General features: G+C 43.0%; 5 protein-coding genes and 1 non-coding gene across 18 annotated transcripts in view; 2 read left to right on the plus strand and 4 right to left on the minus strand.

Moving 5' to 3' along the window:
- Positions 1–10,763: 10,763 nt before the first annotated feature.
- Positions 10,764–63,107, minus strand: slc39a5 (solute carrier family 39 member 5). Its single transcript, XM_063037663.1, has 11 exons — positions 62,954–63,107; positions 52,587–53,100; positions 33,688–33,901; positions 32,075–32,249; positions 30,950–31,119; positions 29,862–30,026; positions 22,490–22,580; positions 21,180–21,458; positions 20,149–20,229; positions 19,290–19,480; positions 10,764–17,876 (listed from the first exon to the last, which is right to left on the minus strand). Exons 2-11 carry the CDS (start codon positions 53,084–53,086, stop codon positions 17,724–17,726), a joined length of 2,019 nt encoding a protein of 672 aa, XP_062893733.1. The 5' UTR covers positions 53,087–53,100; positions 62,954–63,107; the 3' UTR covers positions 10,764–17,723.
- A 13,640-nt stretch (positions 63,108–76,747) lies between these two features.
- LOC134340528 (SOSS complex subunit B1-B-like) lies at positions 76,748–100,150 on the minus strand. The gene is made up of 7 exons (XM_063037853.1): positions 99,796–100,150; positions 97,197–97,335; positions 96,526–96,597; positions 94,647–94,731; positions 93,189–93,252; positions 89,359–89,543; positions 76,748–84,322 (listed from the first exon to the last, which is right to left on the minus strand). The coding sequence occupies exons 1-7, from the start codon at positions 99,872–99,874 to the stop codon at positions 84,227–84,229; spliced, it is 720 nt and encodes a 239-aa protein (XP_062893923.1). The 5' UTR covers positions 99,875–100,150; the 3' UTR covers positions 76,748–84,226.
- Positions 100,151–100,272: 122 nt separating this feature from the next.
- On the plus strand, positions 100,273–143,876 carry rnf41 (ring finger protein 41). 8 transcript variants are annotated; one of them, XM_063037855.1, is made up of 7 exons: positions 114,754–114,890; positions 120,704–120,797; positions 128,776–128,909; positions 131,453–131,724; positions 133,842–133,977; positions 139,111–139,214; positions 141,841–143,876. In XM_063037855.1, exons 3-7 carry the CDS (start codon positions 128,820–128,822, stop codon positions 142,193–142,195), a joined length of 957 nt encoding a protein of 318 aa, XP_062893925.1. In that variant the 5' UTR covers positions 114,754–114,890; positions 120,704–120,797; positions 128,776–128,819; the 3' UTR covers positions 142,196–143,876. The 8 variants fall into 8 exon arrangements, with proteins under 8 accessions (XP_062893928.1, XP_062893932.1, XP_062893925.1 ...); XM_063037861.1 differs by having other exon boundaries at positions 128,791–128,909; XM_063037857.1 differs by having other exon boundaries at positions 114,761–114,890; positions 120,701–120,797.
- An 11,295-nt stretch (positions 143,877–155,171) lies between these two features.
- Positions 155,172–155,253, minus strand: trnas-cga (transfer RNA serine (anticodon CGA)). The gene has a single exon. It is a non-coding gene; the product is annotated as a tRNA-Ser (tRNA).
- A 520-nt stretch (positions 155,254–155,773) lies between these two features.
- On the plus strand, positions 155,774–242,140 carry timeless (timeless circadian clock). 4 transcript variants are annotated; one of them, XM_063036925.1, is made up of 30 exons: positions 155,774–156,112; positions 160,660–161,161; positions 162,921–163,074; positions 164,692–164,806; positions 165,449–165,511; positions 166,028–166,129; positions 169,717–169,872; positions 170,759–170,892; positions 181,885–181,972; positions 183,298–183,474; positions 183,718–183,935; positions 186,988–187,091; positions 188,332–188,501; positions 189,009–189,134; positions 199,255–199,406; positions 201,462–201,559; positions 201,650–201,770; positions 206,684–206,885; positions 219,124–219,269; positions 219,758–219,846; positions 222,387–222,510; positions 222,965–223,047; positions 223,357–223,499; positions 229,137–229,374; positions 233,182–233,250; positions 234,459–234,577; positions 236,736–236,934; positions 237,500–237,575; positions 240,361–240,440; positions 241,005–242,140. In XM_063036925.1, exons 2-30 carry the CDS (start codon positions 161,080–161,082, stop codon positions 241,145–241,147), a joined length of 3,771 nt encoding a protein of 1,256 aa, XP_062892995.1. In that variant the 5' UTR covers positions 155,774–156,112; positions 160,660–161,079; the 3' UTR covers positions 241,148–242,140. The 4 variants fall into 4 exon arrangements, with proteins under 4 accessions (XP_062892995.1, XP_062892996.1, XP_062892994.1 ...); XM_063036926.1 differs by having other exon boundaries at positions 161,027–161,161; XM_063036924.1 differs by lacking the exon at positions 155,774–156,112 and having other exon boundaries at positions 158,854–161,161.
- A 6,680-nt stretch (positions 242,141–248,820) lies between these two features.
- Positions 248,821–274,129, minus strand: part of LOC134340374 (unconventional myosin-Ib-like) — an 86,628-nt gene continuing 61,319 nt past the window's right edge. For 2 of the 3 annotated variants that reach the window (XM_063037550.1, XM_063037551.1), the window contains exons 19-29: positions 270,235–270,328; positions 269,680–269,829; positions 269,179–269,247; positions 268,029–268,115; positions 262,178–262,252; positions 261,326–261,460; positions 257,254–257,360; positions 254,459–254,591; positions 251,202–251,354; positions 250,470–250,597; positions 248,821–249,881 (exon numbers count right to left, since the gene is read on the minus strand). In XM_063037550.1, coding sequence (XP_062893620.1) covers positions 249,758–249,881; positions 250,470–250,597; positions 251,202–251,354; positions 254,459–254,591; positions 257,254–257,360; positions 261,326–261,460; positions 262,178–262,252; positions 268,029–268,115; positions 269,179–269,247; positions 269,680–269,829; positions 270,235–270,328 — 1,255 coding nt within the window. In that variant the 3' untranslated portion in view covers positions 248,821–249,757. The remainder of the gene's footprint in view (positions 249,882–250,469; positions 250,598–251,201; positions 251,355–254,458; positions 254,592–257,253; positions 257,361–261,325; positions 261,461–262,177; positions 262,253–268,028; positions 268,116–269,178; positions 269,248–269,679; positions 269,830–270,234; positions 270,329–274,129) is intronic. The other variant, XM_063037553.1, reaches the window with a different exon arrangement.

A 274,129-nucleotide genomic window follows, 5' to 3' on the forward strand; every position in this document is an offset into this window, starting at 1 on the left:
TTTTAAGTTGTTTAACTCTACTTGATACCTAGTTAGCCCATTGCTTTGCTTTGCTTTTTAGTTTAGTTGCATGGTGGGGTTTTTTTTGGGTTTTTTTTTTCCCTTTTCCTTATTGACATGTTTGAAAATTAGTATACTATTATAGTACCTGGTTATTTTATATCTAAACTGCACTGTTTGTACTAACTTTTTTTTGTGTATTAATATCTCTTGTAAAGTTATATTGCAACTGTGTATCAGTGCCTATATGGTTTACCTTTTGTATACTAATTCAATAAAAAGATTTAAAAAGAAAGAAAGAAAACCAGGTGAGGAGGAATGAATTGAGAAGCTGACAGGGGATAGGCAGAGGAGGTAAGGAGCTCAAGAAGGGGAACCTAATTGGAGAAGACAGTGGATCATGGAACAAATGCAGTATTTGAATTTAAGAAAGTAAAGAGAACACTTACAAGGGAAATCAAGAGGGCATGAGGTTGCACTTGCCGACAAGGTGAAGGAGAATCCCAAGCGTTTCTACAGATATACTAAGAGCAAAAGGATAGCAAGGAACAAAATTGGCCCTCTTGAAGATCAGCATAGTCATCTATGCATCGAGATGGAGGAGATCTTATATGGATTTTTTTGGATCTGCATTTATTTGTGAGACAGACACAGAATCTATAGAACTGAGGCAAAACAGTAGTGAGGTTGTTGACCGTATACACATTGCAAAGGAGGAGATGCTTGTTATCTTGATGGTAGACAAATCCCCAGGGCCTGGCAAGCTATTTCTTCAGACCCTGTGGGACACTAGTGCAGAACTTGCAGAGGCTCTAGCAGAGATACTTAAAACATCCTTATCCACGGGCGGGGTGCCAGATAATTGGAGGATAGTTAATGGTGTTCCATTGTTTAAGAAAGGCTCTAAGAATAAGCCAGAAAATTATAGGCTGGTGAGTCTGACATCAATAGTGGGAAAGTTACTGGATGGTATTCTGAGGGACCGTATATATATATATGTGTATTTGGATAGACAGGGACTGATTAGGGATAGTCAACATGGTTTTGTGTGTGGTAGGTTTTACAAGGAGATTGCCAGGAAAGTTGATGAAGAAAAGATAGTGGATGCTGTCTACATGGAGTTTAGCAAGGCCTTTGTCAAGTAGATTCAGTCACTTAGCATTCAGGATGAGGTAGTAAATTGGATTGGACATTGGTTCCGTGGGAAAAGCCAGTGAGTGGTAGTAGATGGATGCCTCTCTGACTGGAGGCCTGTGACAATGGTGTGATGCAGGGATCAGTGCTGGGTCCATTGTTGTTTGTCATTTGTATCAATGATCTGGATGATAATGTGGTAAATCGGATCAGCAAATTTGCTGGTGGCACTGAGATGGGGGTTGTATATACCCATATAACCATATAACAATTACAGCACAGAAACAGGCCATCTCGGCCCTTCTAGTCCGTGCCGAACTCTTACTCTCACCTAGTCCCACCGACCTGCACTCAGCCCATAACCCTCCATTCCTTTCCTGTCCATATAGCTGTCCAATTTAACTTTAAATGACAACATCGAACCTGCCTCAACCACTTCTGCTGAAAGCTCGTTCCACACAGCCACCACTCTCTGAGTAAAGAAGTTTCCCCTCATGGTACCCCTAAGCTTTTGCCCTTTAACTCTCAACTCATGTCCTCTTGTCTCCCCCAATCTCAATGGAAAAAGCCTATCCACGTCAACTCTATCAATCCCCCTCATAATTTTAAACACCTCTATCAAGTCTCCCCTCAACCTTCTACGCTCCAAAGAATAAAGACCTAACTTGTTCAACCTTTCTCTGTAACTTAGGAGATGAAACCCAGGAAACATTTTAGTAAACCTCCTCTGTACTCTCTCAATTTTATTGACATCTTTCCTATAATTCGGTTATCAGAACTGTACGCAATACTCCAGATTTGGCCTTACCAATGCCTTATACAAATTCAACATTACATCCCAACTCCTATACTCAATGCTCTGATCAATAAAGGCCAGCAAACCAAAAGCTTTCTTCACCATCCTATCCACATGAGATTCCACCTTCAGGGAACTATGCACCATTATTCCTAGATCCCTCTGTTCTACTGCATTCTTCAATGCCCTACCATTTACCATGTATGTCCTATTTTGATTAGTCCTACCAAAGTGTAGCACCTCACATTTATCAGCATTAAACTCCATCTGCCATCTTTCAGCCCACTCTTCTAACTGGCCTAAATCTCTCTGCAAGCTTTGAAAACCTACTTCATTATCCACAACTCCACATATCTTAGTATTATCTGCATACTTACTAATCCAATTTACCACCCCATCATCCAGATCATTAATGTATATGACAAACAACATTGGACCCAGTACAGATCCCTGAGGCACACCACTAATCACCGGCCTCCAATCTGACAGTTATTCACCACTACTCTCTGGCGTCTCCCATCCAGCCACTGCTGAATCCATTTTACTACTTCAATATTAATACCTAACAATTGAACCTTCCTAACTAACCTTCCATGTGGGACCTTGTCAAAGGCTGTACTGAAGTCCATATAGACAACATCCACCGTTTTATCCTTGTCAACTTTCCTAGTAACCTCATCAAAAAATTCAATAAGATTTGTCAAACATGACCTTCCACGCACAACTCCATGTTGACTGTTCCTAATCAGACCCTGTCTATCCAGATAATTATATATACCATCTCTAAGAAAACCTTCCAGCAATTTACCCACCACTGACGTCAAACTCACAGGCGGATAATTGCTAGGTTTACTCTTAGAACCCTTTTTAAACAACGGAACAACATGAGTAATACGCCAATCCTCCGGCACCATCCCCGTTTCTAATGACATTTGAAATATTTCTGTCAGAGCCACTGCTATTTCCACACTAACTTCCCTCAAGGTCCTAGGGAATATCTTGTCAGGACCCGGAGATATATTCACTTCTATATTCCTTAAAAGCGCCAGTACTTCCTCTTCTTTAATCATCATAGTTTCCATAACTACCCTACTTGTTTCCCTTACCTTACACAATTCAATATCCTTCCGAATACTGAAGAAAAGAAATTGTTCAAAATCTCCCCCATCTCTTGTGGCTCTGCACATAGCCGTCCACTCTGATTCTCTAAGGGACCAATTTTATCCCTCACTATCCTTTTTCTATTAATATAACTGTAGAAACCCTTTGGATTTATTTTCACCTTACTTGCCAAAGCAACCTCATAACTTCTTTTAGCTTTTCTAATTTCTTTCTTGAGATACTTTTTACATTCTTTATATTCCTCGAGCACCTCATTTACTCCAAGCTGCCTATATTTATTGTAGATCTCTCTCTTTTTCCGAACCAAGTTTCCAATATCCCTTGAAAACTATGGCTCTCTCAAACTTTTAACCTTTCCTTTCAACCTAACAGGAACATAAAGATTCTGTACCCTCAAGATTTCACCTTTAAATGACTTCCATTTCTCTATTACATCTTTCCCATAAAACAAATTTTCCCAATCCACTCCTTCTCTCCTTTCACATCTCCTCAAAGTTGGCCTTTCTCCAATCAAAAATCTCAACCCTGGGTCCAGTCCTATCCATAGTGGACAGTGAGGAAGACTATCAAAGATTGCAGCAGGATCTGGACTAGCTGGGAAGATGGACTGAAAAATTGCACATGGAATTTAATACAGACAAGTGTGAGATGTTGCACTTTGGGAGGACAAGCCTGCACAGGACTTACACAGTAAATGGTAATACACTGAGGCCACTGGGAGATCCTGCCTTTTGTGGTGGATGGACCAAAGGTGCTTAACAAAGTGGTCCTCCCAATCTACATCGGGTGTCACTGCACTGGGAGCACCAGGTACAGTTGATGATCCTGAAAGACTCGCATGAAGTGTTGCCTCACCTGGGAGGATTGTCTGGGGTCCTGAATAGTGAGGGAGGAGGTGTAGGGCTAGGTATAGTACTTGTCATGCTTGCAGTGGTTAGTGCCAGGAGAGAGATCAGTGGGGAGGAACAAGCAAGTGGACAAGGGAGTCAAGTAGAGAGCGAACCATTAACCCTGTATTCTGCCTTCAAGATCATAATGAGGTAGATTGAGGTCAAGAATCTAGCTTGTCATACTTGGGAACCATTTAATAGTCTTATTACAGTGGGGTAGAAGCTGTCCTTGAGCCTGAAAGATCCTCAGTTCCTCAGCAAGACTGACCTGTGGACATCCACCATATCTCAGCCCCTCATGACTTTATACATCTTATAATACCATAAAATACAGATGAATAATTAGGCTATTCAACCCACAGACTTGGCCTCCACTACCCTCTGTGGCTACAAATCCCATGGATTCACCACAATCTGGCTAAATAAATTCTTCCTCATCTCAGTTCTAAAGGGACATTCCTTTATTCTGAGGCTGTGCCCTCCAATCTTACTGATTGAAACATCCTCTCCAGGTCACAGTCAACTCTTGGTCTTCCTATCTCCAAGGGATGAAGTCCTAATATGCCCAACCTCTTCCTACAATTTGATTCTTGGCCATATTCTTGTAAATCTCATCATATTCCATGAGTGTGATGTTGGTGTGATCTAGTCCACAGCCATTTTTAACCCTTTCTCAATGGATCACTTACCTGAGCACTCCTGTATCCTGAACTCTCTTCTAAGTCCTACCTTCACTGAAGAAACTGCAGCAGGTCAAGATGGTGGAGCCACCACCACCCTTGTCTGAAGGGCATTTTAATTATGAGTGGACAACTTCAGTCTCACTCAAAGGCAACGTTCTGCAGTGTGGACAGTTGTGTTCTCATCTGTCTGTAGTTAAAACCCATAAGGATTGGCCAGGAGCCAGATTTTAGTTAGACAGGAACCTGAGGGGCAACTCTTTCACCCAGAGGGCTAAATGTATATGGAACAAGCTGCCAGAGGAAGTGGTCAAGGCAAGTGCATTGACAATATTTAAAAAATACTTGGACAGGCATATAGATAGGAAACGTCTCGGGGGCTATGGGTAAAATGCGGGTAGATGGGGCTGGCTTAGATGGGAATTCTATGACATATTTCCTTTCATGTCTTAAAGCACTTTGCATTTTTGAAGCTTAAATGCTGTGGCAGAAATTTGCTAGGATGGAATGATGTTCTTGCAAACCAGACGTAAACTGTTTCATGGCACAGCTGAGGAACATCTGGGAGGGGAAAAGATAAAATCCAGAAGAGAGAGTGGGGGACAAAATGCAGAACTTTTACCAGAGGGAATATAGTGGAATAAATGATGAATGTAATACACTTTTGCATGACATCAGTCTGGCTGCGAATTTCAAAGAGAGTTGCTCAGAAATTATCTTAAAAGCATTGCTCCAGAGTGAGAATTGCAGCGAATAGTTTTCTGTACAGCGGGATCGCGTGAATAGGGATGAGATAATGACCGTATCACCCAAGGGAGTGATGCTGAGGGATAAATATTGCCCAGGAGACCAGGCAGATTTCCATTACTCTCCTGCTTTGGTCAATATCTCTTCAGTGGAGGCATTGGGGGTATCAACACTCTGCCCTGGATGCAGGATGTACGTGCCGAGAACAACACACCCTTCCCATTTTTTAAATTATTAAGTGCAATCGTGAACAATAGCCAGATCAGAAATGCTGATCAAGTCAACTAGTTCCCAAAGAGAACTCTGATAGGCCAATCAGATGGTTCACTGCTGCTCAGCGATAGAACAAACAAAAAATCATGTGTACAATTAAAAAATAGTAGAAATACTGGAGTCATGATAATCATGATGAAGTCTGCTGGAGAGAGACATTTATACACATGCTATCCTCCATAATTCAAAGAGATTGAAGGATAAGGTTGCAGGGTGACAAAACATGGCAGGAGCACTTGGAACTAAAAACTAATCCCTACCGGGAGAAAACAGCACCTGTTCTTTCCGCACTGTTTAAGGTCTAAGTCCAGCTGGAACATAACTCACAGGTGCTCTTGAAAGTCAGGTATTAACCCTACCTACCAACAACCAAGCATTGCCATCCTGGTCCCCTTCATGATAGCTTATGAAGAAGCGTGTGACTTCCCTCCCAGAGATGATAGGTGTTTGTGCACTTGACTCTTGAAGGTTTGGACCCCATCGTCACAGATGTTTCCAACCACAGCATCTGGAAGGCTGTTCCAAATTCTGACAGCACAGTGAAGGAAGCTTCTATCCAGTGTGTAGGTTCTCGCATCAGGCACAGAAACAGCATGAGCAGGCATAGATAAACTTGATCGTGTGGTGTGCCGTCTCTCATAAGATGAAGGCAGCATGGCGTGAAGATCCGCAGGGCTGTGGCTGGCGTGCATTTTGTATAGCACAGTAGCTGCAGCAACCTGTCGTCTGCGGTGTAAGCTACTGATGGCTAGCTTCTCACGTGGCCTTTTCTGATTGACTTGCCTGTGGTTTGAACTACTGCATATAAATGCAGAAAAAGGCTTTTGTCTGCGTTTAAACACATCAGCAGAATACACCGTGGTTCTGTTTTGTTAAGCTGAACTTTTTGGTTACTATAGCACAGTAATCCCACAATGTTGTGTCGAAATTTCAACCTACTCTAAGATCAATCCAACCATTCCCTCCTACATATTCCTCCATTTTTCTATCATCCATGTGAAGAGCCTCTTAAATATCCCGAATGTGTCTGCCTCCACCACTCCTGGCTGGGCTTTCCACGCACGCACTGTGTAAACAAAAATACTTACCTCTGACATCCTGCCGATACTTTTCTCCAATCAACGTATAATTATGACCAGTCGTATCAGCAATTTCTAGCTTGGGGACAAGTCTCTGGCTATCCACTATGCCTCTTTATTATCTTAAAGACCTCCAAGTTACATTTTATCCTCCTTCACTCCAAAGAGAAAAGCTTGAACTCACTCTATAATTTTGTTCTATCTTCAATCATTTTCGAGCAATCTCTTTCAAAATGATTGTGTGCAACTATATATGAACTGTTGAAACACAATGATATCATTGAAAGTTGTGCATCTGGTTGCCAAAGGCTGATTATCCTGCTATGTCCACTTCTCTTTGGAGAAGTAATCCTGTGAGTTTACAACTCTGATTGTTCTGGACTTCACCTTTAGCTTTGCCAGGATACCTCTGAAGCAGTGATATGAGGCACTGTGACCATAAGATCCACAGGAAAACTGCACCACCACAGCAAATTACTGCAATTTACAAGCATCCCACCTCTCCCGGAAGTTCCGGAAGTCTCCCGCATATGAATGGTGGCTCTCGGATGCCCGCAAATTATATACAATATCACGGAAAACAATTTTTTTGAGAGCGAGCGAGCGAGAGAAAGCAAGAGAGAGCGCGAGAGCGACCACGAGCGAGAGCGCGCGAGCGAGAGAGAGAGAGAGCGCGAGAGCGACCACGAGCGAGAGCGCGCACGTGAGAGAGCGCCAGAGAGAAAGCAAGTGAGAAGAGAAATCAAGCGAGAGTGAGAGCGAGCGAGAGAGCGAGTGCGCGCGCCATGGCAGAGCGTTCCAAAAACATATAAAACGTACGTCACCCCAGACTACACTAAAGTGTGCCCCTGTCTAATAGGGGTCAAAATAATACAGTGTTGCTCGCTGCACTGTTTGCAACAATGACTTTTCTATTGCCCATGGTGGGTTAAGACTGTAAAAGACATGTTGAGGTGAGTTTAACAGGTGTCATTCGTTCATTAGCATAGCTAACATTATTTAAACTAGCTGGCCGGCTGCTAAGGAGCTACTCTGTTGCAGACATCCCACCTCTCCTGGAAGTTGATGGCAAGCGTAGCATAGTCAAAGGAGAGGAACTGAGGAGCTGAAGTACAGGACCAGGGTGGACGTCAGGGGCTGTGGTACGGGGGAGGGCAGTGACAAGGTCTTCATTCTGTATTGCACTCAGTCTTGCTTAGATTGAGCCTTTGACATCCCCAGCGGAGTCGCAGAGATTGTCAGACTTGTGGATCCGACCATCGGTCCTCAACTTCCCGACTTCTGCTTGAACTTTGTGCTTTGATCTTTGATGTCAACTGCAGCGCACTCTGAGAAATGTGGACCCTCGATGTCGAGGCTTCAAACCCCCATACGTAGTGATGTGTCGAACTTTGTGCATCCTGCCCACACAGAGTTCAGTTTTGGAGTTTGCCGTCGACTCGCCAATCTGAGATGACGGAGGGGCATCAGCCTTGATAGTCACTGGTTGGCCTGCTCATCATCAACTGTCCTTCGTCACACATCCACCTCACTGGGCCTGACCTTAACACCTTCATATCCCTATCCTGAAACTAACTTGACCTCTAACTCTCTGTATCCAAAATCATCCCTGCAAAGCTAAAATCAACTAAAGAAACAACCAAGTCTGTGTCTTGACTGAGATCACAGCTCACTGCCATCTTGACCAGATATCCAGGCTTTTGAGACAGAGCAGAGGTGTTTCACCAGGTTGATTCCACCTGGACAAGCCAGCGAGCACTGTGAGGGTCATGTTTTTTGACTTCTCCAGTGCGTTTAACACCATCCACCCTGCTCTGCTGGGGGAGAAGCTGACAGCGATGCAGGTGGATGCTTCCCTGGTATCATGGATTCTTGATTACCTGACTGGCAGACCACAGTACATGTGCTTGCAACACTCTGTGTCCGACAGAGTGATCAGCAGCATTGGGGCTCCACAGGGGACTGTCTTGTCTCCCTTTCTCTTCACCATTTACACCTCGGACTTCAACTACTGCACAGAGTCTTGCCATCTTCAGAAGTTTTCTGATGACTGCCATAGTTGGATGCATCAGCAAGGGAGATGAGGCTGAGTACAGGGCAACGGTAGGAAACTTTGTCACATGGTCTGAGCAGAATTATCTGCAGCTCAATGTGAAAAAGACTAAGGAGCTGGTGGTAGACCTGAGGAGAGCTAAGGTAACGGTGACCCGTTTCCATCCAGGGGGTCAGTGTGGACATGGTGGAGGATTACAAATACCTGGGGATACAAATCGACAATAAACTGGACTGGTCAAAGAACACTGAGGCTGTCTACAAGAAGGGTCAGAGCCGTCTCTATTTCCTGAGGAGACTGAGGTCCTTTAACATCTGCCGGACGATGCTGAGGATGTTCTACGAGTCTGTGGTGGCCAGTGCTATCATGTTTGCTGTTGTGTGCTGGGGCAGCAGGCTGAGGGTAGCAGACACCTACAGGATCAACAAACTCATTTGTAAGGCCAGTGATGTTGTGGGGATGGAACTGGACTCTCTGATGGTGGTGTCTGAAAAGAGGATGCTGTCCAAGTTGCATGCCATCTTGGACAATGTCTCCCATCCACTACATAATGTACTGGTTGGGCACAGGAGTACATTCAGCCAGAGACTCATTCCACCGAGATGCAGCACAGAGCGTCATAGGAAGTCATTCCTGCCTGTGGCCATCAAACTTTACAACTCCTCCCTTGGAGGGTCAGACACCCTGAGCCGATAGGCTGGTCCTGGACTTATTTCCTGGCATAATTTACATATTACTATTTAACTATTTATGGGTCTATTAATATTTACTATTTATGGTGCAACTGTAATGAAAACCAATTTCCCCCGGGATCAATAAAGTATGACTATGACTATGACTATTCCAGAGATGATGGAGTTTGCCTATGAGGAAAGATTGAGTTGCCTGGGACTGTACTCACTGGAAATCAGAAGAATGAGAGGAGATCTGATAGAAACATCAAAGGGGATAGCTAAAATTGAGGCAGAAAAATTATTTGTGTTGGTAAGTGAGACTAGAACTAGGCATACATAGCCTCAACATTCCGGGGAATAGATTTAGGATGGAGATGAGGAGAAATGGGTTTTCCCAGAGAGTAGTGAATCTGTGGAATTCTCTGCCCAGGGAAGCAGTTGAGGCTAACCTCATTAAATATATTTAAGATAGATAGATTTTTGCAGAGATGGGGAATTAATAGTTATGGGGAAAAGACAGGGTGGTGAAGCTGATCTTATTGAATCATGTCAAATCAGCAATGATCTTATTGAACGGAGGAGTAGACTTGACAGCCCAGATGCCCAACTCCTGCTCCTGCTACTGATGTTCTTGTATGTAGAAGATAGTGCAGTGGTCCCCAACCACCGGGCCACAAAGCATGTGCTACCGGGCCACGAGGAAATGATATGATTTGGCGATATGAAACGATATGAGTCAGCTGTACCTTTCCTCATTCCCTGTCACGCACTGTTGAACTTGAACACCACCCCACCACCACCACCACCGGCTGATCCGCAAGAATATTGTCAATATTAAACCGGGCCGCGGTGCAAAAAAGTTTGGGGACCCCTGATATAGTGCAATAGCTATAGAGAAATTGCAGTGCAGGCATACAATAAGGTCCAAGATCATAACAAGGTACTGTAATTGTGAGATCATGTGTCCATCTCATGGCAGAGCTGGTACAATAATAGGAAGGTTTTGAAGGATGTGGGCCAAACACGGACAATGGGACTAGCTCAGGAGGACAATTTGTTCAGTATGATTTGTTGGGCCAAAGTGCCTCTTTCTGGGCTGTATAACTCTATAAACACACACACTAAATCCATCCTTGGGGTTCCTCATGGAAGTGGTTAGACAGCTGTGAACCCCAACCACGGGGAAGAGAAGGATAACCATCAGAGAGGGAGGTGTCAATGTTCGCCAGGTGGGTTTAGAGCTGGACACAGCCCAAACTGCTTACCAAAGCATCCACATCAGACTGAGTGGTGGAAAGCAAAATACTGGCAAAGCAAAAATAAGAATCAAATCAAGTTTAAATGTTATTATTGGGAATCATACACATTAAACAGCAGATCAAATTTCTTTGTATGGAGAGCATAACAATCAGTTGAACACAAGATCGTTGATTAATAAATTTTTTTTGTAATTTCTTACACATCTATCCAAGCATGTTACAATAAGAGGAACAAAAGTGATATGATGAATAATTGTGTACCACATCCCTGTGAATTTGCATTTAATATCGCAGTGAGGGACACAGAGTGTATCAGAGAGTTACAGTGTTGGGGGTGTGTCAGTGTTACAATGAGGGTGTGGGGTGTGTAGGTGTTACAGGTAGGAGTGTGGGGTGTCAGTGGGGTGTGCAGCGTGTACCAGTGAGGGATGTCGGGTGTGTAGGTGTTACAGGTAGGAGTGTGGATTGGGTACAGGGCTGGAAGCTGATAAGGGAATTGTTTCGAGCTACAATCCTTCCTCTGGTGGGGAATTTTGGATAGTCCACCTGTGCGCCACAGTTCCTGAGGAGACATTGGATTGTGTAGCGGGAGAGGAAGCTCAAAAGAAGTGACCTGGGACAGTGTGGACACATTCTGTGTGCTACACTTCCCAAGGAGGCACTGGATTGTGCATAATTAGGTCATTGTTAGAGTGGGGAGTCCAGGCTTTGGTGAGTAGAGGTGAAGGCCATAGGTAGATTATTTTCATTTAATTTTTCTTTCTTTCTTCGTTATTGCACAGTTAGAGCATAGGAAGTGCCAGGCATGATAAATGCTCCTCTTGCAGGATGTGGGAGGGCCTCTGTCGACTTTATCTGCAAGAAGGGCATTTATCTACAGCTTCTAACAGACTGTGTTAGGGAACTGGACAAACTGTGGATCATTTGGGAGGCTGAGGGGTTGATGGACAGGACATACAAGGAGGTAGTTGTCATGGTCCAATCCATGAAGTCCATATTCCGGTTCACGGTCCGGTCCATAGTTCCTTATTCCAGGGTTTCTGGTTTTCCCCAGTTTCTGTTGTAGGCACATGATTCTTGTTTTGGAGCTGAGACATAAATACCTCTGCAAACCAGGGATTCCTGGCTGGACTGTCTGTTCTCCTCCTTGTCTTTTCCCCTGACTCTCTGCCTGCTCACCTAGCCTGGATACCCTGCCTGTATCGCCGAAGTTTTAGCGCCGGAGCAAGACCGGAGCCTTGTTAGGTCAAGATAAAGGAACTGTCTTTTATTGGGTGCAATTGTCTCTCTGTGTCCATGCCTTCGCTAGGTAGGTCTGGCTGTTTGCTGCTACCTAGTGTTGGGAACTGTCTCTGTGTCCTCGCCTTCGCTAGGGGGGTCCGGCCATTTGCCACCACCTTGTGTTGGGATCTGTCTTGTCATGTTTGGTGTTCTGTGTATGAGTCCTGGCCCTACATCCTGTTCCCAAAGAGGGGTCCTGGCTGTGTGTTCTGTGCTCCTGTCTCTTCTAGTCCAAGGCTCTGTACTCCTGAAGGCCCTCGTCCAGTCCTATCTGAGTCCTGTCCATGTGCCTTTACCTGTCCTTGTGTCTCGCCCTACCCAGGAGTTACTCACCCAAGCCACGTCCAGTCCTGTAGCCTCGTCTTGTCCTCGCCTAGTTCTGGAGTCCGAGCCCGAGTCAAATCCCAGGTTCTAAGTCCTTGCCCAGTCTCTGGCTCGGAGTCCATACCCTAGCCTCGAATTACCCTAGACCCAAGACAAAAGACCCCAAGCCAATCTCCAAGCCTCGAGCCTCAAGACCCCAGCCTCCAGTCCCGCAGTCATGTCATGTCCTTGCTTGGTTCTGGGGCCTGAGCCAAGATCCAGATTCTGGGTCCTTGTCCAGTCTCTGGCTCGGGGTCCAAGCCCAGGCCCCTAGTTCATAGTTCCTTGTCCAGTTTCCCTGTTTCTTGTCCATGTCCTAGCCCAGGTCCCTACTTCCTAGTCTGGTTCCTAGTACATCAGTGTCTGTGCCTTGCATTTGGGTCCATTCCCAACGCCCCCATTGTGACAGAACAGCCCAGCCAGACTTGGACCCAGCGACACAGACACTGCCGCTTCACTCTCGCCTTCCTGGTTCTCTCCTGTTCAATGCCCCCCCCCCCACCCACCCATGTCGTCCATAGTCTGGAAAAGCCTTTTGGGTCGCCGGGAGGCTCCCATGGGGGTGGGGGGGGGTGCGTTACTGTCATGGTCCGGTCTGTGAAGTCTGTATTCCGGTTCGCGGTCTGGTACATAGTTCCTTATTCCAGGGATTCTGGTTTTTCCCAGTTTCTGTTGTAGGCACATGATTCTCATTTTGTGGCTGAGACATAAATACCTCTGCAAACCAGGGATTCCCGGCTGGATTGTCTGTTCCCCTCCTTGTCTTTCCCCCCCTTGCCTGACTCTCTGCCTGCTCACTTAGCCTGGATACCCCGCCTGTATCGCTGAAGTTTTACCGCTGGAGCAAAACCGGAGCCTTGTTAGGTCAAGATAAGGAACTGTCTTTTGTTGGGTGCAATTGTTTCTCTGTGTCCACGCCTTCACTAGGTAGGTCCAGCCATTTGCCGCCACCTTGTGTTGGGATCCGTCTCTTCATGTTCAGTGTTCTGTGTATGAGTCCTGGCCCTACATCCTGTTCCCAAAGAGTGGTCCTGGCTCTGTGTTCTGTGCTCCTGCTAGTCCAAGGCTCTGTGCTCCTGAAGGCCCTCGTCCAGTCCGTGCCTAGTCCAGTCCTATCTGAGTCCTGTCCAAGTGCCTTTACCTGTCCTTGTGTCTCGCCCTACCCAGGAGTTCCTCACCCAAGCCATGTCCAGTCCTGTAGCCTCGTCTTGTCCTCGCCTAGTTCTGGCGTCCGAGCCCGAGTCAAATTCCAAGTTCTGGGTCCTTGCCCAGTCTCTGGCTCGGAGTCCATACCCAAGCCTTGAAGTACCCTAGACCCCAAGCCAGTCTCCAAGCCTCGTGCCTCAAGACCCCAAGCCAGTCTCCAAGCCTCGAGCCTCAAGACCCCAAGCCTCCAGTCCTGCAGTCATGTCATGTCCTTGCCTGTTCTGCCGCCCAAGCCCGAAGTTCTGGATCCTTGTCCAGTCTCTGGCTCGGGGTCCAAGCCCAGGCTCCTAGTTCATAGTCCCCTGTCCGGTTTCCCTGTTTCTTGTCCATGTCCTAGCCCAGGTCCTGCTTCCTAGTACTTCAGTGTCTGTGTATTGCATTTGGGTCCATTCCCAATGCCCCCATTGTGACAGTAGTTACACCCAAAGTGCAGGACACAGGTAACTGGGTGACCATCAAGAGGGATAAAGGGGATAAGCAGCCAGTACAGAGTACCTCTGTGATCATTCCCCTTAACAACAGGTTCACTGCTTTGGATACTGGTGTGGGGTTTGGCATAGCAAAGGAAAGCCACAGCAGTCAAGTCTCTGGCACTGAGTTTGGCTCCGTGGCTCAGAAGGGAGTGGGGAGAAGAGGTGAGCTGTAGTGACAGGGGATTCATTGGTTATGGGAACAGACAGGAGGTTCTGTGGATGAGAGTGAGATTCCCGGATGGTACATTGTCTCCCAGGTGCCAGGGTCTGGGGCATCTCAGATTGAGTCTACGGCATTCTTAAGTGGGAGGGTGAGCAGCCAGAGGTTGTGGTCCATGCCGGTACCAATGACAGAGGTAAGAAAGGTGACGAGGTTCTGTAAAGCGAGTTCAGGTAGTTAAGGGCTAACTTAAAGGACAGGACCTCCAGGATTGTGATTTCAGAATTGCCACGTGCTCAGCCAAAAATAGGAAGATCATACAGTTTAGCACATAGCTAAGGAGATGGTGAGGGAGGGAGGGCTTCAGATTGTGGAGTGGTTGTGGGGAAAGATGTTATTAAGCCTTCGTTCAAAGTCGGGAATCAAAAGGTTAAGCATGGTAGGACTAAAATTCTCAGTTGTCTATATTTCAATGCAAAGAGTATTGTAGGAAAGGCGGATGAGCTTAGGACATGGATCAGAATTATGATATTCTAGCCATTAGTGAGAGTTGGTTGTAGGAGGGACAGGACTGGCAGCTCAATATTCTGGGGTTCTGTTGTTTTAGACTTGATAAGAGTGGGACAGATTAAAGAGGGAAGGATGACATTACTAGTCAGGACAGACTAGACAGCTCATCTACTGAGGCTTTATGGGTTTAACTGAAGAGTAAATAAGGTATGACCACGTTAATGGGATTATATTAAAGACCACCCAACAGTCCACGGGATTTAGAGGAGCAAATTTGTAGAGAGATCGCAGACTGTTGCAAGAAACATAAGGTTGTGATAGTAGGTGATTTTAACTTTCCACATATTGACTGGGATTCCCATACTGTAAAAGGACTAGATGGGATAGAGTTTGACAAATGTGTTCAGAAAAGTTTCCTTAATCAGTACATAGAAGTTCCAACTAGAGAGAATGTGATACGAGATCTCCTGTTAGGGAATGGGGCAGGGAAGGTGACAGAAGTTTGTGTGGGGGGAACACTTCGCATCCAGTGATCACAATGCCATAAGTTTCAAGGTAAATATAGAAAAGGATAGATCTGGTCCGTGGGTTGAGATTGTACATTGGAGAAAAAACAATTTGATGGTATCAAAAAGGATCTGACAAGTATGGATTGGGATGGTTTGCTTTCTGGCAAAGGTGTACTTGGTAAGTGGGAGGCCTTCAAGAGTGAAATTTTGAGAATACATAGTTTGTATGTGCCTGTCAGAGTAAAAGGCAAGGATGACAGGTTTAGGAAACAACCTTGTTTTTGAAGAGGTATTGAGGCCCTGGTTAAGAAAAAGGAGGTGTAGACAGGAAAGAACAAATGAGGTACTTGAGGAGTAAAGGAATTGCAAGAGGACAAATAATAAGGGCTAAAAGAAGACAGGTTGCTCTAGCAGACAAGGTGAAGGAGAATCTCAAGAACTTCTATAGATATATCAAGAGCAAAAGGATTGCAAGGCACAAGATTGGTTCTCTGGAAGATCAGTGTGGTTATTATTCATGGAGCCGAAAGAGATAGGGGAGATCTTAAGTGGATTTTTTACATCTGTATTTACTCATGAAATGGACACAGTCTGTAGAACTGAGGCAAAGCAGCAGCAAGGTCATGGACCCTATACAGATTACACAGGAGGAGGAGTTTGCTGTCTTGAGGCAAATTAGCTGAATAAATCCCCAGGGCCTGACAAGATGTTCAAGATGGATCCTGTGGGAGGCTAGTGCAGAAATTGAAGGGGCCCTAGCAGAGATATTGAACACATCCTTAGTTCCAGGTGAAGTACCGGAGGATTGGAGGATAGCTAATGTTGTTTCATTGTTTAAGAAGGGCTCTAAAAATAAGCCTGGAAATTATAGGCCAGTGACCCTGACATTAGTAGTGGGAAAGTTATTGTAAGGTATTCTAAGGGACCGGATATATGAGTATCTGGATAGACATGGACTGATTAGGGATAGTCACCATGGCTTTGTGCATGGTAGGTCATGTTTAACCAATCTTATAGAGTTTTTCGAAGATGTTACCAAGAAAGTTGATGAAGACAAGGCAGTGGATGTTGTCTACATGGACTTTTAGCAAGGTCTTTGACAAGGTCCCACATGGGAGGTTGGTCAAGAAAATTCAGTCACTTGGCATTCAGGATGAGAGAGTAAATTGGATTAGACATTGACTTTGCAGGAGAAGCCAGAGAGTGGTAGTAGATGGTTGCCTTTCTGACTGGAGGCCGGTGACTAGTGATGTGCCACAGGGATCAGTGCTGGGTCTGTTGTTGTTTATCATCCAGATCATTGATATTGATGACAATTTGGTAAACTGGATCAGCAAAGTTGCGGATGACATCAAGATTGAGGATGTACTGGACAGTGAGGAAGGCTATCTCAGTTTGCAGCAGGATCTAAACCAGTTGGGAAAAATGAGCTGAGAATTTAATGCAGACAAATGGGAAGTATTGCACTTTGGGAGGACAAACCAACATGGGACTTGCATGGTGAGCGGTAGGGTATTGAGGAGTGTGGTAGAACAGAGGGATCTGGGAATACAGATGAATAATTCTTTGAAAGTGGCATCACAGGTAGATAGGGTCATAAAGAAAGCTTTTAGCAAATTGATTTTATATATCAAAGGATGGAGTACAAGAGTTGGGATGCTATGTTAGAACTTGTATAAGACATTGGTGAGGTCTAATTTGGAGTATTATGTGCAGTTTTGGTCACCTATCTTTAGGAAAGATGTAAATAAGTTTGAAAGAATGTGGAGAAAATTTATGAGGATGTTGTCAGGACTTGAGGATCTGTGTTATAAGGAAAGTTTGAATAGGTTAGGACTTTACTCCCCGGAACATAGGAGAATGAGGGGAGATTTGATAGAAGTAGATAGAATTATGAGGGGTATAGATGCGCTTTTTCCACTGAGATTGGGTGAGACTACAACGAGAGGTCATGGGTTAAGGGTGAAAAGTGAAATGTTTAAGGGGGACATGAGGGGGAATTTCATCACTGAGAGGGTGTGAGAGTGTGGAACAAGCTGCCAGCACAAGTGGTGGATCTAGGTTCAATTTCAACATTTAAGAGAAATTTGGATGGATGCATGGATGGGAGGGGCTTGGAAGGCTATGGTCCAGGTCTGGGTTGATGGACTAGGCAGATTACCAGTTTGGCATGGACTAGATGGGCCAAAGGGTCTGTTTCTGTGCTGTACCTCAGGTGTGAATGTTTGGAGAAATCCAGAAGAGACCACGGTGGGTGTTAGTATTTTGTGATCCTGTAATACAATTCCTCAGTCATTATCAGGGGCAGACCCTCCCACGTCCACACCAAGGTTTTGGAATAACAACAACTCAACAGAGGGTATGCTGCATCTTTGAAACAAGTATTGCTGGAGTTCAGTTCGAGAAATATGAAAATCTATCCAAAGTATATAGCTACAATACTCTACTTGTGAGAGACGGCTCGAAGACACTCTGTTTTTGAACCTCATTTCTGTGCTTGTTGACTGTAAATTATTAAGAACTGATGTCGATGAGAAGTCGGTCCTCAAACAGAGCAATGCACAGCATGACTCCAGCTCCCAGCAGGAAGCCCAGGTTCTGTCTGACAAAATGAGTGAGATAACTGTATTGTCTTGTTTTCGATTGTCCATGCAGTATTTCAGGAAGCTGAAAGAAAGATGGAGTGATTATCAGCTGAGCCACAATCTACACCCCGCGGGGGTCACAAAGGAATGGGGGGAGTCACAAACTATGGGAGCAAAATCGGGCAATTTGGGCTATCAAGTCTCCTCTGCCACTCAATCATGGTTGATTGGAATGTGTCATCATGAATGGAATTTGAACCTGTGTGGGAGTCCCCAATGGATTTTGAGCCCAACACACTAATCACTATGCCACATTGACAGACTCAACAGGTCATCCAATCAAGACAGCCCCCAAACAGGTCATCGACCTGAAACGTTCATCCGGTTTCTCCCCCTCATGGAGGCTGCTTGACCTGTCGAGTATTCCCTGCGATCCTTGTTTTTGTTCTGGATTTCTAGCATCTGCAGTAGTTTCCATGCACAGGCAGTCCTGGGTTATGCAAGGATTTTGTTGCTGAAGTCGCTTGTAAACCAATATCTCTGCAAGTCCACCACTCTTCCACCTATCACCTCCCAGCCCCTGACATCATCCCCATTCCCCATCTCCCTGTCACCCTACTCCATCTCCATCACTTGGATCCACCTATCACCTCCCAGCCCCTGACATCATTCTCATTCTTCACTCCTCTCATCTGCCTATTGTACCTCACCTGGATCTATCCATCACCTCCCAGCCCCTGACATTATTCCAACTCTATCCCTCCCATACCCACCTATGATTCCCCACATGCATCACCTGGATCCACCTATCACCTTCCCTCCATCTTTTAATACCGGCTACCCCCGTCTACTCTTTCAGTCCAGATGAAGGGTTTCAGCCCGAAACGTCAACTGGCCATTTCCCTCCACAGGTGCTGTATTCCATGCCTGATCATTTTGTCAACTCCATTCTCCTGCTTTCTCCTTGTAACCCCTCACCAGTCAGATCTATCAATCTCTGCCTTAAATACACCATTCAGTACATTTTTATTACTAACTTGAAAAATGCTTTGAAGATGTATGGGAGAATTTGTGAAAGTTCAGATTTCCATAAGTCCGGCCATTCGTAACCCAGGGTGCACCTTATTACACATTCATTAATGAGGCCAAACTATCCTGAGGCACCTCAGAGGAGTGTTTCAAACAAACTTCAGCATTTAGACACATAGGACAAATGACCAAAGGAGCAGACCCCTCTGCTAGCCTCAAGGATCTTGATCTGAAACGTGGACTGTTCATTTCCCTCATGAGACACAGCCTGACCGACTCTGTTGCTCCAGCAGTTACTGCACTGTCTGTGGGAGCTTGCTGTATTTACTCATCCAATAACAGTGACGACACCTCACAAGTTCTTCCATTCCTTTGGTTCCTAGGATCTAGATGGCGTTGCTTAAACAGAAGGTCGTCCTTTTACATTCCCCGTAAGATATTTTAGTTAGAAAGGAGAGTGACTCACCATGTCAACCAAAGCAACATAAAGGAACATTCCTGCGGTGCTTGCGAAGATCCAGGGGGTTACATTGTCTGTGTACTGTCCAGCAGCAATTCCAAGCACCATGCCCAAGTAACTGAGGACAGCAGATACCAGGTTAAATTTCACTGCCTGTCTCATTTTAACCCCTGCCTTCATTAACACAGCAAAGTCACCTGAAATAGACAAACAGGTTCAACAGTGCATGGAGGGGAACTTCCACAGAAATCTAAGCAGTTTATTTGCCTGTAACCATTTGTCAGCAACATAACAGTACCACTGTATAAAACTTCAGTTAGGTCACACTTGGAGTTTTGTGTGCAGTTCTGGTCGCCCCATTACAGGAAGGGTGTGGGGGCTTTGGAGAGGGTGCAGAAGAGGTTCACCAGGATGCTGCCTGGATTAGAGGGTGTGAGCTATAAAGAGAGGTTGGACAAAATTGGGTTGTTTTATCTGGAGCAGCAGAGACTGAGGGGAGACCTGTTAGTTTATAAGATTATGAGAAGCAGAGATAAAGTAGAGATTCTTTTCCCAGGGACAAAATGTCTAATACTAGAAGCCACAGCTCTCATTATCTTATAAAGCAGGAAGATTATGAACATCTTTGCCAACAGGAGAAACATCCAAACTTTTAGATTGGAGTAGTGGAGGGAGGTACTGCATTTACGGAAAGAGGTTCAACTGGTTGTGACATTTTTCATTGGCGTGTACGAGAATGAGGGAGACGGACAGAAAAAGGCAGAGGATGGAGAACAGGCAAATACGGGTGTGCAGAGCCAGACAGCAGGGCAAAGGAAGAAGGGATATCAATATCCAGCAGAGCCACCCACGGACACCAACTCACCCAGCTCATGGGGTAGTTCATGGCAGAACACAGCAATGGTGGTACTCAATCCGCCTGAAATTCCTGCGGAAAATGCTGCCCCTGTTGGTGAGAATGAATCAAGTTAATGTTGCTGAGGCTCCTAGTCAGCACCTCGCCTCCTCACTGAAAGGAGTGCAAGGGAGACTAACGAGGATGTTGCCAGACTTCGAGGAGGCTGGGATTTTATTTCTTGGAGTGTAGGAGGCTGAGGAGTGACCTTACAGAGGTGTGTAAAATCAGAGGTAGGCTGGAAACAGTCTTTTCCCCCCAGAGTAGGGGAAATAAAAACTGGAAAACTGATGTTTAGGGTGAGAGGGGAAAGATTTAATAGGATCCAGAGGGTGGTCCATATATGGAACAAGCAGCCAGAGGAAGTAGATGAGGCAGGTATGTTAACAACAGTTAAAAGACACTGGGACAGGTTCATATATTTATTTATTAGAAATATATCACAGTAACAGGCCCTACTGGCCAATTACACCCATGTGACCAATTAACCTAGGTGCAAATGGATACAGCCTCTTTCAGTGCTGTGACTCTATGATGAATACAAGGATAGGAAAGATTTAAAGGGATATGGGCCAAACATGGGCAAATGGAAATCTTGGCTGGTATGGATCAGTTGGGCTGAAGAGCCTCTTTCCATGCTGTATTACTTTATGACTATTTTAGTACCTTAGCAGGCATGGAACAAATTACCAGCAACTGCCCTCATCACCTCAGGAGAATAGGTGTTAGAAAGTAAAGAAGAACAGTTACCTGCTGATGGGTATCACAAAGAGTCAGTTGGTGTGACCCACACTTGGTGCTGATGGGTGTCAGTGTTGCAATGTAAGAGGGACAGTGCTGGGTAAAGTACTGAGGGAGAGTGGCAGTGTCAGAGGGACACCCTCTCACCGGAGAAGTAGTTTTATTACCTTGTTCGTGTCTGTTTTTTCTTGGGGCACGGCCTTACGTAAGCATTGTGAATCACAAGGTTTCCTAGCTCCCACTAGAGCTTCATCACTCACCAATCGCCAGTCCGTCAGTGAAGTTGTGCATGCCGTCACCCATCATCACCATCCAAGCAATATCCACTATCCCAGAGCTCTGTAGGCCTTCCAGACGGTGGGAATGTCCGTGGGAATGTCCATGCTCATGTTCCTGCTCCTCTGACCCCCACGTTTCAGCCGGAGGATCGTCAGAGAACTCCCTGCAGGGCCCTTTGCTGATTTCACTGGTAGGTTGGTGAGTGAAGGGTCCACTGGATGCATTTTCCTCCTGATCCAGCTCAGTTCTGTTGCAAGGCTCTGAACATTCAAAGCCACTTAATGAATCTTTCAGTTAGTATATGTTCAACTACACCACAAGGCCATTTTACACACATGACCCCAAGCAATGAAACACCCCACCCCCATTCCCAACTCTGAACCAAATGAACAAGCAGGCAAGCAGCTTGCCAGGTATTAAGTTAAATTTAAACCTGAAACTGTATGAATTTTATCACTCAAAGGGTATCAGGGGATATAGAGTTTAGCCATGTGACTGGTAAAGTATGATTAAGGTGGTGAATATCCTCCGCCAGTTCCTGGGTCTTGTGCAGTTTAAAGGAAAAGATTTTTAAGTATAGCTTTATTTGTCACGTGTACATCAAAATTTACAGAGAGATGTGTGTTTGTGCCAACGATCAACACCCAGTCTGCTGGAGGAACTCAGTGTGAGGTGGGGGAGGAACTGTCAATATCGGGTCAAGAACTTGCCTCTGGACTGAGAGTGGAGAGGGAAGGTAGCTAGCAAAAAGCAGAGAGGGGTTGTGGTGGGACAGGGGCCTGATGTGATTGGTGGAACAGATAGGGGAGCAGAAACCTATTTGTCACCTCTGACTTCCCTTGTCCACCGATTATGTCAGGCCCCTAACCCAGCACTGCTCCCCCTCCTCTTTACACCAGCCATCCCTCCTCTGCAGCCTACATCCCGACACAGGGCCTTGACCCGAAGCATTGACACTTTCTCTCTCCCTAGTCCCTTCAGAAGACTGGGTGTTGCTCCCAAGATAATCAGGGAGGTTTCCACCCCTGAGGGGGGCCCCCTCTCATCCTTCTGCCTTCTCCCACAAAGGTGTCCACATCCATGTGGCCTCCAGCTTTGACCTTCAGCCTGTGTCCAGTGGCTTTAATGGGCGGACAGCCTCCTGACATATCTCCTTCACTCAGGTTGGTCCATGAGCTCTGGCTGGGCTTGCAGGACAATTAATCCCTTTCTTCTTGTGTGGGGAGGTACCTCTACCCCCTTCCCCAAACAATAGTACCCAGTAGAAACCAAAGTCTGCAAACCTAATTACCTTGGGCAGGTCTTAAGCAACGAAGTTCAGTGTTGGTTGGAACGCCCATCTCGAGGCCAGCCTGTTCCTTCTGCTGCCTGTTGTCTGGTGGCTGAGGGATGGAAAGATTAAGTTGATATAAAATGGAAAGGTAGCAGAGTCTGATTACAATTGGCACTGCTGCCAATCTGTGATCAATTCCAGTCTCATATACAACATAGAACATAGAGCAATACGGTCCTTCACCATTTAAACTTGTAATTAAGCCCCTCAGAATCGGAATCAGGTTTAATATCACTGGCATATGCTGTGAAACTTGTTTTGAGGCAGCAGTACACTGCAATATATAATAATTTTAAAAATATAAATTACATCAAGAAGTATATATGTATAAAATTAAATTTAAAAAGCAGTGCAAAATGAGGAAAATGTAATGAGGTGGTGTTCACAGGTTCAATGTCCATTCAGTAATCGGATGGCAGAGAGGAAGAAGCTGATCCTGAAATACTGAGTGTGCGTCTTCAGGCTGCTGTACCTCCTCCTCGATGGTAGCGATGAGAAGAGGGCATGTCCTGGGTGATGGGGGTTAATGATGGATGCCACCTTTTTGAGGCATCACCTTTTGAAGGTGTGCTGGATGCTGGGGAGGCTAGTGCTCAGGATGGAGCTGGCTGAGTTTACAAGTTTCTGCGGCTTTTTCTGATCCTGTGCAGTGGCCCCTCCATACTTTCCACAGTACACCTGTGAGTGCTGTTGGTGACCTCTCCTCAAGCTCCTAATGAAGTACAGCTGCTGTCTCCTTGAAAATGCAACTACTTTGTAATTGCGTCAAGACGTTGGGCCCAGGATAGATCTTCACAGATGTTAACACCCAGGAAGTTGAAACTGCTCACCCTTTCCACTTTTGATGCTGTAACGATGATTGGTGTGTGTTCCCTCAGTGCTTCCTGAAGTCCCCAATCAATTGCTTGGTCTTACTGACAGTGAGTGCAAGGTTGCTGCTGTGACACTAATTAACAAATCCCTTCTGCCTACGCAATGTCCACATCCTTCCATTTTCTGCACATTGATGTGCTTATCTGCTAAACACCTCTATTGTATCTGCCTCCATCACCATTCCAGGCAGCACATTCCAGATACCCACCTCTGTGTGTGTGTGTGGGGGGGGGGAACTTGCCTTGCACATCTCCTTTGACTTTACCCCTCTACACCTAAATGCATGTTCTCTAGTACTAGACATTTTAACCCTGGGGAAAAGATACCAGTTGTTTGCTCTGTCTTCTTCGGTTGTCCATCGAAATCCGATGACGATGTCCACTCCTTTAACAGTGAGATCTTTGATGACTATACAGTCCTATCCTGGACCCACAAGCTCTATTGCAGGTGGGATATGTACATGTATATGTAGTAGTGGTGGCAACCACGGCTGCATTTCTCCTGGCTCTCCTCTGCTGTCTCTGTCTATGCTTCTCATAATTCTACAAACCTCTCTCAGGTCTCCCCTCAGCCTCCGCTGCTCCAGAGAAAACAACCCAAGTTTGTCCAGCCTCTCCTTATAGCTCACACCCTCTAATCCAGGCAGCGTCCTGGTGAACCTCTTAAGCATTCTCTGCAGAGCCCCAACATCCTTCCAATAATGGGTGACTAAAATTGAATATGATGCTCTAAATGTAGCCTAAATAGAGTTTTATATAGCTGCAACATAACGTCTTGGCTCTTGAGCTCTGCCTCAACTAATAAAGGCAAGAACGTTCTATGCTGCAGGAGGTGATCTCCTAGGTCCCTTCCAAGTGTGAGCAACTAGACTTTTAGGTTGGAGAAGGGAGGGGGTAATATATCCAAATATTAGTTCCATGGTGGGCTGAAGGGCTTGTATTGTGCTGGCAATATTGTTCTATGTATCCAGTCTATCATTAGCACTACAGGTTTCCCCCCCCATCCGAAGGTAGAGCGTTCCTATGAAACGGTTCGTAAGCCGAAATGTCGTAAAGCGAAGAAGCAATTACCATTTATTTATATGGGAACATTTTGTGAGCATTCGCATACCCAAAAATAACCTGCCAAATCATGCCAAATAACACATAAAACCTAAAATAACAGCTAACATATAGTAAAAGCAGGAATGATATGATAAATACACAGCCTATATAAAGTAGAAATACTTCTCTGCAACAATTGCCTGCACAGATCTCCGTAGCGAAAATCTCACACAAGCGCTCTCGGCAGAAAATCTCACACAAGCGCTGTTGGCATAAACACGCTCTCCAATAACCTTTAAACTATGAAGCTGCCAAATCTACCAAATAACACGTAAAAATACACAGCCTATATAAAGTAGAAATGTATGTACAGTGTAGTATCACTTACCAGAATTGGGAAAACAGCGCCGAGCACACTGATGATGGTGTGTTAGACTGAGTCGTCGCAGGTTGGGTGGTACAGTGGCCCCCACCCTCCAGGCCGCCAACCTGATACATTGCCGCGAAGAACACAGCGGTAGCCGGGAGGCACACAGCACATTGTTAAGAAAAAAGCCGAAATAAACATGCTAATTAATTAGGTGCTGCCCGGCACCTAATTAATTAGCATTCTTATTTCGGCTTTTTTCTTAACAATGTGCTGTGTGCCTCCCAGCTACCGCTGCATTCTTTGCAAATCGGTACAGTATCTGTCCGGGGCCCGGGTGTTGGGGTGGTGGGACACAGGGGTGTCATCTCATCACCAATCAGGGCAGGCAGCTCATTTTCTCCTATGACTGCCCGCCTCGATGTCGAAGGCCGAGGTTCGTCGTCTGCTGTGGCTGATGTGGAAGGCTTGCTTGACTGCTGAGCCTCGCGCATTTTTCTATCATACAGTTGTTTGTAAGCACTCAAACCACCCTGCAAATATCCCCTAAACCTACGTACCCTTTCAAAATTAAAGTCATACTTTATCATTGCAGCGAAAATCTCACACAGTTGCTTCACTTTCTGCATTCAGTTTCAATTGTTATCCTTTCCTCCTCCAATTGCATCAGCTCTTCATCTATCAGTTCTTGGCCATGGGATGCCAAAACCTCTTCAACATCATTTTCGTCAACTTCCACAAGCCAAACTCACTTTGTCCTTGCTTCGTTCACCACGATCGAAACGCTTAATTATGTCTAGTTTTACGCTAAGTGTAACACCCTTACTCTTTCAGGCTTTTCCGACACCTCAGAACTCATCTTGCTAACGGCTGCTCACAGGCAACGTGTTTAAGCAATGCCGTTCCGAATCCGGGGGAGAGCGGCTGCTCGGGGCGCGCGCTGCCTTTTATCACGCACTGATTTTTTCGTAACAGTGAAAACACCTTCTGAAAGGGAAAACAAGGTACTAATGTAGGTCTTCCGTAACAGTGAGGTTTCATAAAGTGAACATTCGAAAAGCGGGGGACACCTGTACTTTAAAAATTCTATCATTAGCTGGCACCCAAATAATCCCTCCTCATTGCCAGGGTTCTGACCTGACCAAGAGCCCCAACCCTCATAGCACTGACCTCACCATTACTACAGGCATCAGGAGAGTGGAGACGCAGGGAGCAGGCAACTGCTTATGTTGGATTACAAAGTGTATCGAGTGTAGGAGTCGAAACAGAACCAGACCTTGCTGATATTTACACCCTGTTTAAATAACTCAAGCAGCTCACAAAATCAAACAACAACACCTAGGTAACAGTACAGCACTGGACAGGGCATTCACCCCATAATGTGATGCCAATTTGTACTAAATGTCCTCCTGTGTATCATCTACAGTACATCCCTCCATTCCTTCCATATATCGAACTCCACCTCACAGCCTGATTCCACTACCACCCCGGTAACCTAATCCAGGTACCGACCACTCTCTACTTAAAAAAAAATGCCCCTCCCATCTAACCTTAAAATCATTTCCATCTGGTGTTTCACATTTCTACCTTGTGGAAAAGATTCTGTCTGACTACTCAATCTATGCCTCATGTAATTTTAAATTCTCCCCTCAGCTTTTGCATCTCCGGAGAAAATAATCTCTCCTTATAGCTCATGCACTCTAATCCAGGCAGCATCCCAGTGAACCTCTTCTGCACCCTCTCCAAAGCCTCCATGTCCTAAAAATATCCCTTTAAAAGGCATTTGGACAGTAACGTGAATTGGAAAGTTAAGAGGAATATGGGCCAAGTGTAGGCAGCTTGGTTGGCATGGAAATGTTGGGCTGAAGGACTTGTTTCCATGTTGTAGTATCCAGTGAGTCTGAATGTCATTTCAGCTGCTAAGATAACCAGCATTGGTACTTTTGCAACATTGGTTTCTTTCTGTTTAGTAAGCTTTAGATGCTTTAAACATTGTTGAAAATCTTGTTGGCTTCTGAGCAGAAGGAAGAAAGGCACCTGTTCAGCTACTTCCCAATATTACCATAGAAGAGGAAAGAAACAAATTCCTAAAAACTGTCAAAGGGAAGGACACCCAAGACTAAAAGATGGCCAGTTGGCTTGATAATGGAATAAATGCAATAACGTGGAGCACAGAATCAGAACTGGGTTTTTTATCACCATCTTGTATGATGTGAAATGTGTTGTTTTGTGGCATCCTTTCCTCCAACTGCCAGCAAAAAACTAAAAATCAGTAGGTAGTGTTGTAGATAATCAAGATGGCTATCAGAATTTAAGTGGGACCTTGACCAGCTGGGTAAGTGGGCTAAGAAATGGCAACTGAAGTTTAATTTGGGTAAGAGCAAAGTGTTGCATTTGGGATGACAAACCAGAGACGGACCTTCACAGTGAATAGTAGGTCCCCAGGGAGTGCTATAGAACAGAAGAATCGAGGAGTACAGGTACATGATTCTCTGAAAGTGGAATCACAGATAGACAGGGTGGTGAAGGAGGTGTTTGGCAGGTTGGCTTTCCTCATTCAGGGCATTGAATCCAGAAGTTGGCTGTTACATTGCTGTTGTTCAAGATATTATAACACTGATCAGTACAACACGGTACAGGCCCTTTGGCCCACAAAGTTATGCCAACCTACAGTATATAAACCTACTCTGTGATCAATCTAACACCTTGCCCACTACCCTCCATTTTTCTTACATCCATGTGCCTAATAACTGTTCCTAACGTATCGGCCTCAACCACCATTCCCAGCAGTGCACTCTAGACACTTGATGCTCTCTGTGTTTTAAAAAAACAAAATAAACTACCTCTGACATGTCCCCTAAAACTTCCCTCCACTCACCTTAAAACAATATTCTCTAGTAATAGCCATAAAACAAGCTGCCAGAAGAAGTGGTTGAGGCAGGTACATTTAAAAGACACTTGGACAGGTGCACAGATAGGAAAGGTTTAGTAAGTTGCAGTAAATAAATAGTGCAAAAAGAGGAACAATGAGGTAGTGTTCATGGGTTCGTGGACCATTCAGAACTCTGATGGCAGAGGGGAAGAAGCTGTTCCTAAAATATTCAGTGTGGGCATTCAGGCTCCTGTAGCACCCCGCTGGCAGTAGTAATGAGAAGAGGGCATGTCCTGAATAGTGAAAGTTTTTAATGATGGATGCCACCTCCTTGTGGCATCACCTTTTGAAGATATCCTCGCTGTTGGGGAGGTTTGTCCCTGTGATGGATCTGGCTGAGTTTATAACCATCTGCAGTCTCTTGTGATCCTCGGCATTGGAGCCTCCACACCAGGTGGAGATGCACCCAGTCAGAATGGTCTCCACCGCACATCTGCAGAAATGAAGTACAGCCACTGGCGTGCTTTCTTAGTGAATGTATCAATGAGCTGGGCCCAGGATAGATCCTCTGAGAAGATGACACTTCTACAGGTGCTTTCCCAGACAGAAAGTCACTGACCAGAATTTTCACTCCGGGCTAATCCCCCACCATAGGCACTTTGTCCTCTTGCAGTACCACAACTAGAGATGTCCCATGGAGATAATCTGAACCTGGGTCTGCACCTCTGTGGCACAAGGAGGGGTTTTACTAACACCGAGAGCAAAAGGTGTAGTGTTTTACTAAAGCAATGAGCTATCTTTCCCTGTTTTTTTATAGTCATAGAGCAATAGACATTCATACAGGCTCCTTGGCCCGAGTCGATTTTCTGTGTGCGTGCAAGCCTTTCGTTGAAACACACACGTGGAGGGATGGGTTAGTAAGTTTGCTGATGACACAAAGATAGTCTGGAGGGCTGTCAGAGGTTACAGCAGGATGTTGATAGGATGCAAAACTGGGCTGAGAAGTGGCAGTTGGAGTTCAACCCAGATAAGTGTGAGGTGGTTCATTTTGGTAGGTCAAACATGATGGCAGAATATAGTATTAATGGTAAGACTCTTGACAGTGTGGAGGATCAGAGGGTGGTCTGAGTCCATAGGACACTCAAAGCTGCTGGGCAGGTTGACTCTGTGGTTAAGAAGGCATACGGTGCATTGGCCTTCATCAACCGTGGGATTGAGTCTAGGAGCTGAGAGGTAATGTTGCAGCTATATAGGACCCTGGTCAGACCCCACTTGGAGTACTGTGCTCAGTTCTGGTCACCTCACTACAGGAAGGATGTGGAAACTATAGAAAGGGTGCAGAGGAGATTTACAAGGATGTTGCCTGGATTGGGGAGCATGCCTTATGAGAATAGGTTGAGTGAACTTGGCCTTTTCTCCTTGGAGCGACGGAGGATGAGAGGTGACCTGATAGAGGTGTACAAGATAATGATAGGCATTGATTGTGTGGATAGTCAGAGGCTTTTTCCCAGGGCTGAAATAGCTAGCATGAGAGGGCACAGTTTTAAGGTGGCTGGAGGTAGGTACAGAGGAGATGTCAGGAGTAAGTTTTTTACGCAGAGTTGTGAGTGCGTGTAATGGGCCACCAGTAACAGTGGTGGAGGCAGATACGATAGGATCTTTAAGAGACTTTTGGATAGGTACATGGAGCTCAGAAAAACAGAGGGCTATGGGTAACCCAGGTAATTTCTAAGGTAAGGACATATTCAACGTAGCATTGTGGGCCAAAGGGCCTGTATTGTGCTGTAGGTTTTCTATGCTTCTTTTTTTAGGCATCCATTAGTCTTGTGAGACCATGGATTTGCGCCTTGGAAGGTTTCCAGGGCGCAGGCTTGGGCAAGGTTGTATGGAAGACTAGCAGTTGCCCATGCTGCAAGTCTCCCCTCTCCACGCCACCGATGTTGTCCAAGGGAAGAGCATTAGGACCCATACAGCTTGGCACCGGTGTCGTCGCAGAGCAATGTGTGGTTAAGTGCCTTGCTCAAGGACACACACACTGCCTCAGCCAAGGCTCAAACTAGCGACCTTCAGATCACTAAACCGACACTTTAACCACTTGGCCACGCGCCAAAACTTGTGAAGTGTTTGCAACATGTCAGGTAGAACTTCTCCTAGCCTGGTTATTTTGCCACTTACCTTCACCTGTCTGTTGCAGTTCCTGAACAAACGCAGGAGGCTCTCAACGAGGAAGAGAAGGTAGATGCCCCCCAATGCAGAGAGGCCTTTCCAGAGAAAGTCCCTACCATCCAGGAGTGGGCGGCTGTCTGTGTTCTCCGAGCCCTTGTGCCTGTGATCCTGAGCCTGAACAGAAAGACACGGGAGGGACAGGTCTTCACATTTGGCTCAAGTGGCAATGCTCATGTGCCTTAGTGTCAGTTCCTTTGCATTACTACTACAGACCTTGAAGGGCTACACAATGATTGCCCTGCCCCTCTTTAGCTCCTTTGAGGACACATAGTTATCACGTCACAGGCCTTTCAGCCCACCAAGTCCATGCTGATCACACATTTACACTCATCCTAAACGAATTCCATTTTATTCTCTCACTATCCCACACCTCACCTACACACCAGAGCAATTTCCAGTGGCCAATTAAGCCACAAACATCTGCTCCCCATCCATTGGAAGGGAGACCTTCTAGCTGAACAAGATACTTGGGAGTACTGTACTCAGTTCTGGTTGCCCTGCTACGGGAAATATGCCATGAAACTGAAGGAGTGCAGATGAGATATACAAAGATTAGCTGGGACTCGAGAAACTGAGTTACAGAGAGGGGTTGGCTAGGTTGGGATTTTATTCACTGGATCACAAGAGATTGAGTGGTGATCTTATAGAGTGCATAAAACCATGAGGGCACAAATAGGGTGAATGTGCACAGTCTTTTCCCCAGGGTTAGGGAATCAAGAACTAAAGAGTACCGGTTTAAGGTGAGAGGGGAGAGTGAATAGGAACTTGAGAGGCAACTTTTTCACCCAGGGGTTGGTCAGTGTTTGGAAACAGTGTATTGCCAGAGGAAGTGGTTGAGGTAGGTACATTAACAACAGTTAAAAGACGCTTGGACAGGTCTATAGATAGGAAAGGATTGAGGGGATTGGGGGGAAATTTTGTTTGGCTGTAAGACCTGAGAAACAGAATGTCTTCCTCTGTCCCTGTGTCATGGGTTGAAGGGGGCTACATGTCTTCCACCCCAGATGAATGAACCACAGTCAGTCAGTCATACTTACATGAGGTATCAGGTGAAGCAGAGCGTCTGCAGAGAGCGTGCCAACTGCCAGCGCCACCAGGAACGGGAGGAGTGCTTTGTAGAAGGAGCGGCTGAGGAAGGGAATAATAGCAATGGCCACAAGTGACATCAGGCTGATCAGAGTAATGGCAAGAAAGCCCCAGAGCCACACTGTAAGGAAGGGGAAAAACAGAAGTCAACGCCAATTGCATTGCTAAATCGCTGAGACTCGAAGGACTAAGCTATGGGGAGACGTTGAGCAGGTTGGGACTACTCGCTGGAGTGTAGGAGACAAGGGGCATCAATAGGGTGAATGTGCACAGTCTTTATCCTCAAGGTTAGGGCATCAGAAACTAGAGGGCACTAGATTTAAGGTGAGAGGGGAGACATTTAATAGGAACCTGAGGGGCAACTTTTCACCCAGAAGATGGTGGATGTGTGGAAGTGATTGTGCCAGGTACATTAACAACATTAAAAGGCGTGTGGACAAGTACATGGATAGGAAAGGTCTGGAGGGCCAAATGCAGGCAAACAGGAACAAATGGGAATGTGTTATGCTTGAACTGGAGTAAGAGGGGCATGGGTCCCGCACACACACAAACTGAGCCTCGCCTGGGGACAGACTCCTTGCACTGCCCTTTCTCTCTAACTGCAACACTTCATTCTCTACTCTGTTTCGTGGTGAAATGATCTGTATGGAGGACAAGTTTTTCACTGTACCTCTGCAATTGTGACAATGATAAACTAATTTATTAAATTGCTTGAATGGGAAATGCATAACAACAGTACGTAAAGGTGTGGACACTGAGTATTTTTGGGAACATTTGGTGAAGATGACACTGGTGTGATCCTGGATTTGTGCTTCATGCCAGTTCGTTTTCTCTGAGCCCTCAGAAGTTCACTTGAGGGTAGGATTACACGACAGTGTCTGGTAGAACGTGAACACAAGTGGGTACACAAATCCAGGTCTTTTCTCCTGCTCAGGGGTATGTGAAATTTCTAAGCTCAGCTACAGCTGAGCAATCAATTGCACATTCAAGGGCAGCCGGTCATGCGAGGTCCGGAGGGATGCTGGGAGGGAAAGACAACACAAGGAGGAAAGGGTCTGGAATGGGAACATTCTCACCTGATTTAGACAGCTTGCTGTTCTGCTGAATCTCCAGCGAATCGTGATGGTGGATGCAGACTCGACTCTCGATCTGGTAGAGCAGGGCTGGGCAGATGTAAGAGAACTGCTTCGGAGTGATTTCATGAATGGTGCTCATCCCAAAATTGACCAGGAGCTGGCTCACGTTCAAACACTACCACATCAAAACAAATATTCCCCATCAGAATTCAACCCACAGCATTTCATTTGCACAGTGTCCCGATGCCAATGAGCTTGGGCTCAGAATCAGGTGAAGGGTCCTGGCCTGAAAAGTTGACTGTCCATTTCCCTCTGCAGTTGCTGCCTGACCCACTGAGTTCCTCCAGCACCTTCTAAGTACATCCACCACCTCCAAGTCGTTATCAACAGCATGTGCTTAACAAGTTTGTTAAGAGAACAACTGAAGTTGGGCTTCTTACAGAGATTGTGGGGCAAGTGACCAAACTCTTGGTCAATAAAGGGTCAGTGAGGTAGGAGGGTCAGGGAGGGAATTCCAGAATGCAGAGCCTAAACAACTGAAGACACAGGGACATTATAGGAATCATAGAAAGTGTTTGGAGGCTTTGGAGGAGCAGCAGAAGAGGTTCACCAGGATACTGCCTGAAATAAAGGAGAGGTTGGACAAACTGGATCATTTTCTCTGGGGAGATCTGATAGAGGTTTATAAGATTACGAGAGGCATAGCTAGAGAAGATAACTGGAATCTTTATCCCCAGGTCGAAATATCTAATCTGTGCATCTCTGTGTTCTGTGACAAAAAAATGGGGATAACCAAGAGACAGGAACTCACAGGTCATAGAGGGTTTTAGCATCTTACAAAGATTACAAGAGAGCAAGAGGCGGGGGGAATCAAAAACTTATTAAGCTCTGCCTTAAATAACTTGCTATCCACAGCCCTCCATGCCAAAGAATTCCATGGGTTCACCACCCTCTGGCTGAATAAATTCTTCCTCCTCACAGTTCTAAAGGGACATCTCTTCATTCTGAGGCTCTGCCCTCTCTTCCTAGACTCTCTCACTATTAGAAACATCCGGTTGGACAGTAACGTACAGTTTTGGTCACCCTGTTATACGAACAACATGGTTAAACTGGAAAAAGTGCAGAGAAGATCGATGAGGATGTTGCCAGGACTAGAGGATCTGAGTTATAGGGACAGGTTGGCCAGCTAGATAACATAGTTTCCTTGGAACATAGGAGAATGAGGGGGCAACCTTGGAGAATGGTTAAAATTATGAATAAGGTACTGGAGACCAAAATCAAAGGGAATAGGTTTAGGGTGAGAGGCAAAAGATTTAAAGGGAACCTAAGGGGAAATTTTTTTCCCACTCAGAGGGTGGTGAGTATATGGAACAAGCTGCCAAAGGAAGTGGCTAAAGGAGGTACAATAGTATCATCTGAGAAGCACTTAGAATGGTAGATGGAGGGATATGAGCCCAATGCAGGAAATTGGGACCAGCTGTATGGTCAGTATGGACTGGTTGGACCGAAGGGCCTGTATCTGTACTGTATTGCTCTGTTACTCTCTGTGACATTGACAATACCTGCAGGGATTCAGATGTTAAACATTGAATATTGAGCATCTTGAGACTCACGTTTCCATGTAGGTGGTTGTACTTTGAGTGGTTGAAGATGCTGTCCTTGACAGATGAGGAGGGGGACCCTGTCACCTCTGTCAGGCTCCGTGATACTTTCCCTCTGCGCCGCGGCAGTCTCTCCCCTCTGTGGCTGCCTTCCCACAGTCTTCGCAGCGCATTGTGTCTACCTGGAGCAGGAAGCGGGCTCTTGTTCTGCCTTCTTTCCGCTGACCTGCAGCGTAGAGGTCACAGGGAAAACAAAGCCAAGTCAGCCATATGCATTCTGTCCAGCGAATTTGAAGAGGCTTGTTTGGTTGACTTTATTGTAATGTGCACAGGTCCATGTGTGTACAGGTGCAATGAAAATCTTACCTGCAGCAGCATCACAGGCACAGAGTGTCAGTTAAGCAGTACTCATGAAAAACATAAATTCAACATAAACTGTCACAATTTTTTACAAGAAAGAACACAATTAGAGTCAAATCAAAGTCCACTTTAGTGCAAAGTGATCAAAATGATCACAGTATTGCTGTGCTGAGGAAGTGATCAGGGTTGTGCTCGTTGGTTCAGGAACTGAATGATTGAAAGGAAGTAGCTGTTCCTGAACCTGGTGATGTGGGACTTCAGGCTTCTGCACCTCCTGCCCGATGGGAGCTGTGAGAAGATGGGATGGCCCAGATGGAGGGGATCTCTGATGATGGACGTTACCTTCCTGAGGCAGCACCTCCTGTAGACACTACCCATAGTGGAGAGGGAGGGATGTGTCCGTGATGTGTTTATAGGGCAGAGTCCACAACTCTCTGCAGCTTCTTACATTCCTGTGCGTTCAAATTGCCTCATCAGACTGTGATACAAACAGTCAGGACACTTCCAACAGTACATCTGTAGAAGTTTGTTAGTGTTTGGTGACAAGCCAACGAATCTCCTTAACCTTTTTCCAATGTTAAGTCAGTTGTTACTGCATTTGGAACATATGGCCACCAGGTGGCACTAAGCGGTCTCCTGTATTCACCCCAACATACCAGCCTCTTCGTCCCTCCTCCAGCTTGTCCCTTTACATCCCCTGTTGGGCATCCGCGACTCTCCGTTGGTATATTCCAGTCACTACATTGCAGAAATGGTGTGGGGGCTTTGGAGAGGGGACAGAAGAGGTTCACCGGGATATTGCCTTGATTAGAGGCCATGAGCTAGGAGAGGATGGACCAACTTGGGTTGTTTTCTCTGGAGAGGTGGAGGCTGAGGGGAGATCTGATCGAGGTCTATAAGATTATGAGAGGCGTAGATAGAGAAGACAGCCGATATCTTTCTCCCATTGTGAAGATGTCACATACTAGAGGGCATGCATATTTTATGTGTCTTACTAAAAGTCTCTATCATATCTGCTTCCACAACCAGCCTGGAAGTGTATTCCTGTCACCCACCACTCTGGCTAAAAGAAACTTGTCCTGCACACTTCCCTTGAACTTCTCCCCCCTCACCTAAAGTGCATTTTTCTTACCCAATGGGAGGGGGGGATGAAGAGAGAGTGCCTGGGTTCGGTGGGTTTTTGAATATATTGGCTGCTTTACTGAGGCTGGTTTCTGTGATGTGCTGAGCTGTGTCCACAACTCTCTGCAGTTTCTTGCGGACACAGGCAGAGCAGTTGTGGCACCAAGTCGTGGTGCATCCGAATAGGATGCCTTCGACGGTGTCGCGATCGAAGTTGGTGAACATTCCGAATTCCTTTCGCTTCCTGGGAAGGTAGTGGCTGTGACATTGAGATTCATTTTCTTACAGGTATTGACAGGAAAATAAAGAAATACAATAGAATTTTATTAAAAAGCACACATAAACAGACAAAGACTGACAATCAGAATCAGGTTTATTATCACCGGCATGTGTCGTGAAATTTGTTAACTTAGCAGCAGCAGTTCAATGCAATACATAATATAGAAGAAACAAAGTTTTAAAAAATAATAAATCAATTACAGTATATATATATTGAATAGATTTTTAGAAGTGCAAAGAACAGAAATACTGTATATTAAAAGAAGTGAGGTAGTATTCATGGGTTCAATGTCTTATAACCATAACCATTTAACAATTACAACAGGGAAACAGGCCATCTTGGCCCTTCTAGTCCGTGCAGTACTCTTACTCTCACCTAGTCCCACCGACCTGCACTCAGCCCATAACCAACCATTCCTTTCCTGTCCATATATCTATCCGATTTAACTTTAAATGACAACATCGAACCTGCCTCCATTTAGGAATTGGATAGCAGAAGGGAAGAAGCTGTTCCTGAATCGCTGAGTGTGTGCCTTCAGGCTTCTGTATCTCATACCTGATGGTAACAGTGAGAAAAGGGCATGTCCTGGGTCCTGGAAGTCCTTAATAATGGACGCTGCTTTTCTGAGACACCGCTCCCTAAAGATGTCCTGGGTACTTTGTAGGCTAGTACCCAAGATGCAGCTGACTAGATTCACAACCCTCTGCAGCTTCTTTCAGTCCTGTGCAGTAGCCCCTCCATACCAGACAGTGAAGCAGCCTGTCAGAATGCTCTCCACGGTACAACTATAGAAGTTTTTGAGTGTATTTGTTGACAAGCCAAATCTCTTCAAATTCCTAATAAAGTATAGCCGCTGTCTTGCCTTCTTTATAACTACATTGATATGTTGGGACCAGGTTAGATCCTCAGAGATCTTGACACCCAGGAACTTGAAACTGCTCACTCTCTCCACTTCTGATCCCTCTATGAGGATTGGTTCATTTTAGATGTCATGCTAAATCTTCACAAACCTCTAATAAAGTAGTCCTACCCTTTCTAAAGTCCACAATCAGCTCTTTGGACTTGCTGACGTTGAGTGCCAGGTTGTTGCTGCGGCACCATTCCACTAGTTGGCATATCTCACTCCTGTACACCCTCTCATCACCACCTGAGATTCTACCAACAATGGTTGTCTCGTCAGCAAATTTATAGATGGTATTTGAGCTATGCCTAGCCACACAGTCATGTGTATATAGAGAGTAGAGCAGTGGGCTAAGCACACAACCCTGAGGTGCACCAGTGTTGATCGTCAGCGAGGAGGGGATGTTATCAACAATCCACACCGATTGTGGTCTTCCAGTTAGGAAGTCAAGGATCCAATTACAGAGGGAGGTACAGAGGCCCAGGTTCTGCAACACCTCAATCAGGATTGTGGCAATGATGGTATTAAATGCTGAGCTATAGTTGATAAACAGCCATCCTGACGTAGATGTTTGCGTTGTCCAGGTGGTCTAAAGCAACGTGGAGAGCCATTGGGATTGCATCTGCCGTTGGCCTATTGTAGCGATAGGCAAATTGCAGTGGGTCCAGGTCCTTGCTGAGGCAGGAGTTCAGTCTAGTCGTGACCAGCCTCTCAAAGCGTTTCATCATTGTGAGTGCTACCAGGCAATATGTCATTAAGGCAGCTCCCATTATTCTTCTTAGGCGCTGGTATAATTGTTGCCTTTTTGTAGCAATTGGGAACTTCCACTCATAGCAGTGAGAGGTTGAAAATGTCCTTGAATACTCCCGCTAGTTGGTTGGCACATGGTTACAGTAGTGAAGCATCGCTGCCATTCATGCTGTTGGGTTTCGCTTTGTAGGAAGTTATGTCTTGCAAACCCTGCCAGAGTTGTCGTACATCTGATGTTGTCTCCAACCTCATTCGAAATGGTCTCTTTGCTCTTGAAATAGCCCTTTGCAAATCATACCTGGTTTTCTGGTACAGGCCTGGGTCGCCAGAGTTGAATACCACAGATCTAGCCTTCAGCAGATGATGTACCTCCTGGTTCATCCACGGCTTTTGGTTTGGGAATGTACAGTAAGTCTTTGTAGGCACACACTCATCCACACAGGTTTTAATGAAGTCAGTAACAACTGCAGCCTACTCATCCAGGTTCAAAGATGAATCCCTAAATACAGGCCAGTCCACCGAATCAAAGCAGTCCTGTAGGCGCTTCTGTGTTTCCCTTGTCCAAACCTTCCTGGTCCTCACTGCTGGTGCTGCAGTCTTCAGTCTCTGATATACTCAGGGAGTAGAAGTACAGCCAGGTGATCAGACTTCCCCAAGTGAGGGTGTGGAATAGCACAGTAGGCATTCTTGATGGTGGTGTAGCAATGGTCCAGTGTGTTGTTTCCTCTGGTATTGCAGGTTATCTGTTAATGGTAATTGCTTAGTGATTTTTTCAGTCTGGCCTGGTTGAAATCCCCCAAGACGATGGTGAAGGCGTTAGGATGCGCTGTTTCATGCATGTTGATCCCATTGCTCAGATCATCTAAAGCCTGCTTGCCATTAGCCTGAGATGGAATGTAATCTGCTACCAGAATGGCCCCAGAGAACCCCCGTGGTAGGTAAAAAGGACGACACTTAACTGCTAGATATTCCAGGTCTGGTGAGCAGAATTGGGACAGCACTGATATATTTGTGCACCAAGAAGAGTTGATCATGAGGCATACTCCTCCACCTCTGCTTTTGAGAAACTCTATAGACCTATCCTGACGGTGTATAGTAAACCCCTCGATCTGAATCGCTGCATCTGGTGCAGAAGGGGTTAACCAGGATTCTGTGAAACCTTTAGGCACTTATACTTCCTTAGGAGTTTGTGAAGATTCAGCATGACATCTTAACACTTTGACAAACTTCTATAGATGTGTAGTGGAAAGTATACTGACTGGCTGCATCACGGCCTGGTATGGAAACACCAATGCCCTCGAACAGGAAATCCTATAAAAAGTAGCGGATACAGCCCAGTCCGTCATGGGTAAAGCCCTTCCCTCCATTGAGCACATCAGCATGAAACGCTGTCACAGGAAAGCAGCTTCCATTGTCAAGGACTCCCACCACCCAGGACATGTTGTCTTCTTGCTGCTGCCATCAGGAAGAGGTACAGGAGCCTCAGGACTCTCACCACCAGGTTCAGCAACAGTTATTACCCCTCAACCATCAGACTCTTGAACCAAAGGGGATAACTTCACCCACTCCAACACCGAACTGTTCCCACAACCGACGGATTCACTTTCAAGGACCCGTCGTGTCATGTTCTGAATAGTTATTGCTGATTATTTATTATTATTATTTATTTCTTTTTGTATTTGCACAGTTTTTTTTGTCTTCTGGACTCTTGTTAAATGCCCAAGTTGAGCAGTCTTTCATTGATTCTATTTTGGTTATTATTCCATAGAGTTATTGAGAATATCTGTAAGAAAATGCATCTCAGGGTTGTAAACAGTGACATATATGTATTTTGATAATAAATTTACATTGAACTTTGACTTTTGAATTCCACAGTTTCACCACCCTCCTCATCTCTGTTCTGAAGGGTCATTCTTCTGGTCTGAGGCTGTGCCCTCTAATCCTAGACTCCGCCACTATAGGAAACGACCTCTCAACATGCTTTCTATCAAGGCCTTTCAGTATTCAGAAGGTTTCGGTCAGATTCCCCCTTAATTCTTCTGAACTCCAGCAAGAACAGGCCCAGAGCCATCAAACGCTGTTCATACATTAACCCTTTCATTCCTGGGATCATTCTGGTGAACCTCCTCTGGACCCCCTCCAATGCCAGCATATCCTTTCTTAGATAATTGGCCCAAAACTGTTCACAATACTCCAAGTACAGTCTGACCAAAGCCTTATAAAGCCTCAACATTACATCCTTGCTTTTATATTCTAGTCCTCTTGAAATGAATGCTAACGTTGCAATTGCCTTCCTCACCTCCGACTGAACTTGCAAATTAACCTTTAGGAAATCCTGGATGAGGACTCTTTGCCCTCAGATTTTTGAATATTCTCCACTGAGAAAATAGTCAACCCTTTTATTTCTCCTACCAAAGTGCATGATCACACACTTCCCTACCTTGTTTTGCATGTGACACTTCTTTGCCCATTCTCCCAATCTGTCTAAGTCCTTCTGCAGGTTCCTTGCTTCCTCAACACTACATGTCCCTCCACCTATCTTTGCATCGTCTGCAAACCTGACCATAAAGCCATCAATTCCATTGTCCAAATGATTGACATGAAAAGAAACGGTCCCAACACCAACCCCTGCAAAATGCCACTAATCACCAAGAAAGGATCCCTTTATTCCTGTGATGGACTGGGCTGTATCCATCATTTTCTGTTCCTGGGCATTGGTGTTTCCATATTAGGCCGTGCTGCTTGCAGTCAGGATACTCTCCACTGTGCACCTATCGAAGTTTGTCAAAACTTTTGGTGATATGAAAATCTATGCATATTCCTAAGAAAGTGATGACACTTTATGTGCTGGTCCCAGAACACATCCTCTGATTTGATAATGCCGAGGAATTTAAAGTTAATCCAGCTCTGATCCCCAGGTGAGATCGGTTTCATGGACCTCCAGCTTCTTCTCCCAGAGTCAATAATCAGCTCTTTGGTCTTGCTGGCATTGAGAGGTTGTTGTTGTGGTACCAGACAGCCAGGTTTTCAATCTCCCTCCTCTATGGCAATTAGTCACCACCTTTGATTGCATGGTGCAGCCATCAAAATTGGTGAGCATCAATAGGGACATGCTGAATTCCTTTAGATTCCTGAGGCTGGTGACTTCCTTGGCCACGGTTTCCATGGAGACTCCGTGAATCCTGTGTATCTTGACTTTCTGGATCAGCCTACCCTGTTGAATGCCTTTGTTAAGGTCCATGCAGACGACATCCACAGCTCTACCAACCGATTTCTCTTACAGGAAGCGGGCTGGAACGGTAACAGGCGTGGCAGTGAACCTGGCCTGCCTCTTGTCGGTGATGATCCAGTCCTACATGCCCTCCGTCAGCAGAACCATCCAGGAGCAACTGCAGGCTCCTCATGACTGCAACGTGCTGATCGATCGCTTCGTCTGCTACCTGCCCACTGGGCACAAGATTGGCACGGTACGTAACACCCCTCAGAGTCAGAATCAGGCTGGTTATCACTGGCACCTTTCATGAAATGTGTTGTTTTGTGGCTGTAGTACATTGTAATACGTTAAAAAAATACAAAGGTCACAACAAGAAATATATAAAACACAAACTGTGCAAAAAGAGAGCAAAATGGTGCCCTATCCTCTATTAGATTCTTTCTTCTTCAATCCTTTACCTTTTCCACCTATCACCTCCCAGTTTTTCACTTCATTCCCCCACCCACCACCCTTCTACCTTCCCTTCACTCAACTATCATCTGCCAGCTTGTATTCCTTCCCCTCCCCCCATCTTCTTGTAGCTTCTGCCCCCTTCCATTCCAGTCTTGATGAAGGGTCTTGGCCCGAAACATCAATTGTTTATTGCCCTCCATACATGCTGCCTGACCTGCTGAGTTCCTCCAGCATTGTGTGTGTGTTCTGCAAAATATCCAGGTAGAGTTCATGGACCGTTCAGAAATCTGACAGTGGAGGGGAAGAAGATGGGGAGGGGAGGTCACAGACAGGGAGGGGGGTCACAGAGACAGAGAGGGGTGTAGGGGAGGGAGGGAGGGGGTCACAGACACGGAGAGGGGTGTAGTGGGTGTTGGGATCATGAAAACCAAGTTAATGGAGATGGAGCCGATGTCTCTGTTGATGCCAGGGTGTTGGGAATGTGTTCATCATGGGCCAGATCCACTGGCAGGAGAAAGGGGGTGGGGAGGGGGGGTTTGGGAGACACTGTGGGGCAGATACATCCACCCTCTCTGTCGAACACCCCTGTGTAGAAAAGAGCCCAAGGTTTGTCGGTTTCTGTCTTATACCTGGATTATCAAAACTCCTGCAGGCCAGCCCCCTGTTCCAGAAGTTGGAGAGCGAACGCATTGAGGAACTGCGGAAAAAGTAGTGGCCCGTGTGGTGGGGATCTTTGATTGTGGACATTGCCTTCCTGAGGCAGCACCGATGGTGGGGAGGAAGGGATTGGCCCATGATATACTGGGCAGAGTCCAAGAAAGAAACACAATTTGAACAAAAAGTCCATTGTAATACAAAGTGGTCACAGTGTTGCAGTGCTGAGGTGGTGATCAGGGTTGTGCTGGTTGGTTCCGAATGACTGAAGGGAAGTTGCTGTTCCTGAACCTGGTGGTGTGGGACTTCAGGCTTCTGTACCTCCTGCCCGATGGGAGCTGTGAGAAGATGGGATGGCCCGGATGGTGTAATTAGGAATAATGTGGACATGCTGGTCTCCCAACCTAGAAGGAGATGTTTGACACAAGAGTCCATTGTAATACAAAGTGGTCACAGTGTTGCTGTACTGAGGTGGTGATCAGGGTTGTGCTGGTTGGTTCATAAACCAAATGTTTGAAGGGAAGTAGCTGTTTCTGAACCTGGTGATGTGGGACTTCAGGCTTCTGTACCTCCTGCCCGATGGGAGCTGTGAGAAGATGGGATGGCCCGGATGGTGTAATTAGGAATAATGTGGACATGCTGGTCTCCCAACCTAGAAGGAGATGTTTGACACAAGAGTCCATTGTAATACAAAGTGGTCACAGTGTTGCTGTACTGAGGTGGTGATCAGGGTTGTGCTGGTTGGTTCATAAACCAAATGTTTGAAGGGAAGTAGCTGTTTCTGAACCTGGTGATGTGGGACTTCAGGCTTCTGTACCTCCTGCCCGATGGGAGCTGTGAGAAGATGGGATGGCCCGGATGGTGTAATTAGGAATAATGTGGACATGCTGGTCTCCCAACCTAGAAGGAGATGTTTGACACAAGAGTCCATTGTAATACAAAGTGGTCACAGTGTTGCTGTACTGAGGTGGTGATCAGGGTTGTGCTGGTTGGTTCATAAACCAAATGTTTGAAGGGAAGTAGCTGTTCCTGAACCTGGTGATGTGGGACTTCAGGCTTCTGTACCTCCTGCCCGATGGGAGCTGTGAGAAGATGGGATGGCCCGGATGGTGCGGATCTCTGATGATGGACGTTGCCTTCCTGAGGTAGCACCTCCTGTAGACACTACCGATGGTGGGGAGGGAGGGATGTGTCTGTGATGTATTGGGCTGAGTCCACGACTCTCTGCAGCTTCTTACATTCCTGGGCATCACAGGTTCCATCAAATCTCTGAGCTGACTTAAAACTGGGGTAGTAAAGCTGCTGTTACAGCTGCTAAGGATTTCCCCTGCTCCTGCGGAAGAAACAGCAGTCAAGTCTCCAGCTGTGGTTGCTACTATAAGATCACCACCCCACTCCCTGCCAGTGGGATATGCACAACTGCCAGTGGCAGTCAAGGGTTCTGCTCAAGCCCACTGGCTGCCCTTCCTCTGGGGTTATGTTCATGCCCGTGTGCCCCTTGGAGAATTATTGTCACTTCAGCAACTCTTCTTGCACAACTTCTGACTGCACTATAATCTTTGCACCATTTGTACTTGGTGCAGTATTTATGGGTTTTTTTCATTACTACTGTTCATGTCATTCACTCTGGGAGCTGCATGTGATCAGGGAATTTCATTGCACCCTGGTGTGTAGGCCAATAAACTAATCTGAATCTGAGACTAATCTCACACTAATCCCTTTTTATTCTCCGCACGCTCCCAGCAACCCATCACAAATTCTACCACTAATCTGCATTTTACAGAAACCAAATACGCACCGACCCGCACGCCTTTTGGATATGGGAGGAAATCCAAATGTGGGCCTAACAGATCGATGCAATCACGAATGCACACCAACGGTTCTACTTCAGAACGAGTTTGAGGAGATTTGGTCCGTTACCAAAGACTCTTGCAAATTTCTACAGATGTAGGCTCCAATCGCAAGAGACTGCAGATGGTTGTAGTCTCAGCCAGCTCCATCACAGGCACAAACCTCCCCAAAATCGAGGACATCAGCAAGAGGCAGGACCTCAAGAAGCAGCATCTATGGCTAGGTACCCTCACCGTCCTCACATGCCCTGTTTGTATTACTACCATCGTGGAGGAGGGACAGGAGCCTGAAGACCCACACTCTATGATTTAGGAACAGCTTCTTCCCCTCCACCATTCAATTTCTGAACAGTCCGTGAACACTACCTCATTATTCCTTTTTCTCTTGCACTATTTATTTATTTTGTAATCTATAGCAATTGTCTTTGCACTGTATTGCTGCTGCAAAAACAACAAATTTAATGTCATCCAACCTCACCTTAAGCGTGCTCTCTGGTTTTAGACACCTATGTTATGGGGAAAATATTACCTATACTAACAACGTCTCTCAAAATTTTGTGTTCGTCCATCAGGTTCCCCGTCAGCTTCTTCTGCTCCAAGGAACACAAACCAAGCTTATCCAGTCTTTCCTCATAACTGAAACAATCCATTCTAGGCAAGAGTTTTATAAAGTTACAACATTATCTCCTGACTTTTGAGCTCAATGCCTCGACTAATAAAAGCAAGCATTCCATAAGCCTTTTTAACCACCCTGTTGACCTGTGTAGCCACTTCAAGGAGCTAGGAACTTGGATCCCATAAACTATAAATTTATCAGGATTAGATTAATAGTAGGGTGGGAGAATAAATTTTCAGACGACACAAAAATTGGTGGCATTGTGGATAGTGAAGATTGCCAAATGATACAGCAAGATATAGATTAGTTGCAAGTGTGAGTGGAAAAGTTGAGTTTAATCTAGTTGAGTGTGAGGTGTTTAACTTCGGGAGGTCAAATGTAAAGGTAAAACACACACTTAACAACAGATCCTAAACAGCGTTGATGAACAGAGGGATCTTGGAGTCCAGGTTCATGGCTCTATAAAAGTGGCTGAACAGGTTGGTAGGGTGCAAAAGAAGGCGTGTGGCATACTTGCCTTCATTAGTTGAGGCACTAAGTTCGGGAGCCAGGAAGTTATGTTGCAACTTTATAAAACTGTTCAGGCCACATTTAGAGTATCAAATTCAAATCTGGTTGCCTCATTACAGGAAGGGTGTACGGTCTTTGGAGAGGGTGCAGAAGAGGTTCACCAGGATGCTGCCTGGATTAGAGAGCGTGAGTTATAAGGAGAGGTTGGACAAACTGGGAATGTTTCCTCTAGAGTGGCAGAGGCTGAGAGTAGGCATATGCGAGGTATAGAGTAGACGGCCTTTATCTATTGACCAGGGTTGAAATGTGAAGTACTAGAAGGTACGTATTTAAGGTGAGAAGGGGAATGTTCAAAGGAGATGAGAGGGGTAAGGGAGAAAGTTCAAAGGAGACGTGGGGCCGTTTTTTTTTACACAGAGAGTGGTGGGTGCTTGGAATGCACAGCCAGGGATGGTGGTGAAGGCAGATAGCATGGGAGTATTTAAGGGACTCCTAGCTAAATACATGAATAAGCAGAAAAGGGAGGGAGATGATCAATGTGTGGGGGTGAGGGATTAGATCAATTAGTAGTCATTGGTTTAATTAATTTGGCACAACATTGTGTGCCAAAGGGCAAATTCATGTGCTGTACTGTGCTGTTCTAAGTTCTAAAGTCCATCTTCCCATTTTACCAACTCATCAATATTGTCTAGTAACCTCAGGCTAACCTGCTCACTATCAACACAGCCTCTAATTTCCTGTCGGCAGTAGAAAGAAAACACAATAAGCAGAAATCGCACAATAAAAAACAAAACACATTAACTATAAATATAGAAGCAATCCTAAAAATACAATGTACAAGCAACTGTTCTATACATGTACATAAAGCAATGCTAGCTGATGTGTGTGTAGTGGTGGTGGGGTTACTGGGTGAAGGTGTTGATCAGCCTGACAGCTTGGGGGAGATAACAATTTTTGAGTCTGGTGGTCCCAGTGTGGATGTGATGCACCCTCCTCCCGGATGGGAGTGGGACTGACAGTCCGTGAGCAGGGTGGGTGGATCCTTCATTATATTGCTGACCTTCCTCCGGCACCTTTCTGTATACATGTCCTTGATGGCGGGTAGGCTGGTGCCGGTGGTGCGTTGGGCAGTTTTGACTACCCGTTGTAGAGCCTTCCTGCCCACCACAGTGCAGTTTCTGTACCATGCAGTGATGCAGCATATTAGGCTGCTCTCTACTGCACATCTGGAGAAGGTCATGAGTATTGATGTGTATAGTCCAGCACCCTTCAGCCTCCTCAGAAGATCAATGTACTGTACATAACAAACGAGGAAGGTCCCAGCATCGATTTCTGTGGAACTGCCCTTTTCCCTCCATGGATGCTGCTTGGCCTGTTGAGTCGTTGCTTGGCTCGTTGTTTGCTTTAAAAGTCCCACCCTTCAAGCCAAAGTCAAAGTAGTTTGTTATCAAAATACTTATATTACCAAATACTACCTTGAGATTCATTTTCTTACAGGCATTCATAGGAAAATAAAGAAATACAATAGAATTTATAAAAAAAAACTATACACAAATATGAACAACCAACATGCAAAAGATGACAAATTGTGCAAATAATTAAATTAATAATATTGAGAACATGAGTTGTAGAGTCTTTGAAAGTCAGTCCGTAGGCTGTGGAGTCAGGTCAGAGTTGTGCAGGTGCAGTTATCCACGCTGGTTCAGGAGCCTGATGGTTGAGGGGTAGTAACTGTTCCTGAACCTGGTGGTGTGGGACCTAAGGCTCCTGTACCTTCTCCTGCTCGATGGTAGTAGCGAGAAGAAAGCATGGCCTGGATGGCGGGGTCCTTGATGATGGATGCTGCTTTCTTGTGGCAGCGCTCCTTAATGTGCTCAATAGTGAGGAGAGCTTTACCCATGTTGTACTGTATCCTCCACTTTCTGTAGACTCCTCCATTCCTGGCATTGATGTTTCCATAATACTGCGTAACTGTAGAGGTTTGTCAGGGTTCTTGGAAACACATCAAATCTATGCAAGCTTCTGAGAAAGCAGAGATACTGCTGTGCTTTCTTTCTGATAACACTTATGTACTGGTCTCAGGCCAGATCCTCTGAAATAATAGCACCATGGAATTTGAAGTTACCGACCCTCTCCAACCTCCGATCCCCTAACGAGGACTGGCTCATGGACCTCTGGCTTCTTCCTCCTGTAGTTGATAATCAGCTCTTTGGTTTTGCTGACGTTGAGTGACTTTGACACTAATGTGACCCCAGTTGGGGAAGGTTCAATTCCAAAACATTATAACCATACCACTCTGCAATTTAAGTACACTTCTGCTCCTCCATCTCCAGTTATCATTAGACTTGTAGTACATCCCCAGCAAATACATTGCCCTTGCTTTGTTTCTAAGCTGTGCCCATACAGCCTCATTTGAAGACCATTATCCCATTCCTGCAGCAACATACTTCCTGATCGATATTCAAAGTCTAATATTACATGCAAAGTACATGTATGCACAGGCACACAACATTCACAAGAAGAAACTAAGCATAAATTATATGCAATTTTTACAAGAAAGAACATGATTAAAATGAAAAAAGCATGAAATCCTATTTTAGTGCAATATGATCAGAGTGGTTGTAATGTTGCTGTACTGAGGTTGGGTTGTGCTGGTTGATTCTGAATGATTGAAGGGAAGTAGCTGTTCCTGAACCTGGTAGTGTGGGACTTCAGGTTTCTGTACCTCCTGCCCGATGGGAGCTGTGAGAAGATGGGATGGCTCGGATGGTGGGGATCTCTGATGATGGACGTTGCCTTCCTGAGGCAGCACCTCCTGTAGACACTACTGATGGTGGGAGGGAATATGCCCAAAATGTATTTGCAATGCCATCTCCTCCTTCGTATCCCCCACTTTCGTGTACCCTGAAACATTGCTACCCTTCTTTCAACCATATCTCTGTGGTAGCAACAATATCATACTCCCATGTGCTAATCAGCATGCTCACTTCAAATGGCCGAGTCACATTCCTTGCATTAACTGATCTATTTCATTGCTCAGATATGCCCATATATGCTCTGCCTATAGACTGACTTGGCTTTCCTTCTTTCTTTGATTGTACCTCCCACCCACCATGGATTATATCTACTCCATGTCCCATTCCATTAGACCATAAGATATAGGAGCAGAATTAGGCCATTTGGCCCATCAAAACTGCTCCGCCATTCTATCAACGGCTGATCTATTATCCCTCTCAGCCCTATTCTCCTGCCTTCTCCCCATAACCTTTGACACCTTTACTAATCAAGAACCTATCAACCTCTACTTTAATAACTTGGTCTCCACAGCTGTCTGTAGCAATAAATTCCACAGATTCACCAGCCTCTGGCAAAAGAAATTCCTACCCGTCTCTGATCTAAATGGATTTCCTCCTATTCTGAGGCTGTGCCTTGTGGTCCTGGACTCCTCCATTATAGGAAACATTGTCTGCACATCCACTCTCCAGACCTTTCAATATCAGATAGGTTTCAATGATCCCCCCTCAATCTTCTAAAATCCAGTGATTACAGGCCCAGAGCCATCAAATGCTCCTTTGCCCAAGTCAAATTAGTTTAAATCCTCTCCAACAACACCAGTAATTTAGCCCAATTGCGCCTAAAGGAAGCATTTAGGACTTTAAAGTCAGTGCAGTACCTTTTGAGAAGTACAGTCACTGTTGTAATGATATGGTATTGGAATTGGTTTATTATTGTCACAAGGTAGACTGCAGGTGTGAGCAGATGGTAGCAAGTGCAGGCACTGCTTTGGGCATAGCAAGCACCAACAAGCAGAAATGCAATCATAACCAAATCGTGGAGACACCAGAGACTGCAGATGATAGAATCTGGAGCAATGCAAAAGATGCTGGAGAAACTCAGTGGGTTAGGCAGCATGTATGAAGAGAAATGGACAGTTGACGTTTTGGGTTGAGATCCTTCATCTGGACTAGAAAGAAAGAGGGGGAGATAGCCGATATAAAGAGGTGGGAAAACTTGCCCCTATCACCCCAGGTCTTTCCCCTTCCCCAACCTGCTCCATTTGACCATCACTCCCACACTCCTCCCATTGTTTCCCATCCCTACTTCCCTCCTCTGAATTACACAGTCCACTGTCCTCTATCAGATTCCATCTTCTTCAACCCTTTGTCACTTCCACCTGTCAGCTCACAACTTCTGACTTCATTCCCATTCTCCCACTGTCTGAGCAGCCTATTGCCCCTCTCATCTGGATTTACCCATCATCTCCCTGCTTCTCACAACCTTCCCTCCCTGATCTGCCTACCAACCACTCCTCTCATTAGGATCCACCTTTCACCTCCCAGCTTCTTGTATCATTCCCACTCTCCCTCTTGTAACCCCAAAACATTAAATTAATTGAAATGAAAACAAGGAGCCAGGACAGAAACGTGTCTACTTCATCTTTTACTTTAAGTGAGACGCACACTTTTCACATGGGTAGCATCATGACATATGCAATTTATGTATTGTTACATATAACCATAATGAGTTATTAACAACAAAGAATGCTTAATCAAGCAATATATTCACATTACTCAAATATTACTGAAATATTAACACTCCTCCCTGCTTAGCTATAAACTCCAACTCAATGATATACACACACTGTATACTATATAAAACAACTACTATACAGACATCCACAGCATAGTAAATGTTAAATTGTTCCATTCAGACATAAAGATTTAATCACTGTGGAGGATTTCTTACTCTTGTGGGAGATGACTCTGCTTGGCAGGTGAGACTTGTGGCTGTGAAAACAATCCCAGGATCTGCTGCATGGTGGTTGTAGGAGTTGGCTTTGGGACTGCAGGAAGTGGTCACCTGGACACCTTTCTTCTGCTTTCCCAGCTTTTCTCTCTGGATCTACTCCAATCCTTGCTTCTCTTTTTTTCCAACTCCTTGTCTTTCTTTTTCTCGCCTTCCTTTTCCTTCTGTGTTTCTTGTGAGTATCTCTGAATTTGCTAAATTAGGTCTTGTTTATCCTCTTCCATTTCCACAGCACTTACATCATCCTCCTCTTTCTTTTCCTTTTTCTTCTTTCTAGTTTGTGCATCTTGATCTTGTTCACCGGAGTGTTCTCTTATTATTACTCGCTTTACGATTTGATCTCTCCTCTTGGTTTCCGCATCCACATCATCTGATGAATCCTCTATTTTCTTATCTCCATTGACTCCTTTGTTTTTTGCCCTTCCATTCACCCAGCTGGGCGTTGGTCTTTGCATCCGCTTTTACAACAGCTTTTTGTCTCTTACTTGAAGTTCATGCAATAAGCTTAATGCATGTTTTTTAATACTCACAAAAGCCGAACGCTTGCAAATTTCCTGAAGCTCCTTGAACCAAGCCACATTTCACAAGTAACTGCCTGACTAACATGCTAGAAGCTTTCTCAGATATGTTACCTACAATAACTGTTGCAGTCAGACCAGGGCTTTCATCACTTTCACAATCCCTCTGAGCAGCATGGTCTTTCCTTGGCCCAATATGCTTTCCAACCAGAGACACAGAGGTTGGCACCAACTCCTGTTTGTCCCCTGTTTGGCAGCAGTTCACTGTATACAGCTTGGAGACAGTTCTGGCATCATCCAGTACCTTTCTTAATTTGCTTTCAGTTGACTTTATTGCAGTGGGTGTGACATGCAAATGGTGGATGGATCTCCAATCAAGTTGTAGTTGTTTCAACCAATCACAGCCCCGCAATGCAGACCCTCCTGTTTTTACCACATACAAACTCAATGTGGCTCATTGGTTGTTGTAGTTCACTATTACGAATGTCATTCCCACAGGAGTTATATTTTCTCCAGTATAAGTATTTAGTTGGATATTTGCAGGCTTCAGTTCAGTATCTTAGAAATGCCATTCAAACTTATTTTGTGGAATGACTAAAATAGCTAAGCTGGTGTTCAATTCCATTTTAATTAATTTGCCGTTCACTTCTGGCATAAACCATATTGCTTGTCTATTGTTAGTTTTCACTTCGTAAATCTCAAGGCTACATGGTCCTGTGTCACTGTCATCATTATCAGAATTTTTTTTATCAACAGCATGCAGATTAGTCATTTTTTAAAGTGTAACTTGATTTTTTTATCTATCTCTCTGCCCTGTGCAGTTTATTTATTTCTGGCTGCCAGTCATGCTCTTTGTATGTGTTCTACTTTGTTGCATTTTCTGCAAGTTTCACCTTTAAATCTGCATTGGTCTGGTGTATGTGAGACCCTGCCACAACAGTAACACAATTTGTTTGGCCAGGCTGATTTCTGTTTGGACATTGGAATTTTGTTTACGCTCACTTTTCATTCCTGACTGTAACTCAACTGCCTCTCTGTCTGCGGTTTCCACAGGTATGTAGTCATCTCAGGTTCATTTTAAAAATACCCCGTCACCACTGTTATGGTTTGTAACTCCAAAATATTAAATTAATTGAAATGAAAACAAAGAGCCAGGAGAGAAATGTGTCTACTTCATGTTTTGCTTTATGTGAGGCACACACGCATCATGTGGTAGTGCCATGACACATGCAGTTTACATATAACCATAATGAATAATATAAACAACAAAGAATGCTTAATCAAACAATATACTTACAAGATTACTGAAATATTACTGAAATATTAAATACACAGCACCACTCTCTCATCTCCCTATCACCTGTCCTTCTCACTTGGATCCACCTATCACCTCCCAGCTCTTGCTCTGCCCCTTCCCCCTTCTACTCTGTCCAGTCCTAATGAAGGGTCTCGGTCCTAACCGGATGGAAGGGTTGTTGACTGACAGATAAATGTTTGCTCTAGGCCGCTAAGGATAACCGCACTGCCCCCCCCCACCCACAACCACCTCCTCTTCAGCAGCGTGCCACTGGATTCCTTATAACAACCAAGAAGACAAGATGGAGCCTCAGTTTAAGATGACACAAGAACGATGGGTCTGTTGGCATTGCACGCTCCCTCCAGTGCCACAGAGCTCCCGCACTACTGTTCTCTGGGACCCCCAAGAAGGAGTCTTGCCTCCAGAGGTGGTTTTAAACTCCTTTTATAGACGAGAGTGCTGCCACATCAAATCCATGTTCCACTTTGGCACTTTGTAAGTTGGATCTGAACAATGGGTGGAACACAGAACATAGAACTGAGTGGCACAGGAACAGGCCCTTTGGCCCATCATGTTGTGCTAAACTATGACATCTAATTAAATTAATCCCTCATCCCCACACATTGACCATATTCCTCCCTTCTCTGCACATTTTAACAGTCTCTTAAACGCCTCCATCGCATCTCCCTCCACCACCACCCCTGGCACTCACCACCCTCTGTTTAAAAAAACTGGCCCTGCATATCTCCTTTAAACTTTCCCCTCTCACCTTAAATGAATGCCCTCTGATATTAGATGTTTCCACCCTGGGGGAGAAAGATACCAGCTGCCTACTCTGTCTGTGCCTCAAAATAATTTTATAAATTTCTCTCAGGTCCCACCTCAGTCTCCGCCACTTCAGAGAAAAGAACCCAAGTTTGTCCATAGCACATGTTGTCCAATCCAGGCAGCATCCTGGTAAACCTCCTCTGCACCCTCTCTAAAGCCTCCACATTCTTCCTGCAATGGGGCGACCAGAACGGAATGCAATATTCTGGATGCGGCCTGCCCAGAGATTTATAAAGCTACAACATAAATTCAGCTTTATAAAAACTCCATCTCCTTCTCGAGTGAGATTCCACCAGCAAATTGGAAAGGAAAACCTCTTTGAACTTATTCACTTGGAAGCAGTGAACTTGGCAGCAGCAAGCCAATAATATCATTGCACCCACCAATAGGCCCTTGCTTTTGAAAAATTATGACAATCACATGTACTGAGATACAGTGAAAAGCTTGTCTTCCATACTGTCCACACAGATCAGATCATTACACAGTGCATTGAGGTAGAACAAGGTAAAACAATAACAGAATGCAGAATAAAGTGTTACAGTTACAGAGAAAGTGTCAGAATCAGGTTTATTATCATGAAAAATTGTTGTTTTGTGGCAGCAGAGTGATAGAAGTTATTCTGTTCCAAGAGTAAATCTATAAACAGTGCGAAAGAGGAATAGGTAGTGTCCGTGGACTGTTCAGAGAGCTGATGGCAGTGGAGGAGACACTATTCCTATAATGCTGCATATCAAAAGGCTTGTTTTACTTACCCTGATGTGGAGGTCATGGCTGAGGCTCTGGCAGAGATGTCTGGGCGATGGCCCGTCAGCCTGTGGCCCTGGCTCCCACTGGCCGGCATGGGGAGATGCTCCAGAGCGGTGTGGCTGTGCACGTGCTTGTTCTCCTGCAGCTCCAGCACATCCAGGTGCGAGACATGGTCGTGGCCAAGGTCTTCATGCTGGATCTCCACCACCTGCACCTCGCCCAGGCCCAGGTTGGTGAGCAGCTTGCGAAGGCCCTCAAATGACAGTCTCCCGTTTTCCCCATAGACCCTGAAGAGCTGCATCAGGTAGTACTGCTGCTCTGTCACGGCGCTGTGGAGCACGGTCCCTTCCTTGCTTGGTGGACTGCGCTGACTGGCGTTAAATTCCACTTCCAGCATCTCCCTCTGCTTGTGGCCAGATGTCGCCTGTGCTTGACAGTACAACCCGTGGCTTGCCCAAACAGCCAGCAACCCAGTAAGAAATGGAGTCAGGACCCCGCACTTCATCCTTCCGCCGTCACCTAAGGAAAGCAAAAAGGGAAAAAAAAGCTCGTGTTTCTCCAGCACTTTGTCCCAAGGCCATTTGTCCAGGCGAAGCTTCTGCCCAAATCAACAGCCTGCCCCTCTTCCGGGGTTATGTCTGTGCTCATTTGTTCCTGGAGAAGGAGTACACGGTGTCCATGGCTACGGTGGGGGATTTCTAAGACCATTGGGCACCTCAGGGACTTGAGTGCGTTCTGGATCATGATGAGTGTTAAAGTTTGAAATGGTGAATAGTGTGCATCACAAAATACTGTAACATTGTATTCATTGAATAAATCACCTTCGGAAAAGTAGAAGTAAACTTTGTCCTAAGGCCTATTAGGGTCACAGAGTATTGCAGCATGGATACAGGCCTTTTGGCCTAACCAGCCCATGCCCACTCAGCTAGTCCCTGTATTCAGCCCATATCCCTCCAATCCCCATCCCTCCGTGTACCTCTCCAAGTGTTTCTCATGTGACACTATTGTACCTGCCTCAACCACTTCCTCTGGCAGCTCCTGCCATAGACTCACCACCCTCTGCCCCTCAGACCCTCTAGTCCTGACAACATCCTTGTAAGTCTTTTCTGGACTCTTTCCAGTTTAGCCACAAATTTCCTGAACTGTAGAAGCAAAACTCCTCTCAGTACTCTAAGCGTGGCCTCACGTGGAGAGCTGCGTCAATATCACGGAATATAGAGTGTTAGTGCATAGTACAGGCCCTTCTGCTCACAATATTGATCCGAACATTTAAACTACTCTACGATCAATTTAACCTTTTCCTTCCACGCAGCCCATAACTCTTCATTTTGCTTACATCCATGTGCCTATCTAAGAGTCCCTTAAATGTACCAAATGTATTGTCACAACTCCTACGCTTAATGCCCACACTTTTTCACCACCCCATCTACCTGTGAAGTACTTTCAATGAACTATGCACTTGTACTCCGAGGTTCCTTTGTTCCAATACCCTTCCCAATGCCATTCCATTCATAGTCCTACAGTGCTCTCACAGTTACTGTTACAAGAAGACATAAGACCACAAGACATAGGAGCAGAATTAGGCCATTCAGCCCATCGAGTCTGCTCCACCATTTCATCATGGCTGATCCATTTTCCCTCTCAACCCCAACCTCCTGCTTTCTCCCTGTATCCCTTCATGTCCTGATTAATGAAGAATCTATCAACCTCTGCCTTAAATATACCCAGTATCCTGGCCACTTGTGGCAACAAATTCCATAAATTCACCACTCTCTGGGTAAAGAAATTCCTCCTCATCTCTGTTCTAAATGGATGTCCTTCTATTCTGAGGCTGTGCCCTCTGGTCCTAGACTCACCCACTATAGGAAACATCCTCTCAACATCCACTCTATTTAGGTGTTTCAATGTTCGATATGTTTCAATGAGATCTTCCCTCATTCTTCTCATTCCAGTGAGTACAGGCCCAGAGCCATTAATCAGTCCTCATATGTTAACCCTTTCATTCCTGGAATCATTCTCATGAACCTGCTTTGAACCCTCTCCAGTGTCAGCATATCCTTTCTTAGATAAGGGGATGAAAACTGCTCTCAATACTCCAAGTGAGGCCTCACCAGTGCCTTGTAAAGCCTCAACATTACATCCTTGCTTTTATATTCTAGTCCTCTCGAAATGAATGCTAACATTGCATTTGCCTTCCTCACCGACTCAACCTGCAAGTTAACCTTTAAGGAAACCACTTCTTTGCCCATTCTCTTAAACTATCTAAGTCCTTCTGCAGCCTCCCTGCTTCCTCAAAACTACCTGCCCTCCACCTCTCTTTGTATCAGCTGCAAACTTTGCAACAAAAACCTAAATTCTGTCATCCAAATTATTAACATACAATGTAAATAAAATACTAACCCCTGCAGAAGAACTGGGAAACACAACAGTTACTGTGCACATAACAAGCTCCTGAAATAGCTAAACTGATAATGGCCTCTTAATAAGTAAATATTGACCTCAGGACACAGGGGAGAATTCCCATTTTTTTTTGTTTGAAAGATTGGACACCCTATCTATGCCCCTTATGATCTTATACACCTCTTTGAGATCACATTCAGTGTCTTATGCACCAAGAACTAAAAGGCCCAGCCTTTCTGACTTTTTCATATAACTCACTCTCTTGAGTCCTGACCACAATCTTTTCTGAAATCTTTCCAGTTTAATATTTTTCCTATAACAGGATGACCAAAACTGCCCACAGTACTCCAAGTGCAGCCTCACAAACATCTTATACAATTGCAACATAACCAGCCAGCTTCTTTATTTGGTACCCCATCTGAAGAAGGTCAGCGTGTCAGAAGCCTTCTTCACCACCTTGTCCAACTGCGATTCCACTTTAAGGTAACAATGGTGTTAGTTTTTGAAGACTCCATGGAAATATATCCCAGTATGGTGTTCAGTGGGGAAGGGAGGTAAGGCAGTATTGGGATGTTATGTTGAAGTTGCACAGGATATATTGATGAAGCCAGATTTGGAGTATTGCGTTCAGTTCTGGACATCTGCCTACAGGAAATGTATCAATAAAATTGAAAGAGTCCAGAGGAATTTTACAAGGATGTTACTAGGACTTGAGGACTTGATATAGCAGGAAAGGTGGACTTCGTTAGGACTTTATTCCAAGGAGCACAGGAGAAAGAGACGAGATCTTATACAGCTATATAAAATTACTGTACAAGACCTAGAGACAGGGTCAATGTATGCAGGCTTTTTCTCTTTAGGTTGGGTGGGACTAGAACTAAAGGACATAGGTTTACGGTGAAAGGTGAAATACTTAAAAGGAATCTGAAGGGGAACTTCTTCACTCAGAGGGTGGTGTGGGTGTGGAATGAGCTGCCAGCAAATGTGGTAGACGTGGGTTCAATTGCAACATTTAAGAGAAGTTTGGATAGGCACGGACAGGGGTATGGAGGGCCATGTCACAGGTGCAGGTAGGTGGGATTAGGCAGATTACCAGTTTGGCATAGATTAAAGGGCCAAAGGGCCTGGTTGTGTGCTCTATGAGTCTATAACTCAGACCCACTGAGGATGAGGGAACATATCCAAGTCAGGACAGTGTGCTAGTCCTTGGATATGAAGGATTATACCTGACCCCCCCCCCCCTATTTTTCTGCTCTTGCCACTAACAGTTGTATGACAGGAAAAGTCAAGGATTGTTTTGAGGGAGCTGATTGAATTAATGTGGGGAATTTACAAGCAGGATCAGGCATTCAGTCTCTCGAGCTTGCTCCCCTATTCAGTAGGATCACAGTGACACTTTGCCTCAAATCCTTCATACCCGAGGACTAGCACACTGTCCTGGCTTAGATATGTTCCCTCATCCTCAGCAGGTCTGAGTCATAGACTCGTAGAGCACACAACCAGATGCAGGCCTAATGGGGGCAATTGGGATTGGTGGAGATGGACAAAAAGGGGCAGCAGTAAGGCCTGTTTCTGAGCCGTACCACTGCTGCCGCAAAACAACAAATGTCACAGCATACTGTATATCAGTGATAATAAACCTGACTCTCATTCTGACACACTCTGGGTGGAAAACTTACCCCTCAGGGACCCCTCTCACCTTAAACCCACAGCCTCTTGTTTTTGGGTAAAAGGTTCTGACTATCAAATGTCTGTTTATGCCCTTATCAGTTGTCCTGTCCTGTACTGTATGGGTTCATGGACTGTTCAGAAATCTGATGGTGGAGGGGAAGCAGCAGTTCTTAAAACACTGAGTGTGGGTCTTCAGGCTCCTGTACCTCCTCCCTGATGGTAGTCATGAGGAGAGGGCATGACCCGGGTGGTGAGGGACCTTAGTGATGGATGTCACCTGCTTGAGGTCCCGTCTCTTGCAGATGTCCTCGCTGTTGGGGAGGGTTGTCCCTGTGATGGATCTGGCTGAGTTTACAACCATCTGCAGTCTCTTGTGATCCTCGGCTTTGGAGCCTCCACACCAGGTGGAGATGCACCCAGTCAGAATGGTCTCCACCGCACATCTGCGGAAATTTGCTGGAGTCTTTGGTGACATTCCAAATCTCCTCAAACTTCTAATGAAATATAGCCACTGTTGGGCCTTCTTGTAACTGTATCATTATCTAACGAAGTAGAGCTTCTGGTGTGCCTTCTTTATGATTGCATCAAAGTATTGGGATCAGGATTGATCCTCTTGAGGTGTTGACATCCCAGAACTTAAAGCTTCTCGTGCTTCCCACCACTGATCCCTCAATGAGGTCTGGTGTGTGTTCTCCCGAACTCTCCTTCCAGTCCACAAACAACTCCTTGGTCTTGCTGACACAGTGTGTGAGGCTGTTGTTGCAACAGCACTTGACCGGCCGGTCTACCTCACTAAAATCAGATGCACTTTCTGCGTTTGAGGCGCATTTAGACAGACACTTAAGTAGGCAAGGTGTAGAAGGATACAGGCCTAATGGGATCTATGAGGTTGAGTGCTTTTGATTCTTTGCACAATGCGGTGAGGCGGTTTGCGCTGAGGATTTGCAGCTTTGCCATTTTCTCATTTGCATCAATATGCCAACTGTGCCATCCTTGCAACAAAACGTACAATGCAAACAAGGTGCAGTCACCATTTTAAGAGCTGTAAGAACATTGCTTGCAATAACCGACCTTTGATGTTTGCAGCCAGTAATTGGGAACAGCCTTTGGTGTTGTGCAAAAGACTATTGTTTACAGCAGGGAAGCAATTTCACCAAATCAACTCTGAACAAAGTGCTTTGTCAAAAGTGTTGCAAACTCCCCAGAAAGATAAAGAGCATGTTGACACTGCAGTCCTTTCTCACCACGTGCATCAAAAACATCTCAGCTCAGACTGCAGTTTTAAACCTGCAAACCATCAGCGAGCGAGGAGCTTCAGTCAAGGTAGAGGTTGTTTGAGAAATTGCTAGAGGCTCTGTTACCCACATGTGGAGATGTGTTCAGTGGGATATGGATGCACAGAACTTAGAACAGTACAGCACAGGATGGGACCTTCAATCCGCCATGTTCATGTCCTGTGTGAGAGTCCCTAAAACGCTCCAATGCTATTAGCCTCCAGCACCGCCCCTGGCATTTCAGACCCCCCCCCACCCTTTGTATAATTAAAACCTGCCCCGCACATCTCTGCTGTACTTTCCCTCTCTCGCCTTAAATATCTGCCCTCTATTGTACTGACCTTTCCATTCCAGGAAAAATCATTCATTATTTATTTAGCGATTCGGCGTGGAGTCGGCCCTTACGACCCATCGAGCCGCACCGCCCAGCAACCCTTGACAAGCTCCATTAACCCTAACCTAATCAACAGACAACTAACCTACCTGTTACGTACATATAAAAGACTGTAGGAGCTTCAACCTAAGACCCTGGTTTCAGATTGAACAATATCACTTTCAAACTTAATGCCAGATCTAAAACAGCCATTTCTCTAATTGGCTCCTCAACATATCCATCTAGAAAAGCATCTTGGATTCCTCCCATGAAGTTGTACACTATTACTGCTGATCTGACATGACCACTCTTGTAGGTTATGCCTCCCCATGGTTACCCAGGTATGACCGACTAATCTGATTGAGTTCTTCAAGGTGGTGCTGAAAGTGATTGAAAAAGGTAGAGCAGTAGATTTTAGTTAGGCATTCAACAAGGCGTGGTAGGTTCATCCGGAATATTGGGATGGGATTGACATTGGGAAAACTGGGATCCTTGGTGACTTGGCTGATTGGATCCAAACTGGCTTGCCCATAGAAGTCAGAGGGTTCTGGAAGATGTCTCTTATTCTGGGTGGAGGTGTTCCACACGGACCTCTGTATGATTTGGATGAAAATGTGGAATGGACAGAGTATCTTTGTCCTGTTTGTGTGTGCATGAGGGAGTGGGAAAGGGGTTTGTTTTGCTGTTGTCGTCTTGTTTTGTTCTGTCATACCGTTGTTACTGCTGCTTATGTCATTCTGCTGAACACTGTGGGTATGCTATGTTGACATGTGTGGTGATACTTGTGGGCCGCCCTCAACATATCCTTGGGTTGGTTGTTAACGCATTAGATAAGTATGAATCTGAATCGGAGTCACTAGCCTGCAGTGCTTGTCACGGTTGTCATGGAGACCTATTCCTTCACAACCCAGCAAGGAAATTTGTAGGCATTCTGCAACTGGCTTGTGTGTCGCTGTGTCATCACTCAGTGAGTGAAATCTGCTGCAAACTGAGCAGAGGCAGCTTGACCCTGCTTGCATCACTTCGGAATCAGAATCAGATTTACTATCACTGACACGTGAAATTTGTTCCTGATGAAGTCCAATCAAGGGTCTCGGCCTGAAACGTCGACTGTTTACTCCTCTCCATAGATGCTGCCTGACCCGCTGAGTTCCTCCGGCATTTTGTGGGTGTTACTTTGGATTTCCAGCATCTGCAGAATCTCCTGAGTTTGAGAAATTAGTTGTTTTGCGGCAGCAGTACAGAACATTAAAATTGTTGTAAATCACAAAAATAAGAAAATAGCACAAAAGTAAATAGGACTAGTAAGGTCGTGTTCATGGGTTCATGGACCGTTCAGGAATCCAACGGTGGAGGGGAAGAAGCTGCTTCTGAAAAGTTCAATGTGTTTTCAGGCTCCTGTACCTCTTCCCTGACGATAGTAATGAGAAGAGGGCATGCCATGGGGGGTGGGGTGAGGGTCTTTAATGACAGATGCTGCCTTTTGAGGCAGCGTCTCTTGCTGATGTCCTCGATGTTGGGGAGGTTTGTCCCTGTGATGGATCTGTCTGAGACTACAACCATCTGTAGTCTCTTGTGATCCTCGGCATTGGAGCCTCCACACCAGTCAGAAAGCCCATCCCCTCCATGTACCTATCCAAATGCTTCTTAAATATTGCAGCTGTACCTACTTTGACCACTTCCAGGTACTCACTTTCCTCTGTGCAAAGAAGTTACCTCTTGGGTCTCTTTTAAATCTCTCCCCTCTTGTATCTGTGCCCTCTAGTTTTAGACTCCCCAGCCCTGGAGGTTAAAAAAAAGACTGTCCACCATATCCATACCCCTCATGATTTTATAAAGTTCTATGAGGTCTGTTGAGCCCTCCCATTAGCCGCAATCTCCCTGCTCTCTCTCCACAACCCTGCCAGATTTTCCCCCTTCAGTGTGTCCAAGAGCTCCTGATGAATCTGCTTCTGCTGCCTGAAAATCAGATCACCACGGCTTGTTGCTGGGTGCTGTTACTCCTCTTTGAACAACTGTCCAGTGAGAACCCCCAGTGACGCATCTCCCCTTGGAAAAATTATCCTGCCTTTTTGGGGAGCAGTCAGACCTTGACTTGGAACAAAGGACTCCAAATACAGGGGTGCTCCTGTCTCGCTGCCCAAGTGATCCTCAGCTCCCTGCTCAAATCTCAGCAGTGGCAGTGCTGCAATCCAGTAGCATCACAAATCTGGCACTTCTGAAAACTCACTGGACAGGTAACAGCGTATGTGCTGCCATTACCCAAAGGAGAGATTAGGTCACTCATTATAGACATAGACATAGACCTTGACACAGTCACATATAAGGTATGCCAACAGCTCTGCTTCATTGGGAGATTTGCTGTGTCATCAAAGAGTCTAACAAATTTTTGGAGATGTACAGTGGAGACCATTCTGACTGGTGTGAAAGGCTCCAATGCCAAGGATCACAAAAGGTTGCAAAGGGTTGTAAACTCAGCCAGATCCATCACAGGCATAGCCTTTCCCATTATTGGGGACAACTGCAAGAGGTAGTGCCCCAAGAAGGCGACATCTATCACTAAGGACCCTCACGATCCAGAACATCCCTCTTCTCGTTACTACAATTGGGGAGGAGGTACAGGAGCCTGAAGACCCACACTCAACAATTCAGGACCCTCCACCATCAGATTTCTGAACAGTCCACGAACCCAGAACATCACCTTGCTTTTTTTGCACTATTTATTTTGTAATTTAGAGCAATTTTACTTCTTTGCACTGTTCTGCTGCCTCAAAACGACAAATTTCACATCATCTATGCCAGTGATAATAAATCTGTTTCTGATTCAGATTTAGTCACACAGCTCAGCTCTGTAACAGAGTTAAGGTGTACTTTATATTCATCCTTGTAATTTAGAGGACATAGTGGGTCTTTGGACGAGTGTTTTATGAACATGCAGGTTAGTGCATTATAGGATGAATGTGAAGGAGTTAGAGAGGGTCTTGAAAAGATTGATGGGAATGGTCCTTGGAATCAGTTACAGATTGGAGAGACTGTGGATATCTTCTTTAGAGAAGCCTGGGGAGAGATTTGATGAAACTATATAAAGTGACGAGGATTGGGCGGTTAGCACAATGCTTACAGTACCAGTGACCTGGGTTCAATTCCTGCTGCTGCCTGCAAGAAAATGTGTACGTTCTCCCCATGGCCACATGGGTTTCCTCCAGGTGCTCTGGTTTCCTCCCACATTCCAAAGACAGGTTGATAGATTAATTGTCCTGCGATTAGGCTAGTGTTAAATCGGGGGATTGCTGGGCAGTGCGGCTCGAGGGTCAGGAGGGCCTGTTCTGTGCTGCATTGCAATCAATCGATCAATAAATAATGACCTGATAGAGGATCATGAGGGGCATAGGGAGGGTGTAAACACATAGTCTTTTCCCCAGGAAGCATGGTGATAAAAACAAGACGGTATAGATTTGAGATCGGGGGTGTGAGATTTAACAGGGACATCAGGGGCAGCTTCTTCACACAGAGGGTGGTGCGGATTTGGAATGAGCTGCCAGAAATAGTGATTGAGGCAGGAATACTGGCGACGTTTAAAAGCTACCTGGGTAAGTACATGGAAAGAAGAGACTCAGAGGGCTATTTGCCAAACGAGGGTAGGTGGGACTAGCCCACAGGGCAATGCAGTCAGCATGGATGAGTTGGGCTGAAGGGCCTGTCTTTGTGCTGTATGGAGAGGGTGGACAAAATTGGGTTGTTTTCTCTGGAGCAGAGGAGGCTGAAAGCAGAGCTGATAGAGGTTTGTAAGATTACAAGAGGCACAGGTAGAATAGACATCCGGTATCTATTTCCCCAGGGTGGAAATATCTAACAACAAAGGACATGCATTTAAAGTGAGAGGGGGTAAATTCAAAGGAGATGTATGGGGCAAGTTTTTTTAATACTGAGAGTGACGGGTGTCTGGAATGTGCTGCCAGGGTGATGGTGGGGGCAGATGGGACATAGGTTTTTAAGAGGCACGTGGATGTGTAGGGAATGGAGGGAGATGGAGATTGTGCAGGCGAGGCATTTACTTAATAGTTTAATGAGTTCAGTACGGACATGGTGGGCCGAAGGGCCTGATCCTGCGCTTTTCTGTTCAAAACTTCAGCAGGTTAGGAATGAAGGAATGCCACACATTTAGACGAGCTGCCTCTTTACAAGGTTTGCTCTTCCCAGCGGTTTTATACACGATCGCAGATATCCCTCGGTGTTAATACTGAATGCTGCGGCTCCCGACTGCAACAGGTTGCATAGAGGCGCCGAGAACCCCTGGAAAATATCCCCCCCCCCCCCCCACCGCCAGAACTAAAGATCTTCGTTGTTAACGCAGTTGGGGTCGGCCCCCTCGGACAAGAAGCCGGTTTTCCGAAAGGCAGCTGGATCCACCCTCCCAGCTCCTCAGCCGTGTGCCCCGGGAGTTTTGCGGTCCCCACTGCCGAAAGCAAGGGGACACCCCAGCAGAGGGGATTCTCACAATTACATCACATGAATCATCGACTTTGCCCGTAACTTTAACATTCCCACCCGCTCCCTTCTAAGGCAGCATCTTACACTTTAGATTTAGAGGGAAACAACTGGACAGGACCGGAGAGTAGAGGGAGTTGTTAAACTATTGCAAAAGTGGTTTTACCTGCGGCTTTTTCCGGTTACCCACGACCCGGAATCTCCAGCGGCTTCCAGAACGACTCGAGTCTGAGAGGTGAGGTCACCAATCACTCCTGGAAGGCGGCGGTTTCCACTCCCCCAACCCCGGAGCGCTCTCGTTAAAAAAAAGTGCAAACGCCCACGACGGAACAAAGTGCCGCTCCTCTCCTTCAAACTGAGGAATAAAGGGAGTCGCTGATTTCTTGGCGGTGGTTGCAGGAATACTGCAACAGGAGATGGTCAAGGCAGGAAAGTGCTTGGTATTGTACTTTGTACCTTATGGCACCGCCACGATGCCGTTCTGGGAGCTGCAGCGGGAAGTGTACTGCACCCCCTCCCCACAACACAACTGTATTGTGACGATAAAAAACTCAGTTCCAACGCTGGCTACATTGAAACGGGTTTATTGATACAGTGTAAAGCTTGTCTTGCACACTGTTCATACAGATAACATCATGAAACATAGATCACAGTGCATTGATCTGGTCTGTATGAGAGAAAGTGCCGTGCAGGTTGACAATAAGGTGCAACAACATAAAAGGTAGATTGTGAGGTCAAGAGTCCTGCTGATGGTATAGGAAACTACTTAATAGCCTTATAACAGCGGGGTAGACACTGTCCTTGAGCCTGGTGGTACCTGCATTCAGGCTTTTGTATCTTCTGCCCGATGGGAGGGGGAAGAAGAGAGAATGTCCGGGTGGGTGTGGCAGAGTCCATGGAGGGGATGCTGGTTCCCGTTATGTACTGAGCTGTGTCCACAATTCTTTGTGGTTTCTTGCCATCACAGGTAGAGCAGTTGCATACCAAGCAGTGGTGCATCCAGATTGGATACTTTCTATGGTGGATTGGTAAAAATTGGGAGGGGTCAACAGGGACATGCTAAATTTCTCCAATCTCCCGAGGAAGCAGAGGCATTGGTGAGCTTTCTTAGTTGTGACATCTACATGGTTAGACTAGGACTTGGTAGTGTTCACTCCTAGGGACTGCAGCACCAGTCGGGAGGACTAAGAAGGTATGGTGAAGGGAGACCAAGGAGCACTTACAGGACTGCTTTGAGTGGACGGACTGGACAGTGTTCGGGGATTCATCTTTGAGTCTGAATGAATATGACACAGTTGTCACCGACTTCACCGAGACCTGTGTGGATGAGTGTGTGCCTTTGAGATCAGCAGATTCATAGGCTGCTGAGGGCTATATCTGTGGCATTCAAGACCAATGATCCAGAACTATACAATGTCCAGGTATGACCTATGGAAGGCTATTTTAAGAGCAATAAAACAATCCGATTGAGGTTAGAGACAGAATCAGGTGCACGTCAGCTCAGGCAGGGTTTGCAGATCATTACTTCCTACAAAGCAAAGCCTAACATCATGAATTGCTGTGAAAGTTCAGTCACAGATCAGCTCAATTCCTTTTATGCAAACTTTGAAAGGGAGAATAAAACTACACCTCTGAGAATCCCAAACACCAGGAAATCTGCAGATGCTGGAATTTCAAGCAACACACATAAAAAATGCTGGTGAACGCAGCAGGCCAGGCAGCATCTATAGGAAGAGGTACAGTCGATGTTTCGGGCCAAGACCCCGAAACGTCGACTGTACCTCTTCCTATAGATGCTGCCTGGCCTGCTGCGTTCACCAGCATTTTTTATCATGTGAGAATCCCTGCAGCATCCAGTGACCCTGTGGTCTCTGTCTCAAGAATCCAACATCAGAACATCTTCCAAGAAGGTGAAGCCTCACAAGGTATCAGGTCCTGAGGGTGTATCTGGTGAAGCTCTGAAAACCTGTGCCAGCAAATTGTTTGGAGTGTTCTCTCACTGCTGCAGTCAGAGTCTGCCACCTGCTTCAAAAGGGCAACAATCATACTGGTGCCAAGGAGAGCAGGGTGACCTCAATGATTATCGCCCAGTTTCATTCACATCTATTGTGATGAAGTGCTTTGAGATGTTAGTTATGGCTAGACTGAACTCCTGTCTAAACAAGGACCTGGACCCACTGTAATTTGCCCATTGCCACAATAGGTCTACAGTGGATACAATCTCACTGGCTCGCCACTTAGCCTTCGATCACCTGGACAATAGACTATGTCAGCCTGCTGTTTATTGATTATAGCTCAGTGTTCAACACAATTATACCCTCAGTACTAATCAACAAGATCCAAAACCTGGGCCTCTGTACTTCCCTCTGCAACTGGATCCTTGACTTCCTCACCAGGAGATCACAGTCTGTGTGGATCGGAAGTAACATCTCCTCCTCACTGACAATCAACACTGGTGCACCTCAAGGATGTGTGCTTAGTCCACTGCTCTACTCTCTCTACACCCACAATTGTGTGGCTGGGAACAGCTCAAATGCCACCTATAAATTTGCCAAAGATACAACTATTGTTGGTAGAATTTCAGATGGTGACTTCAGGAAGGGGAAGTCGAGGAAACACACACCGGTCCTCAGTGAGCGATCAGCAGTGGAAAGGGTGAGCAGTTTCACGTTCTTGGATGTCAACATCTCTAAAGATCTATCCTGGACCCAACATACTGACACAATTACAAGAAGGCACACCAGCGGCTAAACTTCATTATGAGTTTGAGGAGATTTGGCATGTCACCAAAGACACTAGCAAATCTCTACAGATGTACAGTGGAGAGCATTCTAACTAGTTGCATCATCATCTGGTATGGAGGGGCTACTGCACAGGATCGGAAAAACTGCAGAAAATTGTAAACTCTGCCAGCTCCATCACGGGCACTAGCCTACCCAGCATCAAGGACACCTTCAAAAGATAGCGCCTCAAAGAAGGCAGCATCAATCATTAAGAACCCCCACCACTCAAGACATGGCCTCTTCTCTTTGCTACCATCAAAGAGGAGGTACAGGAGCCTGAAGACACCCATTCAACTTTTCAGGAACAGCTTCTTCCCCTCTGCCATCAGATTTCTGAATGGACAATGGATCCATGAATACTACATCACTACTTTTTTCTCTTCTCTTTTTTCACTTTTTATTTAATACATTTAAAAATCTATAATTGTAATTTATGTATTTTTATAATTATGTATTGTAATGTACTGCTGCCACAAAATAACAAATTTCATGGCATATGCCAATGATATCAAATCTGATTTTGAACTTGCTACACAACAGAAATTCCCAAGGTAAGGAATATCAAAGGAAGATTCTTTAAGCAAATGCCGACTATGATGCACTTCTATGTAGGCACACAAGGAAGAGTGCAGATGTTGGAATGGAACACATATTCCTATGGAGGGAAATGAACAGTCAATGTTTTGGATGGAGACCATTCATGAGGACTGGAAAAAAAGAGGCAGAAGCCCAAAATAAAAGGATGGTGTATGGGGGGAGGAGTACAAGCTGGCAGGTGATAGGTGAATCTAGGTGAGGGGGGAAGGTAGGTAGGTGGGGGACAGGTGGAAAAATGGGAATGATGAGAGAAGTTGGAGGTGATTAGTGGAAGAGTCAAAGGTTTGAAGAAGATGGAACCATAGAATAAAAGGAAGGAGGTGGGGAACCAGAGGAAGGAGGTTGTGGGTGAAGGGCAGGTCATGAGAGCAGGTGAGGGGTAAGAGAAGGAGTAATGCAGTCAGAGGGATAAATTTCATTTGGTTATCTGTTATAAGATTACAGGAGACTATTTAATAGTCTTATAACGATGGGATAGAAACCCCCTCCCATTGGACAGAAGGTACCAAAGCCTGAAAGCATGTACCACCAGGCTCAAGGACAGCTCCTATCCCACTGTTATCAGACTATTCAAAGTGCAGTGCAAGGGCCATAAGAAGGTAGATTGTGAGGTCAAAAGTCTGTCTTATCGTACAAGAGGTCCGTTCAAGAGTCTGATAACAGTGGGGTAGAAGCTTCCCTTGAGCTTGGTGATACATCTCTAGGGCTTTTGTATCTTTTGTCCAATGGGAGGGAGGAGAAAGGTGTCTCACGTTTTGTCCCTTCTCGATCAGTATGTGGGGCTGTATAACACAGGAACAGGCCCTTCAGCCTACGGTTTGTTGTTATGCAGCAGCAATATGGTGCAAAGACATGAAATGACTATAAATAACAAATAAAAAGGAATAGTGAGGTATTGTTCATGGACTGTACAGAAATCTGATGGGGAGGGGAAGAAGCTGTTCCTGAATCGAATGTAGGTCTTCAGGCTCCCGTACCTCCTCCCCGATGGTCGTAATAAGAAGAGGGCATGGCCTGGATATCCGTGCCAACCACATGCCAAATTAAACTAAATTTCTTCTGTCTGCACATGACCCACATTCCTCCATTCCCTGTTTATTCATATATTGATATAACAACCTCTTAAATGCCACCGTCATATTTGCTTCCAGCACTACCCCTGGCGGCGTTCTGGGCACCTACCACTGTAACCATAGATACTTCCTAATTGGTGGCAACTCCCCCACATAGTACATGTCTCCCTGCTTCTCTTCTTTGGATGTTTGCATGCCTGGTTGATTCTGGAGAGACACTGGCGCAATCATCATTTTGTTAAAAGGTCTTACATTGTTCCTGCGCACTGCAGATTGTCAACAATCATTGTACACAGCTACTTTCTCAGATGGACATAGAACATCTCACACCCAGTACTTTGAAAAAAGGAGCAAATAGGTTCTTCCCAGTGTTTTGAAGTCAGTATCCACCCCTCAGTCCCCTATCACCTGCCAGCTCTTGAGTGACCACTTCCTCCACCTCTTTAGACTGGCTAACTCCCCTCTTTGCTTCCAGTCCTGATGAAGGGTTTTGACCTGAATGTTGACTGACGGCATTTCCCTCCAGAGATGCTATCTGACCCATTGAGTTTTCCAGTGTCCTCTGTGTGTTACTTCAGATTTCTAGCATTGCTAGGCTCTTGTGTCTGCACTAAAGACTAATGTGGCCATTGGTGCTCACGGGGCTTTGTTGTGTGCAAATTGGCTGTGCGTTTCCTGTGTTAGAACAGTCACTGCACTAGAGTAATACATCATTGAGTGGAAATGCAAGATTTTCTTAATTCCTTCTATTATGTGCCCCACTTCCTACGTGCTGCTGTCCCTCAGTATTTCTGTCCACTTCTGCTCGACAGTGTGGCATTCCCATGGCCTTGTGCTGAATGGCTATCCGGGTTTTGCATTCAAGTCTCTGGAGGAGGACTTGAACCCACAAACTTTTCACTGAGAGGTAAGCGTGTGACCAATGAGTTGGGTTGAACAGGCAGGTGTGGTTCTGTTATCCAGTTGATCCAATTATAATGGACTCTTCTGGGTTTTTTTTGCAGGGTCTCTGTTGTACCATTGTGATCTGTGGAGTTGAATAGCAATAGAGCAGATGTACATGCTGATATGTCTGATGGCTAACAGGAGATAATTTGTTGTCAGCCCTTGTGGTAAGTATTCAACTGTAGACCAGCTGATGAACTATAAATTGTTCTGTTGCAAAGAAACAATTTTGAAGGTACAGTATCATTAAGTGAAGCATTTTCTGATCTTCCTAACCTGGATTACAGGGAGATGATTTACACCCATTGTTTGTATAATTGGAATTAGAATTGGTTCATTATTGTCACGTGTACCAAAAAAGATTGTGAAAAGCTCGTTCATACTGCTTGTACAGATCAGATCATTACACAGTGTATTGACATAAAATCAGGTAAAGCAATAACAGTGTCACAGCTACAGAGAAAGCGCAATGCGGGTAAACAATAAGATGCAAGATCATAATGATGTAGATTGTGAGGTCAATAGTCCAATTTATTGTACTAGGGAACCATTCAATAGTCTTATAACACTGGATAGAACCAGTCCTTGAGCCTGGTGGTATCTGCCTGATGAAAGAGGGCAGAAGAGAGAAGGTCTGGTGTGGGTGGGGTCTTTGATTATTCTGGCTGCTTTGCTGAGGCAGTGAGAAGTGTAGACAGAGTCCGTGGAGGGGAGGCTGGTTTCTGTGATGTGCTGAGTTGTGCCCACAACTCCGCTGTGTCTTGCAGTCTCGGGCAGAGCAGTTGCTGTACCAAGCTGTGATGCATCCAGACAGGATGCTTTCTATGGTGTATCGATAAATATTGGTGAGGGTCGACAGGGGCATGTTAAATTTCTTTAGCCTCTTGGCCATGATGTCTATGTGGCTGCACCAACATAGGTGGATTTTCACACCTCAGAACTTGAAGCTCTCAACCTCCACACTGTTGATTAGACAGGAGAATGTGCCCCGCTTCCCCTTCCTGAAGTCAATGATCAGCTATTTTGTTTTGCTGACATTGAGGGAAAGGCTGCTGTTATGAAACCATGGCACTAAGCTCTCTATCACCTTTATGTCCTCCAGCTCATAGTTATTTGAAATGAAGCTCAATATGATGGTATCATCTGCAAACGTGTAGATGGAGTTAGAGGACAATCTGGCCACGTAATCCCTTAGTGTAAAGGAGTCTAGGAGGGGGCTGAGGACACAACCTTGTGGAGCACCAGCGTTGAGAATAATCCAAGTTGAGGTGTTGTTGCCTCTACTTACTGATTTTGCAGTCTACAGGAAGTGAAGGATCCAGTTGCAGAGGGAGGTGTTGACCAGAGCTTGGTGATGAGTTTGTTTGGAATTATAGTATTGAAGGCAGAACTGTAGTCAATAAACAATAGTCTAACATAGGAGTCTTTACTCTTCAGATGCTCCAGAGATAAGTGTAGGGCCAGGGAGATGGTGTCTGCTGTAGAACTGTTACAGCGGTAGCCGAATTGCACTGGGTCAAGGTATAACAACATAGTTATGTATAGACAAAAAGTTCTAAGTAGTTGTTATATACTAATTGTGTTATTTTCCTGCGAATTAAATATTGATTCTTAACTGGTCGCACTGGTGTGATTAATCCTTCAAGTCATTAGTCCTTTCGAACCCAGGACATGGAACAGTACAGTACGGGAACAGGCCCTTTGGCCCACGATGCTATGCCAAACCGATTAAACTAGTAATTAATCTCTTCTGCCCACATAAGTCAAGTCACTTTTTATTATCATTTCGACCATAACTGCTGGTACAGTACACAGTAAAAATGAGACAATGTTTTTCAGGACCATGGTGCTACATGAACAATACAAAAACTATACTGAATTACGTAAAAAAACAACACAAAACTACACTAGACTACAGACCTACCCAGGACTGCATAAAGTGCACAAAACAGTGCAGACATTACAATAAATAATAAACAAGATAATGGGCACAGTAGAGGGCAGTAGGTTGGTGTCAGTCCAAGCTCTGGGTATTGAGGAGTCTGATGGCTTAGGGGAAGAAACTGTTACATAGTCTGGTCGTGAGAGCCTGAATGCTTTGGTGCCTTTTGCCAGATGGCAGGAGGGAGAAGAGTTTGTATGAGGGGTGTGTGGGGTCCTTCATAATGCTGTTTGCTTTACGGATGCAGCGTGTGGTGTAAATGTCTGTAATGGCGGGAAGAGAGACCCCGATGATCTTCTGGGCTGACCTCACTATCCGCTGCAGGGCCTTGCGATCCGAGACGGTGCAATTTCCGAACCAGGCAGTGATGCAGCTGCTCAGGGTGTTCTCAATACAACCTCTGTAGAATGTCCATATCCCTCCATTCTCTGCCTATTTAAGAGCCTATTAAATGCTTCTGTCAGACATTGGTTGAGTTACTGAGTATTTCCAGCACGTATTACTACACTTTATCGATAAATCAAACACGTTTCTTCCCCTCCCTTTCACTGTTGTCCTCTCTTGTCTTGGGAAGTTGTTAGCATTAGTTTTGAGAGGACTAGAATATAAAAGTAAGGATGTAATACTAATGCTTTATAAGGTGTTGGCCAGACTGTGTTTGGAATATTCTGCAGTTTTGGGCCCTGTATCTGAGGGAAGGATGTGCTGTCACTGGAGAGGCTCCAGAGGAGGTTCACAAGAATAATCCTGGGAATGAAAGGCTTAAACTATGTGGAGCGTTTGATGTCTCAGGGCCTGTACTCGATGGGGTTCAGAAGGATCTCATTGAGACCTACCAGATAAGAGTGGCTATGGAGAGCCAAGACATTGGGTAGATTTAAAGCAGAGTTTGATAGGTTCTAGATTGGTAAGGGGGTTAAGGGTAAAGGGAGAAGGCAGGAGAATGAGGTAAAGAAATCAGCTAGAGTAGACTCAATGGGCCAAATGGCCTAAATTTGTCCCTATGTCCTTTGGTCTAAGATCAGGTTACAGTTGCATCACCACAAGGTCCAACTTTTCATGCAAGCAACCAATCATCATGTGAGGGAAGTGGTAGGATATTTGACTAAAACCATTATCACAGCTGATGTATTCATGATCACCTTGGTGCTGGTGATGTCTAAAATCTGTATTGTAATCCAGTTGTTATCAATGTCCTCCAGTGGATGAGTGGGATATGAAGATGGCTATCCTCCATGACAATGCCTAGTCGTTGATCTCACAACGATGACCTGATATTTTATGTAATTTCTATTTAACACTTGGGTTCACTGAAGAATGTCTCACTGAGAGCAGCAGATCAGTGTGGCTGTTTCTTCTGCAAAGCTACCCTCAATTACTTAGCTCAGAACAGGCCAGGTACCTGTTTCGGCACGGACTAGAAGGGCCGTGATGGCCTGTTTCCATGCTGTAATTGTCATATGTTTTATGGCTATACCTGAGCAAGGGCCACGACTGAGGCCAAGACCTTCCAGGTCTGTGTGTCCCAGTGTCACCTTGGACTGTGTCTGCAGCAAAGTGAGCATTCAGGGTCATCCATGCACCCCCTTGAATGTATTAATATATCTGCTTTTCAATCAGATCTTGGCTAATCTGTGACCCAAGATTTACCTGCCTAAGCACCATAAGATAACTAAACAAAACCCATCATATCAGGAAGCACCAAATGACCTTTAGTCTAGACAGCTTTCTGTGGGGGAGAACTCCAGCTTCAAAATATCCTTTGTCAAAAGTGCTTCTTGAGATCACCGCTGAATAAACTGGTTCTAAATTCAATTACTGTATACCGTATGCTCTGACACAAACGTGTCAAAGCACATACCGCTACCTCAGTAAAACAGCCAGAATAATCAAAGGCCCCACCTACCCAAAACGCCCCCCTTTCATCAGGCATAAGATACAAAAGCCTGAAAGTAAATACCATCGCACTCAAGGACAGCATCCATTCAGTATTATTTCTTTATTTTTTTTAACTATTTGCACGATTTGTCCTTTTTTGTAATTGGATGTTTGTCAGTCTTTGTTATGTGTGATTTTTCATGGATTCCACTGTATTTCTCTATTTTTGTATTGGTACCTACAAGAAAATTAATCAAGGTTGTATATGGTATACATACTTTGATAATAAATTTACTTTGAACTTTCCTCCAGCATTTTGTGTGTTGCTCTAGATTTCCAGCATCTGCAGAATCTCTTGTGTTTAGGTCAATCTCTCTCTCTCCTCTCTCTCCCCCATCCTTCCTTTGCTCTGTTGAACCTGTAGCATACTTAGTATCTAAAAATGTCTCACTTCAGTCTTCAAGACAATTGTAATTAATCTTTAAAGACCGTCACAGTGCATCTTTACCAAAATATTTTGCGTTAAAGTGGTCATTTGAATTTTTTTCTCATCTTGTCTTGTCCTTTGCCTCATCAATTGGATCTACCGGGAGCAACAACAAGGCACTGGAGTTCTTCAATGATCCCTTTGTTTATGTTAGTGAAAGCAGATTGATGTTGAAGTTTCAATCTGCAGGCAGATCCAATTACATCTTGCGACAAACAAGGAAGGACACAAACTCATCCTAATCACCAATCACCAACCAGTCTGCCTGTTATGACAAATTACATCAAGTCATAGAGTCAATAGAACACAGAAGCAGGCCCTTCAGCCCAACTGGTCCATACCGACCAAGATTCTTACCCAGGCTAGTCCCATTTGCCTGCTTTGGCTCATATCCCTCTAAACCAGGGGTTACCCACCTGGGGTCCATGGACCCTTTGCTTAATGGTATTGGTCCATGGCATAAAAAAGGTTGGGAACCCTTGCTCTAAACATTTCCTATTCATATTCTTGTCCAAGTGTCTTTTACCTAAATAGGAGGTGCAGTATAGAAACGGGCCCCTTTGTGCCAATGTTTATGCTTCACATGATCCTCCTCAATCCCCACCCATCCCTCCTCCCCTTAAATATATCAATGCTTTTGGCCTCAGCCACTTCACACAGGACCAATATTGGCATTCTCAATACTGTCTGAGTAAATGTTGAAAAATGCAGGAATTGTGGCTGAATCCTTGGTGGTGAGGAAAGCATGCTTACCAGCTCGGTTCTTGTTGAGTTATTCTTTAACCTAATATATTGTATCACATGCTTACTCCATTGAAACATTAGCCATGTGTAATTGAGGCTCATAGGTTACAGATACAAAAACAACATGTAAGCACAATGACTGCCTACATTTAATCAGTGTTCCAAAAAGTTTCACAATCAGGACTCAGAGGTTTGGTACGAAACTCCACGTGTGATGCTGAAATGTGCAGCTCAGGAAGGTGGCAGCACCAACAAGTCCCGTGCAGAGAGAGCCAATTTCAGTCGGGTGCTGTAAAGTTGAAAGGGTTCAGTTGCCCTCCTTGCCCTCACATTAAATATGGTAAATCGGTTTATTATTGTCACAAGTACCGAGGTCCAGTGAAAAAATTTGTTTTGCATCCCATCTACACAGATCATTTTACCACATCAGTACATTGAGGTAGTACAAGGGGAAAGTAACAACAGAATGCAGTATGTCACGGTTACAGAGAAAGTGCAATGTAGGCAGACAATAAGGTGCAAGAGCACGACGAGGGAGATTGTGAGGCCAAGAGTTCATCTTATTATAACCATATAACAATTACAGCACGGAAACAGGCCATCTCAGCCCTTCTAGTCTGTGCCGAACTCTTACCCTATCCTAGTCCCACCGACCTGCACTCAGCTCATAACCCTCCATTCCTTTCCTGTCCATATATCTATCCAATTTAAATTTAAACGACAACATAGAACCTGCCTCAACCAATATAATTAATGCCTAATGATTGAACCTTTCTAACTAACCTTCCGTGTGGAACCTTGTCAAAGGCCTTACTGAAGTCCATATAGACAACATCCACCATTTTACCCTCGTCAACTTTCTTAGTAACCTCATCAAAAAATTCAATAAGATTTGTCAAACATGACCTTCCACGCACAAATCCATGTTGACTGTTCTTAATCAGACCCTGTCTATCCAGATAATTATATATACCATCTCTAAGAATACTTTCCATCAATTTACCCACTTATTGTACTAGCTAATAGGGAATAGTCTTATAACAGTGGGTAGAAGCTGTCCTTGAGCCTGGTGGTTCATGCTTTCAGGCTTTTACTTCTTCTGCCCAATGGACGAGGGGAGAGGAGAGAATATCTGGGGCAGGTGGGGTCTTCGATGATGCTGGCTGCTTTGCTGAGTCAGTGGGAAGTGTAGACAGAGTCCATAAAGGGGAAGCTGGCGCTGAGTTGTGTCCACAACTCTGCAGTTTTTTGCAGTCACAGGCAGAGCAGTTGCTGTACAAAGCCATGACGCATCCAGATACAATGCCTTCTATGGTGTATCTATAAAAATTGGTGAGGGCCACCAGGGACTTATTAAGATTAGAGAAGGGCAATCAGTGAATCAAGCCGTGGTTCTGTGGGCAGCACACTCCACCGAGTTAGGAGATTATACGATAAAGCACTAAGATATAGGAGCAGAATTAGGCCATTTGGCCCATCAAGTCTGCTCCGCCACTTCATCGTGTGATCAAGTCCCATTGCTCTTTATAGGATATTGCTGTGTACTAACCGTCTATCATGTTCTGTACATTCCATCTCCAACTGAGGTGAAAGGCTTCGTATAAATGCAGCCCTCACCCCCGGTATCTCTCTCCTGGCTACTGTAAACAAGATCTGAGTCATTGCCAAATAGGGAAATATTGTTCTGAACCAAGATAAAAACCCTCCCCTCCCAATTTGCCCTCCTCTCACTGCTAGTGCTGCCATATTTGAATAGCTGATATACAGAATGAGCTTAATCATAAGCAGCAGTTACTTGGGGTATAGACATCCGTGGCACAAAACCCTGTAATAACTAGATAAATCCCACATGGATTCAGGCAGAATTTCCCTCAAGTGCTGGAAGTGGTTTTGATTACAGTATATAATTGTGAGTATTAACCTTGAAAAAATATATTTGAAATGAATAAAGTTTCAGAAAGTCAGGGGTTTAAATCCCATTTCCAAGATGGGGAGACACAAGTCCAGACTGCCTCTCCAGTACTGGACTGAGGGAAAGATTGTACAAGGGAAGTACTGCAGACTCATTTGGTAATAAAGTTGGTAAACTGGTTTATTGTTGACACGTGTGCTGAGGTACAGTGAAAATGTTGTTTTGCATGTCATCTATACAGATCATTTCACCGCATTAGTGCACTGAAGCAGTTCAAAGGAAAAGAATAACAGAATGCAGAACAAAGTGTTACAGTTACAGAGAAAGTGCAGTGCAGGCAGCCAAAAAGATGCAGACCATAATAAGGTAGGTTGTGAGGTCAAGAGTCCATGTTATCGTAGAAGAGGGCCATTCAATAGTCTTATAGCAATGGGATAGAAAATGTACTTGTGCCTGGAGATACAGTACATGCCTTCAGCCCTTTGTATGTTCTGCCCAATGGAAAAGGAAAGAAATGAGAATGCCTGGGGTTTAATCTATCCTCATTCACAACTAGCTGAGTGCAGCCTCAGTCTAAAATGCTTGAAGATAAAGATTACCTTTATTTGTCACATGTAATTTGAAACATACAGTGAAATACATCATTTGCACTAAATCAAGTCAGTGAAGATTGTGCTGAGCACCCTGTAAATGTGCTTTGTTTCTTAAAGAACAGCATCCAACACTTACTTACCATGAGACTAAGATGCTAATGTAATGAACCATAAACCCGCACCTACTTCTGCCGCTGTGCTTCCATCTTTACCCTATTCTGTGAATTTATTGGATTCCTGGGATGCCAGGTTTGTTGTACGAAGAACAATTAAGCAAACTAGATTTGCAGTCCCTTGGGTTTAGCGGGATGAGATGCAATCTCATTGAAACTTATAAAATTCATATGAGGCTTGACAGGGTAGATGCAAGGGTAATGTTTTCCTTGGAATCTAGAAAAGGGTCAAGACGGAGATGCAGGGGACCTGGCAGAGGTACTTAAGATGTTCTTGGCCATGGGTGAACTGCCGGAGGATTATGGGATAGCTAATGTTCCATTGTTCAAGAAAGGGTCTAAGAATAAACCAGGAAATTATAGGCCAGTGAGCCTGACAGCAGTAGTGGGTATGTTATTGGAAGGTATTATAAGGGACTGGATATACAATGGGTAGACAAATCCTGATTTGGGATAGTTAACATGGCTTTTGTGTGTGGTAGGTTATGTCCAACTAATCTTACAGTTTTTTGGGGAGGCTACCAGGAAAGATGATGAAGGAAAGACAGTGGATCTTGTCTAGATGGACTTTAACAAGGCCTTTGACAAAGTCCCACATGGGAGGTTAGTCAAGAGGTTCAGTCGTTCGGTATTCAGGATAAGGTAGTAGATTGGATTAGACATTGGCTTTGTGGGAAAGCCAGAGTGGTAGTAAATGGTTGTCTCTCTGACTGGAGGCTTGTGACTAGTGATGTGCCGCAGGGATCGGTGCTGGGTCCATTATTGTTTATCTATAATCGACGAAATAGATCTTCACATGTTTTTTAAACTCTCTCTCTGCCCCACCAAACACACATACACGAAACATTTAAAGAGGTTTAAAAGAAGCATTTATTAACAGTATTTGTCAAAAAAATGGTGAGGTGTATTCAATATACAAGCAATCGATTGTACCTCACAAATTACACAGTATTTATCTGTGTAATCAATCCCATTAACTGACATTATTGCTGAATGCAAACAGTAATCCATGAATATTTAAAAAAAATTAGTGCCTGAAGTATTTGTTAACTACTAAGCAACAGAGTTGAATTTCCACAGACTAGCAGATTTGAACTTTACAGTGAGATGATCTCCTGCAATATCAGAGTATTACCACTGTGTGGCAATGACACGTCATTTGTCCTACTTCATGCAGTGATTGCAGTCTGGAAATAGATCTAGATGTAGAACATCCCTGAAGGAACAAATAAAATGAAAAAAAAAACATTGTCCTATTTCTTATGAGCCTCACTTAATCCTCAGCCTATTTCCCCTTGAACTGAGTGGCTTGCTAACCCATTTCCAAAGACAGTCAAGACAGAGGCCCTTTGCACTTCTGATCTCCCAATAAGGACTGGCTCATAGACCTCTGGTTTCCTTCTCCTGATGTCAATAATCAGTTCCTTGTTCTTGCTGACATTGAGTGAGAGGTTGTTGTTATGGCACCACTCAGCCAGATTTTCAATCTTCCTTCGATGTGCTGATTCATCACCACCTCTGATTCAGCCTATGACAGTGGTGTCATCGGCAAACTTGAATATGGCATTGGTGCTGTGCTTGGCCACACAGTCCTAAGCGTAAAGGAAGTAGAGCAGGGGGCTAAGCACACAGTCTTGTTGTGCACCTGTGCTCATAGAGATCATGGAGATGATGTTGCCAATCTGAACTGAGTGGAGGCCTGCAAGTGAGGAAATCTAGGATCCAAAATTCAGAGTAAAGTTATTATTAAAGTACATATTCAACCTTGAGATACATTTTCTTATGGGCAATTACAATAAATACAAGAAACACAACAGAATCAGTGAAAGACTGTACCCAACAGGTTGACCAAAAACCAATTTTCCAAAAAAAAAACAAACTGTGCAAATACAAAAGGAAAGAATAAAATAAATGAATAAGCAATAAATATTGAGAACATGAGATGAAGAGTCCTTGAAAGTGAGTCCATAGATTGTCGGAACAGTTCACTAATGGGACGAGTGCAGTTATCCCCTTTGGTTCAAAAACCTAATGTTTGAGGGGTAATAACTGTCCTGAATCTAGTGGTGTAGGTCCTGAGGCTCCTGAATCTTCTTCCTGATGGTAGCAGTGAGAAGAGAGTATAGCCTGGATGGTCAGGGCCCTTGAAGATGGATGCTGCTGGTGGGGAGGGCTTTACCCATGGTGGACTGGGCCGTATCCACTACGTTTTGTAGGATTTTCCGTACAAGGGCATTGGTGTTTCCATACTTGGCAGTGGTGCAACCAGTCAATACATTCTCCACTACACATCTATAAAAGTTTGTCAAAGTTTCAGATGACATGCCAAATCTTTACAAACTTCTAAGAAAAGTAGAGGTGCTGCTGTGCCTTCTTTGTATTGGCACTTACATGCTGGACCCAGGACAGATCCTCTGAAATGATAACACTGTTGTTAAAAAAAAAATTACTGTACTTCTACTTATAACGATGCTTAGTGAGGCACAGAGAGATCTGTATTTACTGACAAGTACCTTTATTGTTCAAACTAACAAATACGTGAATTCATACACTAAATACCTTGTGTGCACACCCACTAAGTATCCCTGACTCTCCTGAATAGTCAAAGAATAGCAAAGGTATTACCCGGGCAAAGGAGTTTACGCTGGCCAGGCGTTCCTCGTTGTCCCGGTTCACTGGTCACATGTTTCACACAGGGTTGCTTACACTTGTATCTGCAATGGTTATTCTTCGAAGTTACCGCTACCAGCACACACAAAGCATCCACTTCTATATCCATTCCTTATCAATTCAAATATTGCATTCCTGTGTCATTGGCCACAGGCCATGTGTCTGTCCTTTAACACCTTGTTATTGGCTCTGCTCTAAGCCAAAATCCACTTATTGCCCTCTTCCCATCAAGTGACAGTCAATAATTTATGGCGCTTTGTTCTCAATCAGCAATGAGCTTGAATCACCTCAGACAGGCATCAACCCCAACATTCACAAACCTGCATGCTATAGCCAACCAAAGAACATCTCACAAATAACTTCTTATTTGGAAATGATCTCCAGTCCAGCAGATGACCTGAAGAATCATTGTGTCTTCTTTAAAACATTGATCAAGCCCAGCATGTCATGCTCACAAAATGGAGAACAGAGTGTCTTCACAAAATGGCAGCCTCCATCCCCAAGCATGCGGCAAGAACAAAGACTGCTTCCACTGTCCTTGATTCATTTGAATGACAATTTGTAGATTGTCATTCTTTCTGGCCAACACCAAGGAATTTAAAGTTGCTGACCCTCTCCCCCAATGAGGACTGGCTTATGGACCTCTGATTTCCTCCTCTTGAAATCAATAATCTGCTTCTTAGTCTTGCTGACGTTGAGTGAGAGGCTGCGGCTGAGTCACTACTCAACTAATACCTCCAGTTACACAAGGAGGTATTGAAATTTATCGACGGTTTTAAGGGAATGATCGTATTGAATGCCAAGGCTCTTGAACCAGAGGGGATAACTTCACTCACCCCATCAATGAACTGTTCCCACAACCTATGGGCTCACTTTCAAGGGCTAAACAAATAATTTTCCCAATGTTTATTAATTATTCATTTATTATTGTGTATTTTTTTCTTGTTTTGTATTTACACAGTTGTTGTTTGTCCTATTGAAAGCAGCCTTTCATTGATTCTATTGTGTTTAATGTATCTACTGTGAATGGCTACCAAGACAATGAATCTCAGGGTTGTATATGGTAACATACATGTACTTTGAACTTTGAATTCAATCCGATTGGTGGGCCAAAGTCACATACAGGGTAAGGACAGCACCCCCAAAGTCATCAGTAAACATGAAGGGTTTTTATTTAAAATAATAATCTCATGGTTTTGTGGTCACCATGACAGTTTTTAACAGTTATAATTTAACTTGTTTCTTAAGCTTGAATTTAAATTCACCATCGGGCATGGGATTTGAACTCACATCTCTGGTTAAGTAGTCCAGTAACAGAGCCACAGCACCTCTAAATTCTTGATTAATGATGATTTTGACTTAAAAAAACAGTTAGGAAGATACCAGGTTCAGATCCCCATTCTGCAGTGTGTAAACAGATCTCACTGCTACGATAGTAGAGGTGTGGAAGAAGATTCTTCAGGCTGGGAGAATCATCCAGTAACCTAGACAGCATGTGGAGGTAGGACCAGACATGGTCACATTCAGAGTCAGAGATTTTCATACTTGCTTTTAAGTAGTGGCCCTGCAATTCTCGCAGAATTGACATTGATGTATAAAACCAGAATACTTCTGAACTTATCTGCTGCCACCAGGTATTTCTTTGACAATGCAAGGCAATTCCTTTACCAACCTGTGAAACATAACAACTGGCATTTCTATTGTGCCTTTCACAACTTGAGAACATCCCAAAGAGCTTTTAAGCCAATGAAGTGCTACTGACTTACAGTCACTGAATTGCAGCATGAGAGAGACCAGATTGTCTGTTTCAGTGATTTTGGTGAGGTATAAGTGTTGGCTCCAGGACAATCATTTAAAAATTATAAACAGCACAGCATTCTACTTTTATAGTTATCCCAAAAAATTAAGGGACTGAGAGATCAGGGTTTTATACAGAGCTCTCACTCTGGCTTGTGTAAAATTGTTTCCACTGTTGGCACTTTACAAGTCAAAAAAGCAGTTAGTGTTCTGAAAGGACTTATTCAGTAACAGAACACAAGTACTGCAGGTGGAAACCATACACGATGGCACATAGGAAGCATTGAGGGAGGCCTTGACAAGTTTACTGAGATAGGAAACATAGTTGCTCATTTGATTTACTCACGGTCAAGTGGGAATATATACTGTTATCAGCAATATGCTCAAAATGTACAAGATATACTTTTAGGCCACAAATGATATACTGTACCGTGTACATTTCTTGTCACTACGCCATAGAAAGGATGCAACAGGACCGCAGAGTGTGCGAGATTTATGAGGATTTGCCACAGTAGATGAAATGACTAAGGTTATTTTCTACGGAACAGAGGAGAGATTTGATTTGAGGTGTCTTCAACTATCAAGGGTTTATTTCCTTGGCAGGGATATTGGTAACCAAAGGAATATGAATATAAAAGAATTAGTAGGATTACAAGGCAACCAAAGATTTGTTTCTCCACTCAGAGGGTGGTGGTCTGTATCTCACTGCCTTGCAGGGCAATGTAGAACTTGGAATAGGCAGCACAGGACAGGCCCTTTGGCCTTTATGGTTTGCTGAATTAATTAAACCAATAACTGCTAATTAATCTAATTCCTCTTCCCCACACACTGACCATATCCCTCCCTTCTCTGCATATTCATGTGCTTATATAAGAGTCTCTTAAATGCTCTTATGCTATTGGCCTCCACCACCACCCATGTTAATGTATTCTAGGCCCCAACACAGGGCGGAAACTCTCACCACAATTTAAAGATACCCGGATGAGCTCGTGAGGAGCCACAGCCTGCAGGATACCAGACTAAACAATAGGAAATGGGTCAACTGAATACCTTCCTCATTTCAGCTAGTAGAAATGCAGTAGATCATTTCTGTGTCATGTACTGCAATTTCTACCATTTTAATCACTTGCATTAAGGCAGTACCTTAAACAAAACGCTGAAGGGTTTTACAGCCAATTAATTACTCTTCAAACATTCTTATTTGCCACCAGATACAGCAGTCAATTTGCACACAGGAAGGTCCAACAAACAGCAATGCAGTAGTGAATCAGATTATTTTTGACTATGATGTTGGTTTGAAGAATAAACATTGCACCCAGGATCTTTTACATCCATCAAGAGAACAGATGATGCCTCTGTTTTACATTGCACCTGAAAGAAGACTCCCCCAAATGTGCAGCCAGTCCTCAGTTCTCCACTGGGAAAATCACTCTGGATTCTGTGCTCTAGGTTGTGATGAGAGGAGTGGATTAGTCTTTTTCCCAGGGTTTGGAAAATCATGAACTTGAGAGCATCGCTTTCAGGAAAGAGGAGAAAGCTTGACTAGGAACCCAAGGGTTATATCAGTGTGGAATAAGCTACCAGAGGAAGTGATTGAGGCAGGTTCAATAACATTTAAAAGACAGCTGGACAGGTACATGGATCAAGGTTTAGGTTATGGCAAATGGGACTAGCTTGGATGGGGCACCTTGAATGGCAATTATAGTTGAGCTGAAGAGCTTGTTTCCATGCCGTGTGGCTCAATGACATGCTGTTCCTCAAGCCTGCACTATTCAACCAAAACTCAGCATATAGGGCTAAAGCTCTGAGTGGGAGTCATCGCCCCACCACAAACCAGCTCCTTTATTCTCTTTATTCCCTCCTCTCTTTCTCTGCAGCTTAATTTTTACTTGTTCTGCTTAAAGGTCATTGACCTGAACCGTTGCCCGTTTCTACTGTTTTTGGTTCATCTCATACTGGTTCAAATAAATGAAATGAGAAGAGGGGCCTTTGTACTATTAATTGCAAGGAAATTAAATCTATTATCATTTTATAAATATACAACAGAAAAGCAAGTTGGAGAAATAAGGGACATGGTTTCTTAAGCATTGTGTTATCATAGTACCTGTCCCCTATCTAAATACTAGTTACAGTGGCCTAGACTCCAGAGCAGAGTGTAAGCCACACTCAGACTTCTGGAGCTTATTTTAAGCCAATATTTTATATATAGACTTGTTCTAAAATTCTCTGTTCCAAGTGAGTTGATAAACCACTAACATTGGACTAGTTCCCAAACTTTTGATGATTAAATCTCGACATCACCTCCATCTAGATTGGGCACAACTAAACGATCCAGGGTTTAAACGTAATTCAAACTACACAGAGTTCAACAACAGTAACAGAAATGCTGGAAACACAAAGGGCTTTTGACCTGAAGCATTAATTTTGTTTCTCTTTCCGTAGATGCTGCCTAACCTGCAGTGTTGCCGGCATTTTGTGTTTTATTTCAGATTTCCAGTATCCACATATTTTCATTTATAAAGAATTCAAGGCATGGCAGTGAAAAAAAGCATGGCAAAAAGTCAGCTGGACTGCACTTGGAATATCGTCAAGAACGAGAGTGGAACTTAGTCTCAAAAATCTGAATACAGAGAATAAATTACTGCCTGACTCAGTAATCTGATGCTTTAAAAAATATATACACCAAATACTAGAATTGCACAGCACAGAAACAAACCATTATGACCACCTTATCCATGCTGACCGTGATGCTTATCAACACTATGCCTATTTACTCGCATTAGGCCCACATCCCTCGATTGCTTTCCTAACCACATACCTATCCAAATGCCTTTTAAACATTGTAATTGTACCCGCTGCACCTCCTCCCTTGACAGCTCAGTCCACATAACCACCACCCTCTGTATGGAGAAACTTGCTACGCAGATCTGTGCTTCTAACTATTACTTCCATTGTCCCCATTCGCTCATTTCGTCCCACCTTAACATTGATATTTCCTTTGTTCTACTCAATTCCCTCCCGCACCCTCTTTTCCAATTCTGATGAAGGGGTTCCAATTTGGAACATCAACTCTGGTTCCCTTTCCACAGATGCCACTTGGTCTTCTGAGTGTTTCCAACATTCTCTGTTTTATTTAAGAAAATTAGCAATGCGAGTAAAGAGCTTTGAAAAATGAAGAAGCAAAATATTTTAAAAACTGGCCACAATCTCTGGGTGTATGTACTCAAGTATCATTCTTGGGAACAAGGCAAGAAGAGGAGACCATCCAATGAACTCCTATTTTGGATGTTCTGTTATGAGGAGTTGTTTAGTGGATGCTAGGTACTCACCTATAGAAAGAGATGGTGTGGGGAAGGAACTAGATCCCTGGCATGCCCAAGAGTAGCTGCACCACACAGCACTAGGAAAGTCCCAAGGCCATTTCCAAATGCAGACAGAAGTTAACAAATGTCTTCCACGCCCTTTAGCAGCAATTGCCCAGGGTGGCTATTTGAGTGCGAGAGAGACACTGAACAAATATCAGTTTACATTTGGAGGATCAAGCTTAGCTGCAATGCACTGATCAAAGAAGTCACAGAAATCCACTGTTACAACATACATAGCCGCAAAATTATATATGGTCTTTAATATGACAGATCATCCGGAGGGTCTTTGCAGGAGCATAATCAAATAAACTTTGAAACGGGGCCACAAGGAGATAATGAGGAAGGCCTCCTGCTTAAAAGACCACAACTCTACTTGCAGCTGCTGGTCTTCACTCGCTTTGCTTGGAAGTTCTGAACTTTCACCCAGTTATGGTGGAAGTCCTAAAATCCCACTCAGCTGATTTGCTGATCCTGGGGAACTTACTCTGTTGTTGGATGTGCAAATCTCTGCAGCTTCCCCAGGACTTTGATGGGAAATTTCCCTGTCAAGCCTGCATTCTGTTCACCTGACATTAACTTCTAATGGGAAGAAATTGCTATAGTCAAAAGTTCATTTATTTAAAACTTAATTAAACTGATGTAAATGCATTCCATTACTTGTGTTCTTGTTTATTCAAGGGTAAATCGTTTTAATCATTTTTAAACCGTATTTTAAACAGTTGAATGTTTTTCAAACATTTGTTAAATTTACGAAGATACTTTACATATAGCAAAGATTAAATTCAACTGCAAGCTCCAAACTTGGGATTGGAAATGCATGGAATCAGAGTGCTGTCAGGATAGGTTACAGACACAGGGAAAGGGGAAGGCAGTGGAGGGATTTGAAAAGCAGAATCAGAGTGGTAACTATCAAGGCTTTGCTGAGTAAGGAACTAGTGGAGTTAGCAAACAAGGTGATGGATGGAGCTTAGTGCAAGTTAGGAAATGGGCAGCAGTTTTACAAAGAAGTAAACTTGGGAGGCTCCTTAGAAACATGCACGATATCAGTGATGGGGAAGATGCTGGAGTCTATAGTGAAGGATGTAATAACAGAACACCTTAAAGAAAAAGAATTGGATTGGGTAGAGTCATCGTGAATATATGAAAGGAAAGTCATGATTAACTAATCTGCTGGAGATCTTCGAGGATGTGACTACTGGTAGAATAGATAACGGGGGTGGGGTGGGGGACAGGAAGGGAACCAGAAGATGTGGTGTATAGGTATCTCCTGTGTTAGGAGGGATGAGAGATGCATTCTGAGAAATCGTTTTTTACTATTTTCCATAACACAAAGTTGCATCATCTGTGCACGCATCACGAACCGCAAGTGGGGAAAAAATATACTGTACGTTGTACCTACTGACTTCCATAAACAAACACCCCTCCCACACACACACAAACTCCACAAGAATAAATTTTATCCCATATCCCAAATTTTCAGGTAATGATTTATGAACTTCACAAGGATGAGTTTCCATAACCCAAACAGCTATAATGTGGGGATTGCCTGTACAGTAGATTCCAGTTAATTGGGCCATTGGTTAATTGCAGCATTCTCTTATTTGGGACAACCCTCAAAGAACAAAAGTTAATGGAGTAAATAGTCTAGATTTCCTTTGTTTATTTGGGATACTATGCCACTTAATGGGGACAAGAGGCCAATGCCAAACAGTTTCTAACTACTATCAGTCATGTGAACTTGTGTGGCCGTTAGTCACAACACCATGCCCCGAGTGAACAGTTTTTAAATGGCATCAATTGCTGTGCTTGTGTTAAAAAAGCAATAACTTTTGTCACAGATAGTTGGCAAGAAGTAAGCAATAAGACAAATCAGAACTGTTTTACTCACTGCAGTTTCAAGCATTCAGGCTTGGAGTTGCTATTAAAAGCCAGAGCGAAAATGCAACAATTTCACTACTTCAAAAAGTTAGAAATGATGAAGAATTTAAAGGTATCGATAATCATCTTGAATACTACAATAAAAATGAAAATTTGGAAGATGTAGTCATCAACAGCATTGTATGAAGGCAGTCCATTACCTCCACAAGGTGTCTGTGCTGATGTTGTTCATTTACAGTCAATCAAACAAACTCAACACGGATGAATTCCTGTCAATAACTACTAGGAACTAATACACAGTTTTATAGTATTGTAGTAGTATTGGTTTTGTATTTTATTTAAATACATTATTTGTTGCTCAGTTTGTCTCTTTTATACCTTTTTAACTATTTCCACAAAACTTCAGCTAACAGGGGCAGGTGCTTAATTGAACCAAAATGTACTGGTCCTGATGTATCCCAATTAACCAGAATCCACTGTATTTGGATTTTTAGAAGGCTTTCAGAGGTTGATGACAGGTCAGAGCAAATGGAATTGGGGGTTATACAATGGCATGAATTGGAAATTATTTATCAGACAGCAAACAGAGTTAGGATAAAAGGATTGTTTGTGACTGTACTTGGGCACCGCAGAAATCAGTACTCTGGCCTCAGCAATGATAATTTATCTGAAGTAACTAAGTGTCACAATTCCCAGTTTGCTGACAATACTAAACTAGTTGGGATTGTGATGAGGGAGGAAGGACATAAAGAGGCTTCAAGAGGAAAAGGACAAGCTAGATGAGTAAATGGGCAGAAATGTGGGAGATGCAACATAACGTGAAAAAGTGCAAGGCTACCCACTTGGGAGCACAAAACAGAAAATCAGAGTATTATCTTGAAACAGCGAGATATGTAATGTTGACCTCCAAAGGATCAGATACCCTTGTACACAATTCAATAATTAACATGTGCGTGGAATGAGCAACTTAGGAAGGCAATTTTTTTTTGAAATGTTTTTACAGGAGGATTTGAGAACAAATGGAAAAGCTGCCCTACTCCAGGGGGCCTGGTGAGACTGCACCATACCATTTTGGTCTCAATTGGTTATTGGGCTAAATAACCCTGGCATAGACAACATATTCAGATCATCGAAAAACTCTATCTTTTTAATCTCTGAGTAATGCAGACATCCCACCCTGCAAAAACTCATTTCAGGGAGGTATCACCACCATTTCAGGGAGGTAGCACCCTTGCCCCCTGCAACCCCATATCCCTCCCCCCCCCACCCCGTCGACCTCCAAGGGTGTATGTAATACTTTGTTTAGTGATTTTGTCTAATCTGTAAACCAAGTTGGGTATATGCAGAAAATGTGACATTAAAATATGTACTTATATTATCATGTTTATTCTATTACAACTTTAAGCAAGTCTACAGGGAGTTTGGCCTTATCATGTAGGACGTCAATAGCGTAGCTCCTTAGCAGCCAGCCAGCTAGTTTAAATAACGTTAGCTATGCTAATGAACGAATGACACCTGTTAAACTCACCTCAACATGTCTTTTACATTTTAACCCACCATGGACAATAGAAAAGTCACTGTTGCAAACAGTGCAGTGAGCAACACTGTCATTATTTTTGAGGTTGACTGTAAAGCCCGCCCACAGAAAACTGATAGGTCTACTTAGCAGGGGTCCCCAACATTTTTTGCACCGCAGACTGGTTTAATATTGACAATATTCTTGCGGACCGGCCGACCGGGGGGGAGTTAATCACGACCGGAATATAGGTGATAAGTCAATTATAAGTCAATAGCATCATAACATTTTAAGTAACGTTTGGATATTAAACACACAGCGCATATTTCCCCTGTATGAACATATAAAATCATTGCAACACACCAATACCGCTGAATCAGTGGAAACCCTGGTCTTGTTTCCATGCAACAACACGGTCCCATCGAGGGATGATGGGAGACAGCGATACTCGAAGGGGTTTCCTTAGGTCCAGTCTATTCTGCAATTTAGTTTTCGTTGCATTCATTGCAGAAAACCCCACTTCACAGAGATATGATGTTGGAAATGGAAGCAGCGTTTTCAGTGCTTTCGCGGCTATCTCAGGATATTTAGCCTTGGCTTTGATCCAGAATGCCAGCAGAGATGTTATGTCAAACATACTTTTCAGCCCACCATCATTTGCAAGCTCGAGGAGTTGATCTCCTTCCCGCGCTGACATGGATGACACATGCGTAATGACCTCGCGTGCGTAATGGCTCAACAGTGGGTGACAGGGAATGAGGAAAGGTGCAGCTGACTCATATCGCCAAATCATATTTTCTTCGCAGCCCAGTGGTTGGGGACCACTCTTAGCACGAAGAGAGACCAATCAGGATGCTCACTCTCCCTCTCCCTCTCAAAAAAAATCTATTTCCGGGATATTGTATATAATTTCCAGGCATCAGGGAGCCACTATCGATATGCGGGAGACTCCCGGAACTTCTGGGAGAGGTGGGATGTCTAGTTATGGCAAATTCACTCTATCGAATACTGGGCCTTCTGCATCCCTGTTAATCCATGTCAGTCACCAGTTAAAGCTTGTGATCACTAGAAGAGGACATACACACAAGTGGAAGGAGAAAGACATTTGTCCACAATACAATAACCATAGGTCTTTTTTAAGGTCAGCCATCAACCCTCACAAAAGCTTCAGCTGAGCAACACACATCAAAGTTGCTGGTGAACGCAGCAGGCCAGGCAGCATCTCTAGGAAGAGGTACAGTCGACGTTTCAGGCCGAGACCCTTCGTCAGGACTAACTGAAGGAAGAGTTAGTAAGAGATTTGAAAGTGGGAGGAGGAGATCCAAAATGATAGGAGAAGACAGGAGGGGAAGGGATGGAGCCAAGAGCTGGACAAGTGATTGGCAAAAGGGATATGAGAGGATCATGGGACAGCAGGCCCAGGGAGAAGGAAAAAGGGGAGGGGGGGAAAACCCCAAAGGATGGGCAAGGGGTATAGTCAGAGGGACAGAGGGAGAAAAAGGAGAGCGAGAGAAAGAATGTGTGTATAGAAATAAATAACAGATGGGGTACGAGGGGGAGGTGGGGCCTTAGCGGAAGTTAGAGAAGTCAATGTTCATGCCATTAGGTTGGAGGCTACCCAGACGGAATATAAGGTGTTGTTCCTCCAACCTGAGTGTGGCTTCATCTTTACAGTAGAGGAGGCCGTGGATAGACATATCAGAATGGGAATGGGATGTGGAATTAAAATGTGTGGCCACTGGGAGACCCTGCTTTCTCTGGCAGACAGAGCTTTATCTCATCAATTTGATCTAAATGGCTTTAAATTGTCAGATGCTCTACCCCCATTGAAAGTATTTTAAAAGAATAAAAATTATTCAGATGCAATTAAACAATGGGATGGAAATATGGGGAGAGTAAAACGGGTTAGGATAGGATTTGTATATTAAAAAAAATGTGGGTGATGGTCAGTGTGACTTTGATGGGCTGAAGGGCCTGTTTCCACACTGTATCTCTCTAAACAAGACAGTTTGGTAGGGGAGAGGAGTGGCAGACTGTGTCATCTTGCTGGCTGTCATGCATCCAGTACCTTGAGGTGTTCATTTTAAGGAGCCTAGGGAGAAGGGTTGGATATACTTTGCTGAAAAAGAATACCATTTTTATACAGTTGACAGATTATCAAAAAGAGAGCAAAGGAAAAGGTCAGAGGTTCCAAGATCAAAAATCAGCGTTTTGGTACCCGCCGTGGATCCCTTCCATTGCTAAGAGTGGTGGTTGCTGGGGTGGAGGTGGATGTGGCCACTGCCTGGTTATTTCCTGGGCTGCGTCCATTGCCTCTTCCAGCCGCTGCTGCCGCTGGCGGCTGGTGATTCGAGTTGCCTGGGGAAGCTCCAGTTGTGCCAGCAGCGTTCAGATTCTCATTACCTGGAGCAACAGGAACAAGGAACAAAACCCAATGACAACAGCATATCAATAGAGCTAGTTTCCTTTTACGGGCAATTCAGGAAACTTTCTCTAATCACATCACCCAGAATCAGAATCAGGTTTAATATCACTGACATATGTCGTGAAATTTGTTGTTTTGCGGCAGCAGTACACTGCAATACATTAAAAATACTATAAATTACAACAAGAAATACATATTTAAAAAAAATTAAATTAAACAAGTTGTGCAAGAAGAGAACAAAAATAGCGAGGTAGTACTTATAGGTTGGTTCATTGTCCATTCAGAAATCTGATGGTGGAGGGGTAGAAGCTATTCCTACAACATTAACTGTGTGTTTTCAGGCTCCTGTACCTCCTCCCTGATGATAGTAATAAGAAGAAAGCAAGTCCTAGGTGATGGGGGTCCTTAATGATGCAAGCCACCTTTTTCAAACATAGCCTTTTGAAGACATCATCAATGCTGGGGAGGGTAGTGCCCATGATGGAGCTAGTCGAGTTTATAAACCTCAGCAGCTTTTTCTGATCCTGTGCATGGGCTCCTCCATACCAGACGGTGATGCAACAAGTTAGAATGCTCTCCATGGTACATCTGTAGAAATTTGTTGGGAGTCTTTGGTGGCATACCAAATCTCCTCAAGCTCCTAATGAAATATAGCTGCTGGCATGCCCTCTTCATAACTGCATTATTATGTTGGGTCCAGGATAGATCTTCAGAAATGTTGACACCCAGGAATTTGAAACTGCTCACCTTTTCCAATTCTGATCCCTCACTGAGGACTGGTTTGTATTCCTTCAACTTCCCCTTTCTGAAGCCCACAATCAATTCCTTGGTCTTACTGACATTGAATGCAAGGTTGTTGTTGTGACACCACTCAACCAGCTGATCTATCTCACTCCTGTATGCCTCCCAACCACCATCTGAGATTCTGCCAACAACAGTTATGTCATCGGTAAATTTAAAGAAGGTGTTTGAGCTGTGCCTAGCCACACAGTCAAGGGCGTACAGAGAGGAAAACCTGCACTGACTGGTCTTCCAACGAGGAAGTTAAGGATCCAGTTGCAGAGGAATATAGAGTCTCAGGTTTAGAAGCTTGTACTGATGGGATGCCCATCAACCCCATCTGTGCTTAATTGCCCACCAAAGTGAGACAGGCACCATATTTGATCTTCTGGCTATCCTCCCTGGTTGAGTTACAACCTCTTGGTAAAGTTCCATGGTTCTTCTGCTCAGTGCCTTCTCCCCTAGTAGGGAGCAACTCCAAGACAAAATAGAGCAGAAATTAAGAACTATTTACACAGACTGCAGCCTGCTAATCAATCTTTCTGTCCACATCCATTTGTGAATGTCAGGACAATTAAACAGGAGGCTGCTCCAAGAACATGACCATCTTCAACAATAGGGCGGTGCAGCATGTGAGTGTTGAAGATAAGGCTGAAGAAGGCAGTTTCAACCTCGCCATCATCGTAGAAGCCTATCTTCATCCAATTCGATCTGTTTCACTTGATAACAGCAAACAAATGAGAGCACAAGATAGAGGGAAGGCATTCCAGTACTATTACAACATACCATTTCACAACCCCTCAGCAAATGAGACAGCCCACTCCCACATGCTGCGAGACCTAGACAACATATAGGCACAGGCTGAAAAGTGGCAAGCAACATTCAGGCCACACAAGAACCAGACAACAGAGATTCTTACTACCTTCACTCATTGTTTGGGGTCCGTCAAAATCCTCCTGGGGTTCACCACTAACTAATAAGTCAAATGGAACTATCACAGGTACAATGGCTACAACAGCAGTTCCGATGTCATGCTGTCATAGATGTGCCCAGCTGCCAAACTCGTGGTCTATACTAGGAACATAAAAAGCTTTACTGTAGCTTGACCTCATTCTTCCAGAATTATTCCAGTAAAGGTCCACACAGGTTATAAGCAGCACAGTCTTACACACCGCATCTGACACTTGCAGGACCCAGGGTGTTGCCTGCACTGGGGGGTGTGATTTACAAAGAATGCTGCGTAGACTACGACTTTATTCTCTGGAGCACAGGAGATTGAGGGGTGACCTAGACAAGGGTGTATAAGATCATGAGGGGCATAGACAGGGTGAAAGGACATAGCCTTCCCCACCCCTCCTCAACAGGGTGTGCTATAAACAAGGTGGTGTAGGTTTAAGATCAGAGGCGAGAGCTGCTAGAAATAGTAGTTGAGTCAGCTACATTAGCAATGTTTAAAAGGCACCTAGATAAGTATGTGGATAGGAGAGGTTTAAAGGGCTAAGGCCAAACGCAGCAGGTCTGACTAGGACGCTGGACAACACAGACAATGGACCAGTTGGACAGAAGGGTCTGTTTCTTTGCTGCATGACTCTGTAACCCTCTGCTATTGCCTGGGACCTGGTTCCTTTTCCCTTTTCCCCAAGAGATCAAATAAATAGTTACAAACTGGTTAATTGCAGAAAGGTTCAGTCAGGTGCAAAGGGCTGTGCATTGTCAAAACTTCCGCCCCATTTTCTCAGGTGAATTATACATGCAGGGATCTCAGGCAAGAAAGTGAAAGACACTTTGCCTCCTATCATCTGTTAGTTGTGGCAAAGGCAGTGGCGAAGTTAAACTCCCAATGACCTGACCTTGCCCCATGATCAAACCTAGGCACAACTACATGCTTGTGACATTGCATTTTCTAACACCAGAGACACTGTGGCCTGGTCGAGCAAGGTTGTCCATTCAAGTGCCAACAAGGAGCCAAACTGACTGTCAAAATACATTTCACACTGAATGCTTTTGCAGCCAGATCTTCATCCCATCAAAAAGAGCTGGAATCTAACCCAGGGCATCTGAAGAGAGCTGCATTCATCTTTTGCCGTACCTTACATCCCAGAATGTTTTGCAATGTTTTGCGTACTTTTGCAGCCACTCGCGTGATGTAGGAAACACCGCAGCCAATTTGCACAGAGCAAGCTCACACAGACACCAATGTAATAATGACCACAGCACATTTTTTAAGATGTTAGTTGAGGCAATTTTGCAAGTAAGCTATCAAAGTTTGCATTCACTTTTGGCAGAATTACTTTAAATAGTCACAGGGGAGTGCAGGAATACATCACTGAGCTATGCCAACAATTAGAGAAATCAGTGATGGTAAACATGTGTTGTGCCTGCTGGAAAAAAGAATTGGCCACAAGCTCAGGACATCCCAAAAGGTTTCACAACCAACAAAGGTTTTCTTTTTGAAATGCAGTCATTTATTGCAATGCTGGAAACACAGCAGCCAATTTGCGCATAGCAATTTCTAATATGCAATACTGTAACGATAACTGTATTATATACTTCCAACAAGGTTTATTGACAGATGAATATTGGACCCAGAAAACCTAGAAGAACTACCGACTCTCAAAATAGGGCCAAGGGGTCACTTACACCAACCTCGAAGAGCATACTGGGCCTTAGTTCAGTACTTCATCGAAGACAGTACAGTATCCTGGGCACTGTCACTCCAACAGAAACCTCAGAACATTTCAGTGTCTTTGTTTCTCATTGCACAAAGGAATTTCTTCCTAAATTCCAGGATTAGTGGTGCCAGTCATGTGGAATACTGTGGGTCCTTTAATGAAAGTACTTACCGGTACTAACAGAGGGAGTTGAAGGCGCTGGACTAGCTGTTGAAGAACTTTGTTCAGGTGGAGTCTTAAAAAGGAAGAAAAAAGGTGGTCATGTTTAGCTGGCTCAACCATCCATAAACTATTGAAATTCACTCCATTCCTCTTCCATGACACTGTCTGCTTCTACTGACTTGCATCACACCTCCCCCAAACCAAAAAAAACTCTCCCCATGTAGAAATCCTGACAATACAAACTGGCAGTCTGGAAAAGACCAGTAGGTCCATTAGGGTCAACTCCAAATGACAATGAAAGTAGTGTTAGTAAATAAGTGGCTTCCTATCCCTAACTTATACCGCTCACCAGTTATGCAATAGTCCCAACCTCAAATGGCTCCAAAACACAGATTATTGTTTGATTGTGCAAAACTACTGGACTCTCTCATGCTAGGTCAAGGTGAGCTGCTCCTTGAACTGTTTCAAAACCAATGTCCACATTGCTGAGGGACAGTCATGTTGCCCAGCAACTCTCAATTCCCAACCTCCCCCCCCTCCACAAGCTTACCTCCAACAATCTAACACATCCTACCACCAGCACACTCAGTCCTAGTGAAAGGGTCACAGTATGCACCTGATGGTATAAATCTGCAACTCTAGTACATCAGTAAGAACCCAAGTCTATCCATTTCAGTGGTTAGACTACATTTCAGCTCAGTGCCTATAGACTGGGAAAATCTCCAATCCAAGATGGCGGGGAATTGGGTGTGTGGAGAAGGTAAGGATTCAAAATTAACTGTGACACCTTCATTGGTAAAGTAGCCTGTCCACACACTCACCAAAGTTAGAAGATTGGCCCCAGTGTCCAGGGTTTAGGAGGGGTGTAGTCAGACGAGGCATTGATTGACTCCACCTTCTGTTGAAACTATGGGCACGTGACTGTCAGACAATAAAAGCCTTGGGATCTCTGCTCCTTGTGTGGTTAAAAAGGACCTGTAGCCCAGCAAAAAGCCAACAGCTTCAATAGAAATGGAAATAATTATCCTGGAAAAGTCATGGTAATGACCACTTGGATAGAGCACCAGAGAACTGACAACCACCTGCAGAAATTCCACCTCCATATAGTATTGGGGAAATGTAAAATGGCATTAAATTCAAACAGCATAACCCTCCAGGGAGAGACATGAGACTACAGATACTAGAATCTGGAGCAACAAATAATCTGCCAAAGGAACTCAGCAGGTTGAGCAGCGTCGTTGGTAGGGGGTGATGGGGGGGGGGTGGGGTGGGGAAGAGATCTTCAAAGTAAGTTGAGATCCTGCATCAGGACTGAGTGGAGGAGTGATGATTGGTGGACTGAGGACTGATGCAGAGTTTTGACCCAAAATGTCAAAATTCCTTTTCTCCCACAGAAGCTGCTCAACCTGCTGAGTTCTTCCAGCAGATTATTTGTAGCATAACCAACCACTTAGGCAACAGACTTACCGGTTTGTTCTGTGACAGCGGTTGGGCCATGTACTCAGGATTTGGGTCACTGAAATTTGGCACTTCTGAATACTGCATACAAAATCTAAAAGGGAATACAAGTATTTGAGATTTTGCGTGTCTGCACAGTTCACAGCTATTGTCAATCAGTTAGGTAAATTTCAGTCAACACATTATTTGGGAGTATTATACAGGCAACAGTAAAATGGATCTGACAAGACAAGTATCAGAAACAAGGCTTTCTGCCCCCACCAAGCTGGGCACAAACAGTGTACAGGATCTTTTGAAATGGAATAGGGGATCTCTCCTTTACTCCTTGCTGTTATTTATCCTTAACAGCACCAAAAGTATTTTTGCTTGGTTTTATCAATTTCCTTTTGAAAGTTTCTATTGAATCTGCCCCTCCCTCTCACTGAAATCTCTCCCTCTCCTGTGAGGAGGTGGCACCCCCTCACAACAATAATCAAGATCAGGAACAAGAAACACTCACTTCCAATCCCTCAGTGAGCTCCGTATTGAAGCTTCAGTACATGGCAGTCCATAAACACATACCAGAATCAGGACATTTGACTCATCGAGTCTGCTCACCATTCTGTCATGGCTGATTTATCATCCATCTCAATCCCATTCTCCTGCCTTTTCTCATAACTTTTGGTCCTCTGACTAATCAAGAACCTATCACCCTCCCCTTTAAATATGCACAATGACTTGGCTGCCACAGCCATTTGTAGCAATGAATTCCACAGATTCACCACCCTCTGGTGAAAGAAATTCCTCCTCGTTTCCGTTGACAGGCATTGATCGAGTGGATAGTCAGAGGCTTTTTCCCAGGGCTGAAATGGCTAACACAAGAGGACACAGGTTTAAAGTGCTTAGAAGTAGATACAGAGGAGATGTCAGGGGTAAGTTTTGTTTTTTTTTTTACGCAGAGAGTGGTGAGTGCGTGGAATGGGCTGCTGGCGATGGAGTCGGATACGATACGGTCTTTTAAGAGACTCCTGGATAGGTACATGGAGCTTAGAAAAAAAAGGGCTATGGGTAACCCTGGGTAATTTCTAAAGTAAGTACATGTTCGGCACAGCATCGTGGGCCAAAGGGCCTGTGTTGTGCTGTAGGTTTTTATGTTCTAAAAGGACATCCTTCTATTCTGGTCCTATACTCCCCCATTACAGAAAACATCCTCTCCACATCCACTCTATTAAGGCCTTTTAATATACAGAAGGTTTTAATGAGATCCCCTCTTGCTCTCCTAGACTCCAATGAGTATAGGCCCAGAACCATCAAACACTCCTCATACATTAACCCTATCACTCCCAGGATCATTCTTGTGAACCTCCTCTGGACCCTCTCCAATGTCAGCACATCCTTTCTTAGATAAGGGCCCCAAACTGCTCACAATACTGCATATGTATCTGACTAATGCCTTATAAAGCATCAGCATTACATCCTTGCTTTTATATTCATCCTCTTGAAATGAATGCTAACATTGCAGTTGCCTTCCTTACTACTGTTCAGCTTGCAAATTAACTTTTAGGGAATTCTGCATGAGGGCTCCCAAGTCCCTTTGCACCTCTGATTTCTGAATTTGCTTGCTGTTTATTTCTTCTACCAAAGTGCATGACCATACACTTCCCGACACCGTATTCCATCCGCCACTTCTTTGGCTATTCTCCTAATCTGTCCATCCTTCTGAAGACTCCCTGCTTCCTCAACACTACCTGCCCCCCCTCCAACTATCTTTCTATCACCTGCAAACTTGGCCACCAAGTCTTCTTTAACCAGACTATCTGATTAGAGAGAATCAACTGGAGCAGTGCGGCAAGAACCTGAGCTTAAAGCAGCTTCTTCACTGTTTCCACTTTGAAGGCATAGAACTTACTCTCCAACTTTCTGAAGGTCACCTCCTCTCCCTGTGTAAAGTGTCAGACATCCTTTCCAGATTGAAGCATATCTGTAAATATAATATGGCCCTGTTAGAAATAATCTGACACAACAGGATGAGGCAATACAAGGATCTCTACACAGAGGACATGAGCTATAAGCAGAGGTCAGATGAACTTGGGTTGTTTTCTCTGGAGTAGCAGAGGCTGAGGGGAGACCTGACAGAGGTTTATAGATTATGAGAGGCATAGATCAAGTAGACACAAAGTATCTTTTTCTTTAGGGTTGAAGAGGGCGTGCATGAGAGGGGAGACAATTTCAGGGATACTGGAAGATATTAATCCAGCAGGAATTAAGCAAGACATAAGAGACTTCAGATGCTGGAATCTGGAGCAATGCATAGTCTGCTGGAGGAACTCAGGAGAGTCGAACAGCATCTGTGGGGGGGCGGGGGGAGGAGAAAAATTGCCAACATCTCACATCAAAACCCTGATACAGAATTTCAATCTGAGTCAACAATACTTTTTTCTCCTCCGCAGATGCTGCTCAACCTCCTAAGTTCCTCCAGCAGATTGTGTGTTGAGCATTATTTAGCCATTGCTTGCATTCATATAAGTACAGCGATGTTTGCTCTAATTTAAACAGTTGTGTTAAACTAAGCGAGTTTACCCTCTGGTCAGTCGGATAATGTCTCCAGCCTGGATCAGACTTCCCACGTCATCCCAAACAGATATATTGATGCTGCCGGTTTTATCAGCGACTTTGCATGTCCTGACTTCATGCCCATCCTTTGTTTTCGTCACTCGTCCTATAGAATGGAAAACACAATGATGAATGACTTGAAAAAGTTCACCCAGGGACTTAAAAGACATGCTAGGGAGGCTTTTTCTCCCTTCAGGCTTCCTGTTCTATCAGTTCACTTGGAAAATGAGTAGTCAACATGGACTTATGAAAGGTATTTCATAATTGACTAGCCCATTGAAGTTCTTTGAGCATCTAGTAGGGGAGATGAGGGGAAGCCAGTGGATGTGGTTGGTGTGTTTGGATTTTCAGAATGCTATTGATAAAGGTCCCATACAGAAGTCTGGTGAATATGATGGGGATTGAATGCAAGTTAGCGGTACAATTCAAGGAATGGGGAATGGACTCAGGTTAGTAGGCTATAATTTGCGGAGTATCGCAGGGATTGGTGCTTAAACCAGCACAATCTATAATAAATGGCTTTGTTGAATGGACCGAATATAATATTTTCAAGACACAAGAGATGTGCAGATGCTGGAGGTCCAGAGCAACACACACAAAATGCTGGAGGAACTTGGGTCAGGCAACATCGAGGGAAATGAATAAACAGATGACGTTGCGGGGCGAAACCCTTCTTCAGGACTGGAAAGGAAGGGGGGAAGATACCCAATAAAAAGGAGGGGCAGGGAAAGGTGGACAAGCTGGAAGGTGATGGGTGAAATCAGGTGGGTGGGAAAGGTAAAGGGCTGGAGAAAAAGGAATCTGAGTAGAGAGGAGAATGGACCATGGGAGAAAGGGAAGAAGGAGGGGCACCAGGGGGAGGTGATAGGCAGGTGAGGAGAAGAGGTAAGAGGCCAGAGTAGGGAATAGAAGATGGAAGGGGGAGGAGAAAAGAAAAAAAATAGAAAAAAAATTAACAGGAGAAATTGATGTTCATCCATCAGGATGGTGGATACCTATACAGAATATCAGGTGTTGCTCCTCCACCATGAGAGTGGCCTCATCGTGGCAGAAGAGAAGGCCGTGGACCAACATATGAGAAGGCCGTGGACCAACATATCAAATCAGGAATGGGGATAGGAATTAAAATGGTTGGCCACCAAGAAATTCTGTTTTTGGCAGATAGAGCAGATGTGCTTGATAAACTGGCCCCCCAATTTACATCGAGTCTCACCAATGTAGAGCAGGCCGCATTGGGAGCACCGGATACAATACAGAGACTTCAGCATTCATATGAGTAACTCAGTCCTCCAGTATCGCCGACCAGAGAAAGGCCCAACTATGTCTGTTGTATCCCAGAAGTCAGCCAATTTTCTTTCCACACCTTACACTTTGAGCTTTTCACATTCTGAAAGAACTTTGAGGTGACATGGTCAAACTACAGTATGTTTGTGGGCAACAGCATAGCAGATGGAGTAGTTTGTGGAAAAGTGCAATGTTATCCTTTTTGCTACAGCAAACACAAAAATGCTATGTATTTTTGAAATGATGAACGATTGGGAAATATTGATGTTCAAGAGAATCTTGATGACCTTGTACACTGGCCACTGAAAACAAGTATGCATGTAGCAGGTAATTAAGAAGGCAGATAATGTGTTGGCCTTGATCACAATGGGATTCAAGTAAAGATGCCCTTGACAACAGCAGATCTGGAATACTGCATACAATGCTGGTCTCCTTAGCTTATGAAAAAGATGTGCTATGAAGCTGCATCTGATTCCTAGTTTGTCATGTGAGGGGAGATTGAGTAGGCCGGACCTCTAGAATTTCAAAGAGTGAGAGGCAACTTCATGAAGATAGTTTTAATTCTCAGAGTAGAGGAAGGATGTTCTCTTGGATGAAGAGTCTAGAACTCAGGGACAGCCTCAAATTAAAGGATAGGACAACAATACTGAAACGGAGGGGGAGGGAAACTTGCTTCACTCAGAGGCTGTGAATCTTTGGAATTTTTCCACCAAAAAGGCTGCAGAGGCATTGATTGTGTGAGTGGACTGATTGATTGCAAAACAGCTCAATAGGATTTCTGGAGAGTAAAGGAGTCAAGAGATAGGGCAGGAAAACAGAGAGATTCAGCCTTGTGGAACAGCAGAGTGGTTTCAATGGAACAAGTCACCTATTCCTACTCCCATTGCGATGAACCATTTCCAGCTGGGGACCTTTTATCTGTCACAAGACCAGCATCAATATCAGTAGAAAATAAGACAGCTGAAGAAATAGGGTTTGGAATAGCACAGTGCCAGACTCTTTAAAAAACACGTTTAATCAATCTCACTCATTCATGTTAGGAAGCCATCTACTGCTAACATAGTATCCAAACGTGTCACTAATACTACAATCCAGTTAATCCTAAATGGCTCCTTTGGCCAAATTGGAATGAAATTGGAATGGAATTGGAGCAGAGACACAGATCGAGGACGTCAATCTCGGTACGGATCAGCGAATTCTGCTTGAAAGGTTCACATAACAAGGACAGGACTGGATTGTGTTCTGTCAGATGGGTGAAATACAGAATGTTTTCTTCACTCACCTATCTCCAGGACAATGAAGAGAAGGTTGAGATTTTTTAAACCAGCTTTGATATCCTTAACGTAAGTGTCGCTTGACATCCTACCTTCACATAGGGGCAATCAATTACTCTAAAGCTACAAACTTGAGCCAACAAGTTGGAGGGATCAGGCTTACAACACATACAAATCACTGGTTGGACTTGCAAGATCAGAATTCTCCCTCTCTCCCACAAAATAAATGCACAATCCCTGACCCCAAGGCTTCTTTAAACACTACATCCTGCCCTTCCTTCTTCCCTCACCGACAACATCAACCCCACCGCCTTCTCTCTGGAAACTCCGGCTTTCCTTCAGCCATCTCCCGGAACTGCCTCTGACGAGAAGGCCCTCTGGCCAATCAGAGACCGCCTTCCAGTTCAGCGCTAAGCGCGGCCTTCAACCAGTAGGGGCGGGATATCCGCTTGCTGGCGCCGTCCGGACGTAGATGAGCTCCCGCAGGAGGCAGGTGGGAGGGATCGGCAATGTTAAAGGCTTCGTGTGCTTTGTTATGGAAGCTGGAGAGATAAAGAGTGCCAGGCCGTTCCCGAGCAACGAACGCCCAACTTATGGACATGCCTATATACGATCAAGCTCCAGAGTGTTATTAAATTAAAAACTCTGACGTATGTACCTACATTCTTACCTACGAACCGTAGACCCAGTTTCTTCTCTCTCTTTCTCTCTTCACTATTAGTAATTATTCTTACGTGCTGTTGATGTGTGTTACAGTACTGTTGGGTAGGGTTTTCAGAATGATTTTTGTGTGTTTTCCATCTTGCGAACAAAATGAGGATGGAATCGGTTCTCTACCCAGGGACATTCTTGTAGAAGAGGTGGCTATCAATGTACCTAGTGTATTCAAATAAAAGTAGCACAGAATTAAAATGTTGTAAATAAATTCAGATTATGCAAACACAGAATATGCTGGAAATATTCCGCTGGTCAAACAGCGTCCATGTTGGAATGAACAGAAAATGTTTTGGTTCAAGGGCAGAAATGGTAAAGTGGGAAAACTTATTCTATTGAACACATCCATTCAGCCCACAAGGATGACCCACGAGTTCCAGTCGCTTTAAATTCCTTGCGGCACCCCCACTCTGACCTCAACGATTTAGGACTTCTACATTGCCCAAAGCAACCTCGAGAAACAACACCCCATCATTGATTGGGCTATGTTGAAGCTCTGGGGACTACTAAATTGAACAATTTCAGATTTTTTTTCTTGCCTCCCTACAGATGTGGCTGGACCTCTGGTTCAATTTTCATTTGTCTTTTATTTTTCCAGCTGATTGCTTTTAAAGTAATTGTTACCTTGACTCTTAACAAACTTCTACAGATGTACTGTGGAGAGTATTCTAACTGGTTGCATCACTGTCTGGTATGGAGGGGCCACTGCACAGGATTGGAAGAAGCTGCAGAGAGTTGTAAATTCAGCCAGCTCCATCATGGGCAACATCAAGGACAAAGGCAATGCCTCAAGAAGGTGGCATCCAACATTAAGGTCATTAAGGACCCCCATCACCCAGGACGTGCCCTCTTCTCATTACTACCATCAGAGAGGAGGTACAGGAGCCTGAAGATGCATAGTCAATATTTTGGGAACAGCTTCTTCCCCTCCGCCATCAGATTTCTGAACAGACAGTGAACCAACTCACGAACACTATCTCACTATTTTTGCTCTCTTACACAACTTATCTAATAATATATATAAAATTGTAATTTGTAGTTTTTTTTTATCTGTATTGTACAGTAGTGCTGCCACAAAACAAACTTCATAACATATGCCAGTGATATTAGAGCTGATTCTGATTGTGATTCTGCTGAATATCACAAGTCCCCTCTCAATCACTTTATGTAATCTATTCAGATTTGCATATTGGTGGTAACATCATCAGCTATTGCCCATCCCTAATTACCTGTCAGAAGTTGGCGTTGAGCTGCAATGCTCTTAGTGACAGTGCTCCAGGGACGGAATACCGAGATTTTAAACTCAGCAATGATAAAGAACCAATGATATATTTCTAATGTGGGGCAGTGTAAGACTCAGAGGGGAACCTGTGGTGTTTTCCTTGCACCTGCTGCCCATGTCCTTCTGGGCAGGAGAGGTAGGGGTTTTGGGAGGGGGCTGTTAGAGTAGCCCAGGTGAGTGACTGTGGTGGGTTCTACAGATGGTGCACTCTGCAGTCAATATATGGGGGAGATGGGATGGGGTGCCGATTGAGTGACTACTTTGTCCTGGTTGGTGTCAGACCTCTCAAGTGTTGTTGGAGCCACGCTCAGGCAAGTGGAGAATGTTCCATCACATTCCTAACTTGTGACTGGTGGGAAGTCCTTGAGCCCTCAGGATACACAACTTCTGACTTCCAGATCCATGGTCTCAACCCATGATGTTGACTGGCCATTTCCACGTACGGATGCTGCCTGACCTGCTGAATTCTCCAGTGGCTTGGATTTTGCTCTGGGTCCCGGCATCTGCAGTGTTTTTCTGCCTCCTTACTTCTGACGTGCTCTTGTAGCTTCAGAATCAGGCTGGTCCGCTTGAGTTTCTGGTTAGTCGTGATCACCACACTGACTGTCAAGGGTAGGTGGTTAGACACTGTCTTGTCATTGCCTGTGCACTTTTGCGGCAGGTAGGACCTTATTCATTGGGACCATAGGAGACTGAGAGGTGACCTTTATAGAGGTGTATAAAATCATGAGGGGCATTGAGAGGGTGATTGCAGTCAGTCTTTTTCCCAGGGTTGGAGAATACAGAGCTAGAGACCATGGGTTTAAGGTGAGATCTCGTAAGAACTTTTTCACCCAGAGGGTGGTCCATATACTCATTGAGCCACTAGAGGAAGTGGTTAGGCAGGTACATTAAGAATATTTAAAAGATGCTGATGGATAATGCATCACTGGCACCACCCTATGGATATACAATCAATCTATGTATATAAGCTATCTTGTGTATTTATATTTATTACGTTTTTATCATTATTATGTTCTTTCGTGTTTTTTCGTGCTGCATTGGATCTGGAGTATCAATTACTGTATTTTGTTCCCCTTGCGCTTGTGTGCAGGTAATGACATTAAACAATCTTCGATATTGTTAGGAGGATGTGGGCCAAACAGAGGCAGATAGATGGGAATTAGTTTGGATAGCCATCTTGGTCGGTATGGGCCAGTTTTCCATGCTGTGATACTCTGAATTTCACTTATCAGTCCATGTCTGAATGTGGTTTATATCTTGTTATGTCCTGTTACATGGATTGATTCACTAGTGAGAAGCAGTGCATGGAACTGAGTATTGTGCAATCTTCAGTTAACATCCCCATTTTCCAACCTTATGATGGAAGGTTGAAGCAACTGAAAATGGTTGGTTCCTCTGAGGATCTCCTGCAGTGATTGACATCTGACAACCATAACCACAGGATTGTTTTCTCTTTGTTGCCCTCTGACCTCAGTTTTACTAATGCTCCTTGATGCTACACTTGGTCAAATGCTGCTCCGATGTCAAGTGCGCTCACTCTTACCTCACTCTGGAATTAAGTTTGTTAGCCTATATTTTAAAGGCAAAACCCAAACTCGGCATCAAGTAAGTACTGCTTGATAGCACTGTTAATAACACTTTGTTGACATCTGACATCACTTTGCCGACATCTGTTCAAGTTCCACCTCAATTACATAAATGCAGATTCTTTTCTTTGCTTGCTGGATGTCATGGCAAACTGAAATGGCAAATCATGGTATCATTGTCAAGTGAAATATAATATAGAACAGTGTAACATTGGACAGGCCATTGAGCCGACATGTTGTGCCAATCTTGATGCCAATTTATACTAAATGTTCCCCTCCTGTGTATCATCCATATCCCTCCATTCCCTTCATTATTCACCCAGCACCTAATTAATTAGCTTGTTTATTTTGGCTTTTTTCTTAAAGATGTGCTGGGTGCGTTCCGACTACCGCTGTTCCGCTGCATTCTTCGCGGCCCGGTGGTTGGGGACCACTGCGTATCTAATCTAATTGGTCACTTTGATGCAGCACAAGCTACGCTGAAAACGCGGTGCATGGCGAGGAGCTACACACATGCACACTGGGCAGAAAGAACGGAACTAAACCGCGGCAAACCGGAAACAATCTCTCTTTACAAACAGCTTTGTAGCAAAAGTATTGCTATATTACCATTATCCTAATTAGTATTACTTATTTTTATAATGCTCACATTAAGAACAGTATTTGTGTATTTACTTTTGATTTTTTTCGGGATCGACTGGGAAAGTTTCAAAGATCGACCGGTCGATCACGATTGCCGGGTTGGCGACCCCTACTCTAGCACATCCTCTTCCTTAATATCCACATGCTCAAGCTTTTCAGTCCACTGTAAGTCATCCCTACAATTGCCAAGATCCTTTTCCGTAGTGAATACTGAAGCAAAGTACTCATTAAGTACCTCTGCTATCTCCTCTGGTTCCATACACACTATTCCACTGTCACACTTGACTGGTCCTATTCTCTCACGTCTTATCCTCTTGCTCTTCACATACTTGTAGAATGCCTTGGGGTTTTCCTTAATCCTCTCCGCCAAGGCCTTCTCATGGCCCCTTCTGGCTCTCCTAATTTCATTCTTAAACTCCTTCCTGCTAGTTTTATAATCTACTAGATCTCTATCATTACCTTTTTTTTAACCTTTCGTAAGCTTTTCTTTTCTTCTTGACTAGATTTACAACAGCCTTTGTACACCATTGTTCCTGTACCCTACCATCTTTTCCCTGTCTCATTGGAATGTACCTATGCAGAACACCACGCAAATATCCCCTGAACATTTGCCACATTTCTTCTGTACATTTCCCTGAGAACATCTGTTTCCAATTTATGCTTCCAAGTTCCTGCCTGATAGCCTCATATTTCCCCTTACTTCCAATTAAACACTTTCCTAACTTGTCTTGTTCCTGTCCCTCTCCAATGCTATGGTAAAGGAGATAGAATTGTGATCACTATCTCCAAAATGCTCTCCCACTGAGAGATCTGACACTTGTACAGGTTCATTTCCCAATACCAGATCAAGTACAGCCTCTCCTCTTGTAGGCTAATCTACACATTGTGTCAAGAAACCTTCCTGAACACACCTAACAAACTCCACCCCATCTGAACCCCCTGCTCTAGGGAGATGCTAATCAATATTTGGGAAATTAAAATCTCCCACCACGACAACCCTGTTGTTATTACACCTTTCCAGAATCTGTCTCCCTGTCTGCTCCTTGATGTCCCTGTTACTATTGGGTGGTCTATATAAAAAAAACACCCAGTAGTGTTATTGACCCCTTCCTGTTTCTAACTTCCAACTGCAGAGACTCCGTAGACAATCCCTCCATGAGTTCCTCCTTTTCTGCAGCCGTGACACTATCTCTGATCAACAGTGCCACGCCCCCACCTCTTTTGCCTTCCTCCCCATCCTTTCTGAAACATCTAAAGCCTAGCACTCAAAGTAACCATTCCTGCCTCTGAGCCATCCAAGTCCCTGTCATGGCCACAACATCATAGCTCCAAGTACTGATCCACGCTCTAAGCTCATCTGCTTTGTTCATGATGCTTCTTGCATTAAAATAGACACATCTCAAACCATCAGTCTGAGTGCATCCCTTCTCTGTCAGCTGCCTATCCTCCCTCTCGCACTGTCTCCAAGCTTTCTCTGTTTGTGAGCTAACCACCCCTTCTTCTGTCTCTTCAGTTCGGTTCCCACCCACCCCCCCCCCCGCAATTCTAGTTTAAACTCTCCCCAATAGCCTTTGCAAACCTCCCTGCCAGGATATTTTTCCCCTGGCATTCAAGTGCAACCCTTCCTTTTTGTACAGGTCACACCTGCCCCAAAAGGGGTCCCAATAATCCAGAAATCTGAGTCCCTGCCCTCTGCTCCAATCCCTCAGCCACGCATTTATCCTCCACCTCATTCTATTCCTAAACTCACTGTCAGTGAGTGCAGTGTATACGTAGTGAGCCTTACCGTATTCCATGCCCATTCATTTCCCTGCTTTACCTCACCCCAACACCTGCGATATAGGAATTTCTTTGTTATTACTACCACCCCCATATTACCACCACCCTCTTTCTTCCACATCTCCCCTCGTCTCTTATTTTCACCTCATAGATTTCCTAACACTGCGAGTACTCATAGTCACAAATACAATCTTATCATCAGTTGTGTAGGTGTGATTTATTAGCAGGAACACAATGTGAAATGTTCAACCAACATTCCAGAATCAACTAAGCTTTATGCTCAGTTTGTGAATCAACTCATTAGTTATGTCATAGCACAGTAATGTCCTCGAGCACAAATGTCGTAATAGAAACATTCCTTCATCATTTAGTCAGATAAATTCCACTTAATGGGTCATGTGATTTGAATTTGGTATCTGTCAATTTGTCAATCCTTAAAATAATTTTAATGTTTTGATTTTTTTTTCCCCTCCAGATCTGTATTTTAATTCTTTTTTAAATTTCAATAGAAATTAATGATCAGGTGTTCCTCCACAGTGTGAATGGCTGTGAATCAGAAAGCAGTGGGTTCAGATTCCACTCTAGAACATAGAGAACAACAGTCCTGCCTGACCATTGAAGTAGTCCTGCGCTATCTGAAGTGGGCGCAAAATATCCCATAGTGTTATTTTGGAAAAAGGAACAGGGAATTGCATCTTGGTGTCCAGAAAAATATTTATGCTTCATTCAACATTGCAAAAATTCAGCATGTCTTGTCACAATGACATTGCTGCTGGTGGGATCTTGCTATGCTTAATTTAGCAATCTCGTTTCCTGCATTACAACAGCAATTGTATTTCAAAAGTATTCCTTTGAGTGTAGATCACTTTAAGATATCCTAAGAAAGACATGAAAAGTCCTGGGGGAGGGGGAGTTCTGGGGTAACTAGCTAATTTTATTTCCAAATTTTAGTCACAATGAAAAAAATTGTTCTTTGTGTTTCTGATGTTTCCTTACTTTTCAAAATACATATCTGTTGATTCTCTTCCACATATTACACGAGGAACCAAGATATGGGATCTGTGCGCCTGAGATTGCAGGGTCATTAGGCACTTCGTGAGGGCCAATAAAAAGAATTTGAGGGGGACTAATACCCTTGTGGGTGGATTTGCTAGAACTGTTGGGGAGGGTTTAAACTAGTTTGGCAGGGGGATGGCAACCAGTGATAGGTCAGAGGATGGAGCAGTTGGTGTACAGGTAGATGCAGCACGTAGACAGACCGTGAGGAAGGATAGACAGTTGGCAGGGCAAAAGTTACAGTCAGTGGGAATGGGTTGAAGTGTGTCTATTTTAATGCAAAAAGTATCAGGATCAAGGGTGATGAACTTAGAGCATGAGTCAGAACATGAAACTATGATGTTATGGCTGTTATGAGGGAGCATGACTTTAAGATGATTTGAGGTAAGTATAGGAGGGATGTCAGTGGTAAGTTTTTTTTACATAGAGTGTGGTGGTGTGTGGAACATGCTGCCAGGAGTGATGGTAGATGCAGATATGTTAGGGGCCTTTAAGAAACTCTTAGATAGGTACATGGATGATAGAAAAATGGAGGGCTATGGGGGAAGGAAGGGTTAGCTTGATCTTAGAGTAGGTTAAAAGGTCAGCACAATGTTGTGGACTGAAGGGTCTCTACTGTGCTGTACTCTGACTCATTTACCTGATTCTTCAGGACAATCAAACTGAACTAGACCGGAAAGGGTGGGGTAACTGAACTTCTCTGCTATAAGATGTGTGACTCTCTAAAACTGGACACAAAAAAATTGTCAGGTCTGCACAGACAGGCACCTCCCAGTCTCTACCTAACTAACAGGAGTCACCTGCTACTCATTTCCAATGCATCACCTGCAGCCTATTTAAACCCAACTCTCTCCACATTCTTTGTTCACTCATCAAACCAGCCATTCTCAACTAGTTGCTCCTAGCCTTCAGTTACCTTGTTGTTTTAAGTATTTGTTCTCTCTTGTTTTGTGGCTCTTTGTGGCCTGTTATTTTGTAATTTACGAGTAAAATGTTGTTTACTGCTAAATTGTCTTTCCTGTTCTGCTTTTGGCTCAAACCTCTTCTATATTTTCTGACAATATTGTGACCTTGAAATTGAAACTTTTCTTAGCTGTGTGGTGTTTTCTGTTTTTATTTCAGAGCTTCAGAAACATTGAGTCTGAACAGAGGTTAATTGGAGCTAAACAATATACTTTCTGATGGATAGGCTGGTAGCCCATGAGCGCAGGACAAATATTTTTGATTCTTTTGTTAATCATTCAGACATAGAAATGTTCATGGGCCTGAAATATTGACTGTGTTTCATTCTTCCCCTTGTGCATGCTCAACCTGTAAGCCCCCTCCCCCCCATAATAGGTTTTATTTCTAAGAGGGTGGCATGGAAGTGAGAATTAATATATTTATGAAGAGGTATCCTAGTTTGATGTGTTTTTGATATATCTTATTTGTTTTCTGTTGACTCCCCCAGTATAAAGTAATCACCCCCCTTTTTTTTTGTTACTATCTATATGACTTCTGCTTCAGTTCTCTCCTTCATCCCAACGATGTGCAGGATTGGTGGTTAATCGGCCACTGTGAATTTGGCATCGATGAAAATCTGTGAAGATAAACAGGGATTTGTGTGAGCTCGGTGTAAATGTCTGCTTGATGGTCGGTGTGGACTCAGTGGGTAGAAGGGCCTGTTTCCGCGCTGTGTAAGACCTGAAACCGATGACCACAAACCTGACCCAATGTAGTCCTGTGTACAGTTGAGTCAACATGACGTTTTCAGCATTTCCAATTTCTAAAGCCTACCCTATTTTTCAGTGAAATCAATACAATGTAATTCAAATCATTAATCATATCCTGTATTGCTTCATGGTCAACAATGTTTGGTGCAACCCCCAGAATGTGCATGCCCTTAAATCCTTTTGTTCCCCAGACCTGGAATACCTGGTGCTGCTGTGCAGACCCTACTGGCCACCTAGGGAGTTCACAGCTGTTATCATCACAGCGGTGTACATTCTGCCACAGGCTGACATTGACCTGGCTCTCAAGGAACTGTACGAGACCATCAACACGCTGGAGACTGCACACTCAGACGCTGCCTTCATCATTGCCAGTGACTTTAATCGAGCGTCAATGACGAAGGTCTCTCTGAAGTTTTGTCAGCACATCCAGGTGAGCACTCGTGGAGATAAGATACTTGACCACTGTTACACTCCCTTCCGCAATGCTTACAAAGCTCTCCTTTGCCTAGCTTTTGGAAAATCAGATCACTCTTCGATCCTGCTTTTGCCAACGTACAGCCAGAAGGTGAAACAAGAGGTGGCCGTAGTTAAAACCATCTACTGTTGGTCCAACCAATTTGTCTCCATGCTGCAGGACTGCTTCGATAATGTCGACTGGAATGTCTTCCATGATGAGGATGTCTCTGAGTTCACAGATAGAGTCACATGCTTCATCTGGAAGTGCATCAATGATGTTGTCCCCCAGAAGTTGGTCAGGGTCTTCCCGAACCAGAAACCCTGGATCAATAGTTCCATGCGAGCAGCACTTACCACGCAACATCGAGCTTACATCGTTGGAGATCAACTGGAGCTCAAGAAAAGCAGATATGATCTGTGCAAGGCTATCAAAGCTGCGAAACAACAACACAGGGACAAGATTGAGTCAAGATTCACAACGAATAGCACACATGACTTGTGGTGAGGGCTGCATACCATCGCAGACTTCAAAAACAAACGTTGTGCGGCTAACATCACGGCCTCTCTTCAGATAAGCTCAATCACTTTTACGCTTGGTTTGATGTCACTAACTCTGAGCCTCCGAGGAAAGCCACCGCTACAACCTGCAACCTGGTCATCTCTGAGGCTGAGGTATGCAGATGTTTCCAACGAGTGGACAGTCACAAGGCTGCAGGACCAGACGGCATCGCAGGGCGAGTACAGTACTCGGGATGTGCGCAGCACAGCTGGCAGGTGTGTTTACTGACATTTTTAATCTTTCCCTCTCCCAGTGTGCTGGACTTCAGAGCGAAGGCTCCAGAGTTTGAATCCAGCCGGAATCCAGCTTTCTATCCGTGCTGGGTTGAGCGTCGAGCTAGCAACTCGGTCTCGTAAAAATAAGGAAGCGTGCTAAAAAAACACCATCATGACAGCGTCCCGATGACTCCACTCAGAGTTAAAGGCTTTCTTCTTCTTCTCCCAGTGTAGAGTGCCCTCCTGCTTCAAATTATCCACCATTGTCCCTGTATCAAAAACGACCAAGGTAACATGCCTGAATGACTGGCATCCTGTCGCACTCACCTCAATAATAAGCAAATGCTTTGAGGCTGGTCAAGGATTACATCTGCAGCTTGCTACCACCCACACTGGACCCCCTACAATTCACCTACCGACACAACCGATCGACAGATGATGCAATAGCCACTGCTCTACATACTGTCCTTGCACATCTGGAGAAGAAGGATGCTTATGTGAGAATGCTGTTCTTGGATTACAGTACAGCATTCAACACCATAATTCCCTTCGGGTTCGACAGGAAGCTGAGACCTCGGCCTTGCCCTGCCTTGTGCAGCTGGATCCTGAACTTCCTGTCAGATTGCCGGCAGGTGGTATGAGTGTGCTCCTTCTCCCCTCTGACTCTCGACACAGGAGCCCCTCAGGACTGTGTACTACGCCCCCTCCTTTACTCCCTGTATACCCATGACTGTCGCCACCCACAGCTCTAATCTGCTCATTAAATTTGCTGATGATACTACACTGATTGGCCCAATCTCAGACAATAACGAGGTGGCCTACAGGGAAGAAGTCATCTCTGACACAGTGGTGTCAAGAAAACAACCTCTCCCTCAATGTCGCAAAAACAAAGGAGCTGGTTGTGGACTACAGGAGGAATGGAGATGGGCTAACCCCTATTGACATCAATGGATCTGAGGTTTGAGAGGGTAAACAGCTTCGAGTTCCTCAGCATCCACATCACTGAGGACCTCATGTGGTCTGTACACACCAGCTGTGTGGTGAAAAAGGCACAACAGCACCTCTTTCACCTCAGATGGTTGAGGGAGTTTGGCATGGGCTCCCAAATCCTAAGAACTTTCTACAGGGACACAATTGAGAGCATCCTGACTGGCTGCATCACTGCCTGGTATGGGAACTGTACTTCCCTCAATCGCAGGACTCTGCAGAGAGTAGTGCGGACAGTCCAGTGCATCTGTAGATGTGAACTTCCCACTCTTCAGGATATATACAAAGACAGGTGTGTAAAAGGATCATTGGGGACACAAGTCACCCTAACCACAATCTAGTTCAGCTGCTACCATCTGGGAAATGGTACTGCAGTATAAAAGCCAGGACCAGCAGGCTATTCTAGACTGGGTATTGAGCAATGAGGAAGGGTTAATTAGCAATCTTGTTGTGAGAGGCCCCTTGGGTAAGAGTGACCATAATATGGTGGAATTCTTCATTAAAATGGAGAGTGACATAGTTAATTCAGAAACAAAGGTTCTGAACTTAAAGAAGGGTAACTTTGAAGGTATGAGATGTGAATTAGCTAAGATAGACTGGCAAATGACACTTAAAGGGTTGACAGTGGATATGCAATGGTAAGCATTTAAAGATTGCATGGATGAACTACAACAATTGTTCATCCCAGTTTGGTAAAAGAATAAATCACGGAAGGTAGTGCACCCATGGCTGACAAGGGAAATTAGGGATAGTATCAATTCCAAAGAAGAAGCATACAAATTAGCCAGAAAAAGTGGCTCACCTGAGGACTGGGAGAAATTCAGAGCCTAGCAGAGGAGGTCAAAGGGCTTAATTAGGAAGGGGAAAAATATTATGAGAGAAAACTGGCAGGGAACATAAAAACTGACTGTTAAAGCTTTTATAGATATATGAAAAGAAAAAGATTGGTTGAGACAAATGTAGGTCCCCTACAGACAGAAACAGGTGAATTGATTATGGGGAGCAAGGACATGGCAGACCAATTGAATAACTACTTTGGTTCTGTCTTCACTAAGGAGGACATAAATAATCTTCCAGAAATAGTAGGGGACAGAGGGTCCAGTGAGATGGAGGAACTGAGGGAAATACATGTTCGTAGGGAAGTGGTGTTAGGTAAATTGAAGGGATTAAAGGCGGATAAATCCCCAGGGCCAGATGGTCTGCATCGCAGAGTGCTTAAGGAAGTAGCCCAAGAAATAGTGGATGCATTAGTGATAATTTTTCAAAACTCTTTAGATTCTGGATTAGTTCCTGAGGATTGGAGGGTGGCTAATGTAACCCCACTTTTTAAAAAAGGAGGGAGAGAGAAACTGGGGAATTATAGACCGGTTAGCCTGACATCGGTGGTGGGGAAACTGCTAGAGTCAGTTATCAAAGATGTGATAACAGCACATTTGGAAAGCGGTGAAATCATCGGACAAAGTCTGCATGGATTTGTGAAAGGAAAATCATGTCTGACGAATCTCATAGAATTTTTTGAGGATGTAACTAGTAGAGTGGATAGGGGAGAACCAGTGGATGTGGTATATTTGGATTTTCAAAAGGCTTTTGACAAGGTCCCACACAGGAGATTAGTGTGCAAACTTAAAGCACACGGTATTGGGGGTAAGGTATTGATGTGGATAGAGAATTGGTTGGCAGACAGGAAACAAAGAGTGGGAATAAACGGGACCTTTTCAGAATGGCAGGCAGTGACTAGTGGGGTACTGCAAGGCTCAGTGCTGGGACCCCAGTTGTTTACAATATGTATTAATGACTTAGATGAGGGAATTAAAATGCAGCATCTCCAAGTTTGTGACTGACACGAAGCTGGGCGGCAGTGTTAGCTGTGAGGAGGATGCTAAGAGGATGCAGGGTGACTTGGATAGGGTAGGTGAGTAGGCAGATTCATGGCAGATGCAATTTAATGTGGATAAATGTGAAGTTATCCACTTTGCTGGCAAAAACAGGAAAACAGATTATTATCTGAATGGTGGCCGATTAGGAAAAGGGGAGGTGCAACGAGACCTGGGTGTCATTATACACCAGTCATTGAAAGTGGGCATGCAGGTACAGCAGGCGGTGAAAAAGGCGAATGGTATGCTGGCATTCATAGCGAGAGGATTTGAGTACAGGAGCAGGGAGGTACTACTGCAGTTGTACAAGGCCTTGGTGAGACCACACTTGGAGTATTGTGTGCAGTTTTGGTCCCCTAATCTGAGGAAAGACATTCTTGCCATAGAGGGAGTACAAAGAAGGTTCACCAGATTGATTCCTGGGATGGCAGGACTTTCATATGATGAAAGACTGGATCGACTAGCTTATACTCGTTGGAATTTAGAAGATTGAGGGGGGATCTGATTGAAACGTATAAAATGCTAAAGGGATAGGACAGGCTAGATGCAGGAAGATCGTTCCCGATGTTGGGGAAGTCCAGAACGAGGGGTCACAGTTTGAGGATAAAGGGGAAGCCTTTTAGGACCGAGATTAGGAAAAACTTCTTCACACAGAGAGTGGTGAATCTGTGGAATTCTCTGCCACAGGAAACAGTTGAGGCCAGTTCATTGGCTATATTTAAGAGGGAGTTAGATATGGCCCTTGTGGCTAAAGGGATCAGGAGGTATGGAGGGAAGGCTGGTACAGGGTTCTGAGTTGGATGATCAGCCATGATCGTACTGAATGGTGGTGCAGGCTTGAAGGGCTAAATGGCCTACTCCTGCACCTATTTTCTATGTTTCTAATTGTATTTTTATGTTACATTGACTGTTCCATTTATTATAAATTACTATGATTGCACATTCTCCATTTAGACAGATGTAACGTAAATATTTTTACTCACGTATGTGAAGGATGTAAGAAATAAAGTCAATTCAATTCATTATTGTGCTGAGATGAGAATCGGATAAAATTTAAACAGTTCTTTATTTCTTTATTATGGATTTGCATCCAGTGCATAGTACATCAGAGACCAATGTTGACTTTACAATAAGATCCAAAATAACCTGAAACTCTAATTGAAACTGGACAGTTGGGATGACACATAAGCGTCTCTTGAGTGACTGTCAGTTTGAAGTGCACATCATGAGTGGTTGTGTGAGAAGTCATTTATTTTACGTCACCACTTCCCGCCTCAGGTGTTGCCACAGAAATCAGAGTTTCGTCAACGTTTTAGAAATATGTTGTGCCCCATCTTGCCTGTGATTGGTTCCTCATATGTGGTTCTAGTGCCATTGTTTAGTCAGACACGCATCAGTATTTGTAATTCGTAGGGCGCCTCTGCTCCATCCGCTGAAAGCGGAGCTTTCCCGGTGGCCAAACATTTTAATTTCGATTCCCATTCCGACATCAGGGTGGAGGAGCAACGCCTTGTATTCCGTCTAGGTAGCCTCCGTCCGGTTTTTAAAAAAAGGCGTTTCCCCCTCCATCCCCTCTTCAATTCCTCACTCTGGCCTCTTACCACTTCTCATCTTCCTATCACCTCCCCCTGGGTCCCTTCCTCCTCTTTTTCCCTGTGGTCCACTCTCCTCTCCTATCAGATTCCTTTTATCTCCAGTCCTTTTCCTACCCTCCTGGTTTGTGCTATCATCTAGCTAGCCTCCTTCTCTCTCCCCCCGCCCCCCCACACACTTTATTCTAGAGTCTTCCCCCTTCCTTTCCAGTGCCGAAGAACGGTCTCGGCCTGAAACGTCAACTGTTTATTCATTTCCATAGATGCTGTCAGACCTGCCGCGTGCCTCTCGCAGCTGTAGAATTTCCCATGTTTTTAATTTCCATTGGTTACTGTGGCTGGCATTTTATTTAAGGTCCATGAAGGCAAAGGACTGATTTGCTAATTAACTTGCTAATGGGCGGTATCGGTGACGATATTGTAAAAGTGTATTGGTTAATTTGAATGTCACTCAAAGTTTAGGTTAGTGATTGACGGGAAGGCATGTCAATCATTGGAGGCGCTGTTGCTGAGGGTGCGCGTGCTTAAAGATGGGAGCGGAGGATGACGTCGAAAGGTTGTGCGCGTTTTAGATAAATCTTAAATATTAAAACAATTGCTCACGCGATCCGGACTTAACGGCTGTCCAACTGCTGATGGATGTCTGGTAAGTGTGTTCATCTGCGGCTATATTGAAATAATTTTTCCCCGCCGATGGCGAGGTAGTCGACGGCAATGAGGGCGTATGATATCCGCTGTAGGTAGTAGGAAAAACCGCGGTCTAAAATGGGCCTACAAATAAAGTATTTTTTTCTGTAAAAGAAGTGGGGCGTGAAAATAAACTGGATGTTTAGTGAGAAGTCTGGATGCGAGCTTATAGAACGAAACGTTGGTTTACCAGGTATTTCGTTCTCTCAATTAAAATAGACAGGTATTCCGTATTTTCTGATGATAGTTTAGCAGGCTTTTGTACCTTTTTCACCACCATCCCTTGCCACTTTTTAAAAAATGATTTTAGAGTTTTTCAGTTTTTCTCTACCCGTTTTATCTGTAAATGTATTGGTTGTATTGTTAAATACTTGGAGGAGCGTTTCCTCCATCCTTGCTCAAGAGCGGGGACTACTCTAAGCAAAACGTGATGTCTGGGGGTTTTAAAGATACCCAACATTGAAGAATGTTGATGTCCTTAGCCTTTGGTGCCATTTTCATAGATTTCCCTTTTGTGAAGTGGATAAATTTTTGGCGTAGTAAGCTGATTGATGCCATAAATTCAGTCTGAATAACTTGGATATATCCTCTATTAACATTCAGCACGAGAAACACCATTGTGGTTGGCCATGTGTTAATCTTCAGAATTTGTAACTGTAACTATCAAGCCCATATTTGCTGACTGAATGTGTAGGGAATGTGTCTCAACAGTAGCTAATCTTGTTTTTTTTTCAAATAATTAAGTTTGTTTCAAAATGAATTGATTTATTCTAAAATCAAGTAGCTATTTATAAGTATTTGTTTGAATGTCAGATTATATTCTTTTGCTTCTTCCCTTGTTTGATGATATTTGTCTCCAATGCTTTTTGCTTTTGTAGTTTGACTGTTCTATATTTTATAATTTGACTTGTATTTTGAAAGCACAACACTACTTGCAGACGAGCTTATGGTTATACAGGAATACGAGTCATAACGCTATATGAACAGATGACTGCTTGTACAACTGAATAATTATCAGCAAGTTGGTGTGGATGAGTTGTGGTTAAGATGACTGTTATGCAGTTTATACCCATGATGGCACTTGTGAGAAGGTTGCTGTAAATTTATTAGCTTACTAAAACATTTAACTGACTTTCCTTTCAGAGTATGTGGTCTGTTGCATCTGCAAAGCTACAGGAAGTTTTCATAACCTTGTATTATTTTTATTCCACTTCCCACACAATTATCTTTCCGGTGTGTTTTGGCTGATATTGTCAAGCGGCTTTTTTTTTAAAAAACTTGGAGCCTTTCCCTTCGAATGCACCTCAACTATAACACCAGTTTTCTCGCTCTGTGGGGATGTAAAGCCCCCACACATCTTTCTGTCAGTTACCCCACATCCTAACGTCTCTTGTAACAAACAATCATCTGCTGGAGGAACTCCGCAGGTTAAGTAGTATCTGTGTGGGGGAGGAACTACAGACATTTTGGGTTGAAACCCTGCATCAAGAGCATAGTGGAGGATCCTCTGTCTCTCTCACCCCCACCCCCCTTGGCCAGCTGAATTCCTCTAGCAAATTGTTGCTCAATATTCCAACATTTGTAGTCTCTTGTGTCTCCTGTTTAAGCTCCTCTAACAAGATGCAGCTTTCCCCCTCTTCTGTTTTGCTGAACATTCCCACCTGTCTGTTACTCCCCCTTGAGGGTTTTAAAATACCCTTGGTTGTATTTGGAAGTGATATTCTGCATTGTTACAATTTGATTTTCTCACCCTCCCCCAACCTTTCTGTAGTGCTTATTCTGGTTTAACACTCAGTGCCCCTCCTGTGTCTACCTGCATGGAGCCAATCTGTAGTTCCATCCTATCATTCCCTAAATGAGCCGAGGCATCAACAACAGGGATAACTCTTCTAGGTGTTGCAACATGCATGGCACATAACATAGTGGCTAGTGTAACACTTCACAACGTCAGAGATCAGAATTCAATTCCCGCTGCTGTCTGTAAGGAGTTAGTACATTCTCCCAGTGACCACGTAGGTTTTCTCCAGGAGCTTTGGTTTTCTCCCACGGTCCAAAGATGTACGGGTTAGAGTTGTGAGCCTGCCATGTTGGCACCGGAAGCATGGTGACCTTTGTGGACTGTCCCATCACCTCCTCGGACAATGTTGGTCATTGATGCAAATGATGCATTTCTCTGTATCTTTCAATGTACATGTGACATAAAGCTAATCTTCATAAATCTGCATCTTTTATTGCTTCCAGAGCTGCTCTGATCCATCCTTGGCCTCTTCCTCATTTACTTGCTATCTGTTTGGATCATCTCTCGTGTAAAATGCAGAGATCATCCATCTCCACCTCTTTATCCCCTGACTAACTTTGGGCTGTCAGAGTACCTATTGGACATCAATGTTTGATTCGTTCACCACTTCCTCCTGCTTGATGTCATCTTTGCCTTCTGTCACACTGCTAGTTTGCTACTGACTCCATCCGCACTTCTGGAAATTCTAGGGGCAGTTAGTCCATTCCTAATCTAGGCATGCCAAAAGCTGAGTCTTAAAACTTTGTACCCTGCATCACAAGGGTCACTTCCATCTGCAGTGACACCTGATGCTGACCACCATTTATATTTGCTTTTTGTGGGTTTATAAAAATTATCTCTTGCCATGCCTCCCACCCCTCCCAGTTTTGCATCCCTGTTCAGGATTTAACCAAGACTGACTTGGCAGAATCGTCCTACTGTGAGTTTAATTAAAGTTCTTATTCTTGTGTTGTTTTCTCTTTTGTGCATGTACTTTTCTGCTAGTGACATAATTGGATACACCAGAAAACTGTATGGAGGTAATATACATTGAAGATAAAGAACATTGTGGGCATGCTATGGTAGTGTCGGAATGTGGAGCAACACTTGTGAATTTGGCTCCTAAGAACTCTACCCTAAGACATACAGTTGCAAGAAAAAGTTTGTTAACCCTTTGCAATTGCCAAGTTTTCTGCATTAATTACTCATAAAATGTGGGCTCATCTTCATCTCAGTCACATTAATAGACAAACACAATCTGCCTAAACTAATAATACACAAACAAATGTACTTATCAGTCTTTATCGAACAGATTGTTTAATCATTCACAGTCTAGGCTGGAAAAAGCATGTGAACCCTTGTGCAATAACTAGAAAAATCTCCTTTAGCAGCAATAACCTTTATCAAACATTTCTTGTAGCTGCTGATCAGACTTGCACAATGGCAAGGGAGAATTTTAGACCACTCCTCCATACAAAACTGTTTCAGTTCATCAATATTCCTGGGATACTTTGCATGAACAGCCCTCTTCAGGTTGTGCCACAGCAACTTAATGGGGTTAACGTCTGGACCCTGACGTGGCCATTACAAAACACAAATTTTCTTCTTTTTAAACCATTCTGTTGTTGATTTACTCTTGTGTTTCGGATCATTGTCTTGTTGCAATATGCAACTTCTATAAGCTTCAGGTGACAGACTGCTACCCTGACATTCTTCTGTAAAATATCTTGATCCAATTTTGAATTCAATGTTCCCTCAATGCAAGCTGTCCAGAGCTTGAGCCAGTAAAGTAGCCCCAGATCACCATGCTCCTTCCACCATACATGCATTTGGGATGAGGTTTTGGTGTGGTGTGCAATGCCCATTTTCCTCCAAACATAGTGGTGTGTATTTCTGCCAAAAAGTTCAACTTTTGTTTCATCTGTTCACAGAACATTGTTCCAGAAGAACTGTGAAACATTCAGGTGGTCCTTTGCAAACTTGAGACTTGCAGCAATGTTTGTTTTAGAGAGCAGTGGTTTCCTCCATGGTGTTCTTTCATGAACACCATTCTTGTTCAGTGTGTTTCTTATAGTGGACACATGAACAGAGACTTTAGCAAGTTCTAGAGATTTCTGCAGATCTTTTGCTGTTACCCTGGAGTTCTTTTTCACCTCCTTTAGCATTGCACATTATGCTTTTGGTGTGATCTTTGCAGGATGCCCACCCCGAGGGAGAGTAGCAACAGTACTGAGTTTCCTCCATTTGTAGACAATTTCACTTACTGTGGACTGATGAACACTCGGGTCTTTAGAAATGCTTTTGTAGTAATGCTTTTCCAGCTTCATGCATCTCTACAATTCTTCACACAAGGTCCTCTAAAAGTTTTGATGGAGGCAGGGTGCACATAAACAGATCTTTCTTGAGAAGAGCAGGCTCTGTCAGTAACCTGACTGTGTTTTTCATAGGGCAGGGCACCTCGACAACTCACACCTCCAATCTCATCTCATTGATTGGAACACCTAACTCCAAGTGGCTTTTGTAGAAGGCATTACCCCAGAGGTTCACAGACTTTTTTGAACCTAGACTGTGATTGTTTAAATGGTGTACTCAGTATTGATGAGAATTACAGTTGTTCATGTGTTATTAGTTGAGGCAGATTGTTTTTGTCTATTATTGACTGAAATGAAGATCAGACCACATTTTATGAGTAATTAATGCAGAAAACCAGGTAATTGCAAAGAGTTAACAATTTTTTTCTTGCAACTGTAAGGTGTTTAATTTTTAGTAGGCTGTAACTAAAAACAATACATCAAGCTGGAGGAGTGCTAAATGAAGGGCTATTGTATATAGATTTTGTTTGGCTCAGCTCTTCTGTTTTGGTGTTTATGCTCCATGCCATCACTATCTCCCATAGTTCTTCCATGTTTATCCAGCTTTCCTTAAAAATACCTTTGTTTCCCTCAGCCACTCCCTGTTGGAGAAAATTTCACATTCTGGCTTGTCTCTGGGGAAATAAATTTCCATGGATTTCTTTATCTGAATCTTGTGGCTCTTTTAAGATTACAGAATGGTTTAATCCAATGTAGACAGAAACTTTGCAATCCTGTCTTCGCTGAGTTAAGCCATTTTGTAATCTTAAGAGCTTCATGAGGTGTTCTGATTTGTTTTGGAGCAATGAACACCATTGTGCAATCTTTTTTGTTGGTTGCAATTTCTTGGTTTTGGTATCTTTTGAAGGTTCAAAGCTCTTATGTGTGAGCTATCGATGTCAGGAGGTTAGAATTTAAATATTTCATTTACTCTGTTTAGAGATTCTTTAATGCATAGTTTTTTAAAAAAAACTAGCTCTAGGCAAATTACTGTTTCCATTGAGAAAAATAAGCATTGTATTGGCATTCACAAGCTGCTGTCCTTTGCATTCTGGTTTTATCATTGGAGTTTGTAGTAAAATTTGTTTAGCACAAAACCATTTTTCTTTTGGTTGAAGTAATTTGGCTGAATTTTTTTTACCACCTGTTTGGCAGAATATTAATTCTGTGGTTTGATTTGTAGATATATGTATTTGTTATTGAGGGGGGCTTATAGTGGAGCATAAACACCAGAACAGACCAGCTGAGCCAAACAAAAGTACCCTTCAGGGAATGGAAACGTTTAAATCCACAGCGCCAGCCCTTTTTTCCAGTTCTACACGCTTCCCCCCCCCCCACCCCAACCAGTTCTCTTCTGTGACTCGAGTTATGTGTGTATCTCTTGCATTAACAACTGTGCCATCAACTGCTTGGATCTTGCATACTGTTCCTTCTCTAAATCTCTCTGACACTCTGCCTGTTCAAGACCCTTGTTTTTTTTCCAAAAAGACCCTGCTTTTGCCAGTGCACCGTCTTGTCACCTCCTCTGAATTGCTCTTAAGATGTTTTCAAGTTACCTGATTTGCATTAAGCTTTCATCTCGCTCTTGGATTGATGTTGGTTTCAATCTGCTTTCTGATTTTTTTTCTGAATTTAAACCAGTAGAAATGAAGGAAGGAAAAAGGAAGTAAACAAGGACATATGTGGCAGACCCATCAGGATTTGGGCAACAAGATTAATTCAGAGCTGATATTGAATGGTAAATGTTTTTTGTGTGAAACTGGAAATACTGCACAAAATTTTGCTTGTTGATGGAAAGCACCAGCTTGATGGGTGTAATTGACCGGTGACTAAACCAAGCTGGGCTGCAGCTCTCTGATCTGACCTGTGATCAGCTTCAGACCACACACCTGCACTGTCACCAGATTGCCTGCTTTTTACTTCTGCAGCATCATCTGACTCCAGGACTCCTTCAGCTTGTCTGCTGCTGAAATTCCAAGTATATTTAGATCTTAATTATCCAATGCACTTCGGCTAGCCAACCTTGTTCTACCCTTTGTAACCTCCTTCAGATCTCTAAGAACCCATGCTTTAGCTCACACTAAGTAAGATTTTGAATGGAGTTGCTTACTTAGGGTAGAGGATGGAGGCTGAAGGGAAATTAAATCAAGGAGTATAAAGTTATAGAAAAGGTAAATGGGAAAGACTTGTTTGATCAATAACCAAGGAGTGTAGATTTGAGATAAACCATTTTTCATCCAGTGCTGGTGGGAAATTGTAGGTAGAAAACCACACAGTATTTTTTTAAAATAGTACCTGGATGAGAGCTTCATGTTATAGCTGATGGGATGTAGGTTCAAGTGAGATCCACTTAGATTGGATATTTTATTTTGGCTGGGGGGTGGGGAGCTGGTGAGAGAACAACTGGCCTGAACACAATTGACCAAATTTCTATAATTTCACCCTGAGATGAAGGCCGAGGAGAGTTGAGGGGGTGTGGAAATAATGCAGAGGATTGAAAATGATGACTTTGATCTTCCAGGTGTTTGAGCTGTTGCCAGTATAGTGAAGAAATTGAGAGGTGCTGATGAGATTAGAGCACAGTGTAATCAGGTTCAGATAGTTTCTGATGTGCTTTTATTTGATTAGTCCTGTTAGGCAAAATAGATATGAGAGGTGGGTAGCATAAATAACCTGAAACTGGTGAAGAATTGCAGCATGATCAACACATTGAACAAAGGCTAGTTATAAAGGGTGAAGAGATTTTTGTAATCACTCCGCAGGGTGTCATTTGTAGCTGATTTGGTCTGAAGCAGTTTCAAAACTAGATTAAAGAAGTGAAGGCATTGAGATGAGGGAAATATGATTTCCCACAGATTTTGGAGAGGCGATGGAGTGTGGATAGACAAATGGCTTCTGTACAAGGTGCATTGACATGCTTTGTAAAGAATGGGAGAAGTAGGTGCTTGCGAGAGGGAACAGTTTAGTGAGAATGTGGTTACAGAAGCAGAAGGTTGTTCTTGTGAGCAAGATGTACTTAAAGAGTGCAGGGCCTTGGTTAGTGGGATGAGGGCAAGCAGCCAGGATAGTGAATTCTAATTATTGAGGATAAGGGTATTAAATGTTGTGAATGTGATTATTTTGAAATGCTGCAATAATTCCTCATCGGGTGGGAACTGGTGTTTGCTTGGGCAGGGCCGACTATTTCGAAGGGTAAATAAACTTGAGTCAGTGGTGAATAATACAATGAAGTGGTAATGATGGTGCCAATAAGGGGCGGCTCATTGCATGCATGTCTGGGGATCATCAGATATTCCCATTCAAGATTACTACAGCTGAAATCCAGTCACAGCCATGGATACTTCAGTAAACAGCATTGTTTTAAGACGTTTTTTAAAAAAATATATCAATACTTAAAATTCGACTGATCCCCGACTGCAGACTCAGGTCACAAGTGCAGTTCTCCCTTTAAGAAAAAGGAAGTGAGGAAAGTACTGCATCTGGGCTGCAAGTAAGATTGAATTGCAGAGCCTTTAGGACTGCCGCCCCCCCTCCCCCCACTCTCAACTGTCCTTCTGGGGAATGTACAGTCTCTGGAAAATTGAAAACCTCAATAGCAAGATTGCTGTACCAGAGAGACATCGGGAAATGTGTCCTTCGTTTCACGGAAACATGGTTTACCCTTGCCATTTTGGATGCCGTGCTGAAGCCCAATGGCTTTGCCATTCTCGGCAAAGACAAGTCATCTCAGTCTTTGAAAAGTAGAGTATGCTTTGATTAACTCATTGTGGTGCACAGACATGGCAGTTTAGTCTCAGTCCTGTTCACCCGACCTGGAACTGGCAGTCAAATGTCATCCATTTTATCTGCTGAGGGAGCTTTCTGCCATCATCCTGGTAGAGGTGTACATTGCATCTCAGGCCAATGTCAGGCAGACATTGGAGGAGCTAGGCTTGTAATCAACAGGTGCAAAACAGCACACCCTGAAGCCTTCCCTATCAATGCGGGGGATTTTAACCAGGCTAGCTTGAAGAAGTCTCTGAACAACTACCACCAACATATCGCCTATGAAACCGGAGGAGCCAACTCACTTGACACACTGTTACACTACCATCAAGAACACTTGCCATACCATCCCACAACCACACTTTGCAAAGATCATCTGGCTGTACTTGTGCTCCTACTATGTAGGCAGAGACTAAAGACTGCAGCACCAGTGGTGACAACCAAGTAGGTATGGTCAAGGGAGTCGGAGGAGCACGTACAGAACTGTTTTGAATCAGTGAACTGGATAATATCCAGGGATTCATCTTTGAATTTGAATAAATATGCTACAGTTGTCACTGGCTTCACCAAAACCTGTGTGGATGAGTGTGTGCCTTTGAGAACATACTGGATGTACCCACACCAAAAGCCATGGATGAATCAGGAGATTCATAATCTGCTGAGGGCTATATCTGTGGCATTCAAGACTAGTGATCAAGAACTACAGTACTGTGCAAATATCTTAGAGCAAAGTGTGATGCGAATGGCAAGGGTGGAGTGCCATGGGAGAGGTGGCAAAGGAGGAGTACGGGGGTGGGGGCACGAGGTGGTGACGCAGTTGCAGGCACCCCCAGCCCTGAGACACCAGGCAAGGTTGTTTCATTCAAACAATTGGTTTATTGATCATTACAGAATGTCTTTCTAGTGCCTCTCCTCTTCCCTTCCCCTTTTCCCAACCTTGATTCCCCTCTCCCTGCCCCCTTCCCACTCGCAGTCCACAACAGAGACCCATATTGGAATCAGATTTATCATCGCTCAAATGTTTTGAAATTTGTTTTTGTTTTGTGACAGCAATACAGTACAATATATAAAACTACAGTACTGTGCAAAAGTACTGCTTTGTCACCCTAATTCTGTGAATCTTGTAGAAAATGGATTCCCAGAGAGAAATTACAGCACGTATTTTACCTTACTTCTGTTATGAATCCGTCTGATTGTCTGGTCAATGACAAGATAAAGTTTATAGTTGAAACCTCCAATCCTCTGAGTCTCAAAGTTTGGGTGTGGTTGACAAAGGTGTAGAGCATGGTAGCAGGTGGCACCTTTGGGATTCTTGGAAATGTTAAGTACTGTCAGAAAAGGTAAAGGATAGTGCACTGGATTCTTTTGTTTGAGAGGGGAATGATACGTTTTCAGTAAAACTGGAAATGAATGTTGCTGACCTTATTTAGTTTTGGGACATTGTCCGTTGTGTATCTTGCAGATGTGGATAGAGCACTTGAAGGGATAGTGTTCCAATGTGAAGTGCCTCAAGGAGATGTGGCTCACAGGAATAATGAGATAAAGTAATGTTATAGCTTTTATTAACATATTTAAAAGTAACTGTTTCCCCCAAATTAAAGTAAGCTTTCAGTTGTGGAAATGCATCGGGATTTGGACATATAGGTTTACAGTGTTGGTTTGAGGCCATCACTTTTGGTTGGCTTTTCTTAGGAAACTAAAAGTTCCAATTTTATATGAAAGGAATGACACAAAAACTAGAAAAAAATCAGAAATAAAACAGAAAATGCTGAATACACTGAGCAGGTCAGGCTGCATCTGTGGAAAGAAAGTGTTAATGTATCAGGTCAAAAACTATGCAGCTGAGTGTTTCCAGCATTATGATTTCATTTCATGGGAAGATTTGTTTTAAATTATAAAATCAAACAAGCAGGATAGCATTTTCATTGTTGGAAGGCTAGTGAGCTAGGGATAAGAGGGAGGTTTTTATTTGATTGAAAAAGTTGCCATATTGCAGGAACCACAAGTAGGAGGAAGGAGATTAGATTAGCCTTGACACATATTGCTGTTGCTGTTTGGACTAATGTAAAACATACTCTTTCCTGAGCCAAGGAGCTTTCTGTCTCTCACTCTTGTTCTGAGTAGGTTTGCATAGAGGTGGGCTGGTAAGACCATAGCTTGCATGTTCAATCCATCAATGGCCTGACCCCATATTTGGAGCAGAGTGTAGCAAGACAAGGATGATGATTCACTAAGGCTTTTTATGGAGCTTTCCATCTTAATTTTTGAAATGAGCTCTGGAAATATTGCACAATATCTTTATGAACTGAGGAGAAAAAAGAAAGTGTAGAATTGTAATGGCTTATACACATTACTAAAATTTTGATCCTTTGACAATGTTGCTGCCTTTGGTACTTTTTTATTTACTGCCTCAGTCCAATTATTATGTCCACAGCTCTTAGAAAAGTTAGGGATTGAGTGGGGTAGGATGTACTTTGTCCAATTCCAGATTCTTCCCTCAATCTTCTGAGAATGCTGCATGCTTTCTGTAGTTTCTTATTTTTCACTTGTGTTAATCATGTCTGCTATTTAGATCTTTGTATTTAATGTTCTGCTTTCTGGAATAAAGACTAAAGATGTAATTTTTTAATGTGTTGCTTCGATACTAGGCAAAATATTCACATTTTTGCTAGCTGCTATCTATCTTGTCTTAAAGTCAATCATTATGATAAACTGCTTTTAGTGTCACAAAGCACAATAGAAAATCATGATTTTTATGTCAGAGGAATAACTGTGGATAAAGTCAAAGTACTTGTCAAGTCGCTTTTCATTGTCATTTTGACCATAAGCTGCTGGTACAGTACACAGGAAAAATGAAACAATGTTCCTCCAGGGCCCTGGTGCTACATGAAACAACACAAACCCACACTAGACTATGTGAGACAGCACAAGGCTACACTAGACTACGTAAAACAACATTAAAAACTGCACTAGACTACAGACCTACACAGGACTACAGAAAGTGCACAAAACAATGCAAGCAGTACAATAAATAATAAACAAGACAATAGGCACAGTAGAGGACAAATTACAATATAATAATAAATGATGTAGATGTCAGTCTAGACTCTGAGTATTAAGGAGTCTGATGGCTTGGGGGGAAAAAAAACTGTTGCACAGTCTGGTCGTGAGAGCCCAAATGCTTTGATGCCTTTTGCCAGATGGCAGGAGGGAGAAGAGTTTGTATGAGGGGTGCGTGGGGTCCTTTACGGTGCTGTTGGCTTTATGGGTTCAGCGTGTGGTGTAAATATCTGTAATGGGGGGAAAAGAGACCCTGATGATCTTCTCAGCTGTCCGCACTATCCACTGCAGGGTCTTGCGATCCAAGACGGTGCAATTTCCGAACCAGGCAGTGATGCAGCTGCTCAGGATGCTCTCGATACAACCTCTGTAGAATGTGGTGAGGATGGGGGGTGGGAGATGGACTTTTCTGAGCCTTCTCAGAAAGTAGACACTGCTGGGCTTTCTTGGCTATGGAGCTGGTGTTGAGGGACCAGGTGAGATTCTCCGCCAGATGAACACCAAGACATTTGGTGCTCTTAATGATTTCAATGGAGGAGTCATCAGTGTACAGCGAGAGTGGTCGCTCCATGCTCTCCTGAAGTCAACAACCATATCTTTTGTTTTGTTCACATTCTGAGACAGGTTGTTGGCTCTGCACCAGTCTGTTAACCGCTGCACCTCCTCTCTGTAGGCTGACTCATTGTTCTTGCTGATGAGACCCACCATGGCCGTGTCATCGGTGAACTTGATGTGATTTTGAGATACTGTTGGTGTTTGTTCTTTTAGTGCCAGTTAGCTTACACACTGGGTGGGAGAAAAATGAAATGGAGGGGAATTTTCTTGCAGCCGTGACTGTTAAAGGGAGACTTAAAAGTTTTAAATTTATTTCAAGTGGCTCAATGTTGCAAGGGGTTTGAATAAACTATACAAACTGTTTGGTGACCTATAGGATGCAGATTTGAAATATTTGGCAAATTAACCAGGGAGAAGTATTCTTATATAGTGAATACTTTCTGAAAGGGCAGTGGAAGCAGGTTCAAAAGGAGCTTTGTGGAGAATGATTGAGAGTAAATGCATGTCTGTGTGATAGGAGGGATTACTAATTGGAAGTATTTTCTAAAGCAGTGCATAGAATGATACCCAACTTTGCTGCAAGATTTTGTGATTTGCCCAAATAGTCAATTGTAGAGATGTGCTGAAATCTTTTGAACTAGTCTTGGTGCAGTTGATGCTTGTCTCAATCCAGTGACTGAGCGCAAAAGCTCCAGGCTGACTGATGCTTCAGTGTAGAACTGAGGACACACTGGACTGTTGGGGATGCTTTTTGTGTGGATGTTCAAGGCCCCCTCTTCCTCACTGCTATTTTGAAGAAGAGCCAGTGCAGTTTTCTTGTCATAGACATCATTACTGAAGTGGGTTATCTGGTCACATCCACATTGTGGCATGCAAGATCTTGCTGTGTGGAAAATGGCTGCTACATTTCATGCAATAGTGACTGCATTTCATGCAAAGGACTTCATTGTCAGTAAAATGCATTAGAGATGCTGAAAAAGATGTGAAAAACACACTGTTATCTGATGCTGTTGAAAGGTCTTGACTTGAAACATTGACTGTCCACCTCCCTCTATGCCTAAGCTACTGAGTTTCCCTAGCATTTTGTGTGTTGTTCTAGATTCTAGCATCAGCAGTTTCTTGTCTACAATGTTTTATGATTCTCATTTGGAGCATTTGCTGGTATTGAGGGTGAATTATTTAAATGAAGGCTGAATACAAGTCTAAAATGGCAAATAACCTGAAGTGGAAGTGAAAAGATCCTTGCTGCAGTGATCCCTCTGTAGTGTTGAGCTAAATGGTGCTCTCTGTTCATTGTTCAAGTCCCCCATTATAGGAATTGGTATCCCAAAAATAGTTTCATCTTGTGTGCTGGTTGATAAACATTGCAGCTAACAACTTTGCATTCCACAAAATATTCTATATTTTTGTTAAACTGAATGTTTGCCTATTGCTTCAAATGCAGAAATGTTTGCTGGCACCCTTGATTTCTCTCTATGCTTTTTGAGTATTGGTAATTCTGGCCAGGTTGCCTTGTATCATCAAAAAATGACCCCTCAAAAAATACAAAGCTCTCACTACTATATCTAGTACAGAGGTTGAAAGGCCTTTGTTATACATCACTGAGCTTAATCTGGTCCATGCCATCTTGTAAAGCTTTGCCTTCTGAAGGAGGGGAAACTTGGATTTACTGTAATTATAGTTTGAATGTGTCAGATTTTATGGTTGGAGTTGTTTAAGACTCGTTGACACAATTTCAAAGTAAGTGTGTAAGCTAGTGGTCTGGCATGTTCCATTAATGCCTTTCTAATGATTTTTTCCCCCAATGCAGCCAGAGAGGATATTTTCTCATTGTTTTTCTTTGTAACCCATGGTGAGTAATGCCAGTGGAATTTTACCCTTTTGTTGCTAACTTCCTTTACTGTACAAAGATAAGTCAGAAGGAAAACTTTTTGTTTGGGGAAAGAATTGGAAAAATGTAGCTCCTGTAGCAATATGACTAGGAAGGAATATTTACTTCACTTTAATTCATCTTCAGTCTCTGGCGTGCTTCCAGCTTAGGATATATCCATTATTTTTAATGACATCATATCTACTGTTGTGAGGCTTGCTGCATAAAAGCAGCGTCTTGCTGCCTTTCTCTTTTGACCCTGTTCTACTTAGGCATATTAGCATCAAGACCAAGCTTTTAACATAACTGAGTTTCTGTTTTAAAAGGAGCCTTATACAAATTTTCCAAGAGTCTTTGGAAATGGCAAGTGTTTCATATACCTTTCGTTGCAGTTTTTTTTAAAGTTAGGTTTTACTGTGATCATTTAAAAGAAAAACACTAATGACAAATAAACAATGTCTTGTAGTTTTTCTTTCACCAGAAACTCTTGAGCTTGTTGCAGTATGAGCCATGGGGTATGATGTTAATCGGTTTCAGGGCGAAGTGGATGAAGATTTGATTTGTCCAATCTGCAGTGGTGTTTTGGAAGAACCTGTCCAGGTAAGTAAACATGGCTCTTTGGGGGGAGGGGGGATGTCTGTGGTGTTGGAGTTGGTTATGAAGAGGCCCCTCAGATGGTATGGATACCCAGAGATCTGGGATTAGCAAACTATGCAGTCATGGAGTGCATCGCAATAGCCTGATCATGCTTGTGGTTGAAAATAATGCTCCACTGTGAATCTTAAACATTACATTTCGAAGCATGGAAAATCCCAATAGAGCACATTGGGTTGCTTGTATTTGTTTCTGACTTGATGTCTGTTTTTGGGCGGGGGGGGGTGTTTGTGGGAGTTTTAGCTGTGAGTAGGGAAGTGCTGCCTATCAAACTATTGATGCAGATTCTGAATGACTGCAGCTGTGTTGCGTCAGAAATCTGCATGGTCAGGAGTTAAGGCATGCTTTCTGTGTTGCATCGCTGCGTAGGATCTCTTGGCTGAGCAGAGGAAGTTTTAAATAGAAATCAAGGGCTCTGCAATATTCAAGTCTGGGATAGGGAAAGCTGCCAAAAGAAAGATTTTTTTCAAGCTTTAGAAAAGAATAGGCAAGTTAACTTTTTAATTGTTAAAACTAGATCATTCTGTATGGCAGGGGTTCCCAACCTTTTTTATGCCATGGACCCCAACCATTAACTGAGAGGTCCATGGACCGCAGGTTGGAAACTCCTGCTCTATGGTTTCTCCATAGCAGCTGTTATATTATGATATTGTGTAGTATGCAGCAATGTAATCAAATGTTGCATTATGTTGAATATAGTGGCAACTGTGGCACCTTGAAGTAATGGGGCACCTTAAACGGGCGATTCAGTGGATGGATGAGTTGTGTAAACTAACAATCTCTCTGGTTTAAACCCTTGGCAACATTAGAGATGCTATAGTTTGCCACTAGAAAGGGGATGGTAGGTCAGAATTATTTCTTCTGCCCTTTACATCCGTCAGCAGTGCATTCAGTGTCCTGTGTTACTGCTTTCTAGTTGTCAAAAAAAAGTGCTAATAAATTCTCCTTGTCGAACCATACCAATATTGGCTGTTTATATATACCGCTAGTGTAATAGCGGACCCCAAAAGGGTTTGGTCTTTTGAATTGTCGGCACAATTGGTCAAAAAGTGAACCAATTTTTAAGAGTTCAATATTCAACTTAACAACCTAAGTCCTGGGAACTTTTTTTTTGCCATTTTCCTATCCCTATTTTCACTCATTAAATATAAATATATCCTTAATAGTTGGTCCATAAGAGCACTGATGGAGTGTAGCTGATAAAAGCAGTTTGAAGGATTTTGCCAAGTTGGTGGGAAGGCATTAAAATAAGCACTGTCAATGGGGAGGAATTTGGTGTGCTAAATCTCTTCCCAGATCATGAACTGGTACTGCAATAGTTAATATTACACAGGAGCTCCTAATTATTCCGAGCTTATTGACAGCATGTTTTTGAAAGTACACTTGTGGAATAGTAGTGATGTCACTACTCCAGTACATGCCATGCCATGAAGTGGCTTTTTATCAACAGCAGGAATAAATACAATAACACAGTAATAATCATTATTTGGATTCCAGGAACTACAAGCAGGTTGGAATGAATTTACTTAAGGTATTACGTGATCATAGTGATTTACCATGAAAATAAATAAATCTAGTTACAAGTACAGCTTTAAGAGAATGCAGTTAATGTAAAAGCATTAGCTGGATTGTGATGTACTGACTGAAATGTGAGAACAGCTAACTATTCTTTGCAGAGAGGAAGTTTTATAATGTTCCCAGGTAAGAAACTTGATGTCCTTTTCTTTCTCCCTTCCTTTGTTTTTCTCTCCTCCAACACCTCCCACCCTAACTCAATTGATACCATTCTTGCTCTCAAGCTCTTCACTTTACAGAGCAACACTTTGAAAGCCAGGGTAAACACTTTATAAACTAGCTGAGGAATGATAATCCTTAGATTTCATCTTGCTCAAAGCTGGACGAGCTTTTCTGAAATCTGCATCATGAAGATGAGGAAGCTAGTGGGACTTGAATTTCTCTGTTTAGTCTTTTGCATTCTATTCTTCCGAGCCATACTGCATTGTCCTGTATAAATGTAATTTTAATGAGCAAATTAGTCCACTATCTTCTAGTCTATATTGATTTAATCCAAATAAATAAACAATGCATTTGATATTGACTTTCAAAAGATTGCAAGAGCCTCTGAGGAAATCTGGTATTTTCAGGCTGACTGCATCATTTAAAGTTGGCTGCTTGACAATGCTGCAGACTCTCTCCTCTTTTTAACCTTGAATTTGATTAGGGAGAAGTGAAAACTTCTTTAATATTATTTCCATACCCATGAGGAAATTTGTGTGGGTGGGGCAAGTGTTGGATATCTTCCAGGCATTTGGTGTAGGTAACCTATACTTTTATTTGCATCCTATAGACTTACAGCCACATATTTACGGTAGCAAGTCTGTTTTGAATAGAGCCTAAGAGCTTTCAAATTAGGTCAACACAAATTAGATTTCCAAGTGATGTATGCTGATTCCTGTTATTCACTTGCTGTCTCTCTACTTCCCTCCCAGGCTCCACACTGTGAGCATGCATTTTGCAATGCCTGTATCACTCAGTGGTTCTCCCAACAGCAAACCTGTCCAGTGGATCGCAGTGTTGTTACTCTAGCCCACCTCCGACCTGTTCCCCGCATCATGCGGAACATGCTGTCCAAATTGCAGATCACGTGTGACAACGCTAGCTTCGGCTGCACAGCTGTGGTGCGGCTCGACCAGCTGACTTCTCACCTCAATGATTGTGAGCACAATCCGAAGCGACCTGTGACGTGTGAGCAGGGATGTGGGTGAGTTGCAGTTCTGAGTAAAATTCAAGTACTTGGTGGATTCTAAGCTATATAGAGAGAAGTTGCTGGCTTTCATCTCTGGTTTGTGATGAGGTGCTATCACCTTTGGTGAAGAGTAGAGTAAAAGACTGGGTATGTTGGCTGGCATGTGAAGGATGGCAGCTCTTTTGGGGATGTTAAATAGCCATCCTTTATGTTTTTGGATGGATGCCGTGTCCATTTTGAAAAGGAGCAGGGGAGATGTGCCCAGCCTCCAGGCCAATATTCACCCCTTAATTTATGTTTTTTTTTAAATTAAAAGATTTTGGTTATCACATTGTAAGCAAACTCCCCTGAACAGCGCAAGGTCAGTTTCCCTACATTAGAGCTCTGTTTACACTATAAAAATACTTCATTAGCTGTCAAGTGCTTTTGGGCCAACATGAGATTGCTAAGGAAATGCCACCTTTTGTTCGGATGAATTCCCTTTTCAATTTTAATCTAGTCTTTTCTACAAAGGCAGGTGACTAAATGTAGTATTTGTTGAAATGCCCAGGGGCAATGAGGTGGTCACCAACAGGACTGGACAACCATGTCAGCTGGCACTGATCTTCCATGCCTTACATTCATTAGCAGGGCAGAAAATCTATTGTGCCTTGATGATACTTGAGCGTTTTGAAGCAAGTGCACCAGCTTAAGGGCCAGTTAAAATTTGGAGTGAAGCTCTTAAAAGTATCGCCAGAAGAAAGATGAGCCAGATCTGCTTTGCTGACTCCAAGCTGTCACGGTGTTTTAATTTCCAAAACACATTAAAGTCACTAAGCCATATTTGCATCTACAATAATAAGATGGGATGTAAATATTTAATGAAGTACACTTTGAAATTCATTGAAAAGCCAAACTGCACTTGTAGTTGAAGCTGGGGCTCGGGAGTGCTTGGGGCTTGTATTAGTGCTGTGATTCTGAATTGAGCTTGTGATATTCATGAAGGTGGGGGATGGAGGGGAGACATGAGTTTAATGATTTAACCTAATTCCCATTTAAAAGCCTTGTTGAAGATTTTTAATTTTTGCAGTGAAGTATTCAGTCAACAAGCTATCCATAAAACAACCTATTCAAGCACCCTCTGAGGCTTCATTTCTCCAATAAAGTGCCACAGACGGTCGATAGACCTGCGGCTAATCTCCACCTTCAAATGTCAAGGCTGCGGGTACTATGCATTTTAATAACATCTCGACAGAAGGTGAAAGTTAATGCCACTGCTCAGGGATTAGGAATCTGCACTATACCACCTAGTTAAACTCTTTCCCATCCAAGTAATCTGGAGTCAGCAAAACCCACAAAATGAACAATCCAGATCACTCAAACATTGGTTAACAAATACAGGAAAGGTCGATTACAGGAATTACTTGGACCCCACTTCCCATGAAACTATAAAAATTCGGTGCAATGACTAATGAAAATGAGAAGTCCTCATTTTGTAAAACTTAATCCAATTTACATATGGGCTGTGCTCCTACCCCACCGCTGTAACTCAGCGGTGTGGAGGGTTATGGTCCAGGTGCTGGTAGATGCGATTAGGTTGAAACCAGGCTGGCATGGACTAGATGAACCAAAGGACCTGTGTCTGTACTGTCTTACTCTGATTGTTGTAGATGGGTAATTTTGAGGGCAAAAAAAATGACAGAACAAAACCCTGGACAAATCAATGGAAACAAATAATGTAATCTTCTCTTGATTGACATATCCCAAATAATCAGTTAAGTTTCTGTGTGTATATTCTGATCAGTATTGTTTTTTGGTAGCAAAATATAATGCTCTTACTGTTAACTTTCAACTAGTGGTAGCCTCTGAGCTAGAAGGTCATGAGTTTGTTCAGGACGTTGGCCAATTATGCGATGCAGAGCTGGGCTATCAGAAGTGCTGCCTGGCTTTTCAAACATAGAAGATCCCATAGTTTCGAGCCCAACAACGAGTGCAAGAGCAAACTGGTCATTGTCATGTGTTGTTTGTTAATTTTTTTAAAAAATCTAGCCGGATTGGAAATGTTTTATAATTGAAGGTTTGGAACCTTGCAGTTCAGTCTTAAGTGAGCCTGTTTTGCTCTTTTGACAAGTTTTATTTTCCTCTCCTTTCAGATTAGAAATGCCCAAAGATGAGCTACCAAACCACAACTGTATCAAGCATCTTCGCACCATGGTACTTCAGCAACAAGGGAAAATTTCAGAGCTGGAGAAGACTTCAGCAGAGCATAAACATCAGCTGGCAGAGCAGGTGGGTGCTTGCTGTCTTGTGACTGACACATAAAGTGCTAAGCTATCCTGAGGGCTTGCATTTTCTAAATTGCAGACCTTTTGTACTGCACCTCAGCGACTGACCTCAATTACTGTGCAAATTGCTTTCTCCTTTTCCCTTCCTCTTTTATTCTTTTGCTCCCAGGATGTTTATCTATATAAATAGCTTTACATCCCTCCTCTGAGATACAGTCACTACCATTTAAAAGTCTCATTTAAATGGGCAGTTGCTTGTATCAGCCAAATCACAAAAATAAATAGCAAATACTTCCAATTTCACTGTCTCCTAAGCCTTTATTTCGGGTAGGAGCAGCTGTGCTTGTACACCTGTGGAAGTGACATACATGTATGCATGCTTTTATTTTTCTAAATGCAATTGTCCCATCAACCCAAAATATATAACCCTAGTGGTTCTTCATTTGACAATTAAGCTGTTTGGTGATTTATCTAATGGTGAGATTAAGGTACATCAGCAGGTGAACTCACCCACATGTTGACCTGCAGTTGTGATATTTGTAATTATCCCCATTTACATCTCAACAGCAGATGGATGAACTCTGGATTTGAGTGGACTCCAGTTTAAGGTCGCATTTACTTTGCAACATTGGCTGCTACAAGAGACCAATGCACTTTGCATCAATGCTGTAGGAGAAACCCAGGCAGAGCACGATCTAACTTGAGCAAATTAGATGGAGTTCCCTCAGAGGAGGTTTCATTAGGAATTCAACAATAAACCTGTTCAAATGAATAATGTTCTAGCCAGTGCGGTTTGCTCTCCTTACTGAAGGAGTTATAATTGACCTGTGACACACATAGTGGAGCATTATATGCAACAGATGTGGTAATCTCTTGTGAGGGGAGTTTATGTGGCTTCTCATTAGTGAGGGAGTCGTAAATCACGTGCATTGTAGTACACCAAATCTTAAGGAGCTCAAATCAAATTCCAATGACTCTCCATTGCAATTAGAAAGAATCATTCAATCTATATTGATTGGAATAACTAGGTTTTTTTCTCATGTTCTCTTGTAATGATTTTGCTCCAGATTTTCAGTGAATCCAACATTCTTGTAGCCATTCTTGTATTATGCCAGCCATCACTTACAATAGGCAAAGTTCACTTTGCACAAAAGCACCTGTTATAACTGACAATGACTGATTCTGAACTGGCTATTGAAGTCTTTTAATAAAAAGAGCAACTTCCTTTTCTAACTCCACCTGATGAACTTGCAAGATAGAATCATATTGTTTTGTATGGTACTCCAATATTCAGCCCTGGAAGGACTGGTGTTCAGACTCCAGCCAGGCTGCTGCTAAGGGGCCTGTATTTAATAATGGGACTCTTGGACTAGGTAAGGGTACCATTCTTGACTGCTATCATCCAACTTTGACAAAACCAGTGCATGGAAATTGGGAGAAAGACTTGATGTATAGTGCAAATTGATTTTGCAACAAGTTGCCATCTTTTAAAGGACTGGGGATATGTTTGGAGTGTGTGATTATGACTTGCATATTCTGACAGCACTGTTAGCCAATGAGTTGGAAGTAGGATGGGACACGTGAGTGGGATAGCAACAAACAAAAACAATTCTTTGGAAACCAGTGTCTATTTAGACCAGAGGTTCCCAACCTTTTCTATGCCATGGATCAATACTGTTAAGCAAAGGGTCTGTGGACCCCTGGTTGGGAACCTCTGGTTTAGGTGCAGGAGAATTAGGCCTTTCAGCCCAACAAGTTTGCTGTGCAATCCAGTCATGATTTTTCCAACCCAATTCTCCCATCTTCTCCCTGTAACTCTTAACCCCCTCAACCTCAACCTATTTTCATAAGACATGCTCCCTAAGGTGAAGAAGGAATAGGCAGCTTCCCCTCAGCTGCCTATGGTTCCAGCTCCTTCTACTACCCATTGTGTTTTCCCCTTTTCCTTCACCTTTCCAGCCTATCACCTCCCTGCTTCCCCTCTCCCACCCCTTTATCTTTATCTTTCCCCTTACTGGTTTTTCACCTGGAACCTACCAGCCTTCTCCTTCCCACCCTCCCCCCACCTTCTTTATCCACACTACTAAGAATCCTGTATTAATCCTGTATTAACCCTGTACTCTGCCATCAGGTTTGTTTCCAAAGTATATTACTTCACACTTTTCTGGATTAAACTCCATCTACCAGTTCTCAGCCCAGCTCTGCACCCTGACAATGTCCCGTTATAACCTATGACAACCTTCTACACTATCCACGACACCATCGACCTTGGTGCCATCTGCAAACTTACCTACCCACATTTCCACTTCCTCATCAAAGTTATTTATACAAATTACAAAGAGCAGGGGTCCCAGAACAGATTCCTGCAGAAAACCACTGGTCACCAAGCTCCAGGCAGAATACACTCCCATCTACAACCATCCTCTGCTGTCTTCCTGAATCCACACAGCCAAGTCTTCATGTGTCCTATGTCTCCTGACTTTCTAAATGAGTCTACCATGAGCCTTGTTGAACACCTTACTGAAATCCATGTACACTATCTCCACTGCTCTACCTTTATCAATGTGTTTTATACTTCCTTGGGGGAAAAAATTGCACTTGTGAGGCACGATCTGCCCCTCACAAAGCCATGCTGACTATTTCTATATCAGACAATGCTGCTAAATTCCCTCTAAGAAGCCTTTCCACTAGTTAGCTCAGCACTGACATAAGGCTCACTGGTCTATAATTTCCAGGATTATTCCTATTGCCTTTCTTGAACAAAGGAATAAAATTTGCTGCCCTCAAATCTTCTTGTACTACTACTAAAGCTAGTGAGAACACAAATCCTGAGATCATCCTTGTGGACCTCTCCTGGAACCTCTCCAGGACCAGCTCATCTTTCTGTAGCTGCAGGGTCCAAAATTGCTTACAAAATGCAGTCTGACCAACTCAGCAAAGTCACAGTATATCCTTTTTGTGTTTTAGTCCTCTCAAAATGAATGCTGATATTGTATTTGTCATCTCTACTTAACCTGCAAGTTAAGCCAGCTGGTGGTGTAGTTGCATCCGCACCTGACTTCAAGGCGAGTGGTCCCAGGTTTGAATCCAGCTGGCTCCCTGCACGCTTTCCATCTATGCTGGAAACTCGGCCTTGTTTTAAAAAAAAAAAGAGACAAAATATTAAAGAAACAACAAGATTGCCGCCTGATAGGCCACAAGGCATGGAGAGGAATTTTAAAAATGTGCAAATTAACCTTAAGGGAAATCTGAACCATGATTGATTTCTGAACTTTCTCCTTACTTAGAAAATAGTCAACACCTTTATTCTTACTATAGTGCATAATCCCGCACTTCCCTACACTGTATTCCATCTGACTCTTCTTTGCCCATCCTCCCAAATAAAATTATTTTTGTTGGAAATGAGAAAATCTCCAGATGCTGGAAATCTGAGTAACACACCCGAAACATCGACTATACTTATTTTTTTCCCCCCCATAGATGCTGCCTGGCGTGCTGAATTCCTCCAGCATTTTGTGTGTGTTATTTTTGTTGGAAATTGTCAATAAAGGCAGGTTAATTTCTCGAGAGAAGTTCAGTGAGGAACAATTGGATGCAAATGGTTTTACCCAAATCTTGGTTGCTTGCATTAGTGCAGTCTTGATAGATCAGTGGTCCCCAACCAAAAGGCTGCAAAGCACGTGCTACCAGGCCGTGAGGAAACGATACGAGTCAGCTGCACCTTTCCTCATTCCCTGTCACGCACTGTTGAACTTGAACATAGGGTAGCCAACTGTCCCGTATTTGCTGGGACATCCCGTATATTGGGCTAAATTGGTTTGTCCCATACGGGACTGCCCTTGTCCCGTATTTCCCCCGCTAAGGTAGAGCGTTCCTATGAAACCTTTTGTGCCGAAATGGCGTAAAGTGAAGAAGCTATTACCATTAATTTATATGGGAAAAACTTTTGAGCATTCCCAGACCCAAAAAATAATCTGCCAAATCATACTAAATAATACAAAACCTAAAATAACAGTAACATATAGTAAAAGCAGGAATGATATAAATACACAGCCTATATAAAGTAGAAATAATGTATGTACAGTGTAGTCGGGAAGATTAAGCCAAAACCGATTTGTGGAAAAATATCACGCGTGCGCACACAGGTGCCCGTGCAAGGCTTCATGGTAGTCTGTCTTGGGGTAAACATAAGTGTCCTGTATTTGATTGCTACTTTTGTCCCTTATTTGGGAGTGAGAAAGTTGGCAACCCTAACTGTAAAAGACATGCTGAGATGAGTTTAACCCTACTTGAACGACCCCCCCCCCCCCCCCCGGGTCGGCCGGTCCACAAGAATATTGTTAATATTAAACCGGTCCATGGTGCAAGAAAGGTCGGGGACCCCTGTGATAGATGGAATTGTTTAATGATCTCCACTAAGGCTAGAGGTATGTGTAGCAGTTTGCATTGAAGCAGACTGAAAATAAAGAATGAGCAATCATTTGAGTGCTGTACACTTGATCTGGAAGGTATTGAAAATGTAGAAGTTACTAGCAGTGTGGTTGAAAAATCATTTGCATGCAAGGGGAAACCAGATAAATATGTAAGAGTGAGAGAAACAGCAAGATAAATGCAATAAGAGCAGGAGGCCTGTATGAAATATAAATTAGATTAGATTATGAGAACACTCAGTCTTCATTTATTGTCATTTAGAAATGCATATATGCATTAAGAAATGATACAATGTTCCTCCAGAGTGATATCGCAGAAAAACAGGACAAACTAAAGACTAATACTGACAGAACCACATAATTATAACATATAGTCACAGCAGGTCAAAACAATACCATAATTTGATAAAGAACAGACCATGGGCACGGTAAAAAAAAGTCTTAAGTCCCGAGTCCCCGATAAACATCAACAGAGACAAGTCGAATTCCATTAATAATCTGTTCACACGTTTGTCAATATCCATGGGGGGGGGCGCGGTGGGAGATATATTTCGTTCAATCCTCTTTGCTGAAAAGTGCGTCATTAAAGAAAATTTAAAATATTTTTTTAAAAAGCTGGAGATTCCTAGCAACTTCGTCAGCATCTGAAAATAGGCTATTGACTCTCATTTACGAACTCTGTGTGTATGTGTTTCCTTGCTTTACAGAAACGAGACATTCAACTTTTGAAAGCGTACATGAGGGCTATCCGCAGTGCAAACCCAAACCTACAGAACTTGGAGGAAACCATTGAGTACAATGAGATCCTAGAGTACGTTTCAGTTCAGTTTCTTGTCAATTTTCCTTGTGCCTTGGACCATTTTATAATCAACTATTTCCAGTTCTCTGCTGGGGGCTCAGCCACTCTGAGATGTATGAGAAAGATGAGCCTTCAAGTCAATTTCAGAAGTATTTTGTTCTGTGAATACTGTAGGTAGTTATTTTTTAATTTAAACTTTGTCTGAGTGTAAGGTAGTGAAGCAAGCATTCCTTTCAGAACAGTGATGTTGGTACGATAATGAATTGTTGCAGTACAACTACAATAATATATAAAGCAATCACCAGGTGGCTTAATAGCTTGGGTGGTTCTTCCTTATCTCTAACTCAGGGTTAAGTCCCACCGCAAAGATCGGCGCTCTCTAAGCCAAAGCTCCAGTGCTGCACAATTGAAGTTGTGATGGTTCCGATGAGACAGAGTCTGTCAGGTGGATGCAAGAGATCCCTTGATACTACTTAGGAAAAAAGGGGACCTTGCCTTGCTCCACTTGCCAATGATGAACATTACCAAAACAGATTCTGCTTGTCATTGCTTTGCATTTGTGAGATCTTTTTGCGCGCAAATTGGCTCCTCTGTAGTGAGTGCACTTCAAAACTGTTTCATTGGTTGTAAACTATTTTGGGCCATCCCAAGGTTCTGACTGGCGCTATAGAAATGCAATTTCTCAAGACGTGTGCATGAGGTCTGGTCAGGCAATTAATGCAGTACTGAAGGTGGGCAGAGCTGTCAGAGGTGTGATTCTATGAAAGGGGGATTAAGCTGAGTCCCTGCCTGCCTCCTCCCAGGAGGAGGTAGAGGTATCATAGCTGTGTTGGAGCAGGCAATTTTTTCTGCTGCTGTAGGCCTGATGTTTACCCTATGGCCAACATCTTTATTTGTTCATTCTCATGTGCCATTTGTGGGAATTTGCTGCATCCAATAGATTCCTGCATATCCTCTGTTATAATAGTAACTGTATTTTAAAAATAAATTAAGTGCAAATGACTGTACAGTGCCTTGAGATGCCCTGTGGACGTAAAGGTGCTATATAATTGCATGGTCTTTTCAATGTCTGAATTTGGCTTCTGTCTTTATAATATAGAACTATGACCACTTTAGAATTTTCTTCTATGAGCCTTTTGTGCCTATGGCTGGATGTGCATGAATGAAATGATGTGGGTGTTTTTTTTCTTGTGTATTTAGAAGTTAAAATGCCTTTTTAGTATTTCAGTATTGAAGAGCCTTGGTACTGCTGTTCTCTGAAGGCTGACTAGTCTCTTAATGTCTCCAAAAGGTTACCAGAATAAATTCAGTGCCAAGTTATTTTGGCGCTCTGATGTCATCCAATAAACCTATAATCTGTCATCAAAAATAACACATTCAGAATGCAGAATGTTTTGTTACCAAGGCCATTCTTTGTCACCTAAAGTAGGTCTTTCCTTGGCTTCAATTTAGTGAGTTCAGCAAGTTGGATGAGGAATTAATCATTCAACCCAAGTGCATATTTTGAGTGAAGATTTAAACTAAGTATTTTATTATGTTTAGATGTTTGTGATAAGTAATCTCGAATCTTAATCCAAGAAGATGTGTTATAATAGAAAGAACAAGAATTTTAAAAATGAATATTAAAACTGAATACTGCTCTGGACTGGTACTTCCACTAATGAAAAGCATTTATCTGGTGCCTCCTTTCAGTTGAGATGTTTAAACAGTGGCCTTGTTTAATCTCAGCTCTGTCAGAATGGTGTCATGGGGTCTTTATAGAGTGTTCCCATTTTCTGTCCAAATTTATTCTCTCCTACAAAACCTAAGAATGCCTTGCTTTTTACTGATGGAGTGAGCTTGTTTCCCTTTAGAGCAGTGATGAATGCTTAAAGTAATCTGAGCATTAAAGACCTCACAAATGAGCTTTCTTCACTGGAGATATTGAGTGGGCAGGCACAGATTCATCATTTGGTAGAAGAGCCAAAGGAGATGTGAAGGAATGTTTTCACAGCTGAGTGATCATAATCTGGAATTCATTGCTTGAAAGGGTGGTGGAAGCAGATTCAATTGCAGCTTTTTAGAAGGGAATTGGATGAGTAGTTGAAAGGGAAAATTTGCAGTACTCTGGAAAATAAGACTTACTGGTGTGCTTTTGCTGAATGGGCCAAATGGTGCCAGCCAGTGTTGTAATGATTCTGTGAATCTTTAAAGAGAAACATCATCGAGTAACTTTACCACTGTCTGTGCGCAAATTGGCGGCTGCATTTCCTCCATTGCAACAGTGACCTTGCTTTCAAAAAGTGCTTCATTGGCTGTTTAGTAGTTGTGAATGGCGCTATATAAACACAAGTTCCAAGATGCTTAAAATCTATAAAAATAGGTTTCTTTTCTGCATCCTTAGTGATCAAAGGAAAGTCCATGTTGAATGCCAGTAGTTTGGTCATGGTCTTATCCATGACTTGTTATTCACTTCAACTTGTTTACTTCCCAGGTATCTTAAGGGACTTTTTATTATGCAGCTGTCCTACCTGGTGAAGGTGTGAAGGTGCAAGAGAAACTTATCTGTTGTTTATCTGACTTGCAGGGCTTTAATTGATTATAACTTTGTTTGCCTGTTTTGTTAAATAAAACGTGAATGGTATCTTCTGTATTATAGGTGGGTCAATTCATTGCAACCTGCTAGAGTTACCCGATGGGGTGGGATGATCTCCACCCCTGATGCAGTTCTCCAAGCAGTCATTAAGCGGTCTCTCATTGACAGTGGGTGCCCAATGTCTATAGTCAATGATCTCATCGAAAATGCACACGAGAGGAACTGGCCTCAGGGTCTGGCCACACTAGAGACTCGCCAAATGAACCGCAGGTTCTACGAGAACTATGTAGCTAAACGAATCCCAGGGAAGCAAGCTGTAGTGGTGATGGCATGTGAGAACCAACACATGGGAGAGGACATGATCATGGAGCCTGGTCTGGTAATGATCTTTGCTCATGGAGTAGAGGAAATCTTTTAAAGCAGATCGATTTTCTCCTCTGAATTGAAGTTTCTACTATAAGAAGAAAGCAGGACTTTGACTTGCCCTCTGGAATATCTTCGGCAAGCAGACTTGGACATGACCAAAGGCTTAATGCCAAACTGCATTATGGGTTATTCGATCACCACCTTTGCAACGCCAGAACTAGCTTAAAGAATGGGTTTGCAGCTCACAGAACCTTTGTTCCAACCTTATGTATTTATTCATTCACAATTTTAAAACATGAAGTACAATTCTGATGCCCATTCCAGATGCCACATAAGAAAACTTAACAATTGTGGTGCCTGCAGTGGTTTGTGTTGTGCTTTAATATCTTATTGGTATTTTTCCCCTTTTCTTTTCAAGTAGAAAATGGTAATGGCCAATTTTTTGTAGTACAGGCTGTTAACACAGTAAACAATGCAAGAAGTTTTTTTTGTGAACTGTTTTGAGGGGTAAACTACTGTGAGGTTTCTGTAAGAGCAGAGCTCATAAGCAAACTATAGAGATAAATATTGTATGCACTACATGGCTTAATATCCACTAAAGCAATCTTAAAGGCCGATTTGCTGAAATGTGTTTTGTATTTGGGCATAAAATATTAAAATTTATGCAAAACCCAAGTGACAACATGTGAAGTAAACTTTAATACCTGCAACCAATTCAATCGCATGATGGGTGATTTCTTAAATTCACAAGGCAGGGGCAGAAAGATGCAGAAATTTACGCTCCTGCGAGGCAAGTTGGTTGCAGTCCTATATTTTTTTTTGTTCTATGTTGAAACTCTGCCAACATTTAATCACTTTAACCTAAATCCTACTTTTCTGGATTTGCCTTAAATTAGATTGTTAAATTGAAGTCAATAATATCTAAATGGAGTTCTGTGCAAAAATGGCTAAAATTGTAGTGAGGTGTATTCAGTGAGCAGGAACAAAAAAGGACGAGTGTTCATGCTTTTAAAATCCCACGAGTATTTTGTTTCTCACATAACTAGAAAGCCATCCTGATTGAGATGTTATGTAGAAATATCTGATTGTGAGCCTGAATGTGATGCTCTATATTCATGTAAACTGTATAATTTACCCAGCTGCTTTATCACATGGGTAGGAATTGCACGTATGATTGCAGGACTCCCAAGTCAGAATGAAGGCTGAGCTAGTATAGGATTCCAAAAATATATATGACTGAAGATAGCTTTGAAAGCTTGAAGTTTTAAAAATGTGTACATCAAATATTATATAAACTTGACTTCAGTGCAACTGAATGAGCTAGGTACCAGTACATTGGTAACTGTGCCTAAAACAAGGATGTTATTTAACAGTGACTTCAAAGTTAAGGGGGTTGTCATTTCTCCCTCAAGTTAAATTTGAATCAAAGCAGCTAAGAATGACTGTCAGTAACAACGACTCTTAAACATAGTGTTTTGAATTGACTTTCAGGGGAGGGAGATGTGCGGAAGAAAAAGTGCTGTGAACCAATAAACTCTAGCTAGAAGTTGTGTGTATGTATTTTAAATAAAATCTTGCCATTTGTTTTATCCATAGAATAGGACTGAGGGAGTTGAAGCACAAACTCCTAGTTTTCCAGCTGAACCATACAAATGTGCAAAACTTTTGAGCTTCTGTTAGGACTTTGACATAAGTCTGTGGTATCGATTCACTTCTGGGTAGATTTTAGATTTTCTGAATCTGAACTAATCTTCATCAAAGCTCCTTGTGTTGTGTCTCTTTCAGACAAATCTATTGTGTGAGTCTTGAATGTATATCATTTTTGAATATCGTGCATATAAGATGTACATTTGTTCCAAGAGGGTGAAAATTAGGTGGCTTAAGTTTCTTGAGGGATTTAAATCCTTTCAGTGCTTGAAGAACATGAAAGGAAAACCCTTTTAAACCCTTTTTCTATTTTTTTTTGTGGTTGCACCTGAAGAATTTTGTAACTGGATCTACCACTGTCACCATGGACTCACTGAGATCTGAGATTAATAAACACTTGGCTTACAGAAATCTGAATTTCCTTTTGGGGGGGGAGGGTTGAGTTTAGTTTTTGTCTAATTCTGGTTTTAATTATCAGATAAGTCCTTTGTCTTACATTATCTAAAGAAAACTTAATTTTGGATGGCTGCAAATACAGGCCTGTATATCAAAGTATGCAGTAAGTAAAGTGGTAGTGGTTCTGCTTCTGACATTCCCTTATTCTTGACCAATCTTGCGTTCCTTTGATCATATCTTGAAGTGATTTTCTGCTCTTTTGGTGACTTGATATCTGAGAACTTTGCATCTTGGGTCTGGTGCCACATGTCCTGTTTTGAACGTTTCAGTCCTGTGTGCGCATGGTTACCCAACTCACTAATGGAAGATTTTGAAGGGGGCGGGGTCATGAAGGTGGTGGAGAAAGCAAACCTCCTGTTCTTGGGCAGAAAATTACACCTAGAAATATTTCCCTGCTTTCGTGTCTTCCATACATCCCCTTTACCTAGAATTGCATTCTTTGCTTTGCAATCAAGGGCCTTTGAATAAAATCTCTCCTTAAGGTTACCTACAACAAACTATGGTAGTGTGAGTTGTGTGGGAATGTGCTTGCCTTTCAATACTCTGGAAGGTGGAGTACCAAATTGTCCCTCTATACTTGATTACAGTGGGCTTCTGGTTTGAGAGCATTCCAACAATTTTTGACATCAGTTATCAATGTGGATTGCTGCTAGAAAGTTGTCAGAAGCAAATGGCTTTTACTCCACAACAGCAGAAGGATTCTGGGGTCAATTGTAGTTCTAAGTGCTGTACTACCTAAGATTTGGCAAATTCTGTTCAGAACAAGATTCAAACACTCAGTCACATTATATGCCTAGGTCTTGCTACATGGGTAACGGCCACCTTCTAGTCAACCTCTTGGACCAATCTAATTGTCTTTTCATGTGTTCAATTACCCATTTAAAAATATCAGTTTATTTCATTATTTGGCTCCACAGAGGAGTAAATCCCTTTTAAACCACACTTGAAACGTAATATAAAAAAAAACAAATTTTAGCAAAGTAATTAGACGTGATGCAAAAGTTTAAAAAAAAAGGCCATTCCATTAGTCTTAAAGGCTGTATGGTGCTGGTTATGCAGTAGTGGATTTAAATAGTTATCTATTAGATACTGTACATGGGAAGATAAATGGTATTATAAACTGTCTCCTTGCAGCAAAAAGATAAAATGAGTAATCTTGTATGAAGTATTTTTTGTGTTGCTCTGGCAAACAATTCATGCTTTGTTTTAATTTTATAAAAATGTGTAATGTCTGTCTGTGTGTGTGCCTTTTTTTAAAGTGGACCTCTTGAGTACACCAGTTATTTTGTGACTTGAAGTGTTTGAAGTCCAGAATTGTCACCTGTAGCTGATTAGTTGTGTTGTACTTTGAAAAGCTGTGGCACATGGTATTAATGAACAAACACTTTTTTAAAAATATAAGTTATCTGGAAATAAACTCCATAGTATACACATCGGTGTTCTTGTCTTTTTTTTTCTTTCCACCCTGCATCATGCACGTGCCCCTTAAGCTGCCTGTCAGTCTCAGTTTCTTTAACCCTCACTATGGACTTGAAGCCAGGTTCATGCACTTCCTACCACAGTGGCACACTTCTTACATAACCACTGGTTAATTTACAACATGCTTGTGCAAAGACATTGATTTATGCAGAATGTTCAAATATGCAAATGACACAGAATTTGGGGGAAATCCAAATGGAACTATTTTTGGGTTTACTCCATGTAAAATTCTTTACCCAAGAAAGTGGGAAAATTGATTATCAGTAGCGGAAGAAATCGTACATGATATTTTAGAGCTTCCATTTAATGACATGCGTTGGTTTAATGTATTTTGATGCAACGTGGCCAATGTCAGTGCAATCAGCACAAAAGTAAACAACCCTGAGCGCTAACTGATTTTGCTGCAATTTATTTTTGCAATCCCTTTTGCTCTGGTTCTCAAAAATATGCAAAGCACAGGCCTTGCCATGCAAACTGTCAGAATAAATTATTTGTCACTGGAGTTTCTGCTGATTTATTGTGGACATTCAAGACAGCTCTAAGCTGGGACTTTTAGGTATAATGTTATTTCAAGTTGTTTCAAGACTGTTGACAATGTTATTAGTGAATAAATTGGAGGTGGGTCTTGTAGCAAAGTCCACCAAAGGCTAAACAAATTCAGTTTGCACAAACCAATTCACAAGCAGAGGAAAAAGAACTTACACCTAAGTTTTCCACATCCAAAAAAAGTAACTTTTCTAAAGAAATGGGGGATAGTTGCTGTCGAGGAACAATCCCAAGAGAAAATAAAACTCTGCACATTTTAGGTTGAACCAGGAGTCTCAAGAATAGTCTCCAATACTTTGCCCACCATTGAAGTAAGATTCACTGGTCTATAGTTCCCAGTGTTATCCCTACACCTTCCAGGCAGATTATGCTCCATCTACAACCATACTCTGCTTTTGTGCGTAAACTGATTCTGAATCCATCTGACCTTGGGGACGTGCCTGTCCTAATGTTTTATAAAAGATCCAGCATATCCTTTCTTAACGTTGATCTATTCTGGCATATCAGCCTGTTGTTTTGCACTGTCCTCACAAACAGTAGTCAAGGTCCCTCTCACTAGTGAATACTGAAAGGAAAGTATTCATTAAGGACTTGCCCAATACTTTCTTCGACTCCAGGCACATTTCCTCCACTATCCCTAATTGGTCATACCGTACCCTCACTCTGGCCATCCTCCTGTTTTACACATATGTGTAGAACATTTGCTAAGGCCTTCTCATGGCCCCTTCTAGATCTTCTAGGTTTATTCTTCAGCTCCTTCCTGGCTACCATAACTCTAGAGGCCTGTCTGATTCTTGCTTCCTCAACCTTAAGTAAGCTGCTTTCTTCCTATTGATGAAATGTTCCACATTTCTTGTCAACCATGGTTCCTTTGCCCTACCATCCTTTCCCTGCCTTAGTGGAATAAGCCTATCTGGAACCTTCAGCAAGTGCTCCCAAAACAGCCTCCACATATCTGTTGTGCATTTCCCTGAGTATATTCGTTCCCAATTTGTGCTCCCCAGTTCCTGCCTAATAGCATCATAATTCCCCCTCCTCTATTTAAATACTTTCACATACAGCCTGCTTCCATTCTCCTCTAAGGCTGTGGTAAAGGTCAAGGAATTGTGGTCACTGTCTCTGAAATGCTCACCAACTGAGCGATTTGTGATCTGACCTGGTTCATTGCCTAGCGCCAGATCCACTATGGCCGTCTAGATGACTATTGACTACTCTTGTTGTCGGCCTACATATTGCATTAGGTATCCTTCCTGGACACCTAAAAAAAGACTCAGCCCAACCAAATAATAAGGAGGTACCAATCAGTGTTGGGGAAGTTGGAATCACCCATGACAACAATCCTGTTACTTTTGCACTTATCCAAAATCTGCATCCCGATCTGTTCCTCAGTGTCTCTGTTACTATTTGGGGGGGGGGGAGAGGAGGAGGGTCTATAGAATCTTCGCAATAGTGTGATTGTTCCCTTCCTGTTTCTGACTCCACCCACACTGTAGAGACTCAGCAGACAATCACTGCACAATGACCTCCCTTTCCGCAGCTGTGATATTATCCCTGATTAGCAATTCTATTCCACCACCTCTTTTATCTCCTTCCCTGTCCCTTTTGAAGCATCTAAACCCCAGAACAGCAGCTTTCCTGTCCTTGTGACAGCCAAGTCTCTATAATGGCCACATCATAGTTTGTAATGACCCATAGTCTAAGTTCCTGATACTGCTTGTATTAAAATAGACACACTTCAATCCATCTCATTGACTTCGATTTTGCCTTAGCAGCTATCTATCCTTCCTCACAAGTCTTTCTACATGCTGCATCTACCTGTATACCACCTGCCCCAACCTATCACTCTGGTTCCCATTCCCCCTGCCAAACTAGTTTAAACCCTCCCTAACAACTCCTGGAAACTTGCCTGCAAGGATATTGGTCCTGCTCAAGTTCTGATGTAACCTGTCCTTTTTATACAGGTCATATCTTCCCCAAAAGAGATCCCAATGATCCACAAATCTGAAACTCTGCCCCCTCCACCAATTCTTCAAGGCCTCCACTCTAACACTGTCCATCCTACAATGGCTGCTCCTGCATTGGTCACTCTTTAAACCTGACTTTATTTTATTGGCCCTTGCCAAGTGCCTAATTTCCTTGTGATCTGAGGGAGAAGAATGACCAACTAACCACACTCACTTTTTCAAATCTTGCTCCCACAATGCGCTTGCCAATAACTCACAATCTCAGACTGCAGAACTTTCTATCTTTATGTTAAAAGGAAATTGGATGAACTTTCAAGTCAGAAACTGATGATGCAGAAGGATGTCATGTGACACTGGCCAGAATTTCTGTAGATAAGTAACAATTAAGGTGGCTCCCTTATGGACATAATCTTACGGACATAACAGCAAAATCATAGTGGGAGATAAATGACAGAGAATTAAGGAGATTGCAGATTGAAGTTGCAGAAAACCTCTTGGAAATGGTGGAGAACTGCAGTTCAAGAAGAAATGAAAAATAAATTAGTATTAGAGGGGAAAAAAAGAAGAAATTAATGAGACTGAAAAGTGATTAAATCCCCAGGCCCCAATACTTCTTGGCCTGGAATCTTGAAGGGGGTGGCTATTGCAATGGTGGATGCATTGATTGTCACTGCAAAGCTCTGTTTGAGAATGGATCCCACAGTCTGGATGACAGAAAATATAACCACACTATTTAATAAAGGAGGGAGTTTAGCCAATCAGGAACAGGAGCATGAGATGAAAAGACAACTTCATGCATTTCCAAGATTTAAAAAGCAGCGCTTTGCGGCAGTTTTCAGAGTTTGAACTGTGGCCAATCAGAGAGCAGGAGCGTGATGAGAAGAGGTGACTTCACACAGGTCCGTGATTGAGGATTTAAAAAGCAGTGCTTCGCAGCAGTTTTCGGAGATTGAACTGTGGCCAATCAATGAGCAGGACTCACTAGCAATGGCAAATGAAAAGACGGCGGGTGCAAGCAGAGTGGCCATTGTGTGAGTGGACCAGTATTTGAGTAGGGAGGCTTTGGATCATCAGGCTTGGGTGAGTCAAGTATCTGGTAAGTTTTTTTTTCTTCATACCTCGTCTGTTAGGGCACAGTTAGTGCAGTGAGAATGGCTCTGGGGTAGTGTGTGTGTGAGATGTGAGAATTCTGGGAGACCTCTAGCCTCCTAGATAACCACATCTGTTCTGAGCTCCAGCTCCTCAGAGAACGTGTTGAGGAACGGGAGCTGCAGTTCAATGACCATCGGCTCATACGGGAGACTGAGGTGAGACGGACAGAAGCTACAGGGAGGTGGTCACCCCCAAGTGGCACGAGGCAGGTGACTGTCAGGAGGAGGAAGGGAAATGAGTATCCCTGTGGCTGTTCCCCTCAATAATAAGGATACCATTTTGGATACTGTTGAGGGGGACTTACCAGGGAGCCACAACGACCGGGTCTCTGGCACTGAGTCTGGCGCTGTGGCTCAGAAGAGAAGAGAGGTGAAGAGGACTGCAGTGGTGATAGGAGATTCCATAGTCCGAGGAACAGAGATGGGTTTTGGTGCATGTGATAGAGACGCCTGTGTAGTATGTTGCCTCCCAGGTGCCAGGGTCAGGGACGTCTTGGATTGTGCTCTAAAAGGGGAGGGTGAGCAGTCAGAAGTCTTGGTACATTTTGGCACCAATAATATAGGTAGGAAAGGTGAGGAGGTACTGAAGAGAGATTTTAGGGAGCTGGGTAGAAAGTTGAAAAGCAGGATCTCCAGGGTGGTTGTCTCTGGATTGTTACCTGTGCCACACACCAGTGAGGATAGAATAGGAGCATTTGGCAGATAAAGGCATGGCTGAGGAACTGGTGCGGGGGGCAGGGGTTCAGATTTCTGGATCATTGGGATCTCCTCTGGGGCGGTTATGACCTGAACCCGAAGGGGACCAATATTCTTTCAAGAAGCTTTGCTAGAGCTGTGCGGGGTGCGGGGGGCGGGGGGGGGTTTAAATTAATTTGGTAGGGGGATGGAAACTGGAGTGATAGGGCTGAGGATAGTGCAATGAGTTTACAAACAGAGGCAATGTATAGTAAGACTGCCAGCAAGGACAGGCTGATAATAGGGCAAAATTGCAGTTAGTGGGATGAGTTGCAATGTAAAAGGCGGACAAAATCGAAAAGGGCGATGAATACAGGATGCAGAATACAGGAATGCACACAATATATGGAATAAAGTAGAGGAACTTGTAGCAGAGTTAGAAATTGGAAGATATGACATTGTGGGCATCACTGAGTCATGGCTGAGGGAAGATTATAGTTGGGAGCTTAATGTCCAAGGATACACATTGTATTGAAAGGACAGGCAGGTAGGCAGAGGGGGTGGTTGGCTCTGTTGGTAAAAAATAATATCAAATCCTTAGAAAGAGGTGACATAGGATCAGAAGATGTAGAATCCTTGTGGGTAGAGTTAAGAAACTGCAAGGGAAAAAGACACTGATGGAAGATATATACATACCTCCGAACAGCAGCCAGGATGTGGGCTACAAATTACAACAGGAAAGGCATGCCAAAAGGGCAACGTTACGATAGTCATGGGGGATTTCAATAAGCAGGTAGATTGGAAAAATCATGTCGGTGCTGGATCCCAAGAGGGGGAACTTATAGAATACGAGATGGCTTTTTCGAGCAGCTCGTGGTTGAGCCCACTAGGGGATCAGCTATTCTGGATTGGGTGTTGTGCAATGAACCCAAATTGATTAAGGAGCTTAAGGTAAAGGAAACCTTAGAAGGCAGTGATCATAAAATGATAGAATTCACCCTGCAATTTGCAAGGGAGAAGCTAAAGTCAGATGTATCGTTATTACAGTGGAGTAAGGGGAATTACAGAGGCATGAGGGAAGAGTTGGTTAGAATTGATTGGAAAAGAACACTGGCAGGGATGACGACGGAGCATGAATGGCTGGAATTTCTGGGAGTGATTTGGAAGACACAGGATATATACATCCCAAAGAAGAAATATTCTAAAGACAAGATGACGCAACCATGATAGCTGACAAGAGAAGTCAAAGCCAACATAAAAGCTGAAGAGAGGTCATATAATAGAGCAAAAGTTAGTGGGAAGTCAGAGGATTGGGAAGCTTTCAAAAACCAACAGAAGGCAACTAAAAAAGTCATGAGGAAAAGATGGAATACAAACATAAGCCAGCCAATAATATTAAAAAGTGTACCAAACATTTCTTCAGCTATATAAAGAGTAAAAGGGAGGTGAGAGTGGATATTGGACCATTGGAAAATGATGCTGGAGAGGTAGTAATGGGGGACAATGAAATGGTGGACAATCTAACTAAGGATTGGTCTTCACTGTGGAAGACACTAGCAGTATGGTGGAAGTTCAAGAGTGTCAGGGGGCAGAAGTGAGTGCAGTTACCATGACTAGGGAGATGGTGCTTGGGAAACTGAAAGGTCTGAAAGTAGACATGTCACCTGGACCAGAGGGGTTACACCCCAGGGTTCTGAAAGAGGTGGCTGAAGAGATTGTTGAAAGATCATTACTAATGCCTCCACAATCACTAGATCCTGGAATGGTTCCAGAAGACTGGCAGATTGCAAATATCACTCCACTCTTCAAGAAGCCAGAGGGCGGTTAATCTGTAATTTGTTGCCACAGGCGCTGTGGAGACTTAGTTATTGGATTTACGGTATTTATGGGAGAGGTTGATAGGTTCTTGATTAGTCAGGGAATGAAGGGATACAGGGAGAAGGCAGGAGATTGGGGCCGAGAGGGAAATGGATCAGCCATGATGAAATGGCGGAGCACACTCAATGGGCCAAATGGCCTAATTCTGCTCTATATCTTATAGTCTTTTGGACTAAAATGGGGAGCTACAGACCAGTTGGTCTGACATCAGTTGAAGGGCAAATGCTGGAATCTAATATTGAGGACAGGCCACTTGGAAAACGATAATTGGATTGGGTAGAGTCAACATAGATTTATGAAAGGAAATCATGTTTGACAAATCTGTTGAACATGTTTGAAGATGTTAACTAGCAAATAAGGATGAACCAGTTGGTGAGAAGTATTTAGCCTTTCAGAATGCTTTTGATAAGGTGTCACACAAGATCATTGGGGGGGGGTGATATTGGAAGTATATGCTGGTGTGGTCTGAGGATTCATTAATGGACAGAAAACTTGTGCTAGGTAGATGTAACTATTGGGATGCTGCAGGGATTATTATTTATAATTGGTCAACGATTTGGATGATGGCATTGAATGTATTCAAATTTACTGATGGTACAAAGCTCAGTGGTAGTGTGGACTGTGAGTAGGATACAGAGGTTTGGGGAAATCAACAAGCTAAGTGAGTAGGAAAGGGCATGGCAAATGTGAGGTATCCACTTTAGATGAGAAAAATAGAAAGGCGAGTATTTTCTAAATGAGATTAAAATGTGTTGGTTTTCAGATGTCCTTGAAAAGTTATGCGCAGGTACAGTGAGCATTAGGAAGTCAAAAGGCGTGTTGCTTTTTGTTGCAAGATGCATTTCTTCTATTATGCAGGCTGTAACAATGTAAGAAATTTAGAATGGAAAGCAAAAGAAACATGCATAATGAAGATTTGTAACAGACAGAAATAACACCAACATTTAAGAATAGATATGTGTTAAAGGATGAAGTTTGAAGGCATGTGGAGAAAAGACATACAAAAATTGTTAGTGCATAGTGTTCATATGGCTTAAACTGGTAGAATTGAACAACCCATTTTCGTGTGCAGCTTATTTACAACCCATTATGTGTAACTCCTCTTATTTCACTTTATTATAAAAAGATAACGAGTTTTATTTGTCATATGTAAGTTGAAGCATACAGTAAAACGTATTGCTTGCATCAACAACCAACACAATCTGAGGATGTGCTAGAGGCAGCCCACATGTGTTGCCATGCTTCCAGCGCCAATGTAGCATGTCCACAACATACTAACCCTAACCTGTACGTATTTTATGAATGTTGGAGGAAATTCGCGTGGTCACAGGGAGAACATACAAGCTCCTTACAGACAGAGCCAGGAATCAAATCCTAATTACTGGCTCTGTAAGATGTTGTGCTGACTGCTCTGCTACCATGCAACATTAAGGGCAGGAAAAAAAAGTGAATAAAAATTAAAATATTTGTACTTTGACAATTCTTGTCTTCCTGTTAATACCGTTTGCTCTTTGGATGCTTTTTATATTTTGTGGAGATGATATCACATTATATCTACAGAAGCTATTCACTCTAGGGAATTTGTTTGGTATGTGTGGAATCAAAACTTATTGTGTACCAATCATAAAATATGATTCAAAAGATGTAGATTAATGTTGGATCCAAATTTAATGTGGTAATTGTAATTTATGAAATGAACCTAAAGGTTTATCAAAAGTGAGAATTGTTGATTTTTATCAGCTGTAAAATAATTTTAGCAGTTTTTTGAATTGAAATAGGTTTTTGAAAACACAGTACTTTTAAAGACAGAAAAAAATTGCAAATGCTGGAAGTCTGATATAAGAGCAGAAAATGCTGAGCTTGGACTACCATTGAATAACTTTTAACTCCACTTTGCTTGGTCCATATCAAAGATGTGGCTATGGGAACTTGCATAGTCCTGAAGTGACATCTGTATTTATATGGGTTATAAGGAACAGTACCTTTTAAAATCCGTCCCAAGCCCCCTGCCTTGACCCCTTTTCTGCTCTATTGATAATGTATGGGTGCTGCTTACTGCAATTGTATAGAACTTGAAAAAATCATTAGTTTATCTGTTAGTTTTTACTCTATTCACACTTTAATATGTTCCACACTTGAATTTTCCCTATCTCAGGGAATAATCAATTAGCCAATGTCCACTACAAACTCACTGACTCCCACAGCTACCTTAACGACGCCTCTTTCCATCTTTCTTCTGTCAAGGATTCTATTCCGATCAGCTAGCTTCTGTCTTTGCTTTGAGTCTGTCTGTATCAGTGCTTCTGAAATGTCTTCCCTTTTTCTTAATCATTGCTTCTTCTAAGGATAAGATTCTCAACCCTCTATCCTCTCTTCCACACACTTATTCTCACCCCATCTTTTCCCATTCAGAGGAGTGATAGGGTTCCTTTTGTTATTGACTGTAGAGGCCAATGGGAAGAACGGTAATGAATCAACCTCCAAAATTTTCACCAGCTTCAATGAGGTTCCACCACTAGACACATCACTACTCTGAAGGGGCTACACTTACGTGCCATTTACATTAAGACTGTCCTTTAAATCATTTTTCCCTCTCCATAGATGCCATCAGTTTCACTGAATATTTCCAGTATTATTTTATTCATAATATACAGCAGTGGCTGGATTGTCACAGTTCCAGTGTTTTGCTTTCCTTTTTCTCTTCTACTTTCTTTCATGTTCCTGTATTTACATTCCTTCAGATACACTAGCTATATAAATGATTCTTTTCTCTCATCTACATAGCCACCAAATCAATTGTCAGTTGTCAGTCTAGTGTGGACGTAGCCTCAATCCGTCTCTTGCTATCCAACTTCAGATTACTCGTTATTTTTTTCAGTTCTGGAGAAGGGCCTTTAACCTGAAACGTTTAGTACAGTATGTTTTTCCCTCCCAAAATGCTGCCTGACCTGAGGTGTGTTTCCAGCATTTACTGTTCTTGTGATAAAAGGGAGTATGAACAATGAAACACTGAACATTGTTTTAATGTCTACAGAATAAACAAGAGTGCTGAGTATGATGAGTAAACGTTTTTGGTTTTGATATTTAATTGATGGGCCTTTTGGAATCGTTTTTACATGTTTTGTTTGTAACGCTGTATATATTCAAGCTGTTTTATGTTAATCGGTTTAGCATGTTGTGTTAAAACATGATCCAAATACCGATTGAGACAGTTTAAACGAAAAGAACGCCTCGTCACGAACAGGATTCGAACCTGTGCGGGGAGTCCCCATTGGATTTCGAGTCCAACGCCTTAACCACTCGGCCACCGTGACTGATATAAAAGAATTGCCCACATATAATAATGTAGAACCTAATGTGCAACCACAAATAGAAATTTGGAGCAAAAGTCATAACCGTTTACAAGAGAAGGAAACAGAACTGAAGAGAATTCCATCTGCGCAAAATCTATTCGCAAAACAGACGAGAACAATATATTTTTTTTTACCGGAAACAATGTACATAATTTTAATGGTGATAACTTAAAATAAACGATGCTACTATGAAAAACGGAATGACTTGTTTTTGGTAAAGGCGCCGCCTGTCTTTTTCCTCTCAAACCCCAACAAAGATGCATGCAACCCGACAGAAGGAAGTCGAATCAGCCGCCGAATACCTTAAGACAGCCGAAGCCACCTCATGGGGTTAAAGGTTACTCATCACCCGAACAAAACATAAAATCGCGGTACGACATTTCACAATATATGAGGTAAATCCTAAAATATATTGATTACTCCTTCATTAAAATTTATCCTGCTTTGTGTTGTTGTTGCTGGATTAGCGGGCGACTGGACTGCTCTAATCCTCCACGAGTGGGGTGACCTAATTAATTTATGTACCCTCTGCATTAGTCTGCAACGTCGCTCTATAAGTTGATTGGAAAAGGATATTGTTAAGTACGGTATATTATAGAGTTTTCTTTACTCAATTGATTTTTTTTGTGTGTGTATTTTAATTTTGTGTTAGGCTCGCCGTACGCTCCCCCCCCCCGCGAACACATTCAGTGATCCAGGAGTTGGCGGGAGTTTGGTCGCTCGCCGGCAGTTTCGCGGCGCGTTCGAAATTTTCTAAAAATAGATGCAGTTTTTTAATGAAATATTTAAAGATATTTGAGACCAACTTAGAACGGATCAGGTGAGTTTAGCGTCCTTTCCTTAAACCGGTCGCTTAGTTTTCTTGATGAGGCGGCTCTGGAGTTCGCCAAACAGCACCATCCAGGCTACAAACGTTTCACAAAGAATTGCGATTGTATTGACAATTAATCAGAGGACTTTATTGCTCTGTTCTTAATTCCAGCTACTTCATTTGAGTAACAAATTATTATAATATTAATATTCTGTTTGTTAAAGTTTATGGTTAATTGTAAAAGTTAACAAAATTCACGTCACATGCCGGTGTTAATAAACCTGATTCTGATTTCCAACTACATTAATCTTTGGGAGATTTTAAAAATGATTCTTTAATAATTTACAGTACCTTTAACATCGCAAAACCTGACAATGATAATATCAAACAAAATAGTGTGCTCTCGCCTCACGCAAGGCAGTTGTGACACTTGGGGTGAATGAAGGATCCGCAATGGTGTCTGTTATGTTCTTCATTGAGCTGTTTATTTTTAAGTGCAGCCTCATATTTCTTGCTGTCACTGGTCAAAATCGAGACCTATTAGACGTGCAGTTGAAAGATGGAAAATATTCTGGCCACCGTTTAGAAGGATCATGACTGATCTTCTATGTCAGTGCTATTTTCCTGTAATAACCTTATAATCCGTTCACTTCCTTAATATTCCAAAAGTCTATTGATTTCCCAGCCATGAATTTACTTGACAGCCCTCTTGGGTAGAGAACTCCGAAGATTTACCACCTGCTTGATGTAGACATTTTTCCTAGTTCCTGTCCTGAAACAGCAACTTCACAGCTACCCTATCAACCCTTGTGAAAACGTTGTGTTTTTCAAAGAGATCACCTTTCCTTTTGGAACGCTAGAGAGCACAGGCTCAGTCTGCTTAATGTCTCCTGAAGGGTAAAACAACATCCCAGGAAAAGATCCTTCACCATGCTTCTATCCCTCCTGAAGTGGGGATATCCCAGGTGCAGTATCACCAGAGGCTTATATAATTTGAGCAAGCCTTCTCTTGTACTCAAGTCCCCTTGCAATGAAGTCCAATGTAGTGCTCAACTTCCTAAGTTGTACCTGGATGCTAGCGTCTGTACAGTAAACCTTTTCGTTAAATTTGGGTTGAAATCCACCACTGCAGTACTGATGAGACCTTCTGCTCTACTAATGAGGAAATGATTCAACCCAAAGAGTTCTGAGCCCTCAGATGATTCCTGGCACAGTTTTCTCTTATTTGCTGAGGTTTATAAAGCATTGGTCTGACCACATTTCTAATATTGTGAGCAGTTTTGGGCCCTGTTTCTAAAAGGGGATGTGCTAGCACTGGCGAAGGTAGAGAGAGAGGTTTACGAGAATGATCCTAGGAATGAAAGGATTAATGTATGAGGCCTGTTTGATGGCTCTGGGCCTTTACTCGCTGGAATTTAGAAGAATGAGGGAGTGATTATTGAAAGGCTTAGATAGAGTAGATGCAGGGGAGTCTTAAGACCAGAGGGCACAGCCTCAGAATACAAGGATGTCCCTTTAGAACAAAGATGAGGAGGAATTTCTTTAGCCAGAAGGTGGTGAATCTGTGGAATTCATTGCCACAGATGGCTGTGGAGGCCAAGTCATTGGGTATATTTAAAGCAGAGGTTAATAGGTTTAAGGGTGTCAAAGGTCTCGGGGAGGAGGCAGGAAAATGGGATTGAGAGGGAAAATAAATTAGCCATGATAAAATGGGCTGCATGGTGTATTCCCCTCCCAAGTTTTATGGTCTTATTTATATCAGTGTGGAAGCTTTTGAGGGAGATGGCAAGACTCATCCAGACTCAGCTATTCAACTACTAGTGAAGTATTAAATGCCCAACAAATAGCTCAGGGTTGATACCTCTACTTGTGACTACGTGACTACAAGACTTCAAGCTTGAGAGGATTTGGGGCAAATCTCCCAACAATTAAAAGCCTTGTTCAGCTCTGCAAACCCTCCCTGCAAAGTAATCTCCCAGGGACATTGGTGAAATAAATGGTATTTGCACTCTTTGGGATTTTCAGCTATTCTAGGATGTATCCAACATGAATGTTGAGGCTTTGCTGTATAAGGACCCTCTGAACACCATCTTTCACTCTCACCATTTGGAAAACACCACCTTTAACTACCAAAGGAATGACCTTACTGTTTTGCATATTCTATCCCAACCGATTTGTCCTTGTGCGTTCTTAAGTGCTCAAACTCTCTGCATCATACGCATAACCTACGCTTCCACTGATCTTTACATCTATTACATGTGATTCCTTTATTCAAATTATTGCTGTAGCTTCTGTACAGCCAGGACCTCCAACACCAGTCCTTGTAACATCATACAGCTGACTGTCTCCCAACCCAAAAATAACCACTTTCTTTCCTGCACTTTTTTTTGTCCAGAGATAAAATTATTGTGTAAATCCTCTGCTTTTCTTGTTCTACAATGTGATTACTTTTTATCTCAATCTGAAAGGTTTCACATTAAGTTTTCCTAATTTCTACATAATTTATTCTTTTTACACAACTATAGATGGTCAGTTTTTGTGTTCTTTGCTCACCTATTTTTATGTTCTAGTTTCCCTCTTCTTAGCAATACCTTGATCCTTCTTTGCTGAGTTCTTAATTTTTCTTAACTCTTTCCCTTATGTTTTTTTGGATAAAGTTATAAACCTTTTCCTTTCACAAACAACAGAACACCTGCAGATGCTGGAAATCTGAGCAACACACACAAAATGTTGGAGGAACTCAGCAGGCCAGGCAGCATCTTGGAAAAGAGTACAGTCAACATTTCCTAGATGCTGTCTGGCCTGCTGAATTCCTCCAGCATTTTGTGTGTGTTGCTTAAATCTTTTCCCTTGATCTAATAGTGTTTTTAACTTCTCTTGATTGTCATCACTGGACTGCATTTCCTGTTGGAATTTTTTTTGCATTTGAGGGATATAAATTACTTGTGAACAATGTATTTTTAAACTGTTACCCATTGTTTTTTCACTGTCATATCTTATACTGTATTTTTTCAATCTACTACAGCCAGTTTGAGCTTCTTGTACCTTTGTAGTTTGCTTTGTTTAGATTTCAGACTCTAGCATCGGATTGAATTAAGTTGGTTTAAAATGTTATATAAAACCTGACATACTATAACGTTTCCCTAAAGGCCCCTTTAGATTTATTTATCTATTTAATAAGCCCACACCACCCAATTACATCCATGTGACCAATTAACCTACTAATCTGTATGTCTTTGGAACATGGGAGGAAACCAGGGCACCCAGAGGAAACCCACGCAGTCGTAGGGAGAATAAATTGAACCTGAGTCACTGTTACATAACACTAGATCTAAAATGGCCAGTTACCACAACATAGCTGATTTGGACAACAATCTTACATTTTGAATTCACCCTCCATTCTATCATCACTAATTTAGTCATCCTATTCTTTATATAGATTAAAATTCCCCATAGTTATTGTATTAGTCTTTATTACATGCACCTCTGATTTTTCTGGGCTAAGTTCCTCTGCCTTTGCTGCCTTTATCTCTTTATTTTCATCTCATGGTCCACAAATATCACCAATGCCATTGGTTTTTCTTCTTTGTATTTGAGATTGTCGTCACTGGGTAGTGCTGCGCATGCATCAGTGACATTCAGAATAAAAATGCTTTTTCTTTTCAGAGATGCAGCCTGGTAACAGGCCCTTCCAGCCCAATGACTCTGCACCACCCAAATGACCCATTGACCTGTACACCTTTGGACAGTGGGAGGAAACCCACGTGGTCACGGGGAGAACATACAAACTCCTTACAGACAGCAGCAGGAATTGAACCCGGCTGCTGACGCTGTAATAGCATGACTCTGCCAAGCTGCCCCATTAATTTGATTAATTTTAAACCTTTCAATGATACCCATTTCAGTGTGGTTAGAAAAGTACAGCTAATCAGATGCCCCCGGGTCTGTTTTAGCAACATTTCTCAGCTGGCACAAGAGGGTAGAAGAGAGTTTGCTTGATGCACAGTGGGTAAATGCACTGTCTGGTGGAGTGCACAATGACTCTAGACTTGAATCTTAGCCTTTGCAGTGATTAGATATTGGATAATTGGAGTGTTATTGGAGTGATAATTGGCTCAGTGCAGAGAAGTTGGGGATTGTGGTATCTTGTACAAAACTAATTCTTCTGTCACTGTACTAACCAGAGGTACAGCTGGCCATGTGTGGGTAGAAGGTGGGGAGGAAAGAATTGAATCCAGCCTCCTCTTGGAGCTGAGGTTGGGCATGGCAGGAGGCAGCATGCCTCACTCAGAGGGTGGTGTAAGTGTGGAATGAGCTGCCGGTGGAAGTGGTGGATATAGGCTTGATTGCAACGTTTAAGAAAAGTTTTGATAGGTACGTGAATCGGAAGGGCATGGAGGGATATGGTGCTGGTGTGGGTTGATGGGACTAGGTAGAATAACAGTTTGGCACATACTAGGTGGCTGAAGGGCCTGCTTTTGTGCTGTAATGCTCTGTGTCTATATAGTAGTGATTGTTTTTCTTTTGGGATATTAAATCTTGTGTTTACTCTGCAGGCTGATTGTAGCTAAGAAGGCCTCGACCTGTGTCAGACTCTTCCTTCTGCTGTCAGAACACAGTGAAGATTTCTGGAGAGCAGCGTGTGTTGAGGCCAAGAATTCATTTCACCATTAGTACATTGCTATATAATTGCTGTCCCATTTTGAGTTAAATTTTGTATCTGCAAGAGTGTGAGAACAGGGACTTTTTTTTTGCATAATTGCATGCTTCTCCCTCCTGGTTTTCCCTCATACTACTGCTGCACAGTGTTGCTTTATACAGTGATTTTTTTCTCTGTACCCCTTCCCTCAGCCTTTGCAGAAATATCATCCTCTTTTCTAACCCCCCCCCCACCTACCCACCCTGGGTATTAAATTGTTCCAGGTTTCGTCTGCCCTCTGCCGCTTTAACGAGTGCACTGTGTGGATTTGAGCACAATGAACAGTGAACTATTAGCAACGTGCAGTGCCTTAGGATATTTGGAAGGAGACAATTATCACAAAGAGCCTGATTGTTTAGGTGAGTCAATTTTGCTGTGATTTAAATGTTGTTCCCTTGTCTATGCTGGATTAGATTGTAGAATTGTTATTTTGCTAGTATTTTGCTTGTAGTCTAACTTGTTAATACTTGCTCATAATTTTTATATTACCATCTGTATACATGTAATTGTTTAGTAAATATTCCAGTAATTATAGTATAGCTGATTCTGTATTTTTTTTAGATGTTTCTCAATTTTTCTGCAGCAGGTGTCATACCACTTGAATCTGACTATTTTATAGGTTAATTGTTATCACTGGAATTTTGTTTATCTCTAGTCTGAGTGTGAGATGACCACAACTTCTTTTGTCTTTTCTTTGTTCTTGTAACACTTGATAAAATGGCCATAACCAGCTAATTTGTGCTTCATTCTTGACCTCTGAAGCACCTCCGGATCAATATCACCAAATCCAGCATTTATTTTAAAGCAGTAACACAGAGTTCAGAGATTTTGTTGCACCTTGCATGTAGCCATACCCCTCTCATCAAATGCACTGCTGGTATTTTATTTTTATTTTCATAGCCTACAATTTCATGTTTCCATCATTCTGTTTAATTTAAATTTTGACCACCCTCCAAATGTCAATGCTGAAATTGCTGCTGAGTTTCTGATTGCAGTTATTAGTGACTTGTGTTATGCATATTTATGGCCCTGGTTCTGGGCTCCTGCAATTGAAAACATCTCTACGTCTACCCAGTCAAACCCTTCCATAAAAGTTGCCCTTGTTAATGTGACAGGATTCCGAGCTTTCCTCATGTTTTATCACATTAGGGAGCACCAGGACATGCTTGCCATCATAAATTAATTCTGTCTGTCTTCATGATAAAGAATTCCAGCAATCATTCTGTGCTAGCAGTGTCTCACAAGAGCAGGTACCTTGGACAGGTTTAATCCAAACTTTCTAATCCTTCTTTCAGCCTTTCTATTCTCTTTAGTAGTCAAGTAAATTACAGAAGGGGAAGCTTGAATGATAACAAAACTCAGGTGGTTTTTAAATAATTGGAACTATGAATTATAAGTGTGTCAGTCCTTTTCCTTGCTGTAATGACTGGATACTGAAGCCTACATCTCTCTTTTTCTCTTGACAAAGTGTTTGTGATGCACACCGTTTTGTAGGGTAAAAGTACTCCTGTTTTCTTTCTTAGTGGCTTGTAACAGTAATGGTTGCTAATGAAGCGCTGAGTTAAATGAACCTCTCATGTTGCTGGGCCTATAGCTTTGCAGCTCATTAATTGTCCTGCAGAGGATTATCCCAGCAATAACTTTACAGTTTGCCTCATGACTTCTGGGGATGGGAGAAAAGAAATATGTCACACCAAGGTTTAAGGGGCTATGGACAAAGTACTGATAAATGGGATTGGTATGGACAGATGATTGATGGTCAGCCTGGACATAGCGGGCTATTTCTGTGCGGTACAACTATAATGTTATGCTTAATGATGAACTCATATGGCATAGATAGATCCTTTTGGCCTAGCGTTCCCATGGCGGTTCATTGAGAGAACAATCTAATTATTCTTGAACTTTTGCTCCATGAATCTCTTCTGTATTCTAGGGATTCTTTCTGGATGAGAACAGAACAGGGTTTGGTCTACCAATTCTTACTTTCTAAGTCTATGTAAGAAAAGTTGCCACTTTAGTGGCTCAGCGAAAGTCACTGGTATGAAAAGGAGTGTTGAAAATTGAAATCAACATTTTTTGGTTGAGTAAATTTGATGACGATTCATTCCTATTTTCCAGAAAGCATCAAGGACCTTATCAGGTATCTTAGACATGAGGATGAGTCAAGAGACATCCGACAGCAGCTAGGAGCTGCACAGATTCTGCAGAATGATTTATTGCCCATTATCACACAGTACCCTCAGGAGAAAATGCTTTATGAAGCAGTTATAAGGTCTGTGCCAAACTAGAAAGAGTTTTGCTGTATAGAGCATTAGTGCAAAGTGTGGGTAAAGCAGGGCAGTTGCAAATGACTTATATAAACAGAAATTATCTAAACACATTATTATTCTGAATGGTGATGAATTGGGAAAAAGGGAGGTACAATGAGACCAGGATGTTCTTGTACACTGGTAGCTGAAAGCAATGCTAAGGTGAACAAGTAGAGAAGTAAATGGCACGTTGGCCTTCATTCTAAAATGATTTGATTATAAGAACAAGGATGTCTTGCTGCATTTATAGAGGATCTTTGTGAAACCCCATATCTGGATTTTGTGCAGTTTTGGTCTTCTTACCTGAGGAAGGATGTTTTTGCCATGGAGGGAGGAAACAGAGGTTAGGGTTTAGAAGAATGGGAGGGGATCTCATTGAACCCTAAAACATTCTAAAATGAGTAGACACACTAAATACAATGAGGATGTTGCTGATATTTGGAGAGTCCAGAACAAGGTGGTCACAACCTTGAGAGAGTTTTCCATTCATAAAATGGTGAACCTCCACCACAGAAGTAACATTCTTCCTAATGAGCACCTTGTTGCCCAACACATTTTACATTCATGCCTGGTTGTCCAACCTTTTACTTACCTTATGTCTAGGGGATTTGATGGCCCTAGAATCTTACAAAACAACAAATTTATAGGATCAGAATCAGGTTTGTTATCACTGACACTTGTTGAGAAATTTGTTGTTTTGCAGCAGCAGTACAGTGCCATACACAAAAACAATTATAATAAGTCACAATAAGAAATATATAATAGGGATTGATAAAATAAATTGGTTCAAACCAATCTGTTACAGATCAAGCTTTTTTGGTATGGAATATGAAGGGTATATTAAGCTTTTGTGATTTATTTTTGGATAGCTGTTTTATGTCTTTTGAACAGTTATCTAATAAATATAATTTGCCTATTTCTCATTTTTTCAGATATTTACAAATTAGAAACTTTTTAAATACTAAGCTACCTACATTTCCAACTTCATATCCATTTGATATCACGGGAAAAAATTTAGATTTAAATCCTTATCAGAAGGGTTTAATAGCAATCATTTATTATTTGATTATGAAAAGACTTCCTGGCAACAGCTTGGAACTGCTGTGTTCAGATTGTCATGTTGTCAAGAAGACAACAATAGACCATTGGAAGAAAGGGAAAGGGGAGGGAAACACTGTGGAAGAAAGGGCATGGTCCACCATCCTTTCCTATTAGATTCCTTCTTCAGCCCTTTACCTCTTCAATCTATCCTCCCAGGTTCTCGCATCATCCTCCCTCCTCCACCCACCCACCTGCCCCCTTACTTATCACCTGCCAGCTTATACTCCTTCCCCTCTTCCCACCTTCTTATTCTGGCTTCTGCCATCTTCTTTTCCAGTCCTGATGAAGGGTCTCGGCCCGAAATGTTGACTGTTTGTTCCCTCCATAAATGCTGCCTGACCTGCTGAATTCCTCAGTATTTTGTGTGTGTTGCTCAGGATTTCCAACATTTACAGAATCTCTTGTGTTTATAACTTTAATAATTGTTTTTCCATGTGTGACATAGTCTGATGCCTGATATATTTCTCCCCTGCATCTAGATTGCTGGTAAATCTAACACAGCCAGCACTTTTGTGTTTTGGGAAAGTTCCTACCAACCCCACCTTCAGGTATCACTTTCTGCAAGTGGTTTCATATCTGCAGGCATACAAAGAGGCAAGTAAACAAAGCAAGCTCTTCTTCAATTCGTGGGTGGCATCACAACAAGTCATAAGGCAGAGGCTAGGTCACCCGCAGATTCTATTCAGTGACCCTAAGAGAGTGGAGGGTATGGGGCGTGGGGCCTGGGGGAAGAAGAGGATAGTGATTGGTGCAGGGAAACGAATAGCGTTAGAAATGTAAAAGTTTTTATTTCTTGGTGTTGGGAGGGTGGTATAATGATCTCTGTTGATTTAGTGTTTAAAGATTTTATAAGATTAGCTTTATTTGTCATATGTCTATTGAAGCATACTGTGAAATGCATTATTTGTCTCAATGACCAACACAGTCTGAGGATGTCTGGGCACAGCCTGCAAGTGTCACCATGCTTCCAGCACCATCACAACTTACTGACCCATCCATCTATGGAATGTGGGAGAAACCAAAGCCTAGAGGAAGACCATGTCATCACAGGGAGAATGTACAAACTCCTTACAGACGATGGCAAGAATTGAAACCAGATCACTGGCACTATACAGCTAATGGCTACTCTACCGTGCTGCCAACCGTGTTGTCAACTGGAATGATTTGTAGAGCATACCTACAGAAATGTGCATTGTTTTTAAAATTGTGCTCACATCTATTGTCTTTATGTTGTAGGCTTTTGCAAATGAAAAGGTGTTTGGAATTCTCAGTGAAAAGCTCTATGATCTCTTGCAACTAGTAAGTAAAAACATAGCTTTGTTCCAAAGAGAAATGCTGATGATAGTTCAGTGGGTAATCTCAGCCAGTGCAGCACTCAGTCCTTACCATTGATCTTAACTTTCCAGTACTGGCAGAAGTACTGATTTTAATTCCTTTTCATTGACTATTGCTGCAATTTCACATTTTCCAAATTTGCCTGGCCTTGTACATTTAAAATGTCAAACAATTGGAGTTTTATCTTAGCAAGTGGCCTCAACTTCTGGAGAGGTGGGACAATATTCTTTAAAGCTATTTGCTTAATATTACCTCTAAAGCTTGTAATTTATAGATGTTGAACCTATTTATCATTTCTTGGACCTTCAGTTGTTAGTGGCAACAGTTTTAACTTGAATGTGATTGAATTAACAACAATTATTTAAAAATTACTTTTAAAGGATCAAACTAGCTCCCTGTGATCGAGCTTATCTGAACTGCTACTATTACAGGAATCATGCTTGCTTGTATGATTTTAACATACAAATGTTTCTGTAATAGGACTGGGAACAGAGGCAGGAGGAGGATAACCTACTGATTGAAAGAATCTTGTTACTGGTTCGAAATGTTCTACATGTGCCCCCTGAACCTGAGGAGGAGAAGGTCTGTTATGACAAATTATCTCTATTCTATAGATGTTAAGATTCTTTGTTTTATTTTTGGTTTTTAATGTGTAGACTTCCATTAGTGCTGTTTTATTATTAATCACTCATGGGGTAAACAACATTAACTTGTTGGTGCATTATCTTTTATCATTTGTAATTAATGGCAAGGGTATTCGGTTCAGCTTTCAGAAAGGAATTAGGATATTTAAATAGGGCTCATCTTTTTTAAGACGGCTGAGTACAGAGGTAGAAAATAACTTTGTAAAACAGAAGATTGTTGACAGCAAATTAATTTTGCCATTGTCATTTGAGTTCTGCTAACAATTGCAGATCTTGTACCTCAGTGGTGTGAGGCACATTATACTGGAGCAAAATGTCTGAAGAGCACAAATGTGTGCATTGATATTTTCTTGTGTCATAATTCAGCACAACACATTGCTCCTTAAGCATACTTCATTCGCAGTTGACCTCATCTCTGGATATCAATCCCACATGTTAACAGCAAAATAAAAACAGTGTTCTTATTTTCCACTGTGTGTAGCAAGTCCATATAACTGCCCCTATGCTACCTCCTGCTGAATTTAATTTCTGTTTTGTGTCATGTAAATCTAATCTGGCTAATTCTGTAGCTGCTCCTGTTTCAGGAACAGTGGATGCCCCAGATGGATTCCTACTTATTTGCTTTGTACCAATTTGTACAAAAGTTGTTAGAATGGGGGTGGGGAGCCTTGCACGCTTCAATTGCCTCAAAGTGTAGATGCTGCTGTGCCTTCTTGGCTGGTGAGGAGGTGTTGTGGGTCCAAGTTAGATCGTCTGTTCTGCTCACACCAAGGAACTTTGTGCTCTTCACTCTCCCCATGGCAGAGCCATTGGTGTGCAATGGAGAGTGGTTGACCTGTGCCTTTCTGAAGTCTACAATCATCTCTTTTGTCTTGTCCACGTTGAGAGTCGGGTTGTTGTTCGTGCACCATTTGACAAGCCTCTCTGCCTCCTCCCTGTGTGCCGACTCATCCTTGTTGCTGACGAGGCCAATCGTCAGTGAAGTTGATGTGGTTTGAGCCCCCGATCTGAAGGCACCGTCCTGATCCCAAAGCAGTGCACGAACCTCTGCAGTCAGTCATGGTTTCTGGTTTGCCCCGGTAGTGTAGTGTCTAATCAGGGTAACGTCCCTGATGCATTTTCCTATGTAGCCAGTCACCGATCCTGTCATCAGTGTTGACGTGATGATTGTAGGTAGCCGCCTCCCTGAACATGCTCCAGTCTGTGCTTTTGAAACAGTCCTGCAGTGCTGAAGTGGTACCTTCTGGCCAGATCCTGATCTCCCTGTGAACTGATTTGACTCGTTAACCAGTGGTCTGTATGCAGGAATTGGCAAAGCTGATATGTGGTCTGTGTACCTGAAGTGAGGATGTGGGATAGCTGTGTAGGCTCCATGAATGTTAGTGTAGACCAGGTCTAATATACTCCCTCCTCTGGTTGCAAAGTTGACATGCTGGTAGAACTTTGGTAGGATTGTTTTTAAGTTGGCATGATTAAAGTCACCAGCAACAATGAAGGCACTGTTGGGGTGAGTGACTTTGAGGTTGCAGATTGCTCCTGTAGTGCTTCCCCAGCATTAGCAGAGGGGTGGATGTAAACAGCAATAAGCATAATGGCAGTGAGCTCCTGCAGTAGGTAGAAGGTCCTGCACTTCACCATTAAAAGCTTTATCTCCAGTGAGCATTATCTCCGTTACTACCAAGGCGTTCACACATCAGTTCTAATTTATGTAGACACACAAACCTCCTCAGTGGGTCTTGTTGGAGGTTGCTGCATTTCTGTTTGCCTGAAAGGAGAATAGGACTTCTAGCTGGATGGCTGAGTCTGGAATGGCGTCTTGAAGCCACTTTTCTGTCAAGATGAGTGTGCAACAGTGCCTCATCTCCCACTGGTTCAGATGCAGCTAATCCAGTTTATTTTCCAGCGATCGAAAATTAATGAGTAGAATCGGTGGGAGTGCAGGCCTGAAGAGATCCACTTTAAGTCTCACTTTTATACCAGTGTACTTACCACACTTCTACGTTTGAGCCCACCGCTTCCGACGGCTGCTTCCCCGAGTAGCTGTAGTAGACCTGCACCCTGTGATCGTCTGTAGCTGTGCAGCACCTTTGTTATTCTGCTCGTTAGTGAGGTAGAGTTGCAGATTTTACTGCTGTTACTGTTTTGGTCATAGAAATGGACAGGATACAAAGTTTCACTGCTGGTTGGAGCAAGAGTGACTGCTGGATCCATGTGTGCCTCCATCTTGTAGATCATGTCGGGCATTGAGGAGGGTGATTTAATAAAGGTGTAGAATATTATGCGGGGTTATAGATAGGGTAAGTGCAAGCAGGCCTTTCCCATTGAGGTTGAGTGAGACTAGAACGAGAGGTAATAGGTTAAGGATGAAAGGGGAACATCTCAGAGGATAGTGAGAGTGTGAAACAAGCTGCTGGTGGAGGTAGTGGATGCAGGTTCGATTTCAACTTTCAAGACATGTTTGGGTAAGTACATGGATGGGAGGTGTATAGATGGCTAAGGTCCAGGTGCGGCTTGATGAGACTGGGCAGAAAAACAATTTGGCACAGACTAGATGGACTGAAGAACCTTTTTGTATGCTGTAGTGCTCTATAACTCTAAAATGGCATGAATTAGTTTGACTGACAAGTCTTGTGTTTATTATGCGTACCACAAGTAATAAAGTTCAGCTGAAAGCTAATTCACTTACGAATCACGAACTGTCGCTTTATTTGGGAAGTACTGTAGATATATTGAGTTTCTCTCAAGCTGTGATGTTCACATTAAATCTCCAATCGCAGAATTTAGTGGTCAAAAAGTATAAAGTTCACGTCACAGAGCTTTCTTAATCTTGCTCATTGTACTATTCTATTTCTGATAACCTAACTATTCACTCAAACTGTTAAATTGTATCAGACTCTTTCTGAGCAAATTAGCAATATCAATAATTAAAAGCTCTTAAAGCTCCATTATCATCAACAAACTCTTCAAAATGCGTTTTGCTTCACAATCATTGGTATTTGATTTCACTTGCTGTTTGTCATCTATGTGCGCATCCTTCATGTTTGAGCCGAAGTATTTTGTTGCAACGAGAGATGAATGAATCAGCTACATTTATCACATTCCTACTTGTACATTTCTCAGCCAACATGAGGGAATGGTGATCAGGGCAGAAATCCAAGCTAATTATTTTTCCGAGTTTTCTGTCTTTGATCGCGTGTTTTTTGCCTCCCCACAGCCACACACCTTCAGATAATCCAGTCCTAAGATCTAACTACCTTCATCTGAATGTACCACAGTACTGTACTGTGATTCTCAGATTGGTCTATGCTCTGAGGTTGGGAATATTGGGAGGCAACTGTCTCTATATTGCAAAGAGATAGGGGAAAATGGCTGAACTTCCTCTTTGTTTTCAACAAAATAATCATTTGGCAAACAAGTTCTTTTGAACCACAGCACCTTAATTTTGCTTTCTCTTGTGTGTTTAATTTTTTTTCCAGTAATTTTATATCTTTTCTATCATTAGTGCCTAATTTTATTTCCCTGCAGAATGTTGACGATGATGCCAGCATGCACGATAAGGTGTTGTGGGCCATTCACATGAGTGGGATGGATGATCTAATCAAGTTCTTGGCTGCTTCCCAGGACGAGCAACAGTGGGCCATGCACATACTAGAGATAATCTCCCTCATGTTCAGAAATCAGGTTAGTGTTTGATTGGCGGCATGAAGAGAGTGGTGGAATTGGTTTAGTAATGGTGCATTTTGGCTGCAATTGAAATTCTTTGTATTAATGTGTAATGGCAGACCATGGTTTGTGCTCTTATTCCTGCACTCACGTTCCCTGATCTCAGAAATGTGATGGGGATGGAGGCTGCAGGAGAGCTGTGCTTCCATCACTAGCATTTTGTCAGTAATTCCTGGGTTCAAGCCCCACTCCAGTGGCTTGAACTCGAGATATCTAGACTGATATTGTCAGTGCATATTGAGGCTCTGAATGTGCTTATATAAGTGCACAGAGCTGCCCTTGAGCATATCCCAATCATCATCTTGCAAGTGACGTGACAACTAGCCTGGGTGAAGGTTGATTTGTGGTTCAAGGCCTGAGTACTACTTTTGTTTTATTTAGTGATACAGCATAGTAACAGGCCCTTCCAGCCCAATGAGCCTACACCACCCAGTTACGTCCATGTGAGTAATTAGGAGCACCAGGAGGAAACGCTATGCAGTCATGGGAGAATATGCAATTCCTTACAGACAATAGCGGGATTGAACCTGGGTTACTGGTGCTGTAATAGTGTTATGCTCCCATGCTGCCCAAACTTTTCAATTTGTTTTCTGCCCACTACCCGATTTTCTGTGTTTGTTTTTGAATATCGTTAAGGTGTACTTCCCACTTGAGATCAGTACAGTGCAACATCAAAGCTGTGGACCTATCCTGAATGAGACGGTACCTTTTATTAGTTGTAAACCAACTAATACAGAACAGTCATGAATCCCAAGCTCAACAAAAACTCTAGGCACGGCTCAGTTTTGGTGAACTGAGGGTCAGAAATTTGATTAGAATTATTATTTTGGAATTTTTCCTGCAGAACCCTGAACAGCTTGCCACCACAGGGCAAGTAAAAACCGAACAGCAGAAAGCGAATGAGTCCAGAGAGCTTGAAATCTTAAAGCAGAGAGAGCTGGCTGCAAAGAAGAAGAGAACTTTTGAAAGGGGGACCAGGTGAGAAGTGAAATGTATGAAATATTACAGCACAATTGGGTAGATGCCCTAAGTGGGTTGCTGTACTTGATTGGAGAATTAGTGTGTCCTTCAAATGATAGTCCGTCAAAGCATAGAAATATCCTACTACCCTTTTACATAAAACATTTCAGATCATAAGCGCCGATATGAACCCTTCGGATTTCCTTTGTTACTTGTCAATTGTCTTCACTCTGCACCAATTTGTTACCGATCTCTTATGCTATAAAGGGAATAATTCAGCTACTCCAGTCTCTCCATGTATCTCAGATCCCTCATCCCTATTTTTAAAAAATGGAATCAACTGGGAATGTTCTGAAAAGTCTGTTGTGGAAAGCAGCTATAACCAATAATGTTATAGAATGCACATTCATGGGTGTCAATGCTGAAAGGGTAAATACCTCTATCAAGTATATTTTTGTACTTTTTGACTGTGACAGTAATATTTTCAGTAAGACTTGGAGTGTTATGATTTTTGACTAGTACACAAATTGGAATTAATTGAATTGAGTCTTGCCTTCAAGATTGCTTTTGTACATACTTCCACTTAGAACATAGAATATTACAGCAGCACAGTATAGGTCCTTTGACCTACAATGTGAGACCTTTTAACCCACTCTACAATCAATCGAATCCTTTCCTCCTACATAGCCCTCCACTTAAGAACTGTTCTCTGTTGCAGAGAATACAAATTCCGTCATGTTTTCTGATGAAATAATTGATGAGATTGATAGTGGAAACTACAATGATAGGTATTCAAATTGGGTTGTACCTGACTCTGTCTAAATCAGATTTGATTGGAGAGTGGAGTTAATTATACACTCAGTGGCCACTTTATTTGGTACGTCCCGCCCTCTCTTTGGCTTTTATGTTGGCTTTGACTTGTCAGCCTTGGTTGTGTCATCCTGCCTTTAGAATACTAATTTTTTGGTATGTATCTATCCTGTGCCTTCCAAATTGCTCCCAGAAACTCCAGCCATTGCTGTTCTGCTGTCATCCCTACTAGTGTCTCCTTCCAATCAACTTTGGCCAGCTCCTTTCTCATGGCTCTGTAATTCCCTTCACTGCATAGTCATACTGATACATCTGACATTAGCATCTCCTCAAGTTGCAGGGTGAATTCTATCATATTATGATGACTGTCCCAAGGTTCTTTAACCTTAAGTTCTCTATTTAATTCTGGTTCATTGCACCATACCCAATCCAGAACAGCTGATCTCCCTATGGGCTCAAACACGAGCTGCTCAAAAGCCACAGGTATACTGTACTGGCTGCCCACTTCCCTTTCTTCTCTTGACAGTCACCCAGTTACCTGCCTCCTGCAACCTAGCAGTGACTACCTCCCTGTAACTCTATCTATCACTTCCTCAGTCTCCCTTAGGAGCTGAAGGTCTTCAAGCTGCAGCTCCAGTTCCTTAGCATGTTCTCTGAGGAGCTGCAGCTCGGTGTACCTGGTGCAGATGTGGTTATTTGAGAGGCTGGAGGTCTCGCAGAATTCCCACATCTCACACAAGGAACACACACAGCCCCTAGAGCCATTTTCTTTTTTTTTTGTAATTTATTTTTTATTGAAGTTCATCATCAAACGAACATTTCCATAAGATGTATTTCAGATATTGTACATATATATCATATAATCATATTTGCCACAAATCTCCACATAATATTTATCTGAGTTATACACTTATAGAAAGGAGAGGAAAGAAAGAACAAGCAAAAGGAGAAAACTATGTACAAAGTAGGGAGTGATTTTTTTTACAACATATCCATTGATTTGTGAGAATAAAATCAGGCCTATGAGGTGTAATGTAGTTGAACCATTTTTCCCGGTATGAATCAAATTGTTCCAACTTATGATATACAGATGCTGTTATCTTCTCCATTTTGTAAATGTCCATCATAATTTCCATTCATGCGTTTAAAGTTGGGCTCTCCTGTGATAACCATTTCCTGGTAAGAGTCTTTTTACCAGCCATCAGCAGTATATTCATTAAATATTTATCTCTTTTCAACCATTCCTGAGGTACATACCCAAAATATATGGTCTTACTTTCTAAGGGTATTTCACATTTAAAAATGTCTTGTAGGGTATTGTGTATCCCACTCCAATAGTCTTTGATAACGGGGCAATTCCAGAAAATATGATAATGGTTTGCATTTTGATTTCCACAATTTCTCTAGCAAACAGGGAGGTGACTATCATAATGGGATTTCTGAGAGGGTGTAATAAAATATCTTATCAAGTTTTTCCATCCAAACTCCCTCCATTTCTGTGAACTGGTACACTTCCATTGATACCTCCATATTATTGTCCAGTCTTCCTCAGATATTATTATCCCTCCTTCCTTCTCCCATTTTGTCTTAATGTATGAAGTCAAATGTGTTTTAAGATTTGACAAACCCTTATACACGCTTGAAATGATTCTACCGTTATCTGAATTATATGCTTTTCTAAATAGCTCTATCAAACATGTACTTGCCTTGGTTATATTTTTAATCCTCCTATTAACATACTGTCGCATCTGTAGTGTTACGTACCCCGTAACTGGGTTGCCAAACCAGCAGAAATGGACCACTCAGTTGGAGTCTGGTTAACTGGAACTAAGAAAGTTTTATTAAAGAAATAAGCAGCACAGTACTCTAATAGTAAGGATATAAATGCAACAGGTTAGCAATGAATAAACACACATGTACACAGAACTAGGAAATTAGGATCAATCAAGCTCTATCGCAGTCTAGGGGTAAATGACCAGTTTCAAGTGACGCAAAGTTCAGTTCAGTTCGCAGTAATCACTGTTGTGCCGTTGGGCGGGGAAAAGGAGAGAGAGCGAAAGCAAATGAATATTCAAAACGGATTCCACACAGACCTTCGATATTCCTCGCAGTTAGCTTTCGGGCGAGTCCTTGGTAATGTCTTCTGAGGTCACCGACTGTGACCCCTTCGTTCCAGACACGATCGTTCTTCAGCGGTGAACCCGGCACCCAGGCAAGGGTGGACACACACCAGGTTCCCGCCGACCGTATCTTTCCACCCTGTGCGTCTATGGCTGGTCCCGCGACCAGACCTCCAAAACTCCTACCGACTTGTGGGGGCGCACCGCTTCCAGGGTCTCGTTACCTCGTGGTGTCGTGTGTGGTGTCTTAGCGAACCTGCCCCTTTTTATCCCCCTGCTGGGGTATCGCCTGTCCATCACACTTCAAACAGTTCAGGGTTCAAAAGGAGCCGGTCTTGACAATACTCAGACCGGTGTCTCCTTCCGTTAAACTCTCTCGTCTCTTCATTAACATTTCCAAATGCTGCTCCATTGTCTTGCTTACCTCTCTCTCCTGAAGACAGGTGGCAGATCAACTGTTGATCCCACTGGTGCTAGCACAGGACAGTTAACATCTTAGTCTATGTGTACTTTTGTAACCCTCTTTCGTCACACCACTAAGATTCTGATAAAAGTCTTGTTTTTCTAATAAGTGTTTCTCTTTAAGCATTTCAAAACTGAACAGTGTTCCTTCTTTCATTATATTGCAAAGAACTGTTGTTCCTTTAGCTGTCCAGTCTTTAAATCTAGCATCCAATTTATTTGGCATAAAATCCGAGTCCTATGCACACCATTTAAGAATTGCAATATCTCCCTCTAGTTTATATTCTTTTATAATAGTTTTCCATATTTTAAGAGTCCATTTCACCCATGGATTAACAATAGTATTTATGTACCTTCGTAGGTTCTTATCAGCCAAAATTGCCTGTATGGGGATGGAAAGTATCCCCTCCTCAATGTTTTTCCATTGAGCGTTGTATGATGGGTTGCACCAACATATCACAGCTCTCAACTGTGCTGCAAAATAATAATCTCTAAGAGATGGTAGGCCCCATCCCCCCTTCTCCTTGGCTAATTGCAAAGTTTTGAGATGGACTCTAGGCCTTTTACCTTGCCAAATATATCTTGATAACATTTTGTTCCATTCATTGAATTGATTCTGATTAATCTCTATTGGTAGAGTCTGAAAGAGATATAATAGTCTGGGCAATATGTTCATTTTAATAGATTCAATCCTTGAACTGAAACTAAAAAAAGGAATTAGGTTCCATCTTGTTATATCTTCCTTAATTTTTTTATATATGGGCTGATAATTGCATTCTGATAATTTTGACAAATCTTTTGGCATAATGATGCCCAAATATTTGGAAAAAACTCTGTTTGCCATGCCTAGATATTTGAAAGACTGTTTGCCATGCCCAGGAATATTTACTTTCAATTTCTCTTGGTGGGCTATAGTTATATGAAAGTAATTGGGTTTTATCTATTTTGATCTTGTATCCTGATACTTGACCATATTGTTCAAAGGATTGCATCAATTTAGGTAAAGAGTATGTTGGTTGCTCTAGATAGATCAAAATGTCATCCGCGTAACAGACCAATTTATGCTCTGTCCCTTTAATAGTAATTCCCCTGACATCTTCATTTTGTCTGATGTATTGAGCTAATGGTTCCAGATATAATGCGAAGAGTAGCAGTGACCATGCACAACCCTGTCTCATGCCCCTTTCTAGGGTAAAACTATTTGATAAGTATCCATTGATTTTAATTCTAGCAGTAGGGTTGTCATATAGTGCCTGTATAGTTTTAATAATTGTGTCATGGAAACCAAATCTATGTAAAACTCTGTAAAGAAAATTCCAATTAACCGAATTAAATGCCTTTTCAGCGTCCACGCTTATCACTATTGCTTCAATTTTATTTTTTTTGTATATGATTCATAATGTGAAGTGCCCTTCGTATATTGTCTTGTGTTTGACGTTGTTGTATAGAACCTGTCTGATCCTTATGTACCAGTATGGGTAGAAACTCTTCTAATTGTTTGGCCATGATGGAGGTAAACAATCTATAATCTACATTAAGAACAGATATTGGTCTAAATGACCCACATTCCATTTTATCCTTGCCTTCTTTCGGTATAGCTGAGATTGTCACCTCCTTCCAGCTGGGTGGCATTTGTGTCTTTTTTAGAGCCCAGTTCAGAGTGGGGAGTAAGACAGGAATTAACTCATTTTTAAATTCTTTGTACCACTCTGCCGTATACCCATCTGAACCTGGTGACTTGCTTAATTTAAGCCTACTAATTGCAGCTTTTAGTTCAACTTCAGTTATGTCAGCAGTCATCGTTCTATTTTGTTCTTCGCTTAAAGTGGGTAACTTTACAGAATTCAGGAAAGTGTCAATTTGGGTTGCGCTTCCCCTGGAACTTTGGAATATAGAGTTTTGTAAAACACTTCAAAAGCTTCTTGAATTTCACTTAGCTTATTTTTTTTTTATCATTTTTGTTCTTTGATCCCTAATTCTATGAATTGTATTTTTTGCTATCTTTTTCTTCAGTTTCCACATCAGTATTTTCATAGACTTAGATCTACTTTCATAATGTCTCTGTTTCAGAAACATTAAATTTTTCTTGATTTCTTGCATAGCCAAACTATTAATTTCATTCCTAATTTTTAAAATTTCCTCTAATGTATCCTGGGCCAAATTCAATTTGTGTTTTTTTCTAGTTCCTTCAGCCTATTTCGTAATTCCAATAATGTTTTATTCCTTATTTTTTTCTTATATGAAGATATCGCTATAATTTTCCCTCTTAAGACAGCCTTCAGAGTATCCCACAGAATGGGAGGTGAAACCTCTCAATTATCATTAAGTTCTAAGTAAAGACCAATTTCTTTTTTAATTTGTTCCTTAAAGTAGGGATCATTGACTATTTAGTTTCCAAATAGTATTCTTTGGTTGTAGGTCAAAATCAACAGATAAATATATAGGTGCATGGTCACTTACATCTATTATCCCAATTCCACAGGTGTTTATTTTGTCTTTGTCTTTTCCAAATGTTGTGAAATAGTCTATTTTTGTATATACAGAATGGGGGGCAGAATAATGAGTGTAATCCCTTCTGTTGGGGGAAAAGTCCCTCCATATATCAATTAAACCAATATCCTCAAAAAGTGTATTAACTCTCTTGTGTAAGGATTTTGTTTCATAGGTTTTTCTATTGGAAGAGTCTAACTTTGGTTGTAATCGTAAATTTAAGTCTCCCCCACATATCAGGACACCTGTTTCTGTTACCATAATTTAGTTTCTTCAGTTTCTCAGTAATTTTCTGAAAGAAACTAATATCACTTCTTGGAGGTGCATATATATCCAATAGAGTAACTGAATTTCCATCTATATTTCCCCCCTTACCAGAATATATCTGCCCTCCTTATCTCCCATTTCAAATACTTTTTCAAAATTTAGCTTGCTTGAGACAAGAATAGCAACTCCCCTCCTATGTCCTGATTTATATGAGGAGAAAAACAAATTAGTGAAACCCATTCTCTTTAGTTTTCCATGCTCATTATCACTTCAGTGAGTTTCCTGTAAATATACTACATGGGCTTGTTCCTTTTTCATTTTGGATAGAATTTTACTGCGTTTGATTGGATTTAACAGCCCATTGACATTAAAAGAAATGAATTTTACTTTGTCCTTAGCCATGTGTATTTATCTGTCAATATATCATTGAAATTAGCGGAGTAAGACTTAATCGATCTACTCCCTGAACAAATAAGAACCAAGAAACGCGAATAATGAAAAAAAGGCAACGAAGGTATAATTCCAAGGCTGAGGTCTCTACTAGATGACCCTGGGTTGAGCTAGAGGAAATGTCTAGCCGTGGGGGATAGCCCCTCCTCCCTGTGAGTTGGGGGCCCCAATTACAGTACAGGTTTCCCCCGCCATCCGAAGGTAGAGCGTTCCTATGAAACGGTTCGTAAGCCGGAATGTCGTAAAGCGAAGAAGCAATTACCATTTATTTATATGGGAAAAATTTGTGAGCGTTCGCAGACCCAAAAATAACCTGCCAAATAACACATAAAACCTAAAGTAACAGTAACATATAGTAAAAGCAGGAATGATATGATATATACATAGCCTATATAAAGTAGAAATACTTTTCCACAATCATTGCCGCACTGTTCTCCATAGCGAAAATCTCACGCAAGCGCTTTCGGCAGAAACATGGCGCAAGCGCTCTTGGCAGAAAATCTCACACAAGCACTCTCAGCACAAACACTCTCCAGTAACCTTTAAGCTATGAAGCTGCCAAATCATACCAAATAACACATAAAAATACACAGCCTATATAAAGTAGAAGTAACGTATGTACAGTATAGTATCACTTACTGGAATTGGGAAGACAGTGCCGAGCACACTGATGATGGTGTGTTATGCTGAGTCGTCGGAGGTTGGGGTGGTGCAGTGGCCCCCACCCTCCGGGCAGCAAACCGATACCGATCCGCGGAGAATGCAGTGGTACAGCGGTAGCTGGAATGCACTCAGCACATCTTTAAGAAAAAAGCTGAAATAACCAAGCTAATTAATTAGGTGCCGACCGGCAGGTAAATGTTGGCCCAGATCAAAGGCAATTGCCGATTGTGTCGCCTCTGATCTGGGCCGACATTTACGTGCCGGGCGGCACCTAATTAATTAGCTTGTTTATTTTGGCTTTTTCCTTAAAGATGTGCTGGGTGCGTTCTGGCTACCGCTGCATTCTCCGTGAATCGGTATCTGTCCGCGGCCTGGGGGTTGGGGTGGTGGGACACTGGGGTGTCATCTCATCATCGATCAGGGCAGGCAGGTCATCTTCTTCTATGTCTGCCTGCCCCGATGTCGAAGGTCGAGGTTCGTAGTCTGCTGTGGCTGATGTGGAAGGCTTGAAAAACGACAGTATGCTTGACTGCTAGCCTTGCGCATTTTTCTATCATACAGTTCTTTGTAAGCACTCAAACCATCTTGCAAATATGCCCTAAACCGACATACCCTTTCAAAATTAAAGTCGTACTTTATCATTGCAGCGAAAATCTCACACAGTTGCTTCACGTTCAGTTCCTGGACAACTTCACTTTCGGTCCGTTCGCTACTGCATTCGGTTTCAATTGTTATCCTTTCCTCTTCTAATTGCATCAGCTCTTCATCTATCAGTTCTTGTTCACGGGATGCCAAAACCTCTTCAACATCATCTTTGTCAACTTCCACAAGCCAAACTCACTTTGTCCTTACTTTGTTCACCACGATTGAAACGCTTAATTATGTCTAGTTTTACGCTAAGTGTAACACCCTTAGGAGCTCTTTTAGGCTTTTCCGATACCTTAGAACTCATCTTGCTAACGGATGCTCACAGGCACGTGTTTAAGCAATGCCGGCGAGAATGCAGTTCCGAATCCGGGGGAGAGCGGCTGCTCGGGGTGTGCGTTGCTTTTTTTTTGCGCACTGCCTTTTCTTGTTACAGTGAAAACACCTGTTAGCGAAAACAGGTAACTAATGTAGGTCTTTCGTAACAGTGTGGTTTCGTAAAGCGAACGTTTGAAAAGCAGGGGACACTTGTACCCATAAAAGTAAGTGAACAAGTCTATGTCCATTACACAGAAAAGATTTCCCTGTGTATTCCTCCCATATATATATTTTCATTTAGGTGGGGGAAAATGGAGTGAATGAATGAATTTTAAAAATTGAGTAATATAAAATCCACATTATAAGTATTTCTTGAAATAGGTATAACACTGTCTCTTTTTGCTTCCGTTTATCTTAATCAACACTTTTAAAGTTAGCCAAACCTTATGGCTCTTCTTCTGGGCTGTCTTCAGAAAACTCACAGTCTCTTCCTGGTATTCTCTAACCCTCCTCCTGTCCCCTGCTTTCTCGGTTTTCTTACTATTTCCCAAGCAGATCAGGATAACTGCTCAGCCAGGCTTTCCCTCAGTTCCTCATGTCTGTAGTTGCCTCTTCCACTGTCTGATACAGTTGCATACCATCTTCATAAAACACCCGCAGTTTATCAGGGTACGGAGTTTGGAATCTAATCTTTCCTTGCTTTAATATTTGATTTACTGCAGAGTATTTATATTTCTGCAGGACCGCTGGGGGGGGGGGGGTAATCTTGATCGAAATATATTAATTTCTCGTCCAAAAACACCCTCTTCTTACCCCAGGCCCTTTGTAGAATCTCCGCCTTGGTATTGTATCGAAGGAATCTAATTACTATTGAGCGTAGCTTATCTTCTCTGTCTCCAGTAGGCCTCAGGACAAGCGCACGATGGGCCCTCTCAGTTTCAAGCTCCATAGTGGAGGGAATCTCTAGCGCGTCTGGCAGCAACTTTCCTACAAACTCCATCATAGACAAACCCTCCACTCCTTCGGGAACATTTTATATCCTGATATTTTCCATCGCGATCTTCCCTCCTGGTTAATCAGTTTACTTTTTTTGTTGATTTAATATTTTTATTGTCTTACTTAGTATCCGTTCCACGTTTTGCCTGAGACCCATTTTCACTGCTCTAACTGCCTTAACAGTCTAGGAAAGGAGAAGAAACTTATGAGATACTTACCTCGCCCAAGCCTGATGAGTCAAAGCCACTCTTAACACTGGCCCACTCACACAATTGCCACTCCACTTGCCCCTGTCTTATTTTTATTCGCCTTTGTTAATGAATCCTGTTCACTGATTGGTCGTAGTTCAAACTCCAAAAGCTGCTGTGAAGTGCGCTTTTTTAAATCTTCAGTCATGGACCTGTGTGAAGTCACCTTTTCTTCTCACGCACCTGCTCACTGATTGGCTGCAGTTCAGACTGATGAAGGTAGAGCAGTGGATGTGGTGTACATTGGTTTTAGTAAGGTGTTTGATACGATTTCACACAGTCGGTTCATTGAGAAAGTCAGAAGGTAAGGGATCCAGGGAAACTTGTCTGTGTGGATTCAGAATTGGCTTGCCCATAGAAGGCAGAGGGTGGTTGTTGATAAAGCGTTTTCTGCCTGGAGGTTGGTGAGCAGTGGTGTTCTGCGCAGGTCTGAGCTGGGAGCCTGCTCTTTGTGTGTTTATTTTTATAAATTACCTGGATAAGGAGGTGGAAGGGTGAGTTTGTAAGTTTGCAGATGACATAAAGATTGGTGGTGGTGTTGATAGTGTAGAAGATTGTTGTAGGTTACAACAGGACTTTGAAAGGATACAGAGCTGTGCTGAGAATCTGGAAAAGTGTGAAGTGATACACTTTGGAAGTTTGAACCTGAAGGCAAAATACAGGGTTAACGACAGGATTCTTAGCAGTGTGGAGGAACAGAGGGAACTTGGGGTCCGGGTCCATGTCCATAGATGTTGCCGTGCAAGTTGGTAGGATGTTTAAGAAGGTGTATTTTGTGTTAGTCAAGGGATTAAGTGTAAGAGCTGCAAGGTAATGTTGCAACTCTTTACAGTTCTGGCTAGAACTCACTTGGAATATTATGTTCAATTCTGGTCACCTCATTGTAGGAAGAATGTGGAAGCTTAAGGGAGGGTGCCAGATTTACCAGGATGCTGCCATGAGGATAGATTGAGAGAGCAAGGGTATTTTTCTTTAGAGCAAAGGAGAGTGAGAAGTGACTTGATAGAGGTTGTCAAGCTGATAAGAGGTAGCGATCTCGTGGATAGTCAAACTTTTTCCCAGGGTGGGAATGACTAATATGAGGAGGCATAATTTTAAAGTAAGTTATAAGGAATGTCAGGTAGTTTTTTTAAAACTCAGAATGTGGTGTGGTGGAGGCAGATACGTTAGGGACATTTAAGTGGCTCTTGGTCACATGGTTGATAGAACGATGGAGGGCTATGGAGGAAGGGGAAAGTTAGATTGATGTTAAGTAGGTTAAAAGGTTGGCACAAAATTGTGGGCTAAAAGGCCTGTACTGTTCTGTAATGTTCTATATTTCTACTTTTTTTTTGTCTATCCCATTCTTTGGCAGTGCTGCAGAACAAGCAAGTATTGTAAAAATCCTTCTAATCTTGACCCTTCCTCCCTCCTGGGGAACCTTGGGTCTCCCTGCTGTCCATCCATTACATGCATACCTGCAACTACTATATGTGCACAATATTTTTGAAGCGTTTTTAAATGTAATTTGTTTTGTTAAAAATCTGCTTTATTTACTTTAGGCATTCCCGTTTTGGGGGAACATACCTCATACAAGGCTTGAAATCAATTGCAAATAGGGATGTTGTTTGTCACATGGGAGTTCACAAGGTGAGTGAAAACTTTACAAATGTTTGGTCTATTTACTATAATTGGCATTTAGAGATGGAATTGGCAGCAGCAGCAGCTTAAGTTCAAATTTAATTGTCATTCAACTATACATGTGAATACAGCTAAACGAAACAGTGTTCCAAGGTGCAGTGTTGTGTATTTAATATTTAAGTAAATATTGTAAATATATTGTTTGATTAAGCGTTGTTTGTTTCAATAATTCATTACAGATTATATGTATAAATACATGAATTGCATACACCATCACGCTACCACGTGATACGTGCGCACCTCACTTAAAGTAAACTCAAAGTTAGACTCACATTTTGGATTCCTGTGTCTTCCTTTGAATTAGTTTAATGTTTTGTAGTAACAAATCCCAGTCCCAACAGTCACACACAGCACAAGACACATATAGCACATATAATTACGATAGCAGTAAAAGATAATAATAATATAGCCCAAGTCCATGAGTGTCATGAACTGTAGAATGATGGTGCATGAGATGTTGTCCTGGAGCCACGTTTTCTGCAGCAGTTCCTCATCTCGTAGCTGCAGATAAACACAATTTGGCAGCACCAATGAGAAAGGCTGGCTCCCAGCCCAACATGGATGCCCGCTGCGCAGGAACTGAGGCCACACTGTTCCCCCGCCGTCAGTCTCACCAAGAAACCAGTGAACTGGACTTGCAGTTTCTACGTTACCACTGTCCAACAGCGTCTTGTGATCACAAGAAAAAAAGGCAATAATAACACTTTTGCTCAGAGAACTGCCACTCACTGGATGTCTTTCGCACCATTCTCTGTAAGCTCTAGAGACTGTTGTGTATGAAAATCCCAGGAGATCAGCAGTTTCTGAGATACTCAAACCAACGATTTTCCGTAGTCAAAGTCATTTAGATCATATTACTTCCCCATTCTGATGTTCAGTCTGAACGACAACTTGAGTCTCTTGACCATGTCTGCATGCTTTTGTGCATTGAGTTGCTGCTACATGATTGGCTGATTCAATATTTGCATTAATGAGCAGGTATACCTAATAAAGCAGCCACTGATTGTATATTTATATTGTTTTATTGTGTTCAGTGAGCTAATGAATAACTTCTTGCCTTGAATGATGTTCAAGTGAATAGAAGATAATTTTAAAATAGTAATTATGTAAGTATTGTATGCTCTGCTCTTGTGTCAGACCAATTACTTGCTACTCTAAACGCGTGATATATGGGTTGCAGAGAGTCGGGATTGGAATTGTAGTAGTTTTGATTTTCACTCTAACGTTTGATCAGTTTTGATATTTATTTAATTATTATTTATGAATTATCTTAGTTTAAAAACTATAGTCACGACTGTGGCAAGAAGACCAGCAAAGTTCCAAAGAGGAAACAGGCTGCAGTCGAGGTGGAGAGCAAGCGGCGTTCTGCTCTGAATGTGAGGTTGTTCCTGAAGGAATTTTGTGTTGATTTCTTGGAGAACTGTTATAACAGACTGATGTACATAGTAAAGGTAAGTTGGTAAGGTGTGTGCTACTTTATTCCTGTTTGCAAGCAATGTTTTGAAAAATAGTTGTTGGATTGGGATGCAGAATTTTTTTTTTGTAGTTTAACTTTCCAATGCTGATAGGAAGCATAGTTTATACAGTTAGATATTTTGGCCACTCTTAACTGAAATAACACTGCAATTAAACGGGAACTGTGTGCATACACAAATAATGCTTTAATCTATACTGTGTGCTCGTTCCATTTATAGGACAATCTCATACGTGAAAAAGCACAGCAGCATGATGAGACCTACTACCTATGGGCCATGCCCTTCTTCATGAGGTTCAATAGGGTGTATAGGTTCCGCCCTGAACTGGTATCCGAGACTGTCACCATTCGAGCGTTTCACTTTGTGGAGCGTAATATCACCAACTACTATGAGATGATGCTAACCGACAAGGCAGCGGCTAGTTCTTGGTCAAGACGGTAAGGCAAACTGATTCCAAAGGGTGAAGGAATATGCCTTTATTTCTATCTCTCTTAGTTTGGAGAGGGGTGGTGTAAAGAACTGTCAAATATATTAAGTTCTTGCATTCTACTTGGCTGCATTTACCACATTACGTTTGTTTTTCTTCCCTAGTTTTATTCCGGTTTCATTAATTTTTCCTACAGATGCTCCCTGATCTCTAGTGCAGTGCCCAAGTGGGAACTCATTGATTTTTCTCTTTTAACCCACGATTGTTGCATGGTCTTGTCTCCTGAGTTATTATGGTGATGTAATTTAATTCAGAATAGACTGGATTAAATGTATAACTGAAGGAAGAGCTAGTAAGAGATTTTAAAGTGGGAGAGGGAGGGGGAAGCCCTTGGCTTCATCCCTCCCTCTCCTGTCTTCTCCTATCATTTTGGATCTCCTCCTCCCCCTCCCACTTTCAAATCGCTTACTAGCTCTTCTTTCAGTTAGTCCTGACGAAGGGTCTCGGCCTGAAACGTCGACTGTACCTCTTCCTAGAGATGCTGCCTGGCCCGCTGCGTTCACCAGCAACTTTAATGTGTGTTGCACTGTTTTATCCCCCCTTGTTCAATCCCTTCCTACCTATGTTCGTGACACTTCTCACACTCTTAAACTTTTCGATGATTTTAAGTTCCCTGGCCCCCACCGCTTTATTTTCACCATGGATGTCCAGTCTTTATATACTTTCATCCTCCATCAGGAAGGTCTCAAAGCTCTACGCTTCTTTTTGGATTCCAGACCGAATCAGTTCCCCTCTACCACCACTCTGCTCCGTCTAGCGGAATTAGTCCTTACTCTTAATAATTTCTCCTTTGGCTCCTCCCACTTCCTACAAACTAAAGGTGTAGCTATGGGCACCCGTATGGGTCCCAGCTATGCCTGCCTTTTTGTTGGCTTTGTGGAACAATCTATGTTCCGAACCTATTCTGGTATCTGTCCCCCACTTTTCCTTTGCTACATCGACGACTGCATTGGCGCTGCTTCCTGCACGCATGCAGAACTCGTTGACTTTATTAACTTTGCCTCCAACTTTCACCCTGCCCTCAAGTTTACCTGGTCCATTTCCGACACCTCCCGCCCCTTTCTAGATCTTTCTGTCTCTGTCTCTGGAGACAGCTTATCCACTGATGTCTACTATAAGCCTACTGACTCTCACAGCTATCTGGACTATTCCTCTTCTCATCCTGTCTCTTGCAAAAACGGCATCCCCTTCTCGCAATTCCTCCGTCTCCGCCGCATCTGCTCTCAGGATGAGGCTTTTCATTCCAGGACGAAGGAGATGTCCTCTTTTTTAAAGAAAGGGGCTTCCCTTCCTCCACCATCAACTCTGCTCTCAAACGCATCTCCCCCATTTCACACACATCTGCTCTCACTCCATCCTCCCGCCACCCCACTAGGAATAGGGTTCCCCTTGTCCTCACCTACCACCCCACCAGCCTCCGGGTTCAACATATTCTCCGTAACTTCTGCCACCTCCAATGGGATCCCATCACTAAGCACATCTTTCCCTCCCCCCCCCCATTTTCCGCAGGGATCGCTCCCTACGTGACTCCCTTGTCCATTTGTCCCCCCCATCCCTCCCCACCGATCTCCCTCCTGGCACTTATCCTTGTAAGCGGAACAAGTGCTACACATGCCCTTACACTTCCTCCCTCACCACCATTCAGAGCCCCAGACAGTCCTTCCAGGTGAGGTGACACTTCACCTGTGAGTCGGCTGGGGTGATATACTGCGTCTGGTGCTCCCGATGTGGCCTTCTATATATTGGTGAGACCCGACGCAGACTGAGAGATCGTTTCGCTGAACACCTATGCTCTGTCCGCCAGAGAAAGCAGGATCTCCCAGTGGCCACACATTTTAATTCCACGTCCCATTCCCATTCTGACATGTCTATCCACGGCCTCCTCTACTGTAAAGATGAAGACACACTCAGGTTGAAGGAACAACACCTTATATTCCGTCTGGGTAGCCTCCAATCTGATGGCATGAACATTGACTTCTCAAGCTTCTGCTAATGCCCCACCTCGCCCTCGTACCCCATCCGTGATTTATTTATATACACTCATTCTTTTTCTCCCTCTCTCTCCCCCTCACTATACCCCTTGTCCATCCTCTGGGTTCCCCCCCCCCCCTTGTCTTTCTTCCCGGACCTCCTGTCCCATGATCCTCTCGTATCCCCTTTTGCCTATCACCTGTCCAGCTCTCGGCTCCATCCCTCCCCCTCCTGTCTTCTCCTGTCATTTCGGATCTCCCTCTCCCTGTTCCACTTTCAAATCTCTTACTAGCTCTTCCTTCAGTTAGTCCTGACGAAGGGTCTCGGCCTGAAACGTCGACTGTACCTCTTCCTAGAGATGCTGCCTGGCCTGCTGTGTTCACCAGCAACTTTTACATTTTTTCTGGTCAGAATCAGGTTTATTATCATCGGCATGTGACGTGAAATTTGTTAACTTAGCAGCAGCAGCAGTTTAATGCAATACATAATCTAGCAGAGAGAGAAATAATAATAAATAAAATAAAACATAATAAACAAGTGAATCAATTACATATACTGAATAGATTATTAAAAAAGGTGCAAAAACAGAAACACTGTTTATTAAGGAGAAGTGAGGTAGTGTTCAAAGCTTCAATGTCCATTTCAGAATCAGATGGCAGAGGGAAGAAGCTGTTCCTGAATCGCTGAGTGTGTGCCTTCAGGCTTCTGTATCTCCTACCTGATGGTAACAGTGAGAAAAGGGCATGCCCTGGGTGCTGGAGGTCCTTAATAATGGACGCTGCCTTTCTGAGACACCACTCCCTAAGGATGTCCTGGGTACTTTGTAGGCTAGTGCCCAAGATGGAGTTGACTAGATTTACAACCCTCTGCAGCTTCTTTTGGCCCTGTGCAGTAGCCCCTCCATACCAGACAGTGTTTTAGACATTTAGTAACTGCCAGGATGAAAATGCTTGGACTGATTTATGGTGTTTAATAACCAATAAGACAAAAAAGATTGCATACTACAGCTAAAAAAGACCTTTTTCTTTCAGAATGCATCTAGCTCTGAAAGCTTACCAAGAGCTGCTCAGCACCATTAATGAAATGGACCACTCCAAGGACGGAAATCTGCGAGAGAGTGCCAGAGTTATCAAATGTAAGATTTTTAAAGAAATAAACAAACTAATTTGCATTTCCATCCAATTGTTTGACCTGGAAAACTGCAAAATCAAATATATTTCATGCTTTTCGTTCCTGCGTTGTGTATGGTTTAAAAAAATTGCAGACCTGGTTCTTCTACCTCTTGTCCCTGTCTTGATCTAAAATGACCTACCACTTTGTAGCTAATGAGAGCTTGTTTGAAAAGTGTTAATAAACAATTATATTGGGATCTGCATCCATGCCTAATCACTTGACATCCTCATTTTTCAGCTGAAGTCACTGGATAATGATGGAGCTGAAAGCCATGTTAATTGTGACATTCCACTCTTCATTTGTAGTTTGCATCACAGCTAAACCTGTAGACACTTTCAGCAGGGCCAGCATTTTCCTGGCTCCATTGCAGCCAGGAATGAGATGATTTCCTACCACCTCCCTTCCTCACTGAAGTCTTTATCAGTCTTCACAGAAACCTGAAGTTGAATCCTTTGTGTTGTTACATATTTATTGGCTAACCTATTGAGGTAGAACCAGTGTAGGGTATAAATGATAAATTCTGTTACTATAAATCTCAATGTAGTGTAAGTAATAATATTACAAAATGCCTGTGTTTCACAAGAGAGGCCTTGAGGTGAGATACAAACACGAGATTCTGCAAATGCTGGAAATCCAGATCAACGCGCTGAAGATGCTGGAGGAACTCAGCAGATCAGGCAGCATCTATGGAGAGGAAGCAACAGTTGATGTTATCTATTTATTCCTCTCCATAGAAGTTGCCTGACCTGCTGAGTTCCTCTAGCATTTTGAGTGCGTTGCTTTGAGGTGAGATTGTCACTTTAAATCATTAATTGAATGTAATTTGATGGAATTGGGGTGTTCATCGATATAATTAATATAGTTTTGTAAGAAGGAAATTGATTCTTATTCATGTGGATATCTTTTATGTACCAGGCCTACCCTCAAATTCTTTACTGCTTACATTTCCCATAGAAAACTTCTATCAGAATCATTCATGTGTTAGTGGGCAGGCTGGGGGAATGGGGGTGATCTTTGGAAATGTGCATGTACGGAAGCTGAAATTACTCTCCTGAGAGCAAGAAGATTAATGGATGTGGAAGTAATCCACCCAAGGGGATTACATGGGAGGTGGGGGCTAATATATCAAATGACACACATTTTAAATTGAAATTTAGGAATTCAATTGGCTTATGATTCTGTTTGCGTTTTGTCATTTTCAGGTAACATCTTCTATGTTATGGAGTTCCGGGAATTGTTCTTAACATTATTCCGGAAGTTTGATGCAACCACGCAACCCAAGTCATTTTTGAAAGATCTAGTTGAAACCACCCATCTTTTCATCCGGATGATTGAGAAATTCTGTAAAGGCAAAAATAATCTTATTGTGCAGGTAATATTGGTGTTTAAGTCACACCTGGTGCTACAGCCATCAGTTTAAAAAAAAAATTCTATTCTAGAGTTCAGAGCAAGCTGAGTTCTTCCCTTTCCCCAAGGTTAAGATTTCAATGGTATATGACCGTGTGCTGAATTGCAAGGCATTTGGGTAGGTGACCAAAAGCTTGGTCAAAGAAGATTTTAAGAATCATCTTAAATGAGAAGGAAGCGGAGTGGTGTAGGGAGGGAGATCCGGATCTTTGGGACCCGGAAAGGAGAGAGAGAGGGGCAGGGAGTTATAGAGAGGGAGTTCCAGAGCTCGGGCAGTTACAAGCACAACAACCAGAGCTGGAGAAATGGAGGGATTGAGAGGTTGAAATTGGAGGACTGCAGAGATCTTCCAGGGACTGGAGGAGTTATCGGGACAAGACCATGAAGGCATTGTAAATAACAGATATTGTGGTCTTGTGATGGTGGTTGCTCAGAATGTAGTTGTTTGAATATTTCCTATTTATTGAAACAGAGAAAGAACGTGAAAAAGAAGAAGCCGAAATCAAATCAGAATGCACCTGCTTCATCAGAAAAATCCCAAGAAGAACTTGAGGAGATCTGGAAAACAACATTGGAGCAGCTTGGCAGATGTGCAGAGGTACAGGCCAGATAGATAAGTACCAAGCTAAGATCCCCTCGAAATGGCTATTTGTAATGATCAGAGTTGCTGAAGAATATATCTTTCATGCTGTAGTCCAGGGTTGCGGTGTTTCTCCATTAACATAAAACCAAAATTTGATGCATTTTGTGTTTTAATTGCCTTTACTTTCCTGACGCCGGCCCCCTAGGCCTGAGTTGACGTAGTAGTAGTAGTAGTTTCTTTCCTGAAAGGTCCGATATATATTCAAAGTTCAAAGTAAATTTATTAGTGAAGTACATGCAGTATACATCATCGTTATACAGCCCTGACATTTGTTTTCTTGCAGGCATTACTCAGTAAATCCAAGAAACATAAATAGAATCAATGAAAGACCACACCTAACAGGATGAACGAACAACCAGTGTGCAAAAGACAACAAACTGTGTAAATACAAAATAAAAAAAAAGAAATAATAATAAGTAAATAAGCAAGAAACATTGAGAACATGAGATGAAGGGTCCTTGAAAGTGAGCCCAAAGGTTGTGAGAACAGTTCAGTGATCGGGCAAGTGAAGTTATCCCCATTGCTTCAAGAGCCTGATGTTTGAGGGGTAATATACCTGTTCCTCAACCAGGTGATGTGGGTCCTGAGGCTCCTGTACCACCTTCCTGAGGGCAGCAACGTGTGGTAGGGGTCCTTGATAATGGATGCTGCTTTCCTGCGACAGCGTTCTGTGTAGATGTACTCAGTGGTGGACTGGGCCATATTCACTAATTTTTGTAGGATTTTCCATTCAAGGGCATTAGTGTTTCTGTACCAGGCCATTATGCAACTGTTCTCCACCAGATATCTATAGAAGTTTGTCGAAATTTTAGTTGTCACGCGGAATCTTCACAAACTTCTAAGCAAGTAGAGGTGCTGCTGTGCTTTCTTCGTAATTGCACTTATGTGCTGGGCCCAGGACAGGTCCTCCGAAGCGATAACACCGAGGAATTTAAAGTTGCTGACCCTCTCCACCTCTGATGCTCCAATGAGGACTGTCTCATGGACCTCTGCTTTCCTCCTCCTGTAGTCAATAATCAACTCTTTGTTCTCGCTGACATTGAGTGAGAGGTTGTTGTTATGACACCACTCAGCCAGATTTTCAATCTCTCTCCTCTATGCTGATTCATCACCACTTTTGATTCAGCCTACGACAGTGGTGCCATCAGCAAACTTGAATATGGCATTGGAGTTGTGCTTAACCACACAGTCATAAGTATAAAGTGAGTAGAGCAGGGGGCTAAGCACACAGTCTTGTGGTGTACCTGTGCTGATGGAGATCTTGGAGGAGATGCTGTTGCCAATCCAAATTGACTGGGGTCTGCAAATGTGGAGATCGAGGATCCAATTACACATGAGTTATTGAGGCTTAGACCTTGAAGCTTATTGATTAGTTGTGAACAGATGATAGTATTGAATGCAGAGCTGCAGTCGATAAGGAGACCATAAAATGTAGGAGCAGAGTTAGGCTATTTGGCCCATCAGGTATGAAACATAGAAACTTAGAAAATAGGTGCAGGAGTAGGCCATTTGGCCCTTCGAGCCTGCACCACCATTCAGTATGATCATGGCTGATCATCCAACTCAGAACCCTGTACCAGCCTTCCCTCCATACCTCCTGATCCCTTTAGCCACAAGGGCCATATTTAACTCCCTCTTAAATATAGCCAATGAATTGGCCTCAATTGTTTCCTGTGGCAGAGAATTCCACAGATTCACCACTCTCTGTGTGAAGAAGTTTTCCCTCATCTCGGTCCTAAAAGGCTTCCCCTTTATCCTCAAACTGTGACCCCTCGTTCTGGACTTCCCCAACATCGGGAACAATCTTCTTGCATCTAGCCTGTCCAATCCCTTTAGGATTTTATACGTTTCAATCAGATCCCCCCCTCAATCTTCTAAATTCCAACGAGTACAAGCCTAGTTCATCCAGTCTTTCATCATATGAAAGTCCTGCCATCCCAGGAATCAATCTGGTGAACCTTCTTTGTACTCCCTCTATGGCAAAGATGTCTTTCCTCAGATTAGGGGACCAAAACTGCACACAATACTCCAGGTGTGGTCTCACCATGGCCTTGTACAACTGCAGTAGTACCTCCCTGCTCCTGTACTCGAATCCTCTTGCTATGAATGCCAGCATACCATTCGCCTTTTTCACCGCCTGCTGTACCTGCATGCCCACTTTCAATGACTGGTGTATAATGACACCCAGGTCTCATTGCACCTCCCCTTTTCCTAATCGGCCACCATTCAGATAATAATCTGTTTTCCTGTTTTTGCCAGCAAAGTGGATAACTTCACATTTATCCACATTAAATTGCATCTGCCATGAATTTGCCCACTCACCTAACCTATCCAAGTCACCCTGCATCCTCTTAGCATCCTCCTCACAGCTAACACTGCCGCCCAGCTTTGTGTCATCCGCAAACTTGGAGATGCTGCATTTAATTCCCTCATCCAAGTCATTAATATATATTGTAAACAACTGGGGTCCCAGCACTGAGCCTTGCGGTACCCCACTAGTCACTGCCTGCCATTCTGAAAAGGTCCCGTTTATTCCCACTCTTTGCTTCCTGTCTGCCAACCAATTCTCTATCCACATCAATACCTTACCCCCAATACCGTGTGCTTTAAGTTTGCACACTAATCTCCTGTGTGGGACCTTGTCAAAAGCCTTTTGAAAATCCAAATATACCACATCCACTGGTTCTCCCCTATCCACTCTACTAGTTACATCCTCAAAAAATTCTATGAGATTCGTCAGACATGATTTTCCTTTCACAAATCCATGCTGACTTTGTCCGATGATTTCACCGCTTTCCAAATGTGCTGTTATCACATCTTTGATAACTGACTCCAGCAGTTTCCCCACCACCGACGTTAGGCTAACCGGTCTATAGTTCCCCGGTTTCTCTCTCCCTCCTTTTTTAAAAAGTGGGGTTACATTAGCCACCCTCCAATCCTCAGGAACTAATCCAGAATCTAAAGAGTTTTGAAAAATTATCACTAATGCATCCACTATTTCTTGGGCTACTTCCTTAAGCACTCTGGGATGCAGACCATCTGGCCCTGGGGATTTATCCGCCTTTAATCCCTTCAATTTACCTAACACCACTTCCCTACTAACATGTATTTCCCTCAGTTCCTCCATCTCACTGGACCCTCTGTCCCCTACTATTTCTGGAAGATTATTTATGTCCTCCTTAGTGAAGACAGAACCAAAGTAATTATTCAATTGGTCTGCCATGTCCTTGCTCCCCATAATCAATTCACCTGTTTCTGTCTGTAGGGGACCTACATTTGTCTTAACCAGTCTTTTTCTTTTTACATATCTATAAAAGCTTTTACAGTCAGTTTTTATGTTCCCTGCCAGTTTTCTCTCATAATCTTTTTTCCCCTTCCTAATTAAGCCCTTTGTCCTCCTCTGCTGAACTCTGAATTTCTCCCAGTCCTCAGGTGAGCCACTTTTTCTGGCTAATTTGTATGTTTCTTCTTTGGAATTGATACTATCCCTAATTTCCCTTGTCAGCCACGGGTGCACTACCTTCCTTGATTTATTCTTTTGCCAGACTGGGATGAGCAATTGTTGTAGTTCATCCATGCGATCTTCAAATGCTTGCCATTGCATATCCACTGTCAACCCTTTAAGTGTCATTTGCCAGTCTATCTTAGCTAATTCACGTCTCATACCTTCAAAGTTACCCTTCTTTAAGTTCAGAACCTTTGTTTCTGAATTAACTATGTCACTCTCCATCTTAATGAAGAATTCCACCATAATATGGTCACTCTTACCCAAAGGGCCTCTCACGACAAGATTGCTAATTAACCCTTCCTCATTGCTCAATACCCAGTCTAGAATAGCCTGCTCTCTAGTTGGTTCCTCGACATGTTGGTTCAAAAAACCATCCCGCATACATTCCAAGAAATCCTCTTCCCCAGCACCCTTACCAATTTGGTTCACCCAATCTACATGTAGATTGAAGTCACCCATTATAACTGCTGTTCCTTTATTGCACACATTTCTAATTTCCTGTTTAATACCATCCCCAACCTCACTACTACTGTTAGGTGGCCTGCACACAACTCCCACCAGCGTTTTCTGCCCCTTAGTGTTATGCAGCTCTACCCATATCGATTCCACATCCTCCCGGCTTATGTCCTTCCTTTCTATTGCGTTAATCTCCTCTTTAACCAGCAACACCACCCCACCTCCTTTTCTTTCATGTCTATCCCTCCTGAATATTGAATATCCCTGAATGTTGAGCTCCCATCCTTGGTCACCGTGGAGCCATGTCTCTGTGATCCCAACTATATCATATTCATCAATAATAATCTGCACTTTTAATTCATCCACCTTGTTACGAATGCGCCTTGCATTGACACACAAAGCCTTCAGGCGCGCTTTTACAACTCTCTTAGCCCTTATACAATTATGTTGAAAAGTGGCCCTTTTTGATGCTTGCCCTGGATTTGTTGGCCTGCCACTTTTACTTTTCACCTTACTACTTTTTGCTTCTAGCCTCATTTTACACCCCTCTGTCTCTCTGCACTGGTTCCCATCCCCCTGTTGTGAACTAACCTCCTCTCTCCTAACCTCTTTAATTTGATTCCCACCCCACAACCATTCTAGTTTAAAGTCACCTCAGTAGCCCTCACTAATCTCCCTGCCAGGATATTGGTCCCCCTAGGATTCAAGTGTAACCCGTCCTTTTTGTACAGGTCACGCCTGCGCCGAAAGAGGTCCCAATGATCCAAAAACTTGAATCCCTGCCCCCTGCTCCAATCCCTCAGCCACGCATTTATCCTCCACCTCATCGCATTCCTACTCTCACTGTCGCGTGGCACAGGCAGTAATCCCGAGATTACTACCTTTGCGGTCCTTTTTCTCAACTCCCTTCCTAGCTCCCTATATTCTCCTTTCAGGACTTCTTCCCTTTTCCTACCTATGTCATTGGTACCTATATGTACCACGACCTCTGGCTCCTCACCCTCCCACTTCAGGATATCTTGGACACGATCAGAAATATCCCGGACCCTGGCACCAGGGAGGCAAACTACCATCCGGGTCTCTGCACTGCGTCCACAGAATCGCCTATTTGACCCCCTTACTATCGAGTCCCCTATCACAACTGCCCTCCTCTTCCTTGCCCTACCCTTCTGAGCTACGGGGCCATACTCTGTGCCGGAGGCACGGCCACTGTCGCTTCCCCCGGGTAAGCTGTCCCCCCCAGCAGTACTCAAACAGGAGTACCTATTGTTAAGGGGCACAGCCACCGGGGTACTTTCTATTACCCGATTCTTCCTATTCCCCCTCCTAACCGTGACCCACTTGTCTGCCTCCTGTGGCCCCGGTGTGACCACCTGCCTGTAACTCCTCTCTATCAACTCCTCACTCTCCCTGACCAGACGAAGGTCATCGAGCTGCAGCTCCAGTTCCCTAATGCGGTCCCTTAGGAGCTGCATCTCGGCGCACCTGGCGCAGATGTGGACGTCCGGGAGGCTTGGAGACTCCAGGGCCTCCCACATCCGGCACCGAGAACAACAAACTGCCCTCACACTCATACTGCCCTCTCCTCAAATAACAACAAAAAAAAAATGAATACCAAACCTTCCTCGCCTCGCCCATTTCCGCCTAAGCCCGGTGAGCCGAAGCCCTTAAGCCTTCACTCTGCTCCCGGCTCACTCTGCAGCCCGCAAACTACGCTGCCCGCTGTATGAGGCTCTGTTCCTTTTAAATCTTCCGCGCTTCACTGCCCGACGTCACATGCCTGCGCAGTCCCGTCTCTCTGAACGCCGACGGAAAGAAAACCAAAAAATTCAAAAATGTCTTCCTCCGTACTCCCGCTCCGATTCTCAGACTTCCTACTTCGAATCAAGCCCGAAGCAGGATTTCTGTCCTTATAAATCTTCTGCGCTTCACTGCCCGACGTCACACGCCTGCGCAGTCCCGCCTCTCTGAACGCCGATGGGAAAAAACCCAAAAAATTCAAAAATGTCTTCCTCCACACTCCCGCTCCAATTCTCAGACTTCCTTCTTCGAATCAAACCCGAAGCAGGATTTCTGTCCTTTTAAATCTTCCATTTGATCTGACATTTCATCGTGGCTGATCCATTTCCCTCTCAGCCCCAATCTCCTGCCTTCTCCCTGTATCCCTTCATGGGTCCTGACTAATCAAGAATCTATCAACCTCTGCCTTAAATATGCCCAATGACTTGGCTTCCACGGCTGCCTGTGGCAACAAATTCTACGGATTCACCACACTCTGGCTCAAGAACCTCCTCCTCATCTCCATTCTACATGGACATCCCTCTATTCTGAGGCTGTGCCCTCTGGTCTTAGACTCCCCACCATCAGAAACATCCTCTCCAAATATACTCTTTCGAGACCTTTCAACATTTGATAGATTTCAATGAAATCCACCCTCCCTCACTCTTCTGAATTCCAGTGAATACAGGTCCAGAGCCATCGAAAGCTCCTCAGATGATAAGCCTTTCAATCCCAGAATCATTTTTGTGAACCTCCTTTGAACCCTCTCTAATGTCAGCACATACTTTCTTAGATAAGTGGCCCAAAACTGCTCTTAAAACTTCAAGTGAGACCTCACCAGTATTTTATAAAGCCTCACATCCTTGCTTTTATATTTTAGTCCTCTTGAAATAAATGTGAACATCACGTTTGTCTTCATCACCTCCAACTCAACCTGCAAATTAACCTTTAGGGAAAATCCTGCACAAGGACTCCCAAGTCCCTTTGCACCTCAGATTTTTAAATTTTCTCTCCATTTAGAAAATAGTCTGCACTTTTATTTCTTCAACCGAAGTGCATGACCATACACTTCCCGACACTACATTCTATCTGCCAGTTGTTTGCCCATTCTCCTAATCTGTTTAGTCCTTCTATAGCCTCCGGGCTTTCTCAACACTATCTGCCCCTCCACCTATCTTCGTGTCGTCTGAAAGAACAAACTGATGTATGCACCTTTGCTGTCCATTTGTTCCAGAGTTGAATGAAGAGCCAATGAAATGACATCTGCCTTGAACCTGTTGTGATGGTAGGCAAATTGGAGCAGATCAGTAATGTGTTATAGGCATTGGCTTTCCTCCTTATTATGTAGCTAAATGATCTTTCCACATTAGTTTTTTTAATGGAAAGTTTCAGCAAGATTTTCACCTGTGTGGAAGCTTTGTAGTTGAGCTGGATTGTGCCTTGACTGATGTTGCAGCAGAGATCACTGGCTACTGATTGGGTACTGAGAGTAGTGAAAGCCTTAACTACAATCAGCCAATCTTGCTGTATGTCTGTTTGTTTGATCTTTCCAGTGATTGATGAATCAGGAATAAGGAGACATTGATACAAAAGGAAGAACGTGCTTTTTCAGCACATTTAAAAATCTTAGGATGTTCCAGAGTGTTCTACAGCCAATGAAGTATTTTTGGAGGGCACATAATCTCTATTTACAATGTAGGAAATGAAATACAGTGGCATACAAAAGTTTGGGCACCCCTGCTCAAAATTTCTGTTACTGTGAATAGTTAAGGTGAGTAGAAGATGAACTGATCTCCAAAAGTCATAAATTTAAAGATAAAACATTCTTTTCAACATTTTAAGCAAGATTACTGTATTATTTTTGTTTTGTACAATTTTAGAGTGAAAAAAAGGAAAGGAGCGCCATGCAAAAGTTTGGGCACCCAAGAAGATTTGAGCTCTCAGATAACTTTTACCAAGGTCTCAGACCTTAATTAGCTTGTTAGGGCTATGGGCTTGTTCTCAGTCATCGTAGGAAAGGCCAGGTGATGCAAATTTCAAAGCTTTATGAATACCCTGACTCCTCACATCTTGTCCCAACAATCAGCAGCCTTGGGCTCCTCCAAACAGCTGTCTAGCACTCTGAAAATTAAAATAAATGATGCCCACAAAGCAGGAGAAGGCTATAAGAAGATAGCAAAGTGTTTTCAGGTAGCTGTTTCCTCAGTTCGTAATGTAATTAAGAAATGGCAGTTAACAGGAACGATGGAATTCAAGTTGAGGTCTGGAAGACCAAGAAAACTTTCTGAGAGAACTGCTCGTAGGATTGCTAGAAAAGCAAATCAAAACCCCCATTTGACTGCAAAAGACCTTCAGGAAGATTTAGCAGACTCTGGAGTGGTGGTGCACCGTTCTACTGTGCAGCGACACCTGCACAAATATGACCTTCATGGAAGAGTCATCAGAAGAAAACCTTTCCTGCGTCCTCACCACAAAATGCAGTGTCAGAAGTTTGCAAAGGAACATCTAAACAAGCCTGATGTATTTTGGAAATAAGTCCTGTGGACTGATGAAGTTAAAATAGAACCTTATGGCTGCAATGAGCAAAGGTACAGTTGGAGAAAAAAAAAGGGTGCAGAATTTCATGAAAAGAACACCTCTCCAACTGTTAAGCACGGGGGTGGATCGATCATGCTTTGGGCTTGTGTTGCAGCCAGTGGCACGGGGAACATTTACTGGTAGAGGGAAGAATGAATTCAATTAAATACCAGCAAATTCTGGAAGCAAACATCACACCGTCTGTAAAAAAAAAAGCTGAAGATGAAAAGAGGATGGCTTCTACAACAGGATAATGATCCTAAACACACCTCAAAATCCACAATGGACTACCTCAAGAGGTGCAAGCTGAAGGTTTTGCCATGGGCCTGACAGTCCCCTGACCTGAACATCATCGAAAATCTGTGGATAGACCTCAAAAGAGCAGTGCATGCAAGATGGCCCAAGAATCTCACAGAACTACAAGCCTCTTGCAAGGAAGAATGGGCGAAAATCCCCCAAACAAAAATTGAAAGACTCTTAGCTGGCTACAGAAAGCGTTTACAAGCTGTGATACTTGCCAAAGGGGGTGTTATTAAGTACTGACCATGCAGGGTGCCCGAACTTTTGCTTCGGGCCCTTTTCCTTTATTGTTATTTTGAAACTGTAAAAGATGGAAATAAAAAAGGAATCTTGCTTAAAATATTAAAGAAATGTGTCATCTTTACCTTTATGCCTTTTGGAAATCAGTTCATCTTTTACTCGCTTAGCTATTCACAGTAACAGAAATTTTGACCAGGAGTGCCCAAACCACAAACAACAATATCCTAATGGCCAGCAACAATCCGACTGGGAGATTGGTGAATTACTGCCAATCCTGGAACCAAGCATAGTTTATCTGAAATTCTTGAATTCAGTCTTTCTAGTATTCTCGATCTATATTTCACATGCCCAGCATCTGCGGTGTCTTACATCTGTTTTCATTCATCTCCTCCAGACATTTGAGTTGATGTCCTTCACTACCCTCTTTCAACTGGCACCGCTGCTGCTTGGGTCATTTAAGCTCTCCTTGCCTCCAATCCTCCCCACTCTGTGAATTAATGTGTTTAATTTCTAACTTCATCCAGTTCTGATGAAAGGTCATCATTCCGAAACATCCACTGTTTCTCTCTCAACAGAAACCCTTTGCCCTACTGAGCCTTCCCAGCATTTAACTCTTTATTTCAAATTTCCATCATCACACTAGGATCTTTTGTGTCTACCTGAGACCAGACAGGACTACCATTTAATGTCTGACTTAAAAGATGCAACCTCTGAGTCTTGCATCATCAGAGATTTGTTTACTTGTAGGGATTCACAGTAGAACAAAGAAATACATTAATGAAAACCTTTACCCAAAGACTGACAAGCAAACAATGTGCAAAAGAGCAACCAATGTGCAAAATCTGGGAGAAAAGGACAATAAAGTGTATTGAACATGGAATTGGGACTGTGCTTGATTAGAGTAAATGTTGTCTCCCACCAATTTAATTTGTGCTTTAGTGTTCCAGTCCACTTCCTGGTGTTTTATGTGAAATAAAACCAAATTCCTTATTTCCTAGAACCAACCCACCAAGCAGAATAATCTGCTGAGTACTATGTATCAAACTATATGCTTAAACTAGTCTTGGCCAGATGCAAGACTTTTATATAAAGAAGACATAAAGTAGTTCACCTTCTCATATTTTTCTGTACCACCTCACCCAGAATCCACTACCATGTCTGACTCCTTGACTTCCCAAGCTGAGTAGTTGAACAAGGCATGTGTTTGTTTTCCAGGGACAAGAGGCTCTGCCAGAGGATTTGGTCCCATTTGATGCTGCCTCAGAAGTCCCTGTGGAGGAGCAGAGGACTGAAGCTATGATTCGCATACAGGATGCAATGCTGGCCAGCAAAGCCGCAGAGGCCCTAGTGCTTCTTCGAGCAGCACGGTATCTATTTATTAACTTTGAAGCACTGTAAACTCCTGAATAGCCTAGCTTGTGATGAAATGGTGCATCGATTTGTTAATATTGATCTCTCGAATGTGGTGCCAGTTGCACTAAACAATCTGCCGGAGGAGGGGGCGGGGTGAAGAATATTGATTGACATTTTGGGTTGAGACCTTGCATCAGGACTGAGAGTAGAGGGGAGGTGGTCAGCATCAAGAGGTAGTGTTTATCAGTTCATTGTCCTTTCAGAAATGTGATGACGGAGGGGAAGAAGCTGTTCCTAAAACGTTGAGTGTGTATCTTCGTGCTCCTGTACCTCCTTCCTGATGGTAGTAATGAGAAGAGAGCGTGGCCTGGGTGATGGGGGTCCTTCATGATGGATGCAGCCTTTTTGAGGCATCGCCTTTAGAAGGTGTCCTCATTGGTAGAGAGGCTAGTGCCTGTGGTGGAGCTGGCTGAGTTCACAACTTTCTGCATCTTTATCCAATCCTGTACAGAGGCCCCTCCATATCAGACGGTGATGCTAATAGAATGCTTTCCACAGTACATCTGTAGAAATTTGTCAGTCTTTGGTGACATACCAAATCTTCTCAAACTCCGAGTGAAATAGTGGGTGAAGGTGGAGACAGCTACTGGAGGATGATAAGCAGGAACACAAAGCAGATTGTTCAGCAGACTGTGTGTTGTTCCTAATTCCAGCATCTGCAGTCTCTTGTGCCTCCTCTGTGGTTTATGTTGTCTTATGCTTGATAACTTTTTTTAATCCTTGAGGGTTTTGGGTATTTTTATCTCTTCACATTTACCTGACCTGATGGCCAAACAAACAGGCGGAGGAGCTAATCATGTTTAACCTTGCCCCATGGCTCTAATCAACTGAACGTACCTGAACAAGTTGAATTGCGGTACCATTTGCATTCTTTCATAAATAGAATCTTACTAGAGGTTTGAAAACTGACTGCTGTGGAGTGTTTTTGTTTGCTGTTTGGCACACAGAAAACAAACTTGTATGGGCACCGTTATTTTAAATGAACTGTTGATGTCAGGTGCTTTCTCATTCTCATCGTCAACAAAAACTATAAATTAAATCAACAGTGAAAAGCATCATAATATCATCAATGTCACACCATGACACTAATTGCTTTTCTGAGTAAATCAATCTATTGCAAGTGACCATTATGTTAAAATATTAATATGAACAAAGTGAAAGAAAAGATGCAAGTGGTACTTGGATTATGTTACCACAACAGTGCTTCTTGCACTGGGTTTGGCTTTGACACTGGTCAATGTAAAATGACCAGATTCAAAGCCACGTGTATGCAGCTTGTATAAAATGAGTTTCAGCAATCTGAATCCAGTTCCACAGTACTGTGCAGAAATCTCAGGCATATATATATATAGGGTGCCCAAGACTTTTGTGCAGTACTATATTTCTCAACGTGGAGTGGAGAGCGAGTTAGTAAATTTGGCAGCAGCAAAGGATGTTGGGAATGGCAAGGGTGGGGTGCTGTGGGAGGGTGTGGGACAGGTGGCAGAGAAGAAGTGCTAGGGGCGGGGGGTTGGTGGCATGGGTGCAGACTCCTCCAGCCCGGAGACACCAGGCGAGGTCATTTGATTCCAAGCAATTGGTTTATTGATCACTACAGAATGTCTCTCTGGTGCTTCCTGCTCTCTTCCCCTTTTTCCGGTCCTGATTCCCCTCTCCCTGCCACCTTCCCACTCTCAGTCCATGATAGAGATTCATATCAGAACCAGTTTTATCATCACTCAAATATATTTTGAAATTTTTGTTGTGGCAGCAACATAAAACTGTGTACTGTACTGTGTAAAAGTCTTAGCTATATATATGTGCCCAAAACTTTTGCACACTACTGTGTATTTCCCATGTGTGATGCGCTGTAAGGATTCACTGCTTTTCCCTAGACGAACGCGAGCTGGCCGAGTCTGAGGTTTACACATGTATTTCACTGCTCTGACTAGCTCACAGACCACAAAATGAGTGGCGATCTCCAAAAACACACTATGCATTGATTGAGTGTTGAATGCTTATTCCCACAGGGAAGTGTGGCCTGAAGGTGATGTCTTTGGCTCTGCTGACTTGCTGCTTGAACAAGAGTTTGAACTGCTTAGACAAATACTGTTTGCGAATTTGCCAAGTGAGTATTTTAGCTGCCTTCATTGTGTTTGTCACTGTTCTGAATATTGTCCCTGAAGTTCTGATTGCTTACTCTGTATTCATTCGGCAGGGCTACCAGCTGCTGAAGTTGAAGACAGTGAAGAATTTCGGGATGAAGAAATAGAAGAGGAAGAAGCAGAATCTGTGAGAGTAACAGAAAGTGAATTTAATTTTTTGGATTATCTCAGAAGGTATGTTCTACGGATAATTGCTTTTTTTTTAATTAAGCCACAGAAGGCCAAATAATCTTCCAGCTTCATTTGCACAATTCACTGAAGTATTCACAATGGACTTTCACAGAGTTAGGCAGAACGTAAAATAAATAATAATGTGGCAGTCACACAGGGTGAGGGCAGTTTTCACTTTTGGGAAAAAGGTTTGAATTCATCTGGACTGTGGGAAGTAAATTCATCTGCCTATTAGTAGTCATTGTCTCAAGTTAAAGCTTTATCAGTCTCAAAGCATTTCCTGACTGGCAGGACCCAAAGCACAAAAACTGTCCACAAGCTGTTTGCAAATTATAGGTGGACTTTAAGAGTAGTTTACAAAAACAAAGTACTGCAGTGAGTGCGTGGGCGGGCCAGTGAAAGAGTGGAGCTTTGAGGCTTCGACGAGAAGAGGCGGAGGACAAGCTAGCTCGCAGTTAGTTTTTACAATGCCTCCTGATATGGTGATGTGCCTCTCATGTGAGATGTGGCAGTCTTGTGGGAACTCCCCTCTCCTGCAGAGTCACATCTGCCAGAAGTGCATACGGCTGGGCGATCTGGAAGACCGTGTAAGGAATCTGGAGCAGCAGCTGGATGACCTTCGACTCATAAGGGAGAATGAGGCAGTCATAGATGAGAGCTACAGGGAGGTAGTCACACCTAGGCTGTCGGAAGCAGGTCGTTGGGTGACAGTCAGAGGGGGGGAAGCGAAGGTGAGCAGACAGGTAGTGCAGAGCACCCCTGTAGCCATTCCCCTGAATAATAAGTTTACTGTCCTGGATACTGTTGGTGGGGACGACCGACCAGGTGTGAGCCACGGTGGCAGGGCCTCCGGCACTGAGTCTGACCCTGTGGTGCAGAAGGGTGGGACGGGGAAGAGGAGAGCTGTTGTCATTGGAGACTCTATAGTCAGGGGAGCAGACAGGAGATTTTGTGGATGTGAGAAGGACACCCGCGTGGTTTGTTGCCCCTCGGGTGCCAGGGTCCGGGATGTCTCTGACCGGGTGCACGACATCCTGATACGGGAGGGAAAGCAACCAAAGGTCGTGATACATGTTGGGACCAACGACATAGGCAGGAAGAGGGATGAGGTCCTGAAGTGTGAGTTTCGGGAACTAGACAGAAGGCTGAAGAACAGGACCTCAAGGGTGACGTTCTCAGGATTGCTGCCAGTGCTAAGTGACAGTGATGGTAAGAATTGGAGGAGATGGCAGTTGAATGCGTGGCTGAGGAGTTGGTGCAGGGAGCTGGGTTTTAGATTTTTAGATCATTGGGATCTCTTCTGGGGAAGGTGGGACCTGTACAGATTGGATGGGTTGCACCTGAACTCGTGGGGGAGCAATATCCTTACAGGTAGGTTTGCTAGCATGGTTCGGGAGGGTTTAAACTAATTTGCGAGGGAGGTGGGACCCAGAGCGATAGAGCAGTGAAAGAAGTGCATGGAGTAAAGCTAGATCTAACATATAGAGGGGCTTTGAGGAAAGAGAAGCAGAATAAACGGTGTAAAGACAGTAAGGTAGAAGGGCTGAAATGTGTGTACTTCAATGCAAGAAGCATCAGGAACAAAGGTGATGAACTGAGAGCTTGGATACATACATGGAATTATGATGTAGTGGCCGTTACAGAGACTTGGCTGGCACCAGGGCAGGAATGGATTCTCAATATTCCTGGATTTCAGTGCTTTAAAAGGGATAGAGAGGGCGGAAAAAGGGGAGGAGGGGTGGCATTACTGGTCAGAGATACTATTACAGCTACAGAAAGGGTGGGTAATGTAGCAGGATCCTCTTTTGAGTCAATATGGGTGAAAGTCAGGAACAGGAAGGGAGCAGTTACTCTATTGGGGGTATTCTATAGGCCCCCTGGTAGCAGCAGAGATACAGAGGAGCAGATTGGGAGGCAGATTTTGGAAAGGTGCAAAAATAACAGGGTTGTTATCATGGGTGACTTTAACTTCCCTAATATTGATTGGCACCTGATTAGTTCCAAGGGTTTAGATGGGGCAGAGTTTCTTAAGTGTGTCCAGGACGGATTCCTGTCACAGTATGTGGACAGGCCGACCAGGGGGAATGCCATACTAGATCTAGTACTAGGTAATGAACTGGGTCAGGTCACAGATCTCTCAGTGGGTGAGCATCTGGGGGACAGTGATCACCGCTCCCTGGCCTTTAGCATTATCAAGGAAAAGGATAGAATCAGAGAGCACAGGAAAATTTTTAATTGGGGAAAGGCAAATTATGAGGCTATAAGGTTAGTACTTGCGGGTGTGAATTGGGATGATGTTTTTCCAGGGAAATGTACTATGGACATGTGGTTGATGTTTAGAGGTCTCTTGCAGGATGTTAGGGATAAATTTGTCCCGGTGAGGAAGATAAAGAATGGTAGGGTGAAGGAACCATGGGTGACAAGTGAGGTGGAAAATCTAGTCATGTGGAAGAAGGCAGCATACATGAGGTTTAGGAAGCAAGGATCAGCTGGGTCTATTGAGGAATATAGGGAAGCAAGAAAGGAGCTTAAGAAGGGGCTGAGAAGAGCAAGAAGGGGGCATGAGAAGGCCTTGGCGAGTAGGGTAAAGGAAAACCCCAAGGCATTCTTCAATTATGTGAAGAAAAAGATGACAGGAGTGAAGGTAGGACCGATTAGAGATAAAGGTGGGAAGATGTGCCTGGAGGCTGTGGAAGTGAGCGAGGTCCTCAATGAATACTTCGGTATTCACCAATGAGAGGGAACTTGATGATGGTGAGGACAATATGAGTGAGGTTGATGTTCTGGAGCATGTTGATATTAAGGGAGAGGAGGTGTTGGAGTTGTTAAAATACATTAGGACAGATAAGTCCCCGGGGCCTGACGGAATATTCCCCAGGCTGTTCCACAAGGTGAGAGAAGAGATTGCTGAGCCTCTGGCTATGAACTCTATGTCCTCGTTGTCCACGGGAATGGTACCGGAGCATTGGAGGGAGGCGAATGTTGTCCCCTTGTTCAAAAAAGGTAGCAGGGATAGTCCGGGTAATTATAGACCAGTGAGCCTTACGCCTGTGGTGGGAAAGCTGTTGGAAAAGATTCTTAGAGATAGGATCTATAGGCATTTAGAGAATCATGGTCTGATCAAGGACAATCAGCATGGCTTTGTGAAGGGCAGATTGTGTCTAACAAGCCTGATAGAGTTCTTTGAGGAGGTGACCAGACATATAGATGAGAGTAGTGCAGTGGATGTGATCTATATGGATTTTAGTAAGGCATTTGACAAGGTTCCACATGGTAGGCTTATTCAGAAAGTTAGAAGGCATGGGATCCAGGGAAGTTTGGCCAGGTGGATTCAGAATTGGCTTGCCTGCAGAAGGCAGAGGGTGGTGGTGGAGGGAGTACATTCAGATTGGAGGATTGTGACTAGTGGTGTCTCATAAGGATCTGTTCTGGGACCTCTACTTTTCGTGATTTTTATTAACGACTTGGATGTGGGGGTAGAAGGGTGGGTTGGCAAGTTTGCAGACGATACAAAGGTTGGTGGTGTTGTAGATAGTGTAGAGGATTGTCAAAGATTGCAGAGAGATATTGATAGGATGCAGAAGTGGGCTGTGAAGTGGCAGATGGAGTTCAACCCGGAGAAGTGTGAGGTGGTACACTTTGGAAGGACAATCTCCAAGGCAGAGTACAAAGTAAATGGCAGGATACTTGGTAGTGTGGAGCAGTAGAGGGATCTCAGGGTACATATCCACAGATCCCTGAAAGATACCTCACAGGTGGATAGGGTAGTTAAGAAAGCTTATGGGGTGTTAGCTTTCATAAGTCGAGGGATAGAGTTTAAGAGTTGCGATGTAATGATGCAGCTCTATAAAACTCTGGTTAGGCCACACTTGGAGTACTGTGTCCAGTTCTGGTCACCTCACTATAGGAAGGATGTGGAAGCATTGGAAAGGGTACAGAGGAGATTTACCAGGATGCTGCCTGGTTTAGAAAGTATGCATTATGATCAGAGATTAAGGGAGCTAGGGCTTTACTCTTTGGAGAGAAGGAGGATGAGAGGAGACATGATAGAGGTGTACAAGATAATAAGAGGAATAGATAGAGTGGATAGCCAGCCCCTCTTCCCCAGGGCACCACTGCTCAATACAAGAGGACATGGCTTTAAGGTAAGGGGTGGGAAGTTCAAGGGGGATATTAGAGGAAGGTTTTTTACTCAGAGAGTGGTTGGTGTGTGGAATGCACTGCCTGAGTCAGTGGTGGTGGCAGATACACTAGTGAAGTTTAAGAGACTACTAGACAGGTATATGGAGGAATTTAAGGTGGGGGGTTATATGGGAGGCAGGGTTTGAGGGTCGGCACAACATTGTGGGCCGAAGGGCCTGTACTGTGCTGTACTATTCTATGTTCTATATGCTAGGAGCACTCAGGTCAGGCGGTATCTGTGGAGAGAGAAATAGACTTGAAGTTTCAGATTAATGTCCCGATTCTAATGATAAATTATCAAACAAAATTGATAATTCTTGTTTTTCTCACCACAGATGCTGCCTGATCTGCCAACTATTTACCTTTTAGAGATACAGCACGGTAACAGGCCCTTCTGGACTAATGAGCCCACGCCATCCAATACACTCATGTGACCAATTAACCTACTAACCCATACATCTTTGGAAAGTGAGAGGAAACTGGAGCACCCAGAGAAAACCCACGCGGTCGAGAGGAGAACGTACAAACTCCTTACAGACAGTGTTGGAATTGAAGATGAGTCACTGGCGCTGTCGTAGCGTTATGCTGGCCGCTATGCTACCATGCTTCCCTAAGTATTTATTTTGCTTTCCTCATTCATGTAAGGCCAACTCATTGGCAAGAAGAATACTGAAGCTGTGTGCAGTTCGTTTGCTATTTTTCCCCTCAAAAAAACTTCCTTCTGTTTTATACAGGTTTGCTACTGTTGGTGTCGTGAAGCCCTATGTTCTCCTGCTGAAGGACTACCGGCAGAACAGTGCTCATATTAATCACTGCATTGTAAAGATGCTCTATCGGATAGCATATGATTTGAAAATGGATGCCCTTCTTTATCAACTTTCAGTATTCCACCTATTCAGCCACATTCTGGAAGACCCAGCAGCTAGTGCATACCAAGTAGGTTGAATTGTGGTCAGTGTGTAATAATTATGGCTTTGTGATTCTTGTCGTGGGTCATGATCTAGTATTTAGTAGCATTATCCTCATATTTCCACTCTCCTGACCCAGATCCTGGTAGTCTGTAACCAGTGGTGTACCACAGGGATTATTGCTGGGACCCTTAGATTAACAAAGAACATAGAACAGTACAGCACAGTACTGACCCTTTGCCCAGTGACCTTTTTATTTATTTATTTTGCTCAGCATTACAAAACTATCAATTTCCAGGTATATTTACATTTCTTCCCCTCACAGATATCAGCTATCAAAACACTTCCATCAAACTATAGACATCACCACCACAACCTATACAAAAGCCATTATTAGTATAGCAGTTGGGTTTACATCTACATATTGTAGAAAAGGTTGCCATGTTTTATGAAAACGATTTGTTTTTGGGTGTACCATACATGTTAAAAAGTCCGAAGGAGTATATTCCATGGTTAATTTACACCAATCAGAAAGTCCAGGGGCCTTATCGGATATCCAACAAAGTAAAATGTTCTTCCTCGCACAAAAAGTCAGGATGTCAAAAAGTTTTTTCTGATGTGCATTAATAATACGACTGCTGGGTAAGCCTAAGAGAAAAGACACTGGGTCCAGTTCAAGCTCCACCTTCAGAATCTTTTCCATTTCACCCAAAATATCACTCCAGTATGCCTGAAGTTTGGGACAAGTCCTAAAACAATAGGTGAGAGTTCCAGCATTTCCTTTACATTTAGAACGCATTGGAGAAATTCCCGTCTTAAATTTCCAGAAACGAGCTGGAGTCAGATGGGCTCTATGCAGAATTTTGAGTTGCAATGCTTTAGTTCTGTTACAAACTGAAATTTTCTTTGCATTATCACAGATGTTTTTCCATGTTTCAGCTGTAATTTCTACTCCCAGCTCTCCCTCCCAGACCCTTCCCAGCTGCTCAGCCTCTCCACAAGAACATTCCCTCAGGATGCCGTAAAAAGTACTAATGGAGACTTCACCCTTAGAACGAAACACCCTCTTTTCTATTTCAGAGCTATAGAAATCAGTTAACAATGATGTTTTTTTCTGTTTATAATCTCTTATCTGAAAGAAACGAAAAAGATCCTTGCTGGGTATGTTGAATTTCTGTACTCTTTGACTAAAAGACATCATCGGTCCTTCATCAAACAAAACTCTTAGATGGAAAATACCCTTAGAAATCCAAAGTTTAAATCCAGAATCCATTATGCCAGGCTGAAAATCTGGACTGCTGGTTATTGGAGTGAAGGGTGATATTTTTGCTGCGTTACCTTCAATTTGTCGCACCGCCCTCCAAGCCCTGACTGTATTATTTGTTATTGGATTGCGACAATATTCCTAAACTAGTTTCTTCTTATTGAGGAAAAGCAAATTAATAAGAGGGCATTTTGTTTGTGAGGCTTCAATGTCCAGCCAAATTGAGGAGGGGTCCCTGCAAACCCAGTCAACCACATAAGATAAAAAGGAACTTAATTGATATTTTTTGATGTCTGGAAAATCCAGACCCCTTAGACTACTGGGAAGCTGTAACTTAGACATTTTAATACAGGGTCCTTTTTTGTTCCAAATGAAAGAACCAAACCAACCATTTATTTTTTTTTTAAGTGTTTTTTGGGTGAAAATGACTGAAATCATTCTTATTGGGTAGAGCAGACGAGGAAGAATGTTCATTTTGAGCGAGGGTATTCGGCCAAGCCTAGAAATGGGAAAAGTGCTCCATCGCTCAAGATCCTGTTTGATCTTGTCAAATAACTGTGTAAAGTTAGCTTTGAACAATTGATTAACCGTAGGTGTGATGAATATGCCTAGGTAAACAAAACTTGTCTGTGACCATTTAAAGGGTAAAACACCCTGAGTGTCAGGCACCTGCTGCAGATTCCCCAGAGGCATAGCCTCTGATTTAGTAAAGTTGATTTTATAACCTGAAAAGGCACTAAATGAATTAATGCATTGTATAAGGTGGTGCACTGACACAGCAGGGTTTAATAAGAAAATTAGAACATCATCTGCGTACAATGTAATTTTATGTGACTTTAGTTCTATGTCTGGAGCAGATATTTTGGAGTCTCGCTGAATAGCCTCTGCCAAAGGCTTGATCGCTAATGTGAAAAGTGGTGGTGATAAAGGGCCGGCTGCCCCTCAAAATACTAAAATTATCTGACCTAATACCATTAGTAAGAATCGCAGCCAGAGGGTCATTGTAAAGAACCTTCACCCACTTAATAAAATTATTGCCCAAACCAAATAGTTCTAAAATGAAAAAAAGGTACGTTTATTCGACACGATCAAAGGCCTTTTCTGCATCTAAGGAAACCACCAAGCCATCCACTGCCTGAATCACATTAAGTAATCTTCTGATATTGTTAGATGATCTACGGCCTTTCACAAAACCCGTTTGATCCTCTTTTATGACAAAAGGTAACACAGTTTCTAATCGCAATGCTAAGGTTTTAGGTAAGATTTTAAAGTCAACGTTTAACAATGAAATAGGTCTGTAGGAGGCACAGTCTTCAGGGCTCTTTCCTTTTTTAAGAATTAGGGAGATATGCGCTTCTCTCAATGATGATGGGAGGACACCACAATTAAATGCATGATTGAACATGTTTAGCATGGGCTCTGATAATAACCCTGTGAACTCTTTATAGAATTCACTAGTGAGTCCATCAGGACCAGGGGCCTTCCCACTTTGAAGCTGTCTCACAGCTTCCTGTATCTCATGAATAGATAACGGAGCTTTGAGGAGGGACTCTTGTTCAGAAGAAATGCCTAGGAGATCTAAATTCCTGAAAAAGGACTCCATCTTAGATTGTCCATCATTACATTGCTCAGATTGATACAATTTAGAATAAAAATTCTTAAACACGACATCCATCATTTCAGAATTACTAGTGAGGGCTCCTGTCCCATCCCTAATTGAAGCAATAGTCTGAGAGGCATTTTTCTTTCTAGCTAAATACCTACCTAGTTTTTCACCATGTTCAAACAATCGTTGTTTAGCAAATGTCAATTTTCTTTTGGCTGCTTCTGTAAATAAAGAGTTTAGTTCACAGGGCTCTTTCCTTTTTTGGCTACAGAAGGCTTATTGATATAACCCTTTCCAGCTGCCGCAAGCCTTGCTTCCACTAGGCGCTGCTGTTCTGCAGCTTGTCACTTCTTACTAGCAGAGTTGGAGATAATTATCCCCTTGCATAGGCCTTAGCGGTTTCCCAGAGCATCGATGGACTACTAGCTGATTTGGAATTAATAGGTAGGAAAGTTTTGAATTGGGAAATAAAGTAGTCTATAAACTTATTATCTTTTAGACAAAAGGATTCAGCCTCCAATATCTCGATCGTGCTGAATTATCTTTGGGCTTAATATTTAAATATACTGCTGCATGGTCAGAAGTAGTGATATTTCCAATTGTGCAGGATACAACTAAGTCTAGGAGCGTTTTGGAGGTTAGAAAAAGATCAATTCTGGTGTAACACTTATGTGGATTAGAAAAAAATGTGAAGTCTTTGTCTGAGGGATATAACAACCTCCAGAAATCCACAAGTCCTAGCTGTCCACATAAGCCCATGATTTGTTTAGACTGTGAGGAGAGCAATGGGGGACCACTAGGCATTCTGTCCATCAATGGGTCCATGAGACAATTAAAATCCCCACCTACAATAATGTTTTGTATTGAAAAGCTTGCAAGTTTGGAAAAAGCATCTATTAGGAATTTGAGAGGATGAGCTGGAAGGCAGTAAACATTAAGAATACCATATTCCTCTCCATATAATGAAGCCTTAACAATCACAAGTCTCCCATATTTATCCTTAATGCAGTCTAATAACTTAAAATGTAAGTTCTTCCTAATTAAAATGGCTACCCCACTACTCCTGGTATTAAAGGATGAAAAATAGACTTGATCAAATCCACTCTGTTGCAGTTTGAGATGTTCTTTATCATTTGAATGTGTCTCCTGCAATAAGGCTATATCCACCCTTTCCTTTTTCAGGTTTAGTAGGATTTTCTTTCTCTTGATTGGTGAATGACTCCCCTTAATGTTCCTAGTGCACAACTTTAATATATTACTGGTCATCACCCTTTATAGCAATCATTTGGCTCCAGATGAGAAGAAACCCGACTTAAGATCAGCTGAGCAGCAATAAGTGAACAAAAAAAAAACACACAAAAGAAAAACAAAGCACCAGCAGCGCTGAACAAGAGGACTTACCCCACACTCCACAGGGGATATCTGAACCTTCTAGCACCCCATATTCTGCCCCACTGCCAATATGGCATTTAACATAGTCAAAAATGAAAACAGCGCATGATTTATCAATCCACTGATTTATTACTGTCATGTTTAAACTCCTTCAGGCTGGAGCAGCACCGCTAATTTACACGAATAATGAAACTGTATCAATCAAAACAAACACATTACCCATCCTATAAAATATCTTGCCTTCGATTAATAAAAAGGTGAAATAAAGCGACCATCAAGCATGTTATTGTCCATGACCAGGGCTACACAATATATATACATTCTTTAGCCCAACGTGTCCACAAAAGTTTTAGCTTTGTCAGGAGAATCAAATATCTTGGTGGTCCCGTTGTAGGTGATCCTCAGCGCCGCTGGGTATGGCATAAAGTACTGGGTTCCGGATTCTCTCAGCTGCTTCTTCATCTGGTCAAATCCTTTGCACTTCCGAACAACAGCTGCCTGGATCCCTCATATATTAAAGCCTGGGCATCTGTTCCGCGGTGTCTCGAAGCCTCCATCACTCTTTGCATATCACCGAAATTATGGAACCAGACAAGTACGGGTCGAGGGCGTTGGTCTGGACCCGGCTTTGGAGCCAGCGTACGATGAGCTCTTTCCACTTTAATGCATCCAGCCTTGGTTTCCAAATCAAGGAAATTAGGCAGCCAGCCCTCAAAAACCTTCACTAGCTGGCTGCCATCTGTACCTTCAGGTAGACCAATGATCCGTATGTTCTTCCTCCTGCCTCTATTCTCAAGATCACCGATATGGTCAGACAGGCTTTGAACTTGCTTTTCCAGCGCCCAGATACAGCTTTGGGCCTGATCAGTTACAGCAGTGGTCCCAAAGCATGTGCTAGCGGGCCGCGAGGAAACGATATGAGTCAACTGCACCTTTCCTCATTCCCTGTTACGCCCACTGTTGAACTTGAACACACGCGAGGACATTACCCACGCGGGGTCATCAGTCGGTCGTTGACCTACAACTACTCGATGAGTAAAAAACAAACATCGCTTGAGAGTTTCTTTGGAAGAGGTGGTAGGGGACATAAAAGGCCTAACAATGATTATAACGCAGAGACAACTGGGGCCGAGACTGCAAAAAAAAAAGAAAGCTTCCTTCAACAGAAAATATGACGAGTGGTACATAAAATATGGCTTTATTGTGACCAGTGACTCGCACGCTCCAAGCCCCCTGTGTGTGATATGTGGAGACAAGCTGTCTAATGAGGCAATGAAGCCCTCAAAACTGCTTCGGCACCTTGAGTCCAAGCACCCTGCACTAAAGACGAACCCATTGAGTTTTTTGAGCGGAAAAAACGTAAGCAAGCGGGACAGAAGCAAGTGCTGAGAGCCACCACCTCCACAAATGCTGCTGCTCTGAGAGCATCGTACTTAGTGGCTAGCCATATTGCTAAGGCTAAGAAGCCTTTCACTGTTGGTGAAGAATTGATTCTGCCTGCTGCCAAGGACATGTGCCATGAACTGTTGGGAGAAGCTGCAGCTAACAAGATAGCACAGGTTTCTCTTTCAGCTACCACAGTCTGAAGGAGAATCGATGACATAGCGGAGGACATCGAAGCACAGCTGTTGGAATGGCTTAACGAGTCAGGTTTCACTACCCGAGTCAAAGAGGTTGCTCCTGAATGCCAGTCTACACACTGTGTCACACACAGGGAAATGCTGGCTAGCCGAAAAATGTCACCTGATCTTAACAGCGTATTGAGTGACGTTGTTGAAGTTATCAATCACATCAAAGCAAAAGCCCTTAACTCGTGTCTGTTTGAGCAGCTTTGCGAGGAAGTGGATGCAGAGCACAAACGCCTTCTCTTACACACTGAAGTCAGGTGGCTATCAAGGGTGAGAGCCCTGGCCAGGGATTTTGAGTTAAGAGAACAGCTACAGAGATTTCTTTCAGGAAAGAAGTCACCACTGGCAGCACCCTTCAGTGACGAGGAGTGGATAGCAAAACTCGCTTATCTGTGTGACACCTTCAACCTGCTCAATGAGCTCAATTTGTCACTTCAGGGGAGAATGACAACTGTCTTCAAGTTGGCAGATAAAGTGTCTGCTTTCACAGCCAAACTGGAACTGTGGGGTCAGTGAGTGGACAGGGGCATATTTGACATGTTCCCAACATTAGCTGGGAATTTGGGAGAGACTGAGGCTCACAGTTGGTGCGCGAACACCTATCTTCGCTGTCGACAGAATTTGAGTGTTACTTCCCAACTGCAAATGACCCAAGACGTGCAAAGGAATGGGTCTGTGACCCATTTGTGAATGTCCCCGGTGAATCATCCATGTCAGCGCAGGAAGAAGATCAACTCCTCGAGCTTGCAAATGATGGTGGGCTGAAAAGTATGTTTAACATAACATCTCTGCCGGCATTCTGGATCAAAATCAAGGCTGAATATCCTGAGATAGCCACGAAAGCACTGAAAACGGTGCTTCCATTTCCAACATCATATCTCTCTGAAGTGGGGTTTTCTGCAATGAATGCAACGAAAACTAAATTGTGGAATAGACTGGACATAAGGAACCCCCTTATGGCTTATAATTGACTTATCACTATATTCATGCGAGGAAAATATGGGCTGTGGGTTTAATATTAAATTCGTTAGATAAACGCTCTTGGAAACGAAATTCAGTGTGTTAGCCACTGATAAGCGACTTATAGTTAGTCCGCAAGAATATTGTCAATATTAATCCAGTCCGCGGTGCAGAAAGGTTTGGGGACCCCTGAACTACAATCTCTACTGCGGAGACTCGGCCTTCAGCCCTCGGTCGTTCTTGTATCAAGATTTTTAAGCTCCAATGTGTGGTTCTGGAGTACTAGAGAGAGTGGACCCAGCTTCTTGTCCATCATTTTGGGTATGTTCTCTGTAACTTCCTGAATTACTTGACGAAAAGCAGGGTCCAGCGTGTTAGCAGAGCTAGCAACGGCTAGCTCCCCAGCCCCGGGCAAGCACTCTGTGCAGTCCGTCATGGTTGTCTTTTTAGTACTTTTCGATGGCATGTTGTTGGAACAGCTCAAAAAATACTCATCAATGTTCATGTTATTAAATCCAACACTTGGGCATTAAAAAAAAAGTTGAAACGGATAGGTTTATATGCAAAATTATCAGTGTTGCAGTGCTGAGCTCAGCAAAGCAGACCTTTCACTGTGCCGCCATCTTGAAAACCCCCCGCCCAGTGACCTTTTAACCTACTACAAGATCAATCTAACTCTTCCTTTCCATATAGCCCTCAATTGTTATTTTATCCACGTGCCTTTCTAAGAGTTGCTTAGATGTCCCTAATGTATCTGCCTCCGCCTCCACCCCTGGCAGTGCGTTCCACATACTTGTCACTCTCTGTTTAAAAATAACCTACCTCTAACATCTCCCCTATACTTTCCTCCAATCACCTTAAAATTATGCCTTCTTGTATTAGCCATTGCCGCCCTGGGAAAAAGGCACTGGCTGTCCACTCTATCTATGCTTCTTATCATTTTGTACACCTCTCATCCACCTTCACTTCAAAGAGAATACCCTAGCTTGCGCGACCTTTCTTCCTGAGACATGCTCTCTAATCCAGACAGCATTCTGAAAACCCCCTCTGCACCTCTCCAAAGCTTCCACATCTTTCCTATAAAGAGGCAACCAGAACTGAACACAATGTAGCAATCCGGATGTGGGCATAGGAAATATGATTTGTAAGTTTGCAGGGGACTTGGAGGTCGGTTGTATTGTTGATAGAGAAGAGATTGTCTTTCAGCTACTGAATGGTATTGGCAAGATGGGCAGAGAAATGGCAGGTGAGCTTATTCCTGAAAATGCATGGTTTTTCATTTTGGGAGGCTTAATAGGCTAGGATAAACACAATGATAGGACACAAGGAAGTATTGAGAAACATGACCTTGGAGTACATGTCCGAGGGTCCCTGAAAGCAGCAGCACAGGCAGATGAGATGGTGAAGAAGGCATACAAGAGACTTGTCTTCATTAGCTGGTGCATAGAATACTAGAGCAGGCAGATTATGGTACAAATTTATGAAACACTGGGTAGAGCATAGCTGGAGTATTATGTACAGTTCTGGTCACCACACTATAGGAGGGATGTGATTGCAGTGGAGGGGGTGCAGGGATGATGCCTGGGATTGAGTGCAGCAGTTAAGAGGAGAGACCGGGTGGGGGCATTGGAGGCTGAGGGGAACCTGACAGAAATTTATAAGATTATGAGGGATATTAAGAGGGTAGATAGTAGGAAACTCTTCACCATAGTAATGTGTCTATAATCGGAGGGCATAGGTTTAAGGTAAAGTGTTGGAGTGGAGGATTTTTTTTCCCACCCATAGGGGAGTTTGGAATTTTGAACGCACTGTATGAGGGGGTGGTGGAGCCAGACATTCACAGCATTTAAGCAATATCTTGGTGAGCACTCAAATTGCTAAGGCATAAAAGGTGTGGAAATGCCCAGTACTGATGGGAATTTGATGGGCCGGGGGACTCATCCTTTACTGCATAACTATTTCTATGCGAAAAGTTAGTTTGTAAGTTTGTATGAGAATCTGTGCTGTGCTGGACAAACTTTGTATTAGTTGTCAAGTTGACAGTCTTTCACAGCATATTTGAAATTGTTTTCCAAGCATTTCAGCCTTGGTTCTGAGTGCCCTCTGTGCGGATTTACTTATTGACATAGAACGGTTGGCATTAATCATCCCAAGCTAATTTAATTATGTTTCTCTCTTAAATCAGTCTCATGTGCTCTGTCCCAGGTAGTTTAGTTGCCCTTGAATTTCTTACCCTCTTCTCAGATTTTGTTGGGTATAATTCTAGCAGTGGCTAATGGTCCAGCACCACCTCTAAATAGCCATTTCTCGTTTGTAAGTTCTCATGTTGGTACAGTGCCTTGAAAAAATATTCAGCCTCCAGCCCTTTGTTCACATAAAAGAGTATTACAACTTTAATCAGTTTATCTGATAATTTTCATTTGTGAATCACATGTTCCTTTTTTCACAATAGAGCCACAAAAAACTGAAAATAGTAAAGCATGAAAAACTAAAAATTCAAAAACTGAAATGTCAGCAGTTCAAAAGTATTCATCCCCCTTTGCTGGATACTTGGTTGAACTCAGTATTTATGCCATACATGCTGCTTAGTGTTGAGGCCAAAACGTTTCACTTTAATCTCATCTGACAACAAGACATTCTTCCACATCTTTACAGTATCTTCTGAGTGATGCTTTGTAAAGTCTTTACAAGCAAGGATATGCTATTCTTAGCAGTACGTGTGGTATAAATCTAATACTGCACATCAGCCGGGTAACACCATCCCTTCTGTAAAGTACGGTGGAGGTAGCATCATGTCATGGAGATGCTTTTCAGCAGCAGGGACTGGAAATCTAGTCAGGATTGATGGGAAGATGAATGCCACTAAATACAGAGAGACCCTGGATAAAAACCTGCTAGCCTCTGCCAGGAAGTTTAAACTGGGGAGGATGTTCATCTTTCAGTAGGACAATGACCCAAAGCACACTGCCAGAGCAACCATGGCGTGGCTTCAAATGAAGAAAATTGATGTCCTTTCAGTGGCCCAGTCAGAGTCCTGACCTTAACCTGATCGAACATCTCTAGCAAGACCTCAAGTTTGCTGTCCACTGCCGCTCCCCAACTAACCTGACACAGCTTGAGCAATCTTATAAGGAGGAATGGGCAAATCTTGCTCCATCATGTTGTGCAAAGCTAATAGAGACTTATCCAAAAAGACTTCCAGCTGTAATAGTTGCGAGAGGTGGTTCAACCAAGTATCGAGCAAAGGGGGATGAATACTTTTGAACTGCTGACATTTCAGTTATTGAATTTTTAGTTTTTCATATTTTACAATTTTTCCCTTTTTTTCCCTCTATTGTGGGGAAAAATGAGCATGTGAATCACAAATAAAAAATCTCAATTAAATTGATCAAAGTCCCTGGTTGTAATACTCATTTATGTGAATAAAGCATTGGGGGCTGAATACTTTTTCAAGGCACTGTATATCCCACCATAAACTATCAATTTCCAGGCAATCACCTTTACCTGCTAATGATTAAGATGGCCTCCTGTGCCTCTCATCTAAAACACCAGAGTTACAGTCCTGGAGCCTGTCAGTTCTTTCATAAATTACAGCAAAATGAACTGTGTTTGGTCATAGAGCAATACAGCAGAGTAATAAGCCCTCCACTCCCTTCCATCCATGTATAGAACATAGAACATAGAATAGTACAGCACATTACAGGCCCTTTGACCCACAAAGTTGTGCCGACCCTCAAACCCTGCCTCCCATATAACCCCCCACCTTAAATTCCTCCATATACCTGTCTAGTAGTCTCTTAATCTTCACGAGTGTATCTGCCTCCACCACTGACTCAGGCAGCGCATTCCACGCACCAACCACTCTCTGAGTGAAAAACCTTCCTCTAATATCCCCCTTGAATTTCCCACCCCTTACCTTAGAGCCATGTCCTCTTGTATTGAGCAGTGGTGCCCTGGGGAAGAGGCGCTGGCTATCCACTCTATCTATTCCTCTTATTATCTTGTACACCTCTATCATGTCTCCTCTCATCATCCTCCTCTCTGAAGAGTAAAGCCCTAGCTCCCAATTCTATTCCAAATTTCTCTTAAATGTTGCAATTGAACCCACATCTAATGCTTCCACTGGCAGCTTGTACACACTTGCACCATCCTACGAATGAAGCAGTTCCCTCTCAGATTCCCCTTAAATATTTTACCTTTCACCCTAAACTTATGACCTCTAGTTCTAGCCTTATATAATCTGAGGGGGAACAGCCTGCACGCATTCACTCTAGCTCTACCCCTCAATTTTGCATACATCTATAAGATCTCCCCTCATTCCCTGATTTATGAAGGCCACTGTACCAAAACTGTTTAACCCAATTTACCTGTGATTCTAATTTCAAAGAATTTTGGATCTGTATTCCCAGGTCCTTTTGTTCTACCACACACCTCAGGGCCCTGTCATTCACTCTGTAAATCCTATCCTGGTTTGTCCTCCCAAAGTGCAACACCTCACACTTGTCTGCATTAAATTCTATCTGCCAATTTTTCAGCCCTTTTTCCAGCTGTTCCAGATCCCACTGCAAGCTTTGATAGTCTTCCTCACTGTCCACTATGCCCGCAATCTTGGTGTCATCTGCAAATTTGCTGATCCAGTTATCCACATTATCATCCAGATCATTGATACAGATGACAAACAACAATGGACCCAGCACTGATCCCTGCATCACACCACTAGTCACAGGCCTCCAGTCAGACAAGCAACCATCTACTACCATTCTCTGACTTCTCTTGCTAAGCCAATGTTGAATCCAGATGGCTACCTTATCCTGAATGCCAAGCGACCAAACCTTCTGGATCAGCTTCACATGTGGGACTTTGTCAAAGACTTTGCTAAGGTCCATGTAGGTAACCGCAAAGCACTCCAGCGTGTGGTGAAAACTGCCCAGTGGATTATCGGCACCATTGAGAACATCTACCATAAATGCTGCCTGGACAGTGCGAAAAGCGTTATCAAGGATGCATCTCACCCTAACCATGGACTTTTTACTGTCCTCCCATCCGGTAGGCGCTTCAGGAGCCTCCGCTCCCGCACCAGCAGGCACAGGAAGAGTTTCTTCCCTGAGGCTGTGACCCTGCTGAACCTCACATCACAGCGCTAAGCAGTATTGCACCCATATTGTACTGTCTCAGTACTTTTATATTTGTGTGCTGTAGCACTTACTTTTTATTCGCAGTTATTTTGTAAATAATACTATCCTTCTGCACTTCTGGTCAGATGCTAATTGTGTTTCATTGGCTTTGTATCTGTACGGCACAATGACAATAAAGTTGAATCTAATCTAATCTAATCTAACGTCCACCATCTTTCCTTCAACATGTTCTATGTTCTTTCAACCTTCTTGGTAACCTCAGTGTTTTGTTTTCATAACAGGAACTGGTGAAGTTCTCCAGATACGTCTTGAACCGATTCTTTACTTTAGCTGCTAGCAACAGCAAGGCCTTCGTGGAGTTGCTTTTCTGGAAAAATATTGCAACCATTCGAGAAATGACTGAGGGTTACAGGAGAGATGAGGAAAGGCAAGTGCTTTCACCAAGAGAGCTTGGGAGGTTGTGCTATGCTAAAACTGCAAGGTCCCAGCTAGTTAAAACATTCAATTAAGCTGAAGGTTGAGGCGCAAAGATGAGTGTTGCTGCTGCTTTGATAGTAATGACAATCCTTATTTTTAAGTGGATGCTTGGACCCTACTGTAGCCCGTGGACCTGAAGTGCTCCTTGAATAGGCCACTTGGCCCCTCAAGCCTGTCCCACCATTCAGCATGATTGTTGTTGATTACTCCCAGGCTTTATCTCCTCTCCTGTACCAGTTCCCCACAGCGCTCAATTCCCTAATCTATTATTCAAGGAATGTTTAGTTGCCAAAGTGGACTTAACGCAAAGTTTTTTTGTGCATGCTGACCACCCTAATGGTGCCTTGCTTCTGTTAATAGAGAAGATGATGGTGCAACACAATAGTCGACAACAGGTACCTAAACAGATATAGTGGTGAATGTTTATGATTTTTTCAGTGGGACAAATAAAAAGACTCCAATGTGGACATCAGAAGAAGAGCAGGAACTTGAAACGTTGTATCTAAGGTTCAAAGAGGAAGATGGAGGTATGTGTTACATTTGAGGTTATTTATGGATATATCCTAATTAAGTGGTGGACAAATGATTGGTGAAGATTCTTACAGACAAATTTATGAGTATTTGGAGAAGCATGGTCTGATTAGGGTTAGTCAGTGTAGCCCTGTGAGGAGCCTGATTGAATTCTTTGAGGGTGTGACAAAGCACATTGATGAAGGTAGAGCAGTGGATGGGGTGTATATGGATTTTTATTAAGGCATTTGATGAAGTTCCCCATTCAGAAAGTCAGGAGGCATGGGATCCAGGGAAACTTGTCTGTGTTGATTCATAATTGACTTGCCCATAGAAGACAGAGGGTGGTTGTAGATGGAGTATATTCTGCCTGGAGATGGGTGACCACAGGAATCTGTTTTGAGACCAGACCTCTGCTCTTTGTGATTTTTATAAATGACTTGGATGGGGAAGTGGAAAGGTGGGTTCAGAAGAAGAGCAGGAACTTAAAACGTTGTACCTAAAGTTCACTAACGGAGGTTAGTGGAGATGTGGATCATGTAGGAGGTTTATTGCAGGTTGTAACGGGACATTGACAGTTTGCAAGCTGGGCCGAGAAGTGGCAGATGGAGTTTAATCCGGAAAAGTGCGAAGTGATTCACTTTAGTAGGTTGAACATGAAGGCAGAATACAGGGTTAATGAAAAGATTCTTAGCAGTGTGAAGGGAGGGGGATCTTGGTGTCCACATCTACAGATCCCTCAAAGTTGTCACACGAGTTGTTAGGGTGGTTAAGAAGCCGCATGGTGTGTTGGCCTTTATTAGTTGGGGATAGTGTTCAAGAGCCGTGAAGTAATGTTGCATCTCTATAAAACCCAAGTTAAACCACACTTGGAATATTGTGATCACTTCTGGTAACCTCATTATTGGAAGGATGTAGAAGCTTAGAGGGCATGAAGTTGAGATTTAGCAGGATGCTGCTTGGATTAGAGAGCATGCCTTATGAGGATAAATGGAATGAGCTAGGGGTCTTTGGAGTGAAAGATAATGAGAAGTGAATTGGTAGAGGTGTAGAAAATGAAAAGAGTCATTGATTGCTTGGATAGCTAGAGACTTTTCCCAGGGCGGAAATGGCTAATACCAGGAGACATAATTTTAAGGTGATAGAAGGAAAGTGTAAGAGGTATATTTTTTTACACAGAGAGTGGTGGGTGCGTGGAACACCTTGCCAGACGTGGTGGTAGAGGCAGATGTATTAGGGACGCCTAAGAAACTCTTAGATAGGCACATGAATGATAGAATATAATTCAAAAAGTTCAAAGATTCAAAGTACATTTATTATCCAAGAATGTATAAATGATACAACCTTGAGATTTGTCTGCTTACAGGCAGCCACAAAACAAGAAACCTGAAAGAACCCAATTTAAAAAAAAGATCAACAACCTATGCGCAAAGAGAAAAAAACATAAATCATGCAAACAATAGGAGCAAGCAACAGCATTCCGAACCAAATTGAGTCCTTCAATTCTTATCCCCAGAGTGGGCCCAAATCTCGGTTTCAGTTCCTCATATTAACGGGGCAAATCGCTGTGAAGCTCGCAGACACGCAGCACAGCAGTCGGGGCAGTCTCACGGCCTCAGCGTAGTGGAGAGAGGAGTGAATGTCGCGGGAGAGCAAGTGAAATCAGCCTGACTCTTGCTTCTGGTCCCAGCACCCTGCCTTTCCAGTCTTTCTGGGTTGGCATTCAAATTGTCCAAATGGTGGATCATGCCTCACATTAAGACCCAGGCCCCACTGCAGCAAAACGCTTCAGGGCTAGACCACGCCGTCCAACAGTTCACTCTGGGCTTCGTCGCCCAGCCCGAAGCTGTTCTTGACTTTTCCAAATCTGCTCGGTACTTAGAGCGATTCAGCTTCACACCCGGGTTAGTTGGATGGGCATCAAAACTCCCCTGCCTCAAATTCTCTCCGAATCGCTCACTCCAGCTCCATCTGTGTCAATTTTGCAACATGACAAGCGCGGCTCATCCCTTGAATTTGCTTTGCCTTTGTTCCCCCCTTCCTTGTTTGCGATGATTGTTTACCACAATTTACTGCAGAAAAGGTGTTATTAATAATGTTTTTAGTCAAACTTCTTGCTTTTCGAACTGCCAGTAAGCTGTTGCTCAGTTTCAGAAGCAATTTGGGAGGGAAGGGTGAGATTTCTTAGAGCAGGTTAAAAGGATGATACCATATCATTGGCCAAAGGATTTATATTGTGCTGCAGTGTTCTATGTTCTATGTGCACAGTTGACTCCCCTGCATCCTACCCTGCCCAGAAGTAATTTGATGCTTCGGTTTAAATTTCAGTCATTAATTCTTACAGTCCAAAGGAGGATATTTGGGTCCACTTATGGCTGTGTTAATTCTTTGGTTGATATATCCAACTATTTCTAACCCCTTGCTCTTTCCCCATTTCTCAGTAACTTTTCCCCCTCAAGTAGGTTTTGTATGTGGGATTTACATACAGATTTCCCTTAGCTTCAGAGGAATGCTGACAATTATGAATGCCTACTTGGGATATTCTTTCCTTTTCCAGATAAAGATGTAATTGACAACATCATGGAACACATTAAAAATGAAATGAGAACCAGAAAGCAAATTGCGGCTAAACTTGTCCAGTTGAACCTGGTGGACAGCATCAAAGATCTCAAACGTGTCAAGTGAGTACGACAAACCTGGCATGCTGACCATAAGCTGGAATCTTGGTGTCATTTAGCTCAAAGGGCTGAGTTTTGCATCCTGGTCTCAGTTTCTGTGAGGTGCAATTGTTCATTGGGCAGTAACAGTTCATGCAGAGTAGTAAAATGTAGGTTTGGACCATGATTCTTCACTTTGTTTCCTTGTCCTATTATAATATGGTCAGACAAGGCAAGATGGTTTCTCAAATGGCAGGGAAATTTGAGGACAAGATGTGGTATGATATTCTTGGTCAAATTTTAAAGGCTAATCTTCGAGTAGGATTACTAGAGGGTCAGGAGTGCACTGTTACTTGTGGTCAGGGATGCTGCGGCCCTCAAAAAGGGAAGGAAGGAGTTGAGGTACTTTAATAATTTGTGGGAGATGTAATTACTGTGTCTTAAATGAGATTCATTTTAACGTTGTTTTTGTTTTAAGGAAGGGGACTAAGATTGTGCTTTGGAGAGAGGAGCAGGAAATGGAGCTCGAGACATTATTTGTGGAGTTCAGAGGATCAGATGGTACGTTGTTTTAGCTCTGATATAGCTGGAATATATTTGCTAGTAGTTTCTTGAAAAATATTGACTCTTATGAGAAACTGCACCCCTTCTTCGCTACTCTTTCTCCGAAAGCTAATTAAGAAGGCTCTGACGCTGAAATTTGTTAACCAAGTACAAAAAGGAACAAGTCTTCAGACTGGCAACCCTTAAGGATTTAGTTATTCTTTAAAATAATTCCTTTAGTATCTATCCACTCAGTAATTTGTGCATTGTAACTTGACATGGGAGCAGAGCAATTGATAAAGATCGCCTTTTGTTTTTGATCCAAAGATGTCCTTGGTAATATCATGAAAAACATAACCCATAAACGATCCAGAGCCAGAATTATTGATAAATTGATCAGTATGGGCCTCGTTTCTGATAGAAAGGAACTCTACAAGAAGAGGAGGAAACTCACAATAACCGGAGGCCAGGTACTTGCACGTTTCTGTGGCGTTATACATAATCCCATTTGCCTGAGTTCCAGTTCCTGTTGCTGCTGCATCATCTGGTCACTGTAAGGATGCTCCAGCTTCCTTTACTGGCCTGAGTTTGTTCAAAATACTTCTATTTTGCATTTACACTGCACCTTCCAAAATATTTGAACAGCCAATGAATTGATGCTTAAATTCACAACATTTTGGCTCATACTAAGCCACTATTGAGGACAAAACTTTAAACCTGATTATCACTGTGAAAGTGTATGCATGAGAACTGATTGAAATGAGTTGATTATGATGACACATTCCTGACACACTGGTTTTTGGTAAGAAGCACTTGGATGTTCTCAAGAATCAAGATTGTTTATTGTCATTCTTCAGTACACAAGTATAAAGGAGAACAAATGTTACTCTGGATGCAATGCAGCATCAACAACACAATAAGCATAAAGAACACAAAAAAACACAATAAATGTAAATACATTAGATGAGCTTATATACAAAGACGTGTGCATCTCTGAATCATGGCTGAAAAAAGTTAGGAGCTTAACATCCAAGGATATACCTTGTATCGAAAGGATAGGCAGGTAGGCAGAGGAGTTGGTAAATATTGGTATATTGGTAAAAAATGAAATTAAATCCTAAGAAAGAGGTGACGTAGGATCAAAAGATGTAATAATCCTTGTTAAGAAACAGTCAGTGTTGGGACTGTTTCTTTTCACGTTATATGTCAATGATTTGGATGACGGAATAGATGGGAGTTATATAAAGCCCTCCACATACAGAATGTGGGGTAAAAATTTCAACAGGAGATAGAAAAAGGCATATAAAAGGGGCAATGTTATGATAGTCATTGGGAATTTCAATATGCTGGTAAATTGGAAAAACCAGATTGTTGTTGGATCCCAAGAGAAGGATCTTGTAGAATACCTATGAGGTGGCTTATTAGCAACACACATCAAAGTTGCTGGTGAACGCAGCAGGCTAGGCAACATCTCTAGGAAGAGGTACAGTCGACGTTTCAGGCCGAGATTAGAGCAGCTTGTGGTTGAGCCAACTAAGGAAAAGGCAGTTCTGTAATAGGTGTAACAGGAATGGGTGTCGTGTAATAGATTAGATTAAGGAATTTAAGATAAAGGAACCTTTAGGACATGGTGATCATCATATGATATAATTCAACCTGCAGTCTTAGAGGGAGAAGCTAAAATCAGAGGTATCAGTACTACAGTGGAGAAAAGGGAATTACAGAGGCATGAGAGAGGAGCTGACCAAAGTTGATTGGAAGGGGACATTAGCAGGGATGACAGCAGAACAGCAATGGCTGGAGTTTCTGGGAGCAATTTGGAAGGCACAGGATAGATACATACCAAAGATGAAGAAGTATTCTAAAGGGAGGATGAAGCAACCATGGGTGACAAGGTAAGTCAAAGATAGTCACCTGGACCAGATGTACTACATCCCAGGATTCTAACAGAGGTAGCTGAAGAGATTGTGGAAGCATTAGTAATGATCTTTCAAGAATCACTAGATTCTGGAATGGTTCTGAAGGTCTGGAAAATCACAAATGTAACTCCACTCTTAAAGAGGGGAGGGAGGCAAAAGACAGGAATTTATAGGCCATTATTTACTTTGATTTCAGTGGTTGGGAAGATGTTAGAGTCTATTATTAAGGATATGATTTCAGAGTACTTGGAGGCACTTGATAAGATAGGCCGAAGTCAGCAATGGTTTCCTTAAAGAAAATTTTGCCTGACAAATCTGTTGGAATACTTTGAGGAAATAATAGGCAGAATAGACAAAAGAGAATCAGTGGATATTGTTCACTTGGATTTTCAGAAGTCCTTTCACAAGGTACTGCACACAAGGCTGCTAAACAATATGAGACCCCATGGTATTGCTGGAAAGATACTAGCGTGTTTTGAAGATTGTCTGGCTAGCAGGAGGCAAAGTGTGGGAATAAAGAGGGCCTTTTCTGGTTGGCTGCCAGTGATTAGTGGTGTTCTGCAGATCTCGGTGTTGGGACTGTTTCTTTTCACGTTATATGTCAATGATTTGGATGACGGAATAGATGGCTTTGTGTTCAAGTTTGCAGATGATACAAAGATAGGTGGAGGGGCAGGTGGTCCTGAGGAAGCAGGGAGTCTGTAGAAGGATTTAGACAGATTAAGAGAATGGGCAAAGAAATGAAGTATATGATCATGCATTTTCAATTTAGGAATAAAAGCATAGACTATTTTCTAAATGAGGAGAAAATGTAAAAATCAGAGGTGCAAAGGAACTTGGGATTCCTTGTGCAGGATTTTGTAAAGGTTAACTTGCAGGTTGAGTTAGTGGTAAAGAAGGCGAATGCAATGTTAGCTTTCATTTCGAGAGGGCTAGAACACAAAAGCAACGATGTAAAATTGAGGCTTTATAAGGCATTGGTCAGACCGCACCTGGAGTATTGAAAGCAGTTCTGGGCCCCTTATCTAAGAAAGGATGTGCTGGCATTGGAGAGGGTCCAGAGGAGGTTCATGAGAATGATTCCAGGAATGGAAAGGTTAACATATGAGGATCGTTTAGCTCTGGGCCTGTACCGCTGGAGTTCAGAAGAATGGGGCGGGGGAGAGTGGAGGGTGGATTCTCATTGAAACCTATCGTATATTGAAAGGCCTAGATAGAGTGGATGCGGAGAGGATGTCTCCTATAATTCGAGAGTCTAAGGCCAAAGGGCACATCCTTAGAACAGAAGGACATCCCATTAGAACAAAGAAATGAGGAATTTCTTTAGCCAGAGGGTGGTGAATCTGTTCAATTAATTCCTACAGACAGCTATGGAGGCCAATTCATTCCATATACAGTGCCTTTAAAAAGTATTCACCCCCCCGGGAAGTTTTCCTGTTTTATTGTTTTACAACATTGAATCACAGTAGATGTAATTTGGCTTTTTAACACTGATCAACAGAAAAATACTCTTTCACGTCAAAGTGAAAACAGATCTCTGCAAAATGATCTAAATTAATTATGAATATAAAACACAAAATAATTGATTGCATAAGTATTCACCCCCTTCAAGTCAGTACTCAGTAGATGCACCTTTGGGAGCAATTACAGCCTTGAGTCTGTGTGGATAGGTCTCTATCAGCTTTGCAAATCTGGACACTGCAACTTTTCCCCATTCTTCTTTACAAAACTGTTGAAGCTCTGTCATGTTGCATGGGGATCGTGAGTGAACAGCTCTTTTCAAGTCCAGCCACAAACTTTCAACTGGATTGGAGGTCTGGACTCTGACCTGGCCACTCCAGAACATTAACTTTGTTTTTAAGCCATTCCTGTGTAGCTTTGGCTTTATGGCTGAGGTCATTGTCTTGCTGGAAAACAAATCTTCTCCCAAGTCACAGTTCTCTTGCAGACTGCATCAGGTTTGTCTCCAAGAATTCCCTGTATTTTGCTGTATTCATTTTACCCTCTACCTTCACAAGCCTTCCAGGCCCTGCTGCAGTGAAGTATCCCCACAGCATGATGCAGCCAGTACCATGCTTCACGGTAGGGATGCTGTGTCTTTGTGTGGTGTTTGGCTTATGCCAAACATAGCATTTAGTCTGACTAAAAAGCTTAATTTTGCTTTCATCTGACCATAGAATCTTCCAGCTAACTTCAGATTCTCCCACATGCCTTCTGGCAAACTCTAGCTGAGATTTCATGTGAGTTTTTTTCAACAGTGGTTTTCTCTTTGCCACTCTCCCATAAAGCTACAACTGGTGGAGCACCCAGGCAACAGTTGTATGTGCAGTCTCTCCCATCTCAGCCACTGAAGCTTGTAACTCCTCCAGAGTTGTCATAGGTCTCTTAGTGGCCTCCCTCACTCATCCCCTTCTTGCATTGTCACTCACTTTCTGAGGATGGCCTGCTCTAGGCATATTTACAGCTCTGCCATATTCCTTCCATTTATTGACGATTGACTTAACTGTACTCCAAGGGATATTCAGTGACTTGGTAATTTTCTTGTATCCATCTCCTGACTTGTGCTTTTCATGGAGTTGCTTGGAGTATTCTTTTGTCTTCATGGTGTAGTTTTTGCCAGGATACTGACTCACCGGCAGTTGGACCTTCCAGATACAGGTTTACTTTTACTACAATGAATTAAAACACATTGACTGCACACAGGTCTCCAAAATCAGATCTCCATTTAACTAATTATGTGACTTCGTAAACCAGTTGGCTGCACCAGTGGTGATTTGGTGTGTCATGAAGGGAGGGGAGTGAATACTTAAGCAATCAATTATTTTGTGTTTTATATTTGTAATTAATTTAGATCACTTTGTAGAGATCTATTTTCACTTTGACACAAAGGAATATTTTTCTGTTGATCAGTGTCAAAAAAACCAAATTAAATTAAATATTGTGAAACAATAAAACATGAAAACTTCCAAGGGAGGTGATTACTTTTTTATAGGCACTGTATTTAAGGTGGAGGTTGATGGGTTCTTGATTAGTAAGCATGTCAAAGGTTATGGGAAGACAGCTTGAGCATGGGGTTGAGAGGGAAAATAAAAAATTAGCCATGATTGAATGGCAGAGCAGATTCGCTGTGCTGAATGGTCTAATTCTACTCCTACGTCTTATGGTCTTATACAAGAGAAAATGAACATAGTACTGAATTTGGATGACCAGCCATGATCATATTGAATGGAAAAGACCAAACGGTTTATTTTTGCCTCTGATTACTCTGCCTTTATGTTTTCCCTCTAAGTTCTTAAGCTGTAATTTCAATACTGTCTGCTCTCTTTCGTGATTCTGTGATCTTATTTTATGGCTGGCCAGGCTCCTGCATCCATTTCTGATGTACAATTCTCTGACAGAAGGAAATTGTTCCCTACAATATTCAATCTTTCCAAGATTTAAAGATCTTAGTCAGATGACCCTTCAGCTTTTGAACTAATGGATTGGACACCATTTAGCACAACTTCACTCCCATTGAGTAAATTTGGGTAAAATTAGTCCTGAATATTTTTACTGTTGTTTTGTTTCAAGGTATAGACAAATTTGAAGGTGTATAATTTATATATTCTTTGATAGTAAATGTACCTTGAATCTTTCAGAGAAATTATCCTGACTGTTCTGAACTTGAACTGATTTCTGAGAATTCCTGTCAGTGGGGATTTTATTGCCTGTGTCTCTATAGAATTCCTCGTATTTTACTTATTCTGTTCAACGTGTTCTTTCGGAAGTTCAACTTTTTAAAATGTTTTACAATATATCACTGTGTTTGTAGATTCAGATTCATTTATCTATCACATGTACATTGAAGCACACAGTGAAATGTGTCATTTGTGTTAATAAAAGCAAAAACAACAACAAAACGAATCCCTTTCCTCCCTCCCACCCACTGACACACATAGACAGTCCTCCAACCACAGGACGGGCAGCCTCAGGGTCTCCGACCCCCAGTGGACTCGCAGACATCAGCCCTTCGACTTTGGGCTTCCATCTCTGGTTTCAACCCCAGTGCTCACTGATCATGGAACACCAAACTCCAGTTATTCTATTTGGGCTCATTTTGTGTTTGCCTTAGTGTGTGGTGGGTATGTGAAGATGTGTTTTTGAAGGGCAGCTGACTTCCCCTGAGTTATAAAAATTGCTTGCTGTAAGTTGTTATTTCCGAAGGAAGAAGATGATTTCCTAAATGATGTGGGATATGATCCTAGTCAGGGGTTGTCTGAAGAGGAGGAGGAAGAACTGGACAACGATGACAGCAGTGAAGATGAAAGTGGAGAGCAGAACATCAAACCCAGACCAAGATATGCTACAAAAGGAGATACACAGAGGATCGGTGGATGGGAGCATCACCCAGCAATCCCAGCTCTGTGCTCCAAACTTAAACAGCAAGGTCAGAGATAAACTTAGAAGTTGCACTTTGTGTTGGTTTTGTGTAAATGTTTGGGAAAAGTACTCCTTCCCTCTTGTAAGTTGGAATAAAATGACAAAGTGGTTTTGTATTTTAGTTTGAGTTGTAAAGTTAATCCCAGGGTGAGGTTTTGGATAGGTGTTATAGAGTCAAACAGCATGGAAACAGGCCCTTTGGTCTAACTGGTCCATGCTGACCAAGCTATTTCCATTTGCTCACATTTGGCCCATGTTCCTCTAAACCTTCCTCCACCATCAACACTGCCCTTACCCAAATCTCTTCCATTTTGCGCACGTTTACCCTCACCCCATCCTCCCGCCACCCCACCAGGGATAGGATTCCTCTTGTCTTCACCTACCACCCTTCCAGCCTCCATGTCCAGCACATAATTCTCCGTAACTCCACCATCTCCAATGGGATCCCACCACCAGGTACATCTTCCCCCCTCCCCGCTCCCCCCACCCCACTTTCTGCTTATGCAGGGATCACTCCCTACACAACTCCCTTGTCCATTCGTCCCTCCCCACTGATCTCCCCCCCCCCCCCCCCCCGGCACTTATCCTTACAAGCAGAACAAGTGCTACACCTCCTCCCTCACTATCATTCAGTGCCCCAAACAGTCCGCCAAGTAAGGCAACACTTCACCGGTGCTCCTAGTGTGACCCCCTGTATATCGGTGAGACCCCACGCAGATTGGGAAACCGCTTCACCAAGCACCTACGTTCCGTCTTCCAAAAAAGGTGGGATCTCCCAGTGGCCGCCCATTCTGACATGTCAGTCTATGGCTTCCTTTGCTGTCGCAATGAGGCCATGCTCAGGTTGGAGAAGCAACACCTTGTACTCCATCTGGTTAGCCTCCAACCTGATGGCATGCACATTGATTTCTCGAATGTCCAGTAATGCCCCGTCCCTTTCACCATTCCCCATTCCCATTTCCCTCTCCCCTTATCTCCTTGCCTGCCCATCACCTCCCTCTGGTGCTTCCCCCCCCCTCCACCATTTTCTTCCTTCCATGACCTCTCCTATCAGGTTCTTCCTTCTCCAGCCCTGTATCTCTTTTACCAATCTACTTCCCAAGTCTTTTCTTTACTTCACCCCACCCAGTTTCACCTATATGTGGTTCTTCCTCCCCGCCCTCCACTTTCTTACTCTGACACCTCACCTTTTTTTCCAGTCCTGGTGAAGGGTCTCTGCCCAAAACTTACAGCAGGGCGACAAAAGCTGAGCAGTGTTCCAAATGTAGCTGCACCAATGTCTTCTTCAACTGCTATATAACATCCAAATGTATTTTATTTTTTGTTTGTTACAGCACGGTAACAGGCCCTTTCAGCCCAACGAGCCTGCACAGCCCAATTACACCAGTGTGATCGATTAATCTACTAACCCATGTGTCTTGGACTGTGGGAGGAAACTGGAGTGCCTGGAGGAAACCCATGCTGTCACAGGGAGAACGTATAAACTCCTTTCAGGCAGCAACGGAATTGAACCCAGGTCGCTGGCATTGTAATACCATTCCGCTAACCGCTATGCTGCCCCTGGGCTGAATGGCCAGTTTGTGAGCTGTATAGATCTATGACTATAATTGTGATCTGCACTCATCACTAACTCCAGAACCCAGAGAGTAGCTCTTCCCCAATTCAATCACCCTTTGTCACTTGTAAAGTTAACTGATAATCTTTTGTACAGATTTGAAGTTTATTCTTTGGGAGTTTTTGTGTGAAATTACCTGTTCAAAGTTTAGTCAAAGCTGGGATGGTCATTTTTAACTCTGCTCCTCTGGTTTTAAATTCAGGTAGGAGCAATATTTTTTCTAATTAAATATCACATAATATAGATATTCACCTCATGGATGGAACATTAAAACTGAGGCCATGTCTGTTCTGTGAAGTGTATGTAAAGAATCCCATGACCATATTTCAAAGCACAACAAAAGAGTTTTCTTCGATCCTGGTACTTGCAATGCTGCAGTGTGGTAAAAGGATGGAGAAGATGAGGAAAGGGTAACTGGGTGGAACCATGAGTTCATACAGTGTTCTTTTGGTTGCAGGACCTGGGCTTGATTCCACTATTAGAACATTCCTAATCCACGTGGGCATTAGTACACCTTAGCTAATTGACCCTAAAGCTTGTTGTTTCTGTGAGACTTCTGTTTCATAGAAACATACAGCACTGAAACTGGCCTGTAGGACCTACCTTGTTCGTGGTGACTGTGATGCCTGTCTACGTTAATCCCATTTGCCTGAGTTCCAGTTCCTGTTGTTGCTGCTGCATCATCTGGTCACTGTAAGGGTTCTCCAGCTTCCATTACTGGCCTGAGTTTGTTCAAAACAGAATTTAAACAGTCTATTTTTGACTGCATTTAAACAGTCAATGAATTGAGGCTTACAGTTTCAACCTTTTGGTTCATACTGAGCCACTATTGAGGTAAACCTTTAAATCTAATTATCAAATAGAGGTCCCTGTGAATGTGTGCATGCTTTGGAGTTGGCTGAAAGGTGCTGATGATAATGGCCATAAGACATGTGGTCTTAGTTTGCATCCTAAGATATAGGAGCAGAATTAGGCCATTTGGCTCCTCGAGTCTGCTCCGCCATTCAATTATGACTGCTTTATTATCCCTCTCAACCCCATTCTCCTACCTTCTCCCCGTAGCCTTTGACACCCTTACTAATGAAGAATCTATCAACCTCCACTTTAAATATACCCATTGACTTGGTCTCCACAGCCACCTGTGGCAATGGTGGGCATAACTTTAAGGTGTTGGGAGAAAAGTACTGGCGGGGTGTCAGATGTAGGTTTTTTTTTTGCAAAGAGAATGGTGGGATTTACTGCCGGGGTGGTGATAGAGGCAGATACAGTATATTAGGGACATTTAAGAGACTCACATGTACACACACGTATAGTATAATAGAAAAATAGAGGGCTATGTAGGAGGGAAGGGTTAGGTTGATTTTGGAGTGGGGTAAACGGTTGGCTCAACATTGTAGATTGAAGGGCTTGAAATGTGCTGTATTCTGTTATGTTCTCCCCTCTTTCTTCAAAATGCTGCTCGGAAAATGGGACAGGTAGAAAAAAATAGTCCTGTTTCCCTCCCAGTTCCACAAAGCACTTATGTTTCTGAATAAACTGACTAAATGATTTCTGTGTAAACATAACAAATGATTTAATCCTACTTTGTAAGGATGGCGGTGATGGGAAGGCGATCTAGACAAAATGGGTTGAAAATTGAATGGAATATGCTTCTTCATGAATGTGTTGAAGACTTTGTTGGTATATGGTGGGGGCAGTGGTTGAGAAACTGATTCATAGAAAAGGAGTGCATCTGTTTATCCTCAGGCCCAGTTTCCTCTCACATTCTGAAGACATGGGTTAGTAGGTTAATTAGTTGCTGTAAAGGGAAAAAAATACCTCTAGTATGTGGGTGAGTGGTAGAACCTGGGGAGAGTTGGTGGGAATGTTGGGAGAATAAAATGGGATTGCTGTAAATGGATGTACGATGATCAGTACTGTCTCAATGGGCTGAATGGTCTGATTCTATGTTGTATCTTTCTGAATTACTGAATCTGCAGTATTTTTTCTTTAAAAAAATTAAATGATATTGACTTGTTGGGATTTCACTCTTCCTGAGAAGTTTCAACTCACTGTTCTCTGAGTTCTATAAAATGTTAAGGAGTATTTTGATTTGAAACTGTTGTCTAATTTGGAGCAGAAGTTCTCAGTCTGCATAGATTCTGATAATGTAGGACTGCACGAGCTTCAGTAGATTAAAATGATTAACTTCAATTTCAGGTCTGACAGGTCCACTTTTGTGGCTGCAAAATTGCCTCAACAGAACGGCAGACAAACGAGAAGATGATGGTCAGTGCATTTTTTAGAAATTCTTCATATTCTGTTGCTTTATTCACATGAAGTTTTCAGTGTCCCATGATAATCACTGTAGTAGGTTGCAACGTCAGTGAAATTCAAACTTAAGAACACCTAAAAGTTATCTATTACATCCATAGGAACCCAGCTGAGGTCTAGGCAAGTGAAATGTCAATGTTTATTCATCACTGGTGACAGATTTCAGGCCAACGTGTATAGAAAGAAAAACTTTCATTTCCTCAGTATCAGCCTTGTTTATCGATCTTTTGTGGCTTAACTTTTCTCTAAACCCTCCAGTCCCATAATCCTCCGAGGTTTCTGCTCCTCTGATTGTGACCTCGTGTTTATTCTGGAGTTCATTTGCTCCATCGTATCTTCAGCTGGCTAAGCCCTGAGCACTAGAATTCCTTCCCTAAACCTGCCTGCCTTTCTCTCCTCTGAGACCTTATTAAAACCCCTCTTTGATCAAGCTGTTGGATAGTAGCCCAAGTGTGACAAGGACTATTTTTCTTTGATCATTCTCCTGTGAAGCACTTGGGAATGTTAAGAGTGCTGTATGCAGAGAAGTTCACTTTTAAGTTGCTTACTTGAAAATTTACAAGGGTGTTGCTGGGACTTGAGGACCTGTTATACGGAAAGATTGAATAGGTTAGGAGAATAAGGGGAGATTTGAAATAGGTATACAAAATTATGAGGAGTGTAGATAGGGTAAATGCAAGCAGGCTATTTCCACTGAGGTTGGGTGAGACTAGAACTAGAGGTCATAGGTTAAGGGTGGAAGGTGAAATGTTTAAGGGGAACACGAGGAGGACCTTATTCACTCAGAGAGTGCTGTGAATGTGGAATGAGCTGCTGGCTTAAGTGGCAGTTGCAGGTTTGAATAAACATTTAAGGGACATTTGAATAAATACATGGATGGGAGGGGTATGGAGTGCTGTGGTCTAGGTGTGGGTCGATGGGACTAGACAGAACAACAGTTTGGCAGAGACTAGATAGGCTAAAGGGCCGGTTTTTGTGACTGCTCATCCAACCCACATCCTCAGGCTCTTGCCTCCCAGACAGTAAATGACTCAGAGAAAACTTCTCAAAATGGTTCCCTTAATTTAACTTTGAGCCGCTGCTTGAAAACACCTGCTCTCCTGTGAAATGTAGCATGTTCTGGTGTGAGTTGTAATGCCTCCCACTGACCGATTTCTGTGCAGGGATCATGATTGCTGTGCCACTTGTCCCCTTGTCTGAAGAAAATGAGGACGCTATGGAGCATGAGATGTTCCAGAAGCTTCTGAAAAAAGTTGGAATCCGACCTCCAGCTGATGAACAGGTAAATTAAGGGATGAATGCTAATTGAATCTAAGTGGAAAAGGTCAGGTTTTTGCCATCGAAGGAATGATGGTCTATTTCTTGCCACAGCAGTGCTGTGTCTTGTTCATATCTGGGTGATGTTTGTCAAACCACAATAACCGCTTACTCACTACATATGCTTTAGCTTTAGAAGTGTCCTTGTACATCGAAGGTTAATCTGATTATGTATCTCTTTGAAGCAGATTGTGAGCTTTAGTTTAATTTTTTTTTCACTCACTGTAACCGTTATACTTATGTGACATTTTGGGAATATACCTTGCATGCTGAAAAGCCAACCATGCTTCAATGTTGCACTTCTGTCTTTAAGTCAGAAGTTTGTGTCCTTGAAGACTTAAATACAAGCTGTGGGCTGACACTCTATGTATGAATGCAACCTACTTTCAATTGCTGCCGCTGTCTGTACATTCTCCCCGTGGGTTTCCTCTGGGTACTCCAGTTTCCCCCTGCATTCCAAAGATGTACGGGTTAGTAGGTTAATTGGTCACATGGGTTTAATTGGGTAGTGCAGGCTCGCTGGGCCAGAAGGGCCTGTTACCAAGCTATATCTTTAAATATACTAAAAAAAATACATTGAAGGACTTCTGTACTGTCCTGATGTATCATCGGTCAGGTCACTGGTCTGAGTGCTACTGGTACCATGTAACCCAGTACTACCTGTCGCATGGTCGGATGGTCGGCGACTAAACCGGCTCCCCCGCCAGGCTTGCCTGGTGAGGAGGGTGGCTAGACACCCTGCAGGACGAAAAAACAAGACCTGTCAAAGGATGAACCCTCTCGTAGGGTCAACGGCCATCTAGCAAACATGTGCCGTGAAGCGCGGAAAGGGCATCCCTTGCATTGAAGCTTGGTCTGGCCATGAACTGCAACAGAACTTCCCCCAGCTGTCTTGGACCCCACCATGCCGCTGGATCCGGGAGGGGATGTCGAGAGGATGGGTCTGGACCTGTGCAACCCCCTACTCACCTAAATCCACTCACACACACGCTGTTCCTTTCTGAACTGAAAGGAACCATCATCATCCTATGGGATGGATAACCGGAGAGAGAGATCATCATTCCATGAGACTGATGTAAACAATGCCATGACACTCCTTTGAAAAGGGAGTTATCTTGAGCCCTTATTTGTCCGTTAATCAACATCATTAAAACAGATGATCTGGTTGTTATCACATTGGTGTTTATTGGAGCTTACTGTGCACCTTCATGTAACTCCACAACAGCAATGCACTCAGTTACCTCCTGTAACTAATAAGGTGGCCACTGAGAATATTTCTGTATGTTTGTGGTCTTCTGCTGCTGTAGACCATCGTGTTTCAGCGTGTTGCGCATTCAGAGATGCTCTTCTGTTGTAACGTATGGTTATTTGAGTTACTGTCACCTTCCTGTCAGCTTGAACCAGTCTCAGTCTCTGACCTCTCTTATTAACAAGGCATTTTCACCCACAGAACTGCCGCTCACTGGATGGTTTTTGTGCATCACACCATTCACTGTAAACTGGAGACTTGTCTGTGAAAAATCCCAGGAGATCAGCAGTTTCTGAGATACTCAAACCACCTCATCTGGCAACAACCATTCCACGAGTTAAAGTCACTTAGATCACATTTCTTCCCCATTCTGATACTTGGTCTGAACAACAATTGAACCTCTTGACCACATTTGCGTGCTTTTCTGCATTGAGTTGATGCTACACGATTAGCTGATTACATATTTGCAATTACGAGCAGTTGTACCTAATAAAGTGACCATTGAGCGTACTTCAAGGCTTGTAAAATACTTGGGGATGTTCCAAAGTAGTGACCAACACTGACCAACCCAGGCTTTAAAAGGGAATGAAATTGATACTGATACTCTACATAAGGAAGGTTGGTAGGAACATTATGAGGACTCTGAGAATTCTGAAGATATGGGCAAATAGTTCACAAACCAAGGGTTCAAGGAGCAGAGGCAGGTTCTTAAATATTTGTGATTTCAGATGGACATATTTGAAATGATTGAAGGGTCAACCAAAAATTGTTGGGTCCAATTGGATTGTCCAGTTTCCTTTACAACTTTGCTTTTGTTCTTTTCTCCCCCTTCCTCTATAATCATTTCTACATTCGATTTTTTTTTTATTTCCAGGAGTCTTTTTGGAGGATTTCTGCTAACCTGAGTGCCCTGCAGTTACGTAAGATTGCTTCAGTTCTCGCCCTGCAGGACAGTGATGATGGTGAAAAAGGAACGGCTGAGGAAGAGGATGAAAATGTTAGTGCTGATCGTAAGTCTGAGGCCTTGCGAGCTCTTGTGATGGCCAGGGAGAGGCGTGCTGCTCCTCTTAAAGGTATTGGTGGAAATAAATTAACTTTGCAGCTGAAGCTTGTGGTCTTGTGTTTTCATCTTTACCTTGATGGAGATCTATCTTGTGTAACTTGTTAGTTGTGATAATGTTTCATCTTGCTGTGTAGAATTGTAGCTGCATATTCACCAGGTAAGCTGTTTTGGGCAACTACTGAACAAGCTGCTTCCAAGACCATTAGGTTGTGATTGTAGAGCTAAGCAGGTTAAAAATTCTCAGGGGTGCGGGTAGGGAATGGGACGACAACAATGCTAGTGGTGAGATCAGGATTAATTTCCCACTGCTGTCTGTAAGGAGCTCGTACGTTCTCAGTGTGACTGTGTGGGTTCCTCTGGGTACCTCCCACCTTCCAAAGATGTATGGTTAGGGTTAGGGTTAGAAAGTTGTGGGCATGCTTTGTTGGCGCCAGAAGCATGGTGACACGTTTGGGCTACCCCCGGCACTTCCTCTGGTGATGTTGGGTGTTGATGCGAACAACATATTTCACTGTATTTCTCAATGTACAAATAAAGCTAATCTTTAAAAGTGATGTTTATTTTATATTTTACAGGCAGTGATGATAAGCCTGAAGTGAGAACCAATGGTGCCTTTGAGCCTGCCTCTGGATCAGACAGCGACACCAAAAGGTAAGTGATTAACAGTGTTCTCTGGTTGGTTAATGCCTGGTAGTCCAGCACCAGCAGTGGATCCTGGAGTGGGAAGAATCCATCCTGTTGACCAGTGAGGAAATGGGGAGGTCAGGCAATAAACAGCCAATTGTCAAGACTGCTTTGACAGCCTCCTGGCTTGTGACAAAGCAGGAGTGGAGAAGCTTGCGAGGAGAGTACTATCCATTACAGGAAAGTAGATGATACGGCAAGTTTTCTTCACCTTGGCTGGTGAAAGGCTTTTGCATTCTACAAACACAAGATTCTGTAGATGCTGGAAGTTTGGAGCAATGCACGCAAAATGCTGGAGGACCTATGGTGAAGAATAAACAGTTGGCGTTTTGTCCGAAGGGTCTCGGCTCGAAAAGTCAACTGTTTGGTCTTCTCCAGAGGTGCTGCCTAACCCGCTGAGTTCTCCCAGCATTTTGCGTGCGTTAATGAATGTTTGCTACTGCTTTAAGAGAGCGATTATGCAGTATCTGCACCTTAAGTGTAGGTACTGACCCATATCACTTCTGTGATGTTTCACCTTGTCCTTCGTACACTGTAACAGTGACAGCACTTCAGGTTGTTTTCATTGGTTCTAAAACGCAAACACAAGAAAATCTGCAGATGCTGGAAATTCAAGCAACACACGCAAAATGCTGGTGAACGCAGCAGGCCAGGCAGCATCTATAGGAAGAAGTACAATCAACGTTTCGGGTCGAGACCCTTCGTCAGGACTTACAGAAAAAAGAGATAGTAAGAGATTTGAGAGGGGGAGGGGGAGATCCAAAATGATAGCAGGGGGAGGGATGAAGCCAAGAGCTGGGAAGTTGATTGGCAAAAGGGATACAAGGCTGGAGAAGGGAGAGTATCGTGGGACAGAAGGCCTTGGAAGAAAGAAAGGGGGAGGGGAGCACCAGAGGAAGATGGAGAACAGGCAAGGAGTTATAGTGAGAGGGAAAGAGGAAAAAATAAGCAAATAAATTAGGGATGGGGTAAGAAGGGGAGGAGGGGCATTAATGGAAATTTGAGAAGTCAATGTTCATGCCATCAGGTTGGAGGCTACCCAGACGGAATATAAGGTGTTGTTCCTCCAACCTGAGTGTGGCTTCATCTTGACAGTAGTGGAGGCCGTGGATTGACATATCAGAATGGGAATGGGATGTGGAATTAAAATGTGTGGCCACTGGGAGATCCTGCTTTCTCTGGCGGACAGAGCATAGGTGTTCAGCAAAATGATCTCCCAGTCTGCATTGGGTCTCGCCAATATATAGAAGGCCACATCGGGAGCACCGGACGCAGTATATCACCCCAGCCGTCTCACAGGTGAAGTGTCGCCTCACCTGGAAGGACTGTCTGGGGCCCTGAATGGTGGTGAGGGAGGAAGTGTAAGGGCAGGTGTCGTACTTGTTCTGCTTACAAGGATAAATGCTGGGAGGGAGATTGGTGGGAAGGGATGGGTGGGATGAATGGACAACGGAGTCGCGTAGGGAGCGATCCCTGCGGAAAACGGGGGTGGGGGTGGGGGGGGGGGAAGATGTGCTTAGTGGTGGGATCCTGTTGGAGGGATCACATTCTGATATGTTAATCCACGGCCTCCTCTACTGTCGAGATAATGCCACACTCAGGTTGGAGGAACAACACCTTATATTCCGTCTGGGTAGCCTCCAACCTGATGGCATGAATATTGATTTCCCTAACTCCGTTCATGCCCCTCCTCCCCTTCTTACCCCATCCCTTATTTATTTATTTATCTATCTATCTATCTATCTATCTATCTATCTATCTATTTTCTCTCTTTCCCTCTCACTATAACTCCTTGCCTGTTCTCCATCTTCCTCTGGTGCTCCCCTCCCCTTTTCTTTTTTCTGAGGCCTTCCATCCTATGATACTCCCCCTTCTCCAGCCTTGTATCCCTTTTGCCAATCAACTTCCCAGCTCTTGGCTTCATCCTTCCCCCTCCTGTCTTCTCCTTTCATTTTGGGTCTCCCCCTCCCCCTCCCCCTTTCAAATCTCTTACTATCTCTTTTTTCCGTTAGTCCCGATGAAGGGTCTCAACCTGAAACATTGACTGTACTTCTTCCTGTAGACACTGCCTGGCCTGCTGCGTTCACCAGCATTTTGTGTATATTCATTGGTTCCAAAGTGGTTTGGGACATCCTGAATTAGTAAAAGCTTCTTTCTTCCCTTCAACACTCTGTCACTGAGACCCTGAACATCATAAGATTGGAGTGCTGCATCCAGTTCTGATTGCTGCACTTTTGTGATGGGGAGATTTACTGGAATGGTTTCCAGGATAAAAAATTTCAGCTGTAAGCCTAGACCGGAGAATGGAATTGTTCTCTCAGCCAAGAAAGGTTGAGAGAAGATTTGAAAGAAGTGTACAGGTTTAGAAAGGACAAAGGAAATGAGGGGAATACTTCACCGATGTAAGGAGAGATGATCCAGAATTCATTGCTTGTAAGGAGTTCTAGAAACGGTCAAACAGAATTAGATAGATACTTGGGAGAAGATAGTTCACAAAACAATGAGGTAAGGATTGGGGGGCATGGCTTGGCTGATCTGCATGGAGCTGGTATGGACTAGATGGGATGAATGGGCTCCAGTCCCTATATAATCTGTCTATCACGTGTATCACTGTTTGGATATGACTTGCACCTTTTGCCTTCACAGATACTGTCCTGACCTGCTGAGCTCCTCCAGCATTTTGCTCTGCTCTGTGTTGCTCTGCTTCTACTGTATGGATTCAAACCAGATTTTATATTCTTTCCTATTTCAGTGATGGTGAGAAGACCAAAGCTAAACATTTGCTAAAGCGAAGTCGCATTTTTGACAGTGACAATGAAATGGATGACAAAGGTAAGATAATTTTATTTAAACTTTTTAAACTGTAGGATGCTTATTTTCCCTTCAGGAAGATAAAGTGCATTCAGTAATTATAAGCAATGTTCAACAATTCATGCAAATCATTTCCCTCTTTTTTTTTATATTCCCCTCACCTCAGCAAATTTTGCTCTAAAATCGGGCCGTTCATTTTGTAGCTTACCTGTTGAGTCTGCGCAACTTTGAACTACATTATGAAGGCCTGAATGTCCATAATAAACTAGATTCTGGCCTTCGCTGCATTCCCCCGACCATGAAAGCACAGTGACTCAGAGAGTCTGCAGCCGCTAACTATTACACATTAATGCTTGAAGCTGGAATAAAAACTTGTTACGTTAGCAGGAAATGCTGGAAGTATCTGTGAAGAGAGAAACAGTTAACACCAACGTTTATGACCTGCTAAATATTTCCATTATTTTCTAGCTTCATTTTCTATTTCAGGCATGTACGATTTCTTTGCTTTTTGGTAGAAGCTAGGATGCATTTAAAGCATGGACAGGAATTGTTACTAACCCCACTGTTTTGATGATCTTGAATAAGGACTTTCAGTTGAAGGCACACCTGAAGTGGAGGCGATGGAAGACTCTGAGCCAAACTCCGATGTGTCTGACTCCGAACTCACCCACAGAGTGGTCAAACGACGTCGGCGAGCAATTGAAGATGATGATGATGATGATGAATAATTAATTGACCTTGATGAACTTACGTCATTTGAAGTGGTTTTGAACACTGGGTCACACAAAAAGTAACTTGTAACCAAGGAGTAATGTCATCAACAAAAGCTAATGTCCTTCATGTAAGCTTTGTAAGCAATTTCATTCAAAGAATGAAGTGTTACTGTTATACATTTTAAATCATCCTTGTTTGCAGTCAAACACTCTTTAGTAAAATCTATTAAAAATTAATAAAAAATCTCTGCAAAGTTGAAAGTATCCTTTTTTAAGAAAAATTGTCTTGGTATCTTGTGAAAGGGAAGAAGAGCACTGTAACTTGAGAATTCTAACTGTAGTCCTTGCCACATATTGGATATCTTCATTAATTGGATGCTGGTGTAACATGGCTGTAGGCAGTAACAAGGAGTATTTAGTGGGAGGTAGAGAAACAGTTTACTCAAAAATTTTCTTGAAGGCATTACTTGAGCAAGGCAATGGTGCATGTCAATTTTGAGCCAAAAAGTTGATTTTGGTTGGGGAGGGTGGTTATTGTGCACAAAATAAACATGCCTAGCATGAGGAGGTGAGAGAAGTTATTTTATCTCATGGCCATAATTGGTATTTTAGCTGAACAATGGGTAGAAGTGTAAGGTCGGTGACAGGGTTTAGTAAGAGAATGGTTCGATGAGGTTCAATCATTTTAAAACAGGAAAGGAAAGCAATTGGTCACTCGCTTGCTTTAGTCAGATTTTCATCCCTCTGTTGGTAGCAGCAGAGAGACTGCTTGCGTCAGTTGTAACCCATGTCCACCTGCAATGAATACGTAGTGTGTTTGCTGTGAAGGAGAGGATTTCTCTTCCTGTTTTACTCCTTCAATCTAATTGGCTAGCTACATCCTCCTTCAATGAAGAACAACAACGTCATGAATTTTACTTTTTGTGTGGCTTTGGATATTTTCCTTTCTGGTTTGATGTGTGTGGGTTGGTATTTGTACATTTTAAACCAGATGTGTTGAGGGAGCTAATAAACATGTTAACTATTGAATTTTGCCACTATTTGTTATGGTGAATTTCAGGGTGCTTTTAATTGCTAAGGGAATACATACAGTTTGCTTGGTGCGTGTGTGTGGTGTGCCTGGTTGATTTAATTTTGCAAGAGTGATGAGCATTCATGCGTACTGAATTGCTGGATAGCTTAATTCATAGATAAAAAGGATATAAAACCCCGTCCACTTGTTTTGCATAAAGTCTAATTTGATTTCTGGTGTGCACTTCAGCTACACTGAAAAGGTCCATTGCAGCCTATCCCTGCAGGATCTTTACATTCACATTGAAACCCAACCCTCCAGTCCCATCGCTTTTCCAATTAGCACATTCAGCTACATTTGTCCATACATCGGAGAAACCAAATACAGATTCGGCTACCACTTTGCAGAATGCCTCCAATCAGTCAGCACCGAGCTTCCAGTGTGTTGTCACTTGAAGATCATGAGACAGGGTCTGTTCCATTGTTCGATTATGGCTGATTTATTTTCCTCCTCAACCCCATCCTCTTGCCTTCTGAAACCTCTGATGCCTTTACTAATTAGGAATCTATCAACTTCTGCTTTAAGTATAGAGTCATAGAACACTACAGCACAGAAACAGAAAATATTACTCTGCCTAGTTTTATCGACCTGCACCCAGACCATAGCCCTCCATATCCCTCCCATGAATGTGCTAATCCAAATTTCTCTTAAGTGTTGAAATGGAACCCAAATCCTGAACTTCTGCTGGCAGCTCATTCCACCCCCTGAGTGAAGGGATTCTCCTTCATGTTCACCTTAGATTTTCACCTTTCACCCTTAACCCATGACCTCTAGTTCTAGTCTTGCCCAACCTCAGTGGAAAATGCCTGTTTGTGTTTATACTATCTATATCCCTCATAATGTTGTATACCTCTATCAAATCTCCCCTCATTTTCCTGTGGTCTAAGGAATAAGTACTTTTCCCTATACCTCAAGTTCAGCCAACATTCTTGTAAATTTTCTCTGCACTTTAAATTTTATTTACATCTTTCCTGTAGGTAGGTGACCAGAACTACACAGAATACTCCAAATTAGTCCTCACCAACGTCTTACACAACTCCAAAATAATATTTCAACTGCTGTACTCAGTGCATTGATATATGAAGGCCAATGTGCCAAAAGCTTTCTTTATGACCCTGTCTACCTGTGATGCCAATTTCAAGGAATTCCCAGATCCCTTTGTTCTACCACACTCCTCAGTGCCCTACTGCTCACCGTGTAAGACCTATCCTGGTTTGTCCTCCCAAAGTGCAACACCTCATACTTGTCTGCATTAAATTCCATCTGCCATTTCTCAGCTCATTTTTCCAGCAGGTCCATAACCTGCTGCAAGCTGTGATAGCCTTCCTCACTGTCCACTACACCCTCAATGGCTTGGCCTCGACAGATACCTGTGGCAGTGAGTTCCAGATTCACCTCCCACTGGCTAAATAAATTCCTCCTCATCCCACTTTTAACTTGTTTATTTAGTGATACAGCAGGGAGTAGGCCCTTCCAGCCCTTTAAGCAGCATCACCCCAGCAATCCTGATTCAACCCTAACATAATCATGGGACATTTACAATGACCAATTAACCACCGGTTTGTTTTTTGACTGTGGGAGGAAATGGGAACACTCACGCATTCCACAGGGACAATGTACAGACTCATTATAGAGGATGCTGGGATTGAACTCCAAACTCCAACACCCCAAGCTGTAATATTGCAGTACCGACCGCTACGTTACTGTGGCGCCTATGTTAGCATTAATGTTCCATCCCATTTCCCCTCGTCTTTGGCCTCCTACAGTTTCACCGAAACCCAGCGTGGGCTTAAGAACCTCATCTCACTTTCCAACTAGGTAAATTGCAGTTCTTGATGCTTACCATTTAATTCCAAAAACTTAAGGTAAGCTTCAGCTTTTCCAATTTGTATTAGAACTAGTGAGTTCTAATGAAAGGTCATCAATCTGTAATGGTGGTTCTTGCTCTCCTCTCCACTGATGTTGCCTGGTCTGCTGAGCATTTCCAGCATTCTCTGCATTGTTTTATGGTTCACAGTTGCAACATTTTTTCTCCATCTCTCTGTTTTCACTTACCACTTACATTTCCTCCAGATGAATCAACTACAATTCATGGCCCTCTGATTCAATCTACCCGTCATCCTTCACAGACATCCCACCCTGCAAAAACTCATATCAGGGAGGTAGCACCATCAATTTGCGGGAGACTTCCAGGAGAGGTGGGATGTCTGCAATAGCGTAGCTCCTTAGCAGCTGGCCAGCTAGTTTAAATAACGTTAGCTATGCTCATGAATGAATGACACCTGTTAAACTCACCTCAACATGTCTTTTACCGTCTTAACCCACCATGGGCAATAGAAAAGTCATTGTTGCAAACAGTGCAGTGAGCAACACTATTATTTTTGACCTCTATTAGACAGGGGCACACTTTAGTGTAGTCTGGGGTGACGTACGTTTTATATGTTTTTGGAACACTCTGTCATGGCGCGCGCTCTCTCTCTCGCTTGCTCTCACTCGCTTGCTTGCTCTCACTTGCTTTCTCTTGCACGCTCTTGCTTGCTTTCTCTCTCGCACTCTCGTTCTCTCGCACGCGCGCTCTCTTGTGGTCACTCTCGCACTCTCTCTTGCTTTCTCTCGCTCACTGGCTCTCAAAAAAATTGATTTCTGTGATAATGTATATAATTTGCAGGCATCAGGGAGCCACTATTCATATGCGGGAGACTTCTGGAACTTCCAGGAGAGGTGGGATGCCTGCCTTCACCTGCTCCCCTTGATCCATCTATCACCTCCTGGCCCCATCTTGGTACTCCCCCCTATCCTCTTCACTCTGGGCCAGCACCAGTTCGAGTTGTGTCATTCAGCCTTTCTTGAACTCCACCCTATTGTAAATATTCTCTCTGTTCTCTCCATCCCACCTCCTTTCTCATGAAGCATGTTTGATTCTGTGTCATGACGGGATAAGATTTTTCACTGTTCTGAGCTTTGCCAAAAGGTCATTATCCCAAAACATTAAATTTATTTCTCTCTCCACAAAAGCTGCCTGGGCTGCTTGATGTTTCCAATGTGTCATGTTTTTATTGCACTGTTTCAATGAGTTGTGCACCTATAGTACGTGCTAATTCTCCATGCTTTTTGGGGCAAAATCATCAGTTGCCAGAATAGAACATTATACAGGTGTCCCCCGCTTTCGGAACGTTCGCTTTACGACATTTTGCTTTTACAAAAGACCTACATTAGTACCTGTTTTCACTAACCGAAAGAGGATTTTCGCTTTTACAAAAAAAGACACCCACTTTAAACTTGTGTTTACCCCAAGAAAGACTACCATGACCATGAAGCCTTGCACAGGCACCTGTGTGCGTATGCATGTACGTGCCGATTTTTTTTTCTACAAATCAGTTTTGGCTCAATCTTCCTGATTCTGTTAAGTGAAACTACACTGTACGTACATTATTTCTACTTTATATAGGCTGTGTACTTATCATACCATTCTTGCTTTTACTATATGTTAGTGTTATTTTAGGTTTTATGTGCTATTTGGTATAATTTGGTAGGTTTTTTCTTGGTCTGGGAATGCTCAAAATTTTTTCCCAAAAAATTAATGGTAATTGCTTCTTTGCTTTACGCCATTTTGGCTTATGAACGGTTTCATAAGAACGCTCTACATTCGGATAGCGGAGGAAACCTGTACTTTCATTTTGAAACTTGACCTTCCTATTTAAAAAAATCCAAATAATTTTTACTTCCAGATTGATTGTAGTGATGTAGGTATTCATTATCTATTCCTTATTGTTTGTAACCATAGATTACTCAATATCTGAGATACTCCCTTTGGGACTAAGAAAAGAAAAATCCTTAAGTCATGAGAAATAGGACCAGCGAAAAGATGATGGCTAATCCTCAACCTTGACTCCCATTTTCCTTCCTGATTCCCTTTTTCCCTTGCTTTTGAATGTACTGAAGGTCTTGAGTATCAGTATTTCTGAGAGAATTTCAAAGATTCACAGCCATCTGAGTCTAAAAGTTTCTCCCAGTCCTAAATGCCTTAGCCTTCCCTTGAAACATTTCCCCAAATCTGGAACAGCCCCTCGATGAGCCTCCTGTCGATCCCTGTCAGAACTATGTAATTCCCCTTGTTCTCCTAAATCCTGGTATGATTACTTTTTCTTTCCTTGTTGGACAACGTCTTCATCCCAGGAATTAAGCTACTTAACTTTCGAACCTCTAAATGAATGTGCCCTTCCTTAAGAGTTCCAAAGACACCGCCTTCCAGCAGCTGTCTCCACCTTCACCCTCCCTCCCCACCGCCCCACCCCCGACTCCATTATCTTTTTTATTTTGTTTGCCTCCATCCATCACCACTCTGACTACCAGCTCCACTCCCCTCCCCTGCATGGTTCAATCTGCCCGTTACCTTACCCGCCCTCTCGGTCCATCTATCACCTACTGACCCCCATCTTGGCACTCCCTCTCTCCTGTTTATACTGGCCATCGCCCCTCCACTTTAAGTCCTGATTTAGGGCTTCAACTCAAAAATGCCAACAATTCCTGTCCCCTACACAGATACTGCTCAACCCACTGAGTTTCTCCAGCAGATTGTGTGTTGCTGGTGAGAGGAGTATTAATTTTAGGATGCTGTTGTTCCATTTTACACCATCGTGTTTTCTAAGAAAAAATGTGGGCAGGAGGTAGGCTACAGGCCATTTTAAATGTGATGCACGAGTGGTGTCCCATTTATGAAGTATTTCTTTTCGTGTGTCATTCACAGAGGAGTTAGATTGCATACACTGAATGCAACTGAGGATCCAAGTACACTTGTTATTTTTCTGAACAGAATTCTTCACTGAATTCACTGTCCAATTTGATTGCATATATTTGAACATAGAATCTTCCATGAACCAATGTATTCAATTGGTAATTTAAAGCATAATCTGATCACAAGACAAAGGAGCAGAAGTAGGCCATTCAGCCCATCGAGTCTGCTTTGCAGCTCCCCCATGAGCTAAACTATTCACCCATCTAGTTCCAATTTCCGGCTTTTTCCCCATATCCCTTGATACCCTGACTAATTAGATACCTGTCAATCTCCTCCTTAAACACCCTCAATGATCGGGCCTCCACAGCTATATGTGGCAACGAATTCCACAAATCCACGACCCTCTGGCTAAAAAAATTTCTCCTCATCTCTGTTTCAACTAGGTACCCTCTAATTTTAAGACTATGGCCTCTTGTCCTGGACTCACCCACCAAGGGAAACCTTTCCACATCTACTCTGTCCAACCCTTTTAACATTGGAAATGTTTCTATGAGATCCCCTCTCATTCTTCTGATGGGAGTGATGAGTGAGATATTTGGTATTAAATGTCTCTTGAGGTACTTGATGTTTCGGGCTAAGACCCTTCAGCAGCCCTGAAACGTCAACTGTATTCCCCACTGCAGATGCTGCCTGGCCCACTGAGTTCCTCCAGCATTTTGTGTGTTGCTGAAGATTTCCGGCATCTGCACGATCTCTTGTGCCTCCCTTGTATTTAAGAGTGTTAACCTGGAGAACTGAAGTTTTGTTACCCCAGCTAAAAATGGATATATAATGAAGGATAAGGTGTTTTACTTGGTGTGTAGTTCATTTTGTGTTATCCATTTTTAAAGTAATTGAAAATAACTATTGCACAGTCTTTTCACTTTTCATAATTTATTGGTATTATATTGATTGGTATAGCCAGAGTAAATAAAATACTGATAAATGAAAGTTTTTGAAAGATGCTTTAAGTATTCTTGCAGATGGCAGGGAAAGGAGCTGACATGCATGGGTGCAAGGTAGTAGAAATGTTCCACAGTGTTAAAGTTTGTGGTGATGTAAAACATCAACCATTCCTCTGCCTCTAGGTGTTACCTGGCCCACTGAGTTCTTCCAGCAGCTTGTCCTTTTTTGCTCCAGATTCCAGCATCTGCAGTATCTTTCGATTAGATATCAGAGCAGATATCAGCTCAGCCAAAGTGGTGACATTCGAGGATTATCTTAATATTTTGAGAAGGAATTCCAAAGCTTGATGCAGTAAATATTTATTAGGCAGCACATTTGCAGCCTGGCTTCACAGGGTTCAGTTCTTGCTTTGATTGTTCCTTCCATATTGTGGTCTGATCCTACAGTGGAGGTAGCCTTGTTTTATTTTAATACCGAGTACTAATACTTAATAAAAACTACCTACCGTGGTATCGGACCATGTGAAATTTGAAAAATCCCAAACTTGACACCTTGTCTTGGCGAGCTAGGAAGGTGAGGGTGAAAGAGAAAAGGTATGCTTTATGCAGCATCCTTTACTTTATAAAGTGTACTTTATATCGCCTTTCTTGGCATTAGTGAAGAAAAAGTAAGGTTATTTCAGTTTGCTACCTTGGTTCATATAGAAAGTAGGTAGATGTGACAAGCTTTATAGACAGAGAGAAAAAAATCATTCTTTGGCAAAATTGATTACAACTGTCAGGAAAATAAGGCACTAAATGGATCATAATCTGTGGGGTAACACTGGCTGAAATTCACTTTCTAGGTTCAGGTGTGATAGAAATCACTCCAGTTAATTGCTGCTATATTCCAATCTGAATCAGTCCTCTAGGGCTTGGGGTATAGTGGAGTAGGTGATTAAAAAATCTAAAGCAAAACACAAAGCTAGTTCTGAAATTCAGTAAGGGAGTTTATACACTCAATGGCTACCTCATTAGGTACACTTTGTTAATGCAAATATCTAATCGGCCAATCGTGTGGCAGCAACTCAATGGATAAAAGCACGCAAGTATGGTCAAGAGATTCAGTTGTCGTTCGGACCAAACATCAGAATGGGGAAGAAATGTGATCTCAGTGACTTTGACTGAATATTTGTTGGTGCCAGATGGAGTGGGTTGCGTATCTCAGAAACTGCTGATCTCCTGGGATTTTTACGCACAACAGGAAGGTGACAGAAACTCAAATAACCAACCAGGTATTACAAGAGTGGTATGCAGAAAAGGCACAACACATTGAACCTCGAAGTCGATGGGCTACAGCAACAGACCACACAGAGTTCCGTTCCTGTTCCGAGTAAAGTGGCTGTTAAGTATATGTTGTAATAATTCCGTTTGAGGGAGAAATGTTTTTTTGCTTGCTTTAGTTTTACCATCCCAATTACAAACAGACAAAAAAAAACAGGTTCAACCTGATGCTGAGAAAGAAATTCGCAGTACAAACTAAAATACGAGCATAGAATGTACAGCCTTTTCATGCTCCTTATTTGATTGGGTTTGAAATGGCTAAAATCAGCATTTACAGCAGTTGTCAAACTTTTAAGAGTGAAAATATTGCAGCCCAGTCTCTGGTCACAAGTGAATTATACATTGCAAAACTGTTTCTGTGTGTCTGTGCAATTTTTTTGACTTTCCATATGAATTAATGCATGGTATGCACAAGTTTGTAATCAGTAAAGCAATGATTATTTAAAGCTTGTTTTAAAGTACTGTCACTTAAGGGCCTTGTGTCTCAAATCTTCCACAACCATCGTTGGAGGTAGGTACTGAGGCACTCGACTGGGTTAGTTCCATGATGATCAAGGAACACGGACCTCGAAAAGGTGACTATTTTTCTTCTTGCACACCGGACCATTTCCATTTTCATCTGTTCCCTTCATAAATTTCACAGAGACGGCATCTTTACTGAATTTAACAGTGAGTCTACAGAGGAGAAAATATAGTGTTGCATGTTATAATGCTGTACAGTGAAGGCTGAGCTATACACTGTATTGTATGCTATACCAAAAATATTTGTAGTTCATAGTATCTGTACCTTTAGGAATTTCCAGCCTCCTGCCTTGAGCGCATAGGAGAAGCTTTATTTTGCGTCCAACTGTGCTCTCCTTGCCCTGGGAATGTGTGATGAGACAGTGTAGAAGGAACTTCAAATGTGCCCAGGGAACAGGTTAGACAGAGTGTAAGGGACGTAGAGTAGAGCAGGGGTTCCCAACCTGGAGGCCACAGACCCTTTCATTAATGGTAGGGATCCATGGCGTTAACAAAGGTTGGGAACCCCTGGCCTAGAGGAAGCTTCACTCTGTCTGATCTGTGGTGTACTTGCTGTTAAATTATGATATGAGACAGTGTAAAGGGAGCTAAATGGGTCCACGTCTTGCCTTTGCTGCCCTGCCCAGGATGAGCATCAGGACGGCATGAAGGAAGACTTGCCTTTTACCATACCCAACACCCCAAATCCATTTTATTTAATTTCAAAATTCCAAGACTCTTAAGAATTCTGTGACTACTTACTCATCCTGTATCTTCACAGTAATCTCCTGCTGGGTGGTATCCAGTATGGAGCGATGCAGTTTGGTGATGAGTTCCACAAGATGGTTACTGCTTAAGAGGAAATCTCCCTTAGCTCCAACACGAGACTTCTGCCAAGTTGAAGGAATTAAATTAGAACTTATTTGTCATTTTAGTCTCTTCAAAATGGCAAAGTCCTTCAGTAGTCTTAAATTTTATTCCAAAACCTGATATTTTATTTTTCTGAAATTAACCTCCCTTCTCCATGGTAGAATCAAGACAGCATGTTTACTGCATTCATTGAAGCACAAACACCCCAATACCTCATTTTCAGCACCAATACCCAACGTGAAAATCAGCACTAGTTTTGCCACTAGGACATGCAGTCAGTCAACTTATTTTTTGATTTACGATGTTATCTTGTGATCTCTGAACATCATTTTGCTGTAAATTTCCCATCATCAGTGCTCTGCCTGTCCTGACCTTATTCAGTGCCAAGTGGCTGAATGGGGGTTTGGATGCTCAATTAACAAGGTGAAAGTTAAAAAAAACTTCAAATGCCAGAAATCTAATATAACAAACTGTTGGAAATACTCAACATTCTAGAATATTGGACCACATAGTGCATCTCTTGTTTCTTGTGCTGTTGGTTTCCAATCTCAGTATAATTCATGCATTGGTACTATTGATAGGTACTGATCACATCCTTCATTCAGCTCCCGACTACCTGCTCACCTCCACTAGATGTAGCACAAATAGTCCATCTTTACGTTCACTCATTGAGATGCCCTTGATTTCATTCATTTTGATCATGGTTTTAATTTGAGGGGACTTTGAGTCTGCCAAGGCAAAGCAGCTGTTTGTCATCATCAGGATCCTTGGGGAATTCTGGAAATGAGGTGAAAGAACATGTAAAAAGGGCCACAATCCAAGTGACTAAGAACAACATGTGTACGTGCAAAGTGCACGTCTTATTTTATTCTCTGTAAGGTAGGTGCTAAATCACTTCTTTACCATGCTGCCCCCTTTCCTCCAAGTACTCCCTCCCCAGATGGATCTAGTGTTAATAGGGACATTATCATACACAAACTCAAACATCTTGGATGGTTCAGGGGCAGGAATGGTTACTTTGAGTGCCAGGCTTTAGATGTTTCAGAAAGGACAAGGAGGGAGGTAAAAGAGGTGGGGGTAGATCAGAGATAGTGTCACAGCTGCAGAAAAGGAGGAACTCATGGAGGGATTGTCTACTGAGTCTCTGTGTGTGGAAGTTAGAAACAGGAAGGGGTCAATAACTCTACTGGGTGTTTTTTTATATATAGACCACCCAATAGTAACAGGGACATCGAGGAGCAGATAGGGAGACAGATTCTGGAAAGGTGTAATAATAACAGGGTTGTCGTGGTGGGAGATTTTAATTTCCCAAATATTGATTGGCAACTCCCTAGAGCAAGGGGTTTAGATGGGGTGGAGTTTGTTAGGTGTGTTCAAGAAAGTTTCTTGACACAATATGTAGATAAGCCAACAAGAGGAGAGGCTGTACTTGATCTGCTATTGGGAAATGAACCTGGTCAGGTATCAGGTCTCTCAGTGGGAGAGCATTTTGGAGATAGTGATCACAATTCTATCTTCATTACCATAGCATTGGAGAGGGATAGGAACAGACAAGTTAGGAAAGCGTTTAATTGGAGTAAGGGGAAATATGAAGCTATCAGGCAGGAACTTGGAAGCATAAATTGGGAACAGATGTTCTCAGGGAAATGTACGGCAGAAATGTGGCAAATGTTCAGGGGATATCTGCGTGGTGTTTTGCATAGGTACATTCCAATGAGACACGGAAAGGATGGTAGGGTACAGGAACCATGGTGTACAAAGGCTGTTGTAAATCTAGTCAAGAAGAAAAGAAGAGCTTACGAAAGGTTCAAAAATTATCAAGATCTAGAAGATTATAAGGCTAGCAGGAAGGAACTTAAAAATGAAATTAGGGGAGCCAGAAGGGGCCATGAGAAGGCCTTGGTGAGCAGGATTAAGGAAAACCCCAAGGTATTCTACAAGTATGTGAAGAGCAAGAGGATAAGACGTGAGAGAATAGGACCAATCAAATGTGACAGTGGAAAAGTGTGTACGGAACCAGAGGAGATAGCGGAGATAATGAATACTTTGCTTCAGTATTCACTACGGAAAAGGATCTTGGCGATTGTAGGGATGACTGACAGCGGATTGAAAAGCTTGAGATTATAGACATTAAGAAAGGATGTGCTGGAGCTTTTGGAAAGCATCAGGTCTCTGGGACTGGATGAGATGTACCCCAGGCTACTGTGGGAGGCGAGGGACGAGATTGCTGAGACTCTGGCAATGATCTTTGCATCATCAGTGGGGATGGGAGAGGTTCCGAAGGATTGGAGGGTTGCAGATGTTGTTCCCTTATTCAAGAAAGGGAGTAGAGATAGCCCAGGAAATTATAGGCCAGTGAGTCTTACTTCAGTGGTTGGTAAGCTGATGGAGAAGATCCTGAGAGGCAGGATTTATGAACATTTGGAGAGGCATAATATGATTAGGAACAGTCAGCATAGCTTTGTCAAAGGCAGGTCATGCCTTACGAGCCTGATTGAATTTTTTTGAGGACATGACTAAACACATTGTTGAAGGTAGAGCAGTAGATGTCGTGTATATGGATTTCAGCGAGGCATTGGATAAGGTACCCAGTGCAAGGCTTATTGAGAAAGTAAGGAGGCATGGGATTCAAGGGGACATTGCTTTGTGGATCCAGAATTGGCTTGCCCACAGAAGGCAAAGAGTGGTTGTAGACGGGTTATATTCTGCATGGAGGTTGGTGACCAGTGGTGTGCCTCAGGGATCTGTTCTGGGACCCTTTCTCTTCCTGATTTTCATTTTGGTAGGTCAAATATGATGGCAGAATATAACATTAATGGTAAGACTCTTGGCAGTGTGGAGGATCAGAGGGATCTTAGGGTCCGAGTCCATAGGACACTCAAAGCAGCTGCGCAGGTTGATTCTGTGGTTAAGAAGGCATATGGTGCATTGGCCTTCATCAACCGTGGTATTGATTTTAAGAGCTGAGAGGTAATGTTACAGCTATATAGGACCCTGGTCAGACCCCACTTGGAGTACTGTGCTCAGTTCTGGTCACCTCACTACAGGAAGGATGTCGAAAGGGTGCAGAGGAGATTTACAAGGATGTCTGGATTGGGGAGCATGCCTTATGAGAATAGGTTGAGTGAGCTCAGCCTTTTCTCCTTGGAGCGACGGAGGATGAGAGGTGACTTGATAGAGGTGTACAAGATGATGAGAGGCATTGATCGTGTGGATAGTCAGAGGCTTTTTCCCAAGCCTGAAACGGCTAGCATGAGAGGGCACAGTTTTAAGGTGCTTGGGAGTAGGTACAGAGGGGATGTCAGGGGTAAGTTTCTTTATGCAGAGAGTGGTGAGTGCGTGGAATGGGCTATAAGCGACAGTGGTGGAGGAAGATACGAAGGGTCTTTTAAGAGACTCCTGAATAGGTACATGGAGCTTAGAAAAATAGTGCTATGGGCAACCCTGGGTAATTTCTAAAGTAAGTACATATTCGGCACAGCATTGTGGGCCGAAGGGCTTGTATTGTGCTGTAGGTTTTCTATGTCTGTGTTTCTATGTGTCTATCTTTTCCCTTGTTGTGGTTCACCAGAAAAGTTGCTTGTGAGCACAAGACAAAATATTAGGTCCTAGTAACATTATAGGGTTAGGAAACAGGAGAAGTGGATAAAAAAAAGCGTTACGGAGCCATATTCTATCTGAGTACCTGACAGCATAAACATCGATTTCACTGACTTACAGTAATTCCTCCCCCATTTCCCATTCTGGCTCCCCTCTCACCTCTTCTCTTCTCCTTACCTGCCTATCACCTCCCTCTGGTGCCCTCCTCCTTCCCTTTCTCCCATGGTCCAATCTCCTATCAAACTCCTTCTTCACCCTGGGGCATTGTCCAATTTCCTTACCTTTGCATCGCTTCTGTTAATTTTCATTACTGTGTCCATCATAAGTAATGTGCCCTCCAAGCTGCTGGCTAGCTTCTGATACTTGGCCTTTTTCTGGTTGTCCAAATATTGGCCTATGAAAGGCTGAGACACACTGGAACAGACACAAGAACAGGTTAAATCTCAACGGAGTAGCTGGTGCAAATACTGGAATGGATGGCCTCTGCTTGTACTTCCTGGAGTTTAAGAGTGAGAGGAGACTTGGGCTTTATAGAAGATACAGAAGGGCACTGACAAGGTGGATGTAGAGCTGTTTCCTGGGAGAACTTGTTTTTGATAATCCATCTGTACCTATTTCCTTAAACTGGATAAATGAGAATAGGACTCAATTCTTGGCCATGAGTCTTACTCAAGATTATATTTGGCCAGGCAGCATCTCTAGGAAGAGGTACAGTTGACGTTTCAGGCCGAGTCCCTTCCTCAGGACTAACTGAAGGAAGAGTTAGTAAGAGATCTCTTACTAACTCATCCTTCAGTTAGTCCTGACGAAGGGTCTCGGCCTGAAACGTTGACTGTACCTCTTCCTAGAGATGCTGCCTGGCCTGCTGCGTTCACCAGCAACTTTGATGTGTGTTGTTTGAATTTCCAGCATCTGCAGAATTCCTGTTGTTCAAGATTATATTGTAGCTTTCTCTTCTCTCTATCTCCATGGGTTGGTCCCAGATATCAGTTTAGTACACCATCTCTGAATGGTTTCCAATGTATTTACCTCTTCTCTGAAGTATGGAGATGAGTATTGTTCAGTACTCTCGATGCGATCCCCTCATTTCACTATATAACTGAAATATGGCCTCACTCCTGTATCCAGTTCTCCAGTTCCCCCAGCAATAAATGATGACGTTACTTATTTATTACATTACAAAAGACCAGTAAATCCATTGTATCCATTACACTCCACATTCTCCCTTGTCCCACCAATATCTCCTATGCTCATCAGCTCTGATTCTTTACCCCTGCCCCCCCCCCCCCACCACATACACTAGGGACATACATCAAAGTTGCTGGTGAACGCAGCAGGCCAAGCAGCATCTATAGGAAGAGGCGCAGTCGACGTTACAGGCCGAGACCCTTCGTCAGGACTGCGCCTCTTCCTATAGATGCTGCTTGGCCTGCTGCGTTCACCAGCAACTTTGATGTATGTTGCTTGAATTTCCAGCATCTGCAGAATTCCTGTTGTTTGCGTTTACATACACTAGGGGGTTATTTACAGCAGTCAGCTAATCTACCAGCACATCTTTGTTGGGTGGAAGCCAGAGCTCCTGGGGGGAAAAAGCACAAGGCCACAGAATGAACGTGCAAACTCCACATAAACCTCGCTGAAGGTCGTAATTGAACTGGGAGTTGGGAGACAGCAGCTCTACCTATTGCACCACTTGTGACATCCTCCAGGCAACGTTAGTTTCCTATTTACTTGCTATATTTGCATACCAGCCAATCATCATCCCTCTGCAATCTCTCACTATTTGTATAATTGTGCTTTTTTATTTTGAAAGTTAAAATGGACAGTTTCATACTTTACCATATTTGCCAGATCTTCACTTGTTCACTTGTCTATATCCCACTGAAGCCCCATGTCCTTTCCTACCTACCTTCTGTCAAGAATAAATTTTAGCACCTTAACCACATCATTTATATAAACTGCAAAAACTTGAGGCCCCAGGACTGATCCCTACCAGTTACCAACCAGACAAAGGCCCATTTACACCTACTGTTTCCTCTTATTCTGCCAATCTTCTATGTGTGTTAATATAAACAGAAGGGATTCTGCAGGTACTGGAAATCCAGAGCAACACACACAAAATGCTGGAGGAACTCAGCAAGTCAGACAGCATCTATGGAGGGGAATAAATGGTTGACGTTTTGGGCCTGAAATGTCGGCTGTTTATTCCCTTCCTTACATGCTGCTTGACCTCATAAGTTCCTCTGGCATTTCTTTGTGCGATACGTGTGCTAATATGTCACCTTCTGCAATCCTTTGATGTCGTGTCTTCTGGAAATCTGACTTCAGTGCATCTACCACTTCCCCTTTATCCACAGCCCATGTTAATCCTTCAAAGAACTCTATTAGGTTGATCAAATTTGATTTCTCTTTCCCCAAATCAATGTTGAATTTACCTTGATTTGTTTAAAGTGTTCTGATCGTTGGGTCTTTATTCTTTGGAGCGTAGAAGGTTGAGGGGGGACTTGATAGAGGTATTTAAAATTATGAGGGGGATAGATAGATAGAGTTGACGTGGATAGGCTTTTTCCATTGAGAGTGGGGGAGATTCAAACAAGAGGACATGAGTTAGGAGTTAAAGGGCAAAAGTTTAGGGGTAACATGAGAGGGAACTTCTTTACTCAGAGAGTGGTAGCTGTGTGGAACAAGCTTCCAGCAGAAGTGGTTGAGGCAGATTCGATGTTGTCGTTTAAAGTTAAATTGGACAGCTATATGGACAGGAAAGGAATGGAGGGTTATGGGCTGAGTGCAGGTCAGTGGGACTAGGTGAGAGTAAGAGTTCGGCACGGACTAGAAGGGCCGAGATGGCCTGTTTCCGTGCTGTAATTGTTATATGGTTATAATGAGAGCTGCTAGTGTTTTCCCAAGTTACATGTTAAATGATGTTGATAATACATCATGGTGAATAGGTACCTCATGAAACATTGGCAAAAAACAGCTCTTCAAACAAGTCTCTGAGCTTTGGGAGGGAGAAGCAGTGTAGTTGAGAGATAATTGTCAGTAACAGTAAAGACCCAAGGTGCTGGAGAAATGTTACCTGGGAGCGTAGGAGGCTTTCTTATCCTTGAAGAGCTCACTGGCATACTGTTTTTCTTCCAGTTCTGCTTTCCTCTGGCTGGAGATTCCTTCCCTGTATTTCTTACACTACAGTTGTAAAGTGGGAAACAACTGTGAGATACAGCACTATAATCAAATACAGCCCCCACCTTTTAAAGTGCTAATGCTGAAAAGGGGGCAGTCTCTTGCATCTGCGAGTCAGATGCAGTTTTGATAATTTTCACGTACCCAGTTGCAAACTTATAAGTACTCCCTTTATTTTAGACAATAAGACATAGGAGCAGAATTAGGTCATTCCATCTTGGCTGATTTATTATCCCTCTCAACCCATTCTCCTGCCTTCTCCCCATATCCTTTGATGCCCTTACTAATCAAGCCTTTATTTAATTATACCCAATGATCTGCCCTCTAAAGCAGTCTGTGGCAATGAATTCCACAGATTCATTACCTTCTGGCTAAAGAAATTCCTCCTCATCTCTGTTCTAAATGGACGTCCCTCAGTTCTGAGGCTGTGTCCTCTGGACCTACACTCCCCCACCTTATGAAACATCCTCTCCACATCCACTCTGTCTACCCCTTTCAATATTCGATAGGTTTCAATGAGATTCCCCTCCTCATTCTTCTAACTCCAGCAAGTACAGGCCCAGAGCCATCAAACGCTCCTTATACATTAACCCTTTCAGTCCCAGGATCATTCTTATAAACCACCTCTGGACCCTCTCCATTGCCAGCAATCCTTTCTTAGATATGGAGCCCATAACTGCTCACAATACCCCTAATGTGGTCTAACCAGTTCCTTATAAAGCCTCAGCATCACATCCTTGCTTTTATATTCTGGTTGAAATGAATGCCAACATTGCATTTGCATTCCTTACCACTGACTCAACCTGCAAGTTAATTTTTAGGGAATCCTGCACAAGTACTCCCAAATCCCCTTGCATCTCCAATTCCTGAATTTGCTCCCCATCTAGAAAATAGTACCCCTTTATTCCTTCCACCAAAGTGCATGATCATATGCTTCCCCTAATCTGTCCAAGTACTTCTGCAGACTCCCTGCTTCCTCAACACTACTTGTCCTTCCTTCTATCTTTGTATCATCTCCTAACTTGGCCACAAAAACCAACAATTCCGACATCCAAATCATTAACATATAACGTGAAAAAAGTGGTCCCAACACAGACCTTTGCAGAACACCAATTGTCACTGGCAGCCAACGAGAAAAGGACCCCTTTATTTCCACTCTTTGCCTCTTGACGGACAGCCAATCTGTTCATGCTATTATTTTTCCCATAATTCCATGGGCTTTTAAAAATCTTGTTTAGCAGCCTCATGTGCGGTACCTTGTCAAAGGCTTTCTGAAAATCCAAGTAAACAATATCCACTGACTCTTCTTTGTCCTATCCTGCCTATTTTTTTCCTCAAAGAATTCCAACAGATTTTTCAGGCGGATTTCCCCTTAAGAAAACCACACTGACTTCAGCCTATTTTATATTGTGCCTCCAAGTATCCCAAAAACTCATCCTGAATAATGAACTCAATAATGGACTTTTGGACAGTAATTTCCAAGAACTTTTTTACTGTAGTCTGCAGACTAGATTTAACATTCTTCCTACAGCACAAAAATAGTATAAAGACTGTGTACATTGACAACACAAGTGCTGACTCAAACACAGCTGATCTGAGTAATTCCTATGTCAATCACTACCTGAAATCCACTGACTGAGATAGAGTTAATGCACATATTATGCCTCCTCCATTCAGTTTTCCTGAAGAAATAATCCAAAGGACACTACTGTGGTTTTGGTTGTAAATTCTGTTTGTAGTAGTTCAAAAGAGCCAGTCAGTCTGTCTTCCCTCCAATAGACTTTTGCCATCTGAAGGGCTGTCATAAGTGGGAATAAATGCCCAAAGCACACGCCATCAGTGGATAAACTTTGGAGCAGAAACTCTGACAGACTCCACTCTTCCACTTCAGAGAAGAGAAGCAAAGTCATACCATTACTAGGGATGAGATCAAACTCAACACACGCTGAGGCTTAAACCTGGGACCTTACTGGACTATGCCCTCTCTACTTTGTTCAAATCAGACATGCTGGTTAATAAATCATGTCATAATCCAGGGACTAACTGTATTAAAGAACACGAGTTACATGAACAGGGCAGGAAAATTATCACATTGAAAGGCACGATAGACTCAAGGAAAGTTGCCTACTCCTAACCCTATTCTTTAGGGTGTTACATAAATAAAAGTTGCAATGTTACAAATGACAAAGGTTTACTTTAATGACCACCTCTAACTTGCCAATGTCACTACCAAGCCAACAGTTTGATCAGAGTTTGCAATAATGCCATCAACAGGTTGTTGGCTTCAATTGTCAACAACTTCAAAACCAGAAAATATGCAACAGATACTGGACATTGTTCTTGTACTGTTCATTAGAAATTATTAGACTCCAGCAACTCTGAAATAGTAACGCACACAAAATGCTGGAGAAACTCAGAAGGTAAGGCAGCTTTTATGGAGAGGAATAAAGAGTTGACGTTTCAGGCTGAGACCCTTCAATGGGATGGGAAAGGAAGGGGGCAGAAGCCAGAATAAGGTAGTGGGGGAAGCGAGAGACAGAATACAAGCTAGAAAGTGATATGTGAAGCCAGGGGAGGGGAGATGAGGTGAGAAGCTGGGAGGTGAAGGGTGGGAAAGGATAGGCTGAAGAAGGACAAATCTCATTGGAAAGAAGAATTGGTCATGGGAGAAGGGGAAGGAGAGGGGCACCAGTAGGAAGTGATATGAAGTTGAAGAGAAGAGAAGAGAAGAGGTAAGAGGGGAGCCAGAATGGGGAATGGAACATGGCCCAGTCCATCACGGGTAAACTCTTCCCCCACCACCACCACCACTGAGCACACCACCAGATACCAGATCCAGGGACAGTTACTACCCCTCAACTATCAATTTCTTAAACCAGAGGGGATAACTTCATCTGCCCCATCACCAACCTGCTCCCACAACCCATGGACTCATTTACAGGGACTCTTCATCTCATATTCTAAATGTTTATTGCGTTTTTTTTATTTTGAATTTGCACAGCTTGTTGCCTTTTGCACATTAGTTGTCCGTCCTGTTGGGTACAGTCTTTCATTGATTCTATTGTGGCTATTGGATTTACTGAGTATGCCCAAAGAAAACACATTTCAGGGTTGTGTATGGTGACATATATGTACTTTGATAATAAATTTACTTTGAATTCTGAACTTTGGAAGAAAAGAGAAGGGGGAGGGGGGCGAAATTGCCAGAAGTTTGAAAACTCTGAAAGATATTGAATCTAAAATGAATACTGCTCAGTGTAATAGCTCAGCTTCAGGACAAGCAGCTGTTAGTTACTGGTTCAGTAATAACAAGTAGCACTTCTACAGCATCATTAACAACACTAAAACATCCCGAGGCTTTTCACAGGAGCATTAACAGGCAACATCAGCAAATGTGAAAGCAGGTGACCAGAAGCTGAAAGAGGACTGTTTTAAAGAGCATCTTAAAGGGTCCAGACAGCTGCCAGAGGAACAGTGACAGAAATCCAGGTCTAAGTAAGAGGCCAGGATGGAGGATTGCAATGATCTTGGCAAGCTATGTGCTTGGAGGAAGTTAAAGGTAGAAATGTAAGGCTGAAGGAAGGGTGTTAAAGGGGTATGAGAGTAATAGCGGCTGGAGGGTGTTACAGAGATGTAGATGGGTTTGGGGGGCATTGATGGTTACAGAGATAGGGAGGGGTTTAGGGGCCTGTACCATATAGCCTACATTATAATAAGGAACTACTTTATGTTCCCGTCTCCGGTGTGTTTATTAATAGCATTGTTGTGTAACCAGACCACATACACAACAGGGCCAGAGGGAATTGCAGAGATGGGGATGGCTGGAGAGAATTGCAGAAATAAGAACTACATTTAGTTGGGCAATTAAAAATTCCATACGTGTTACAATGTATTTGATGTTGTAAACTGAGTGCAGAAAATGAATCACAGAAGCACACTGTCAAACATACATTAACTTGCTTTCTGACCTTCCAGAGGTGAAAGATCCTCTTCAATTCCTCGTCAGCTTTACTCAAGAAGTGAAAACGCAACTGTGGCCAGTTTTTATCTGTCGGAGACATCGAAGGCAGGTTGTTTTTCAGACCAAGGAGGTACAATTGGATCTTTTGGAATGAAAGAAAAGAAAGTTATCATATAGTTTTGTTTTGGAAAACCTGATCTGTTATGCACTGTATATTATGAAGAGAGGCTACACTAGGTGTATTTTTTATATATATTTAACAAATATTGCTATTCTTTCATCCATAATTCATCCAGCATTATGCATCATAACCCCGCAATTAAATCATGTTGAAGGTTTAAGGAGAATATCTGGAATATTAAGGGGTGCCAACAGACACGCAGAACAGGATGAGTGAAACACTGATACTGTTCCGCCTCGGAGTTGTGTGGTAAGCCAGTCATGGAAGAAATCTGCCACCCAGATAACCTCACAGATGACCAGCTGAAAATAACAGGATTCCCATGTGATGCAAAGCGGAAACAAACTATTGAACTGGGTAAAATGTGGAGTTCAGTTACTGCAGGTCATAATGTGAACACACCCATTGCTTGGTAAATATGCCTTGGTTCATTGCTTTACATCACTAGATGATTTTATTCACCAAATCATAGACCTGTGAAGTGTACAAATGTCACAGTGATCCAATAGAATTATAGCCTCTGAGTCTGGAGATATTTGAACAAAATAACTTCTGAAATATAGTTTCATAAAGGTATTCCTGGGAATACCCAATGCTAGCATTAGGTGCAAAAAAAAAAGTACAAATATTTATGTGTTTAAACACAAACAATGCAGGCAGCTCACTGGGTTAACTTACAACTGAAGACATTATGAATCTCCGGACAATCACTGAAGCATTACTTTTGAAGTATTTCCTGTGTGTTTTCCGCACCTGAGGTCACAAGAAAAGAATATCAGTGTTGGGGATGCAGTGTTTGGCTGAAGATGAAGAAAATTCAAAGATAAAATAAAGAATTTCTGTTAGTCCAATAATCAATGTCATCAAACAATAAAAACTGACAATCACAAGTGATCATAATTCATAGCTCCACGCGCCCCTCTTTCATACTCCTGAATAGAGCAAGGAGAAGATGGCGTATGTTGTGAAATTTGTTATTTTGTGGCAGCAGTACATTGCAATAGATAGTAATAAAACTATACATTATAATAAAAGAATATATAAAAATAAATAATCAGTGCAAAAAGTGAGGGAAAACTACTGAGGAAGTGTTCATGGGTTCAATGTCCATTCAGAAATCTGATGGCGGAGCGGAAGAGCTCTTTCTGAAATATTGAGTGTGTGTTCTCAGGCTGCTGTACCACCTCCTTGATGGTAGCAATGAGAAGAGGACAAGTCCAGGGTGATGGGGTCCTTAATGATGGATTCCACTTTTTTTGAGGCATCACGTCTTGAAGGTGTCCTGAATCCCGAGGAGGCTGGTGCCCATGATGGAGCTGGCTGAGTTTACAACTTTTTGCAGCTGTTTCTGATCCTGTGCAGTGGCCCCTTCATACCAGATGGTGATGCAACCAGTTAGAATGCTCTCCACAGCACATCTGTAGAAATTTGTGTTTGTCTTTGGTGACATGCCAATTTTCCTCAAACTCCAAATAAAATATACCCGTGGTGTGCCTTCTTTGTAATTGCATCAACATGTTCGGCCCAGGATAGAACCTCAGAGATGTTGACACCCACTCACCCTTTCCACTTCTGAGCCCTCGATGAGGACTGCTGTGTGTTCCCTCAACTTCCCCTTCCTGAAGCCCACAATCATTTCCTTGGTCTTACTGACATTGAGTGCAAGGTTGTTGTTGCTGCAACACCACTCATCCAGCTGATCTTTCTTGCTCCTGTACGCCTCCTCAACACCATCTGAAACTCTGCCAACATTATTTGTATCGTCGGCAAATTTATAGACAGCATTTGAGCTGTGCCTAGCCAGAGTAGGGCAGTAAGCTAAGCACGCACCCTGGAGGTGTGCCAGTGTTGACTGTCAGCGAGGAGGAGATATTATTTCCGATCTACACAGACTGTGGTCTCCCGGTGGGTAAGTCAAGGATCCAGTTGCAGAGAGAGGTACGGAGGTCCAGGTTTTGGAGCTTGTTGATTAGTACTGAGGGTATGATTGTGTTGAATGCTGAGCTGTAATCAATAAACAGCAGTCTGACATAGGTATTACTGTTGTCTATGTGATCCAAGGCCAAGTGGAGAGCCAGTGAGATTGCATCCTCTGTAAATTGCAGAAGGTCCAGGAATTTGCTTAGGCAGGAGTTGATTCTAGCCATGACCAACCTCTTGGAGCACATTCACAGTGGATGTGAGTGAAACTGGGTGACAGTCATTGAGGCAGCTGACCCTGCCCTGCTTGGGCACCGGTATGATTGTTGCCCTTTTGAAGCAGGTGGGAGCCTCTGACTGCAACAGTAAGAGACTGAAGATGTCCCTGAACACTCCCACCAGTTGGTTGGCACAGATTTTCAGACCCCTACCACGTACACCATCAGGACCTGCGGGCTGTGAGGGTTCACCCTCTTGGAAGATGTTCTGACGTCGGCCTCTAAGACAGAGATCACAGAGTCACCAGATGCTGCAGTGAACTGCATTGATGTAGTTTTATTCTCCCTTTCAAAGCATTGAGCTCATCTGGGAGTGAAGCATAACTGCCATTCATGATGTTAGCTTTCACTTTGGCAGGGTTTGCAGGGCATTATTTCCTATAGAGCTGATGTGCACTTGATTCCGTCTCTAACCTTCAATTGGAAATGATTTTTCACTCTTAAGATATCATTCCATTGGTTGTTCCTGGACTACTTATATACAGTACTGTGGAAAAGTCTTAGGCACATACAGTTATACAGTATATAGCGAGGGAATCCAGGTAAAAGTTGAAGAATGAACTTAGAAGAACTAAAAGGGGACCAAGCACATCCTTCCCTCCCCCCCCCACTTTCTGCTTTCCGCAGGAATCACTCCCTACGCAACTCCCTTGTCCGTTCGTTCCCCCCATCCCTCCTCACCAATCTTCCTCCTGGCACTTATCCGTGTAAGCGGAACAAGTGCTACACATGCCCTTACACTTCCTCCCTTACCACCATTCAGGGCCCCAAACAGTCCTTCCAGGTGAGGTGACACTTCACCTGTGAGTCGGCTGGGGTGATGTACTGCGTCCGGTGCTCCCAGTGTGGCCTTCTATATATTGGTGAGACCCAACGCAGATTGGGAGGCTGTTTCGCTGAACACCTACGCTCTGTCCACCAGAGAAAGCAGGATCTCCCAGTGGCCACACATTTTAATTCCATATCCCATTCCCATCTGACATGTCTATCCACAGCCTCCTCTACTGTCAAGATGAAGCCACACTCAGGTTGGAAGAACAACACCTTATACTCCGTCTGGGTAGCCTCCAACCTGATGGCATGAACTTTGATTTCTCTAACTTCCATTAATGCTCCTCCTCCCCTTCTGACCCCATCCCTAATTTTTAATATTTTTTTCTCTCCTTCCCTCTCAAAATAACTCCTTGCCTGCTCACCATCTTCCTCTGGGCTCCCCTCCCCCTTTCTTTCTCCCTGGGCCTCCCATCCCATGATCCTCCCCCTTCTCCAGCCTTGTATCCCTTTTGCCAATCAACTTTCCAGCTCTTAGCTCCATCCCTCCCCCTCCTGTCTTCCCCTATCATTTCGGCCCTCCCCACCCTTTCAAATCTACCTCTTTTTTCCGTTAGTCCTGACGAAGGGTCTTGACCCGAAACGTCAACTGTGCTTCTTCCTGTAGATGCTGCCTGGCCTGCTGCGTTCAACCAGCATTTTGTGTGTGTTGCTTGAGAAAGCCTTGGTGAATAGGATGAAGGAAAACTCCAAAGTGTTCTACACGTATGTGAAGAACAGGAGGATGGCCAGAGTGAGGGTAGGACTGATCTGGGATAGCAGAGGAAACATGTGCCTGGAGTCGGAGGAGACGGGAAACCCCTAATGAATACGTTGCTTCAGTATTCACCAGTAACAGGGACCTTGACGTTTGTGAGGACAGTGTAAAGCAGGCTGATATGCTGGAACATGTCAGCATTGAAAGAGGATGAGCTGGAACTTTTGAAAAAGATTAGAATGGATAAGTTCCCAAGGCCAGATGGTAGATACCCCAGTTTACTATGGGAAGTGAGGGAACAGATCTTTGGTGAACACCTTTATGTCCTCTCTGGCCACAGGAGTAATGCCTGATGATTGGAGGGTGGCAGATGTTATTCTTTTGTTCAAGAAAGGGAGTCGGGATAATGGTCAGAGTCATGGAAAAGTACAGCATAGAAATGAGCCCTTTGTCCCATCCATTCCGTGCCAAACCATTTAATCTGCCTATTCCCAACCAACCTGCACTGGGACCACAGCCCTCCACACCCCTACCACCCACGTACCTACCCAAACTTCTCTTAAACATTGAAATTGAGCTCGCATGAATCCTAGATAGGCAAATGATGAAAGAAAAATGGAGGGCTACGGGAGAGGGAAGGGTTAGATTGATCTTGGAGTACATCGTGGTCCGAAAGGCCTGTACTGTGCTGCAATGCTCCATGTTCTTAAAGCAAAAACTACTGGAAATACTCAGTAGGTCAGGCAGCATCTGTGGAAAATGAAACAGTTCATGCCTCAAGTCGAAGAGTCTTTGACCTGAAACCTTTCTCCTTCCACAAATGCCAAGTTTGAAATTCCACAAATTTTGCTTTCCTGACCTGCTGAGTATTCCCAGTATTTTAAGACCATAAGACATAGGAGCAGAATTAGGCCATTCGGTCCATCGAGTCTGCTCCACCATTCAATCATGGCTGATTTATTGTCCCTCTCAACCCCATTCTCCTGCCTTCTCTCTGTAACCTTTGACACCCTTACTAATAAAGAACCTATCAACCTCTGCTTTAAATATACCAAAAGACTTGGCCTCCACAGCCATCTGTGGCAATGACTTCCACAGATTCACCACCCTCTGGCTAAAGAAATTCCTCCTCATCTCTATTTTAAAGAGATGTCTTCTCTTTTCTGGCAAAACAATGATCCCCTAAATAGAGTTCAATGTCAGGAAGTTTGAGTTCATCCACAACAAATTACAATACCTTTTGACTTGTAAGGAGCTACCAAGTGTGAAAATGCAAAGGAATTTAGTGTTCATGTACACAAATTACTAAAAACTAATGGACAGGTACAAAAGGCAATCAAAAAGGTTAATGAATACCAGCTCCAGGACACAGGGGAACGTGCCCCTGATCTGTACAGTACTACAATGGGATCTTTTACATCAAATTGAGAGGCCAGATCCTGCCTTTGATTTAAAGGCAGCAGCTCTGACGGCGTATCATCAATGGGTGCTCTGCATCGTCAGTGTGCATAGTGCACTCAAAGTTCAAAGTACATTTATTATCAAAGTACATATATGTCACCATATACAACTCTGAGATTCATTTTCCTGTGGGCATTCGCAGTAAATCCAAGAAACACAAAAGAATCAATGATAGATTGCACCCAACAGGACAGACAAACACACTAACCTAGCAAGTACAAAAAGAAAGAAAAAATAAATAAATAAGCAATAAATACTGAGAACATGAGATGGAGTCCTTGAAAGTGAGTTCACCAATGATGGGGTGAATGAAATTGAGCGAAGTTATCCCCACTGGTTCAAGAGCCTGATGGTAAAAACTGTTGCTGAACCTGCTGGTGTGGGTTCTGAGGCTCCTGTACCTTCTTCCTGATGGCAGCAGCGAGAAGAGAGCACGGCCTGGATTGTGGGGGTCCTTGATGATGGATGCTGCTTTCTTGCGTCGGTGCTCTGTGTAGGTGTGGTCAATAACGGAGAGGTCTTCACCCATCATGGACTGAGCCATATCCACTACTTTTTGTAGGAATTTCCATTCAAGGGCATTGGTGTTTCCATACCAGACTGTGATACAGGCAGTAAATATACTCTCCACCACTCATCTATGGAAGTTAGTCTAAGTTTTAGATAATATGCCGAATCCTTGAAAACTCCCAAGGAGGTAGAGGCACTGCCATGTTTTCTTTGTAATTGTACTTACATGCTGTGAAATGATAACACTGAGGAATTTAAAGTTGCTGAGGACTGGTTCATAGACCTCCAGTTTCCTCCTCCTGAAGTCAATAATCAGCTCCTTGGTCTTACTGACATTGAGTTTTTTTTAAAAAAGTGTACCAGACAATCAGCCGTTCTTGGCCTGGCACGTGGTATCAGGATTAACCGGGTCACGTTATGAACGTTCCTGACTCGACCTTTGTACCTGGCTAGCTCGACACTCAACCCGGCACGGATAAAGAAAGCGTGCTCGGGGGTGGCCAGACCTGGATTTGAACTCAGGAACCTTCGCTCTGGAGTCCGGCGCTGATCTCACTGTGCCACCAGCCGGCCGTGAGTGAGAGGCTGTTGTTGTGGCACCACTCAGCCAGATTTTCAATCTCCCTCCTGAATACTGATGTAGATCTCTGGAGTATGTGGAGGGTGAAGGTGTGAGACAAGCATGGTGAAACATTACAATTTGCATTAACCCTACAGAATGATATTGAAAGTTCAATGGGTAACACAGTTGTGCTTCAGCTTCTTAGCACCGTGAAAGCGGAACAATGTTGATTTCCCAGGAGGCTGCATTCTGGATTCTTTGCTTTGTTACCTGGTAACCTCGCCAGGCAGCTGCAATGACGGTGACTGCCCGAGCATAACTTTTCTCCTCTTTCATCTGTCTCTGGAGTTTGCGAACCTGGGAATAAAGAATGTAAACTTGCCAAATATCACAAGTTAGGAACAAATAAATCAATATCTAAACGTATTGCAGCTTTAACATGGTTGAACAGTACAAGGTGCTTTACACCCCAGGAGTGTAGATCACAGCAAATTTTGAAGCCAAAAAACAATGGGAATTTGAGGTCAGGTGACCGATAACTTGGCCATAGAGGAGTTTCTACAAAAGCAGAAAGTTTCAGGGAGGGTATTTGAGAATTTGGGTCCATGGCAGCTCAAGGTCTGTTCACCAGTGTTGGAGTGTGACAGTTTTGCTGGGAGAGTCAACGAGAGGCCAGAAGTGCATGAGTGTAGAGATGTTGGAGAAGGAACAGTAGAGAGGCAAGGCCATGGAAGGATTTGAATACAAGGACGGGAATTATTTAGGTCTTCAACTGTGGGTAATATAAATATATTAGCATTTTTAAAAGTCTCATCTCTATTCAGTCGTTGAAACACTTTAAAAGAAATGGTCTTAAAGGAAAAGGAGGATGATAGAAAGGTAACTGATGGTTGTAAATTGTTCCAGCTGATAAACTGTTCTTACAGATCTGTTACAGAGCCCCTTTTGAGGAGATTAGTTTTGCTTTCACTCAGTGCTAAATGTTAATATCTGTGCACACACGACCCTTTAATCCAAATCACTTTCCTGTCAGCTGTACTTGCTACGTTGATGATACGACATGATTCTCAGTAAGCAGAAGTAACTCAGGATTAATTACATCTGTGTTCGAACCACCCGAGCGTGCTCCTCGATGTAGCTTGGATGGTGAGCCCTGCATTTAGTGTGGCACTGAACAATTGGACTCCACAATCACCTGATTTGGTCTCTGACTATTAACAGCTCTGGGAGAAGGATCAATGCAGCTGAGGTCCTTAAGGTTGTCCAGAGATGTGAGTTAAAAAAAAAACATGACAAGCTTTTCATTAACCAGAGTGCAATACTAGAAAATAACAGATATAAGGGTGAGTATCTGTGTGAGTGGTAACACCCATAACTTGTCTGAGTTTTGATGCATGTTGAATCCTTCAAAACAACTCACCTTCCAGCCCCTGGTGTAGGCTTGAAATACGATGGCAGCTTTCTTCATATCTCTGTATTTCTTTTGTTGCTGTGTGAGAATAAGAAAGATACGGTGTCAGAAATCTCATAAGTGCACATTAATAAACCTAGAACTAAGTTTGTTTTCAGTAATTTTGCGCTCTCTCGCCCTCTCTGGAGTGCTACTGACCCACTCACCACCCTTACAGTCAAATGGCTATTTTTCATATCTGACCCCAGTTGAAGGCTCGTAGCCAGTAAACTTTGACGATAAACAGAGAGAAAAAGAATCCCCATTACTGCCACTAATCTCTGATAACAACCTCACTTCATTAGCAAATCCAACATTTACACTCAGCCCCTAAAATAAAAAATGGAAGAGGGAACACAGTCACTTTGCCACTGTAGGTGGTTCATGTTTGGGTCGGAAAGGCCTTTAGCCTTTCCACATGAACACTGGAATGTTCTTCAAATTCTGGTGCTGGGGAAGACCTGGGCTTACGTTATATCTCCTGAACCACGAAGCGATGATGATCTGGCTTTTTTTCATCAGGAGGAAGCGTATTCGGCATTTCCAGCCACGATAAGTCTTCTGAATCAAGGTAGCCAGGAATCCCATTTGAATCCGCCGTCGCTCCTCCATGTCAAAGAGCTGCACGGAAAAGAAAGAAGTAAACGGGGGTGGATTGGGAGAGGGAAGGGAATTGCCAGCAGGTGATAACCTTTCACTAATGTTATTATGCATTCATCAGAAATAAAATCAAAGCAAAAGAGGCTGGTTCTCAGTGTTGCTTTCCTATGAAGGCAAATTAGTTCTTACTTTGTCTTTGCTTCAGTTTCCTCTCCTTCCCCAACAATGGATGTGGGGTTTTACTGTATATCGTGTGAGGGCATTCCTGTAAATGACCAATTATTTCCCCAATATACTGCCTATAATCAGTGCATCAAAATCTCTCTTAAGGAGGAATTATGAGACTCTTCTCCTGAGTCAACACACCAGAATCTCTTTCCAAACACTTTGGATGAAGTAACAAATGCCTCAGTGCCAAATACTCACGGTCTGTGGATTTCTGATAAAGATCTTTGTCCGTCCAAAAGTGTATTCCTCTTGGGGTATATTTAATTCATTCAAAAGCGTCTTTATGCCATCTCTTAAAGAAGAACATAAATTAATGAATAAATATAACTTTTTATTCTCTTTGTGGTACATGTGGCAACATATTTCATAACAAGATTTGAAGGGTCACCTATTTGGTTAGCAAGACATAATGTATGGTAATCATAGAGTACAACAGGCCCTTCAGCCCATCTAGTTCATGCCAACCCGGTCATCTGTCTAATTCCATCTACCTGCACCAGATCATATCCCTCCATACCGCTCTCATCCATGTAGTTGTCCAAACTTCTCTTAAATGTTACAATTGAACCCACATCTATCACTTCCGCTGGCAGCTTGTTCCGCACTTGCACCAACGTCTGAGTGAAGAGGTTTCCCCTCATATTCTCCTTAAATATTTTACCTTTCACCTAAGGCCTCTAGTTCTAGCCTCATCTAACCTGAGGGAAAAATGGCCACAATCATCACCCTAACTTTTGACAAGGTTCCACACAGAAGGTTAGTTAGGAAGGTTCAATCGTTGGGTATTAATATTGAAGTAGTAAAATGGATTCAGCAGTGGCTGGATGGGAGACGCCAGAGAGTGGTGGTGGATAACTGTTTGTCAGATTGGAGGCTGGTGATTAGTGGTGTGCCTCAGGGATCTGTACTGGGTCCAATGTTGTTTGTCATATACATTAATGATCTGGATGATGGGGTGGTAAATTGTCATAGTCATAGCCATACGTTTTTGATCCCGGGGGAAATTGGTTTTCGTTACAGTTGCACCATAAATAAATAGTAATAAAACCATAAATAGTTAAATAGTAATATGTAAATTATGCCAGGAAATAAGTCCAGGACCAGCCTATTGGCTCAGGGTGTCTGACCCTCCAAGGGAGGAGTTGTAAAGTTTGATGGCCACAGGCAGGAATGACTTCCTATGACGCTCTGTGCTGCATCTCGGTGGAATGAGTCTCTGGCTGAATGTACTCCTGTGCCCAACCAGTACATTATGTAGTGGGTAGTGGATGGGAGACATTGTCCAAGATGGCATGCAACTTGGACAGCATCCTCTTTTCAGACACCACCGTCAGAGAGTCCAGTTCCATCCCCACAACATCACTGGCCTTACAAATGAGTTTGTTGCTTCTGTTGGTGTCTGCTACCCTCAGCCTTCTGCCCCAGCACACAACAGCAAACATGATAGCACTGGCCACCACAGACTCGTAGAACATCCTCAGCATCGTCCAGCAGATGTTAAAGGACCTCAGTCTCCTCAGGAAATAGAGACGGCTCTGACCCTTCTTGTAGACAGCCTCAGTGTTCCTTGATCAGTCTAGTTTATTGTCAATTCGTATCCCCAGGTATTTGTAATCCTCCACCATGTCCACACTGACCCCCTGGATGGAAACAGGGATCACCAGTACTTTAGCTCTCCTCAGGTCTACCACCAGCTCCTTAGTCTTTTTCACATTAAGCTGCAGATAATTCTGCTCACATCATGTGACAAAGTTTCCTACCATAGCCCTGTACTCAGCCTCATCTCCCTTGCTGATGCATCCAACTATGGCAGAGTCATCCGAAAACTTCTGAAGATGACAAGACTCTGTGCAGTAGCTGAAGTCCGAGGTGTAAATGGTGAAGAGAAAGGGAGACAAGACAGTAGGTATGCAGATGATACTAAGATAGGTGGAGTTGCGGATAATGAAGTAGGTTTTCAAAGCTTGCAGAGAGATTTAGGCCAGTTAGAAGAGTGGGCTGAAAGATGGCAGATGGAGTTTAATGCTGCTAAATGTGAGGTGCTACACTTTGGTAGGACTAATCAAAATAGGACATACATGGTAAATGGTAGGGCATTGAAGAATGCAGTAGAACAGAGGGATCTAGGAATAATGGTGCATAGTTCTCCAAAGGTGGAATCTCATGTGGATAGGGTGGTGAAGAAAGCTTTTGGTATGCTGCCCTTTATAAATCAGAGCATTGAGTATAGGAGTTGGGATGTAATGTTGAAATTGTACAAGGCATTGGTGAGGCCAAATTTGGAGTATTGTGTACAGTTCTGGTCACCGAATTATAGGAAAGATGTCAACAAAATAGAAAGAGTACAGAGAAGATTTACTAGAATGTTACCTGGGTTTCACCACCTAAGTTACAGAGAAAGGTTGAACAAGTTAGGTCTTTATTCTTTGGAATGTAGAAGGTTGAGGGGGGACTTGATAGAGGTATTTAAAATTATGAGGGGGATAGATAGAGTTGATGTGGATAGGCTTTTTTCATTGAGAGTGGGGGAGATTCAAACAAGAGGACATGAGTTGAGAGTTAAAGGGCAAAAGTTTAGGGGTAACATGAGGGGGAACTTCTTTACTCAGAGAGTGGTAGCTGTGTGGAATGAGCTTCCAGCAGAAGTGGTTGAGGCAGGTTCGATGTTGTCGTTTAAAGTTAAATTGGATAGATATATGGACAGGAAAGGAATGGAGGGTTATGGGCTGAGTGCAGGTCAGTGGGACTAGGTGAGAGTAAGAGTTCGGCATGGACTAGAAGGGCCGAGATGGCCTGTTTCTGTGCTGTAATTGTTATATGGTTATATGGTTATCTATACCCCTCATAATTTTGCATACCTCTAAGATCTCCCCTCATTCTCCTGCACTCCAGGCAATAAAGTCATAACCTACTCAACCTTTCCCTATAACTCATGTACTCAAGTCCTGACAAGATCCTTGTAAATTTTCTTTGGACTCTCTCAAGCTTCTGACCAGAGCTGTACACACTACTCTACATTAACCGTTATCAACTTCAACATAACATTCCAACTCCTGTACACAATGCCTTGATTTATGAAGGCCAATGGGCCAAAAGCTCTATTTATTACCCTATCAACCTACAATGCCACTTACAAGAATTTATGGATCTGTGTTCTCAGGACCTTTAGTTCTATGACACACCTCAGGGACCAGCTTTCACTGTGTAAGTTCTATCCTGGTTTGCCTTGCTAAAGTGCAACATCTCACACTTGTCTGCATTAAATTCCATCTGCTATTCTTCGACCCATTTTTCCCAGCTGGTCTAGATCATGCTACAAGCTTAGGTAGCCTTCTTCACTGGCCACTACACCCCTAATCTTGGGGTCATCCACAAATTTGCTGATCCAGTTCACCATATCATCGTTGATATTGATGAACAAACAACAATGGACCAAGCACCGATCCCTGTGGCACTCCACTAGTCACAGGCCTCTAATCAGAGTGACTGCCATACACTGCTACCCTCCGGCTTCTCCCACTAAGCCAATTTCGGATGCAATTGGCTACCTCATCCTGAATGCCAAGCAACTTAACCCTTTGGACCAGCCCTTGTCAAAGGCCCTACTAAAATGCATGTAGACAGCATCTACCACTTTTTATTCAATCCGCTCAAAAAAATCTGTAAGACTGCTTAGACATGACTTACCATGCACAAAGCCATGCTGCCTATCTCTAATCAGTCCTTGTCTATCCAAATACTTATATATCCTGTACCTCCCATTAATTTACCTATTACTAACATCAGGCTCACTGGCTACTGGCTTATAATTTCCCGGCTTCTTCTTACAGACTTTCTTGAACAATGGAACAACATTAGCTATCCTCCAGTATTCTGGTCCCTCACCTGTGCTTGAGGATATTGTGACTATCTCTGCCAGGACCACTACAATTGCTGCACTAGCCTCCTACAAGGTCTGAGGGGATGCCTTGTCAGGCCCTGTGGATTTATCCACCTTAATTTCCCTCAAGACAGCAAGCACCTGCTAATTCATAATCGGGATATGGTCCATGACCTCACTACTCTTTTGTCTCAGTTCTATAGTCTCTGTGTC

The sequence above is a fragment of the Mobula hypostoma genome, chromosome X1 (assembly GCF_963921235.1).
Source record: "Mobula hypostoma chromosome X1, sMobHyp1.1, whole genome shotgun sequence".
Classification (NCBI taxonomy): domain Eukaryota; kingdom Metazoa; phylum Chordata; class Chondrichthyes; order Myliobatiformes; family Myliobatidae; genus Mobula; species Mobula hypostoma.

Bases quoted from the DNA above. Each gene is read 5' to 3' on its own strand.
- timeless (XM_063036925.1), top strand. From the start codon at position 161,080: ATGAACAGTGAACTATTAGCAACGTGCAGTGCCTTAGGATATTTGGAA. The intron at 163,075-164,691 runs GTCTGTGCCAAA...CCCTGCATCTAG, and splicing joins CTTTATGAAGCAGTTATAAG to ATTGCTGGTAAATCTAACAC. The intron at 223,048-223,356 runs GTACGTTGTTTT...TTTGATCCAAAG, and splicing joins GGAGTTCAGAGGATCAGATG to ATGTCCTTGGTAATATCATG.
- LOC134340528 (XM_063037853.1), bottom strand. From the start codon at position 99,874: ATGTCAAGCGACACTTACGTTAAGGATATCAAAGCTGGTTTAAAAAAT. The intron at 89,544-93,188 runs GTAAGTACTTTC...CTGTTGCTCCAG, and splicing joins AACTCCCTCTGTTAGTACCG to GTAATGAGAATCTGAACGCT. The intron at 84,323-89,358 runs GTACCAAAACGC...TCCCATTAGAAG, and splicing joins ATGGAAGGGATCCACGGCGG to TTAATGTCAGGTGAACAGAA.
- slc39a5 (XM_063037663.1), bottom strand. From the start codon at position 53,086: ATGAAGTGCGGGGTCCTGACTCCATTTCTTACTGGGTTGCTGGCTGTT. The intron at 33,902-52,586 runs GTAAGTAAAACA...TCTACGCTGCAG, and splicing joins GCCATGACCTCCACATCAGG to GTCAGCGGAAAGAAGGCAGA. The intron at 19,481-20,148 runs GTGAGTTGGTGT...TGTCTATTTCAG, and splicing joins TGAACTACCCCATGAGCTGG to GTGACTTTGCTGTGTTAATG.
- rnf41 (XM_063037858.1), top strand. From the start codon at position 128,820: ATGGGGTATGATGTTAATCGGTTTCAGGGCGAAGTGGATGAAGATTTG. The intron at 131,725-133,841 runs GTGAGTTGCAGT...CTCTCCTTTCAG, and splicing joins ACGTGTGAGCAGGGATGTGG to ATTAGAAATGCCCAAAGATG. The intron at 139,215-141,840 runs GTACGTTTCAGT...TCTGTATTATAG, and splicing joins GAGTACAATGAGATCCTAGA to GTGGGTCAATTCATTGCAAC.